This window comes from Triplophysa dalaica, chromosome 8 (assembly GCF_015846415.1).
Source record: "Triplophysa dalaica isolate WHDGS20190420 chromosome 8, ASM1584641v1, whole genome shotgun sequence".
Lineage (NCBI taxonomy): Eukaryota > Metazoa > Chordata > Actinopteri > Cypriniformes > Nemacheilidae > Triplophysa > Triplophysa dalaica.
Window position 1 is genome coordinate 14977231 of NC_079549.1, and position 263510 is coordinate 15240740.

The 263510-nt window shown below is 37.6% G+C and overlaps 16 protein-coding genes across 29 annotated transcripts; 9 read left to right on the forward strand and 7 right to left on the reverse strand.

Annotated features, from left to right (window-relative positions):
- The first annotated feature begins 2956 nt into the window (after window positions 1–2956).
- Window positions 2957–6595, forward strand: fdx1 (ferredoxin 1). Its single transcript, XM_056755069.1, has 4 exons — window positions 2957–3272; window positions 5176–5300; window positions 5540–5669; window positions 6169–6595. The coding sequence occupies exons 1-4, from the start codon at window positions 3112–3114 to the stop codon at window positions 6281–6283; spliced, it is 531 nt and encodes a 176-aa protein (XP_056611047.1). The 5' UTR covers window positions 2957–3111; the 3' UTR covers window positions 6284–6595.
- A 143-nt stretch (window positions 6596–6738) lies between these two features.
- On the reverse strand, window positions 6739–15571 carry arhgap20 (Rho GTPase activating protein 20). Its single transcript, XM_056755070.1, has 15 exons — window positions 15452–15571; window positions 14569–14645; window positions 13781–13948; window positions 13500–13649; window positions 13333–13374; window positions 13159–13243; window positions 12985–13062; window positions 12792–12858; window positions 12408–12554; window positions 11429–11616; window positions 11080–11244; window positions 10025–10155; window positions 9670–9850; window positions 9446–9557; window positions 6739–8940 (listed from the first exon to the last, which is right to left on the reverse strand). The coding sequence occupies exons 1-15, from the start codon at window positions 15524–15526 to the stop codon at window positions 7736–7738; spliced, it is 2871 nt and encodes a 956-aa protein (XP_056611048.1). The 5' UTR covers window positions 15527–15571; the 3' UTR covers window positions 6739–7735.
- A 2008-nt stretch (window positions 15572–17579) lies between these two features.
- rnf17 (ring finger protein 17) lies at window positions 17580–41003 on the forward strand. 2 transcript variants are annotated; one of them, XM_056755067.1, is made up of 32 exons: window positions 17580–17702; window positions 17894–18009; window positions 18638–18735; window positions 18834–18918; window positions 19079–19159; window positions 21544–21647; window positions 21766–21934; window positions 22698–22774; window positions 22908–22982; window positions 23108–23340; window positions 24854–24940; window positions 25997–26155; window positions 26266–26437; window positions 28743–28869; window positions 28987–29153; window positions 29265–29400; window positions 32377–32530; window positions 34051–34166; window positions 34342–34456; window positions 34670–34787; window positions 34871–35095; window positions 35210–35354; window positions 35552–35664; window positions 35841–35931; window positions 36020–36132; window positions 37735–37982; window positions 38195–38358; window positions 38669–38788; window positions 40334–40414; window positions 40515–40638; window positions 40718–40774; window positions 40894–41003. In XM_056755067.1, exons 1-31 carry the CDS (start codon window positions 17648–17650, stop codon window positions 40744–40746), a joined length of 3897 nt encoding a protein of 1298 aa, XP_056611045.1. In that variant the 5' UTR covers window positions 17580–17647; the 3' UTR covers window positions 40747–40774; window positions 40894–41003. The 2 variants fall into 2 exon arrangements, with proteins under 2 accessions (XP_056611045.1, XP_056611046.1); XM_056755068.1 differs by lacking the exons at window positions 17580–17702; window positions 17894–18009 and adding an exon at window positions 18228–18379.
- Window positions 41004–44003: 3000 nt separating this feature from the next.
- On the reverse strand, window positions 44004–50282 carry cenpj (centromere protein J). Its single transcript, XM_056754107.1, has 15 exons — window positions 50154–50282; window positions 49323–49697; window positions 49084–49195; window positions 48796–48937; window positions 48300–48387; window positions 46899–48159; window positions 46687–46810; window positions 46389–46554; window positions 45595–45855; window positions 45353–45428; window positions 45006–45199; window positions 44785–44925; window positions 44616–44700; window positions 44398–44518; window positions 44004–44313 (listed from the first exon to the last, which is right to left on the reverse strand). The coding sequence occupies exons 2-15, from the start codon at window positions 49668–49670 to the stop codon at window positions 44121–44123; spliced, it is 3312 nt and encodes a 1103-aa protein (XP_056610085.1). The 5' UTR covers window positions 49671–49697; window positions 50154–50282; the 3' UTR covers window positions 44004–44120.
- An 802-nt stretch (window positions 50283–51084) lies between these two features.
- mcf2lb (mcf.2 cell line derived transforming sequence-like b) lies at window positions 51085–66499 on the forward strand. Of its 5 annotated transcripts, none has more exons than XM_056755594.1 (31): window positions 51085–51169; window positions 51294–51632; window positions 52291–52699; window positions 55582–55665; window positions 56784–56898; window positions 56981–57071; window positions 57300–57413; window positions 57499–57615; window positions 58105–58254; window positions 58355–58479; window positions 59176–59290; window positions 59386–59505; window positions 59623–59814; window positions 60135–60326; window positions 60619–60763; window positions 60892–61003; window positions 61108–61174; window positions 61377–61492; window positions 61663–61732; window positions 61833–61925; window positions 62065–62157; window positions 62318–62443; window positions 63156–63377; window positions 63550–63642; window positions 63729–63807; window positions 63927–63984; window positions 64072–64193; window positions 64450–64515; window positions 64923–65018; window positions 65513–65619; window positions 65698–66499. In XM_056755594.1, the coding sequence occupies exons 3-31, from the start codon at window positions 52603–52605 to the stop codon at window positions 65773–65775; spliced, it is 3255 nt and encodes a 1084-aa protein (XP_056611572.1). In that variant the 5' UTR covers window positions 51085–51169; window positions 51294–51632; window positions 52291–52602; the 3' UTR covers window positions 65776–66499. The 5 variants fall into 5 exon arrangements, with proteins under 5 accessions (XP_056611572.1, XP_056611573.1, XP_056611577.1 ...); XM_056755595.1 differs by having other exon boundaries at window positions 56787–56898; XM_056755599.1 differs by lacking the exon at window positions 64923–65018.
- Window positions 66500–67154: 655 nt separating this feature from the next.
- phf11 (PHD finger protein 11) lies at window positions 67155–77755 on the forward strand. Its single transcript, XM_056755588.1, has 21 exons — window positions 67155–67862; window positions 68554–68658; window positions 68766–68899; window positions 68990–69030; window positions 70594–70673; window positions 71044–71066; window positions 71256–71314; window positions 71401–71486; window positions 71746–71771; window positions 72168–72199; window positions 72356–72429; window positions 73198–73220; window positions 73315–73367; window positions 73498–73583; window positions 75567–75595; window positions 75878–75909; window positions 76016–76047; window positions 76166–76256; window positions 76340–76843; window positions 76928–76999; window positions 77197–77755. The coding sequence occupies exons 1-21, from the start codon at window positions 67731–67733 to the stop codon at window positions 77280–77282; spliced, it is 1800 nt and encodes a 599-aa protein (XP_056611566.1). The 5' UTR covers window positions 67155–67730; the 3' UTR covers window positions 77283–77755.
- Window positions 77756–79039: 1284 nt separating this feature from the next.
- spryd7b (SPRY domain containing 7b) lies at window positions 79040–82692 on the reverse strand. The gene is made up of 5 exons (XM_056754873.1): window positions 82336–82692; window positions 81794–81910; window positions 80926–81092; window positions 80721–80823; window positions 79040–80448 (listed from the first exon to the last, which is right to left on the reverse strand). Exons 1-5 carry the CDS (start codon window positions 82622–82624, stop codon window positions 80351–80353), a joined length of 774 nt encoding a protein of 257 aa, XP_056610851.1. The 5' UTR covers window positions 82625–82692; the 3' UTR covers window positions 79040–80350.
- Window positions 81883–91527, forward strand: trim13 (tripartite motif containing 13). 6 transcript variants are annotated; one of them, XR_008907305.1, is made up of 3 exons: window positions 83832–85986; window positions 87872–87933; window positions 90255–91527. XR_008907305.1 is itself a non-coding variant. In XM_056754870.1 (2 exons), exon 2 carries the CDS (start codon window positions 84751–84753, stop codon window positions 85963–85965), a length of 1215 nt encoding a protein of 404 aa, XP_056610848.1. In that variant the 5' UTR covers window positions 81883–81970; window positions 84745–84750; the 3' UTR covers window positions 85966–86275. The 6 variants fall into 6 exon arrangements, 3 of the variants coding, with proteins under 3 accessions (XP_056610848.1, XP_056610850.1, XP_056610849.1); XR_008907307.1 differs by lacking the exon at window positions 87872–87933 and having other exon boundaries at window positions 90255–90387; window positions 90795–91523; XR_008907306.1 differs by lacking the exon at window positions 87872–87933 and having other exon boundaries at window positions 90255–90342; window positions 90795–91522.
- An 11779-nt stretch (window positions 91528–103306) lies between these two features.
- rnaseh2b (ribonuclease H2, subunit B) lies at window positions 103307–106527 on the forward strand. Of its 2 annotated transcripts, none has more exons than XM_056755285.1 (11): window positions 103307–103634; window positions 103870–103941; window positions 104054–104161; window positions 104291–104367; window positions 104452–104566; window positions 104654–104718; window positions 105184–105289; window positions 105540–105618; window positions 105740–105785; window positions 106032–106109; window positions 106366–106527. In XM_056755285.1, exons 1-11 carry the CDS (start codon window positions 103571–103573, stop codon window positions 106468–106470), a joined length of 915 nt encoding a protein of 304 aa, XP_056611263.1. In that variant the 5' UTR covers window positions 103307–103570; the 3' UTR covers window positions 106471–106527. The 2 variants fall into 2 exon arrangements, with proteins under 2 accessions (XP_056611263.1, XP_056611262.1); XM_056755284.1 differs by having other exon boundaries at window positions 103309–103634; window positions 105537–105618.
- Window positions 106528–107235: 708 nt separating this feature from the next.
- Window positions 107236–109210, reverse strand: LOC130427989 (uncharacterized protein C13orf42). The gene is made up of 3 exons (XM_056755780.1): window positions 108599–109210; window positions 107926–108070; window positions 107236–107474 (listed from the first exon to the last, which is right to left on the reverse strand). Exons 1-3 carry the CDS (start codon window positions 109007–109009, stop codon window positions 107236–107238), a joined length of 795 nt encoding a protein of 264 aa, XP_056611758.1. The 5' UTR covers window positions 109010–109210.
- A 1621-nt stretch (window positions 109211–110831) lies between these two features.
- Window positions 110832–112437, forward strand: LOC130427493 (TLR adapter interacting with SLC15A4 on the lysosome). The gene is made up of 2 exons (XM_056755008.1): window positions 110832–110915; window positions 111610–112437. Exon 2 carries the CDS (start codon window positions 111610–111612, stop codon window positions 112420–112422), a length of 813 nt encoding a protein of 270 aa, XP_056610986.1. The 5' UTR covers window positions 110832–110915; the 3' UTR covers window positions 112423–112437.
- A 39-nt stretch (window positions 112438–112476) lies between these two features.
- Window positions 112477–115795, reverse strand: LOC130427491 (E3 ubiquitin-protein ligase TRIM35-like). Its single transcript, XM_056755007.1, has 6 exons — window positions 115350–115795; window positions 115177–115272; window positions 114141–114371; window positions 114029–114051; window positions 113819–113937; window positions 112477–113310 (listed from the first exon to the last, which is right to left on the reverse strand). The coding sequence occupies exons 1-6, from the start codon at window positions 115767–115769 to the stop codon at window positions 112766–112768; spliced, it is 1434 nt and encodes a 477-aa protein (XP_056610985.1). The 5' UTR covers window positions 115770–115795; the 3' UTR covers window positions 112477–112765.
- A 1795-nt stretch (window positions 115796–117590) lies between these two features.
- On the reverse strand, window positions 117591–189924 carry il1rapl1a (interleukin 1 receptor accessory protein-like 1a). Of its 3 annotated transcripts, none has more exons than XM_056755564.1 (12): window positions 189408–189924; window positions 178926–179023; window positions 158997–159282; window positions 153767–153953; window positions 153494–153647; window positions 137838–137912; window positions 126822–126954; window positions 124453–124598; window positions 121310–121456; window positions 120953–121147; window positions 120336–120380; window positions 117591–120114 (listed from the first exon to the last, which is right to left on the reverse strand). In XM_056755564.1, exons 2-12 carry the CDS (start codon window positions 179008–179010, stop codon window positions 119390–119392), a joined length of 2178 nt encoding a protein of 725 aa, XP_056611542.1. In that variant the 5' UTR covers window positions 179011–179023; window positions 189408–189924; the 3' UTR covers window positions 117591–119389. The 3 variants fall into 3 exon arrangements, with proteins under 3 accessions (XP_056611542.1, XP_056611543.1, XP_056611544.1); XM_056755565.1 differs by having other exon boundaries at window positions 120977–121147; window positions 189408–189923; XM_056755566.1 differs by lacking the exon at window positions 120336–120380 and having other exon boundaries at window positions 120977–121147; window positions 189408–189922.
- Window positions 189925–223403: 33479 nt separating this feature from the next.
- cmss1 (cms1 ribosomal small subunit homolog) lies at window positions 223404–226896 on the forward strand. Its single transcript, XM_056755252.1, is given in 10 exon segments — window positions 223404–223452; window positions 223959–224092; window positions 224246–224323; window positions 224555–224690; window positions 224773–224832; window positions 225015–225117; window positions 225193–225269; window positions 225272–225340; window positions 225418–225506; window positions 226653–226896. Coding segments are annotated over 10 exon segments (879 nt in total). The 3' UTR covers window positions 226737–226896.
- Window positions 226897–227203: 307 nt separating this feature from the next.
- Window positions 227204–231135, forward strand: tmem30c (transmembrane protein 30C). The gene is made up of 7 exons (XM_056754853.1): window positions 227204–227541; window positions 228240–228356; window positions 228744–228851; window positions 229005–229098; window positions 229182–229331; window positions 229411–229623; window positions 229986–231135. The coding sequence occupies exons 1-7, from the start codon at window positions 227344–227346 to the stop codon at window positions 230171–230173; spliced, it is 1068 nt and encodes a 355-aa protein (XP_056610831.1). The 5' UTR covers window positions 227204–227343; the 3' UTR covers window positions 230174–231135.
- An 832-nt stretch (window positions 231136–231967) lies between these two features.
- dcbld2 (discoidin, CUB and LCCL domain containing 2) lies at window positions 231968–247342 on the reverse strand. Its single transcript, XM_056754852.1, has 15 exons — window positions 247037–247342; window positions 244701–244925; window positions 244014–244148; window positions 240197–240248; window positions 240045–240117; window positions 237388–237521; window positions 236818–236858; window positions 236393–236608; window positions 236199–236323; window positions 235727–235874; window positions 235508–235636; window positions 235265–235358; window positions 234316–234362; window positions 234113–234226; window positions 231968–234019 (listed from the first exon to the last, which is right to left on the reverse strand). Exons 1-15 carry the CDS (start codon window positions 247140–247142, stop codon window positions 233646–233648), a joined length of 2013 nt encoding a protein of 670 aa, XP_056610830.1. The 5' UTR covers window positions 247143–247342; the 3' UTR covers window positions 231968–233645.
- Between the last annotated feature and the right edge of the window lie 16168 nt (window positions 247343–263510).

Sequence of the window (263510 nt, forward strand, 5' to 3'; positions counted from 1 at the left end):
ACAAAGCGTAATCGATCACAAAGAGTACAACAAAAAACTTTTAATGGCAATGCAAATATGCCGTAGCAAGCTAACGCATTACAGTAAAATTAAGTATGAATGGACAAAGTATTGCAGTTGTTAAATTACCGTACCACAAGGGGGCGCCGTTCCATTATATTATCAATTTATCAGATTATTTTGGAGGGTATAAAAATATACTGTTCGTGTGTGTCTTTACAGATTTCTTTGCAGATTTCCAAATGTCCACTTTCAAATGTAACCAATCTATGGCCGACGGTATGTCATGTTTCTGTTGTATCTCAGATTTCTTTGTGTGACCTAAATGTTTATATATTAGCAGCAATTGACTGTGTTATTGCTTATGTATTGTTGAGAACTCAACATGAAACCAAGTTGTTCGTGAAGCTTTTTAGACTTTTTAAACAAGCTTTTACAATGTTATTGCACGTGGGTTTATAATTGCAGAAGAACCCATAGAGTAATGATGGGAAATGTGTAAGGATATTGTGAATAAACACTCTGTGGTTTGAAAAGGGAAGCATAATGGTTTCTTAAATGAATAAAACACTTTAAGTCATTGCATTTACATTTACATTTAGTCATTTGGCAGACGCTTTTATCCAAAGCGACTTACAGTGCACTTATTACAGGGACAATCCCCCTGGAGCAACATGGAGTAAAGTGTCTTGCTCAAGGACACACTGGTGGTGGCTGCTGGGATCGAACCAGCAACCTTTGATTTACCAGTTCAGTGGTTGAACCCACTAGACCACCATCACCATCATTGCACTGTGAACTTTATGTATAAAACCAAATTAAGCAAATCTCATGTCTACTAAATAATGCATGCTCCGATTTGCAACACCCTTGTAATAGAGGTATAAAATGACATTTCAGAGCTGCCCTTAAACTTTGCTGTTGTCTCCAAATAAAAAATGATTCTGTCGACTGTGTTTGTGGACTGTGCTTCTTCGGATGTGGGGGATAAGGTAGCACTAACAGTAATCACTGTATACTGTTTACAGATCTGTGGATCTTTTCTCTATGGCATGAAACAACCCTTTGCTATCCTATATTCACTTGTACAGATCCATATAATAAAAATCATCCATTTATTCTTTACAAATCTGACAAGTTTCTCTTTGTGATCATGCTGTGATCTTTTGTGATCAATTTTGATAAGCATACATTTTAAAAATCAATTCATATACTTGATTCTTAAATTGAATCTTGATTAAGTCCCAGCTGTGATGATAAAAAAATATTTTTGTCTTTGTTTGTTTACTCTCTATTGGATTTGTTCTTCAGTGCTGTTGTAGCTGTGAAAGACATTAGAATCTATATGACAACATCCAGTTAACAATGTCATAATGTGCAACAGATGAACAGGTTTTCTACGTGTTTTGATGAAATGTTTTCTGATGTTCTTGGGTGTGAACATTTTATTACGGGACACCTCATGGTCAAAAGTCCAAATGCACAATAGCAGTGGTTATCAACATGGCTTTCAAACTCTTTCTTAGAACAGGACATATATGTGAATAGGCCAGCAAGTGATTTTCTACATAGGATAATAACTCAACTCAAAAAACGTGTTTTGAATCGTTTTTGACTGTTCAAATCGATCAAAACATAAAACCGTATTTGATTGGTTTGTTGTAAATTAGGCCTGGAGGGGAGGGCCGTAGTCTACGACGTAAACTGATCTTAACTCAAAATAGAGGAAAATCACTTCTAACCTCCAGACGCACCTTGCGCGTCGATGAAACCACGTGACTGCAAAACTAACGTTACATTTTAATCCTCTAACCTAAAACTGACTTGTTGTTTTGTCACTGCAGTGATATTTGCCTATGTAGCCTATGATATATGAGCATAATCCATCATTTAGCTCGAAATGTGATATCAAATGTATAGGCCTGGAAATGTATTCACTGTTTATAGTAGCATAGTTTATGTTTATAACGATTATGTTTTAATCAATCTGTTTGTATGGTATATAACAATGTATAATACACTTAAATTACATTTAAATTAAACAATTAAAAAATATAACTGTGCGTTCTCTTTGATAAACCAACTTTAATGCATATGTTAAAACATGCACTGTTTCACAGTTTGTCGTTTGTGGTCCGATCGTTGGGCAAAAAACTACGTGCGTTATGTGATCCGAGACTTTGTTCTGACTGATAAAGAAGGGCAACCCCCAACACAGTAACCTTCCTTCAGTTAATGGTCCTCCTCGAACCCAATCTACTTCGTCATCAACGACCTCACATAGCTAGTTTGCTACTTATTCAATAGTTCAGCTTTATTTCACATGAATATCTTGATATAAATATAATGTCTGCACAAGCCTTGACTTTTTTACTGTGTTTCTATTTTTGTTATTTAATATCAGTCTGTTTTACTTGCGTGACAAAACACTCAAAATGTTTAGTAAAGGCTAAAATACACTTCAGATAGATTTTGCCCAGATTTTCAGTCTGGACTTGTTGCAGAAAGTCTGTGCCAGTCTGTAGATTTGATCAGTAAGTGTGTTTCTATCTGAAACTTTCACAAAGTCTGCAAGTGTATGATGTCTATTTAAAAAAATATTCCTATTTTAAAAGTCTTGTAGTTTATTCAAGCCATAACACACCCAAAGGTCCTGACGCTTTTTTTCAAGTGGGTTTTTCAACCACCAGATGGCAGTAGATAAAAAACTGTAAGTACAACAGTGCAGAAAGACTTTCATATAAAGCATCCACACGGGTGGAAACAATACACCAGTACGAATTTGTTAAATATGTTCGATGTACCTGTGCTATTGATATTACCAGGAGGAAGATTTACTGAGACCTCAATAACCGGTTTTCGCGTTAAAACTGTCGCAGGAAATGACGCGATTGTAGGGGACCAACGATTGGACCATACAGATCACGAGCGGAACCTCCTTCCACCAACAGAACCTTTGGGCACGCCCCCTGACTTTTGCCCACTAGTAAGGCGACGTACAGAGAGACGCATTTGAGTTAAAAACCATAAGTGAAAATTGTATATTTATATTAAGATAAAGCTTATAAAGCAGTGGACACCACTTCGACGTACTTTTACCGAAATATAATAATGTCGTCATCTTTGGTAAGGGTGTTACTTCATCGAGCAGCCGCGGCTAGTGTAACGTTAGCTCCGCATCAGACATTGCATAAAACTAGCGCCTTATCCCGATGCGGGGCTCTGCGCTACAGACAGATTAGAGGAATAAACACATTTACGCTTCCACTGAGGTAAGAAACTGTGTTTTAAAACGACGCAAGCCATAATATATTGCGATTTGTTCATTTTGTTGTTTGAACGACCACGTTAATGTTGCATAACTTTTCTTTTAACGCATTGACACCAAGCCACACGAGAACGGTGTGAATGTCATGTCCATAAATAAAAAAAATGAAGACAAGGTAGCATTTAAGACAGATAACATAAGCACTCATCTCCAAAAAAGCTTTTTAAGTCAAAGAAAAAAAGAAAGTACAGTATAATTAGAAGAAACCGAGCAATACTTTGGGGGACATTTTGTGCTGCTAAAATACATTTAAAAGAGTTGTTCACTTTCAGCATTCTGTCATCTACACGCCCTCTTATCAATACAAACCTGTTTGACTTTGTTTAATCTGCAGAACACAAAAGAAGATATTTAAAACAAAATTGGTAACAGAGCAGCACAGCCCCCATTCACTACTATTGTAACCAATGCAAGAGAATGGGGGGGGGCTGTTCACAACATTCTTCAAAAATCTTCTTTTGTGTTTTGCAGAGAAAAGAAAGTCTCACAGGTTTGAAATGACAAGAGACGCACAGAATGATGACAGAATTTTCATTTAGAAGGTGAACTACTCAAATGGTTTAACCATAACTTTACAGGATGTGTCTTTTAGACTAGATTTCATTTCAACTTTAAAACTTGTTGAAATCTTATGTGTAATAGATGTTCATCAGAAAAAATGTGAAGAGGGATTTCTTTTGCATTCTATTAATAATTGTCAGACGTAATGAATTAAATGGAACCACAACAATTTCAGAGGATCTCTACAGGTGCAAAAGACGTTCAGATTTCAGGACTTGCATATTTAAGCATTTAGAAAAAAACAAAATCCTGATTTATGCAATCGAGGTTTTAGATTTAAAAGAGATTTACCTTTTAGGGGAAAACCCTTGGCCTTCTCCACAATGGACTGTTTAAGAAGGGGAAAATATTCTGCACAAGGTGCTTAAGGACACACACAACTGTTTATTGTTTTATATTTGTGCACAGCTAATGATATTTAAGGACTTCTCTTTCTAAGGCCCTGTCGGTTCGTCCAAATGCATCGGTCACGGAAAAAAACAAACTTTTTTGAAAACTCCTGCCAGGTTGAAGATTTTTAGAAACTCCGGATTCAGTCTTGTCGTGTAGATTTGGGGTGTGACATTGGAATGCGTGCCGCTGGCTGCGTATGACAGCTTAGGCAACTGACTTAATGCCTTCGGAGGCAGCGTTTAGGCATTAAGGCAGCTCCGAGAAACACATTCGGACACCCTTCAGAGGCAGGGTAGCAGAATTTGGTTTGAAATATAAACAGAGGGCGCCTTTGTGATAACTTATCGAATATTTTAAAACTACAATACTAATTTCTCGATAGAAATGCACTCAAAAGTTGTCAAAAGGGATAATAGAACTTTAAACTGTGTTCTAGCCGCTTTCTTGGCCGCCATTTTATTTTTTTTAAATCGTTCCTGCTCAACCAATCACTTTCCCCTCAAGACCACATGCATAGAATTGTAGGACATTAAAAAAATCGACTTGATAAAGCTATCTCAGGAGACAGGAAGTAAAGTAAACATTGGATTCGTACGTGCCTTGGTGACTTCCTACCTTGAAATGCTACCTTGAAATGCAACCGCTATCTCCTTTGTTTGACGTCAGATTCCAGTCTTCTGATTGGCCAACAGGGGTTTGAAATGACCAGAGGGCAAGTAAATGATGACGGAATTTTCATTTTTGGCTGAAAAATTTAAGGGCAGTCACTTTAAGGGCAGACAGCTTCTTAATTTCGCTTTTGATGGAAAAAATTGAACAAAATATGTAAATGACAGCAGAATTGTGTTATATTGTGAGCTGTCCCTTAAATATATAAAAATGTCATCCTGCAGGACGGAGGAGAAGGTGACAGTAAACTTCGTAAATCGAGACGGAAAAAGGATTTCGGTGACAGCATTAACTGGAAACTCAATACTTGATGTTGTTGTCGACCAGAATCTAGATTTTGATGGATTTGGTAAGTTAAGAGATACAATACAAACTATTAAAAGTGTAAGTGTAATAATTGTTATTTGTTTAGACATACAAGAATCATCCCTAAACTTTGCCAAATGTCAACATGTGGTTGATGTGGGAACGTAAAATTTAACGCTAAAATCTGGGAAGCTAAGCAAGGCTTGCTTTGTAATCTTTGGATAAAGCTTCCCATTTATGTTTGAAAAGTCATGCGTGTCATGTTTTGGGTTGCTTGACTAGGTGCATGTGAGGGAACTTTGGCGTGCTCTACATGCCACGTTATTTTGGAGGAGGATGTATATAAGAAGCTTGGATCAATTTCTGATGAAGAAATGGACATGCTGGACTTGGCTTATGGGCTTACAGACACGTGAGTGAGAGGCCTTGAGAACTGGACATTGTTTAGTGCAAAAGTTAAAATGACTGAACTGAACTGAACATGGTAACAATGGAAATTGTTATCAAACACTTTCATGCAAAGTGACTTACAAATGTGGGAGCATTTAACGTTTTGCATTTAGAGACAAAGGATGTTTTTTAGAGCACTACTTTTTCTGTTGTGTTTCTGTATAAACATGCATTAAACACAAGTCTGGTTGTTTCACACCTCCCACGCACACGTTTTGAATGTGGCATGATAAGTTAAAAACTTCATAAAAAATTACAAACCTAAAATCCACTAAGATTTCCCACACTTGATCATCCCAGCATTGTAATATTGGCTCTGTATATATAGTGTGAGCTTTAAGTTTTTGCAAGTTTTTCAATAGTCTATATCTGTTTTCTTACGCTGCTAAATAATTAGGTTTAATTTCAGTGCTTAAAGCAAATCACAGGAACCATTTCTGATTTGCCTTTTTGGATTTCAGATCCCGTCTGGGTTGCCAAGTGTGTTTAAGGAAAGATCTGGAGGGGATGATTCTGCGTGTACCAGAGACTGTGGCTGATGCTCGAGTGGACAGTCAACAAGAATCCTCTACGTAATCTAATAAACACTGTAGGATGGAGGTTTATTTCAAAGGCAGTATTTTACTAGTAAACCTTCCCAATGTAGAGAATATTCCTTAATGTTATTTGTATCACTTCCATAATAAGTTTCATTTTTAATTGCACAGATTTTGCGAGTCTTTGTATGATAATAAGAAATGGATGTATCTTTGTTGAGACGTATGCTAATATAATTGTATACTTGATTTATTGTAATTAATTAGATTAACTATTTTAAAGTAGCCTTCATTTTTTCGTGTTTTGGTAAGCCGTAGTGATATGCCCAATTAAACATTGCAATAATTTTAATACATTCTTTCTTGCATCTAAATTAGTTTTGGTGCTAGCATTGAAGTTAATCTGTCATAGACTGTATAAAATATGGACGTAGTGTCCCTGACGTCACCCGTAGTTTTGTGAAGAGGAAAAATGAAGCCTAAAGTAGGCAGAACCGGTCGTCGCCGTCTCGGCATCGTGCCATCGCGCATCACTCCCCGGATAGTCGAAAAGGGGCAAAGAGGCTGGACGTGGGTAGAGCTGACGTGCCTGGTTGCTGAAACAAAACACGCCCGCCAAGTGCGACTTATTGGCGGTTGACATTTAAATATTGACAGCAGTGTACAGCTTACTCTTGAGGTAAATTACCTGAAACTACACAAAGATTGTGAATGTGACAGCTAAATGGACACCTGTCACTTAAGTGGCCACACCCTAATTATGAATTTTAAGGTTTAATATAATCTTAACAGATCAGTTATAACAAAAATTCCCCCCCCTCCCAGTTGTTATGAAGGGCAAAATTACCTATTTAGACAAAAATATTTTTTGTACCAGGCTGTAAACATGTTTTTTATGCTGTAAAGTTGGCCATTTTAACATGGGGCTCAATAAGACTCTGCTCTGTTGTGGAGCCAGCCTCTAGCTGCCAGTCGAAGAATTGCACTTGTGTTTTAGTCACTTCCGTGTTGGTTTCAGGAGATAGACTGGGAGATTGCCCCTTGTAAAATGTACAAGTGTTTTCAAAATAAGACTCGCACTTGGATGGGTTAGACTTAGTTTTATTAAGCTTTAAGGTTGGCAAAAAATCAGGACACATTGTATGTACAAAAATATTGCAAGGCTATGTTTAATTACATAGATTTAAACAATACAATTCTAAAAAAAAAAACGTAGTTATACAAAATATATAGTTCACGTTTACAACAGCTTATTGTTTACAAAATACCTTCTAAAACTTAATAAGGTTACATCTTAAACAAAACATTTTTGTAAATGTGCCTTTCAAAGTGTTTAAATGTTGGACTGCATGAGGAACACATTTTATTGATGTTTTTACGTACATTAAAACGGCCACAAATGTAACCTTATCTAAAATGCTGACATTCCCCCCGATTTTCTTGGTAGTGACATTTGTGAAACGGGTATCAATTATGTTTGTGTGTGCCAAATCTAAACGTAAGACTCTCCCGAATAAAATCCCAGGTCACCAACCCACTGGCTGCTAATGCATCGTCGGAGCCTGCGACTTCTCCCATCAGCCTCCTTCTCTGTCACCTCACTTCTCACTTTTAAAGCATCAGAGCATTTGAATGTCCGCTGCTGCCCAGCGAGGTTACTAGTATTAGAACCAGCGTTCAGATTCTGTCCCCTAACCCTGTGGACCGTCAACTTACGACTCTGTCCATAATACATACTCTCTGGTAGTATGACCTTTTCTTCTGTCCTGGATTTTATACATGTTGAGTCACGTCCAGCACCTGTTTTAATATTACTGGATGTATAACTGATGATTTGAGGAGCAGGGCATGCCTGGTGGTCCTCTAAAGGGCTTTTTGTGTTCATGCAGAAAAGGCTTTTTTCTTTGCGTGGTTCCCCTGCAGACTGCATCTGAGTGAGAGTATGAGAGACTGCTTTTCTGTTTAAGTTTAGTAAGCCATGTCTATAAGAAGGAGGACTTTTGGGCCTTGACTGAGAAATTTTATGTTGTAAACCATCTTGCGAAAGAACACTGTCTGTCTGATGATGTAACAGATGCAGATTGGCATTCACCAAGCTGATTGGTTGTTGATAATCTGCGCTGTGCCGGCGCACACTGTAAAATTTGGGTGGACCTTTCTGAGGTGACTGGAAGATCTTAAATGATCTTAAATAATCACTGGACTGAGAAAAGCCACTTTCTATTGAATTCACAGACAAGCTTGGGGACGGATAGCCGTTTTTTTCCTTTTTGCTATGATTGTCAACATCTTTTTCAGAGACCAGCTTTAATTGTTGAAAGGTCCGTTCCAATAAAACATTGTTATTAACTTTATCTTCAGACATCTCAACCGTATAGCATTTTCTACTTTCTAGACGTTCGTCCTGCTCATGAGACTTTAAAGCGCAACCAGTGACAGACACAGAGTGTCGCTCCTGATCAGATCTGGGCTGACAAACAGCGGGCGTTACCTTCCTAAACTGGACCATTGAGTGGGAGGAGTCTGTATCCAGCTCATCATCAGGGCAATCGAGGTCACAGTCACTCACTGAAATGAGTGAATCCATACTACGACTGTCCTCAAGGGGGACGCTCTTTAAAATGTCTTCTGTATCAGTGTTTACTTCATTCTTTAGACTGTCATATCCTGAGTCTGACAGCTGATGCAAGGACCCAGCTACAGATCGAAAGAGGACATAAGCTGGAGTTAGTTTTTTACTTTTATAATTACTTAAAGGAACAGTTCACCCAAAATTGAAAATTCTGTCTTTTACCCACCCTCAAGTATGCATACATTTCTTTGTTCTGATGAACAAAAAGATAGAATGCTTATATCTTGAAAGAATGTTTATAGGCCACCGTTGACTATAGTAGGAAAATTGGCTTTATACATTTCTTTGTTCTGCTGAACACAAAAAATACATTTTGAAGAATGTGGTAAAGAAAACAGACTTCCAGTGTAATCTTCCTACTATGGTAGTCAATGGTGGCCAAGAAATGTTACAAGCATTCTTTCAAATATCTTTCTCTGTGTTCATAAGAACCAAGACATTTATACAGATTTGGAACAACTTGAGTGTGAGTAAATGACGACAGATTTTTTTTTCCTTTTATCAGGACAGGGCAGGGATTTATGTGCAGCATGTAGTTAATAAAGTGTGACTGTGTTTATTTGTAGTAACCTGATCCATAGTTGCTCCTCTTATCTTCAGTCAAATCCTTTAATAGGGTTATAATGGCATCCCCAAACAAAGCACAGCAGTTGTCAATCAAGAAATGCACAAGGTCACACACCTGTAAACACATTACATTCAGATTACAAAGCAATTCTTATTCTGGTAATATTGATCATTGTTAGGAAAAGTGATCAACTGTAAACGTAACAAACATGCATGTGTGCACTCACCTTTTTGGCGTCTTCTTCCTGAGATTGCGTGCTGCTATTCCACAGACAGCTAGGTGCTATACACACAGCCAGATTAAAAGAGTTCATCTGGTTGTGCTCAGCATTGAGCTGTATGTGATGCAGCATAGCAATGATGTGAGTTAGCAATATTAGATTCTCTTTAGGCAGGAGCTGTAGAAGCCTAAAAACATGAACAACTCAATATGTCAAGCACAATACATAACAGGCTATCTCAGCTTTTAGATCAGATCAGATCCTTAACGAACAATGTTTGCAGGTGGAATAACATCATCAGCTGTCAATCATTATCATTTTTAATCCAAACCTGATTAAGGCAGCATGTTACAGTCTTTACCTTTGAACTTCCTGTAGTTGCTTCCTCTCTGTCATCTGTTTATCTCTCTCTCCATTTTTCTCCATTGCCCTGAGCCACAGCTCATAGAGTTCTTCACACAACAGGCTGCCTGGTATATTGCGTAAGAAATCCTGCCATTCGGGTAATAAAATATATGGATATGATGTGTTCGGTTATAGTTTGTTTGACTTACATTTACATTACATTTATGTATTTGGCATACGCTTTTATACAAAGCGACTTACATTGCAATATCCTATACATTTATACATAGGTATGTGCAATCCCTGGGATAGAACCCACAACCTTGCGTCATTAACGCAATGCTCTTACCACTGAGCTACAGGAAAGCGGGATTTATTGGAATATTTGGATTTTGAGACTCTGAAAAGTTAAGCACTACAGAGAATCATGTGAAACTGTTTGACATTTGGGTACAAAAGATCAGTTTTCTCTTTTGAAGGAAGATTATGCCTTTAGACTTTAAGCATAACCTTCATTAAATTGGATCCCACTTAAAACAAGATATACACATTTTTACACTTCAATAGGTTCTTCACAGCAATGCCATAGAATTTGGAATAGAACCATAGAACCTTTTTTACTACAATTATTATTTTTCATTTTTTACAATTTTGTTTGTTTTTCATTTTTTTATTGTTCTTTATAATTTTGTGAGACAGAAAGCTTATTTGGATGTTAAAGGTTCTTTATGGAGCCACACATCCAAAAATGCTTCTTATGTTACAGGGATTTTCAAATTTATTTGTCAGCTGAACCCCTATTGCCTAAATAATTTACTTGAATTGGAGATATTGAGAGGTAGTCCCCCTGAGGGAGTAAATATTTCAATTTAATAGAGCATTTGCATGTTTAACTTCAAAAACATTAGCTTTGGAATTTCAATTTGGTAAAAGTTGTTCACATACAAGTTGTAACTGGTTTGCGTTTTGGAATTCGACAAAAAATAAACTTAGCTTAAAAATGATTTCCAACAAATGCCTCTCTATAATGCCATTGATTGAACACAATCGTGCACAGACACAAATATTTACCTTAAAGACTGCAGCCGTGACAAATACAGATTCTCCATTCAGTGGTCTTTCATGATGACCAGCATCAAGTTTTTCTTTGAGCTCTCGACAGGCCTTCATTCCAGCACAGCGTCGGAATATTCCATGTGTCATTCCCCCTTCGCTGCACAAACACATCAGCATGTCCTTTAAAAGAGCAGATAGAGATTGTTACTACTCATACGGTTGCCGGTATAAAAACAAAACGGTACAGGAAGCTTTCGGTGTTATATTGATCACAAGGCAAAACAATGTTAATTTTTAATACAGCATCAAACAGTCAACAGTTAAACACAGATGTTTGAAAGTCTGAAAACGATTTAGTTCCTACCACAATGGGTGATGGAAGGGTGTTATCCTTTATCACATCGGTGAGTGGCCGACCAAACAGATGACCCGAAGATGATGTCATTATGTGGCCAGAAGAGGCGAGCGATTCTGAATCCTGTTCAATGCTGAAGCGTCGTTTAAATGCCCAGCTAATGAGAGACTTCTTTCTCTTTCTGCCCTTCTGTTCACCTAAGAGAAATGTAGGCAAGAAAGAAGGTGCTATTCAAAACATTGATTATTTATTGGGGTAGAGAGATTAGTAACACAGATTTTAATGGGGAAAGAGGTGACTGATTTTAGGCCAAAACATGCAACATATCTGTTGTACATTATGGCTAAGTTTCATTATCAAATTGACCCTCAAGATTGACAATGTAGTATAGTTTATGTATTATATTAATATTGAGTTTTTTGAGGACCGTGGAAGATTATTGCTATCAGGTTCACAAAGTTCAGTTTGTTCTCAGGGGGCCAAGCCCCTTATCTCTTCCAACTCAAGAAACCCCCTGAGGTATGTGTTATTGGCACCTATTGTATTATTACTCCTGTATGACATATTGCTTTATTGTTCCCTGAACTCTTTGTAAGTCGCTTTGAATTAAAGCGTAAATGTAAATTTAACAAAGCTGAATGTGTTTTTTTCTGCAATTAAAATGAATTAATAAATAAAATCTCATTTTTTTCAATCCGTTCAATATATTATGTTAAAATTGTGACATTGAATTCTTGAATACACGCTATAGGGTCAAGACGTCAAATGTGTTCTGACCCTAAACCCGGATACAGACATCTGATGTGTGTAAAACACAGTTAACATTTTAATGCTAGGTTAATTCTAAACTAGATGAAAGTTTAATAAGAATAATTTAATTAATTAAGCAAGATACAATTGATATTTTATCACTTCTATAAATAACTTTATATTGTTAATACACTACAGGTAGTATAGTAGCATGCTATTCTGTAATAACAAGTCTCACCTGGAATTGTGCAGTTTATTTGTCTGGGCCTCAGGAAGAACTGGCAGTATGAATCTAAAGGCACCTCCTGGCGGTGAGTTGCTGTTACTGCAATCTGCTGCAGTGAGCGTATGTGGCTCATCTGAATGCTGTAGGGGAACTCATGACCTGCAGGAACAAAAGCCCCTTAGAGAAATGTGCATTTTATCATAAAAGTATTAGATGTTTGTAATATAGTTCTTACAATCTAACCATAACTAACTGAAAAGGGGGATGCGGGAAATGCTGGGTTATCGGGCCCAACTTTATAATTTTGTCCCATGGCAGGGCCCCACAAATTTTATACTCAGTTTAGTCTTTGGTAATGTGGACAGTCAAGTGAGTGATCTGAATTTTCAATCTTACCGATTAAAGGGTATGGAGTTTCACCTTTTTTCGAACATACCAACAACTGATAGTCTTTTATTCCACCCTGTGTACAAAGACAACAAAAATGTACATACAAATTTTATGAAAATTATTATTTTTTAATAATATTGCTTTAAATGTGTATTATTGACAGTGGTGTTAGACTACTATTACAGTGTTGATAACTTACTGAAAGATAAAACTGTTTCATTACTGTGACAATGACATCAGATGCGCAGTCTGTGTTGCTGACAGAAATTTGTTTTACCTACATAAACGAAAGCAACATTCATTTACGAAATTTCTCCCCAAAAAATAATAATTAAAAAGATTATCTGTAGAGCACATAAGAATCACTTCTTACATAGTCACAATTTCCAACATCTTTTGCAAATATCTCGAGTGGAATAATATTGGGATCGTCACGTTTTTTCTGTTCTTTTATACAACTAAATACAAATAGAAAAGAGAATATTTTCATAAATATTTGATTTGGTTCTTTAATGAATTATTTTATGATGATGATAAACCAGCTGACCTTTCAATGAGGGAAAGCCATCTCTCTTTCCCTTCCGAAGTGCTGAAGAATAACATACATTACGTACAGTACAACGAAAGCATCTTCATTAAACCTACTATTTAAGATCAGTAGAATGTGACACAAGGTCTACATTTATATAGCTTGGAAATGTGTGTGTTTGTTACCTAAAAGTAGCCACGCAATTGTGCGTTGGCCAGCCCATGACAAAGCTCCTTTCTGTAATGGCGTTTGCTTCACACACTTCATCTACACAACTGGCCGTCCACATCTCACTCACACGCACGCATGCCTTCTGCTTCACCTGCATGACAGACCTAAAAAATACAGATTTAGAGAAGGATTCTGTTGGTTATTTACAGTCATCAAAGGGATAGTTCACCAAAAATAAAACTTCTGATTTTCTCACTGCATTCCCAATACTATTCCCTATCGGAGTTCTCCATACTTGGCCTTGGTGATGATGAGGAGATCTGTGAAGAGCAGGAGGTATCTCTCCTGGGTCTGAACACCTGTCTGCAACAGCACATGCCCTTGAGAAATGAGCTTCCTGGAAGGGCCGAGTAGAGACTGGATCAGGCCGTGAGGATCCTGGCTTACCTGAGATGAACAATCCCTGACACGTACATCAGAGAACAAGAGAGAATTTTGAGACATTATTTACTTTGAGTTTAAAATTTAAGTTGGAGTATTGGACAAAGTTGTCAATAATAAACAAAAGAGCAGGTTTGACTTCACATGAATGTTGTGAAAATGCACATCAATCAAGATTTTTGTCTTTGAAACACTCTTGCTGGAAGATTTTCAGACTAAATGTGCTCAATCGGTCTGTCATTAATCAAGTCTTCTGACTTTTGTGAGCTGTCACGTGCTTCAATGATAAATTAGCTTTTGTGTTGCAAGCTATGCATCGGACAAAAGGTAGATGTCAGAATGCATCCTCTTAAGAGCTTGAAAACAGGCATCTCTACTTCTCTCTCTCGCTCTTTCACACACTTGCATATAATAAGACACACTTGTTGTGAGACCACACACAGACTGGTTCTTATAAGGTCCTTGTCTCCTTTCAGAAAAATGCTAATATATTCAGAAGTCCCTTGCATAAGTGCTGACTGTATGTGACATATATGGGTTTACTTGGGTTGAATTTACATCATGGAAAGAAACATGAATCATTTAGTTTTTGCTTTATACAACACAGAGATGATTGTATAGGCTTTGTAAACGGGATCATACCTGTAAACAGGTTTGGACTTTGTTAGGGCTATGCTGAGAATAAGAGAGGGAGCGGACTGCCTGCGGCGAAACGTCGACTTGACGTTACAGAGTAAGAGAATAAGAACAATAGTGTAAAATAGAGAGAAACAGAGAGACAGGTGAGAATCAATATCACACAAGCATGAGTGTTGTTGTACTAAATATTAATCAGAGATTATCTGATGTAGGTAATCCGGTAATCTATAAACACCCCTAATAATAAACTTCAAGGTTATAATAATCTAGTGACAAAAATAGTGACCTATTTAATATTAAAGTGAAACTCAATGTCTCAGTGTCATTTTACGCATGTTTATATAGATATTAACCTAAGGATATCTTGACCTTATTTGACCACTATTTGTTTAAAGGGAGGTATAAATAAAAATCAAGAGATAAAAAGTTAAAACAAAACAACACTCTTTTGCTTTAATGAACATATTATAATTATCATTATGCACAAAACTTATTTTTTGAAATGTATTAAAATTACATAGACACTAGGAAACTACACAATACTATTTTTGCATATAAATGGCCATGCATTTGTCAATTGCAATAAAATAATCTGTTAAATGACAATACGATAAATGTACATAAACATTCATCTGAAAATTGCCAGACATATCAATCATGAGGCTTAATGTGTAATTAGTTGTTTCTATTAGTAAGCACGAAATATATCTTTTTTAAATAGGACAAATAATGTAATGCTTAACATGCTAAAAGCCATACAATACTTACAAAAGTAAGTAAATCATAGGCTACCTTTATTTATGTTTTCTTAAAACATATTTTATTATTAACAAATTCTGTATTGTATAACACATGCACCTTACTTATGATATATAGCCTCACTTACATTAGAATGGTTAAAATCCCCACAACTTCTGGTTCTGACTCTCTTCTCCCATCCAAGATCTTGTGATGATCCCATAGTCACAATCTTTGCAAATAGCGTTTGAGAGTAATGTAGAGAATTGATCAAATCAATGCTTCCATAACATCATCTGCTTCTTTGCCTTTGAGTTACTACTTTTCTCATTCTTGATCAATCTCTCATCTTCTTGTGTTGGTTTCTGAGAGTTCTGTCTATTACCGCTATGAATGGTGGAAGATTATATATATTTGTCTTGGAGTAGCTGGGGGAGGATTTAAAAGGCGGGATCTCTAGGGGATATAGATCTGTGTGTATACAGCATATGGCTGTAGTTTGGAGGGTGGAGTGCATGTTTACTGCATGTTTAGAGGAACATCTCTCTGTAATTTAAGTTTTCTTTAGGACACTTTTGATTAAAAATAAAAAAAAAATCATTTTAACTAGAATATTGTTTTATCCCAGTATTTCTTTATAGCACCCCCCAACCCCCTCCCGAAGATTAATTAATGGTAAGTCAAGCCTAAGCCTCTTTCTTACCAAACATACACAAAATATGGAAAAAAAGTGCCATAACTGTACATTATAGCCAATATGACTGATGATTGCTCAATTTTTCATAATACTTTTCCTCACTGTGGTCCACAAGACTGCCCATTTTAAGTATTCAAACTTTGTCCACAGTTCTTATCAAATTTTCACTTATCACGTTTCAATAATTCCTGAAATGTATTAAAGCAAACATACAATCAAAGAAAGAACATGGAAAGAGTGGGAGTCGTCACGAATGAATGTGTCCAAAGATAAGAAAGGGAATAGAGAGAATGGCATGTGTAGCTCTGATAATCAATTTTTTCTTAAGGTCACATTTTAGATTAATAAATTATCCAAATCCAGTAAAATCAAAAGTACGAAATAAAGCGTTCATTCAACAAAACGGTTGAAGTGTCATAAATAAGGAAAATAAATAAATAATAGGAACATAGAAATAATGTGACAAACACTAAAAGCTGGCCAACTTTTGCAAAAACTGAAGTTGATGTGGACCAGTAGCATTCACTGTTGCCAACACATTTTCAGGAAAAATTGCTAAAGGCAGTTCATTTTGTCGCTAAATGACGTTGTAATATCAATACTCAATGACTTTGTTACGTAACATTGCAAAACTAAGAAAATACACATTATTTTAAAATCATGGTAGTTGCATAACAATGTTTACAAGATCATCAAAGTATGTAATCAATTTATGAGTGAGTTTGTTTATGTTACATGACAATCTAAAAATCAAAACAGTATTTAAACATTATTCAGAATTCTTCCTGAATGTAAAGCGAAGTCAAACCGGCATATAGCCTACTGTATACCACACATGGCTTACTTGTACTAAGTCACACAAATTTGTTGAGGTGAATTGTGTTTAAACTGTTTAAGTATAGAAAATCGTTGATGAAATCGATGTTAAGAGCATGCAGAGTTATTTAACCTTATGAATTAGATGGTGGATTACATTAGCATACCTTAATGTAGCCTATCTCTAAATACTGTATACTTTAAAGCTCCTGTACTGCACATTATGTCTTCCTCATCTGACACACTTGATTTAATTCATCATTTCATTAGCAAAGACTAAAAGATTTGAATGGATGTGTCAAATGAGGGAAACCTTAATGTGCAGTAGCAGTTGTGGTCTTACAGGACTGGTTTGGGAACAACTTGTATATGACTTTTGCAGCCAAGCATACAGGTAACTAAGTGTGTGAAAGAGAAGATAATTATTTGTGTAATTTTGAAAGAAAATGCTCATTATTATATGAGTCACTTTTCAAAAGTTGCTAGAAGTTGCTCAAAATAAATAAAAAAGCTCAATTTGACGCTAAGTGCCTTTTGAAAATGAAGTTGCAAAGGCAGTCGGAAAAGTTGCTAAATCTAGCAATAAAATGCTAAGTTGCCATCACTGTCAACATTAAATCCGACAAGTAGGTTGTGTGTTGGGGCTTCACTTAATTAAAACGGGGCTTCTGGTTGGACTAAAGCACATTAAAGTCAACGTTGTATTTGTAAGAGAAACTCTGATTGGACAGTTCTGCTGCGACGGCAAACTCTGATTGGACTGTTAGCCAGGACTCTCCTCAGAGTTCATTTAATTGTACTGATTGTTGGAGAAGTTGAAGTCGATGGAAGATGTCGGAATCGGCAGTTGTTTGTAATATTTGCGGCTCGGTGTACACATTGCCCGGTATAAAAATAACAAATTTAAGCTTAAGGTTTTCTAATACATGACACTGTTCAATTTGTTGAATGTTAGGTATAAGCGTTTATGTAATATGACGCGCGTTAGACAACACGTGACTTAACAAAGTGTAATAATCAGTTGTTTTTTATGGATTTACGTATTATGGATCCTAATGCAAATGTTATTTCATGCAGAAGATGAAGTTTATGGGAATCTTCCGCGCGCGCTGTTGTGCAGTCATATCTTCTGCACCACATGTCTGCGCGCGCTTGAGTCTCCGCAGAACGTCATCACGTGTACGGAATGTGAGGTGAGTTTCATTATTTATTTAAGCTAACAATTCCTTGAACACCGATTCACTTGATGACTTACAACTATCGTACTCATAGTAAAATCGGTGTAAACAATATTATTTGACGGTCAGTTATGGTCCTTGATTCTGATTGGCTGAGCCGAGTCCAAAGCCGTTATAAAATACCCTGATTGATAACGGCTGACCGCATTACATCATCCATTTTATTTTATGAAACCTTGATATGAAAACCTTTTTGTTAAAAGCAATGAGTCCCAAGAAGCAGTGGGCTGCAGTACATTTTATAGACATCAGGCTTTTTGCGTTATTGTTTTGTTGTATAATATGTACATACAGTCAAAATGCCTGCTCACCATAGTGCCACAATGTAAGTATCTTCCTGACGTTGCCTGGTAACCTTCCTGAAGCATCTAGGCATGTCATCCGATTTATATTCTTGACTTTCCTCATAGTGAGCCCACTTAAAAGTTCCTATTGAGATGCTAGAAATGTATAGTGTTAAAATGTATTTGCATACTGTAGTAAATTGATTAGGTAAAGCCAATGGATTTCTGTTAAAAGCAAATGAGTCTTTAGGTTGGTGATGATGTTGATGATGGAGTTGACTTTCTGATTCGAACTGTAGATAGAAACCAGTCTTGGTGAGGATGGTGTTGATGGTTTAGAGGTGGACAGCAGAATCGTTGGCCTCATCTATACTGCACGGATGAACACAAAAAAAGGGTAAGCTCACTAAGAGTCATAAGAACATTTCTTTAGCTGGTAAACAAAAACTGGTTCAATAAATTGCAAACACGCAAAATAACGGATATTGTCATTAGGCCTTCAGGAGGGAGATCGAAATCTCGAATGGCAAAGAGCCCAGCCTCAACTGCAGCTGTCGACACAGAGGAGATTGCTGAACTGGTTTGCAGCTTCTATTTATCTGACTTTTTTGTGATATGCTGGATGTTGTTGGGATATAATATAATGTTGTTGTTGTGATCAAATGTACATAATATGCTCTGCTCTGCTAAGTAAAGGTATGATACCGCATGAGAATATGTTTGCTTTTTTGTTTTTGTAGAAACGAGACCGATTTAAGGTTTTGGATGAAGCGCTTATGAAGGCCACGGAAAACCTGAATAAACTTGATTCACTTTACCAGGTAAACAAGTCAAAGTTAGTCTAGTGATTTCAGCTGTTGAAATGGATCCATCCCCACTCAGGCCAGCAAGGAATCCGCAAACCTTTGTATGTTTTTATTTCAATTTTGTCATATAAAGGCACATTGTGTTTAGTGGTCGACATATGGGTTTTTTAAAGGCACAATATGTAGATTCCACCACTAGAGGGCGCACATTCAAAACGGTGATGTTCAAAACAACACCGGCATAGCTTGATTACGCTGTGAAGGAGCGTAGAATGGTAGGATCATGGAAACTCTCGTCTTCAACTACAGCATTAATGGTAATCAATCCGACATGAATGACAAATCATGTTTATGGATGAGGTAATAAAGTAAATAATAAAGTTTTATTAATGTTGCGTTTGGGACATGAGCTAATTTTATTATAATGAATAAGACGCATTATAGGGTTTTTCCTGGTTGTTGCCATCCCAATCTTGTACACACACACACACACACACACACACACACACACACACACACACAAAGGCCTACCGTACCTTTAAGTGGTTTAAACAAAGTGACTTTGACATATTAAAAGTTCTAATAAAATTTGTCGAAAGTGACAATTATTACATTATATAAAAAAATCTAATAAAGCTTTTTTTATCATCTCAACTAACTTTTCAGCCCACAATAACAAACTGAATTAACCTGTCTTACTAAATAGGCAAAAGTCATTCACATCTTGCATTCTCTGTGGTTCACTTTAAATGATTTAATGATTTCTTATATTCGCTAGTGACTGAAAAGTTCAAGAGTTTAAATGAATCTGTTCAAATGAGTCATTCTTCTGCGAGTCGTTCTGAATGCAATGTGTGTTCATACTGGCGAACTTGCTATGAACAGTATATGCTGATTCAACGATCACAACTGCAGAGCTAAAGACATTACAATGATGTACGTCATGTTAATTTAAGAAATTAAAATGTACTTTGATGCAAAACAAACGGCCTTGAAACACAGCTAGCTCTTGTTCTGCAACTCTTTTAAGCGCCTCAGTGTGCTGATAACGAAACAGCGCCTCAACTGCGTTGTAATGCTGCAAACGCAGTTAAAAATGACAGTCTGATAAATGCACATAGCATTTCTTGCAAAGACATCCGACATGATTTTGGCGAGAGTCCGAGGCGGCACGACATTTGAAGGTGGCGGCCACCTCCAATTTCTCTATGCAGGAAAAACCTTTCATTAGACGTAGAATTATTGTATTAGTATTTTGTCCGATAAATACATAAAAACAGATACGTGCCTGTATCCGTTTTTATGTGTGTTAGTAATATGCATGCACATGATTAATCATCAATGGCCAACATTTCATACAGCAAATGGTCAGCATATGTTGTTCTATCTATGTTTTTGTCTTTTTCCATTTAATTCTTATTTATAAACAAGGCATTAAGGTGATTTTTATTGGAGTTAGTGCATGGTTTTGGTTGGATATGGCATTACTGACGTAATTGCGTTATGTAAACAAACGCAATTTGAAAAATTTGAACTTTGACAAATATTCGCACAGCGTTAACAAATCAGGAGCTTGTTCTAGTAGTGAGGTGATTATGACGTAGCAAGCGGAGACACAAATACAATAGAGGAAAAAATCATAGTCGCTCTATGTTCAGAATGGTCAAGTGTTCAACTATGCGAGTATAGCACAATTTACCGCGTGTGTGTCAAAAGCAGGGCTTGCGAGCAAACACAATCTGTGAGTGGTCATAGGCAGGCATAAGTCAGTGTGACATCAGATTGTTAGGGGATCCCCAACAGCCTGTTTTGTGTCACTGTTGTGGTTTAAAGGAGATTACAAAAAGAAGAATAGATGGATTTGTATAATTACTGGGTGTTTCTGCACACACGCTGGCAACCTAATTTCTGGTAGATAAACATTTAAAAGTCTATTTTTCTGGGATTGCGGCCCTTTAAGAAAACACTGCGTCTAATTAGCCGATAAGAGGCCTTTATAACACAAATGCGTTAAATGATTAAATGAAAAACATACAAAAAGTTTTGAAATTAAATGGACAATTATTGTGTATTACGTGCCTATTTAGTAACAGACTTAAACACATGAAAAGGTCCAAACATGACATACATAAAAAAAATATATATATATATTGGCTGATATATTGGCCACGGCAATATATCGGTCCATCACTTACTGACCTGTCTCACATTTAGTGTCTGAGGGAAGTGTCTGCATGTAAATGTTTGTTTACACTGAGAGCAGAACTGTGGCTCTACATAGAAAATAAAATAATTCATGGTATTAATAATAAGTACAATATTTTGTGAAAAGTGACCCAAAAAGTCACTACTTTCAAGTGCCGTTACAATTATTCATGTTGTTATGTGTATTTGTCAAGACTCTGGTGAATGGTATTCCAGCTCAGCTGAGGAAAGAGAGATCCAGAATTATCAGAGAAATTGATGTTGCCGTAGATAAAGCAAAAAGCATTCTGCTTAAAAGGTATGTGGAGGCCAATTTTTTCCTGTGTGAAAGTCTTGTGTTTGAACTACCACAAATCGCTCAAAATAATATTTTCTTTGTGTTTATTTTGTTTTTGAAACTAATATATTTTGTTTAGACGGAGTGTATTGATGTCCAAATTGAGTGCTGTGGATCTTCTCTTCTCGGCTGGCCAGAAGGAATGTAAAAGAATAGAAGAGAGAGTGAAAGAGCTACGGACTGCCATTCAAAAAGCTCGACATGTCCGTCAGGTTCCTTCTCTTGGGACTTACTGCAATCTAGATGAGGTAATGCTGTATTGGACATAATTTACCAATGTAAGATGGTCAGTGGAAAGTTAAAGTAGTAGTTCACTTGCAAAATAATTTCTCATAATAATTTACTCACCCCCATGTCCTCCAAGATGTTTATGTATTTGTTTCTTTAGTCAAAAAGATTTTTGATGGAAACATTTCATGATTTTTCTCCATATAATGGACTTCAATAGACTTCAAACGGTTGAAGGTCAAAATTTCACTTTCAGTGCAGCTTCAAAGGGCTTTAAACGATACGGCTTTCAGACGATGAATAAGGGTTTTATCTAGCGAAACAATCAGTCAAAAAACATTATTAACTTTATAAACACAAAAGCTCGCCTTGCTCTGTTCTGCGATGCGCGTTCATGACTCAACGCAATACATAATTACGTTGAAAAGGTCACTCTGGACGTAGGCAGAAGTACTGAGTCAGTGTTTACAACTTGAACGTACAAGTTTTCAACGTAATTACGTATTACATGAAGTTTGGAGTCCATTAAAGTCCACTATATGGAGAAAAATCATGGAATGTTTTTATCATAAAACTTCTTTACGCCTAAAGAAATAAATATTTAAACATCTTGGAGGAAATGGGGGTGATTAAATTATCATGAAAATTTATTTTGAAAATGAACTACTCCTTTAAACATTATTAAAAATATGTTTATGATTTAAAAAAAGAAGATAAGTGTGTTGTGGTTTGTATTTATAGTTTTAAATTGGTATATAGTATGATTTATTTATTTATTTTTAGATTTTGGAGACTTTACACCTTCCAGTGGATGTTGAGTCATATGACATGAGTTCTCTGTCCTTGCATTCAGGACTCAGGTTGAATACACCTCTTTATGTTCTGCTTTATGAAATAAAAGAGAAAGTTTAATTAAACATTTACATTTTAATGATTTACTTATCATTGTGACAATACGCTGAACATAACACATTTTTTGTTTTTTGTATGTAGGTGCAGTCTTCAGGTGGACAGTCTGACTGAATGCTTTAAAAACTTTCTTAAAATCATCAATGACGATGATGATGTGTAAGTGTTCGTGTAATGTACTCCATTGCATGTGTCTAAACAAGTGTTGTTTTATTATTGACCATTATTAGACTACAGACTCTAAAACTGCATGCATTCTGACTAAATATATTTTGTCTGAACAGTATCTTGGAAGAAGTTACAGTTGAGCCTTTCCAATACCAAGTGAAGAGTGAGGAATCTGGGAAAAGAGTTGAGGTCTGGGACAACTTAAGTCTGGGTGCTACGGGAAGTGACAACGCCAAGCTTAAAAAGAAAAGCCCTCAAAAAGAATTTCCAGAAAGAAAAGCAGAAAGCCGTAAACTCCTTGCGGACGTTATTGATCATACGGATGCTTGCGCAGAGATGGTGGAAACAGGTGTGTGGTTATTTGATCACTTTAAGCGATAAATTATCCCGTTAACTAAAACATTTATAAATATTGCAAGTGAATCAGTTCATATTAAAACCGTCAACTAAAGAAATGATCAGCAATTGCATTCATAATGTAATGGTGATGACGCAGGTTTACTAAAACATAGTGTGAGTAGGGCTGTGACTGGCAGTTTTTTAACACTGCGGTGGTAATGGACAAATTAACTGCGGTAGTGCGGTGGTTGGGAAATATATATTGTTTATATAAATAATATTTATATTATTATATTTGCACGTAGCAACCACATGATGAGTGGAAGAGAGATCTAGGCCTTATTTAAATATTTTTTTTAAATGATATCCGAAATAAATGAGAATGAAACATGCTTCCATGTTTTAAGGTGCCAAAGAATTAATTGATACAATATGTTTAATTGTTCTCTGATATCCACATAGAAGAAGGTATGTGGCTTTATTAAAGGAGGCATGAATTTAAATCACAATTTTAACCCAAGCTTTTGTTAAATAAGAGGGAATCGTATTCACGCGAAGATCATGTAAGTGTCAGAACTGAAAACGCCCTTGTTACTGAGATTACATCTGTTACTGACACCAGGCCCAGCGAACGCCAGGTTCTGGAATGCACCTATCTGATAGGTTGAACACCACCTCCACAGAAAATATCAACCACTACTTCTCTGGTTTGCGCATGACAGAACCAGTGGCGCGGAACCAGATAGAGCGAGCAAGAAATAAACACATGCCGTTAAAGATAGCTTAATATTGTGCCATCCCTGGTTGTGGAAGAATACAGTCGCTTCATAACCTTCCTTCGGATTTCGATATTAGGAATGCAGGTTTAAAGTTTATTTTTAAAGATGTTCCAGCTCATGAGGAAAAAACATGGATTGTTTGTTCGTTCAATTTCTCTGAGGATTCCTTCGTGAACAATGCAAAGAAGTTTAAAGAAGACAACAATGTGATCGTCCTTGGCGAGGCTTCGATGCCAATTTGGTAGTCATCGCCCAACCCTACCCTTCAATCCCTGTAGAACTTCCGATGATTCTGCTGTGCATGTCCAGGTGGCCTAGAATGTAGGGTTGGTATATGCAACATTGGGGGCACACATCTCGACTGTAACGCCACAGTCTGTGTTATGTTAGGATTGGCCTCTTTTTCAGTGGTCTTTTGCATGAGACGATTGACACAATAGTAAACAATAGTGTTTGGGGCTCACGATATGTCATTTCCATGTAATGAACTCTTTTTATTCATCTATGCCTAGTTTTCATTCTATGGCACCTTTAATGCGCAAATCAATCAGTGAAACACCCGTCCATGTTTAATGCACAAATCCATCAGTGAAATGGCACATCACAAATAAAATATTAAAAAAAAGTGAAGTGAAAGATTTGTCAGATATGGTGACCCATACCCGAAATGTGACCTCTGCATTTAACCCATCCAGAATTGAATAGGTTAATAAAGTACTCAAATGTTTTTTCATGTGTGATTAGGACAACCCAGGCACAGAGAGAGACACTGGATGCACAGAAAACAGCGAAGGCTCCAGGTTGACAAGTCTTCAACGTCACATCCTAAATGTATGTACTTCCCTTTGTAGGTCATGTATCATGACTCAATGAACCAAACAACCGTTGTTATGGCTTTTTGGCAGTTTACTTTTTACACATAGCTTAAAGGATAAGTTCATCCCAAAAATCAAATTTGTTTATTTTTTACAAACCCAAATGACTTAAACATGTTTTGAGACCTCACGGTGTCTTCGCAGCACAAATATAGATATTTAGGTGACATCCGGGAGATGTTGTTGTCAAAGCCCAGAAAAGTACGGAAGACATTGTGAAATCGGTCCATCCGGTCATAGTGGCTCAATGTAATTTTTTTGAAGTGACGAGAATGCTTTATGTGTGAAAAACAAACCAAAATAACAACTTTACTCAATATATTCTCCTCTGTCAACCCTTGGTGTGCGTTCCAGAGTTCTCGTTACCTGAAAATTATTTGTCATTGACAGATTTTTTTTACCAGTGATGGAGAAATCTGAAGGGTGTCCGTCATTTTGACGGATTTCAATAAGAACACATTGTAACTCGCTGTTTTGTCATTTCCCTTTATTAGAGTGTGATTGTAGGCTACTACCCCTGCCCTGAACACGATAGCGAAGGGACGTGTTTTTTCCATTCATATGCTTACTTACAATGCCTGGTCCGTTTTGGAAAATGCGTACTCGATCAGCGGAGTCACGCGGTGCTGATTCATCTTGTCAACAGAAACACTAAATATATATATGAATATAAACAACAACGGCTTTATTGGGCATCCAATAAACGGCATTTATTGGGGATGCAAAGTTCTCTGGTGCACGTGCACCATAGACTGACATGATAGAGGAGAATATATATTGTTTAAAGCAGTTATTTTTTTATTTTTTTCACACCAAAGATGTCATTCAAAGATGTGCTCAAAGATCAAAAGGACATTGATTAGAAGTTCAGTCAGTCCAAAATGGTTCTGGTGGAATAATAAAATGACCTGTATGAAAGTTACATAAATTGGGCCAGACAAATTGAAACTGGCGGGTTTTAGCTTATTTTTGGGTAAAACGTATATGTTTTTTTTATTGATTTGAAACGTAGTGGTGCATTACGTTATGGTGAGCCACATCGAGAACCCTGGCAATTTCCACGTACGATATATGATGGAACACAAGTCAGCACATAGACTGACACAAAAGATCAACACATTCTGCACAGAAGAGAGTAGCCTCTTCACATTTAGTGATGAAATCAAGACAGGTATGTGCAAACACCTAACAGGCTTTTCAGTTGTCGATTTCGTGTGTATTATGGGAAGGTTTGGGAACGTGCGTCTGGTCTACCGTGTTTGTTTGTGTGTTCATGGGCAGACTCTCTGCTCTTTGTCTGGTGGAAGATGGATACGTGGTGTAGAGGAAAAGTGACCGAGCTCTTTCAGAAGGGGTGTATCCAGAATGTTCCTAAATGCCTCGCTTCCGAAGTCTCCCGGGTGTGTTTTTTCTTCTTGGACCATGGCTTCTCCAAGGGATTGACAATCCCAAGGTGAGAATAAACGCTATATGTGTAAGCTTGGCAGGAAAGAATTTGTCATGATTAAACGGACACAATGGGCCTCGTTTATCAAACGATCGTACACCAGAAAACTGCGTATGCTTACGTGAGCGATTACTAAGTTTAAATCTCACGACAGGTCTCTGCTCATTTGAGCAAGTAGTGAGATAAGGTCAGTATACGCTTTACCCTTTTAAAAATAGTGAAAATTATTAATGATAAATAAAATTATTAAAAAATAAAAATGTAATGTATCAAATGTAAAAATAGATTCCAAAGCGATTTATAAAAAGGCCTATTTTCTTTCTAGAAAGCTTAATTATATGAACATTTAATTGTTTGAAATGAAAATAAATTTCAGGGTTAACAGGTGTTTTGGTGTAAAAAACGGATGAGATTTTTGTCTAGCCTACTTCTAAGATAATTTAGAACAATTAAAATACACAATTAAAATTAAAACATAAAAACTACAATAATCAATATAATTAGGCCTATAAGCAATGGGTAAGTACCTAATGCATTTGCAAGGTGAAAACTTCTTTGTTCGACAAATAGGCATTCTAATGAAAACAGACAACCTGCATGTGTTAATGTTTTTTAATTTGTGAAATGTTTATTTGTGCTTGGGTGTTTATGAAAGACCCCACTGGGTCACAGCTCGACGTTGCCTAGCTTTGTGTGACAGACTCCAGGGAGGTTTTTGGGGGCTGAAGACTAGTGTTGCTTTCGTCAATGAAAATTATGACGAAATATGGTCGTCAACAAACCTTTATCTCGCAATGAAAACGAGACGAGACGCATCGTAAATGCTGGTCATGTTACGTTGACTATAATTAAATGTATAGTGCAATATTGTTGATGAATAAAAAAGAGACTAAATGTGGTTTACAAAATAAAAAAATTCTAAAATGTCTCTTCATTTTCATTGACCAAAACAAGACGAGATGAAATATGGCGTTATTTCGTCTGATGCTTTAGCCTAGATGCAGAGCGGAATCCTGTTATTTAAATGTGATCTGGCTGTTCTGCGTGTGTGAGTGAATTATGTGCACAGTTTAACATACCGACTGTTACATAGTATAACATATAGAACACGTATGATGGTCGAGGATTTATCAGCGTCTGCACTGTATGAGGATATGAACAAATTAACTTCATCTCCAGAGTTACTCTGAAAGTTTATTTTACGTGTGTTTAATGTTTGAGTGAAACTATCAGCTAACAGAAACCTGTCAAAGTAAAAGTCCCGTTAAATTGAACACTCAGACAATAAATACTTTGTATTTATATTGTATAAAATTGTAGTGCCTTTGTAGCAAATTGATAAACACTGTGTGCTATTATAAAGTTCAAAAACACGATAGTATCTAAGAATTTTACTGCAATTTACTATAGTTACTGCAGTTTAATTATATGGCCCTAATTTATCCATCTGTATGTAACATGAATGTCTTTTGTCAGTTACCTGCCTCTTCATGATGAACTGCACTTGCATAATTTTTTTTAATGATGACAACTGACAATTTATACTTATGCTCCTACTGTTTGGCCTGTGCTACCAAACTTTAAACCTTTCTAGCTCCAGTGCTATGTGCAATAAAAGTCTGCATTCATTTACTGCATTCTGTATGCTCAACAGCATTTGATTTGATTTTAGAATTTTGTTTAAATGCACAATACAACCAAAGTAATTTAAAACAACAATATTTTCAGTGTTAAAATAATTGTGAAAGAATAATAATTTGCGGTGATATTTATAAAACATCAATATCCAATAACAAATACAAACCTGAGCTGGAGTTCTTTTTCACTACACCAACTCTGTTGACCGCAGCAGTGATGTCTTTCCAAACATTTTTTTTTCTTCCTTTGATTCCGATTTTCAAGGTTAAAGTTTCAATTCTAAATCGGAAAAGTTCCTGTTTTGGCCAGATTACGTTTCTCCATGTCGCAAAATCTAGAGGCGAGGCACCTACAGTCGGAATTTATAGGGGCAGGTAAATTATGATCAATTTCAGCCGCCGCATTTATCAAGGTACGATTATTCGTACGACGGAATTGGCCGCATACGAAAGTTTTATGAATCACATGTGAGCGTTGTCGTAAGCTGATTTTTAAGCTCTGATGTACGCTGGTTTCCACTTTCGTTTGATAAATGAGGGCCAGTGTGTTTTGGAAACTTAAGGGATTTAGTTATTCAAACTAACACTTTAAAATGATCTGTATAGAAGATTTTCGCTCAGTCTTTTAATGTTTATTTCCTGGTCTCTCTGCATTCCTCTCTCATTTTTCTCAGTGATAAAGGTTTATGCAAGTTGAACGAATGTGTTCGGAAACCTGATGGAGTTGCTCTGGCTGAAATGAATGCCTGGATTCCTATGGCCATCAAATGTTCCCTTAAAGATATTATTCCTTCAGACCTGGTGAGCTGCTCTGTAAACATCCTGTTTATTTTTGGGTCATTTGCAGTGTTGTTCTCTGGAATTGATAACTGGAGAGCCATGGAGGCAGTTGTCATTGTGTTTTCATGTGTGCATTAGGTGAGAGGGTGGAGTACAGAAGCAAGTGATGAAATGAGGTCTCTGCTGGGCTCCAAGGCCGTTGAGATGCATGTGTTCGGAGATGAAGGCGGCACGCTCTTGGTGGATCTGAAAAAGGCACCAATGGTGTCTATTCGAGAACACTTGGTTTTCATGGAACTGGCCAGGTCTGTAATGGCCGGAACAATGAATCCTGATGATTTTTTATATTGAGTGGCACTTAAATGTCACTTTCATTATAAACATTAAGGATTAATATGAAGTATGTTTGTGTGCAGATTCTACTGTCCTATGGCAGCTCCTGGATCCAGCAAGCCCTTGCTGTTTTATCCTCCAGTTCACCCCAAAAAAGATGTTGAGGTCAATGCGGTGCTTTCTCATGTCAACACACCTTCAGACTTCTATGTGCAATTAGTGAGTACAAAAGCACATACACAAAAATCTGTTAAAATTCTTTCATCATTTACTTGCTCTCATGTTGTTCCAATTCGAAATGTGAAGATTTAAAGAATGTTGCAGCAAACAATATGGGGCTGCAACAACTAATCGATAAAATTATTAAATTAAATTAATTTCAATTAAATTAAAATTATCTATAATGAAAATAGTTGTCAACGAATTTCATTATTGATTAGTTTGTCTTTGACGTCACTTGCGAGCTGCACAGTTATAAATCAAGCATCTTCTTCCCTTTTAAATGTCCCTCTGTGTGGCGGGAGTTGCTCATATTTAAAGTCAGACTTGTCTCCTTGCATGCATCTCTCCGTGTAGCAGAAGTTGCATAGTTTTTTTTTGTCCGAAGTGTTTTGCATCTCTTAAAGTCCCGCAGTTTTAAAGTTTAAAAGGGGAGAGGTGTTTTAAATGACAAAATTAAAGATTATATTTGTAAAACCCAATTTGTGGCGTTTGCACTTTGAAAGGTCATAATACGCTAAATACCCTGATTTGGGATTTATTTATATCAGATGTGGGAAGTAACAAAGTACACTTTTTGTACTACACTTGCGCATTACTTTTTACTGCAATTCATTACATAATGACAAATATCTCACTTTTCATGCCACAAAAAAATATTTTCTTTGGCCAACTTTTCCCTCCCTCCCACGTTTGAGAGACTATTGTCGGCTTCTTCTAATATGACACACCTGATTCAACTTGGCCTTGGTGTGTTAATAAGGGAGACATCAATGAGGAATTGGTTTAAAAAAAACACTTTCTCTCAACAGGTAGTGGTCTAGCTTTAGTTGAAACCAGTAACTTTGTATTGAGATCTAATGTATTCTGGCTCCTGTATGACATATCGCTTGTTGCTCCCTCACTCTTTGTAAGTCACTTTGGATAAAAGCGTCTGCTAAATGACTAAATGTAAATGTACTGTAGGAGCTCTTCCAGTCTCAAGTACCACCTAAACGCAAAGCATCCCTTAGCTAATGCGGAAGTAAACACAAGTACATCTTATTGAACATAATTTTCATCACCAATTATCATAGTAGAACAGCTTTTTCAAGCAGTTTGTGATGCATTTGGAAACAGGAAATGAGCCCCTGGTCTAATGCGCCACCTGGCTTGAGACACCCGTTCTCAAAGACTTACTTTTAGTCATTATTTGGGTAGCACACATATTCTGAATGCCTTCGGCAGAATTCCAACGAGCCATTTTAATCTAGATTAATCTAGATTAAAAAAAAAATTATCTATGCCCACGACTACTTGTAATGCATTGTAATGTCCCATGATAAATTGTAACTACAGTTAATACATTGTAACACCGTTACATGTTACACTTTGCATTTTTAATTTATTTATAATTCTTTACAACATTTTAAATCCTAGTGAAATAAAAAAATACAATGCCTGTTTTTTTCATAAAATATGGCAGCGTTTATTGTTAACCGTTTATCAATTTGTGTCATTCTCTTTTTAATAATCGGTTGCCCTCATAATCCTGAGTTGAAATCTGAAAATGCACTTTGGTCCTGTAATGACTATCCATCTTAGATGACATGATGTATGTTAGACGGCGGAGCATCTGTTAACTCCTATCTTTCAACTGTCAATCTGCTGCAAATTCAATTTCAAAATGCAATGGCTGTTTTTATGCATCCAATCAAATCGCACAGAAAAACGAAAGCCACGCCCAATTCTATTTTCTCATTCAGAATTCCATACCACTTGGAAATGCGTCAAAATACGGAAGTATAAACAACTTCCGGTTCACGGTCACTTTAATGTATTACAACTAGGGGTGGGCGATCTAGAAAAAAAATTCAAATCACGATTTTTTCAAGAAAGATCACGATTCACGATTTTATCGCGGTTCTTCTTCAAGTTGGTTTTAAGACTATTTTGCAAATTAAAGGGGCTTCAATACAGCCAAACTAAGTCCCCATATAAAAATATACTCTTTACCATTTATATTTTGAAGAATATTTTAATCAAGTTAATATTTAATGCAAGTGCAAGACCATATATCAGCTGTTAGAAAAAACTTTACATTTTGAATTTTGTTTTTCATCTTGTTGCGGCACTCGGAGTAAAGCTGTGGAATGGGCGTGGAGGATAAATATTTTTGGCTGGGTATTTCGTAACGTGGATCTACGACTTTGAGCAGTTTTTTAAAGCCCTCATTTTCCACAGTCTTTATGGGAATCATGTCTTTGGCCAGGTAAAATGCGACCGCGTCAGTGACATCTTTCCAGCGCTTGTTCATTCTGTCATACGGATACGTGTTTTTTTTTCTCAAATGGTTCTTTCGCTAAAGTCGTTGTTTAAGCCCTTTAGTTTCCGTATGCTTGGTTGTACCTGATTTACTCGCGTGGGATCCCTTTATAATTTGACTGTCGGCATACTCTTTCAGTCCCTTTTATTTAGTTAAAAAGGTTCGTTGTGTTGCAAATAACTGTTGTTTGGGCCGTGTCAGTTGGGGAAAACCCAAACCATTTCAATATTACTGATGTAGAATTTTTTTTAGGGACCAAGTCCTCCGTTTTCCCTCCATCTTCACTGACCGCGTCACTTAATCTTACTGAATTCACAAGCAACGTATACGAGCTTGTTAACATGGCGCAATCTATCGCAAGTATGTTGACGAATTCTATAGAACAGCACTATATAGGACGATTTAACGATTTTCCCGAAAAAGTGGATCGTGCAGTCATTTTAATCGTTCGCGATCTAATATCGTCATATCGCACACCCCTAATTACAACACATTAACAAGTACAATGCATCATACCCTTTAATAAACCTTTATAATGCAATATACATAAAGGCTTTACGTAAAACGTTATCAATCTTTTTTGTGTGAATTTTCTCTGTAAGCCAGTGTGTCGTGTAACTGTTGTAGGTGGAGATTTGTGTTCGTGTGAATTTACAATATGTGGTTTGCAGGTTGAAAATATGGAGTACTTGCTGTTGCACTCGAAACTTCAGGACTGTTATGGCCCACTTGCAGCGGACGACGAGTTCCAGATCTACTGCCCCTCTCTGTCACAGGCTTGTGTTGCTCGCTATGACCAAGAGTGGTACAGGGCCCAGGTCACAGGTGTGTTGATGTGTGTATGTGCATGTTAGGCATAGAATAATATTCAGAAAACTAGGGCTGCAAGTAACGATTATTTTAATAATCGGATTAATATGTCGATAATTTTTTCTGATTAATCGATGAATCGGATAAAAACAAAAACCGAGAAAAGCATTCATTTCAAACCCTTTATTCAAAGCAAACTCTTTATCTTTATTCAAAAATAAAGAACAATACAAATCAGAAAATTTAACAGGATTTGTTTGAATGTCAGAACTTGTTCTCTACACTACACTGCAGACGCATACACTCGCAGACGCACACACTTTTGCAGATGCACAAACTCTCACACTGACACACACACACACTCTCTCTCTCTCAAGTTCACTTGAAGCTTATTCATTAAATTATTACCATCATTGTAGTAAGTGCAAGGTTCATTTATACACCACATTTAAACACAATTTAAGATGACCAAGTACAAAGCACAGAATATACACAGCATAAATTGCTTTTCTAACTTCGTAGTTTTGTCCTGTTGTCAGTCCAAATATCAAAAATATCTTTAATCAAGATACATTTACTAGACACATGAAATAGCATAAGAAATTATGTCTTGTTTTCTGAAAAAACACCTCAAAATTAAGTGATTGTTTGCTTAAAACAAGCAAAATTATCTGCCAATGGGGTACGAAAAATAATCTTAATGAGATATAATTTCAAACAGAAGTTTTAAGCATCACTAATTTTCTTGTGACATTTTTCTTGTCTAATAGTCTTGATTTAAGATATTTGGACTGGAAACGAGAAATAAATTACTAAGTAAGAAAAGTTTTTATTTGCAGTGTAGCTATACATGACAACAGATTAATAAATGAATGGTCCAAAAAAGGCGAGTGAATAAAAACATGTCTTTAGTCTTGCAATGCAAAGTGCAAAGTAACTATACCACCCCTGCTTTACTACTGTTATTAACCAGCTAACGCTAACTTGTCATGCTTGTCAAGCTGGATAACCAGTAAACATCCGCACCAGGGACATTACGTTCCTCATTTTAAAACGGAACAAAAGTAGGATTCTGTAGTGACTTAACCTGATGTTGAAATCCCTTCCTCGTCATCAAAGACTCCAACATGTTAGGGTTTCAGGTGTTGGATCATTGCTGTGGTGCCTCCGTGCCATGCCATGTCGCTTTTGCATATTCTGTAGTTAACACAGTTTTTCTGTTTATTTAGTGTGAAGCGCTCCAACACCTTTGATGACTTTGGTCGCGCGGATTTCTCTGCCTCCGCCATGTATCTTTCCTCTACCTCCGCTTGTTTTTTTAATTTTTGCTCCGCGTCTATGAGGCAGCGACCTCTGCTAGCATCAGTGCACTCCGCTCTGCGCTCAAGTAGTTTGTTTTTTAAATAATCAAACGTCTCCGCGTCACGCGACACAACAAATCGATTATGAAATTTGTTGCCAACTCTTTTAGTAATCGATTTGTTGTTGCAGCCCTAAAGACAACCTTAAAGGGTGCCTGTGTTTATTTAATTTAGGTTTCCCTGGTGGTCGAATGGTTGACGTGCGGTATGTGGACTTTGGCTATAAAAAAACTCTGTCTGTGAAAGATTTGAGACAGATAAAGGATGAGTTCTTTGCTCTGCCAGAAATGGTAAGATTGAAAAACACACACAAACCTTTCACAATAGCAAAATCTAGTAACTAAATTAATAGCAAGAAACGCTACTCTGTGTCACAATGTTGAAAAAAACTTTTAGACAGACGGTGGAGAGTAAAGTGGCTGAAAGTTTAATTCTAAAACTGTTATTTGTCCTTTTGTTTCCCAGGGGGTTCGGTGCACTTTGGCTGATGTGTCCAGTTTGGAGGATGTGTGGAGCGATGAAGCATGTAAAGAGCTAAAGGGACTTGTAGAGAATAAACTTGTCACTGTTGTGGCAAAAAGTAAGAATTGACATTCATTTGCATTATCACACAAGGTGAATAGACGGCTCTTTCAGATCTGTGGTAGCAAGATTTCAAATGGATATTTTTGTGTGTTTAGGCTGCACACCTTTTTTGCTTTATAGTTACTGTGAATTACATGCACTTGTGCACATTGTGACAAATTATGACTGACCAACGTTTTGAAACGTTTTTTGCTCACCTCCTATTTAGAGCTTGTGCCCGTCACTAGCCCTGTACCTGTGTGTCTGTTTGAGATCAGTGATGATGGTACCGGTGCTAGTATCGGAGAGCTGTTGGTCAGAAAGGGTCTTGCGGTTTCCAGTAAACAGTTAAGTAGAAAAGATGCAATCTTGGATGTCATTTCTATTCTTCCTTTATTTCTCATCTGTGTTAACATGTCATGCTCTTCAGGGCTCTGGATATTGACCTCCCATCACTGGAGACAACTGTGTGGGATCCTCCGTTTGAAGAGGAACTGCATGTTGAGCTGACTTCCCCGTCTCCTGATTCTGAAGAGCTCAAGCCCACCCTGACCCTGCCCACTTGTCTCAACGACATCAGGGTTCGAGTGACACATGTCACCTCTCCTGGAAACATCTGTGTGCAGCTGCTGCAGTTTGACTGTCACCTAAACAGGTCTTAGGCTTACTTCTATTTCTAGTTTGTGTCACAGTAGATGCAGGGGGTCATATATTAAAAATGAGCTCACGGATCTGAGTTGAAATTGCTGAATTATTGTAATGTTATCAGAATCCATGACATCCTGAAGAATCTGTACAGTAAGTCAGAGCCACAGGAGATGGAATGGGAAGGGGAGATGTTCTGCGCCGCTAATAACACAGGAGTGTGGGAAAGAGGACAGGTTTGCAGTGTGTCCTCCAGCAGTGTTGCAGAGGTAGACATGTGCACACTTTCATTTATTGATGATGGCATTTTCATTGTTGGTTGGAGTATCCCTTTACTCACCCTCAAGTTGTTGCGAATCTGTATATATTTTTTTGTTTGATGAACACAAAGAAAGATGATTGGAAAAATGTTAGCAATGATATTTAGAAATAAGTTGGAATAGTTGTGATTGATGTTTATTTTTAGGTTTTGCGTTGTGACTTTGGCAATATTGTGAATCTCTCTGTGAACAATCTCCGACCCCTTCGTCCTGATCTGATTGGCTCTTACTTACTGGAGTGTAATCTCAGTGGTATAAGGTAAATTAATATTCTACATTTTTGCCACTCTACAGCCCACCAACAAAAACCAAGCTGGATTTGAACTTCTGCCTTTCACAAGCACCATGACTAGACCAAGGCTATCCAATGTGTCCTTTTTTATAAATGCATGTATTTTTTATATTTGTTATTTAGCTAGTTTGTTTCTCTGTTAGGCCAGCTGGTGGTCGCTCCACATGGACAGCCACGGCATGTGAGACAATCTCTCAGTTCTTGACCGGGGCAACGGCTATAATGACCGTAAAGGTAAGAGTCAAGAAGTTACAACTCTCATAGAAAACATGAGCAACTTGCTTAATAAAATGCAAATAATCTGTTTACTACCTCCGTTTAGGATCCAACCGTCATGCCGGTGTTAATATTTCTGTTCTGTTCAAACCGGGCTGGTCAGAACATCAGTATCGCAGATTTCCTTATCAGTGAAGGTCTTGCACTCAAGGAGAGAAAGTAAGAAAATGTGATGGTCTTGGGATGCAGATGTTAATGTTTTTTATTTATATAGCTCTTTACTGTCCTCATGTTCTGTAATGTAGTGAGATATTGATGCTTTTTATAATTTTCTTTTCAAATGTTTTAATTTAGTTCGCATCGAACATTAGTTAAAATAAGGCTCTGGTCAAAAATAAGTAAGGCTGCAGCTATCGATTATTTTAGTAATCGAGTATTCTACTGATTTTCCATCGATTAATCGGGTATTCGCATAATGAGTACTTTTTTTGTAAAAGAGCAATACTAAATATACAAGAGAAAATTAGACGGATCTCTTAAAATGAACAACTAATCTTTTTTCCTTTTTAGAAAAAAAAATGTATTGCTGAAATTGCATACATTAATATCTGTGAAAAGTTAACCCATTTAATACATTACATTGCCATATTACATTCAACATGCAATATTATACAAATTTATAAATAAGAAACATTAATACTAGATACGGAGGTAAGCAACTAACTTCAGTTTATGCATGATGCATTTAGTCTATTTAGTTTTTTTTAATTAAATAGTAATATATTTAATAGTATTGTATTCTGTATTTATTAACACTGTATATCCTGCACTTGCTAATTGCACTTGTGGTTAGACCTAAACTACATTTCGTTACACTGTACTTGTATATGTGTAATGACAATAAAGTTGAATCTAATCTAATAATCTAATCTAATTAGTCCACACAAAAACAGAGTTAACTGTTAACAGAGTTAACTTTTATTTTGGCAGTTCGTCGAAAGACGCTTATTTTTTTATATCTTTTTGTTTCTTCACTCAAACAATAAAATGTCCATGAAGTAAACTCTCAGAGCAACACTGGAGATGACGTTCATGTCCTCATAAAGCACAGACGCAGACAAATTCATGAGCGTCACATGTGTAGCACTTAAACTGTGCAATTCATTCACTAATACACACAGAATAGCAAGGTGGCATGTGTAAATAACAGGATTCGTCATCCACTACTCCGCATCTAGTTTTATGGACTCAATGTTGCCGGAAAACAAGTTTCACCAAGTGAAATGGCAGTTCACCATTTCAATAAGCTATCACTTATTTTAAGTTATTTATCAGCATGAGAAATACGCGTGAGCGTGTGAATAAACTAAAATGCATCTCCGTGAGACTTGAGAGCCCTGTAACATGTATAGAATTTAGCGGGCTGTGCATTATTAATAACGGTCTGTGGGGAATCGCAGTGCTCCGTGTGTACTGTTGTTAAATGGATTAAACAAAGCTTCGAGACAACAAAATTGCCTCAATGATTTTTTGTATTCGAATTACTCGAGTTACTCTTGGAATCGTTTCAGCCCTAAAAATAAGGTCATCTTATGCGTATCTCCCCTTGATGCCAGGACTGTATTAGAATATTAGATTATTGTATTATCATACAAAAGTATTCTATGTTGTCATTACATAAGCTGTGAATTAAAACAGAATAACCACAGTATGTTGTCCTCTGCAAATAAATAACATCAAAACAACAGAAGTATTAACACATTATTTAACTGGTGTTGTACTACACAACCATTTAAAAAACGTGTTGAATTGTGATTCTAGGGATGCTTCCCTATCCCAGAATGCTTTTTCAGAGGAATGTGTGCTGAATGGGGAGAACACGGAGTCAAAGCGAACTGAGACTCCACCCCAGACTCCACCCACACCTTCCCCCCGCTTCAATCCTCCACCAGAGAGAGTAAAAACACATGCCTACTCCCCTCCAGATATGCCTCCCCGGGGACACGCACTCATGAGCATCTCAGCCATCTCTGACCAAGGTGTCATTTATGCTATGACGCATGAAGCAGGTGATCTTTTCACTATTTTTCACCTTGATAAAATGCTGCTTGCTATTTACTGTAGTGTACTTTGATATGTAATTGATCTCTTTAAAAATTGTCCTTGAGTAACAGTTTATCTGCAAACTGGCTGCATGCTGAACTTGTGGGTGGGTGGTCATGTGCAAAATGGTAATATATATTATTTGATTCGAGTTTATTTTTTACTGTTGTGTTTGCAGTTTGCGAGTTTGATCGCTTACGTGAACGTCTTCAGCAGCACATTAAAACTCTGCCCAGGCAGAAGAACTACAACTGGAAAGGTGTTTTAGGGTGTGCTGTCATGGGTACAGACATGTACTGGTACAGGGGTCATGTGATGGAGGTTATTGGAGGACACGTTAAGGTCAGCAAGCTTCCACTGGACTTTGACAGAAATGCATTACTTGTTGGTCGGGATGTAATGATTCACAATGAGCTGGTGAAAATCGGTTTTAATATGTGACCATCAAGTCGGTTGAGATGTTTTATTTTACCAAGAAATATGCAGCATTTGAGAAATGATTAAGGAGCACTAGATCATTTCAAAATTGTCTCATTTTGTGAAAAAATGTAGTGTAAGGGTGGTACCTTGACTCGTTACATCCCTACTTGTTGGAAAAAAATTTTTGGCAGAATTCTTGGGTTATTGTTTTGTTTGTGAATGTTTGTCACAGGTACGATATGTGGATCAGGGTCTTGTGGAAAGTATTCCTGTTTGCCACGTGTATCCAGTGGTTCTCTGTGAGGATGTGGCACAGCTCTGTATACCCTGTCAGATAAATGGAGTCATTTCGGTATGTGTGTGTACTTACTGTCATTTTGGATTTTAACAGAGATTAGCAAATCGTGGATTAAACTTTAACATGTATTTACATTTTCGTATGCGTTTCATTTGACGCTACACAGCCGACCACCCAGTATATCAAACCGCCATGCCTTGACTCGTGCTAAGGTGTTTTATTTAGTTCCATTTTTATTTACACAAAACACACTTTACTGAAACATGACATGACGCAAGTTTAAAGTTAATATCTAACTGAGAGATAAATCAGAGTTTAAAATAATGGAGCAAAAGATTTAAAGTTAATCTAGATTTACTGTAAATTAAAACCTGGATCAAATGATGTCTTAAATATAAACCTGATTATTTTTAAACACGGTTTACAGTTTGGTGCAACAGAATTATTAAATCGATTGAATCTAGATTTAAAACTAATCCTTGTTGGTGCAACCAGCCCTAAGGATTTTAGTCAAAGAAATCAATACTTGATTTCAATTAATATAATTAGAATAAATTAGAGGTGCACTGATTGATTGGTCAGAAACCGGAATCGGCTGGTTTTCGCATGATCGGCCGGTCAGTCTCACGTATTGCCGATCGTATGTTGCCAGTGACACGGGCAATAACGTCAAATGCGCAAGTAAACCTGCGTTCTTTGTTTCGACGGTCCAGTAGTTCACCTTCGATGCTCCGTCTACTTCGGGAATGTACTACAAGCTAACTGTGATGCTAAACTCATGTTGAAGTCCTTCATTATGTGTAAAACAAAAGTAAATTCCATTCAACCTGATTAAATGTATAATGTTAAAACTATGGTCATTTAACTGAATTAAAATGACATTCAACACGACTTGAAAAAAATCCAAACTATAGAAAATGAATAAATCAACCAATATTTTAGATATATATCTGATTGAGTTCTTTAATAACACAAAAAGGCAAATACATATACATATTTAGAGTAGAATTCACATTTTTAACTTTTTATTGAAGTGGCAGCTAAAATCAACCCACTTCTTTTGGTACTACAGACTCAAGATAAAGACAAATTATTTTAAATTTCAGAAAATAAAAAATAAAGCAATGATAGTTTCATAAACGGAAAAGAATAAAGTTGAATAATTTTATTGTTATCTTAGACTTGTGATAGTACAAAAATGAAAAAGATTGATTAAGTGATTGTTTAGTTATATTTTATTATTTATAATTATTTTCAGTCACAGAGTTCTTCAATTTAAGAGCTATTTGGGCAAGAGAATATTATGTTATTTTATGCAGGTTGTAGAACTGTATTTAGGGAAAATGTAATGTTCAATAATTTATATTTATATTATTACATTACAATTTATGTAATGATAATAAAATAATATTTAAAAATGTGTATTGAAGAAGGTAATGTTTTTTTATATACGGTCCGTGGATATAAAATCAGAATCTGCAAAAATCGGAATAGGCAGGTTTCACTTATAATAAATCGGAATCAGCAAAGAAAATTGCAATCGGTGCATCTCTAGATAAATATGCATATGTTTAAATCCTCAGTATTTGACTGTTGTAGATTGGAAAGGGATGGCAGTTGGACGCTGTGATGTTCATGAAGGAATTGCTGCTTGGACGTTCAGTCAACGTTCACATAATGGTAAAGTAGATTCTACTTGTTTCTTTTAACATCTTGACATCTAAACCCCTTCATACATCAAATGCAGTCAGCAGTTTCCCTGTGTACCTATTGACAACAGGAACACCCTGAGGATCCATGTGGCTGTGTTACCGTCGAGATAACCGTGGATGGCATGGTCCTCAGCAAAATATTGGTGCACCACCAGTATGCCACCTATGATCCCCGACTTCAAAAGCCAAGAGGTCGATGAGTAAATATTTAGTGTTTGATTTACTTACATAAGTGTTGTCCTCTAGATATTAACTGCGTGTTTATGTGCAGGAGTATGTGGTCAAGCCTCCCATCCCTGATTTGGATGATTGGGACATAAACACAGAGGTAGTAGTTGCTCTCGTTTATTCTATTTTGATTTGCTCAAAATTACTTGTCTTGGGTCGTCACGCCGTTTTCTCAATAAATGTCAAAGCTGGTGCAAAAGCAACTCTTGTGTTCTTCAGGGCTTGAAGAAACCCAAACCTGTTTTAGGGTTCTTTACAGAATTCGAACTTCCTGAAGGGAAGAAACATTTCTCTGCTAGGGTCAAGCACATCCGCACACCGAATGAGGTATGTTATGTAACCTGATGGGTTAGTATTCAAACCTACCATTAAAAGTCACAGTGACACATAGAGTTGTTTTGATGTAATGAAGAAACCGTGAATGTCTTTAAACTTGTCTCGTAAGCGTCACATTGTGTCACTTCCATATGGTTCTCCTGTGTCCCTGCAGGTGTTCCTCTGTGTGTTGGATAAGAATGGAAACCAACAGGAAGAAAGTTTAGAGGACGCTCTCGACTGTGTCAATGACAATATAGAAAATCTGAGCCTGCTGACAGACTTCCCCATTGGTATTTTTTGGCATTTGGTTACAGTGCATATTTGTGTAACGTTTTTGTTCTCGGAGGAAAATCTGACGCTTAATCTCAAGAACTAAATAACTTGAGACCTGTGTGTGCAGATTATCCATGTCTGGCTGAGTACAGTGATGGTAAATATTATCGTGCAAAGCTTCTGGGGTTCTCTGATCTCGCTCCTACTCTTAAACTCCTTGTGAGACATGTGGATTTTGGCTCCGATGACAGCCTACCAGTGCAGAAGTAAGATTTTAACTTGGTTTTTATGAAAATCATACTAATCACATGTGACATGTTCTTATTAGTCAAACTTAAATGAGTCGCAAAGAAATAAATGTGTTTAGAATTTCCATATTTTTTCTTTCCCGTTTATCTCTGAAAGATACTTGCGTGTATAAATGTCTGTCAAAGTCATGAAATTAATTTGACTCGACACAATGGACCACATTGGCCTATATATACACAGGGAGGCCAACTTGTCACCTTTCAGCCAAACTGCTGTTACGATCCAAAATGGGTCATTATGGTTATTCTGTAGATCCGTTTTTGAGTCTGTGAGTCTTTGGACGGTATCGCGGTCATGGTGAATGAAATTATAAAGAATCCTCATTGTAACTATGTCAAATCACTAGCCAGTTTGCAGGTTATGTTTTGAATGCTGCTCAGATTGAGGGCTCATACTCAACTCATGAATCAAGATAAGCTGTAGTCAAATTACACAGCAATTCGACTGCACATTTCTGGTTTACTTCAACAGAACCATCGCACATTTCTTGTACAACATACTGCATGCATGTGAGTGTTGCGTTTGGTTTTTAGTACAACATTGCAGATGGCATTACACCTACTGTTGTTGTTGCATTGCAACCTCAGATTTAAATCTGTCAGTATGGTTAGAGGGATGCTGTGTAATGTTATAGGTTGAACAGTTCATATATGTTTAGACTAGAGCTGTTACTCTGAGCTGTTGTTTGAACAGAGCACCTTTTATTTGCAAAAACATCATTTTCATTAACTATGTTTTTTATTATGCATACCAAGTCATAACATTTAAACAGTTGGATTGTTTTGATTAAGTAATAATAACTAAAAGAATAAAGATAAGTAACACAATAAAAACCTGATTTATCACAATTATTAAAAACATAAGATAAGTAACACAGTAAATACACGATAACACAATAAACACCTGATTTATGAAAATTAATATTAACAGATTTATTTGGTTTTGTTAATGAACTCCTCATGTGGTCTATCATAGACCCTTTTAGCAGACCATGGACTATTCTGATTATGTGAACTGAATAAAATGAAATACATTTACATTTATGCATTTGGCAGATGCTTTCATCCAAAGCGACTTGCATTGCATTGTACAATACAAATAAAATTGTTATAATTATTTTGTAGTTATATATATACATATATATATATAAGACTCATCATCGCCTTATTCACCCTGATGAGTTTGCATCCCTGTCTAGAGCTATAAGAAAATTTGAATTAAATTTGCCTCATTCCCTTTGGATTTGAAGCAATAAATCCAATTGAAAAGACAATACACATATTGTGTCATAACAATGTTAAAATAAGCAAAACATAAACGTTAAAAAATAAACCCCACGAGTAACCTCCTTATGTGCGTTTTTGTACTAAAGATTGCGGCAGCTTCCTGTGTCCCTCCTTCATATCCCATGTGCTGCTGTTCACGTGAGTTTAGAGGGCTTCAAACCACCAAGAATGAGCACCGAGCAGGATCTGATCCCTTATTGTCCTCAGTGGAGCATGAAAGCCATGCTGAATATGATCGACCTGTTAAATGGCGAGCTGACTGCTGTTGTGATTGTAAGTCTCATTCATACCTCACATTGTATCATTTAAGGCTACATCTACAATAGTAATCTTCATGTAGTTTGATGCTTGCTTAAATATGTGCCTTTACAGTCAACAGAACCACAGTTAACCGTGTTGCTGTACAATGCTGATGGATCGCTTGTTCACACACCTCTAGTGGAGAAAGGCCTCGCTGATTATGATCGTCAGCTATAATCTACTGTAGAAAGGTGAGTGTTGAAGTAAATAAGTAAAGATACAAAATGTGGCTCAATGTGGGTTTCACGATTGTTTTCTGTTTTTGTAGGGTGTGACAGTGATGTTGAAGACCGTGTTTTGATAAGTGTGTGGGATAGCAAATTCTTTTTATGTTGCTTTTATATTTAAATACTTGGGTGTTTATTCTACTTCATATTTATTTGTGCAGTTTTTTTTGTTAAATATTTGAAAAGATTTTAAGTTTGTTGTTGGTGCAGTTATAGCTCATTTTGTTAAATATGTTTCAAATAGAAAAACAAATGCACCATGTTCATGTTTAAGGCTGCTTTAAAGATTTTGTGTTTATGTGTAAGATCTTTGTTCAGCAGTGCTTAAATAAAATTTATTTTGAGTCAGACTGTCACTTTTATTGCCAGCGGTTTAGACATCAATGGCAGTATGTCGAGTTATTTTGAGGGGACAGCAAATTTACACTGTTATACAAGCTGTATACTCCATACTTTATATTGTAGCAAAGTTTGATTTCTTCAGTGTTTTCACATGAAGTTATAAAATATGCACTTATGTGAGATACTGCAAGTTAAAATGTTCCTATTGATTTCCCTTTATGCGAGTGTCCACACCATTGATGTTTCAATTTCTAAGATGGGCTTACAATAAGAATCAACTTTCATAGATTTATTTTCACAAAAATCACATTCACAATAAATAATTCAGACATTTACATAACACACATTTTCGTTCATACAATAAGTTCATTCAAGTCTACATGTTGGACATTTATGCCTTCGTGTCCATGATAATATGACCCAGAGCATCCTTTAAGCGCACACGACCTGTTGGGTATTGTGTCTCTTGCCGCCCATCTGAGTAAATGGTTTTTATTGTGCCATCCGGATACTCTCGCCTCTTAAAATCTGCAGTGTGAATTTCCTGCTGACCTGTGTTAAACTGGATCACTTTACTGCCATCTCTGAAAGAAAGAATAATGGAAAATGTTACAAGTTTATTAGGCTTAGTCTCTAAACTGGAAGAGTTTGGCGCTATTTGTACTCACAGGTTCAGTTGTATTATTGTCCCATCTGTTAGCACACTTTCCTCCCTACCATCAGGATAAAGATTCTTAACCGTCTGATCCGGAAAAGTGATTTCCTTACGACCATCTGGAAAGTGTTTCTCTGTAAAGGGAAGGTGGGGTGTGATATGAACTTCCAAGTGTCAAACAAAACTTATCCGGAAAACCATAGACTTTTCTTGAAAGGATTCTGGGCGTACCTGTTTGACTGTTAGGAAACTGAAGTACTTCCATACCATTAGGATATGTGATGTGTGTGGTCTGAGCTTCTGCATAGTAATAAATCTAAAAAAAAAAACACTCATGATTTCTGATCAAATATATTTTGCTCTATGACAATTTGGTGGTACGTGCATCATATTGTCTCACCACTCTTTGATCAGGCATTGAATGTTTAACATCCCCATTAAAAAACATGACTTTGACAGTCTGTCCGTCTGCGGAGAGCTCTTTCCTCGTGCCATTTGGGAAAACAATGAGTCTGCTTCCGTCAGGAAGCACTTTCTCTATCTGACAGAAGAGTATTTGAGTAAGCAGCGCATTACTGGCTTATGTTCTGTTCACCCAAATCATCTGTTGAGACTGATTACCTTGCTGTCTGAATGTGTGATCTCTTCCTGTTTTTGCTCTGTGTGTCCAGTAGTACCAGCAGCAGGGTTGGGGATGGAGTCAATCAGCAAAGCATCATTGTTCCTCTCAGTTGTAACCATTCCGTCAGATCCTCCAGCTGGATTGTGGTCATTTTTGAAGCTAATATTCTCTTTCGTTGGCTTAAAGCAAGAAGCTAATGCAAAACGGGTTCAATTACATGATATTCAATTACATGGTAGCCGTATTTGTAAATAAAAATGTTCTTAGATTGAAACGTTAACAACAATAATAAATACGCACTATTGATTTTATCGAACAATACAGAAGTGCTGTCCTAAAATAATACCTGAGCTTGTGGGAGGGCTCTGTGTTTCTGGACTTCCCTTCCTGCTGGTGTTGCTTTTTGAACCCTGAGATGGACTCTAGACATATAAAACCAAAAACATTACGACAGAAATCTTGCACATATGTTCATACAGTAGTAAATGTTCTTAAAATAATCCAATAATTTGAACACAGAGGAAGAAGAATTCTAAATATGTAGTGGTTTATAAAGTAAGACTAACTTAAATTATGCATCACACTTACTTTCAAATCTGTGCATTTGGATCCAGCACCGCTTTTACCGTGTGACACACCAGACCGTCCTTTTTCCTTTTCTCTTTCATTCTCACCATTCTTCCACGCACTGAGTCGCAGTTTCTCCAGCATTCGCACCTGGTCTCTGAGAGATGTGTTCTCTGAACTCAAGGCGTCCACCTGCTGCCGGAGACGATTCTGCGTGTTGCTCCATCGAGCCTCTCGTTTGCGTAAATCCTCCTGCAGCACGTTCACCTGCTGCTTCAGAGCCTGATATAACCATCGAAATTAAAACACAAGATAACTTAAATGAAACTGTCCACCTGTTTTTTTCTATACAAGAATTTCTTGCCCTCATATCGTCGCTGTACTTTGCCATAAACCATTACATTTATTTAATAAAAACAAATCTGTTTCAGTCACGTCCATGACTGGGTTTGACAAAATTTTAACTTTTAAAGCAACACTTTGAACATTTGCTCACGTGTTTCCCCCATGTGGTTGATAGCTATGTCTTCAGGTGTATAAAGACATTTTTATTACCTTAGAATGAGCTATTTCTATCTACATTCATTGCGATTCCCCTTACATTGAATTTGCAGTGTTGTTTCTACAGTAGCCCTAAACGGACAAACTGCTCTACAGCACGCGTTTCATAAATACATGATCTCCTTTGGCCAAGAAGCGAAAACATGACATTCTCTTAGTCCTGTGACAACCACCATAGTGCTTTGAAAAAGAGGGGTGGAGGGAGACGTTGCTTGCAATTCGTAGCTTATGTTTAGGGAATATCAGAAACGGACCTGTATCTCATCTCGTTCTTGTTTGTCAGGTCTTGCTCGAACAGTCGCTGCGTGTTTTTCGAAAAGCTTCCTTTCACGCAGCAGTTTCTTGTTCTCCTCCCTTTTAAACTCCTCCCACTTTGCAATCTCCTCTGTCCTCTTCTTTTCAAACTGGGCCCTCTCTTTCCTGTATCGGAAAACATTGAGTTTTAAATGCAATTTTCATGACAAATAGATGTAGCTTTGTATCGACATTAAATGCTTAGCTGTGAACAAAGAAAATAATGCAAAACAGAAATCACTTCACATCTCGTGTTACCTGAGATTTTCTCTTTCTTCCTGGTTCTCCTGCTTTAGTTTGGTCAGTGCTGCATTCTCACGTTTGAACCTCTCGATTTCCGTTTCCAGCTCCACCAAGCGCTCACGAAGCAAGCTGGACTGAGCTGAAAACCCAAACAGGATTTAGTGAGATCATCTATTTGCACCACATTGACCAAAAAAAAAAAAACACGAATAAACAAAAACTATTACCAGCCCCTTCTGTGTTGATGTTCTGTGGTGCTTGTACCATCACTGGAGGAGAGGCATTTGGCTTCAGCGCTGGAAACATCTTTGAAACCAACGGGCATGTGGGAGGAGCTTTGTTCTCATTTTCAACATCTGGACTAACACTCACTGCCTTTGTCCCTTTAGAGAAGGCAACTTTTCTTTTCAGTGTCCTCTCTGACGGAGATTCCTGCACAGGAGAGCTTGACTCATCCTCAGGTTCGTTCCAGGTATCATCGTCATCAAACTCTAACTGGCCTCTTGAGTCTATGAGAGTGGAATCCTTATTGTTACAGGAACTTCTATCGTCGACCTCTGGACTGCTGGCTCCATCTCTATCCTGATAGGTGCGTTTATCATAAGGCAGTGTGGGCACTTGAAAGCAGTGGCTTATGGGTGGATTGGATGTAACGGGAAAGGCTTGCAACTCTTTGTCTTTAGCATCAGCTTCCACTTCAGAGAACTCTCTCATCAGTTCTTTTTCACCGTCTCTTGTTATTACATTGTTTGAGGGAGGGACTGGTGCAGTATGACCCACCCCTGGAACACGAGCGTCTCTGACGCCTGACGTAGATTGATTTGAAGATTTAATGGGTGTTGAGGAAAGACGCCTGCGATCTCTTTGAAGGAGGGTGCTGATGAAGGAAGAGTTGCTGGAGAAGGAGATTTCATCTGCAGCTCGCTCAAGCAACTCAAACTCCCCGAGTTCGACGCGTTCACGTTGGTGATCCTGCTCCCAATTTTCCCGACGTTCTGCAAACCACACGTCAAAGGAGTTTTCCGCAATGCAAACGTTACCTTCCCCGACCGTGCCTATGTTAGCATCTGTTTCAGTGACAACGTTGGTTTTTTGTTTAGAGAAAGGATCGGATTTTCTGTCTCTTTGGACATGAGTTGAGATGGAGCTCACATTTTGACCCTGATGTGCACCAAGGACGTGCGGGCGAACGGTTGTTTTGGTGGCCCCTGCTGTGGTCTTGTTATGAAGAAGGTTTTCTTTGTTGAGCACGGCAGTCTTGCGTTGGATCACAGGATGTGTGGATTTTAAGCCTTCGGGTTTTTTAATAACAATGTTTTTGTTGGACCTCGGGACTGGATCGTGGGACACTTTGGGATTTGGGCATAAGGGCTTGGGTTGATTTGTTCTATGTGAGAGGGGAGGAGCTTTTCCTTTGGTAAACCGGGCCAAACCCTCTCCTCGTTTTAGAAAAGGTCTCCTTAATTCTACAGTTTCAGCTGGAGCATTCTACAGTGAAATAGGAATAACATAAATATAAAGATAAATTTGGACTTACATTCACAATAAACGCTAAAAAAAAGACTTTCTTATACTACACAGATTAAAGTGAGATTTAAAGTAGTACCATTTTAAGTATAACATCTGACCTTTTTTACATGTCTCTGGTCCTCCATTTTAAGCTGCTCCTCCAGCATCTCCTCAAATGTCCTCCCAACAAAACCTGATCTGATAGGTCTAAACATCACAACACATTATATTTACACATTCATCAAACTTACATATACAATGTCCAATAAAATGATAGCTCACCCAACAATACAAATTCTGTCATCATTTACTCACTCTCTTGTCCTTTCAAACCTGAATGACTTTCTTCTTCCTCAGAACACGAAAGAAGATATTTTGAAGAATGTTGTTTAGAGGGCCCCCATTCACATGGATTGGTTTTGTGTCAAAAAATAGAAGTGAATAGGAGCCAATGCTGTTCAGTTACCAACTTTTTTCAAAATATCTTCTTTGCGTTCTGCGGAAGAAAGTCATAAAGGTTTGAAATGACAAGGTGAGTAAATTATGACAGAATTTTCATTTTTGCCTGAACTCTCACTTTAGTTTAAAGCATTTTAAGTAAGCTTTGAATTATACCTGTCCTGTGGCTCTGGATCACACTCATTTCTGAACACCGTTTGATCCTCAGACATGGACTGAAGTGAGTCTTCATGATCATTGTCATCACCTTCAGTGTCCAGTTCTACCAGACTTTGTTCCTGGTTCCACATAAAGCTCTCTAGGCATATGAAGCAAGCAGTGTTTGTTAAAAAATTACAAAGAATAAAAACTATATATATATATATCGCAACACTGATAATGTAAACACAGAGAGTTCTTATCATTAAGGGATTCTAGCTATGTATAAATAAATGGGAAATGCACCTGCAGTAGTCTGTTCTGTTCCCACAAGTCTTTGCTCTTGTTGTTTTCTAACCTGCTGTTCCTGTTGGTGGGCTTTGAGCTGCTCCTGCATGTGATGTTGCATTTGCTTCAACTAGATAAATAAATCACCTATTAAATCATTCACACATGCAATATTTGCAAAAATAAAAAAGGTTTAACGCAAAAATATATATATATTTGTATCTATTTGAAATGAATAACTGGGGATCTTAACCCACCTGTTCAAGCTTTGCTATTAAAGGTAGATCTCGTGTGTTTCTTATCATGTCTTGAATATTTTGCAAGTCACAGCTCAAAGATGCATCAAACTTCTGGGATGCACGTTCAGCAGGACTGCACGTGTCCACACTGGTGCAGCTGCTGCTCTGGGAGACGGGCAGCGGGGCGAAATGGGAGATGAATGAGTCGTCTGGATCCGGCTTTACCGAACTCCCGCTGCTCCGGACGGACCCAGATGACATTTCTCCCGGCGACCCATGTAATATAACCCCAGCCCGGGAGCTATCCGGCATCCACCGAGAGAGGAAGTGAAACTGGCCTTGCTGGAGACCAGCTGGAGATGACATGATGGCGATGGAGCCCCGGCGAAAGCCCTAAAGTGGTGGGTTTAAAGGATTGGTACATTTATTAATTTAGCAGACGACTAATATCCAAGGCGACTTGGAAAAGAGTGAGCATTCAACATCTTGTCTTAAAAGACAACAATAAGGAGAGGACAAGAAGGTTTGTTAACACGAGACAAACTTGATAAATAAAGCAAAGGATGATGTCACTCTGAAATAAATTCTAGAACACAAAAGCTTAATCTCAGTGCCTCAAGCAGACGTCTTTCACTACTCAAGACTTTATCTTATAGTTTACATGCAAATCTAAACGTTGACGTAACATAAAAAAGTCAAGAACGTAACAACGACCGGCTTTTAAAGCCTAACAACCTGTAAACACATGAGGACTTTAACGTTTTCTATGATAGCAGCTCGTTACGTTTAAGTCGCGCTATGTTTTTGTACTGAATCGTTGCGGAATAAGTGTATATGAAAACGACGTACCTTGACTTGTGTTGCCGATGTGGGTATTTAAAGATTTCAGCAGTTGACTGCTGAATTTCGATACGTTTCGAAAGATACCGCCATAACAAAGCAAAGCCCGCGAGACGGACAAACAACATTCGAGCCGCGGTGCATGCTGGGAGTTGTGGTCCGGAAGTCTTCGCTGCAACGCCCATCTGTAGTTTTCTGCAAGAGTAAATCCTACCAGTGTGGCGAAGGCCTGAATCGTACTGTTAAATAAAATATACATTTTCATATTCAACCTTAATATCTATTAACTAAACTTTTTCGGAATTTGATAGGAGAGGAACGTCTATAAATAAATATATTTTATTAGCTCGATATAGGAAATTGGTCACACTTTATGAAGTGCCTTTTCTGTAAGGAAAACTAGTTAACCTTCAGAATGAAAATTCTGGGATTGTTTACTCGCTCCGTTGGCATCTTTAACATTTGTGATTTTTTTTTTAAGCAAAACACAAAAGAAGATTTGTAACACAAAACCATTGGTCCCCATTGACTTGTAATTTATTGACACCAAACAAATCCAAGTCAACGGGGACCAATGGTTTTGTGTTAGCAACATTTTCAAAATATCTTATTTTGTGTTATGCGGAAGGAAGAAAGTCATTCAGATTTGAAATGACAAGAGGGCTGGCACTGTAAATAATGACATCATTTTCATTTTGAAGGCGAGCTGTTTATCTGTTTATACACACTCCTTGACTGGATCTGAAAAATGTTTTTTAGGCCCTAAGATCAATTACAAAACACATGGGAATCTAATGGCGAATTTTGTAATCCATGTTTTTTGTGCAGTTTGAATGACAAAGCAATCTGTTCGTTATTTTAAAACATACAATGCTGAACGGTCTTTGCCAAAGTTCAATTTAACATTCAGATGTATTGACATGTTAATCTCATGGTTCAAGTTATAGGTCAGGAGCGCAGCACACATGCACTTCCACCTCAGCCCAGATGACCTTGATGTGCCCTACACAGCATGTCTCATAAAGGTAGGCCACAGCAAATATGTCTTCATCCTGTATTCTATACCATTGTTTAGTAATTTGACAGCAAGTATAAGCACATTTATTAACCGTACTTGTATTATTTCCTTCTTGCACTCTGGATGCACAGGGATATGCTGTAATTGTAGAAACAACCCTTGTGGTGGCGCCAGAGTCCTAGTTTGACATCACACTGTGCCAGCCATGTGCACATGCGTGTGAGGGCAGCTTGGTATATTCTTAGACTGTCTGACTGTAGGTGTCCTCTGAGAGCCCATCCCCCGTTTGTGTGGTGCTGATGCTGAATTGTCCATCACTAAAGGACAGAGGAAGATATTCTTCTCTCTCTCATGAGGTCCAGTCCTCCTGTCCTCTATCCTTGTGAGAATGGCGATGATATGGATGCAGACAGAGAAGGTGGTTGTGCATGAGCTACAACGCAGACTGAGCAATGTCGCTCACAGCATTGGTAAGGAATATGATTGTATGTGTCTGTGTATAATTTTCAAAGATAGGCCGCCACTGTTTAAATGTAATGACTGCTGTTAATCATAAGAATTATTTTTCTATTGAACACATGCATCATCATTGTCATTTTTGTTATGTGTGGCAAACAATTTTCTTCATTTTAAAGTACACCGATCAGAAGAAGCCATTTAGAGTTTTGTGGCACGCAAATGTTTTGTGAAACACAGCTATAAATGCATTGTATGCATTGTCATTTTTATTTGTTATTAGGAGAAGTGTTGATATATAGAAATAACAGATTTTTCGTTATAGTTTTGTTTATATTGTTTTGTTTTATGTTTATTGTTTGTGGATAGCTTCTGTAAGCCATTGTAAACCCTGAATTTAGTTTCTTGTCATCATAACACACACAAAAATATGGCAATTAAACTGACACACTGTACCGAGGAAAAGAGAAAAAGTAAGAATACAAAATTTGTTTATATATGATCACCTCATGCAGGGTCTGTTTCCCTTTGCTTCATACTCCTAAAATGGGCTACTATGAAACATCACGTGAAATACATATTTCAGTTCATGCTGTGTATTTCACAGACATGCAAAAGCGTTTCTGTATCTTAATAAATGTAATAAAAGATTTCTGTATTTCTTGTATTCAGAAACCTAAAGGCTGTGAGAGACTTCCTGTGAGATTCCTGCTTGAGGTGACTTGACCAACGTGTGTGTGTTTGGCAGATCTCACTACTAAGTGCTAAAACAGATACTGTAAAAGTTTTCTGTAATAGCAGAACTCCTTACTTCAGTAGTTGGTACAAGGGCAGTGGTAGACTACTTCCTATTCAATTTAATATTTTTAAATTATAAGTGTGGTTTACAAACTTTGCGTTTACCATTTAGTATCATTAAGCATAAAGGAACAATATGATCGTTTTACGAAGTGTATTGCAGCAGTCAGGTATAAGTCAGTATTGATGAGGGACAAAAGTATGCTGAGGAGACTCAGAAAAGGACGATTCAAACAAGGCAGTGACTGTGGACTTCCTTTGGTCCCATTGACACAAGGACAGAGTGAGTGACCATTATGCTATTAAAATAAAAATTTTCAAAAGACCTTATTTTTTATTATTACAACCACATTGTTGGCATTATTTATTCAAGTAGAAAACCAGATGTGAATATCAGAATGTTTTTATTGCCTACTTTTTGCAAGATGTGTTGTAGATGGCGTGTGCTCCATGAGTGTGTCCAAAACTAGAATTTATATTTTTCCAGCCTGAGAATGTTGCCAATAATCTTGTGTGTTAAAAGCAACTAAATTTAGCTTTTCATAGCTTTCTGGAGCTCACCAGTCATATTTTTTCCAACCAAATAATTTAGATTTTGTCAGTATTGCTACGTTTTTGGTATTAAGATGTGGCTCCTTCTCTCTAAATGTGGTACAGTCTTTTACATCAGTATATCTTATGTTGGATGGTGATTCATTCTAAACTTTAAACTTTTCCTCACTAAGACAACAGTTTAGTTTACAACAGAGTGCTTTCTTCAGTGTTGCCTACAGAAAAACCTAAGCAAACATGTAGAAGTGCTTTTATTTGTGTATGTGAAAAGGTAGCTAGAGAGTTCTGCTTTAAAAGTTATCTGTTAGTTTAAATACCTTCTGAGATGTTTGGTGTCTGAATTCAATCTTATCTGTCTCGGCAAGATCAGATTGCATTCAAACACACAGGGTTTCATTCATTCATGTGAGGGGGGAAGGGGCTCACTGTGAGGGGCTGCTAAACTCATTTTGGGGTGATTGTGCTTATCCAGATGCAGACACAACGAGAGCAACAAAACAAAGGACTGTAAAGAAGGAAGCTGGTTCTTTACAGTCAGTGATCCATCATGGTTAACATTTATGAAAATTATAGGTGATGCAGAGAACCTGTGCATGTGGGAGTGTATGTGTGTGATGGGTCCAGGAAGTCTGGGTGAGGGGTGGAAATAAGGGAAGAGAGAGAGAGAGAGAGAGAGAGAGGAAGTCATTCATTGTTGCACCTGTGTCAGGTAGCTCATTCTGAAGTTGCTGCTTAAGGTTACAACACAACCAGAGAGTTCATGCGGACGAGCAACAGAATCAGTGAACTCCAGAGGCATGGATGTACAGAACAGAAGGAGAACTGTGTGTATTCCTTTAGCAGAAGTTGAAAAATATTACAACTTAACCCGCTGTTGCCACTGGTTACACAGTAAGTGATGATGGGGATTTCGTCTCTCTGTCAAAACATCCTCTGTCTTTACTTGTATTGTCTGTCATTTTATTTTCATTTTATTTGTAAATTCTGTTGTTTAGTCCAGTAGCCCTTTGGTAATATGTGACATTGTGAAGTGATGGGCTGTTGCAGGTGGTGGAGTGATCCATCTTTTAGATGGCGTTAAAGTCATTTGAAATGTGTCTTTCTGCTCAGTGTGTGAACATCCTAAGGGGGAGAACCTGACTCCAGTGGGACAAAACACTCCTATTTTTAAAGAACAAAAGTGAGCAGTGAATGTATTTTAGCCCTTTTCATGTCTCTTCTGTGGTTTTGTTTGAAATGTCGCTTTTAAGACAAGTGGCACAAGTTTTTAGCCAAAATTTGTGTTTCTGCAGTTAAAAACATTCAACATGGTACATTTTATGTCAAACGTTATACTTAAAGGATATCCAAAAGATACTTTTAAGTAGGGGTGCATTATGATAAGTTACGACTAATCATTTGCAAAAGAAACAGTTTTGTTTGCATAATATATTTGCATGTAAGCTACTATTTAAATAGAAATACATACGGATGCATGTTTCATTTTAAGATTTTTTTAAAAATATATTAAATATTTATATAATATAAATTGTATGTAAATGTAGAAATAAATATACACATGTAAATATTTCTAAAACATATATACATGCATGTGTGTGTTTTATATATAAATAATTATAAAAAGTAAATGCACGTACTGAATATTGTGTAAACAAAAACTTTAATTTTGCAAATGATAAGTCACGAGTCACGACTAATCGTTATGCACCCCTACTTTTGAGCCATTTGTGTTATGGATTACAATACGAATTGTCCTGCATCATAAAGTAATTGTTTATCCAAAAATATAAAAATATGTCTTCAAACCTGGAACACAAAAGAAGATTTTGAGAAATACAATATAGAGATACAACAAGGAATACATTGTCGATGTTATCACAGTCAAGGGGGTTCCGGACACTCTTCAAAATATCTTCTATCGTGATTTGCAGATAAAGTAAAGAAATACAGGTTTGAAATGCAAAGAGATAAGTAATTTTTAAGGAAAAATGTCCTTTTCCTCGCTCAGTCTTTTTAAGTTACCAGCATATCATGTATGGATTGCTGGTTGTCTGGTGTTTAAGAAGGCCTCTATGCTATCATTCCCCATCACAAACCAGCCCATATACGCTTGTCATTTTAGGCACTTGTTTTTGAGCAAATATGTATCAAAGATCTTATTTGTCTGTGTTCCATATCCTGGGGTGAAGGTGTTGTGGTTTTCGTTGAGACTTCAGTACTAGGAAATCACCTAGTAATAGTTCTGATCCTCTATTGACCAGAGCTTGTGAATTGCTTTAGGCAAGGTTCACCTGCACTTTTGGTAATGTACACCAGCCAAAGACACAATACACTGAGGACATGTAGTAATATATTAGTAAGAGCAGACTCTGGACCACTAAATCACATGTGGTTTATTTCACCTTATGATACTATAAAGGCAAGAAAGACAAGGTGCTTTCCATATTTGTTAATGTTTTGCAGAGAAATGTTTAAATGTATGACGTGACATATAAAGAGTGATATTGTATGACGGTTCTGATGGAAGAGTGATATTGTGCTCTTAGTACTTACAACAGAACTTGGACGCGTGTGTGGACAAAATCTTAGTGTGTCTGTGTGTGTTTGTTACAGATGAGATCATGCAGATTGAGTCCAGCCCTCTCTTCGCTGCTGACATCATCACCGAGCTCAAGAAACAGTTTGCTTACCTTTCAGGTAACTTTTTATTTTTCATAAGGGCCAAATTACAAAAAGAAAAAAATTCTCCTAGACAGCAATGGAGAGAAATTCTTTCTCCTTCTTGGATTCCTCTTGATTCTCTGGTCAGAGATTTTGTAATAAACTAAAAGAAAAAATATAATTAACTTACCCTTGTGTTGTAGCAAATCTGTATAAGTATATTTGTTCTGATGAACACTGAGAAAGATACAAAAGTTTGTCAGTAAAAAACATGCTTATCATTTCACTCATCAAAGGGTCTATTTGAATATATAACAGATTGTAACACCAGTATATGTGAAGGAGAGTGTGTAGATTTGTTAGTCAAAATTTACTTCCCATCAATTTCTGCTCCTGTCTGCCGATTTGTTCATGCATGTACAAGCAAACATTATAAAATGTGCGTTGTTTTGGCAAACAGGTGTGCAACCGTTAAACTAAACAGACCAGAGTAAACGATGATCTGGCAATCTCTGTCCTGTTGTCATGGAGACAGGGAGAAGAAGGCATGACTTGCCAAATTTATATTTTTGTCACATGAGCTTTAGCCAGTGGCTTTCTCTCTGTCGTTCTCATTCCATCATTTCTCTCTAACCACCCAAATGTCACCACGTATCTCCCTCCTGATTTGTAGGAGTAGGTGCACACAGAGTCTCAGTGACGTTTCTGAGTCTAGATATATAACATTGTTATGAGCAGAGTTTATTTCCTGGAGGGAATGCTGAAAATAACATTTATATAACTAACTTATTTATGTATTTGTGGTGTTTGCCTTGTCAAGTATCTCTATACATTTAGGACTGGTAACCATTGGGATGCTTGTTAAACCACACAAGAAGTAAATCGTAATCAATTCACCAATATACTGAATGTTATTGAGACTGGAAGTAAAATATAAATCATATTGTTTTGAGGCTTTCATAGTGCCCTACAACATTTGTTGTTCAGTAGCAATAGCACATCATATAGAGATAAAGCGGTGTGAGCAGATTTTTATTGGCTGCCTGTTTAAGATTTCTGATGCATCCCAACACAAGACAAAGCACACCATTGGTGAGGTTTACTGCACATGAAACAGAACTTTAATTCTCCATATTTCTTTTTCTGCACTTGAGGAGGAAGAGGACAGGATGGTAGCCCTATTATAATCTTCCCAGAATTCCCATCATTTTGTGAAATTGAAGAACAAGACTTTCGTAATGTTCTCACCTACCTGACAAGTGTTCCAAGGTAAAAACACACATGCATGCTTATGACTGTTATACAAATCATACATGTTGACAGCAGTAACATGTGCATGCGTCCTCATCAGTTTGAGTGCAGCAGGAGTTGGCTTTATTGTAGTGATCGACAGACGCAGGGATCGATGGACTTGTTTAAAGGGAACATTATTGCGGATCTCAGTAAGTCCTTCTGACTTTGTTGCATGTCCTTTTCTTGTCAGACTTTAACAGTCGTTCCATATAGCAGATTTTATGTTTCACACAAAAAAGTTTGAATGTTAAAATGTTTTTTTAATGTTCTTGTCTGGCTTGAATTTTGTATGTAATTTTTAATACACCACAAAATACACCTTTATATAACAATGTCCATAGTTTTAGAAATAAAAGCTACATTTTGTTTGTGTGTAGGGCTGGTTTCCTGGTAATCTTCAGCTTGTTCTGGTGCTGAAACCCTGTGCTATACTGCAGCGCACACTGTCTGATGTGTTCTTCAATCTACAAAGAGATGACTTTAAGGTGCCGGTAAGTAGTCTAAGCAGTTGTTGTTGTGTGTATACAGTGCACACCTGTGTGTCACATTATACATGTGTGTGTATGTGTGTTGAAGGTTATCATGCTGAGCTCAGTGGCTGATCTGCACTCTTATATTGAGCGGAGTCAGCTGACACAAGAATTGGATGGCTCTCAATACTACTGTCACAAGACATGGATCTCAAATCGCACCGTAAGAACAAAACACACATCTTAAAGTAAAAGTTCAGCCAAAAATGTCTCACCCTGTTACTCACACTTCAAACAACAAATGTTAATGGGGATCAGAGGTTTCCAGGCTTCAATATAGGTACAATAGCAACATAACAGTAGTGCATATGATTTCTGTGATTTATTCTACTATTCTTTGGTAGTCATAGATTTGCGAGAAGTCTTTGCTTGAAATTTAGCCTTGACCATTTATTTTAACTGTATGGACAATTGACATTCACAGACAATGAGAACAATGGACATTCCCCTTTAAATCATTATTATTGTATCATACCGGCTTCCAAGAATCTGGAGGTTAGTCATATTAGTTTGAGGAGAACGATTCCCTTAACACAGACACCCGAGACACACTGCTATAAAATACCTCTACAGTAAAAAATCACACAATATACATAAAATGACACAGTAAAAATATGCATCATGTATATTTGTGGTTTCTTTGTGCCTGTAGGATCTCGAAAGCTTTGCTGCAATAGTGAAGAGGATGGCTCACAGACTGCAAGTGTTTGGAAGGGAACTAGCAGAAACAGAACTTCCTGAAAACCTCCAAACAGCCAACAATCTGCTGAACACACACACCAGCAGGAAAGAGAGTCTGAAAGTATTCATCAAACATTTCTCAAAACTTTCTGTATGCATCATCTTAATTTAGTTTACAGAATAATAATCTTGGTGATTAAAAAATCTTCATTGTTCTTTAGGAAGAGATGGCAAGAGTTCTCAGCCAGGGACGGAGACTTCTGGAGAACATTAGAGAACCTGTACGTAGAGATCCCGATAGTAGTCTAAACCCCGATCAGCTGGAGAACCTCGCTATAGTTCACAGGTCTGTAGAGTTTCCGGAACTTTCTCAAGAAGAATTCACATCTGAGTATAGACGGTTTCATCGGACACAAGCGCCTGGCCAAAAGTTAACTTCCGGTCTTTGTCTGTTTATTGGTTTTGCTAGTGGCTAATAATAACACTATTTATATTTTATTTACATTCATATGAATTATTATTAATATTTTATTGTTAAATAGTTGTAAAAAATAAACAAATTGTTGAATTTTATTGTGGATAATTTTTATAAATAAACAATTTGTTGAATTGGTGTAAATTTGTCACATTTAAGTTAAGCCTTACGGTTCCACTGGTAACCCAAAATAATACTGGCTAGACGTACTTTTAACTTGCTAGCTGATGTAATTAACTTGTTATTTCTTTTGCTTGTTATCAGAAATAATTTGCAGGGACATTACTTGCGGATGTGTACCGGAAGTTACAATTGAGCTACAGAAGCATGCATGCGCAGTAATATTGTTACTTTAAAACTGTCTATAAAAATACATATAGATTATCTAGTCATCCTCAATATCCAAACAAAACAGAATGAAATTAAAAATCTATTTTTACAGTCTGGAAAATGAATTCAGATGTGCTTAAAAGCTTTTGAAAAAAAGGCATCAACACCCTGCTACATTGTTATAGATTTTGTAAATTGAGATTTTATATAACGGCTCTTATTCTCTTTATCGCTCAGGCTTTTATCCCAGTTAAATGAGAGCTCCACAGCATTCGATGACTTCTGGTTTCAGCATCAAAACAAGATGGAACTGCACTTGAAACTCTGCCAGTTTGAGCACAACTTTCAGCAGGTTTTGCATTTTCATCTAATTTTCTTTTTATTGGAATACAATCGAATTTACTTACAGTATTTATACACCGTTTTATTTGATCTGTCTTATTGTAGGTGCGGTTAGAATTTGAACAGGCTACAGACACACTGAATGCTTTTTCAGATGTTGGAACAAGCCACACCCAAACAGAACACCTCCTCGAAGATCTGGCCAATCAGGAAGAAATGACTTGTGTGAGTCTCCGCCCACTTTATAATACAGACATATATGTGTGTGCATGCATATATCGTTCCTGTTGGCTTGCAAATGTTTAATAAACCTTGTTAACGACACGCTTCTCTTCGCTACAGGAAGTGCTGGACAGAGTTAGGTCCCTGGTTGCTGAGGGCAAAGGTTTGATTGACAGCAGTCAGAACGTTGACGGCAGTGTTGCAGGGAAATGCTGTGAACTTCAAAGAATCGCAGATAAACTCACCCAAGAGCTCAATAACAAGAGGACCATGTTAACACAAACTATAGAGCTTCACAATAGACTGGACATGGTGATTCTAAATGCATGCACATTTATTAGCAAAGTTATTTTATCATACACACAATTAATTTAACAGTTGGATTCCGGCAATTATATATTCCCTTAATTTTAGACATCCTATAAACCTCACAAATATAACTTTATTTAAATTTCTTATCTGGAAGTTAACATCATGCAGATATTTTTATACATGCAAATCCTTCACACAGTCAGACGTACATTCAAAACGGGCAATTTTAAATATATAGCCTACATGCAAACCATGCTATCGGTTCTGTTTTATCTGGGCTTCTCTTTTATTTCATCTTTTTTGTTTTCTTGCTCTTTCAGATGGGTAAATGGTGTGATGATGGGATTTACATGCTAGCGTCACAGCCTCTTGACAAGTGCCAGTCACAGGAGGGGGCGGAGTCGGCACTGTCAGAACTGGAGAGTTACCTGGAGACAGCCAATGAGAAGCAGGAATGGGACATCAACACAGTTTGGGTGGAATATGAGAGCATTCTGAACCCTGAGCTCAGGGTGAGGAAATATGACTTCATAGCATAAAATATCCAATTCACTTGTAATTTTAACTCACTTCAGTTTAAATTCTTAAACACCAGGAGGATACAAAATGAAAGCAAGAAATACACTTTCCTCAATGTCTTGATTATTTAATTTGTAAAGAAAAAACGTACAAAATCCTTAAACATACTGTAGATATTTATTTGTTTTAAATATAGGTTTTTGGTCAATTGCATCATTTCTTCATGTCCATGCATTCATAAATGTGGTTAGAAAACTCTATATAGATCTCATGTGTGTGTTACAGGAGCAGGTAAACCGCCTTTTCGAGAAAAAAGCCTCACTACAGGAGATGTTTGAGAGGAGGAGGGTTAGTCTAAAGAAACTAGCAGCCAAGCAAACACGCCCAGTTCAGCCTGTCGCCCCTCGACCGGAGTCACTCTCATCTCCAGGTCTATTCATCCATCCATCTCATTTTGCTGCTTTTTCTATCCCACTGAAATTCTTCTAAGCTAGTCTTTAGTAGATCTTCAAACCATGTGCTTTGTTTCTTTTGGCATTATTTCCTTCCTTTTTTCAGCTCACAGAGAACCTGACAACATCTGTGTTCAATTAAGCTGTGATCAGGTTGACAGGAGCAGTCACAACGCCTCTGTATCTGAGGAGGAGGAGACCCTCGCTGTGCTCCGCAGGTCTGTTCATGGTCAAAGGTCATAGGGGAAAGACCTTATAAGCCTGTCAACCACCGATTGTATAGTCAATAAAATAAAGTGTGTTTGTGTATGTTTGTTCACAGACATGTTATGAATGAGTTACTGGAAACAGAGCGGGTGTATGTAGAAGAACTTATGTGTGTTTTGCAGGTGAGTGAATGTAGCGGCTTGTTCATAGCTAAATTACATCATTTTATTTATGAAGGTCTCCTGAAAGTCATTTAAAGGGCCATATATTGAACTTTTGTATCAGTCATATAGACTGAGCAGGAAGCTTTTTTAAAGAGCAAGTAACATTTTGTTTTTGATTATACACCTTGTTAGATGTATTATGTGCTTGTGTGTGCTGTAGGGATATGCTGCTGAAATGGACAACCCCTCCATGGCTCCTCTCATCCCTTCACCCCTACAGAACAAAAAAGATGTGTTATTTGGGAACATGCAGGAGATTTATAATTTCCACAAAAGGTGAGCGCCATCCGGTGGAGTGGAGTGGAAGCATGAATAAGCATGTTTTGTGAGAAAGCTTGACTGGCCTTAAAAGTGAATATTAAAGAAAAAGACCCTTTTAAAAGACTAATGCGGTTAAGGCTGAATGTAGTTAGTGTTTTCATCCTTTCTCTTGCCCTCTCTCTTAGAATATTCCTCATTGAACTGGAGACGTACACTGACTGCCCTGAGCTTGTGGGACGATGCTTTCTGGACTGGGTGAGTTTAAACAATTAGTATATAGTCAAACTAGTACACACTATTTTAAAGACCTGATGTGATTTATTTTGTGTAATGTTTGCTCAATGTGATTTTTCAGATGGCTGAGCTGCAGATATATGAGAAATACTGTCACAATAAGCCTCGCTCTGAAAGTCTCTGGAGGCAGTGCTCTGACTGTGCCTTCTTCCAGGTACTATGCACACAGCACGTATTTAAATTGCTCCCACACTACTGATACTATTTGTGCAATTTAATGGGTTGTCAGTTTTCTGTATGCATGACAAGTATGTAGTGGAGAATTCTAAGTGACATGTGTAATACACCCTTAGGAGTGTCAGAAGAAACTCGAGCACAAATTGGGGCTGGATTCCTACTTACTTAAACCTGTGCAGAGGATTACTAAATACCAGCTGCTGCTGAAGGTACAATGTGTGTGTGTGTGGTTATGTGATCGTGTTCTTTTCTGTTGAATGTTGTGTGGGATATGGCCTCTTTAATTCTATGTGTACATTATGGTACAGTTTGTGATTATAATTCTTTGTCAAAGAGGAAATTGATAACAGCATGTTATTTGTGTTTTAGGAGATGATTAAATACAGCAAAGGCTGCGAGGGGTCGGTGGAGCTGCAGTCGGCTCTTTCCTCCCTACTGGGGATCCTGAAGGCTGTAAATGACTCAATGCATCTCATCGCTATCACTGGATATGAGGTGAAACTCATTTATCTCAATGGACATATACCTTAAATATATAGCCACAAAAAAATAATTATTTTCAGTTTTTCCGAATTCACTATTTGTTTTGTGTGTCTAGGTTAAATTATAATTTTTGTTTCATTCTGTGAACTACTAACAATATTCATCCCAAGTTTCACACAAAAATATTATGTATTTTTGAATCTATTTGCAGAAAACAAAAACTGGAGAAACAGATTAAATTACAGAAAAGATGCTCTGTATTTTTTCAGACCTGAAATACTGCAAAGAAAATAAGTTTAAATTAACTTTTGGGCAATAAACAGTAATGTTTTTGAAAAAAGTAAAAAAATAATATGTGATAACGTCAATTCTTTACACATTTTTATGCGTCTTTCACATTACTGTTGGATGACTTTTGTCACTCCTGAGGTTTGATTTTGTAGAAATTCAACAGACACAGGACTGGAATGACCACAATACATCTAGAAATGCTGATTCAATAAAAATTTGGAATGGTCTCTTATTTTCCCCAACTGTATAATATTTTGAACCAATTAATTATTAAAGGAATGGTTCATCCAAAAATACCTTAAAGACCCATAGTTAGTCAGAGAGGTAATCAGACCCATCCCCATTACTTTGATAAAAATCACAGTCTTTTTTATACTGTGTAATATAAACTAGAGTTCAACTAGGGTTAAACTTTATATGTGTTTCCATGCAGGCTAACCATTCAGACCTGGGTCGCTTGCTGATGCAGGGGTCATTCAGCGTGTGGGCGGAGCATAAGAGAGGTCACGTGAAAGTGATGGAGCTCGCAAGGTTTAAGCCCATGCAAAGACACCTGTTTCTGCACGAGAAAGCTCTGATCTTCTGTAAGAGACGAGAAGAGAATGGAGAGGGTTATGAGAAAGCCCCCTCCTACAGCTTCAAACAGGAGCTCAGCGTGAGTGTTCGTAACATTAGTTCTGAACATAGAGGTCAGTGTCAGGGATGTATTGTTAATATTCTGTGCAATCATACTAAAATAATATTTTTGTTATAAAATGTGCACAAAGCATTGCCTAATTTAAAAGTGCATAGAAAAAGTACAAAAATCTGGTTTTATCCTGGGTTAGATGAGCGCTATTGGAATAACAGAACAAGCTAAAGGGGACAGCAAGAAGTTTGAGATCTGGTCCAGTTCAAGGGATGAAGTGTACACGGTACAGGTGAGCAAAGCATGTGTGTATGTGTGCACAGAGATTTCGTGTTCCCAATTATTTTAAGGTTCTTATGTGCCTTTGTGGTGCCATAGGCCGCATCTGAGGACATCAAGACCATCTGGGTGACAGAAATCCGGAAGCTTCTGACAGGACAGCTGGAGGCCTACAAAGGTATGATTTAGGAATAATGACATGTGCAATATGTTATTTATCCAGTAGACATTGATCAACCAAAACACCAATCCAGCATTAGCACATAGAAACATCTAATTTATGTTTGTGTTATGCAGAAGCACGTCAGCAAAAGGTTCCTGATCAGAACAGCTCGGATAGCAGCTCAACCAGCAGGTATGTTTATACATATGATAACACATACAGATGTATGATAACTTGAGCTTATTTCACTGCATGAAATACAAAATATCACATCTTCAGACTGGTGAAAGGTGAACATATGAGTGTCAGAAGTGGAGGAATGGAGAAACAGAAGATAGAAGAGGAAAAAGGCACAGAACCTGAGAACATTCCACAACCTAGAACGACAGAGAGAGTAAAAGGTATGTAGATAAAAGATCTCTTCTGGCTCTCAAAGTTCAAGCAAAAATTAAACGAACATCTTCATCTGCCCTCCAGCACGCCACACAAACCATGTCTGAGCTGTCTGGGAGATATTTAGCAGAATATCCCTGTCCAGTTTTTCTTTAACTGTGTGCAAACGTGGGGTGCAAGATTTCAAGTTTATAGATACATGAGGAGAGAATTGACTGTTTTTTCTGAACTGTCCACTTTTTTCGTTTCTTTGGTGGTTTACAGGGTCTTCATGCAGGTCAGAGACAAAACCAAAGCGACAGGATATCCGCAGTGATCCTACGCCTCTAGGTAAGCCTCGAAGATGCTCTTTTGTACTTCATATCTGCTATCCACATGTATAAAAACAAAAATAGACAATGAGTGATGTTGAAAATCACTGATTCATTATCTCTAAGACACCAAACTGAACCGTATGCAAGGCTGTCTGAAGAAACACAGTAGAAAAGAAAGGAATCATTTACAAAAGATTATTTGTTTTAAAGTAATATGATTGTGTGTTTATGATGATGGAATTGATTTTTCTGAGTTTTCTGGCTAAAACCCTTTAAAGTTTTGTAATGAGTCCAACAAAGATCTGAATGTGAGGCATTAAATATTGATGTGTGACATTTTTATCTAAAGAATTTTTGAAATGAGACCGCACCTCAGAGCATGCGGCTACCGAGAAGCATTCTGATTGGCTATCTTCCTCTCAGAAACAGGGTCACACCCTAACTTGGGCGGAGTCAGGTGGTTCAGTACATCAAGCCTGTTTCAGAATCGTAGGAGAAGTACACATACTGAGTACACACGTATGTGAACATGCACGCATAATTCTATGAGGCGCTACTAGTGTGGCATGTTCTTGTAGATTGTATGTGTGTCTCATCTGATGCTTACTAGAAGATGCTAACTTGTTTAGCCTACACTATCAACCAAGTCCTTAAAAGAATGTACTGGGTTTAATACAAGTTAGGCTGTATTGACATTATATGTGCATCACTGTAAGCATGATCTTTGATAATATTTTTCTGTGGCAATAGAGATTAACTTGTTTTAAATCCAGAAATGTTCAAACATTCCTATTTACACATAAACGCATGCTCACTTTCTGTGTCTGGGAATTGGTCACTGGTCTTGTCTCCTGTCTGTCACGGTGAGGTTTCAGTAGCAGGTTTTTCTGTTCTTTATGCTTCTTTTATATGTTTTTACTTGTTCAGAAATACAAAGTCTCACAAACTCTAACTCTCATGTTTTTGTTAGTGTCTTTTCCTCAAATTTCTTCTTCTTTTTGCCTTTTTCCCAGGATGGACTAAAGGATCTCTCTCGCTGGATGCTATTGAGTGTGACGGATACTATAGTGCTGAGGAGCATGTGACCTCTGACCCCGACGAGGAGAAAGAAGAGAAAAAGGTGCGAGACCACAGTAGTTTTGTCTTTCTGAAAACGAGAGTCATGTTTAATACGTTTTGTTGGTCCTCTTTATTTCAGTGTGAAGATGAACCACTGCCGGTGTGGACTGAAGAAGAAATCCAGTGTTCTGAAGACACAGAGAATCTTGATAAATAAGAGTTTGTGCGTGCGTGTGTACATCATATACTGTACTCTAGGGATATCACCAATATACTGATATTCACTTTAACCGTGATATTAAAAACCATGACTATCAATATGGTACTAATACATATGTAAACTATTCAGCACATATTTAAAACTTTCCTTTAAAGTGATAGATCACCCCAAAATAAAAATTCTTTCATCATTTACTCTCCTGTATGACTTTTTTCTGCTGAAATAAAAAGAGGCTGAGTGAATGATGACAGAATTTTCAATTTTGGATGAACCATAATGGTTACAAACTCTGCCTCCCTACACTTTTTTTTAGTTTACTGGCCGAAAAGGGTGAATTTGCATAAATTATTTTAATTAAAACATTCAGTGGGACCTTTATTTTTAGAGTGTGGTCTTAAAGTGAACAGTTAAATTCACAGAAAAACCTGAGCCAATGCTTTCTTTCATTAAGGCTGTGATACATATTTCATATCCCTTAAACGTTATTTAGTAGTATGTACCACATTGATGTGTCCATACTGGGAAATGGAATGTTCATTGTCATGTCCTGTAGTGTAAATGCATGTAACAGTTGTTATATCAGGACCTACATGTAAGCATATCATATATGCATATGTTGTTTCTCAAAGTGACTGATCACCCTGTGTTATTTCTATGTACATTTGTCTAATATTAAAAGCGTGTTTTATAGATGCATATATAAATTAAAAACATCTATTTATTCTGGAGGGTTTTTTATCGTTAGTTAAATCGAAATATAGCGTTAAATGTATTGTTTTGGTTAGAGGTGCTGCTCTCTGTTGGTCTAGACTAGTATTGTGACATAATAACAATGCAGTCATAGTGCGCATGCGTAGAACCTAGGCAGTATGGTTTCCAACATAGGTATAAAAACTAGATGCCGCATTAGCATCTGTTTCTATGGGCCGCGTAGGTCGTCCGCCATATTGGAACGGGGAGAGTGCGTCGGTGTTGCCAAATCTGCTGCTTTCGCGTGAATTGGGTTAAAAAGTGAATTTCGCGGTTTGTTTTATCCATGGGTTAGGAGTGGAAGAATTCTATTATAACGCCGTCAATATTAAGATTATTTTATAAATGAATGTTAAATTATGTTGTTTGGACCAGGGTCGTTAGCCTCGTGAGGTAGTATGTTTCAAAGATCTGGCAACCCTGCCAAGCCGGTAGTAAGGTGACCTTAATATATATTTTTTGTTCAAAATCAAACATTATATTTGCTACATTAACACATGGCAACAACGAAATGTTATTCAATTTTCAGGAATTAAAATGCCTAGCCATGGATGCGCAGGTGGGAGACTAGCAAACGGTGAGTGACGTCAGTGGACCGTTACAAGATGGCGGACACGTCTACGTGCCTGCAGCGCTTGAATGGTGCATCTAGTTTTTATTTCTAAGTTTTCAAAAGGCCAGCGCGGTGGTTGCTTGAAGGGATACAGCTACGGCAAGAAGTGGTGCAAAATCTCGCCATATAATGACGTTAAATTATATTAACTAACGCCTACAACTTCTCCCAGCCTCAACCAAACCTTACAATAATAAAAAATATGAATCAACTATTTGAAGCGTGTCTAAAATCATTCGGTTTTTAAAGCCGCATAACGAATCGCAAGAAAAAATCATGGCATGCGACGTTGCGCATAAATATTGGCAACTACCGCGAGAGCGATTTGAAAGTGTACGAAGCAGTTTTGCTCTCGCATCACTCTGATGTCATATTTTGATCGGTCTGCGCAGCGCCACGTGAAATCGAAAGTTATTTGTTACGGCGGTAACCGTAGTTTGTGAATTCCTGACAAACGATATGTGACATTCAGCGATTCATTGCAGTAGGTACATGGTAATAGAACGAATCGTGACTACTAAACGAAAGTAGTTTCACTTCCGCTGATTTGTGACACCCCTGGCATTTGAATGTGAACGCGCAGCTCAACATGGAGTCGGATGAACATCGAACACCCCGTCAGATTAAGATTATTTGTGTACTGTGCAAGAAATCCGACGAAACTGAGATCACCGGAGCTCTCTCGTCCAAAGACAACATTTCAGCACACCAGAACTGTCTTGTGAGTGATTTTTATAATGGATAACCTTAGTTTGCTAAGGAACTACTGTGGTCATATTTGTTAGAGGTAGACTATGTTAGATAGATTTATATTAAATCAAGGATCAGAACAATAAGTAGCGTGGCTATAAATCATTCTTTTATGATACAGACTACACCAACCGAACATTACAACCACAGGTATAATAAGACAAAAGTTTAAGGTAAATGTCTCCAACTATCATTAGTTTCTGTAGTTACTTCTGTTCGCAAAAGCTGAATTTGCACTGAACTGAACAGAAGACACTTTATATTAACATTTATTAGCAGACTTAAAGAGATAGTCCACCCAAAATCAAAATTCTATCATCATTTACTCACCCTTTAGTCATTTCAAACCTGCATGACTTTCTATCTTCCGCAGAACACAAAGAAGATATTTTGAGAAATGTTGTTAACTGGACCCCATTCACTTGCATAGGTTTTGTGCCCATACAATAAAAGGGTTCAAAGTGCTGGTTGGTTACCAACTTTCTTCAAAATATCTTCTTTTGTGTTTTGTGGAAGAAAGAAAGTCATTAAGGGTTGAAATGTTAAGAGGGTGAGTAAATGATGAAGAGACATTTTACTTTTGGTTGAACTATTAGTTTTAAAACAAGAGTGCAAAGCCTGTCAGTACTATGTGTTTATTTTATTCTCTTTCTTGCCCACAGTTGTACGCATCAGGAATCTACTCCAAGAACTCGCCTACATATGATGACTTGTTTGGATTCGCTGTAAAGGATGTGAAGCAAGAGGTTCGGAGAGGCGGTAAATTAGTAAGTATCAAACCTTTGTTTGTTTGTTATTACAATGTAATGTAATGTGTGCCACAGGTGGTGTTGATGTTCTTTTGACAGTTCCCTTTGTGTTTGTCTATTTGTAGGTTTGTCACCACTGCCAGAGACGTGGGGCTACGGCAGGATGTGAAGTAAAGAGCTGTAAGCGCTCGTATCATTATCCCTGTGCCAACGAGGCTAATGCTAGTGTCATTGAAGACCTTAACGAAGGCCGTTATATGTAAGACGATATGTAATCACGTCTGCTTTTGGATTCCATTAAATTCTTTACAGCTACATAGTAGTAAAATGAATGATTGTTTCCATTTAGACTGTACTGTGAGAAGCATGATCCACAATCAAAAGGAGCAAGTAAGTGTTTTCAGACACAATGGTGAGGTTTCCCAGACAGGGATAAGCCTAGTCCAAAACTCGGTTTCAGCTAAATTAGGAAATTTAAAGGGGCCATTCCCTGTGATGCCAATTTTCAAGCTTTAGTTAGTGTATAATGTTGCTGTTGGACCTTAAAAGATATGTCTGCAAAAATGATCAAGTTCAATGCCATGCGAGATATTGTCTTTAACAGAATTTGCTTTTCAAGGACTACATAGAAAGGTTGAAATCAGACTACAGACCATATGTCACTGTTCCAAGATTTTTAAAAACCTCCGCCCAAAGGCGAGGCGTTCCTCAGATAAGAGGAAGACCAGCTGGAGTAGTGTTTGGTTACTAGAGATTGTAAATATTTGACTTAGCTGCGCGCTAAATTACTTTCATTTTCATCACAGTTCTACTGCTGGTAAAAAGAATTCAGCTACGCACATCCTAAGATAACCAATGGTCAAATAACAGCTTCCATGACTTTAACATCAGCTGTGAAAGCTGTTCTGTGCAATACACATATATTGAGTGTGTGTGTGCACGCATACCTTTAAAACACTTTTATGAAACGTCCTGTGAAGTCCTGATGGCAAATGTCTCCTAGTCAATCTTCTTGATGTATTATCCAACTGGGGTCCAATATAAAAAGGCAAAACTAACGCTTCTGCTATTAGTGTTAATTTAACTTATCTGACTCAAAGTGGTCCGGCGTCATTTCACTCGCCATAGTAGGAAAAAGTCTCAATCTCTAACAGAGATTGACGTTTGCACATGCACTAGTAGACCTCCGTTACACTTCGAGCGATCCGCAAGTGTTGAACTGATGAAGTGAAGTTTATGCCATTGTTACTGTTTATTGGTAAAAGCCAAAGTTTATGAATTCACGTGCAACCGAGAGGGGGACCGACCGATCACAACAGCCTGAGAAGCGTAAGGTCGCTGATATGGTATGGGTTGAACATCTTCAGACGCACGGTCAAAGCGGGGAACCTACGACAGACCTAGTCAGCTTTACCAATCAGAGCGTTTCAGAAGGAGGGACTTTTTATATTAAGCGGAAAAAATCCAAACGTTTTGTGAGAAGAGGGACAGTGGTGAACAACAGACTTAAAATATGTGATATATAAAGCGTTTTTTTAAACTAGAGACATGAACATCCATTGTTAAACACCCAAAAAACATTTGGCAAAAACAGCAAAAGAATGGCCCCTTTAAAAAACATACATTACAAACAAACATTTCTGTGTGCATCACATATATTTTAAGAAATGCAAATGCAAGTTGTTTTCTTAATTAGTCTGGAACTAGTCCTAAGCCCTGTTCAGGAAACCGCCCCAATAAGTTTAATAAGGCAGTGCCCCAGTTTTTAGACATAAATGAGATACATTTAAACATAAATAAAATGTCCAATGTCAAAAAGAATTGCATTTTCTAGCATTATGTTATATAATGCTTATTGCTAGTGTTCAAATGATTGTAATCAATCTTGAGATTGAACGTTTTTTTACCTAATACTCATTTAAATGTTTAGGATTGAATGAGCCTGTGTTTCAGGTTCACCGTCACCATCAACGTCTGGTAGGAATCTGTCTAGGAGTGGATCACCAGACAGTCGTGGACAAAGGCCTGTGAGGGTCAGCAGCACATAACACTTTACACTTCATAGATACACACTACATTCATCAATACACTAATAATTACTTCAGCACATCAATTTCATACGTTATTTTCCTTCAAATGCATGCATGGCACCAACACATCCAGAAATGTAGTTAAGAATGATTTTTAGTTCCTGCAGTATATCGTGTTGTTTGTTTGGTATGAGAATGACCAGAGCGTTGGGATCTGGCACATTTAAGCAAGTTTATACTTAACTGATCCAGTATACAAAAACGCAGTTAGTGGATTGTGGGTGGTTAGTAAAGACACACGTGCACTATACTAAAATATGAGGCAATGATTGTTATTGAATGTTCTGTCTTCTCTTTGTCTGCTTGGTAATAGAGGGCATCTAATTCATCTACAGGGTGAGTTTGCAGCGTGTGTGTTAACATCATCTATTTTCATGAGCAAAAACCTGTAGAATTTTATTAGTGTTTATACTTAGCCATCTGAGTCTTTCTTGGATGACTGTAGTATGATCTTGAGAGATCTAGTATGGACTGTAATAACTGCAGTGTCAATATTAAAGTTGCTCTTTGTTTGGGCTCTTTCAGTTCATCAGAACAGGAAAATACTTACAAGCCCAATAACTCGGCAACACCTAACGGCCCAGGTCAAGTTTACGTTTCAATGAGAGGCAGTACATTTTTGTTTCTTCATAAACATGAAAATAATTGGATTTTCATATGATAATTTCAGACAATGAAGCTCAGAACTGCTTCGACCCGATGTTTGCTCCAGTCGAGTCAGATCTGGACGATTCGACACCACCAAAACACCACAACGTAAGTGTTTTATTGTATAACAGTTTGTGTCAGCATAACATAATGTTAATAGTCAAGACAAAATAATGTGATGGCAAAAGGTAGGGCATGAACAAAAAAGCTATTTGTTATTTGTTGATTTCTTTGTGTTTTTGGCTACACTTTTAACATCCTGTCAGCAGTAAAGCAAATTTGGACCCATAAAACTCATTAGACTGATTCAATCCGTGTCTTTTTGAATGTTATTTAATGATGCATCTTTGTTCTGTTTTAATTACAGTCAATTCCTATGGCTCAAGGTGCAAGGTATGTTTTACCTATGGCATGATTTACTTAAAGGAGTAGTTCACCCCCTAAAATTCTGTCATCATTTAGACGCCCTCTTGTCATTTCAAACCTGTTTGACTTTCTTCTGCAAAACAAGATATTTTGAAAAATGTTGGTAACAAAACAGCCCAGCACCCTATTCACGTTGATTCTAACCAAGTCAAGTGAATGAGGGGGTGTTAACAAGATTCTTCAAAATATCTTCTTTTGTGAGTAAATGATGACAGAATTTTCATTTTGAATGTGAACTACTCATTATTCGTTCTCAAGAAACAGCAATAAACACACTGTAGGATAGGATTAAGACTACTGCCAAGAGTTATCTTGTAATCTCGTCTGTGAATTCCCTAAGAGATTTTACCTGTTTCCCTTCAGGCCCAGTGAAAGACTCTGTCTAACATCTACAGGTACAGATTAATACAATATTTTTGTAAATAATGTAAAACAGAGGTTAAATCCTTGATTTCCTGTGCTGTTGATGGTGACGACACTCTTATTTATTTCACCTGTACAGAAATGTTTCTGTTAATGATATACATTAATGCTGTTTGTGTGTTTATTAGGTTTGATTAATGGGGCCAGAGGATCTCATTTGAATGGCTGCAATGGGGACAATCCAATACAACTTAACAAGAGGGTCAGCACACATAACACACATACCCTGCCTTCTATCACATAAAAACACATGAGGTTTTCCTTATTACAGGATCTTCCGCATCAGAAGTATAAACTTTGAACTATTTAAAGATTTAATGTATACTACTGTAAAGAAGCAAAACATGTTATTGAATGCTGTTAGATAAATTTAAATGATGTTTTATAAACAAAGTTCGGGAGGAGCCGGAGCATATAATCAAACCCGGCTGGTTCGCAATCAGCAATCATGGCTTCCACCCTACCTGCTAAGCGAGCCAGCCCATAAATAAGCAAGACCTCTTACCTGCGACATCTCTTCTGTTTCTAACACCCACCCCACCTCCCCAGCTCCTTCCCCCGAACTCCCCTGTTAGCAGAATCCGGGGGGTTTGCTCTGGGTTCGGGCCGTTTCCGAGCTTGGGACACTCCCCCCTAGCAGGGGGAGTGTTCCGGGTTCAGAAGGAACCGGCGAGCTCGGAGCCCGCTCCCCGGACAGCACGCCAAACACGCATACCTTTTACACTTCTGCTAACCGTTTATTATCTGCATAGGTGAACTCGTGAAATATCATGGTGGATGCTGGATTGCACATTATCTAGGAATGAATGGAAGTTTAAGAAATGTACAGTAGTAACACAATGATGAATGTTTTACTTAAATAGAATCAAACAGATCAAATGCACTCAAACAGATAGGACCTCTCCAGAAATACTTTTAGAGAAAAGTTCAACAACAGTTTAATTTCCCTTTCCTTTGTATTTTTTAACAGATTGACTTTGATTCATCAAATTCGTAAGTATAGCGCGTGTTTGTGTGTGTGTGTCCAAACTCACTCTTAACCTTTTAATCACAAAATATTGTCAAAATGTTTATTGAATGCTTTTAGTCCACCAGAAACTCCCAGAAAGAAGAAAAAGAAGTTGTCAGTGCTTGACTCGGGTATTTGTTATTGTTTACATTAATATTTTCTAATGATAATTCAAGATCACAATCAAAGTTTTTCTTGACTTGTGTAAAATGTAAGTTAGTCATTTTAAACATAAATATTATCATATTTGATCTCATTTAGATGATGAACTTGAGACCAGCACTAATCCTGTAGTTTCACCAGCAATGCCACATGGATATGGATGCACCTCTCCAACACACCACAATGTAAGTGGCACATGTTACACTGTGATCATTTTAAATGTCTACATACATACAGATTCTATGGGTTTGTGCTAATCTAGGGCTGTGAAACAATTAATCCGGAAAAAAATTTGTTGTTATTTATGATTTATAAGGCTACCAAGCCTCAGTTCATTCTGGTTGCTGATTTGTTTATGTTGCTTAATGTTAACTTAGCTTTATTTGAGTGAAGTGATTTTGACTGTGGTTAGTCTAAAATTTAACATATTATGGATGCATATTTGATGTTATTCTGCATAGCAGTGACATTTTATCAGATAAATGGTAAATTTGCTACGGTCAGTTCCATACGTTCACTGCAGTGGCGTAGTCTACGTGATACTCAGGTATACACTAGAAAAGATCAAGAATTTACGCATAACCACTTAAAAAAGTGTGAGGATATGTATCAACATAATTTTGTGTCAGAAAAGTGCGACGCACTGACTTTTGGACCATTGGTGCTACCGGGAGAAATGAAGCAAAAGGAGATCATGAAAGGCAAGCATTTAAACAAAACTATTTCAGTGTATTTGTAAGCCTGCCCCTGACGCTACTGGCACATCGGGTGACGCTGCTGCCGGTGTTACAGAATATGAGCCAGACGAGGTGCTATATGCTGGACGCGGGGTCGCAAACGCGTTTATCTTTTCACAAATTGATCTAGATTTACCAGTAATTGAAATCATAAATAAACGTTTATACATTTTCCATCCATCCATCTTCTTTCGCTTCATCCTGGCTGGGTCGCGGGGGCAGCAGTCTAAGCAGGGATGCCCAGACTTCCCTCTCCCTAGACACTTCCTCCAGCTCTTCCGGGGGGACAGCGAGGCGTTCCCAGGCCAGCCGGGAGACATAGTCCCTCCAGCGTGTCCTAGGTCTTCCCTGGGGTCTCCTCCCGGTGGGACATGCCCGGAACACCTTCCCTGGAAGGCGTCCAGGGGCATCCGGAAAAGATGCCCGAGCCACCTCAGCTGGCCCCCTCTGGAGGAGCAGCAGCTCTACTCAGAGCTCCTACCGAGTGACCGAGCTTCTCACCCTATCTCTAAGGGAACGCCCAGCCACCCTGCGGAGAAAGCTAATTTCGGCCGCCTGTATCCGGGATCTTGTCCTTTCGGACATGACAGCTAATGACCATAGGTGAGAGTGGGAACGTAGATTGACCAGTAAATCGAGAGCTTCGCCTTGACAGACTGGTACAGCGACCGCATTACTGCTTCAGAAGCTTCACCAATCCGTCTGTCAATCTCCCGTTCCATCATTCCCTCACTCGTGAACTAGACCCCCAGATACTTGAACTCCTCCACTTGAGGCAGGAACTCTCCACCAACCTGAAGTGGGCAAGCCACCCTATTCCGAATGAGAACCATGGCCTCGGATTTGGAGGTGCTGATTCTCATCCCAGCCGCTTCACACTAGGCTGCAAACCATCCCAGTGCATGCTGAAGGTCCTGGTCTGATGGGGCCAGCACGACAACATCATCTGCAAAGAGCAGAGGTAGGGCCCCGGCTGCAACATTCCGGGCGACATCACGGGCCTTGAATTTATGGGCATCATAAGGGTTTTTAGAACCGCTCTTAGTCTGACCCGTCACCTAGGACCTGTTTGCCTTGGGGGACCCTACCAGGGGCATATAGCCCCAGACAACATAGCTCCTAGGGTCTTTCGGGTACTCAAACCCCTCCACCACGGTAAGGTGGCAGTTCAAGGAGGGGGTAGACATTTCTTTTCAAAAATATACATTTTTATCTTGAATATTTTTCTTAAATATATGGATGTATAAATACAAAATGAATATGCACAGGGCACAGGCATATATTATGTAAACACAAACTTTTAATCTGGATGCAATTCATCGCGATTTATTGTTTGACAGTTCTACATCAATTTACATTCTGATTTGCATCAAACCCAACTTGGTGCTTGTGAATCTTGTTCAATTGTAGCTCGCTGTTCCCTTTTAATAGCATTCAACTCCTGTGACTGATAACACAAGGTATGTTTATTTCCGTTTAACTATCAATCTAAGTAACAAAAGTTTTATTCTTCATTTTACTCTTGAATCATGTGCTCAGACACCACTGTAGTTTGTTATTAGTTTTACAAAAATGTGTCATTGACAACCACAATTCTTGGCAATATACTACAGATACTATCATTATTGTTAATGCTGTTAAAAACATTTTTGAAGAAAGTGCTGTTATCTTGGCAAAAATAATGGTTACCATAATAAATGTCTGTAAGAACATTGTCATTGAGTTTTACTGTCTCTTTGCAGACCCTGTGAGGCACTTCATTCGTTACCCACAGGTATAAATAAACACTATCTGTGTGTATATCTTAAAAACGACAAATATAATAAAATCATTTTAACAGTGAGTTTTTTTCATATTGTAAAAACTATTGTTGTTTTCAGGAGATGATGGTGATGAGACTGACATTGATTCAGTGAGTGTATCTCTACACTTATATCTTGTACAGTAAAACTGACTCATTAGAATTTAATATATAATTTTGACTCAAACCAGCTGTACGTTGCTTATGGTGCTTTTTCTCTATCTGTCAGGATGGTTCTCAAAGTTTGTTACCATCAGGACCTTACAATGTCACTGTTCCATGCACTGTTATCATGGACTCAGGGCCCTCGATGGAATCAGGTACGTTCTCTTGGCGTGTCTCAGTACTGACATTTCAGTAAACAAATGGGCTGATTTATCAATATGCTCGCTTTGCCTTTCAGAGAACAGTTTAGACCCTTGTTCACCTTCCAGGCCTGTGACTGCTGATGTGCGTACCCCGCCCGGTTCTGTCGCTACTGAGCCTGAACCTGAAGATACAACATCGAAAAACATAACTGCCCCAGAGCCCAAAGCTCCAAACACTGACCAGGCCTTTCCCGGTTCTGCTGACCACATGCCCCAACAAGAACGCTCAGACAGCGGTCCCACCGATCAGCCACAAAGCCCCACATCAGAGATCCCAGAAGCATTACCATCCGCAATACAACCACTTTCAGCATCTCACATCACTACGGATCACCCAGATGACCGTTCTCCTCTGGAATCGGCATCCGCGTCACCTTATCACTCTGGCCGTGATGCCGTGATGAACTTGGAGTCCAGCGCCGCAACATTTTGGGCTAGATGTAATGAGGCCGGATGCACTGAAGAAATCTTCTCAGAACTCATATCTCAGCTATACAGCCTAAGAGAACGGATACAGTCACGGGAAGCCACTCAGCAGGGTGAGAGAGCAGCCTCTGTAAAAATCTGCTAAAGGTTGGGTTAATACAACTGCTAAACCGTGATCGCTTCTAAAATTTCCACAGATTTTGATGTTGCTCTGAAGGTATTAGAGGCATCTGGACAACTACCTACAATTATAACTCAGCTTGAACAAGGTACAATATTTAGGTTGCTTTTCACTATGACCACCAGCATATGACCTGCATCCCTCCACTATTCATATTAGTTTTGACTTTCTTAAATTCTCAGACTATCTCCTGATCTTTAACATGTGCATTAAAGTAGTTTGAATTATAAAATCTTTGCACTGTGATATTTTTGCTTGCTGTTCCTTTGCTCTCTGTGTTTCTAGACCTGGAGATGCAGGAAAGGGAATTGCTGAGGAAGATGGCAGCGCTGAGAGATGCCAAAGCTATCCTCAGATTTAGTCTAAATTAGCCTAATCTTCTGATGTGTAGAACTGCAAGGTTGTGTAACACATTGTGATTCATAGGTTTTTTTAGTGTTACATTTTGTAAAAATTTTATACTTTTAGCTGTCAGTTAGTAATTCTTTGGAACTTAAAATGTTTAAATGTTAGTGTGACCTCGTGCAATAATTGTTAACTTTGTTATGTTTGTTAAGTTTTATAAAAATCTAATTGTTATCTTTTAAAAATGTATCTCAACAGAAATGTCTATATGTCTAAAAAAATATATATACCTACAATTTTGTTTTATTGTCAACATTTTAAATAAATCTTTTTCAGGACATTAAGAACGAGTTAAGGAGTACACTTTATGTCTTCTGTACATAGGCACATGTTGTGTATTTACGTTTAGTCATTTAGCAGACGCTTTTATCTAAAGAAACAATAAAGCGATATGTCACATGGGCAATAATACAGTAAGAGCGTATGAGTGAGTAATTCATGACAGAATTTTCATTTTTGGGCGAACTAAGTTCACTAAAACTAGATTGTTCTGATTTTTTATAGTTAATAAAGGCCAAACTCTAGAAGATCATGTCTGTGTAGTCTGTAAAGTTTTTTAGATGCAAAACACAGCGTGAACTTTGTTGAGTTTTCACTAGCTATTCAATGTTGTTGGTCAGCTTTTTTACATCTATATCTTAACATTTTTCCTTCAGTCTTTTTAAGGCGCAAAGACTAAATAATATAATACATGAAAAGCAGATTTTTATTTATAAATATACTGTAATAATGTAAAGATCAATACATTTATTTACATACTTCCTATATGTACACCCAGTTTATTAGTTAATTATTTTTATAATTAAATTAATTTGTTTATAATTTCACAACGGATTTTTACAAGCATTCTTTTGTTTTCTTATTTAAAAAACTTTTGAACAAACACTTTGTTATGTTTCACCCTATACATTTTAGAAAACACACAGATTGTAGGCTACATTTTGTCACACAATTATAAACAGTACACTATCATCATCTGTTAAGGATATACAGCCTAAAGGTGTGAATGTGTGATGGCCAAATAAATGCTGTGCACCTAATTTAATCTTTTCTCAAAATATCTGATGAATCCCTGTCTGTCATGACTTATGTTTAGGCGTGCTGAGAAGTCAAGACAATAAAAACAGAAGGAAGACTGAGGGAGTCAGTTCTAACGCCACGAGTTTAACCAATTGGATGCAGGGGAGAAATGCTTATCTACCAATCCCTAACTACCAGTGTCATAGCTGAACAGAATATCAGTTATGACATAAAAAGCTCTCACAAAATAAGACCAGTATTATAGGCCACAATTATGACTGATAGAGAATTGGTAGTGTATGTTTTAGGCATTTGTCTTATATTAGTTTCCAACGTTTTGTGCTATTGTAATGTAAAACTAGTTTGGTCTATAATTCATGCAGATAAGTATTGTAATGCCTTACATTTTTCCAAAGCACAAAAAGCAGAGCATTTCTCCTATTACTGTATTTTCCTGGCTGATGAACAATGGTGATGGAGCATTAGTTTATTTATAAGGTTATTTGTTCTGTAAATTGTATGTTATCAAAATAAGTAAAAAAATAAAGTCGTGAGGATGAACAATTGGTCTTTTGCTCATCCATAACTTTTGGAACTAATAGTTAAAAACTAACACCACGTCCCTGATAGATAAATAAAAGTTATAACTGACAAACTTCAACACATTCAATCCTTCACCAAGAACTAACATAATAAACAGAAACACTTTATAAACACTTTATTTGTTAATAGGCCATTGATGTCAACATATAATAAAGGTTTGAAAAGAACAGAACATCCTCGGGTAAATAGAGCAAAATTCTGTGGATATATTTTAGTTCCCCTTTTCTTAAAACACATTACCTTTGGGTTACTGCATTTAAGATTTGCATTGAATTGTATAGAATAAAAATAATATATTCTCTTTGTAGTTTGATAACTTGCACTGATAGAACAACACAACATCTCTGCTTTAGACCGATCCATTTGGTTAAGAGTTTGTCAGTTACTGTAAAGATAAATAGTATATTTGGATAAAAAGTTAACAGAACCAGACACCTTAAACGTGGCTTAAAGGTTCTGCTAAGATATGAGGCCATGTGGTTAGTTTTTGTTAGATAATAGCTAATACATTAATTGTTAACAAAATAAAAAAACAAACTTTATAGGAAATTTAAAAGATAAATTCTACCAATAATGTGTGGTGACAACATAAAACCATTCATAGTGTTAGTGGGTTTTTACAACTGTAGCCTGTCCAGCTTAAGTCACTTCAATATGTGCAAAAAGAGAAGATCACAGAGGTAAAGTGATAAAATACATTGTGGAAAATAATGTAAATAACTGCTATTGTAGTTAGCACTTTATCAACAGGACAAAGATACACTTGCCTAGTTCAGAGCAAAGGCAATGACAGTAACGTAACGTATTCGTCAAAAATCATCACCCATCAAAACTCATTTTAACAGAGAGGTTTGGTTTGATTCTCAATGACCAATAACTAGTGCAAATACAAGCCTTTCATTCAAGAGAGTTGATATTTGTGTACATATAAGAGGAAAATAAAAACATCAACGTGTAATTCAAATCAAATAAAGTCAGCACAAACCTGATCACTGTACACTAACATTCAATAAAAAGATAATTCCAGTTTCTTAATACACATCCCTCTCACCCAATCGAGAAAGTTGACATCAGTAAGTGTCTTCAGTGCTAAAGTGAATTGATACCCAACCCTGTTCCTCAGGGATAATCAACCTTACACATTTTGGATTTCTTCCTTAAAGAGCTGAGGAGTTGATTCAAGACATTCAAAATGTGTCCGCAGGGATCCTCCAGGAACAGGGTTAAGTGCCATTGATCTAGATTAGAGATTCTCTCTCACTTGTGTGTGTACACACACCCGGTTCATCTTCCAGACAGACAGGAGCAGCAGTAGTAACAGCAAAGGCAGAAGCAACATTGAAAGAGGACACAACTATGTGCTGCGAGGCACACAGATCCACTTCACGCTGTGTATCACAAAGCTTCAGATTCAAAAGATCTGCTGCTCGAACAGAATCTTTTCGAAACCTTCAGGGGGAGTATGGTAGAAATCACTGAACTGGCAGTCTATGATGGCACTGTCATCCACTGAGAGAGAGACGAAAGAAGATGGAAATATGAGTTCCTCGTGCTGGATTCTGCATAACATTTTTGATTTTTTATATTATATGAATGGCAGCATTAATCTCTTTATGTTTTACATATCATTAATTAATGACTTCGAAATGTGCTTCCACATTACATTAACAACTTAAGTTATATTATGATAATTATTGGTATTGAATTATATATACATGGCAGTGTTGAAATATGCAAGGGTGAAACAGCGTGCCAAATTGTAAAACATAAACCACACTCACCATAAACTACAGGGAATACTGTCCCTCGAATTCCTGAGGCTGGACAATGCATGTTTTTTCCGTTCAAATACATGTTCAGTTCCACATGGTCATAGGTCAGTCCCTGAAAACAGACACACAACCGATACAGTATATATAGTAGCTATATTTCACAATGCAGCCATTGGTGGCTCATGTAAGCAAACATACAGAGGACAAAACTGACCACTATATCTCCCTCCTGTGGCAGACTGTTGGCAGGCAGGCGATTTTTCTCCTCATTGTTGTGGTATATGGAGCCATCATGTCTTAGCACCAAACTGTGACTGTCTCGACCCAGCGGCACCTGGTTCAAATTTACTTTCTGTGTCGCCACACCGATCCCCCATATACCTGCATGACAAACATCCATACACTGAGACAGATACACTCACCAGACCAAAAGTGATGTCCAACTTTTTATTTTAATATAGCATTAATGATGAACTACAAACATTTTATTTATGTTGTGTAGTTGTGTTACAATGTAAACTGAAGCTCAGCATTGAGAAGAATTTAAGGAGTTTGAGCAAACCTTATCCAGCGTCTAAAAAATATTACCATAAGAGAGGATCAACAAATATAAATAAAATATAAAATAGGATCATACGCCAAATTATTTTGCACAAAATATACCTTGAAAGTTCATTATAATTCATTGATGGGTACAGAAAACATGTAGTCTTCTGAAATAATTCAACATGTTAAATCATCTAATTTGATATTTCTTTTAGATTCTGCTATATGGAAAAGGAGGAATAACAAAGGAGACAAGAGTTCCACCTCAAAATGCAAAGGAATTTTATATTTTACCCATGCAATGGGATCCAAACTCTATGCACACTTTATTCATCAATAACGGGTCATTTTCTGCATCTTTTGTTTAAAATGACAAAATATGTCCCAAATTATAGTCCCCCTGTGTATCTTGGCGACTTCCAACACTGTTATCAATACACCAAAATAATGCAAGACAGAAGTCCCTACAAAACCCACAACATATTCATACAGACAGAATGAAGACATTAATGTATGAGATGTTCATAGGTGCTCACCCGTGGACTGGATCTTGAACTCGAAATAGCTCTTGTTCTGGTGTAAAGGGGCGTTGGCGAGGCAGGCTCCGGTTCCACAGATCCGCCTCCCGCTTTTCACTATGACCACATCCGTCCCTGGGAAACAAGGCCAGGCCAACTCTTCATGACCACACTGACACAGCAGTCATAAACAAGGTATGCATTTATACACGCTAACGTTACTAGACTTATATGCAGAATAACATGCTTCTTAAAGAATCATTCCTTAAATCCATTGAAAATGTGAATGAAACGAGATATTGGATCTGTCCGGCCTGACGTTATATAAAAGAGGGAAGCAACTGATGACTTTTCGAAAATGATCAAACTACTTGATTTATTAGATTCTACCACGAAAGTAACATTGTGCGTCTTGTTTACCCAAGAACTGAACTGCTAGTCGTTGTTTTGGGATATGCCGTCATCGGCTAATTTGACACGCATCTTCGTGTTACTTAATCGGTCGATATTTTATGACCCCCCGCTTCTGTAGTTCACCGTGAAATGTAAATAACTCTTACCCATATGATGCGTGTCTAAATGTACGGTTGGCATTTCTTTGAGGGGCGCATGACCCGGTCCGCCATCCCCGCAGCAGCCCAAACAACACGTAAAAACCGCAGCCATTCTAGCGCTGAGATAACCGGAAGTGCAGTTGCACACGTCAAACTGAAGAGCGCACAATTCTCCATCCCATAGAAAAATCTTTGAGGGGCAAATATTTGAGTGCTGGAAAAGGTTTCGTATGACACACAAAGTGATCTGCCTCAAGGAGGCGCTAATGAGCTGTGATCTAAGATTGGGCTGCATTTCAGTACGGTTGGTGTCTTATAAATATCCTCAGTAAAAATAAACATTTTGTTTACATATATTGATTCCAGCTATTATTTTCCAGAATTAGAAATATTCACCCATGACAGCGGCAAGTGAAAATACTTTTAAATATCCTGATGCAGTAATCTTGTAGAACTATGGTTGGTCCATCTTTACGTGCGGTGAGAAAAGTATCAGGTACCACGTGACAATGCCGCTTTAATTGGACAGCTAAGTGTCAAAATATAAAACTATTTCATTTAAGACCCATCGTTTATGATCACCTGTTTTCGGGTCCCCCAGTGAAATCCAATTCTACCGAATAAATATCTAGATAACAGCTTCAAAACTATTTGTGTTTTAATATTTTGGGTTAATGTATCTTAATTTTAATATTTTGTCTTTATCACTGTAGTCTAAATCTCCTACATGATAGCATCCCATATTATTACATTTATTTGGGATGAATCCAGTTTATTTCTCAATGTACTTTATGTATTCGCTTATTTGTTTTTATTATATAAAAAAATAAAACAAATCCATTTGATCTTATCCCACTTCTATGACAAACCTGCTGTTCGCCGAGGCTCTCGCCCTCTCGTGGTCAATTACGTCACTGCCTGAGCTTTCATCCCTGATTTGACCAATAAGCGCAGAGCCTCGGATGCAGTTCTCTTCCTGATGGCATGGAAACAGGGGAAGAAAAATCGAGGTCAAAATATTTTGACACGTGACTCAGTAGCGATTGGTTATCGATGCGTCAAGACCCTGACACATGGCATGAGCATATGCGACCAGTCCACATTGACGTGATGAAGTATGTTTGTGGCGGAAACTATAGGAATCACCAGTGTAGATTACTGACATGTTTTAGGATGTTTGTCTGTTAGCAGCACAGTGGTCCAGGACGAATGATAGATGACAAATATGAAGTGATTTATATAACCGATGAATTGCACCTTAGTGGGCAAATTATAGGTAACGCCAGTATTGACGTAATCTGTAGAGAAACGCAGTGTGTGTGTGAGAGAGAGAAAGAGAGAGTATTCTCCCCTAGCAACCCCATCCACGGATGAAGGGATCCTCTGCATTTTCGTTGACACTGCACAAAACGTGTATCTAACTACCCGAGCTTGCAAATGCACCATGCCATCCGGACTTAATGAGGAATTCGCCATTGCAATGTATGGCTTTCGTTTCATTGTCGAACAACAGGTTGCGCGAATTCATCTGAAATGTTTGTGCATACCTACTTGAGCTGAACTAGTTAAAATCGCTCAATTGGACAGGGCAAAGTCTGCACAGCAACAAGACCCACGATTGCGTCGCACACTTCCTAAGCATCTTGTGCGTTTCTAGTCCAATTGCTGATGCTTTCTGCCTGCAAAATCTGCCACAACCGTAGCAATGCCTTGACAACCGGACCTAGGCATAGGGCGAAACTCAAACATTTTGACAACTCGACGGTGGCGTTTCTTTTTTTCACTCACATCAATGCATCGAAGTTGGAAAGGTCTTTGGATATCAGTGCACGAGAATTCCCACGTGGGCAATTAAAAATGAAGTACTGGTGCACTCAGAAGTCTTCATCATCAGGCAATCTGAACTACTATATTTAGTTGGAGCAGCTTCTTCGTCGGGCTTCGCTCGAAATGCACGCTTATAAAAAACAAAACTAGGCTGGACACTCAAAATCGATCGATTCAGATGATATTAATTCTTGAGATTATAGATAATGTGACATACGACATCATTAAGATCTAATTTAAATAGCCAGTACGAGGATGTTGTTTTTTATTGTTTTTATTATGAGGCAAAATTATCTTTTGATCTTAACTATAGGTGCTGGAACGGCGTTAAGAAATAAAGAAAGGTTTACTGTTATCTCATAGGACAAACTCGACCTGTCAAAAGTGCTTTGTTTTTGTTAAAACACTTTCAAAGCTTATACAAGTATGTACAGTATTGTGCGTTACGGATATGATGCTCTGCGCCAGCAGTGCGCGCCCTAGATACTGAGATGCACTCGATAGAAGCTTGGCAAATTGATGGCAGTTGTATTGGTGTGTCATATCGTCGACAAGCTCTCATTATTTATTTATTTTTTTTGACATTAGGATACCATGGAGCTGTTGGAGGAGGACCTCACATGCCCGATATGCTGCTGTCTCTTTGAGGACCCGCGCGTTCTGCCTTGCTCCCACAGCTTTTGCAAGAAGTGTCTCGAGGGCATTCTGGACGGTAACCGAAGCCCCGCATGGAGACCTCCGTTCAAATGCCCGACCTGCCGAAAGGAGACCGTGCACAACGGCATCGCAAGCTTGCAAGTCAATTACTCCTTACGCGGCATCGTTGAGAAGTACAACAGGATTCGGGTGCTCCCTAGAATGTCCCTCTGTCGAGCTCACAGTGGGCAACCGCTCAACATTTTCTGTGCCACGGATCTAAAACTTATCTGTGGTTTTTGCGCCACAACAGGTGATCATAAAGGACACAAATTTTGTGCATTAGAAGAGGCTTACGAAAAAGAGAAGGTAGCGTTTGAAGAGTTGTTTCGTGTCGTCGAGGGATGGAGAAGTGCGGAGGTGCATTCGTCCTTGGAATCGTTGGAGGGAGCGAAGAAAAAAGCGCTGGAGAGGGTCTCGCGGGACGCAGATGGGGTCTCTCAATACTTTGACAAACTCTTGCGCACGCTAGGGCACAAACGGAGCGAAATACTCTCTGACTTCGAGACTCTGAAGCTCGCGGTCATGCAGACATTTGATCCCGAGATCAACCGACTGCGCTCGGCGCTCGAGGAACAACGGCGAGCTCTCGCCATCGCCGAATCCTTCCGGTCACTGTCTGATCCTCTTACTTTTCTGCAGCAGATGCAAGACTTCAGAGAAAAACTGCGCGTGATTCAAGCAACACCACTGCCGTCTCGAACTGACTTGGAAGTGGGTTTGCATAACCTGCAGAGCTTCGATGTGAAGGAATGGGATCGAGTGCGCCTTGGAGAGGTGGACAAGCTGTGCGCCCCCTATGAAAGCGGCTCATACTTGGCTGCGCTGCCCCCTGCCCCCGTTCCTCGCTATTCCCGTGTACTGTGGAGAGTTGTTCTGGTTGTATGCGCGTGTCTGCCTGCGCTGAACTTTCTCCCTTCGGACTGTCTTGCTCTAAGCTTAAACGATAAGGTGGTCGCTCTCTCTGGCTTTACTCTGCCGGGTCCAGGGGAGATTGTGCGCTGGTTCGGGTTCTGTTGGAAAGAAGGAGCCACAATCTGCGAACTTCTCATTGAGCAGTGTCGGAACTGTATCTTGGACCTGATAAACACGACATCAGATTTCATCAGCTGATTTTATAACTTCCTTCATTAGGTACAGTTTTTTCAACCCAGTCTATGCCTCAGATTTGTAGCATTGGGAAAGTTAAGTTTGTGTTTTCAGTTGTTATTAAATTTGCAACAAGAATGGTTGTTTCATAGCCTATATAGTCGCCAATTGTGTGCTTTAAAAATAACACTGATTTTTTTTTTGCTCATTTTATGTGAATGGAAAACGTGTTAATCATTGTTTACTTTTTGAATAACACTAACGAGTAATGCATTTTTCACTTTCCACGTCAAGTGGACAATCTCCTCTCAAATAAAAATGGACAATTCTCACATATGATTGTGATCACCAATTGTCATCATTTGTAGGATATCTTTAGATCTGGAAACAGTAGTGAAGTGAACTTAAAGAGAAACAAAACTTTGAGAGGAGAAACACGATTATACCTCGACAGAAGGTTATGGGTTACATAACTGAATTTCGGAAACACACAGGATCACTCACTCGGTGTAATTCATTCAGAAATATTGGGCTACTTTAAACTCCATTATAATGGAACATCCTATTTTAAGGTTTATATTGTTTACATAAGAATATAACCGTAGAATGCAACTCTTTAAGCCCTAAAACCATGAGATCTGGTTTTAAGTTGAATTGAGCTGCGTTTGTTGATCGAATAGATTCGTGTCTTTTGAGTTTGGTAGTTATGTAATATCTATTTTATACAGTTTAATACGTTTCTTTCAAATTATTAAAAACTACACAACCCCTTTGTAATGAAAGCCCTTCGATGAGAGACAAGAGCTTTGCAAAATGGTAGGAAGTTGAAACTGATTGAAAAACTTTTTCCCTTTTTCCTACCATTTAAATTGGAATGCCGAGAGATTCACATATGACTGTTTTAGTATGACGTCATCGCTGGAGCCCTGCGTACGTCACTGCACATATATTTAGCCGACTGTTGCCAGGCGAACTGGAGTTGATAAATTAAATTATTATTTTTTATTTACTTTACAAAATACAGATCTAAAATCTTTAAAATAACATGAATACCATATTTGTTTATAAATATGTAACATTCTATAATCCTGACGAATGTATTGCTAAAAAATAGTTTATTGTGAAATGGCGCCTGGTGTTATGTAATCCACATTCCTAGATGTTTTTCACGTCTTTTTAAACAAATCCACCACTTTATAAAACAAGTTTTTACGTTTCCATTTCATTTTTATACTAAATTCCAAAGATTTGTTCAGAGTCTTTGTTTTTCATGTCTTTCTTTATCTAATGACTCACAATTCAGTTGTGTTGGCTGTGTGGTTATGTATCGTCAAGATTCGTTTCGGAAAGAACTGCACAGACCTATTGTGCACTTAAAAATGTACTCCGAAAACTTAAATGATTTGTTTTCAGTTTTAAAATTGGATAAATTGGAAATGAATAAAAGCATTTAAACAACCATTTTTGAGGACACATTTTAGTGTTAAATGTTTAACTAGCCTACATCATCACACAACGACTGAAAGGCACATAAAGTGTCATATTCACTGTGCCCTAAAAATGGTTAAAATGTAATATCATCGTTTTTCTTGGACAAAAAACACATATTTAATAGCTCTCAAAAACGCTGCAATTCACAGCTATCATATTTAAGAAAAAATCATAATTAAAATTGTACCATAACGGTGTCATACGGAATTCGCAATGGCAAAGCAACCTTGGTGATAAATTGTGCAGCAATATAGAGCATATAATGCTATAGCACTAAGAGTTATACTCCAGTCTAAATCTTAAATGGTGCAGAAAGAAATAATATTTTCCCATTAAAGTTTTTGAATTTACTAAATATACAATTTTCTAACATTTGAGGGATATGCAAGCGCCGTCCGGATTGAAGCTTTAAGATGATTTTGTGTGTGTGTTTTTATAGAATTAGGAGCATGAGGGTCTCCGTCTGTACACTGCAAATTTTGAGTTCTGGAAGATATGAAGGTAAAATGATTTAAGTTTACACAAACACGTAAAAATATAGAGACCTTTTTGTATTTACAAAAACATTAAGATATAGACCGCTTTTTTTTTTATTCAAACACTCACTGACATGCGGCTCTATACAAATAGCGCGAAAATCAAAACGCAGTTTGTCTTCATATAGTAAAAAATCCGTGAACAATTTTGTCATCACCTGTGACCATGGCGGAGTTAAGTTTTTTTTAAATAAAGTACTTTTAAAGTAGACCTGCCACAAATGTGCGTCATAAAATGCAAAAAAGTAAAGTGTCATAAATTCGATTCTGCTTCATACCAATAAATGTAGAGATATATTAAAACACAACAAGATGCTGGTGTACAGTCGTCTATTTTTTCCGTAATTATTTTAATTAAGCTATATTTATAAAGCATTCATGTACAAACCATCATTTTATCTCTAAATCTTCAATAACATCAGTTCCATCAGTAATATTCGTTTCGCCTTATCCAAATAATACAGCTCAAGGAAACCCTTTACTGCTCCTACAATACAATATCTGTGTCGACCATCTTTAATTAATGTCTAAAAGCATCGTACAACTCAAATGAAGCATCAGATAATTAAATTAATGTCTTAAAACGTGGTCATATTACAGGATGAGTGGTGGTCGGCTTAAACGCCGTTTCTTCATTGCTAAGGACATAAGATGTGATAAACGTGAACCGTTCAGACATAAAAAACATGATGTATTTCTGCGTAAAAAAATATTGTTTCTGCGTTCAAACTGCTATAAAAATGTAGTGTTTAAAAGTCTGATACAAAACAAAGTTAGACTAAAAACTTTACAGCGTCGGTAATAAAATAATGAATTGAAAGCAAGCATTTTGTCCAAACAGTGTGTAAAAAATGGGAAGATAGCATCGTAGTAAAGTTCTATGTTGTGCAAGACTCGAAAACTGAAATCGCAATTTCATGGGAAAAAAACCCATTAAATTGCGATTTCAGTATTTGAGTCCTGCACAACATATACCTCTACTGTTCTTATCACTATCAAGTGGTCCAAGTTCATTTTGAACCCTAAAATATCTTTTAACAAATATTACATATATAAAGCATAGCCCCAAAATCTTAATTACAGTGCGGAATGTCATTTATTTGTCAAGTAAAATTTAAGCAAAAACTGACAAGACGATCCTAACAGAAATGCGATGCGCCCATTTTTTTTTGGCGTTTTAACAATTTCAATAGTATTATTAAACATGCTGTTAGTGACTGTTGGTAGAAATAAAATTGGGGCTCACTTGCTGCAATATTTATATGCACTCCATTACAAGAACCGGAATAATCGACAGATAAAAAAATTCTAAAATTATTTTTAATGCAGGTTTTTTTTGTATTTTTGGTGGCCTTATTTTATTCACCACAAATTTTTATTAATGCGCATTTTGACTTTACGCTATGGGCTTGTCTATTATGTAAAATCTGGAGTAATCAACTGTGAATAAAGCAGAAAAATTACACCAAATATAAGCTCTCAGTCAATGCAACATCTAAGCTAAACAAATAAATAAAGTGCAGCCAAGTCAAAAGTATACAGGTCACACGTTTTTCCTTTCTTTTTTTCATTTGTATTGACACAAAATAAAGTAAAACATCATGTCATAAAACCCAATTTTGGAACATTTAATAAAGGTCATGGTCAAACCAATAGGTAGAATTAAACATTTACATATTCAGGAATACAAATTGTACACAAAATCACAAACTGGCCAAAGACAAAAAATGGTAAACAAAATAAAACTGAGTGAAATTTCCTAGAACTAACACTGTGTCTGCCTTTACCTTTAACCCTTCAGTTTGCTCCAGTGAAGCTGAGCGCTGTCCTTACTTCTGGGTTTCAGCCCATGGAGGTATTTTAGTATCAGTGATTCAGCCATTACCAGCAAGGCCCTGGTAGCTGTGATAAAAAGATGATGTACATGTGCAGCTTAGTGACTTCTTGGTTCAGCAGCACGGGCCATATTGGAGGCATTGGCCAAGGAGTAACTCCAATATTTACATGCTGCTAAAGCAAGACAACACACAGATTTTCACACACAAGCTCGATCTCTTTTCTGCTGCGTAGGTCCCAGGAATTGATGCTGCAGCACATCACGGTCTGCATCTCTGTATCACCACAAACCATTCTGTGCTGCTACACCATCACCTAGAGAGGGTCCCTGTTTCTCTCTCTCTCCTAACACACACTCACACGTCCTCGGCAACACAACCAAGCACAGCCAGAACCACATTGCGAGTGACTCCCCTTCCTTCCTTTCTCTCTCTCTCTCTCTGTCAATAGGACACGAGGTACTCCAGGACTCCATCTGAAACAGAAGAGAACAGGACGCTTGAGCAAGAACTTACACACTGTAGCTGGATTTGATGCTGTCAGTTTGCAGTAAAATTCCATGTTTACTACGACATGTTTGCCTGTATGTCATAGAGCTAAAAATGTGCTTCGATTCAATTCAGTAAATATTTTTCAAAACATGTTTATCAACTGGGTATTCAAACATTTTTACAGTCAAAACGGTATGGCATGTAAAGTCAGCATGTTGCACCAGTTAAATAAAGCATTTACTATTTATATATAACACTATGGTCAATGAATAATAGCATTTTTATGCAGAGAAAAACAGAACTTACAAATTAAAATAAACATTACAGGATTAACCTGGATTTTTAAAACACTACAAGTTTTACTGTTTGGCGTTTTCACATTTTACTATTTTTGGACATTTAATAAGAGAGGACCCAACACTAAGTAGTATTTTTTTTTAAATAATCAGAATACTAGGTTTTTAAATGGCTATGGTATTAATGGTTATTTTCCCTCCAGATCCATCAGCAACTTTTCTTTGCTATATGGACACCGTGCCTCTAGTTGCTCATCCGAAACAGTGATTTCAAAGGAAACAAGCAACTAACTGTTCTAGAAAAACTGGATTTAACCGTCAAGATTCTGTCTGATTCAACACTGGCAACATCCAAATCATCTTCAACAGCAGGCACCTGCCAACAACTTTCCCTTTAACAGAGATTTCCCACGCTTACATTATGCTTAAAAAGATATGGTGTTCCATTTAATATATGTTTATATGAATCAATTCTTTACTGTTGAAAGTGAATAAAATTGTACTGTATAATGTAATGTAATTTACCCTTTGGGATAATTAAGTTTACCTGTGGGAGAATCTTGGTTCTGAACATTCCAGTAACTTTAACATCGTAAATAAGTGCTGTGAAACCAACAACACAAAACAATGGGTATCTGATTGGTTAAATGTAATAGTTATCTGTTGTCATACATTAATAAAGATAGTGTTTACTCTTTTATCCCAAATTACAAAAAAATATTATTAGGAACCATTTTTGTTTTTGTGATTTTAGGGTGCACTCTGATCACAAGATTAATACCTGACTAACATAATTTTTGAATTTGGGTCAATGATGCATCATGGTTTCACAGCCAAGAAACAGGACAATGTACGTTATGGATATGTAGTTTAGCTCCTTATTAAATCATAGCTGCGGGATACATTGTTTCTCATAAAAAGTAAAATAAAAAACTTTGACAGGAAATGAGAGAAACAGAATCTTTCTAAAATTTTCCAGCACTGACTTTGGACCCCCAATAAAACATAATGCATATAGTTGTGATTACAGAGATGGACATTACGACTATGAAGACTTTTTCACAAGATACAGTAAGGAGCCTATGGCCTGCATTTGACAAACAACAAACTTTGTAATTCTCTATTTAGATCAAGGTTCTGAGAATTTTTCCTTATATATACAATATATACAAAATCTACTGTTATAACCTGGTTATAACAATCTATTACACTTTCACCTAACTATAGCAATCTTTCAATATCTGAAGATGTGTGATTCGCTGGTCTAGACAAAAACACAGAATTTAGTACTTTTAAAAGACAAAAACAGGATTACAAATGTACTCAATAAATGATCCATGATTTTTTCTTTTCTTTTGTGTTGTCAACCTAAGATAGACAACCTAATGCTTAAAGTTTTTAATTATAATGTTTAAGTTTTAATACCACCACAAAAGCTTTTTTTAAATTTTGAAAGTGTAATTTTCTGAAACCTAACTTCCTTGTGTCAAACACAGCTCTCCTAAAAACATTCAAATAAAAACAGTATAACAGTTTTTGTAAAATGCTGAGAGATGCCATTACCATTAATTGTTTTCAGCATTCTGAGGTCACCACCAGGCAAATTCTGGAGAAAAAAAATTCCCATCAACACGCAGGATTATCAACATTTAAATGTGATAACATTTACATGTATATAAATAACTGCAGCATTGGTAAGAGACAGAAAACAACACACAGTAAGTGTAATAAAGTGTGTACAAAAATTAAGAGGATGTTTCTTGGTCTCTGCAGCTTCTCCGATAAACCTGAACTCAGCTTTATCTATTTCAACAAACACATTCATTCACATTTCCCTTCAAAAAAATATCAGATTAAAAGCATTAGTAACCTGTAGTAATCCACCAACAGTGCAGCCTATTATAAAAATAAATTAATATATTTTTGAGAATAAAACACACAACATTAAATTTATATCACTTTAATTTCCTTAAAGAAAATTGTCTTAATCTTTAGGGTTGGATTTAGGCAATGTTATGCATTTATTTTAGTGCAAAGTAGAAATCCATGTGTGTGTTTACAAAAATAGAGTTATTACGTTTTTTTTACTGTGTGTCTATTATACTCTCTCTCTCTCTCACACACACACACACACACACACACACTATACAAAGATATTACGAGTATCTTCACAGGAAACATCTGACCACATGAATTTTTAGCACTGAGGAAAAAAGGCTCAGTCACAAAAAACTGAAAAGCCTTCGAAATGAGACTAAAATGCATACAAATTTTTTTTACATTAAGTAAGAGTGGTTGAAAAATAAACAGCCTTGTTAAATTATCAAAAGAATCCACAAATCAAACCCATTTCCACAAAGTTTGTGTGTTTGTCCATATTTACACAAATGGGAAATTAAATATATTTTTTGATACTTTTGTAATTTAATCTCATGCACTGGTAACACCATAATCCCACAGAATAAAATGCACATGATAATATGCATAATATTATGACATCATTATATTTTGCCAAATTATTTGATTTTCATTATTATATGACTTGATTACATAGATAACAGTATATGAGAACAACTACCATAATCTGGACGGTAGTGTGTGTGTAAAGAACATCAGAGCACCAGAACAAGTCTGTGTGAGTGAGAGGAGGGTGTGAATGAATGTATAACATTTAACCTTTCTCTGCTTATGTTCAACAGAGATCACATGACCTTGGGGTCAAAGGGTATCACCTCCACTCCTCCATCAACATCGGCATGTGACACACTCACACACTCCGAGAGACCCACGCTCAGAATGGGAAAACCTCCCAACTAATTACTGTCACAGTTAAATGGTTGAAACAAAATTCAGCCAAAATAATATTCCATTTTGTATGCCTGAGCATGACTTTAGATTACTATAATTAGAAAACAGTGTAGACTTTGTAAAAGGTCTCAACTACTTACAAATAATTTCTATATTAGGCAAACTGAATTAACTACACTCCTACAACTACTGCAAGAAAAGAGGTATATAATTGTTTGTCTCCATCACACCTCAGTCAGTGTAAATATTTAGTCAAAGTAGGAATGACATCATGCAAGCCTGCACACCTGTAAGACACAGCTGCACCTGAATGAGGCTTATACGATACACAGAACCATACACCTGTGTCCCACTGCCACCTCTCAACAGCACTGAATAAAGAAAGCCCTGCAACTCTGCAAACAAACTTCATCTATCTGCTTGCATACTACAGAAGATAACGTTTTCACTAAATATCTGTGATTTAAGTCTCAGAATTTGGGCCGACTTCTTAAAAAAAAACCTTTCAAATACACAAACAAGATTTTCCAATAATCATTAAAAGCATGGGTGAATGCATGTCTATGACCACATATTTGCTGCTGCACAGTACAGTGGGCCAAAATAAAAACACTATGGTTTCAATTATAAAAAAATTACATAAAACTTTATCACAACTCTTAACATATAACTTCAATCAGTTAAGCAAATTCAAAGTCTGTTGGCATGTTGTATTTTTTGTATACCACAATCTAATAAAATTATCAGCACAGTTAAATAAAGTTTAAATATAGCCTATGGCCAGGACACCTTGAGACTTTATTTTCTGAAGTTACACTGTCTCATAAGAAAAATGAATTTTCTTACCAAATTGAATTTTGTACAGTACACCCCATAAGTAACTTCACTAGACTAGTATTTTTTCCATTAAATTTTGAGCTGACAGCACAAAAACTGCTCAAGTTCACCATAGGCCAGTGCAGAAATGCATCTCTAATTAGAACATTTATACATAACACATCATATTAATAAACTATACAAATTAAGTCACAGTCAGCACAATAACTGGCTGTATTATTGACCTGTAACTCCATTAAAGAAATGGCTCCTTTTCTCTATACCAGTAAACAAACAACACTCAATTACCAAAACTGTACCTGTAGATGGAGAACTGCTATAGTTTTTCTCATTGAAATAAAAGCTAAATAAGTGTATAAATCACACATCACAAACATTTTCACAGAGGTGAAATGCATAATACCCTGTTTGAAGTGTAACCTACCTAACATAAGTTATAAGATAATTACACACATTGATGTCAGAAGATCATGGCTGTCACAGTGGTCTTATGGAGTATATTAATATCCACTGTGTTGAATATTAAGCATTAAAGCAATAACAACTAAAGCGTTACTAGCTAGCAAACAGAGAGGACTTAGCAGCATCAGTACAAAACAGATTTGACAAAACTATTAAATAAATAAAAATTATAGAAGAGGAAGGTTGTATCTTCTATATGAGGTACAAAAAATAAAATAATCAAACTTGGGGAATGTTATAAGTTATTAAATTCTAGCATTGTGCTGCTAAAACATCAAGTGCTATTTGAGTGGGTTATCGCTTGATTAAACTGCAATGTTGTGAACATGATAAAGAAATCGTTGTGGTTGACTTCTGGGGATTTCCCTACAGTTGCAGGCAGGGTCAACTCATGGGAAGAAAAAACTGCCAGGAAATGTAAAAAATAAATATATAAAACGAAGCACTAGCAAGACAAAAAAGTCTGCATGTGAAAATTTTCCTCACAGATAAATACCAATGTTTGGTATAGGGTGGTTCTCAACATACAAAAACGACACTTATGTTCACAAAGAAAAAAGGTTTTTATACAAAATGAATAAATATGAATACTTTTTACTCTCACAATGATGAATCATTGCAAGTGTTAGCCAAGTAAATTTGGAAATTATGATTGCCGGAAGTACAACATGTTTTTTATTACAATGCAAGGTCTCTGTAAATTGGACTTGTGCTGATTTGGCATAACTTGTCCCATTTCTTTTTGAATGTCAGTTAAACAAAATAAGGGTTGTATTTAGGCTAAGCCAGAGAGCATTAAAACCTAAAGAAAAACTTATAAAATCGCACTACAAATGACAGGTCACATGCCAGTATTACATCTGAATTGTAAATACAAAAAAACTAAAAGAGCTGTAAATACCGTGCATAAAACTATTATTGACGTTTATTAAAAGCTTAAAAACTTTTTTCTTGACCCACTGGCCTGGTTGGGCACAAACTGACCTTAGGTCTCTGCTAGGTTAACCCCCATGACATGGACGGGTCTTTAAATCAATCAACACAATTAGGAGGTCAAAGCATCATGGTAATGACTTAATGACCTTCCTGCATGTGACCACTACGTTACGCATGACAAAAGTACCCGAAGAGCCACTTTCCTTAAGGCAGTGGGAATGTATCATGGGTCGAGTGCTATACAAAAAACCAACAACATTATTACTTGAAAAGACGAAAGACATTAAAAACTGGGCGCAATACAAAAAACTTAGGTCTACAGGCTGACACGACCCTTCGCAAGTCAAGGACTGACAATCAACCATCCACCGTTTATGTATTTTCACCAAATGTTAGTCTTAAATAATAAACAACACTCGTTGTCGCTGTGAAAGGCATTAGAGTAAATCTAATCCTGAAACAATCCTTATGATGAAAAATTGCACTTCACGATCATACAACTAGGCCTAAATTATCCGACAGTGCAACTCGGTTATGTAATTTCAATTTATAGGCCTGACTGTATAAAAGCATGAATACGTGTCCATAACACTTTGTGCGTTGCAAATCGCACGGGGGAAATGTTTCGGAGTAAAGTTGCGTCCCTGATGTTGCAATCGCGTGGTAAAGTAGATCACCACATTATGACGTGTTGGTTCGATCGAGAGATGATCCCGTTCTTAAAACTGTTTATAAACTGGTTGCCTTCATTTCAGCTTCCAACTCCAGTGCGGTCAGTTAACGTTAGTTGCCATTACAATACTTTTCCACCTTTATTATATTTCTATTCACTCTTAGTCTCTTTTAGAATGCAACATAAATTATCATATACATTAAAGAAAATAAGCTACATATTCATGCAAAACGTTACACTTACCTAAACGGTCTTCTTCGTAAATCCACTAAAATGGTTTCGTATAAAAAATGACGGAACACAAATTATAGAGTCAATGCCAAAAAAGCAAAGCGTTGGTCATAGTTGCTGACACGCTTAATCTTATTTTGCATAAAGAGGAATGAAAATGTAGTGAAGAATAGGACAATGCTGGTCGGTGTGGGATCCCGTGTATCGCTCGCTGATAGGCTGTGGGGCTCACCGGCCGTCTCGCTCACATCACCAATCCCGCTCAAACTCAACGTTTCAAAAAATGCACAAAACGACCTCACTCATTTAAGCAGCCCACACGAATCTATTCCTCGTCGCCTGCTGCAATTTTGTCGATTTTTTACAGATTTTTCAGGTCATCCGTGTATTTGTTGGGTTTTTCGAAAATAATTATATTTCGTTTCCACGGCGCGGCTCCTATCGGACGCCCCTTCTTGGCTGGAGATGCTAGCCAGATTAGCCTGTTAGCTCACTTCGGTCTTCAATTGACAATTTGTTGTCACTTTACGTTGTCTTTCGTATGTCCCGTCATTGTCCTCTTGAAAACACCCGAGTCAAATTTGAGGCGCATTTGAGGAAAAGTATATTCTTCTTCAGAACAGACAAAAGTGCGTCCCCCTCCTTCTCTCGTATTACTGAACTGCGGTACGGAGCCTCTGCAGCTGTTGTTGCTATAGCTGCTCTCACTCGAAAATGGCGCCGAAAGCTCTAGTCTTCATTCAAATTGGCCGGAGCCTCCCCCTGCCCGCATTGGGCATGCCGGGACCTAGAGCGGCGCGCCGGATTGGTCGAAACAAAATGCACCCTCAAACCGGCTAGCAACCCAGAACCCACGCACAATATCCTTACACGGCCAGCAGAGCACGGTTTAACTGTAACTTTGCCAGTTTGTGTTTGAAATAACGAATGCTAGGAAAAGCGCTTTTACGCCTTTTATATATTAAGGTGAATGTTCTTTGTTATAGAGATTGGATATACGCTGGAGCTCTAGTTGCGTAACGTGGTAACGTTGCGTTTCAGAACAACACAATTAATCTAGAAACAGTTGATATGATTCGTGTATGGTCAACAACCTATATGCATTAGCATTTCATGCTAGTGTGTGATTTAGTGCGCGACAACGCGTGTGTGACAAAGCTGTGATGCGAAGTAGGACGACCCTTATCATTTGCCTCATTGAAAATTAGAGGCAACTAATGCATTGCTAGCCGCGGTCAAACGTCTTTCCCTATAACCCAATTTAAAGGTGGGTGTAAATTTAGACTAATACATAACAGAGAATGATGGTTGATATTGTCAGGCGGAAGCAAACCGCCAGTTGGATGTAGCTTAACAACAACAACAACACACTCAGTGCTGTACTAAAGCAGGCAGAGAGCAACTGCGAGCTGCGTCACTCACACCACCAGCAGCGTGAAGGTTGATTGGGAGAAGAAAGAAACTGTGCTCCATCTGTCAAATCCGCCCCTTTCGGATTACTGACGACTGCATCATTCGGATAGAGACTTTCAAAATTTGGCACTTCTTTGTAACTATTTGACCATCAACCCCAGATGATTCATTTGGGGACATTTAAAATATCCGCTGACTGTGTGAACAAATTGCATTAAAACCCCAGCTTTATATTGTTTAACGATAAACGTCAACTGAACAAACCCAGACAAAGACTACTTCCAAGAATACAATAATGCTTTTTGCTAGAATGGTTTGTTATCTAGATGCATATGATAGTATGATAGCTCCACTCAGCCTTTTTAAACAAACTGTAAACACAACAAAACGAGTATGCATGCAAAGGTCTAATGTGTGAACTGTGAAAGAATAAATAGACGCCCTTGTTTGTACTCAGATAAGCTGGTGTGTTCGGGCAGTGTTTGCCAAATCATATGTACACCTCATGAAAGTGTCAACATAATTTTCCAGATATATGTCAAGTATTTGACATATATCTCACGTCTCTAATAAGTTATCTGAACAGTTCTGCAAAACAATATTTTTCAAACTTGACTGTCATTATTAGATTTACTTGCTTACATAGCAATCCACTTATGAAGATGAAGCATGTGCTAGACTGTTTAAAATATGTATAGCATCTTTCTACTTGCATTAGTACCCTTATTTTATCTTTCCTTCCCACCATCAGAAAATAAAGCATTAAGCATTTTTACAGCATCACGACCCAGAACAAAGTCATCACCAAGTTTAAATCAAGACTTAAATTCTCTTTTCTTCGCATTCCTTTACCTAATATGATACTTAATGTTAATGAAATTACTTATTGCTTGCATTTTTGTTGGCTACCTTTTTCTTCTTCACAAGAACTGTCCTAGTACACACTTACTAAATGTAAAGTATGCTGTTACGCATCCCAATGCTTTAGAACTGCTAAATGAGCATGCCTCGTATTTTAATCCGTGACAGGTTTTTTTTATATTTTATCAGAAGGTAAATTAATAATAACACAACGCAGTGCAGGCAAGTCCAGACAAGCGCGTCAATCCTCGCGGATATCCCGCCTCAAAGGCAGACCTGCGATGATGAAAGCCTTTCCAAATATAGCGTGTTGCCGAAGCAACGGGACTGCGCCATTGGTGTAGCGCCCTGTCAGTCGTGTGACGTCACGGGGCTAGTGTTATTATTGTAAACAGGGCGCTTACTTTCCACGGGCTCTCGGGTCCCGAGCCTCTGCTACGCGTTTCTTTGTTCACTGGCTGAAAAGATCAACACGACAAAAGACTACTTACAAAAACACAGTTGTCGTGTTATGGACCTCATGTCATTGTCTACGAAAAAACTAATAAGAAACCGGCTTACAGTTTAAACAAGTACTTTTATTCGACTCTTAATTAAACATTTTTACTTGACACTTAGACAGAAACGTATCTCGAAGACACCCGGCAACTTAAAACAAGAGTTGCTCATGTTTTGACAAGAAGCGCGTTTTTTTAGATTTAACCCTCCGTTGTTAATATCAAAGTTACGGTTTTGATTCACGGATCAATAGAATTCAACAACTTGCTAGATTTTCAACACAAAGTTAAGGCTGACATTCAGTTAAGAGACAAGAACTTTTTGACAATTAGTTCGACGTTTGTTGCCACTCCGGCACAAGAGCTGTGGCATCATTGTTTCAACAACAACAACGATATGAACTTAATACACACGTTTTTTGCTCTGCCACGCAAACTTCAACACCGTACAGTATGCTCAAAGATTTTGTGAAATAGTTATGTTTAATTCTTACTGGTCTATTTACGGCGCAGATAGACTGATCGGTACCTCAAAGTTCATATGAATGGCACTTACCCAAAGCGATGCGGAAAAAAATAAGTATATATGTATATATGAAGACATCACTTGACTCTAGTGGGATGTTCTACTAAGTATTGACAATTCCCTCCTGAAGCACGTTCATTTCAATTCGCATCACCGTTTCACCTTTTTATATTGCCGTTTCACAAGCCATCGAGGAAGTTCTTCTTTTGTTCCAGTATTTATACACAGAGCGTCAAAGTTGCGCGCTGAGGAGGCGGAGCGGTAGAGCTGCGCTAAAGAGAGGAAAAAAATAGACCAAGCGCCAGTGCTCGACCTTAGATACTCAAGACTCAAACTCTACGACCTAGCCTTACAAAAAACACAGGATCAGATTTGGTCACGTGCTGCGGAGCGGAGACCGAGTCCTGTGTCATAACTCCAAACAATCCCGATCTCAACAACACGAGACCTATAGACCGGTCGCAGCGCTCGTCGCAGCATGGTTTGAGAGGGAGGCTTTACCTCTGGCTGCTTGAGAGATGCCAAGTAGGCTACCTTATTATAGCCAAAGTCTCATTTTATTGATGTGAAAAATTTTGAAGAGGGGAGAAACTTCTCAACCTATTCTTAAAAAAAAATATTCTCTTAATGCACGGTGTGTTTAGATTATCTAGAGAAACGCATCGTTTTATGGACGAATTTAGAATTTGACTTTGTTTTTCTCACCCATGTTGCAGCATTGAACTGCATTCAAGCAATAAAGCCTGTCCAGATGCATCGGTTGCTGAACAAATTATAGAGCTTTAGAAAGTTTAACCATGCATTGCACTTTTTATAATGACTCCCAAACACATTTTCTGCATAATCTTATATGAATTGAAGGTTTTAAAGTTTTAATATGATGGACAGCGTGCATTGAAAGTCCCACATTGAGTGAATGGAAATAATGGTATTTTTGTATATAAATAATTATTTTATTTGTTACTATTTTGCAAAAACTGCTTATAATTAGACATACATGTAAATATAAACTCAATGGGCAAACATTGACTTCCAAAGTTATGGTAATGCAGCTATACACTGACAACAAAAGGGCCACATACAATTGAAACCTTTGTGCTCAATGTTACATTAAAAATAAATATTTAATTTGACTGCCTTTATTTTGGATGGCACGTGCTGTTTAGGAAGTTAATTTGAAAGTGGATCTATTTATAAAAGGGAAAACATACGGCCTGTTGACACAGCTGAGGTGAGGTTTTCAGCATTTTCCGACCTTCCTCGACTCACTCTCAAACAAGCAAACACATGCTGACGATTATCACTTCGTGGCTGTAGGTGATTTTTAGGATAAAGCTAAATATTATATAGGAATTCAGAAATATATCATAATCTTATAAAATTATTGTAATATACACGCAACGTAATACATTTAGGATTTATGCGTTTCATCATACAATAAGTTATTTGTGTTTTAAGAAGTTTTTTATTGATAAATCAAATCGTCTTGACCAATTGCAGACCTAAATCCGCCATCATCATCGCCCTCACGGATGTTCTGCACCGACTTGAAACGTTGGTAAATGGAAGTAATTTCGTAAATAAGTTTGAAGCATAAAAATCGTCGCTTTGATCAAGAAAACAACATTTTTCTTAGTTTCCAGGCTGCGTCAGATCAAATGAAAATATAATCTAACGAATTCACACCTATAACGTATGGATTCATCCACCGAAAACGTTGCCTGTAAGAATATGTAACGAATTTCTTCGTAATCTTTGACTTAGCTTATCAGTCTATTAGTTTTCTTGTTTAAAATGTGAAAACATATATCTATTTCTTTATTTTTACGAATATAAATAGCCTAAATAACCAATTACCCCATGCGTACTGACTTGAAACTTGTAGATAGTCAGAGCATTTTTATTTAAATAAAATAGCCTTTTCAATATATCTTGACAGTCAGTTTGCTGACATAAACCAATTCTTATTTTGACCGTGCTTCACAAACTTCGTATTTTCGTTTCGTGGTCGCCCAAAGATTGTTTCCCCAAGTTATAGGCTACGTAAAAATGTGGAAATATAAGGCTACCTTCACATATAAGCTTCACGACAAAATTTAGGTTTCAATGAAACCCCGTTATAATAACGAAAACATAAATATATAGCCTAAAATTAGTTTGAATGTTTAGTTGACCAAAAAGTTATTAATAAAGTGTCAATAAAAGCACTTAAGGATGAATTAGATTTCTACCGAACTGCCCTTTTAATAAAACACAATAAAAACACTTTATAGTGCATCAACACTCAAAAAACAATTATTGATGGTCATTTTTCATAATGTGCTTCTTAATCTTGGTAGTCTACTCACCCACTCACCCAACTCTCATGGACCTCAGACAGTTTGAATAATTCCCACATTGAGAAAGAGATGTGTGCCTGCTGTTGGGTGATGCTGTAAGATGCTCAGTGCATAGATTGACCCTACAGTACCCCACTGATGCTCAAGGATCAGCCTACTTGTTTAGTATGTGTGTGAGAGAGTGGAAAAGTTAAACCAAACACCAGTTAAATATCCCTGTTTTCTTTTTGCTTTCCAACAATATTGTGGGAGCATGTTTGTGCAAGGCAGCATTAGTGTGTTTGCCTAATTTTGCATGTGTGTGGGTGGAGGTAGGCTCAGATGCAAAATAAGAATGGTTATTCTCATCTCTGTAAAGGTTATGCACTACTCCATCTAACAGTATATAAAACAGACCAACAGATCAGATATATATTTAAGCCTGTTCAGATGGTGTCAGTGGTTGTAGTTTATCGGAACTCTCATCCAACTGCCTCACTCTTACATCACAAGTGCCGTTACTCAATAATGGTGTCACATGTGGAAGGGGAAAGATGACCAGTGTATGAGAGATTACAGTTTTACAAAATAAATGATTATCTTATAGGTAAGTGTTTTTAAAACAGTCCCAACAGATGGATCAGTTGAACTTTTTGGTAGAATTTAGTTTATTTATGTTACTGTATCTCATTCCTATCAGTTTATTTATTTTGTTTTATTGGCATTATAAACGAAGATAAGATTACCATCATTTTTCACTAAGGTGAAATTTAAGAATAGATAATACATTTTAAAATCAGTCCGCAGGTATTGAATATTTAACATGTTGCCTTAGGGCATTAAACGTCACATAGATAAGATAATGTCGCCATCTTGTGGGAAGATTTAGAAACCTCAATGATTTTGATGAAAGATTTTATGTGTTCAGCTAACGGTAGGACAAACGGGTGAAATTATTATTATATTATACTATATTCATTAAAAAGTATAATTCTTTTATTAAAAAGAAATGTTATCTTGTACAAAATTGTAGCGAAGTAATGTGTAGAATTGTGAGAAAGATGCTCCAGTTTTACCTTAAAGGGATTCTGGGGAATGTACCATTTTAGGGGGGGGGGGTGCAGGAAGTATTTCAAACGAGGTGTTATTCACAAAGACTTTCTAAAGAAATGTTGTACCGGATTAAAATTTTACCGTCGTTTTAAGTAATGTATAACATTGTAAAGCCACATTTAAGAGAAAAATAACGGAATGCAACTATATTTCGATTTTGTTCACGCCCCTGTCAGTAACGTAAACAACATTTTGCCGCCATTTTTTTCAGAAGTTGGACCTTGCCAGTTTTTCTCTTTTACGTTCAACGGTTTATGCTAAAGCTACTGCTTGACAACATAACAAATTTAACACAGTTGTTGAAATGAGTACTAAAAAGAAACGCTCTCCTCACATTAAAAACGACAGCTGGGTTGTTATTGCGCCAGGTAACGTTATCATTTATTTACTAAGTTAACAGTGCTGCATGCTAACGTTACTTGCAGGAAAGTCACACGCACAGACGTTCTAGACGTGAATAACGTTAATTTAAGATCATATTTTTTTATTTTGTCATTGTATTAAATGCACATTAAACTATTAACATGACAAAGTATACGAGTCGTAGAACAATGGATAAATACAGTTATATTTATGTGTCATGCTGTATTGCTTTCCCTTCAGATTCAATGCTGCACACGGGCAGTTCTGAAGACAGTGATCCAGCCTTCACTAAACTAAAAAATCCTGCTACAGGTTTCTTCATTTATTATCGCTACAATAGCAATTTCATTCATTGCATCTGACTACTAAACTAATTCACTAAACTGCATCTGTCTGACAGTTCTTTAATTATGTTTTTCAACAGAAGGTTCATCTCTATATCTGTTCGGTCGTGGAGATGAGAGTGTTTATGAAGTTAAGGCGTTTACAGAGGAGTTTCGGTCTTGGTTTATTAAACAGACAGTGCAAAGGGGTAAGCTCACATTACCAATTCACCAAGTGACACTCGATTGTGGCTTTTTGATGCTTAGATGTAATGCAGTAGTAAGTTATAGGACAAGTTAAGTGGAATAACAGCTCTCTTATTTCTACATGTGCACAGATGGTAAACTGCTTATTGTGACTCCCATTGATCCTTTATTTCTGCTGTTGCCATACATTAAGAGCGCTGCCACCGAGGTAAACAAAAATTGAAGTGCAAATAAAAAAGCGAAGCTAGATTCTGTCATGTGACCTTCATGAGTAATGTGATCTCTGTCTCAGGGAAAGTTCCAGCCAGTGAAGCAGATGGTGATAGATGAAGTTTACCCAGGATGTACACGGCTTCTGCAATGCAAACAGGGATTGGACTTCATTCATCATGTGGCAGATGAGAAAGGTCCGCTTTTATATTTGAAGGCATGTGAGGAGTAGAATACGTATTATAGTTTGCAACCAATATATAAAAAGTAGATATTTTTTTCAGAGGTTGGCAGTCTGAAGTTTCACAGATATAACCAGGAGAAGACCATGGATTGGCTTAAGAAAAAGGTTCATGCACTTAATAATATTTTATTCTATTAAGTGATGTCAAGAAAACATATTGATGTATGTCACCCTGTGAAATCCAGGTTTAAGTCTCATAATCTAATTATGACATAACAAGTATAAAAACTTGATTTAAATGATTAATTTCACTATAATCTCAATCTTTGACATGACTTTAATCAGTCCTTAATGATATCAAGGTAATATGTTTACAAAATGTTCTTGACATTTTGTAGGATGATCTTATCTACAAAAACACAAAAAAGTACTTGTTGGATTTTCACAGGCACGGTCACATATATACAGCATATTGATTTCATTTATGCACTGTATTTTGATACAAACAAAAGATATAAAAATCTTTACAAATTTGATAAAGCTACTTATATGCATAAAACACATAGTACTTCATTTGAAATGGTTTGAAATGGTATTTTAAGTACTAAATAAATTATATATTTCTCTCAGGTTCAGAGGACAGTAACCATACTTAAAAAGAGCAATGTATCTGTAGGTGGGGGAGTGAAGTCCAGCACATTTGTGAGAGTTAAACTGGAAGCAGATGCTAAAGAAGGTAAAGGAGGTCAATAGCCAGGGATGGGTCCAAACACCAGAATGCTGAAGCAATGACAAATTAGGAAAAAACATTACATGACATAAACAAAATCGGTAATTATGCACAAATTTGTCATGGTGTATAATTTTGGGATTGATTTTGGCACTAAACGGGTACTTATAATAAGCATTCTTGAAGTTCTTTTATTAAGTACGGTTTGCTTGTATGCAGTTTTGGCTAATGAGTTTCTTTGTTGTACTTTCAGAAGACTATTTGCGTTACGCACATGGCCTCATATCAGAGTACATCAGTGAAGACCTGAGCAAAGATCTCCTTAAGCATCTACAGTATGTACATACACTAGACAAATGAACGGGGCAATATTAAACAGCAAATAATGTCACTCACTACTTTCAAGTTATTTACCTTTATTAAGACATAATGCTTTATTTTTGTCTCATTTAAAAGGTTGCCAGAGATATCCAGCCCCAAAGAAACAGAGCCTCCCTCTAAGGTAACTCTAACATTAGCTGCCTGGATGTTACAGTCATGCTTGAATGTTAAATCAATGATGCTTGGTTCCTGCTTTACTTGTTTTATGCCTGTTATTCCTAACTGCTTTTTGTTCTTATTTTCTCTAATCAAACTCCCCAGTCACTATTTTCATCTAAACACAATATAAGTAACAGAAATTGTGTAGTTGTTTACATGTAGTATATGGTCTTCATGGTTGTTGTGACTGCTGTCTTGGATTTGATAGAAACGAAAGTTGTCAGATAAACCAGTAGAGGCTGGAGAAGACTACACCAAGTTCAACAGTTCGGACTTTGCACGAAAAGTAAGTTAGAAATCCAGAAACTGTGCTGATGGGGTTGAGGAAAGAAATGCTCCATTAAACACAATAGAACTTCTATTGCAAAACTTTGTGGATATTCATTGCTTATGTCTCGCTTATCTGTTTCTTGTAATATGTGCCTTAAAAAGATCATGTTGCAGTTCATGCTTCAGATATAGACAATTATGCTAAATTTAATGGTTTCATAAAGCACCTTAAGATTAAGTATAATATTAAAATGTGGTCCATGGTTTCTCAGCCTCCAAAGAAGATGACTGCAGCTCAGAAGACTCTAGCCAAAGCAGACAAAACTGGCATGAAGAGCATGGCATCGTTCTTTAAAGTCAAGCAAGAGAAGATTTGAATATGTGTTCATATGAGTGCATGTGTTTGTTTTTGCTAATAAAGTTCTTAAAAAAGACATTGTGCTTTGTCGTTTTATTAACTGCTCTGCCTGTATTGTGTATTTATACATAGTACAATTTTTCTACTTATCTAGGAGTGTAAATGCACCTGGTTTGGCGTTTTGAGGTTTGGTTCTCCGTTTTTATGATTTGAAAAGAAAGTACCTAATTTCTAGCTCCTTTTCTCAATGCAGAAACCAGCCCATTTGGCTTTAGATTAAACAAACGTGTCTAGTTCCTCTTAAAACATTTTAATGTAAAAAAAGCCTTTTACTAATACGTAACTTAAACATATTGCTTGTTAACACAAGATTGAGCATTCACTTCACCGTATTTACCGTTCAACAAAGGTACTGAATAAGTTGAATCGGTCCTGTGTCATACAAAAAGCAGTCCTTTTATTTGTGATGAGGAAATTCAAGTTGTCCAGCCTGGATGGCATCAGTGCACAGGATGAAGCAGAGTGGTTACGCTCTGGTGATGTCTTTAAGAGTTTGTTATTGAGAGCAATTGAATAAGGATCGGATGTATTGGATAATTTATGAAGCTGTGGCAGTGAGTAAGCTTTAAAACACGGACATTACATCACTGCCTACGTCTGTTTCACAACAGCTTTGAGTAATTGTGCTTCATTGATGTACTCTAACCAGGTGTCTTCTAGTGGGTCCAACCTGTTTGGCCACTAAAAGTGGAATGCAATGGTGTTCTTCCAGTATGCTCTTCAGCTAATCTTTCTTCTTTACCTTTGGTTTAAAGCGCAAAGTCTGAAAGGCGCTCTCCACCACTTTTGGCAGGTGGATAGGGTTTCGTTGCAAGCGTCTCCTACTACCTGTGTTTCCCTTGTCTCCTTTCTGCCCAGGGCTGATATCTGAAGACTTTGACTGCGATTCTGTCATGGAGATTCTACGAGGGTCCCGAAGCACCCAGTTAGAGTGAAGGTCATGTTCACTGGTACTGGTTGCCACTAAAGAGAAATTAAAAAGGGGGGTGCAAAGGAATAAGTAAAGAAACATTCTGACTTGAGGCTGAAAACATGAAGATACATTCAAGTACATTCGCATAATGCATTTTCTAACATTTTTACACTGCTTGCGATTAAAATGTTAGACAAAATTAAAGAGACCTTTCACCCCCAAAAAATGCAAATTCTGTCATCATTTAATCACCCTCTTTCCTTTTTAAACCTGTGCGACTTTCTTTACCGGAACACAAAATAAGATATTTTAAAGAATGTCGGTTCACTTTTTGTTGGAAACAAAACCATGCAAGCCAATGGGTACTGCCGTTGTTCCGTTGGCAACAGTTTTTAAAATATCTTTTTCATACAGGTTTAAAATGACATGGGGGTGAATAATGATGACAGAATTTGCATTTTTGGGTGAACTATCCCTTAAAGTGCTAAGCTCCAAACTTGCCGATGAAGTCAACATCTGCGTGGCCGTTATCCACATGGGGTTTTCGATTGGGTTCTAGGTCACAGCTTGCAATCACCTCATCAAAGAACTGAAGTGTGTCTACCTCATTCGGGATTGGGGGGGCAGAAGGTTCAGGTCGTGAAGTCTTAATAATCAAAAAAACAACATATTTGGGATACTGTTAGTAGCATTGCTGGTTTATGCAATAATTTCCTTCAATATTTTATAATTCAATACATTTGAACCTTGTCGCTTTACATGTGGTTGTAATAAAAGTTTAAAAACCATTTTGATTACCATACTACCATAGTTTTACTACACATATTGTTAAACTTTACATTCATGCAAACAGTTCTTGGACCCCATTGACTACCGTAGCAGGAAATACGACAATGCTTGTCATAAGTGCCCCAGAACTGTTTGCTGTCCAGCATTCTTCAAAATATCTTCTTTTGTGTTCAACAGAACAATGTAATTTTTGGTAGTCAATGGGGTCCAAGAACTGTTTGGTTATAAGCATACTAACAAAAAAATTTGTACTATCAGAAGAAGTGCATACAGATTTAGATCAACTCGAAGGTGAATTTTTATTTGTGGGTGAACTATATAACTAGATAGTTTTAAGTACACATTCAACAAACAAAACAAAACAATACTAATATTACTTAGATACCTGTACAACTCTTTTCTGCGGTGGCGCAGGTGCGGGTTTCTTCTTGCGGGACGCGCTCTCTTTCCGTTCGTTATTCTTCAGGTCAATGACACTTTTGGTGTATTGCCGCCTGAGCGCTACCAGTTCCTGTAAATACTCCAAACAGTTCTGGTTCTGGGAATAGAGCCATACTCGATCCTCTCGGCTCTGGTAATAATACAGGGCCATACTGGACTCGACGCTCACGGAGCTCACGCTGCGCTTCAGCGTGGAGTCCTGCTGCGCGCGAGTGCTCTCCCCGACCACGAGCATCGACGTGCTGCGGACCAGTTTCACTGTGCACGCGCTATGGTAGTCATCCTTGGGTCGGAACCCGTCCCGTAAGCGATGCCCATGGTTCGGACGGAAAGCTGCGTTGATTTTCTTAAACATTACACTTGGTGATGGGATGATATGGCCTAGCGGTTAAATATCTGGACTGAAAACTGATAATATGTAGGTTCAAACCCCATGAGGGATCAATCACCATTTTGCTTTTGATCCGGATTTATAAAAACATAATTTAAAATCTAACGAGTAACTTTTTATGTCAATCAACTGGTCTCGTAGGCAACGGACTTAACATCCCTTGACTTTAAAGTTTAAAAACTTTTCCACACACGAAAACTTACTTCATATCTGCCGCTCGTACCAGATAAGAGTATTGTTGGCTGATCTTGTCCATGGTCCTGAACTCCCTATTTTGAGACTTAAGACAATATTAAAAGAGATGACCATCCGCAAAAAGAAGTCTTGGTAGGTTTCTGACTCAGCCATAGCAACGGTGAGCTTGCAATCCAACACTTCATATGAATAATTCATCAACCTTAGACATATTCGGCTACACAACTAAATGAAGTTTGCATGACAAACTTTCAATGGAATTATGGAATACAATTTGCATTAGTTATAAAAACTGTCAGAAACAAATTGTGCATAACATGCACCTGCTCTGTTAGGGTATTGACTCAATATAGAATCAATATAGAAAAAAAAGCATTTGTTAAATGACAGCTTGCTATTTATTTCATTGCTTGATTTAAAACAACCTTGATATTTTACAACCACTTGTAATTTGTATTATTACTTGTAATTATATACAATAAATAAGTAAGAGATGTAAATATAACAGTACCTTAATATGCATATCCATATTTTATCAGTTGCCATCATTTTGGCCGAATGCTATTATCACTATAGACAAATAGCCTAAACAAATAAATGAAAAGTTTATTACTGAAAACAAAGAATGTAGATAATCATCTGTTCATATTAACCAAATGAGTCAGACACCTGAGATGATGCCATCGGGGCAGTTAAAGTTTCCGGTGGGGTATTGAGTGAACTGTGGCATGTGGTCTCCAGTCTCAACACAAAGGATGCTGTTGTCATATCAAACATTTATTTCTTAGTTTACATTCGAAATAAATATATTATGTTAAACATTGTTTAAAATTAGAATTGTGTACCCTCTCCATACCTTTAATTTAAAGTCGTAACACTCCTTACACATTTGTAGTCTCATCCATATTGCCAAGAAGCACCCACTACACCAACATAACCAACATGCTAAACCACAATTCATTTAGCTTTTTTTAGTGGTTTTAAAATCTGACAATGTAGAAGGTGCAGGTGCAAATCATGATGGATTACACATTAGAGGAAGTGTGCTGCAGAGAAATGTTCTCGTGACCTGCAAAATATAATCTTTCGATCACAAGGCAAACAGCTGGATGATGTAGGCAAGTATGAGAAATCTTGTAAATACATCGTTCTGCAAAAAGACCAGTTTCACACAGACTTTATCGTTATATGTTTTGGCCAGTCACACTAATAAACAGCATATCTGTTCAAATATATTATATTATGATAGTTTATTTAGGCTGTTCCTATTAGGGAGTTTACCAATTTATAGAGAAAATCTAGGGGAAAAACAGCAGACAATGTAGTGTGATCCCCTGAGACAGAAATAGTGTGGGTATTTTCCAGTGTTCTAGACAGGTGTTATGCTGAATATTGCTGGTAATGTATGATCATATTAAAATTGCATAAGCTGCTCCATGTCTGTTATAATGAATATAACAAGCTTAAATCACTACAATATGCACTTGTGATTAAGTGTTACATGCAAGTACACAAGAAGTTCCAAATTTACCTGGAAAACAATTTCATCACACCACTTTCACTTCCTCCTTCACTAAAGCATAAAAGTAAAGAAACAGCACAAACTACAGCAGTGCTTGTGAGCATCAGGTGCAGCCTTGAGATCAGCATCCGGATAATCTTCAGTGGAAAAAAGGTAAGCTTTGGTCAAATAAAACAACAACATTTTATTTACTCACCATGTCTTTCTAAACCAGGTTTGATTTTTTTAAAACATAAATGTTCGACACATTTTTTATCTTTACAGCCTTGGAAAAAATAAACAAACCATTTCAAAATTATTTTCAGTTTTTCTGAATGTACTATTTATAAGTATGTCTTTAGGGAAAAAATATTTTTTTGTTTTATTCTGTGAACTACGAACAACATTTCTACCACTTCAGTAAAATTTCTGCTGTATTTGCATTTATTTGCATAAAATATAACTGGAGTAACAGGTCAAAATAACAAAAGATGCTCTGTGTTTTTTTAGACCTCAAATACTGCAAAGAAAACAAGTTCAGATTCATTTATATGCATTAATTTTTTTTTAATGATTTTTATCACACTTTTCTTGTGTCTTTTCATGCTGTCAGTCTTTTACATTGGTGTAGGATGAGTTAATGTCACTCCTGAGGTTTGATTTTGTTGAAATTCAACAGACACTGGAATGTCCACAATAAATCTAGAAATACTAATTTATTGATATTTTATTTTGTACACTGTTAATTTCCCGGAGGTAATAGAGGGACCAGGCAAAATTGTACAATTTTGCTAAAATAATATATCATGCTCCAAACAGTTTGGTCTGAACTTATCCAAATTTAACTTCTGTGTGTGTGTATTCAAAGATGCTGTGTGAAAGTAAGCTGTGGTCTTTGACATTTGACTCTGAACCTGAGTGTGCAAATCCACGCACATGTTCCACAGTCACAGCTCCACCAACACCTCCTCCAAGCCATCACCTCTCAGCCCAAATCCCAGCACACACATCTCCAGAGCGGAACACTGAAACCATGACCAAGGGTTGTCCTTCCTCCAAAGCTGCTGCACCAAGAAGACAGCTCTCCGTAGGCATGAACATCCCCAGACAAGCAGACTCACCAGAAGCGGAGGCCTTTTTGGTGCCTTCTAGCTGCCACAGCATCTGTCAGCACTACAGCGATTTACACATCGCCGGTGGCCAGGTGCTGCCTCTCAGCCCTAGTGCAGACGATGCACTGGGTTATCACAGTCAGGACTCCCAGCCCGGTCCCTTCCTTCTATCTGCAGATGTCCCTTCCCCCTCCATGCTCCCGCCTTTAGTCCATAAATACAGGAGCTCAAGGCGCTGGAGGGAAGAAAGCGCACGTGAGCGCTCCTCTCTTCTGCAGTTAGGTCTCCCGCTCTCGAACTCCCAGCTTAACAGCTATCTGGAACAGAAGCTGCTGGAGTTGTACAGCCAGTATCTGACCGACGGACCCGCGGGGACGAGGCCCGTCATGGCCTCTGAGCTGCTACAGACCAGCCTGGACCAGATGACCCTGCAGCTGAGCAAAGAGCAGAACATGGAGACGGCACGGGCCAAAGACATGGTGCTCAGCTGCCTGCTCAAGGTCACCAGCAGTTACCAGTCCAGCGAGATCAGCACTCCTATACTGCAGATCTCCACTGAGGATTTGTGAGTTTGATGACAGATGTAGAAAGAAATAAGGCAAAATGCCTATGACAGCAAAATGTACTTTTATAAATGTCATAAAATGACAATTTTTAATCAGCAACTGTTATAACAGGAGCATGGACAAAGATCAGATATATTTAAAACAGATCGTAAGTAACAAAATGTGTAAAATATGAATAGTATACTAATAAAAATAATACTTTATTCACCTGCATAAATAAAGAATCTTTACCTTTTACATCCTTCTCTAATTTCTTGTTAAACTCGTCGTAAGTCATCCTATCTGCATTGAGCCAAAAAGTCAAACAAAAGTCATTTACAAAAAAGTGATGTTGTACAAAATACGTTTACAATATTTTAAAATTCGATTGTGATGAATTTACTGGCAAGATACGCAGAGGTGAAATGTCACAGCCAACACCAAAAAACGGATATAATCTCTCAGCAAACCTGTGTGTAAAAGAGTGTATGTGTGCGTTTGTTATAGAGTCACAGAATGACAGCTCTCCACTGTCCCAGTCCAGCTGAACTTTGATCCTCTGTAGTTTTTCTTTAATTGGGAGAAGCGTTGGCGACTGTGGTGTAATATGTGCTTTATATTCACCACAAAAATGGCCCACAAGCCAGATTCCACTGCGAGAAAATATTGTATTCCTCCTCTGAGAAGATTCGGTCATTACACCGAAGAACCAGCCTGTGCTGTCTCCAACATCAACATCCCAGCAATGAGTCCCTGAGTTAAAACCTTCTGAGCCCAGGACACATGCAAACATATCAAACCTGTCTGGATTATCAGGAAGTGTAAATTCTTCATCATTGTATCTCACACTGGTCAGATCGTCAGACACAATGACATTACAATGAGCAGTGTTGGGGTTCAAAGTCACAGGAGCTGAGGAAAGACAACAGACCAAAAATGACAAACAATATCTTTCTGCACATTCTATACTAGGCATGGTCAATTATCAGAAATTGCTTTAAAGGAAATCAAAAATATTTTTCTAATTTTTACTAATGAGAGGTAATTGTACTACAAAAACATCCTGCAAGTTCCAGAACTTTATTGCGAGGCCAAAAACCAAGCAGTCAAACACTTTGTATCAGATTTTTTCCTAGTATGATGTCACACGGCAGCAAAAGACTGTCTCTTCAATCAGAATATCTACTTTGGCATCACTGCCTCTGTAACCTCACATTTCTTAAGATGGGACCCCCTCTAAAGTTCTGACATCACCACCTGCGTTGTATTGCTTTCATTGCATCACTCACACGAAAATAACAAAGTTTCCAGCGAGTAATATAGAGCCTGGAAGGCGATTTGGAGCGAACACAGCATTAGACACTATTTACCTCAAATAGTTTAACAGAACGGCTTATTCATTCTTGAACTTTGCACTTACTGTATGCAACATTGTCCTGCATTTTACGCAGCACGGCAAACTTCAGGTTGCTCAGGTGCTTTGGCACATCGATCAACATTCCTGAAAGGTTCTCTGAATCAGGAAATCTACATTGGGTCCTAAAGAAAAAAAACATTAAAAATCAATGATAATGTTAGATGTGTATGATTTCAGAACTAAAAGTAAACAATAAAGAGGCACAATACAAACCTTTTCATAGTAGTCTCATAGTTCTAAAACAAAAATTGAAATACATGTTCATTAGTAAAACACAATTTTTTGTCTCCAATAACAAATACTTATTCTGCATGTGGTTTTACACCTGTAGGAATAAAGTGTCTTCAGCTTTCATGTCCTCCTCAATGGTTCGGATTGTGAGAGAAAGAGATGCAATTTCTCTTCCCGTTTGTCCTGTCTTCTCCTTAATCATCAGACTCTTTTGCTTATCTTCCTCTCTCAGTGCTTTTATCCTGGTTGCTTCTTCATTATACAACATTTTGTGAAGTTTCACAAACTCCTCCTTAATCTTCAATTCGGTGTGTTGAGTCTGAAACTGAAACAAAAGACATTAAAGGTACAGTTCACCCAAAAATGAAGATTCTGTCAACAACTCACCCTCAAGTTGTTCCAAACCTGTATGAATTTTTCTTTGTTCTGTTGAACACAGAGAAAGATATTTGAAAGAATTTGAGCAATTTTCAGTTCTGGAACATCACCGACCACTATAGGAAAAATGATGGTAGTCAAAGGTGCTCCAGAACGGTTTGTTTTCCTTAATTCTTCAAAATATCTTATTTTGTGTTCAACAGAACAAAAAAATAAACAATATTTGTTTCTACTCAGTAGGGGATGATGTCCCAGAAATGAAAATTGCTAACATTCTTCTAAATATCCTTCTTTGTGTTCAACAGAACCAATAAATGTATACAGGCTTGAAACAACCTGAAGGCGAGTAAATGATGACCGAGTTTTCATTCATTAAAAACAATAGTGAAGCAGGACTCCATAAATATATTTACAAAGTAGTTTGGTTTGACAACATTAAAACTTTTAATCTGGCAATCATTCTCATTCACAACTCCTTCCTGGTGGAACATTCTTCCTAACTCGGTCCGGTCAACCACATCTCTCACACATTCAAAAAATCCGCTTAAAACCCATCATCCCTTCTGTGAATACTTGACAGACAAATAAAAAACTAAAAACTAACATTTCCCTCAACAGGTGGTGATCTAGCTTTTGTTGAAACCAGTAACTTGGCACCTATTGGATTATTGCTCATGTATGACATATCTCTTATTGCTTTTTAAACTCTTTGGATAAAAGCGTCTGCTAAATGAATAAATGTAAACTCTTACCACAATATGTTCTGTAGTTTCACGCAAAGTCTTATTAAACTCTTCGAGTATTCTCAGCCTTTCATGCAATGGTTCTAGTGCAGTTTTGAGTCTCTCCTGAAAGAAATGAATAAGTTACTATCCGATCACGTTAATCGATTTGTTTATTACCATGTAGTAATGAAGTAACTCACTTTTGCTGTAGAAATATCGGTGGACTGTAGCGAGACGGTCGCAGTGCTCTCATATTGTGACGTGGTGTCGCGCCGTCTCTTCACCTCTATCACACCTGCAGGGGTTAAAGCCGCACATCGTCTCTCTCTGGTCTTCCTCCACGTATCCTTTATAAGCAATCGTACTCTCTCCGTGTCTTTTGATACCCGATCGTACCTCAATACGAGTGTTCTACAAGAGCCGCAAATGGCCAGTCGTGTCGTGTCCTGAAATTTGCCAACAAATTCCTCCAACACGACTGTATGATCCGCTTTGAGTTTATTTTTGTTTCCGTGAAACAGTCGATGCTTATTACTTTTGGAAGGATAGAATTCGTCACCGCAGAGCAAACACACATTTTCGTTACATTTCTTGCGTTTTTGCTGATCCTCCTGTTCCATAGTTGATTTCAGATTTACCCGCCCACCAGAAACGAGTATTATGAGGACGAGCTGTGATTGGTCACTTTAGGCGTCGGTCAGACCATGTTTTCGGTGTAAGTGGGCGGTTCTTGATCAACTGCTTCGAAAACGAGCAAGAGCAGAGACAAGTGGCTGGACAGTCTGACTGACATGTGAAGCGATCAATCACATTTCGCTTTGTTAAAACGTGGGCGGGTTTCAGGCTGGAATGAACAAATTATTATTTTACAGAAAATGGATGTAAAACAGCAGAAAATATGTAATGGCTGTAGGTAGTGTTTTTAAAATATAGCCTTTCTTCTTTACCGTCTGTCTTTTCTCGTTGAAGCAGTGCATTAATACACATTGTAAAGAACTTAAAATCTTAAACACTGTATGATGCAATGACTACATGTGGTGCAGTGTGTAAAGTGTCGTTGTTTGGCGTTGTCACAATGATTTTCAGCCGGTCATAACGCCGGTTTATCTAATTCACAGTTTCACACTGTACTTGATTCAAATAGATAGTGCATATTTTTTAACATGTTAAATCCTTACAAAGCTTTGAAACATATTAGATTATAGTCAAACTGAAATTGTTCACTTATAGCTCCACTTGAAGTGTAATAAATGCTGTAAATGGACATGAATCGTACCTGCATAAATAAAGCATCTTCAGGTTTCTTCCACAAGGGGGCGTTTTGAGCCGGCTTAAAGGGAAACGTCACCCAAATATGAAAATTCTATCATCATTTATTCACCCTCAGATTGTTCCGAACCTGCATACATTTCTTTGTTCGGCTGAACACACACACAGATATTTAGAAGAATGTCGGCTCTCATTCTCCATTTACTGCCATAGGGAAAATAAATACTTGGGAAGTCAATGGGGCATGAGATCTTCCAAATAGAAATTTTTACAGGTTTAGAAAAATCTGAGGATGAGTAAAGGATGACAGAATTTTCATTTTTGTGTGAATTATCCCTTTAATCAAACCTCAAGAGACATAAGTCGGAATCATAAACATGTATCAGATTGGTTATCTAAACCTACCTAAGAATTTACTAGAAAATCTGCTACATTAATGTGCTGGAGTTGCACATCATATGCTGTATTTGTGGTTGAATATACATATATTTTGTCTTATGTGTACATATCTTTATTAACAGTTGTGTTTTATAAAGGCTTACATTTTCATTTACATCATTTTTATTAACTATCTTGGTGTCTGTCTTTGCCATTCTGTACACAAAAACCCTTGTGTGAATTCATTCATTATTTCAATCAACCATTGATGACTGATGAATTTTTTCTAACCTATGACAAAGAAGCTCTAGTAGATGTGTGTTTTCCCTAAATTATATTCATATATTTCATACTTATCATACTCGATTTATAAATTCATAATGTTATTTTTATGACATACTGTACTTACGTTTATAAATTAAGATTGCATTGTAGGCTTAATATTTAATTCATTTTGTAATTGTGAAGGTTCTATATAGCCTTGTCTTTATTTAGTTTTTGGTAACTCTATAAGGATCAAAGTAAAGACTGAATTTCTAGAAATTAAATCTTTAAGTTTAGTGCTTGCAACCGGTCTTAAATTAAGACGTTTTAAAATCTTTGTGAAGGAAGTCAATTAATATCAATTTGTCCAAATGATCTAATAATGCAACTGATCATGGCCATGCCACACATATTTACATTAGTAATACAGAAATAAGTACATATATTTTCTCATTTGTTTTTTATTTAAAAAAGTGAATTGATATAACTAAAATTCAATTTTGTTAAACAAATTTAATCTATTCATCTGTAGCATTCAGTACTAAGTAACTTGCTTAAAAGTGCAAGGGGGATTATTCCTTTCAGCAACTCATGTGAACCTAAAACAAAGACCAAAAGATCAGGGCTGATGTTAAATGGTGACACCTCTCTAACCATGCATACATACAAACACGCAAACACACACAAAAATCTTTTAGTGGTTTGTGACTTTACTGTACACAGTGAGAAACAATATAAAAGAAAAATGATTGTGCCTCTAGAGAGATTACACATCTCTCTGTGATAGCTGTTGTTCATAATACAGTAAATATTCAAATCAGGATACACAACTAGTCTCTATGCATACTCAAGAGGTAAACATTCATACATAATTCTAATTCATTTTATAAACAACCTTTTTTTTTGCAACATAATTTGCAAATTTTTCAAATAAAAAAAGACAGAAAGAAACTTACAGGAATAGTTCAGATTTTTTTACAGTTAGACCTCTTACTGTAAAACGATTTTATTTTGACTTTGTTTCTAACTTTGTTCCCCCCCTTAAAGTCAGTACATGCTGCCATAAGACAAGATACAACAAATACATAATGTTGACTTTGGGCATTTATTAAACCATATGGTGTGTTTTATGTATTCAAGCCGTGATATTTAGATTTACACTCTGTGACAGAATGTACATTTACAGGCCTGTGTTTCCCTGTGAAACATGCCAGCATGTATCTGAGTTACACAGTAGCTGGAGAGAAAAAGACAAGCATATATCCAGTGAGTTATGACATTAGACTGAGAGTTAAACGGATTAGAAATGTGAAAAGGTCTGCCTGTGAACCACCCAAAGTATCAATAAATGAAACCCAATAACCAACAGAAAGAAACGAAACATAAAAATGCAATCGGTTATTGTTTCGTAAGTTAACATAAAACATTTCAGGGGTTTTCCCCATAGATGAGGACAATATAGTAAACAGTATAAAATATCCAGATTCACAAATAAGAGTCTTCAGTCCCATAGTCCCATGACCCTGTGATACAGTATTAGAGAGAAACAGCACTCTTCAGATATAAAAATAGATTTCTCATCATTTAAAATCCCCTTTAGTATTTGAGAAAGGGTGCTGTTCCTCCTGCACGTTTGCTGAGAGAAGACAGCACCGCCTCCATCAACCCATCCTTTAGGCCTTCGTATATTTTGCATAATTTGTGATATATTTTCTTTTTGATAAATCTGCAATTAAAACCATTAATACGTACCTTACGTTGGACAACGGAAACGGAGACGGAACGAAACGCAGTAGCTTTCGAGCAAAATGACAGTAGTTAAATCATAGGCTATTTCAGTCCATCTTCAATAACAGGTAGAAAAAAATGCATCTCCATCAAATGTCCACGTCCAACTTAAAAAAGGAAAAGGAACAAAGGACAGGAAAGCATTGAATGCTAAAAATAAGGATGGCGAGATCAAACCAAACGAGAAGACGGGAAGACGGTGGTGCTACAAATATAACACTAACATCTACACGAGACCCTGTATACCTCTGTGTGGTGTGACTTTGAATGCTCAGTTCACGCCTACAGTCCCAGCAAGATAAAACTGGTATGGCACTATGTAATCCCTCGCTGCTGGAGCAATGCCCAGAAGAAGATTTAGCGGGTAAGACGTCCTCAGACCCACTTACCGTAGACAGAATGATCGTTTTGCTCACAGGAACCCACTAACCTCGGTGTGTCCCGTGCTGTATACCTGCCACATGAGCGTATTAAGTCTCCCGTGAGCCCGGTCTGGATACAGCAGCTTAAACTGGACATGCTTTTCGTCTTGGTCCTGGTATTACCAGATAACACTGGAGATGCTCGTCTCTCTTGGCAGCAGGGGGAGCATCGCGTTGTTGCCATGGTGCTCGTCCAGGCTGTGCTGGGGGCGCAGGGTCTTGTTGTTGACGGGCCGCTGACCATTGAGGAGGGTGAGCGGCAGGTTGCAGTAGGTGTGCTGGGGCGGCAGGGTGCCTCCGGCCGTGAAGGGCAGCTCGTAGTCGTAGGTGCGGTAATGCGAGTGTTTCTGCCGTGCCAGCGAATGCGAGCGGTACGAGCTCCTAAGGGACGGACGCAGCTCGGGGTGAGCCGGCGCCATGGCGGCGGACGTCGCCGTGGCCATGGAGATGGCCGAGACGGTCTGTAGGTCGGCGAAGAGGGTGGGTTCGCCGGTGTCCAGCGCGTGATTGGTCAGGGTTTGCTGGGGTCGGCGGTAGGGCATGGTGTAGCGAAGCTGCTTCCAGAAGCGCGAACCGGGCTTGTTGCTCTGCTGGCCGTTCCAGTGCACCACGCTCAGGCATTTAATGGAGTGTTTTAACTCCTCCACCTCTTGGTAGTTAATGACTCCTCGCAGATCGGCACACTCGATTAAGATCACTTTGACGTCCCCTGAGACCAGAGCGTTGCGCAGACGGGACTCCAGCTCAAATATACTCCATCCGCGACGCAGCACGTAGCTCGGGGTCAGTACGATGATCAGTCGTTTACTCATGTCTATGCAGCGAGAGACGTCCTCTATGTACGCTACAGGACAGAGAAACAAGCAAGAGAGCGATCGTGAGATGCCACGATTCAGATTACAGCCGCTGAAAAGACAGTAACAGACAAAAGTAGACGGACACACGAGACGCAACAACCGCAGTCACTCATGAACAACACATTGACCAATGCACATGCAGAACTGTATGCGTGATGCGTGCGATGTGCACGCGTGTCAATGACTTTGCATTAAAAGAAAGCTGTACCTCTAAGAAGATGTGTGTCATCCTGGTAATGATCACTGCTCATACCTGGACATAGACATTCAGCTTTCAGACACAGCACACATACAGGGCAAAAACACTGGACATGGCATCAAATCATGATGCGAACATACAATGTCACATAAACAGATGGCTCGCAATGAACAAATGACAATATTTGGGAGTTTGAATTCATCCACCAAATCGAACAGAAAGTTTGAACTGAGACTAAATTAAGTTTTGTATTCTTTTGACTCTGCTGTTTTCTAGTTAACATAAGGCTTTCTGGTCATATTACTGCAGATGAGGAGGTTTAATTAGATTTTAATTACAAATGATTTAATTACTTAGCAGCAGACATTAGAAGGCAAGGTAAACCCAGCGCACCCATGTTGTGTTCATGAGCTGAAAATGATCAAAGAGTTTTCATTAGTTCTGTATAATTAGTGCCGTTTCCGAAATCTCTGTCTAAGGTGTTTTCTTTCGTGACCTGTAGTTTTCCTACAACCTCACCAGCAACGAGGCCTGAGAACTTCAGGCATTTTGCAGTGAACATGTGAACATTTTTTAAACATTTAACGAGAAAACATTTACAAACACACTAACGCGGACATACGCACACATAACACACGTTCTGCACATACTGCTGGTAGGGATTAGATCTCGGTCGGGGATGAAGAGTTTGTAGCCGTAATGTTTCTCCAGGACGTCCGGGAGGATCTCCAGAGCAAAGCGCTCCTCTTCCTGTATTTCCTGACCCCACTGATCAAGCTCCACCTTACTGTAGGACAGGTAGGCGTCGTATTCTTTGTTTTCTGAAGGAAGAAGCAGTTATTGAGGAAAATGAATTGAAATAAAAACCAAATGTTTTAGGAAAATTGGAATGCTTCTGTTAAGGGAAGTCTGCAGCATTTAATAGTGGTTGCTGCAGTGCTATACTCAATAAGTACAGTAGGGGGAGTGTGTGCGGCGTTTACCTCCATCTGTGTCTTCTCCACCAAAGTGATGCCTATAGCAGAGCAGCAGCTCGATCCTGTAGCACTTATATATAGACAACAGCAAAGCCAAGAGAAGAAGAATCGCACCCAATCCACCAGCCAACTCCACTGTGTACATTAGCTCTACTGAGAGAGGTGAAACCAAAAACAACAGAGAGAGAGAGAGAGAGAGAGAGAGAGACAGAGAGAGAGGAATATTAGAATTTTAAAATACAACTATATTTTAACAATTATTTCTCAAAATATACAAAACATTCAAACTAACATATCTCTTTTTTTGCATGTACAGTTACAAAGACAACACCAAATCATTCTCAGTACACAATACCTCATTTACACCCCAAACGTCTAAAAACATAAACAGTCCACTAACTTGTAATAAGCAAACTACACCCAGTTTTTCTTTACTGACATTGTTTTCATAAAAAATGTATACATATAGAATACATAAAAAATTTGCCAATCATGAAATTTTACTTAACCAACTTGCAAAAACACTGCAGCAGCTGTTCTGTAAAGTGATAGATTTGGTACCACAGTACTGTATGATTACCATATCGATGTACCATAGTATTTTTTATACTGCACCATAACCTGGCAATCGCAATTGCTATCATAATTATTTCCAAAAAACATTTTACTATGTCTAAGTTATGTAGTACAGCTTTGGGGAAAAATCTCATATGATCAAATTTCTTTTTTCTGAAATACATGTAAAACATTAGTAACATTAATGTTTTCTTTGCAGTTTTCGAGAACTGAAAACTTTGCATGAAAAATACTGGACTAGTCAAATATGAAGGATGCAAACAAACTCAATAAAATCTTTTTATTTAGCATATGGGAGAAATGTTCACAGAGCGAAGCAAAAATGATCGTTTTACACATACCTAGGCCTTTCTATAGAATTTGTGCAAACTGCTGTCCCACATAAAATAACACATTTAAAAAGCTTTCAAGTATTCGAATCTTCTATAATCTATTGAACAATAATATGTATAATATCAGTAGAAGAATAGATTTAAAATCATCATTTATTGGGTTCCCAAAAACCTAAATTTCAATTTATGAGCTTAGATATTTTGTGCATTTTTTTCTATTGTTGTTTTAAAGAAAGTGAAGTAAAAAATATACAGTATTTTATTTTTAAATGATTAAACTTTAAATAAAAAAAATGTGCCTTCATTTTCATGTCACTGCAGAAAACGTGTATGTATTAGTCCATTGGCTGAGACTGATTTTAGCCACACCCCTACATTTTTGATCAAGAATCATAACTGTGTCCCTCTCTCTAATAGCTACATGGTGAGTACATCAGTTTTATCATTTTGAAGTAAATGTGTTCAAAAGTCAGAAAATCTGTGTGTTACTTTAAGGAACGTCAACACCAAACAACTTTTTTCTGCAACTAAGCAACTTTTTTTTAACCGCACAATAACTAGATACACATTTTTTCAGAAGTTTCCAAATCTGATTTTGAACTAATTCTATAGAATGGTTGACCAATAAAAAGTAAATTCAGGAAAAACTAAAAAAATTATAATTAGGAGACCTTAATGTTTCAGTGGTCTCCTAATTTTCTCCATAATTGCAAATATAATAAAGACCAGCAACATATGAGTTGTTTTGGATGCTTGTCTCCAGCATGGACAAAATATTGCCAGTTCACAAGAAAGGCCACCATGACTATGCCGGTCTATCAACAGATTACCGCCAAACCAGCAAAGAAATTCATGCTGCGCTAAGCTGGTCTTTTCAGGAGGCTTGATATAGGGGAAGCTCAATTCACACACCGAATTCCTTCAAACAAATGAACAAAAGGAAAAGGCAGAACCACATACACGAGGGGAGAGAAATAAGAATTGACTTCAGAATGATTAAGTGCTAATGATGTTCATATCAGCCTCTGTGTACCAGCAGTGCTATAGCTAATGGAGGAAAACACACAAAGTACACTCAGATGCTTCAGGGATGCTGAAAGATTCTCAAACCATACGTGTGTGCGTGTGCTTAGCAGTGAGCTGAAAGAGAGTGTGTGCACACCAGAGATTGTCTGTGTTTGTGTGTGCTTTGAGATTATCGGCAGGAATGTGTGTATACGGCTGAGACGAGTTGAAAGAATATGAATGTGTGTGTATTCATTTATTTGTGTGCGTGTATGCGTGTGTGTGAAAGAGAGAGAACAGTCGAATAGTTTTGATTTGGGCTGAGAGGGAGAGAATATGTGTGAACTGCTGAAGCTGTCTCTTCCTCTGAACAGCCTTTAAAAGAGAAGATAGGATGCCTTCAAAGCGGCTCTCGCAAAAAGAGAGCGAATTTTAGATGCTGATGTATTTCCCTAAAGGAGAGAAAGAAAGACTGAAAAGGGGAAGGAGACACAGGAACACGCTGTGCTGTTTATGTAAAGAACTCCCATAGCACATTGAAGGAATGGTTCGCCCAAAAACCAAACTTCTGTCATCATTTACTCACCCTGATGTTGTTGTAAACCCATATGACTTACTTTCGGAAGTGGAACACAAAAGGAATCATTTTTGGAAATGCCCGATATGCTCTTTTCAATACACTGAATCAGACAGTGACCAAGCTGTCAGGCTCCGAAATGTTCTGTAAAGTAGTCACATGGGATATTTTCAAAGTCTTCTACAGTGACTCTGTGCAAGACTGAAATTCCTAACATTGTTTACTGAAAATCTTTTCCTCCGCCGTAGCACTCAAATATCATTGCGCATGCACATATTTAAACATTGTGCACCAAACAATACGTGGATGTGTGAATGATATTCGAGAGCTTAGCCGGAAATGATTTACAACAAATAATAAAAAACGTCAGTGATATTTTTTTATTCCTCACACAAAGCTGGCTTTACAAGACATAAAGAATAAATCACTCTATGGATTTGATGGTGCTTTTTAATCATTTTTAGAGCTTCGTAGCCCTTGGTCACTGTCTTTCATTGTATATGAAAGATCATATACATCATTTTTCAAAACAACTGTTCCTGTGTTCCATAGAAAAAAAGACTAAATTACAAGTTCTTTTTTGGTGATGTATTCCTTTGCTGTTTGGATCATAATTGTGAGAATATGTGCCGGTGTGCCATGCTTTATTAATACGCTACCTCGTTTTCCAATCTGTATGCTGGCTTGCCGTCTCCCGTTGCCGTTTTCTGCATAACAGGAAAAATTACCCAAATCGCCATCCTCCAGCGAATCAATGGTCAGAGTAATGGACACTTCTTGTTCACCCAGGTGCTCCCTGATGGTCCTGGCAAAAAGAGCAACACCATGAGCTACTTATTACAGATGGTCCAGGTAAAAAACGATCGATACAGCCAGGGTGTTGTGGAATAAAAAGCAGTTTAATGAATTCATCTTTTGGGGATATATTTTAGACCGAACAGCTTGTAGAGATTACACATTTTGGAAGGACGAGCTTTGGGTCTGGTTGGCACCGAACAAATGGAGCTCTGATTTAATTATAACAACATGCATCCACTCTCTTGTTTGTCCCGGCCGAAGCATTTGAAACTGAAATTTCATTTAAAAGATGCTGACATTGCTGCTTCATAACTACATGTAAATGCAAATGCATTGGAGGCATGCTGTACGATACATTTCCTCATGTTATAAGGACGTATTCAGCACTGCTATGATCCAGCTCCTTCAGACAAGGGAATTAATAACAGCGTGTCATCGCAGCGACCGCCCCTGCTAGATATAAATAGGCTCATATACAAGCTTGTGATATCAGTAATTGAAAATGTACTGTCTACATCTCAGTGAGCATTTAAAGCGCAGTAGCGTTTGGATTTAATATGCCATTTCACAGTGGGAGCGTTTTTAAAGCAACTGTTTTTTGAATGCCCTCTAAATTATACTTTGGTTTTATAGTAATGATACGATTATCAACAATAGTTGATGCTGTTGATTTCTAAAAAATGATTAGCAGTGAAATAAGTCAGGTGTTTTCAAACTGAACTGGGACCTGCTTGTGGGTCACATGGTGTGTTAAGGTGGGTCGCGCAAAGGCTGTTGTGGTACATAAAACATAAAAACAGTTTCATTAATGACTAGCGATTTGGATATTTTATCATTACGAATGTCGGTATTGCAATTAAAGGGACAGATCACCCAAAAATGAAAATTCTTCATCATTTGATCACCCTCTCGTCATTTCAAACCTTTATGACCGTCTTTCTTCGGCAGAAGGCAAAAGAAGATATTTTGAAAATGGTGGTAACCAAACAACATCGGCTCCATGGACACAAAACCACAGAGAAATTTCTCCAAATATCTTCTTTTTAGTTCCACATAAGAAAAAAGTGTCATATACAGGTTTTGATAGACATAAGAGTGAATAAACAGAATTTGTATTTTTGAGTGAACTATCCATTTATATATTACATAACTTGTATTTAATTTGTATAACAGCAACAACAAAAACAGCCATTTATTCAATGTCTATAGTTAATGAATGAATTTTCAATTTAATTAAAAATTCTTGAAAATGAAAATTTGGAACCCCTGGCTTGATACAAGGACGACAGCAGTATTACTATGGTGCATTTCCAACAAACACAGTATCACCATGGTGCTTTTTAATAGAAGTAAAGTATGTGATTTTTTTGTATCCCAGTTAAATGCACAGGGACGACTTTTAGTCATTTGAAGGCCTACGTTCTGGAAAACCTGTTTGTAAACAGTCATTATTTATGTAATTATATAGTTGTTGGATTGTGGTACAAAAATGACTAAATTACTACGTTGTTTTACAAGATGATTATTGTTTCCTATCCTAGAAGTTTATTTTCTGTCATAACTAGGCCCAGGTGGAATCTACACACATTTGTTTAACCTGCAGAATTCCACACCACGAATTCAAACATCATAACACAAGTCCAATTGAGCTATAATCACTTTCAGCTATTTTTCAGCAGTCCCTCTGTGTGAAGCTGCCCATGACTGAAAGCACTGAGAGAACTATTCCAGTTATTACAGTTGACTCACAATGCCATTCATTAAGATTGAAGCTATCAAATAGCTCGCAGTAATTATACCCATGTGGTCCTCTTTCAGTGCCATTTCTATTTCAAAATCCATCTATCAACTAAGACGGCAATGAAGAGAAACCTCTCTTACACCCGCCAGAAAGTGAAAGAAATGACTAATACTCTTTTAAATGCTGTAATGAGTCTGTTTCTCCATACTGTGATATGTACAGTATATTCATACAGAACTGTGTACTGTTCCGATAAGCTCATTTCTACCCTGCAAGACATCTTTGGTAAATAAGACAAGAAAAATCATGCCTTTACCAAATTTTGCTGATGGTTTAAGGATTGTTTTTATAAGGGTCGATTCCTTGATGTTTAACTTGCATGCAACGCTGTTTGTGCTCATGCACTATTGCTTTTCGGTATGATGTCTGTGTGGTATATTCATAAATCATCATTCTTTATCATTTGCGGTTACCATTGTGTCATCTTACTTTATTTCGCTCTCTCGAATGCGACTCTGGTCCATGTCTTCTATGAACTTCTCTCCTTTCATCCAGTAGACGAGCGGACTGATGTCACCGCTGTACCCGAAGAATGCTCGACACGTCAGGTTCAGCATGCTTCCTGAGAAGGGCAGACAGGTTTGCGATTACACATTGATACAAACATCTTTCATGTTTTTTTGTGCTGCTTTATGCAACCGTTCTTTGCCTGGGGCTGTTGCCTTCTGTAAGAAAATTCTGGGCTCATACTGTGCTTATGAAGCCATAGATAATTACTTGTTTCCTGCAATGGACACTAGGGGGCCTCCCTGTGGTCAATGGCAACTGACAAGCTTTCTCACAACGGTGTGCGCTGGAGGAAAGAAATCGGAAGGACAGAGAAAATGTGTTTTTTTCCATGTAACATTATGTACTTGAATACTATTTCTTTCAGATATCATTTTATAAAATGTAGTTTTCAAATTTCATTTATATTTCTAATGAACTCATTGCGATCTATTCAATCTAATCCTCTATGGTGGAGCATGGATTATTCCTGAAATTTAATTCAAAAGTACCATGGAGAATCACAGTTAGGGTTTTCCAGATGAGATTAATCAAATCTGCAAGCCATAAACTCTACGTGTGTGTTTCAGATGCATATTGGTTTAAAGGAACAGTTCACCCAAAAATGAAAATTTCAAGAACCAAACAGTTCTTGGCCCCCATTGACTTACATAGTAGCAAGAATTGCTTAATACATTTTAAAAATGTTTATAAATGTTTTGAATAATGTAGAAGAATTATGGGTCACTATTGACAGCCATTGTAATTTTTCCTACTATGGAAGTCTATGGTGGCCAAGAACTGTTTGGTAACAAGCATTCTTCCAAATATCTTTCTCTGTGTTCATCCGACCAAAGATATCGAGGTTTCAGACACGTCTTCATTTCTTTCTTTAGTTGCGGATGAGGTAGCTTTTCTGCATAATGTTGTGATGTTTGTCAAGTGTTTGACATTAATTAGGCATGTCTTTAGACTGCTAACGAATAGGGCCCAGCACCAGGGAAGATCTTCCTCCGGGCCTCCGAACGAACCAGAAATAGCGTCTGTCTCTCACCAGGATGCGAGTACATGTGGAGCATTTGATCAAAGAGACACTGAGATCATGAGTCTATAAAACAGCACCATGCCCACATACTGTACTCAAGTCACAGAATTAAACAGACGCTGGGTCTGACGTGTGCTTGTGCGACGTATGCTAATAAACACAAATTACATTTGTGCCATGTTATGTAGTATGTTTGTAGATATAAATCAGATTTGTATACAAGGTGCAATGTTGGTTGTACATACACCTATTCTAAATAAATGAACTCAAGCAGCTGATCTTTGAAAATGGACTAATATAAATAAATCATATTTATTCAGCCAATCACAGCCTGACCTGTCATCAGACCCGTAGTGGATTAACCCTCCTCCAACTCGCTCTCTCTCGACTGAATCTTGTCTCTTTACCATGCGGTTTTTCATATTCTTTTAGTGGCGCTTGCTAAGGCGAGCTTCAGTGTCACTATTGCTCACACTCAAGGTTAGAATTCAAGTATATCTAAAGTAATATCTAAAATCCGAGATATGTGGGCGGTCTCTTTTGACCTGGGACAGGAAGAAATCATCCTGAACACCCTAGCAACCGTACTACAGCATACTCAGAACGCATCAGCAATAGCACAGCAACGCCCTGGCATTCAGTCAGAATAACTTAAAATTTAGGTGGCGACATTTGCACACTCTTACACCAGCTACAATTTCTTCAGAAATATTGTTCTGATTCTTTTTTCTCTCGTTTCTCTCGTTTCCAGGTAGCTTGACCCCCTTATTGTGACAACTGCATCCAAGCTTTTTAGATTATTTCTAAAGCCATGTTTCCATCCACCAATTTTAATGCATATTTTGGAATATGGCATAAAATGTATGGAAACACAAAGATGCGCATACATTTTGAAAATGCACATAAAGGACTAATGCGCTCAACTGAGTAGATACATTTTCTATTCGATAGGAAGAAAGGCGAATAAACCAGGATGGAAACACATTTAATGTTAGGTAGACTATCTCTTTCGCCAGTCTTAAAAGTCTCCCATTGACCGTTCAGCATTCAGATTCTTATAACTAACAATAAATAATTCAATATATGCATTTGAATATTGTGATTGGTATTTTCTTTCTTGTATGCATTTAACTGCTAGGAATACTGTAGTCATGTGTCTCACACAGTGTCATTACAAGAGCAAATTTCCTATATTCAGATCCATAATCCGAAATCTTACCTTTCCTAACACATTAACACTATTTCGTTTTTGCCTTGTAAGCACTGGTATTGCAAATCTCTTTCTTCGTCTCCTCCACATTTTTTTGCAATCAATACGCCACAAACTGTTTAATGTACATTTTCCTTTCCAGCTTTGCACACAGTGATTGAATAACCCTAAAATGTAAGATTACAGCGATTTAACACAGAAAAGAATATTCTGCATTAAAAAACAGCGATTATGTCATGGTAGCCTAATATTTGCATATACATTGTAATATATATGCATGCTGAATTGTGATCGGTCTGTTCCTTTCAATAGGCTCTCTATTTACCCAACTACTTTTAAACTTCAAACATGATGTCTTTGCATTACAGATACATCAAACACGATACAAATCCCGTGCTGTCTGTCATGACATGAACAAAGTCTAAGTGATCTGATGAAGCATACCATTTAAATAGAATAAAAGCACAAAACTTGAGCTTTTTCACAGTATTCTATTGTTGCCTTGCAAGCACTATTGTTTTCCTCCTCAAAACGTCCTCTGTTCCCCCTTTGTCTTCAAAAGCTTGTTCTGCCTCCTAATCAGGGGATAACCCGCCACAAATATAGGCTCATTTTGCAATTTCACCGCATCATTTAGAAAATAGCTTAGAGCCGCAGATGTTTAATAACGTCGTCCACCAGAGGGAGCTCTGAGCCCTAACCAGCCATTTTGCTGAATCCCCCTCAGTGTGTGTGCACGTGTGAATGAAAGGCGTGCAAGTTTAGCGAGTGTCGCGCTCCATTTAGCGACACTGCGGAAACATTGACCGGGCATTCTCGTCAAACACCCGTTGCGTGTCTAAAAACACCACACGCATCCTTGAACGACTGGAGACTTAACACGCCAACATTCTGACCTTCACTCAAAATTCACTTTAGTCACGAAAAAAAGATTCTGCATTAAAACACAGCTAAGGCCACCGAATCCCCATTCTCCCCCCCCTCCTCTAAGGCTTCTGCTGATTTGTTCCTCAACCGTGCAACCCAATGGGGACATATAAGACTTTAATTATCTGTAGGCCTATAGAACAGGGCTTTGTGAACAGGTACTCCTCCGCAAATCCTTTCATACTCCTTGTCCTCCCCTCATCCTTTCTTTGTGATGTCATAATAGAGGCCCAGCCTCGACTCTCTCACACCGAGCCCGGGATGTTAAACGCGTGCGCGCGCGCATTATTTGACACTTATAGAGTGCGCAAATGATAAAGAAAAGACAATTAGAACAGTTTAATCCAGTTTTTGGAGCTCCCGGCACATTTGAATTGTAAAGGGAGATTCGCGAACAAAGAGAAAGTTTTCTATTATAAAACAGACTTGCACACAACAGTTCTAGATAAGTAGGATGTTAAAACGGTCTTTCAATACAAAAGCACACGCGCACACACACGACATACTGACAGATATGTCCCCCCCACCCTCACACAGGCTGAATTTCTCCAGAGAGTGTTTCAATCTCCCCAATAAATCCGAATCCAGATATATCAGCATGTCAGCAGGCCCGCCGTTCTTCCCTTTCAGCATCCTCTCTCCCTCCTGTCTGTTTCCTCAGCTGACAGTGGGTTCAAACTCGCTCGGACCCCTGAGAGATCATGTGTGGTGTTGGTTAATCTCAGCCGCAATTTCACAACGATACGTGGCCACAGTACAAGGTAGATTAATTGAGGTGGGCAGGAGTTTAAATCACATTTTAATGGAATTTTCATCAGGCGAAACAGACCACCATTACACCAGGGCGTTATGCATTTCAAATTACAGAATGGTTGATTGACAGGTGTGTCTGATATCAAGGATGAATCAGGACGGATAGATGCTCCCTTCCAGACACCTCGGATTTAGGATACCTCTAACGTCTGGTTTAAAACCATTAAAAGTATTTAGTAACATTACAACATTGATGTTATCAAAATACATTTCAAGTATTTATTAACTATAAAAGAGCATCCTTCCAGAAAGGATTGGGAATGGGAAATATCCTAAATCCGAGGTGTCTGGAACGTTATTTGACGAAGTGGGTATTTTGTAGGAATTTATATAAGCACGTTGGTACATTTTAGTAAAATCAGCTTTTGCACCAGTGATGATACATTTTAGGGATAAGGCTTTTTTATTGTTTTTTTCTAATAATCGTATTACTTTCTATGACTCACATTGCATTAATTGATACGACTTGGCCACCTCACAGTCTCAAATCCAAATGTTTTCATCAGTTTACAGCAGTATTTAACACTGTCCATTTGTAAGCCAATGATTCAAACTGAATGTTAAAAGTAGGTCCAATGAAGAAATAAAAGTGTGGGATTGAACAACATAACAGTGAATAAATAAATCCTCACCTCGCTATTTCTTTATACTTGAATTTGATAGATCTGTTCCCTTATTTCCTCATCGTCTTCAGTTTCGGCTTCATAAGAGCCATCCATGAGGGATTGTTTAGTCAAATCCCCCAATGTACTGATAAAAAGTCTGGATATGTGACAAATTGCTCAAAGACGGACACACATAAAGTGTTTTTGGAGTGCAAATCAGATTTGATCAGATTATTTCTGGGGCTCCAGTTTAGGAAGTAAGTTAAAATGACAGTTGTATATGTAACTTTCAACAGTTTCAAGATGATTGACCGTGAAACACTCTGTGTTTGACACGTGTGTGTACGCATGCGTTAAATACTCCTTTTTCATTGTATGAGAGTATTAGTCTGTTCACAGATTGACAGGTGGTAAGCAAATGGTTTAACGGTACGGCTCACGCTAAACCTCACTAAAAGAAGAAAGACAGAGTGATGTGGAATGTCAGATGAAAGGATTTCCTCCTACTAAAGCAAGGACGGAAAGGACGGAGATCAAACATTTTACAGGGATGCAGAAGATATACAGTCAAAGGTTAAGCATCAAAGAAGAGTAGATAGATGCAAGTAGGTGATGTTGCACAGAGAAAGAGAGTAAAATGTCACTTTTTTGTTGTGCCTTTGCCAGAAAAGGTTGGCTCTCTTGGAAATGACTCAAACATCCCTTACATTTCTGGGTCATTTTGCATTAGTAAACGTCTCTAAATTGCCATTTCTGTCATTATACTGTTCTCGAAGCAAACTCAGTTATTCTTCAATTAGATAAGATGAGGATGTTGCCCAAATTATTATAGTTTACTAAAATTATAACTATAAGAACATTTATGTTAAGAAAAATCTAAAAAAGTATGTGCTTAGTATTGATTTAAAAATATTGAGTCACTATGAATTTAACTGGAAATAAAACTAAACTGCAACAAAGTTAAACAATTAAACTTATATAACAAAACATAAGAATAAACATATAGCCGGGGAAAAATTAAGAGACCATTCCAAATTTTCACTTCTAGATGTATTATGGCCATTTCAGTAATTTCAGTCTGTTAAAATACAACAAAACCAGACCTCAGAAGTAAAGTCATCCAATGTGAAACACACTGAGAACATGACAAGACACATGAAATCTAATAAAAATCGAACTTTCTCTAACTTTTCCTAAATACTTGCTTAAAAGTGACTATGAACTTGTTTTCTTTGCAGTATGTAAGGTCAGCACAAATACAGAGCATCTTTTCTGTTATTTTGACCCCTACCCATAAATAGCAAATGTAGAAAAACTGTATTTTTATTTTGAAATGGTCTCTTCATTTTTCCCCAGTTAAAAAACAAACAAACAAGAATTTGCATGAAAACTAAAAACATAAAAATAAAAGACAATTCAAAACAATTAACTAAAAACTATAATAACTCTGCTATGGCCAAAATATTAGCGGGCATGTCTCAAGTTATCACAAGCAGCTATTCATCGTTAGGCCGATTCACAATCAAGAAAGTATACGAGCATCAACTATTTTCTGTGGTAATGAACATTGAACCATTAATGCTGTCGATTGAGCTTAATTTGTACTGAACCTGAAACATTCCTTTAAAGGGCATGTTAAAAACCGCCAGTGCATGAAAGGTCATGATGACTCTAACAGGCACATGTGCTTGATTAGATCGTGCCCTTGTGGACTCGGAATATAGGACAAAGAACTCTAGAGTGAATACTTTAGAATAAAGAAAAAGACAGTTTGTTCTTATTAAGTCTAGTCATTCCTCTTCTGCTCTTTTCCTCAAATTGAACTGCACATTTGAATGTGACTTGGATGGACTGATCAAAAATGTGAATCGGCTAATTAAGAACTTGCTTCTCATTGGCTGCTACAATCTCTCATTTGCCTGCTGCGCATTAAATAGCAAAGTTTAATAAACAAGATTAGATTTGAACGAACAGGAAATGGCATAAAAAATTAATCATTTAATCCACAGCCGTGGCCTGATAGCTGAAAATGGGCTTGTAAACCGCAAATATATGGTTCCAGGCTATTTAGCACAAAATCCTAACAATGGAAACACAGCTTTTTTACATGCCAACTGTTTTCGTTCTGTTCCTTTAAGGATATCAGTGTCCAATCTTACCCATACCCAATAATAAATTGCAATGTTTATTTAGAGAAATGCCCTCATCTCTCCGATGGTTGCTTAGCAACAACGGTATTATTTTGGGCAAGGGTGATTAATATTAAGAAGTGTTCTCTGAATACCTCCGCAGAAATCCTCCCCACTTCTCTGTTAATGTGTGTGCATTTGTTTGTGTGTGCTTCTCCGTTAATGTGTGTGTGCGTTTGATTGTGTGTGTGCCATCTGTGTGTTCTTCCTGTGGAGGAAGAAAATCAAAGATATACAGTGAATACATTTCAATTGTTATTTTCGGTTCAGTAAAAAAACAGTTGTCCCAAAAATGAAGATTCTGAAAATTATTTATTCTCCCTCATGTTGTTCCAAATTCACTCTCATCAAATCCATTCAGATCCATGTACTCAATACAGTTTTGATTGGATTTAGAAATGTTGTCTCAGTCCAGCATGTGTTCCATTCTATTAGTTCATCTCAAATGGCACAGACACAAAGAGACAGGACTAGAAAGGTCACAATATTTTCTTTTCATGTTGAATGCGAGTCAGCTCCTCCCTTTTAAATCTCTTATTTCATCTCTCTACATTCCCCCTCTTTTCTTTGTTTGTCTACGATATTTCAGTAGTGTATGTGTGTGTGTACACACAGGTGTGTGCGCTATGTCCATGTTGTCATTAATAATGTCTGGAAGTGAAAGGTTCACACATGGCACAGTCTATCTATCTCTCTCTCTCTCTCTCTCCACCCTTCACTCATCGTGCCATCATCCAATCCTTTCACATCATCTGTTCCACATCTACAGCAGAGAGCATGAAAAATGATTTCGATAGCTCATCTCTCATAATAAACATGTTTATAGCAAAGTAATGACCAAATACATCATACATATCACATAGTATTACACATTAGCATCAAAATGCTGGAAATAACTAGTATTAGACCAGCAATATCCTCTTACCTGCTATACTTATGAAACTGTGTGTGTAAGTTTGTGTGTGTGTGTCTGAATCGGCGCGTGTCCAATAAGATTTCTGCAGAAAGTCTTCAGCCAGAAGTGATTCCCCTCTGAAAAGTCCTAAAAGCATAAAGAATTCCTCCACCAGCTCAGTATTCAACCTCCCTTTCCCACACACTCCTTCATTTTTTAATGCTATTTTTTTCCTTCGGAATCGCTGTTGCTAATTTCCATCTGTCGCTCAATTTCTTTCATTAAATGTCACCTACAACCCACACCTTTACGCCGCACATCTCACATTTAGATGAACAATGAAATGACTCTCTTAGTAGCACACAAGAACACCATTTTTGTACATATAGTTCATTTAAATGTGGATACGTTTTCCTTCTCATCTTCAGTTTATCTTTCTTAATTCCCTGCTCATTTAACTTTGCCTTACCCTCCGGTTATATTTAGGGTCAAATTAACAGTTTTCAAGAAAACGTATTTATATGATAATAATATGAAAATAATATTTTTTCCCTAGATAGTTATATTCTTTACCCATACATTCTGGAACAAGAGCTTGAATGGTTTCAGTTTTTTTATTTATTTTGTTATAAAGATTTTGAAGCATCTACGAGAATCAACAGCGTCTTGTGGTTTTTGCATGAATAAAATATTCACATAAATAAAACGCATAAAATAAATATAAACACATATCAAAAAGTTTTTTTGATTTTGTCCTAATATTTCATTTAAAATATTATACATATAACATAAATATTATAATTGATTTAAAATGTTAACTAGGTAAAGTACAAGTAAAAAAGCTAATAATGACAAATATAAAAATGTGTTACCATAAACATTTGTGGGGTCAATTTAAACCATTAAATCATTGCGTAAGTAACACATAAACAAAATACCATATAATAGTAGGGTTAAAACAAGTTGATTTGTTCTTTTTGTTTAATTCATTGATTCCTACTTTATGTCATGTGTTTGTTTTGAGAAATACTTGACAGTAAATTTAAAGTACTTTTGAGAAACGCGTTTAAATTTATGTACACTTACATTACCATGCTGTTTCACATTCTCTTGGTTGCACGCTCGCTCACCGAATAAATCACGTCAGTGCAAATGATACTTTTTGGCAAATGAAAATAAATGCAACTTCAATTTATCTTGGTAACCCCTATTGGACATTTATACTAAATAAATGAATTAGAGCTGACTGTGAACAGTGCCTTTTTATTCATAAAATAAAATCTTTGCATCCTACCTGACCACCATATTGCTCCGTTCATTTTATTTACTCATCATGCTGCAAAAACCTGTGCTACACTTTTTTGTTACACTGACTAGATTGAAATGAAATTGAAAAAAAACCCCAAACATTTCAATAACAGCATACCTAAATTTCCAATGCAGGAAAGCACAACTTCACTGGTTTGTATTAGCTCACACGCAAAAAACATGCAGACACACACGCAGCATCTCAGCATCAAAATGACTAATTATGTGGTCAGTGTGTGTCTCCAGTCGATGAACGGTGTCCTGCTCTTTTTCTGCTCATTCTGAAGGCAGAACATGGTCAGAGTCGTCACAATATGCTCCAATCTGCTCTTGTTTCCAACATGCCTGCATCCAAACTCTCGGCCAAACAAACAGACGCGCCTCCATCCACCGCATACACACGCGCGGTTCACTTCAATGCACACGCTAATAGACTGACGCACATGCGCAGACGAGCGTCTCTGACCGCTGTGTATATAAAGGCATGTTGCATGTGCTTGGTTTAACTCACACAGTGACTTCCAACAGAGGGCCTAGCGAATTTTCCTGCACCATATGGAGCTACTATTGTTGGAGAGAACAGCAGATAATTAGCATAGAGGATTTGCATTTATTTGAATGACTTCTATTCAGAGCGTAGCATCATAATGCTGACTAGAGCAGCTATCCATGGGAACTCCTCTCAGTTGGTGTGTGTATGGTGATATACACACACACACACACACACACACACACAGAAATAATGTTGCCGAGCTATAACAGTGTGTGGCATGAGCTTAAGCATTCTTGATGACTTTCTTTTAGTAACTGTTTGACGTCTTTTCAATAACAGATTAGAATAATTTGTTGAAACTTGTGTGTTTCTTTTTGTGTGTGTGTGTTTGTGTAAGCATTCACAAAATGTCTCCTGCATGTAAACAGAATTACTTAAAACACATTTAAGCAAATACATGAAAACACATATGTTTGGAATGCTCACTGTCTACTGCACAGTACATGCCACATACGGCATACCATTTTCTTTTCAAAGTAAGAGTATGCGGTATGAAATGATAAATGTTTCAAGCTGCGACGATATTGTCACTGTGTTGAGAGGGGAATTGGTGAATTGAGAATGAAAAATGATGTGTCATTTATTTATATGCACTGCCTGAGTTTCGGTTCAAAATTTGAGCTGACTCCAATTTGCAATACAGGCCCAGTTCTAACAATGATCTCCATCATTTGATCAGATTTAGGGCTGTCAAACGATTCATCGCCATGAATCGCATCCAGAATAAAAGTTTGTGTTTACATTTATAAACACATACACATACATGTATATATTAAATATACGTATGCATGTGTATGTGTGTATAAATACAAAATGAATATGCACAGTACAAAGACATATATTATGTAAACACAAACTTTTATTCTGGATTCAATTTATCGAGATGAATCGCTTGACAGCACTGTATATGATGTACAGAAAAAATTACTGCAGGTCATATTTAGTTATGCAGCAGCTTTTTTGTGTAATCAAAAATGTTTAATAATGTTCCCAAGGCCCACAGGGTTCATTTTTGTAATGGTGGATTCTATAATAAACCTCGTTTGTGCGGAAAAGAGGAAGCAGCTGTGTTCTTGTGCTTCCATCAGCCAATCAGTGATGATTTTTTGTGACTTAAAAGTGATTCTTATGTAGGATTTGCGACTTACGTAACTAAAAATAAAAAAATACAATATACCAGAGCAGAAACAGACACGTTTCAAATACATTTCCCACACCAGCTGAGAAATCACCATTTGGATGAACGGGAATGTTATTCTTTCTCCAGTTGTTCATACTTTCATGTATCATCTGGGGTATTCCATACACATGAAAAATATACGCACAGTATAGACACCGCACACAGCTCTCTTAAACAGCAGGTAATATGGAATTCAGAAAAAGACACACACAAACAAACAGAAGCCGGTCTTACCGAGCTGAACGTCCATGGTGAGAAGCTTGTTTTCAGAAGGGAACAGAATCCTGGGGGGCTCTTCAGTCAGAGGAGCTGAAACACACACACACACACAGCGTTATTTTTACTAAGTGCCATCAAGCACTTCTGATGAGGCACACACGCGGTCCCCTCGCTGCCCACGCACTCATGATTGGATGAGTAAACTCTAGCATCTCGCCATCAACATCTCAGCGAGAATTGTCCTGGTCTCCCTAGTGTTCTCGTTTCAGTTCTTTCTCTCCTCTTGACTCTTTTTCTCTATCCATCAACCCCCCCCATCCCCCTCACACAGTTTCCTCTCTCCATGTGGGCATGATGCTCTAAATTCCAGCTCATTTCCTTTGAGTCAGAGGTGTGTGTTTCTCTCTCTCTGGTGAGTAATGCTGACTGTGTTTGTTCAGTTGGCTTTTCTCGAGCATGTCGCTCAAGGTTATACAACATGCATGGCGTCACCGTGTGTGCATGCGTGCGTTTGTATTTGGCTTTAAATAAGTCTTAATACTCCAGTATGTATATTTGTATATTTGCGTGTGTGGCACAAGATTGGTCACGAGTCGCGAGCGTGTGATGCGGTGGGGGTGCGCTTAATAGACAGCGAGCTGGTGGAAGTTTAAGCCGCGCGATCGCTCATCCAAAATCCAATTTTCACTCGGCGGAGAAAAGCGCGCTGGCCCCTCCTGACGGATTATTCCGGGTGAGTGACGGGTAGCAAACAGCAAATTAATGAATTACGCTTCCGGAATATACACATCACGCTGCTGACCCATGCCACACTTTCATCCGTTAAGGTTGTAAGAGAAAACAACACTCTTGTACTGACGGATGCTCGCAGTGCCACTTGTTTGCTTTGTTTTTTGCTTGTTTCAAGTTTTTGGGGAGAATGTGAGGGTTTTTAACAAGCTTGTCAAGACTGTATCCATCGTAACATGTTTTAAACACAGCTTGCATCTCAGACGTGCTGAGAACGGGAGAAAACCAGAGGAAAAGAGAGAGAGGATGAGTCACCAAACAAGTTGCTTGCTGTCTGGGAGAACAATTACAAAGCTAATCTAAGGAGTGAGAAATGGAGTGGGTCATTTCTGTTGTGCAGCACATTTTTTTGTTAATTTATGGTTTAATTTATTGGGTATTTTTGCTTCGAGCAGATGCTCCCATGTCACAGGGTGCTTGTAACATGAATAACTGACAAGTTATCAAGAAATGTTCTAGGTGTTTCAGGTTTCCATGAGGGTTAAGACATATTTTTTTTATTTCACTAATCACAGGGTTTCAAACAAAACATTTCTTAGGAATTATTTTATTTTAATGGAAATTATTTTCCATGTAACTTCTTTAAATAATAAAAACCCTTTTACCTTTTAAAAAAGTCAGTTTCTAATAACATCATCCTCCAGGAAGTGTCACTACACTCTTAAAAATAAAGGTGCATTAAAGGTTCTTCACAGCGATGCCATAGAACAGTGGTTCTCAAACCTTTTTTGCTTAAGTACCCTTTTTATGATTTCTTCAAGCCAAGTAGCCCTTGACCAGGCCGCAACATTTTGCATTAAAATACAATGAAATGAGAGTCAGACAGTTATTATATCTGATGCCCCCAAGCAGGTTTATTGCTTCTAAACATTTCTGTATGTAGCTTTACGCAACTATGTAAATCTCTTAAGAATTAGGCATAACAGTTAAAGGTAAATCAGTGATTTTCAGTTCAGGAAAATCAACATTTTTTTAACATTTAACCGCAACCTCTCCTAACTTGCATTATTTCGCACCCAGACACTGCTCCTGATTCCGGGTCCGGGTCTCAAAAAATAACTCTTATAAATTGAAATGCATTTTAAATGTATGAATTATTTTTTATGCATATTTGTGTAGTCCTCATTTCATATAACAATACTGTTATCATAATTTATTGACTGATTGATTTTCATTATTTATTTCTAAATTTCAGTTTCTCAAACTTACCCCCTGCAGTACCCCTGCAGTACCCCCATTTGGGAACCACTGCCATAGAAGAACCATTTTTGGTTCCACAAAGAACCATTCAGCCAAAGGTTGTTTAAAGAACCATCTGTTTCTCACTTTTCATAATCTAAAGAACCTTTTTTGCCACAAAAAACATTTGTGAATCTGAAGGGTATTTCAGATGTTAAAGGTTATTTTTGGCACCAAAAGGTTCTTCTATGGCATCGAAGAACCTTTTAAAGCAACATTTTGTTTTAAGAGTGTATTTTCTTTTTTGCTTTATTTCTAATAGCAAAACAGCAACACGAATATAAAGAACGCATGAAAACTCAGCTAAGGTCTTCTTTTATGATTTACTGTGAAATGTTAAGTACATTCTTTGAAAATCTAATCTGAAAGACTTAATATTGTCTGAACAAGGCAATGTCAAATATTAAAGTCATAGTGAAATGAATGATCTATAGTAAGATGGTAAGAGTTTAGGAAAATTTGAATAGTAGTCAATGGTGCCCAAGAACTGCTTGCTAAAGTAAAAACGTGCTTTCCTAAATTCCTCAATATATCTTTTGTGTTCAACAGATTTTTTTTTCTCCTTTTTTGCTAACAGTTGCTTACATTCCTCCAAATATCTTTCTTTGTGTTAAACCGTACAATTTTTAGAGGGTGAATAATTTATGACAGAATTTTCATTTTTGGGTGAATTATCCCTTTAACCTGGTTTTCACAGGCAGGGTATAACAAAAAAGTAGCTTTTGAGTTTTATGCATTTTCTGTAATTTTTGTATGTTTTGGTATTAGTTCCATGTCAAAATTGACATAAAATGAAAGTTTGATTTAAATTTGTAAAAAAAAAATTACACACGCTCAGCCCACACTCTCAAATAAAACAAAACTATTACTCAATAAAGTAAAAGTGGCAATATACTTTCTACAATTACAACACAGACAAACTCATTTTTCCTTTAGACGTTACAGAGCTCAAAAGGTACTACATAACCGTAACTGAGCATCATGTCACTGGTCTTCGAACCATTAGCAGTGACAAACACCCTCAATATAAAGATGCTGCCGCCTCTATATCTAAAAAGGAGAGAGACTGTGACGGAGAGAGATGAAGAGCGAGAGATGGAGTTGGCTCAGTAGCAAGGGATGAGTGTGACAGAGGAATGGCGTGATGCCGCAGTGGGGAGAAATAAAAAGAGCTCGGGCCGGAACGGTGGGGAAACTAGTTAGACACAGCAGGGAATGGGGGAGAAAAACCCTAGAATCTCTCCTCTTTTAAATCCCTCCATGCTCTTTTTCTGTGTTATCGTGCACACACACACAAGCGTAGAGTAGTTTTCTGTGTGAGATGAGTTCACAGAGTTTGAGTCCGATATATTGACAGACTGCGAGTAGGAGAGGTGTGATAGCACTCGCTCCCTCTGAGGTTCACAACTCACACATACGCACCCACACAGACACATACACATGGCAACAAACACACCTAAGGACGCACATTCGACGTCTCCCACAAACACACACGTACAGTACCCCCAAAAAGCATTTGGACATTTGAGTCACACCTAAAAACGTATGAATGGCTGTGCGTTAGATAACCAGTTTCCGAGCTGGCGGTCCAACCTGAAGTGGAGTCTTATTTAACTTTTCTCAACTACTTGAAGTAGATTTTTGATTTTCTGAGTTGAATGCAGCATCACTCTTCAAAGGCACCTGTGTGAATGGCAAAGGCAAACTGACTTTATACTGTATTCTAAGGGAAGTTCTGATTTTTGATCTTGATATTCAATGGATACGTTTCAATAACTGTGACTTTTTGTGAACCCTACTCATCCATATGCTGCTCTAAACACATTTTTTCACATTGTACAAAAAAGGACAGTTTCAGTCACCATTCATTTTCATTGTGCAGAAAAAGAGCAGCATCAACATTCTTTAAAATTATTTTCTTCTGTTTCACAGGCGTGGAACAACGTGAGGGGGGAATAACAACAACGGAACAAGGTATTAAAAGTCATCACATACTCACCCTAATGGCACGCAATAGGAGATATTTTGAAGAATGTTAGTAATCGAACAACGGCGGTACCCATTGAGGTGCATTGGTTTTGTGTCCATAGAATAGTGAAGGGGTACTGCTGTTGGTTGCTTACCAAGATTCGAAAAACTTTCTACTGCAGAACACAAAAGAAGATATTTTGAAGAATGTTTGTAACCAAACTTCTATTTTGTGGACACAAAACCAATGCGAGTTAATGGGTAATGATGTTGGTTGGTTACCAACATTTTTCAAAATATCTTCTTTTGTGTTCTGCAGAAGAAAGTCATACAGGTTTGAAATGACAAGAGGGTGATAAAATGATGACAGTATTTTCACTTTTGGGTGAATAATCCCTTTAAGTGTCCAAATACTTTTTGGGATCTTATTTAGGTTGCATAATTATTCAGATATGAGACCCACTTTCTCTAGGATGTACGCATTCTTCATTTCTCTCTGTCATAGTCCGTATTGCATAACTCTTTGCAGCCGGCACGCAGTGCGGGGTAAATAATTCATGTGCCCCCCTGACTACTGTAACACTACTTTTCCATTACAGATAAACCCAAACCCAGGGCAAAGCTAATCAAAAGCACGCACCTTAAATGCCCATCGGCTCCACCAACCTCCGAGATGTGCACACACTGCTGTAACACACACACCTAACACCGTGCCTTACTAAGCTGCAGCATAAACTACAAGATAAGCCCTTCCCGATCTCTAACCTGTGAAAGCTACCAGCAATGACCTAGCATTAGCCCGAGAGCACGGTTCGCTGGTGAAACTAGGGCAGATTTGATGCTCGGGAGGACACGACAATGTATTCATTGCGAACGCTGCAGCACACTGCGCTGGATACGATCCACTTTAGTAGAGCATTCAGAAGATCTGACTCTATTTTCAGCGATAACAGAGATTTTCATGCTGTGCATTATTCCTGTTCAGATGTCCTTGAGAAATAAACAGCGAAATAAAACGGGCCTCTGAGAGAAAGAACTACTGGGGTGGAATGTAAAAAAGATAGTGTGTTACTGGCATTTATAAAATGCATAGCTGCGGTTCTTGGCGCTGATTGGTCAACAGCTGTGCTATATTTGCGGTATGTCCTGGCTTAGACTTCGGGCCGTACCGTTTGCTACTCTTCAGCTGTGACTATATTCACAATATTGCACAGACACTCATACTGTAATGCTTAAAATGATAGTTTACCCCAAAAGTCATCATTTTTAACCCTCTTGTCATCTCAAACCTGTATGAATTTTTTTCTTCCTCAAAACGCAAAAGTAGATATTTTGAAGAAAGTTTTTTCGGTATCTATTCACTTCTATTGTATGCACACAATGTCAGTAAATGGGTGCCGTCAATATTTGGTTCTTTTGTGTTCTGCAGAAGAAAGAAACTCATACAGGTTTGAAATGACAAGAGGGTGAATAAATAAATCAATTGGGTAAACTATCACTCTTAATGTGTCCGTAGGTCTGTTCATCTAGCAAGAAGAAAATGGCTGGACAAATAAATCTAGAAAAATTTGTATATATAAAAAAAATGCAAAAAGATTTCTGTAAGTTAAGGGGTCAAAAATACATTATCTCACTGGAAAGTCTTCAAACATTTATATTGACCCAAAAATAAGAATATCTGTAATTGTGTACGTTTACATTGACCAATGAAATCCGATTAAAAATCCAATCTGCATGAAAATGCTCCATTTAAACCTGTCAATCAGATTACAAATGCCCAAACCAATTGATATTTCAGTCTGATTGTAAGGGGTGGTGTATGACGTTTGTAATTCGCTTGATAGGACATGTAAACACTTGATCAGATTGAAAACCGAAGTAGGAAGTTTTGGGTCCAGCAGACGTAATGGCGTATGACACACGGAACGAGCAGCTGTTGCTACCCTGTTGAGAAAAACAGCATATGGCGGGTTAGGTATGTCTTGATGCTGGTTTGCTGGTTTGTAATGGTTTAAGATGGTCATGTGCTGGTCCTGAGCTGGTGAGGAACCGGCGCATGACCAGCTTCAACCAGCATCAAAACATACGGTAACACTTTATAATAACTGCACGCTATGAATCATTAGTTAAGCATCAGTACATAGTTAATTAATCATTTATGAAGCATTGGCCCCACATTTATAGACATTAGTAAGCAGTTTATAAATACAGCTATAAATGCTTTGTTCTTGATTTATGAGCATGTATATAATATGCTTAATAATCAAATTTTCATACTTTATTAAGGATGAATTCATCATTTCTAAATTAAGGATTACATTACTTACAAATCAGTTAGTTAGGAGTTGTCAGTGGTTCATGAGATCATTTAGAAAGTGTAAGTAAATGATTAATAAACTCTTTTAATGCACATTTATACATCTTATTATTCTGACATAACAGTTACTTAATTTGTTAATAAATGCTCTTCTAACACACATTCCTGCTGTAATTCATGATTAATTAAGGTAGTTATAAAACATTTACTAGTTGTCAGTTAACTATTTTTGTGAGCTCATCTAAAGTGAGGACTATGTATGCCTTGTAAAGCGTTTACAAATGAGAGTTAAAGGCTCAGTTATCTTCTAAACAGAAATAGGAAAACATAACACAGAGGGATACAGAACATAGAAATATTTATTTCAAGATGCAAAAGAAATTAAACGGTACAACTGTACATATTAATGAAAAAAAAAAAAAAACTCTGCAAAATTAAAATTGTACAACCGAATATATAAATTAACATTAAATGAATTGATATAAAATGAAAAATAAACTTCTGAAAAAAGTTTAATTCCTGCACACCTCCAGAAAAAATATAACTGTGAAGTGATATGCAACTCTCATTTTTAAATGCTTTAAAAGGCGTACATAGTCCTCACTTTAGATGAGCTCACACAAAAAGTTAACTAACAACTAGTAAATGTTTTATAACTACCTTAAGTAATCATGAATTACAGCAGGAATGTGTGTTAGAAGAGCATTTATTAACAAATTAAGTAACTGTTATGTCAGAATAATAAGATGTATAAATGTGCATTAAAAGAGTTTATTAATCATTTACTTACACTTTCTAAATGATCTCATGGACCACTGACAACTCCTAACTAACTGGTTTGTAAGTAATGTAATCCTTAATTTAGAAATGATGAATTCATCCTTAATAAAGTATGAAAATTTGATTATTAAGCATATTATATACATGCTTATAAATCAAGAACAAAGCATTTATAGCTGTATTTATAAACTGCTTACTAATGTCTATTAATGTGGGGCCAATGCTTCATAAATGATTAATTAACTATGTACTGATGCTTAACTAATGATTCATAGCGTGCAGTTATTATAAAGTGTTACCAAACATACTTTACCCAGCATATGCTGTTTTTTTAAAAGTGAAAGAAACGAAAAGCCATAACAAACTGGTAAAAATCCCCATATGCTTGTCATCTCTAAAGGAAAATATTAATATTTTTATGCATTTAAAATTTCCCTGGAGTTCCCCTTTAACCAAAATTTCGCGGTTTATTTGTAAAACATAATACATTTGCAGATGTATAAACATACTAAAATATCTAATCATAAAATAAAATTTGTATTCGTAGTACCGAACATTTATTTTATTTCTAGTTTACTTACATGTGCTTTGGAAGGATTTACTGGTTTTACCATAATAAATCACTGTGTAAAACGACCTTGCTTCATTGATATGAAGACATTATTTATTGTGCTTACATGCACGAGACATTACTCTGCCTTTATAAACTGTAACTGTTTTTTTGTGCCGTTTGTTAATAAATGATACACAACATGTGCTTTAAAACACGTTTTAGTGGGTATTTAGGTGCAGTGTGCATATGTAATTTTGTCAAATTGGATTTGAAGCTTGTCATATAAACACACACATCAATCAGATCACCTTTCATGTAAACAATTCATTCAGAATGCACAATCTGATCAAATTCTGTCTGATGTGTTCATGTAAACGTAGCTTTGTAGATTGTTTCCTATTCACCCTCATGTCGTCCACAATCTATCAATCGCTTTTTCTTCAGTGAAACACAAAAGAAGATATTCTGAGAAATGTCTTAGTGTCTTGGTGTCAACAATGGAAGTCAATGGGGGGCAATTTTGTATGGTTTTTCTAACGTTGTTCAAAATATATTTTTTTCTGTTCTGCAGAAATAAGAAAGTCTTACAGGTTTGAAATGACATGAGGGTGGGTGTAGGAATAATTGATAAACTGTCCCTTTAAGTTGTCGCCCTCTCACTTAGCAGCATTTGTAATTAATCCTTAATGAAATATGATTACATAACTCTCCTCTGATTCGACATACACGTGCACACACACTCGCGCATAAAACACACATACACACTTATCTTGTCCTGATTAGACTCGACAGAGGCATAGTGTTAGGAGCCAGTGTAAAGTATGTGAGATCACAGCCCCATTGTATCATGGGGGATATAAAGACCACGGGGGCTCCAATCAACATGGAGATCAATGGATAAACACAAAGAAAACACACTCTTACCCCCGCATCATCTTGTAACCACTAAATAATACCTATCCTGCCACTTAATACTGCTTCCCTACCGGTCTACACTACCCATAATCCTTTCTGCACATGGGTGACTGGATTGAGTCTGAGCGATTGCCCTACTCTAATCGTTGCCATGGCGATTTAGAGGGAAGGGCACAGGTGGGTACATTTGGTAGAGGTAAAGAATGGTTGGCATTGTCCCCAGAAAACACTCCACTGAAAGTCCCTTCCGGGCACACACGCTTACACCGTTACACCGCTCCAAACCTGCCGTTGGCATGGACACCACGCAAGTGTCCATGGAAACCACATTGTCTGTACTAAAATAGCAATAGGAAACGCAAGCTACTTTTGAGAACTGTTTGCCAGCAAGAACTACTTCAACGCACTGACACACAGCTCCATAGCCGGCAGCTAGACACCTAACAAATTGATTTTTAGGGTCCCGTCAGTATTCATTTAAAAATAACCCAAAGGAAAATATTATTGCTTAGAGGTTGCTCCTTGGTAGCTCAAGAGACATGAGTTAGAGTTCTCAGTTCCATAGACACACACAAACACACAAAAAATGGTTGACTTACTAATAGTTGCACATAGCTCAGATAATTTGGTCTTGGTAGCACTGGATGAAATTTTTTTTTAAGTTTAATTGAAGTTTATATTAAAATCCCAGAGCAATGATGGACATTCTGAGTCCAAATTGAAGCAACTTTTTCATTGGAAACTCTCAAGGAGATACATGTGCGATCACTGGAGTCTTCTCAGCGAGAAAAATGCGAGAAGCAGATGTAAGTACAAGTCTCCATTTCCTCCTCTTCATTTAAACTCGCTGCTGCTTAAAAAACAATCGAGATATTAAAGCCATCTTGATTTCGCTCAGGGCAAATTACTGTAATTTAAAAGACAGTGCTGCTCATAGCGTTCAATCTACTGAAGCACAATATCAACTTAGACATGTAAAAACAGCATTTTTCATGACCTGTGTTTAAAAAGACATGCTCAAAGGCCCAGAGAAAATTCAGAAAGTAATGAATATCCAAATTATGAATAATTCTATTTGGTAGAAGTTTCGGATAAACTAAAGGCCACAATAGATTAACATGTGGATATAAAATGCTTCAGATGCATTTCTTTAAATTAAAAAGAATAATATTGTCAGAGATGTCTCTTTCCTAATAGCAAGGAAAGTTAAGTATAAATATGCTATGTTTTTCTATAATCATAAATCCCCCAAACACAGAGGATACCAACCCGACAAACCCAGTGAAACCTCTGACCTTTTTTCCTCTATGCAATTTCTTGACTGCTCCCCCTATCATGCATAAGGTTTGGGAAATGTCCTATTGGGCAATTCAACTGTGCTGAAATTCTAGTCCTATTAAGTGAATCTGAACAACCAGGACAGAAACTACAGAGACACATTTGCGGTTGGAGAAAGGTACGGTGACATCAGAGAAAGGTCTTAAAATCCATCAGGGCAGGAAGAAATGCCTGAGAGAGCTTATTGAGGGGCCTCGCATTGACCAGCACTTCACAAGAGGTAGGGGAAATTAGTCGGGTGAAGCTCAGTGGCGGGACAAGGACCACAGCGCACAGGGTATCAGAACCCCAGACGAAGCCCAACCAGGCACAAACTTAAAAGCACTCAGTAACCCGGAGACTACCCAGCTGCAGCGAGCAGTAGGAATGAAAATGTATGGAAGAAGACCTCAGATACATTGGCCTAAATGATGCAACAAAGAGTGGGAGACCATTGACTCAGATCTCGTTGAGCTTTTAGCAGGTGAAAAGGTAGACGACGAAAGAAAACTGGAGAAGATGGGGGAGATCATCTACACCTGTGGGGTGGAGAGATTTGGAGCAAGAACCCAAACCCAAGCAAGAACCCAAGGTCACAGAAGGAGACGACAGGCCGTCCTAAGTCCAGGTGACAAAAGAGATTGACAGACTTGTGAGAGAAAGAAGAAGCCAGAGGAAACAGTGGACGAAGGCCACAGAAGAGGAAAGGAAGAGACTAAGAGGCAGTACAAGGCGATATTAAAAGTCGCCTGGCCTCGCTGCGAAGAGCAGAGAGCTTGAGAAAGCAACATAAGAAAAAGGAGCGAACCAGCACCGCTTTCTACAAAGATCCATACAAGTTTGTAAGTAGCATCTTTGGCAAGGAGAAAACTGGGACCCTAAAAGTACCTTTAACAGATCTTGAGGAACACCAACCGAAAAAATATTCCAACAGAGGCATGAGCCAATCTCCATTCTAGAGGAAATGCCACCAATTCAGCTACCAGAACTCCAGATGGACACAAGGCCCCCCAAATGAAGCCAAATTGAGAGTGCAGTAAAACGGACAAGATCAGCTTCAGCTTCAGCATTTCTGAAGAGTACTAAGGTCATCAACAGTTCAGTGCAGAAGGCAGGCATAGTGGGTTTCTCCTGATGTTGGAACATGCTAACAACAACAGGCACCAGTTGCAAATGGCAAAAAGGAGATGCCTGCATGTGGTTTTTCTGGATCTTGCCAAAGCCTTTGGAACAGTGCCACATACGCTGCTGTGGACAGCCTTTGACTTCTTCCACATTCCAGAGCAGGTAACAAAGCTGATGAAGGCATATTTTCAGGATCTCCAATTCTGTATTACCACACAGGATAGTACCACCACGTGGCAACAGCTGGAGGTTGGCATAATGGCAATGAAAATAATAAACCGGGCATCATGTTGGGTGGTTGAAGGAGAACGTTTGAAAAATGGGTTGCACCTACCTTCAATCAGGGCATACATGTATGACATAACAACCATCACAACAACCAAATCTGTATAAAGGGCGAGCCCATACCAACGGTCAAGGACAAGCCCATCAAAAGCCTTGGACGGTGGTACACCGCAGACCTTAAAGACGCCGAACAGGTGGAACAACTCAGGCAAGAGACAGTAAGTGCACCCAATAATACAGCTCTTCCTGGGCAGTTGAAACTCTGGTGCTTCCAGTTTGGCCTGTTGCCATGCCTGATGTGGCCAATTTCAATGTATGAGCTCACAGTGTCTCAGACCAAGAACCTGGTTATTGGTGAGTACACAAGTGAGGAAATGGCTTGGGGTACCAAGATGCCTTAGTAGCAAAGGCTTTATGGGAATGGGGCTCTCTCTCTTCCTATTTCAAACCTTGTGGAGAAATATACATGAACCAAACTAGGCTGGAGATGACGTTTGAATAATCAAGTGACCCCTGTGTAAGAGACGCGAAAGTAACCATTTAGACATTGGGACATCTTGGGACAAGTTCAATATGGTAGAAGGGGATTGGTTTGGGAACAAACACACCCACATGGCAAAAAGCGACCCTAAAGCAACAGCATCACCTGCTGGTGGAGGAGGTTCGCGTCAAGAGGAACCAAGTAGATGCGACAGAGCGATCTCTCAAGCCCAGCCGTTGAATGAGTTGGGATAGGTATTGAACGGCGCAAAATCACTTGGAGTGAGCTGTGGAGTATTGAAACAAACTTAGTTTTATCATAAGAGCTACATATAATGTGCTGCCCTCACCAACAAATCTGCATGTTTGGTGTGTACAGGATCCAGCCTGCCACCTAAGTACAGCTCCAGCAATCCTTAAACATATTCTTGTGGGTTGTAAGAAGAGTTTGACACAGGGGAGAAACACATTGCGCCACAACCAAGTACTAAAGTGCTTGACTGCATAAGTAGAAACCAAGAGAGTGGTAGCAAATGCCATCCCTCAAAACACCCAGGCTAACTCTCTAAAAAGGCACTGAGCATGCATTAACAGTGCCAGTGGGTCTAGAACAGCCTTAGCCAACGGGGTGGCGTGTATGGTTTCTTTGAGGTTTTGGTATTGGGTTGTAATGTTATGCCATACGGGACCAGGGGCATTGAGCATGCATTAACTGTGCTAGTGGGACTAGAACAGCCTAAGCCAACGGGTTGGTGCATATGGTTGCATTGATGTTGGTAATGTGTTGTAATGTTATGCCATACGAAACCAGGGGCACTGAGCATGCACTAATGGTGCCAGTGGAGCTAAAACCGCCTTACCCAACGGGTTGGCACGTGTGGTTGCATTGAGGTGTGATGCCACCGAGCTACCAGTAAAGCAAATGTTGTTTAGGCTGCAGCCACTTATCTGGATGAGCTAATTGACACAGGAAGTGGGGTTAAGAGGACAAGACCAGAGGAGGATAATCAAGAACTGGCCAGTGGTGCGGAAAGAAGAAGCCATTGGCTGTGGTTGAGGCGGATGGAAACAGCATGGGCTGCCAGATGATCATGTAACAATGTGACACACACCCAGGTCTGATCAACCTGCGGTGGGCCGCCCTTGGCTGAGTATGTCTTGTGATAAAGGCCATGGCCGAAACACCCAATGAGGCTGAGGTGCACAACTGACAATGTCTCACATTGTTGGGAACCATACAAAGGGCAGTATCAGCAGCACCTCAATAAAAGGCATCTTTCACCCAGCATAATATATGGAATGAAAGTGGGATCTGACACACAACTCATGAGATGTCCCATGAGGAAAGGTAAGTATAAATATGCTATGTATTTCTATAATCATAGATCCCCCAAACAAAGAGGATGCCTACTTGAAGAACCCAGTGAAACCTAGGACCTGTTTTCCTCTATTCATATTCTTGACTGCTCCCCCTGTCATGCATAAGGCGTGGGAAATGTCTTATTGGGCAATTAAACTGTTATAAAATAGTGGGATTATAACACCAAGTCGTATTAAGCAAATATGAACAAACATATATATTTTTTTATTTATTTCATTGTTTAGAAACCATACATCTCCTCACAAGCCACTGATTTCAGACACGTTTCCCCCACAGTGTGTGATGGCCTCAAACATAATGAAGTGACATAATTTTTTTTTTTCCCATTAAGTGTTCCATTAAGTGTTCCTTCTAACAAAAAAGCACCTCAACCATTTCTAACGATCCCATCCTCTCTGTTGCAATTTTACCCATTAAAACCTACAACTGTTTATCCTTTGTTGCTGTCTTTGTAGCACAAACTGTATTTTTATGAATTTAAGCTAAGCGTGATGAATCACTGAATGATCACGAGGGCATCAGGCAGGTCAGCTGAATGTGCGGGACATCTGCATCATGGTGCGCCTGTGGCCTGTAGATATACAACAGCACGCAACCCTGTGCTCAAAAGCAACTATTCACTGACAAAAGCTGCCCGAACCATTTCTTTGTCCCATTAATACCACAATCAGTTCTATCACCGATATCTAGACTTCACACCCGACTACACACACTCATACACTCGCAGTCCGTTTTCATTTCTGGCCCTCGCTCATCTTTTCTCTCTTCGTGTGTAAGTGTGCACAAAATGCGCATGATTAACTGTTTAACCACACATTTTTGGCCCTCTGCCTCGAGAGAGGATGTACAATAGTTCAGATTCACATCATCGGCCGTCTATTTTTGTAGGTCAGCTTCACGCTTCAGATTTTCAGACATGCACGCACACTTGCAAGCACAAAAAACCCACCGCTCCAATCTTTGTTGTCGAAAACCATGTCCGCAGTAATAGACTGTCTGTAAGCACTCAAAAACAAGAAAATGATTCTGTGTTTTTCCGCTAACTTCCTCCCTCAGGCGTACAGGCGGTTCCACCAGATAACCCGCCGCAGAGATGTACCGTCGAGGCAGGTTTTTTGTAGCAATTATAGAGACGTACGACTGTAACCAGCTCAAAACAAATTGAGGTATGCTGTTATGATTCTCCTGTAACTGCTAGAAGTCTCGTAACATGAAAACTCTGTTTGCTGGGCGTGGGTTAAATTGAGCTATGGACTAAATTGTGCTGTTAATGGTGGTTTTCCATTGAGAATCATTTGCAGTCCTGGACTACAACTTCAATCTGGGATATCGTCCCTGAGAGCGTAATGCAGTCCTAAAATAAGCTTTAAATGAGTGCTGGAGGAGCAGTGCCGGGTGTTTTAATAGGTTTCAACAAAATGAGGGTTCAAGAATGAAAAAAAAGAATAATGTTTGACCTCTTTTTAACTGTTCGTGTTGCTTTATAGACCTAGCGCGGACGCCGAAGGTGTCAAACCCACAAGGGGCAAATAACCTTTTGTTTAAATGTAGACAGAGATGTCGGAACCTAAAATAATTGTGTGTGTGTGTTTTGTGTAGAAAGCAGTAATGGAGGTCAAATGTGCGCACATGCACACATCACATGAGCTGTTGTGCTCACTGGAAGGCGGGTTTGGAATCCGGCCCTGTGATATAATCGTATAACTTTCTCACACTTTCTCTCACGACTAAAAAGGCAATTAATTATAAAAAGGAAAATATTTAAAAACGTGTGAGAGTACATACATGGCTGTGCTATAATGAGGCACTTCATCACTGCATTTAACATGGGGATGACCTTCGTGGGACATTTTATTATTACTTTTGTTCTTTTTATAAACGTTATATTTAAGTTGTGGAATGTGGAATGTCGGTGCCACCAGAAACAATTGCACAAGTAACTAAATGTTCATAGGAAATGTGGGTGGCGCTTGCCTCCGCAAAATTCGTCGTCAAGATGCCGAGGTGAATGGATGCGGTTGTTAAGGCATGGCAGGAAACAGCACTCCTCTTCATGACAGTTTCATGTTAACCCTGAATCTTGTGTAGTTCAATAGAAGCAAGAAATGTGACCTTTTGTGTAAATGAACTACAAGGTCAATGGTACAGATATTTTTATGAATCAGTGTCATGTATGCAAGGTTCTACATAGCAAACACTAAAATAAAAGAACCAAATTTCTACACATAATAACACATTTTTGACATTTCAGGTTGTTTAAAATTGTGTTGAAACATACATAAATTAACAATGAACAATAGTATATATAAACATGAATCTAAATGCTGTAAATCGTTGTTCATAATAAAATGCTTAACATGCTTAATGTTAACAAATTGTGTCTGATTATAAAACATTACCAATATTCCAATATCTTTGTTTAAAATGTCCAAACTTCCTGCAGCACAGACCATTAAAGGAAGTGTTCTCACACATACTGATGTATAGGAGCACATGCTGTATAGTTCTCACAATGTATTTACCTGTCACGTCTAGGTACGTCGTCCGTCGCACCTGGAACCCTCCAAAAACAAGCTCACAGGTGTAGTTGCCGATATCATCCTCTCTCACTTCCTGTATGGACAGCATGTCCACAGACTGTAACACACTGCTCCTCCACTGCTGCACATTGCATTCCTGCACCACGAAGAGAGAGATAGATAGAGAGAGGGGGACAGAGATGCATTATACTGAACATAAACGCCATCTCAAGCTTATGTATGGCAATAATGAAAACACACTGTATCTCACTGTACCTTGTACCACGTTATCTGCGGTTTCTCTCCAGGCTGAATATAATCCTGGATATCAGGACAGGAGATGTCTTTACTCTTGCCCAGTTCTGCTTTCTCACTGTAGCGCAGTTTTGAGTTATAACAGCCTGCTGTGTCATTATCAGCAACCAACAGAGTCATAGACACCTTCATACAAAATGTGGAATTCCTGTAACATAAAGATGGAGAATTAACTATAAAACAGGGCTGTAGAAGACAAGCTATAGTCAAGTCCACCTTTGTCGAGTCAAAGACCAGGACTAGACAAGATCGAGTCTAAAAAGGTTCAAGTCCAAGTTTAGTCCAAGTCCGAATGAGACGGTCAAGACAGAGACAGAAAAAGGATCCTCTTCAAGACCACATCCTTTATTTGTAATGATCAAAAAGCGGATAAAATTAGGATTTTTTTTATTTTAGGTATAGCATTATTCAGTCACAAACTGTTAAGTGCAACTTCCGATTTTCTGTCTTTTTATTGTAGTATAACATTCACATTCTGGGCTGCCAATGGAAAATGTTCCCATTCTCAGCTTGTTCACTTGTAAGTGTTAACTGTTGCACTTTTGCAACCGCAATTAATTTTGAAAAAATGTAGAAGTTTCAACAAACCATCATTTTGGTGAAAAGTAATTGCTTTTAAGTTGGGGTCTCGATTCTTGTGTTTAAGAATTATGTTTTCATTGTCTGTTATAACAGTGTGCTAAAATAAAATTGTTGAGGCAATGAAAACCAAGATCCATTGGGATCAGGTGATAATGATTGTAGTCTTTGTGCAGTTACTTAAATAATTGCTCGTGAGTGCATCGTGTTATTGATTTATGAGTATTGTCTGATACTACAGTGTGAGATAAATGCAGTGGTATTGCTTATACTTATTTCCATAACAGAAAATAGACACACAAAAAACTTTGAATTATTGAATTAATCTGACGTCATGAATCAGTGTAAGAAACTCAATAATGGTGACAATCAAAGAAAAGCTTCATGCTGCAAGGTATACTGGGTAACATCATAGAACAAAACCCATTCATGACTACCGATGTGGATTGCAGTTCATGTTTATCTGCATTAGTTTAAAGGAAAAATACTGGGTTTTAAGAAGGATCTATTGACTGAAATGCATGTATTATACAAAACTCTTCAAAGGTGTATAAAGACCTTATGTAATGAACCATTATGTTTGTAATACCTTAGAATAAACTGTTTATATCTACATACAGAGTGGCCCTACACACATTGAACTCGCCGACATGTTTTGTACAGCAACGGACAAAAAACTCAACAACATGCGTTTCTTCTCCCCTGATGTATAGGGGTGAAACGGATCCCGGATGATCTGTTTGGATTGTACTCTACGGTTTGGAACGCATGTGACCCGTGTGGATTAAATGTAAGTTTTATTCATCATTGAGTAAGAGAGTAAAACGCGCTTTCTCTACAGTTTTAGCGCCAACGCGCGCTCTCTCTCTCTCCAGTATCTGGACGAGTACAATATTAAAGTGGTTCCATATAAACAATGACGCTCAAAACTGCACCGTCACACAGCTAATATTACAACAAAAACAACACATATCTTGGTACTTACCAAGATATCTGCTAAAAGTGATAGTACCGTGGGTCCTAACGCAGGTCCTAGCTGCTGCCTGACTTTTAACCTTCTTTTTAAACTTAAAATCCACAGAACTTTTATTTTATGTAATAGAATAAGACATCGCTCTTTCTACAATCTTTCCAATGCCTGTAAGATCTCTTCACTCCTTCAACATGAGAACGATATCTTTTTGTACTGTGGTGGCCACCGTCGTGTTTGGACTGAGTGATTCGTCCTAGTGATTCAGCCCTAGTGGCCGTTGTAAATCACGAACAGCGCTTTTAATGATTCTCACCATTGTTGAGGTTTGTATGCTGAGAGTTAAAGTCAGGGAAACATAACATTTGAACCAGAACCCTATAATCATCCATCAACTTCATTTAGTATTATTTATCACTTTTTAACAGTTTGACACCCATCACAAAATGTAAGCTACTCCAAGAGTAAAGAGAATTAACCTAATGAAAGTCAAGAGTTCAACTTAATCAAACATATATGCATCATCAATGGTTTAGTTTGGAAGGAGAGAAAAATAATTGGACTCGGTCGAGACCAACTAGAACATTTGGCGAGTCCAATGACCAGGTCCAAGACAAATCCTGGACTACAGAAAAACGTTGCAAGTCTGGACTTAATACCGAGTCCAGACTCAAGTACTACAGCACTGCTATAAACAACATGAGAAACCAGTATAGAACTTTACTAAGGTCCACTTATGTATTTTGTGCCAGTAAAAGCCCAAATTTATATAATGTTTTAAAAATCTGAGAAAATGTGATCATTTCTTCTCTATGCTATTTTTGCCAGCATGTAAAAAACTCTACACAGTGACTACTGTGGAAAGTCTCCTTGTTTTTAGACAGAATTCTTTCGAGACAAGGAGGTCCAGGTGCCAAAATGAGACTTTATTGGCCAAGACAACAAAGCCAAGATGCCTGCAGAACACCCCATCACAGTTCTTATTTTTAAACACTTTTTAACCAAGTATCTTCTTTAAACTTGTGCCACAATTATGTCATTTTCTTGCTTTCTCTTTTTGGTGGCACATGGACACCTGGTTTATTTAAAATAAAAAAATCTCTATCATCAGCTCAGGATTTCAAGCTCTCACGGCATTTAATTCCTCCCATAACAATCTTTGCATATAGCCTACAGGGGACTCAGGTTGATCAATGCGAGTGGGTGTGGCTTCAGCACCAACAGCAGACACACCCCCAGTGTTTGAGAGCAGAGAGTCCTGCTTATTTTTCCAAGATTTTGATAACTTATTTTATTTACTTGGAGGTTTCTTTCTCCATTCAAATTTGGCTTGGTGGGTAATAACACACTTTACTGTTGTGTGACAAACTCAGAACACATATTTTAATGTCACTTTACACAGACTTTAATACTATATGCACTTAATACAGTACAATTGCACTACGGAAGTCTGAAATGCATCTTTATTGATAAACCAAAGGTCATGGTCTTTAAGTATATTATTGTCAAACAATTCTACAAAATATACTGTAAATGTTAATAAAATACACTATATAAGAAACATACAGGCTAACATACCCCTTATGTAATACTAATGCAATGCAATACACACATTCACAATAATGTATCGCAATTTTAAGGAGTATAGAGTTTGCATTGTCCATAGGCTTTGAGTTTAAAAGCTGCTGATAAGATTGGTCGAAATTTGACCTTTTCAATGTAATGACCTCACACCTCCTACCGGGTAACCATGGTTACAGAGTGCTTGGGGGGCAACCTGCAATTGCACTTGCCTTTTGTAAAATGCATAAACAATACCGAAAAAAATACCTCAACACTTTCTCTCTTTGTGCCCTATTAACTATATGGGAAATGTTTTAAACCTTTGTTAGGATTATTTATGTTTTTACACTTTCATTATTTCCAGTTGTGCCTATGTAAGCATGAGCTTGTGTCATCTCTTCACAAAACCCTTGAAGATACTAAAAATATCTGTTATACCAAAGCAGCATGATGCTAAAAACGAATGTTTATAGTTTAATCATTTCAAAGCAAGAATAAAAACAACAGCTCTATATCCTGTTGCTGACCTAAAAAACTGATTTTAATAACTCTGTTCCAGAAATGACTGTGCTTTCTCTGCCTTTTACTGGCTTCATAGGCAGGCTTCTCATAACTCAAATGAAATCTCATAAGTGACAGATTTGAAACGCTCTACAGGCAGTAACTCTGGGCACTTCACATGAAGGGTTACAAAAGCCCCACAATTGATTCTAGAGGGTTTTTGTTGGTTATCTTCCTCAGTAAGCCTCTGCTGGCAGAAGCCGTAACAATGGTGTGTAGAGTATTATGTGACCTAAAACATTGTCTTTAAACATTTTAATTTAAAAAAGGCTCTGTATTCTAAATATATTTTTTGCATAATATAAACGTGTTGTAACAGTAGATTTCACACCAGCACCTAATTCTTGGAGTAGTCTCATGTTAGCATGTTTCTAAGAAAATAATGTTCTGTACGCGATGTTGCGTATTATCAGGCATCATTTTCGTTCACTGTGTCTACACCAGACACAACCGACATGAAGTGACACGACAAAAGACATAAACCATAAAATTTTACATTTTGTCCACACTGGACACGGTGTTAATTGCTGACCTACAGACAATTATGAATTTATACTGTATTAAGTGTGTGTCAATACATATAAAATTGACATTCTCTCAATATTGGATATTGAAAAAATCCTTGCACTAAAATTATTGTAATACATTCTGTAAAGAATTTGATGTGATGCTAATTTTAAATTTGGCCAACAGAATGTATCTGCATTATAATCTGTGCTTAAAGCGGTTTCTGTGACCACCTTCTTGCCGGAACCTACGAGGTCTCAAAATGCTAGGTAAGCATCTCAGTAGATTTTAAGAATACAGTATGTGTCTCATTTTCTTTCTGTACTCGCTTTTTTAACAGTGCAAGGTGTCAAAAAAATCAGCACATGGTGAAACTTTGTATTTGTCCTGAGGGAATGCTGTGAATTAAGGCAGCAGAGTATTTAAAATTCACTCCCTTTCTCTCCACCTGTCTTTCGTTCCGTCTGTCTTTCAAGCACAAACACACAAAAACACACACACGCACACACAGTGAAATTATGTGATGCAAAAGTGAATATGATGAGTAGATTATGTGCTTTGACCTCAAGTCAGTTGAAACCTGAGCAAATGAGGACCCTGGAGACTTTCTTGACTGTTTAATATGTGTGACAGTGGCCTGCGGCATTATGGGAGAGTGCCCGAGTGTCAGTACTTGATTGATGGATGACAGAACGTTTCACTGTCCTCTGCCGTCTCTTACAGATTTCACTTCCCCTTTTACTGTCCATGAGAAGATTTGGATGCAAACACACACTCACAATACATGAAGTCTCTAATACACACACACATTTTTCCCAGCATGCAACTTATCTTGAAGGCTTTTGAGAGACAATCAAAAAGATCAAAGGAAGAAGTTAACCATGTTCAGTAATCCAGCTAATGTCCGAGAGGCAGAGTGTGTGCTTGTGTCTCTCTGTGGATTTGCATATCTATGCATGCGAGTGTTCCCGCATGCACGTGTGTGTGAGTGTGTCTGCGGCTCTCTCTCACCTCAGAACGCAGGAGTACAGACCGGCGTCCTGCAGCTCGGCTGGTCGAAACCAGATGGCGTCTTCCTCTTTGCTCATCCGTACCCCGTCAAAAGAGATGGGTTCTTCGAAATCACCATGACCCAAACCAGAACTACGGTACCACATAAGGCTTAGTCCAATGCTCTGTGCTTGGGTGTAGTTGGCTCTGATGTAACCATAAAACAGAGCACACTTTATCCGCACCGGCTCCCCGTGTAACACCCGGTATTTAAGATAGTCCACGGACCAATCGGTGCAGCCGTCCACTGCAGACAAACAGAAAGAAGTATTAGTCTCCTTACCTATAGAATTGATTAAAATGTCATTTTTTAAACAAGGGACACTACAAGCAACTGTGCAAAATGTATGACATTTTATATATATTATGTTTAGTTTCATTTTGAGGGGTATCACTCTTTGATGGCACTTTTTTTTTGTATTTGATCTGCCTTATTTAATCCATAAACACATTTTACTTTTACAGAGCTCATCAGATCCTGTAGGTGCAAATAACAATCGTTAATTTATCCCAGTGGCGCACAAAGCTTTAGATGCAAACACACACATACTGTAAGCCGCTGTGATAAAGGCAAATTCTGATCTATTGAAATGCAGATTTTTCGACAGAAAATCTTATAATTATTGAGATGTTAAGTCAACATGAGTCACAGCTCATTTTAAAGCTCGGTTGCTATAGAGAGGTTAACCCCTGCAAGTAATTATACGCTAACTAATTATGTTTCATTGTTGTAATTAACTGCTGTGTTTTAAAATGTTTGCATATGCAAGTATATGTGTGTTGGAGATGGTTGTGCGCATGTGTGTGTGTGTACTCAAGAGATGACACGAGCTTGTAATAAAAGCAGTTAATTGCTTTTTGAAACTCTGGAGATGAAGAATATAAAGCGATTTAAATCTGATGGGATAGTCAAATGAGTGACTGCAGTGCAAGATACAAAAAAAGAAAAATGTGAATGGGCCCCACAGTTTTAAATAATGTGAGTAATGTGGGTGTCCCTTACAAAACCAGTATTTTATTTAGCCTGTGTTCATAAGATAATGTGACATGACGCTTGTGGCCTTTAAGTGACAACGAAGAACGTCTTGATCTAAAAAAGAATTCAAAGGTCAGACAGCAAGTGTGTTTACAGTGTGTGCAATTCACAGGTTAAAATTGACTGACTACAACACTAAAAGGGATAATTCATCCCAAAATGAAAATTCTGTCATTATTTAATTGTCTTCTTGATATTTCAGACCTGTATGACTTTCTTCTGTAGAACACAAAAGAAGATATTTTGAAGAATGCTGAAAGCAAATACGCAGTACCCATTCACTTCTTTTGTATGAACACAAAACCAATGCAAGTCATCATTTTTTTTTAAACTATCCCCTTAATCCACCCTCAGTTTCCCTTTTTTTTAGGGTTTATTGTGATCCGAACATTCATGGACAATTTGTTTGACTTTTGCCGAACAAACATATTTGTAATGCCAGTGGTAAGACTATGTTAGAGCATAAAGGTGTATTATACAGCGTGACATCCCCTAAATTAAGCTATTTTTTATTAAACATAGTCTTCTCTGTGCCGCTTGACTGCACTGGCCTTGACCAACTTCACAAGCAGCTAAATCCGTCTTTGTAATAACTTCCCAATTGTGTTCAAATTAAGTGAAACCCATTACAGAACACTTCCTTCCTGCTGTGGAGGACAGAACGTCCACTCATTATTCCGCCTATGCTAAAAGGTATGATAATAAATAGCGTATACTGTGCAGAAATGCTTACTGACACGCTGCTCATTTTTGTTGCGACCCTCAAGAGTTTTTGTTAACATCACACCAGACTGGAACGATTGTCACTTATGAAAACGCTGAGGCAATAGATGGTAATTTGCTGAATCTTTTACATAAATAAGATAAAGTGAATAACATTTATTTGATGACACATGCAAAATGGGACAATTTTCAGCAGAATGTGGCAAATAAATTACATTTAATATGACAATTACATCACCCCTCTTTCCTTTCTCCATGTTACTGTTTTCCTGCTGTTTTGTCTTACATCTGTCTTGCATCAGGGTGGTGAAACACTACTGCCTGAAATGATGCCTCTGAACCCTGTTAACCTCTTCAACCGTTCTCACATCATGTTCTCTATCAGTGCACTGTTCTCCTGCTCTGCCGCTGTCCATGGTGCTGATGTCTGAATTCTAGACGTTGTTACCATTCTTCACTCACACACAAAGGGATTTTTTGTTAATCAAGTAATAAAGCGTGCATTGACATGGAAGCTAAAAAAAAAAGAAAACGCTAAAGAGCTAAAAAAATTTAAAAGCATGTAGTATGACCAGAGATTATTTTTATTTTTACAAACTCGGTTAATTACTACAAAAATCGTAAATGAAAAACCATGGGATGTGATGCAATCTGGAAAATACATGTCAGATGTTGTGCTGGGACATTTTCAAGAATATAAAAAATAGCTTAAAAGTTTGTTATTGGTCAAAATTGGGTTTTTATTCAATTATTATTATATAACATCTTGTCTACCATCTCTATAAAATAGTTCTCCAACACCATTTTCATATTTATGATAAGCTTTACTTTTACTTTATTCAAAAGGTTTTCATACAGTATTTTTTATATATTTCAACACAAGGGAATGTTTTTATATTAAATTGTTAATAAAGTATGTAAAGTGACTTTTGTTTGTGATAATTTACAGTTGTGCTTTTATTTTCATCGCTCAACTTTAACCTGTATTTTTATTCTGTTTCTGAAAATTGCAGCGATCATCTGACATCAGATAACCATACCTTTAGTTACATACAAGGTACGATCAAAAAAGAGCAGTTTTTGAAAATGCTTGAACATAGCTTTCATATGGTATCAAAATCTGTAATATGTAAAATTTCACCATGTTCTGAGTTTTCCCAGATCGCATCACTTAAGATTATAAAAATAAAATAAGTATGAACTGAAACAGCAATGCGGTCTTGAAGTTAGCATGCCCAGTGGAAGTAGCTGTATCCCTTCTAGCCAAAACCCAGCGTTTTTGGAGGAGAAAAAGCTAACTATTGGAAAAATGTGACAACACCAAAGAGACCCTGCCAAATACTGGCCTGGCATGCAAAATGCAGCATTTTTTATGTTGTTTTTGCAAATCCGTCTATACAGAGATAGCTGTCTGTATGCGAAACGTTTAAAAAAAGTTTAAATTTTATAGTACATTTGTTGTCATATACAAAAGTGCACGTTTAAATTAAATGCTAATAAAAACCAAAATGAACGGATAGGACAAACTGAAAAGAAAATCGAAATAAGACCTAAATTAAAATTCAAAACTATAACAACCTTTCTAGGGGGCCGTTATGCATCGCACTAATAACGCAGTCAAAGACAGATGAGGCAATTACACAGTCACTCATATTAAACCTGAACTCACTGACCCAATAAACTCCAACACATGCACATACACCACAGCCTGTGGCTCTCAAACACACACATGAAAACAAGCGTTGGTTGGCTGCACATTATGCAATGATTTCCAGATGTATGAGGGCAGGGATACACAAGGAACATACCGACAAGTCTCTACTCTAATATCAGGTGCGATTTACATGGCACCCCACTGCTCCAGGAAACTCTGACCTTTTTATGCAAGCAAAAAAAAAAGAGACGGAAAAAAGCAAAAGGAAATAGAGATGTTTCATCTTTATCTCCAGCAAAGAATCCTACATTTCTTTGCCCAAGCGATGCTAACAAGCTAAGCTTCCCTGAGGCATTCTGGGTAACAGATAAAAGAAACCAAATGGAATCATGCTGGAATCAACTGCATTATTTTTTCCCTTCCACCCTCTACGTCTCTCTCTCCGAACGCTCGCATCACTCACGCACCTGAAACCCTGAACCCCCAACGCCTCTTTCTCCTCCATTCCCTTCTCAAATGTATCCCATCATGCTCTGCTCCTCTGCATGTACATGCTTCTCTCCCCTCTGCATTCCCCGGTCTCTTTTCATCCTCTCATCTACCCCCACCCCATCTATCTATCTTGTTTTTCACTGCTAAATGAACGATAACGAGGTCGGTTGTCTCTGGGGTGAGGTCCCTTATGTAAGCCTATAAAACATTCACATGTTCTCAATCCTGCGCAACCTACTGCACTAAAATAGTCGTGAAAAACAGGAGCTTGAGAAAATGAACGAGAAGTTGATTGAGCGCGCTCTCTCTTTCCAATTGTGTAAGATAAAACAACCAGCTTGCAAATCATTAAGATTTTGGATGCTTTTCATGCAAATTGTATCTAAACCAAACCGCACGCACACACACACTTCTATCTCAGGTCTCTGTAGCGGTGCACTTTCATCTTTCTAAGCCGTGTGTCACAGGAGTGCGTTCACACTGCAGCTGAATGTGGCCCAAATCTGTTTCCTCCCTTCACAAGTGACAGATCTTTCAGGATGACAATGTGAATAGCTAAACACACCGAATCCGACACGTACTATTCCCATTTGAATATAGGGGGAAATAGATTGTGTAACATGACGTTACTTCAGAATGAACAGTCCGGTTGGAATTTGTGCTTTGTATCTAACTCAACATTCATCATCACTAAGCACAATGACATGAAAAATAAGGAGGCACGATATGATAACGTCTAGCTATCAAATTCATAACCAGACGAAAGCTGAAAGACTGATTACGAAGTAAACAACTCACCCATTTAGACACTTTCAGGCACATAAATCATAATAGAATGGAGCTTAAAAGGATGAAACTTGAAAGGTATTCAGCAAAGATTGGTGAAATAAAGCTCTGCTACACCATCATTAGCTGCCTAAAGCAATCGGCTACCGAAAGCGAATAGAAAATTGTCGTTTTGCCTAGCTGTGATATATACCGAAACCTACTGGCTATTAAAAGTACTCAAAGATATTTTCTTTTAATAGGCCATGTGTCAACATAGAAGAGAAAATTGTGTTTGTTGAAGCAATTCTTGAGGTATTAAAGGCAGGAAAGGAAAAGGCTGCTCTGAAACCATTAAAACGTTTGAGGGAGGTTGAATTACGGCCTTGGCTTTAAGAAGGATATTAGAATTCTGGTCCGGTTGAGTTTTTGCTTGTCTATAGGGTCATTAGTAAAATGAGCCATTCGCGATGAGGAATTTACACATTAAAACGCTTTGTTTTTTTAATATGAAATTGAATACAAAGAGATTAGCACATGCCTTGCTGTGCGCTTACTAAGAGGGTTTTATTGGTTTGTGTCTGTCCCTTAAGTAAGACACTAATGATCACTTGACAGTTTGAGACACTGACTGTCTTGAGCAATCAAATGTGTGTGTCTGTGTATGCGTGTATGCATATGCGAGCTAATCACACAAAACTCAGGTTTACATAGCTTGAAGCGGTTGTTAAAAGGTTGTTTAGGAGAAAGACTGAGAGGCTGTGCTCAGTGATCCGACCGTTTGGGAGTGTCACTGGCCAAGATTACCACTAATCCACCATGATCCAATGCCTCGAGACACACAGCAACAACAATAACCTCTCTCTCTATAACATCTCATCAAATGCACAGCGACAACAATAACCCTCTCTCTACATAGCATTTCAACAGATACACAACAAGAAGATCGCACTACTATACACCTGAACAGATACTCAACGACAATAACCTTACATTACACCTCAACAGATACACAACAACAGTAACATCTCTACAATACACCTCAACAACCCTCTTGCTACAAAACACAACAACGATTACATCTCTCTACATAACATCTCAACAGATACACAACATCCCTCTCTCTACAATACAACGGGGGCCTGTTTCAATAAGGAGGTTCAACTAACACCAAGTTCAAATGTGATCTAGGAGTTGATTTACACAGAGATGCAAAACTTAGAGTTTTTGGTTTCAGAACAGCTGACTTGAGTTCGATCTATCAACTCTGGGTGGGCTTACCTTACTATGACAAGCCATGATCAGTGGAGCTCTGATATTACGATTCACCATGGCAACGGTACCAAAAGAAAAGGCATCATGGCGGCAGAAAATGCTTGAGAGCGAGGCACACTTTCCACTCCGCATACAGTGGATTTACTAATGTGCTGAAAATTACTTAAGTTAAATAGATACTAATAAACAAACAAATGCATGAATATATGAATGAAACAACTGAAATAATTAAAAATAATAATGTTCTCACTCGCCATCAGTGCTCTAGTGATGAGTGTGAGACGTCATGGTGTATAGGACACTTGTTAGGGTGTCAGATTTTCGTGTCAAAGTCAGACTGATCACCAGTTCGTAACCTGCTCTGAGCAGATTTGGGTAGGAAATTACCCACGTCTATTAATTGTTTACTAACTTTATTGCTTAATTTCGGCATTGGAAACACTTTATAATTACTTTCATAAATAAATCAATAACACACATTATATTATACTTATCATATCATTAGTTAGGCTACTTTAAAATTCAAATAGCTAGAAACGTAAGACAATTTGTTTGTTAATATTTAATACATAACTTATTAAACATTACCTAATGATTAACAGATCATTATTTCATGTAAATTGAAATGCTTACAAATAATTCATACGATAATGAATATCTTGAAAACCTACAAAAGATTTGAACAGATGTTATACAATAATTGAAAGCTTTTGTTATTGTACAACACTTTTGCTGCATTGACAGGTTTAGTGGTATGTGGGTTTAAGGGTGTTGGTTAAGGGGTCAATAGTGTACAGGGGTCAATTTGATTTGATTACTGTCTGATAACTGATGGTAACTGTTTTTTACTGTTCTCTTTAAATGTTAATTCATTTTCTCTGGTGTAAATGTTGAGGCAAAACACACCCAAGTTACAATGAGTAATAGGCCTTTAGCAGTCATTAAATGTAACTAACCTCCCTTTACACAAATGTTTTAAAAGTCCAATGCCCATAAAGGTCCTAAATAATTAGTTAAAGTTTATAAACATTCCAAAAAATAAAGAATAGTCAACTTTAGATCAGGTACTGCAAAAACATTAACAAATTATTATTATTATTATGTGTAAATAGGGTAAATTCAGGTCATTTAGAACAGATACTTACAATTAAGATGACTACTCATGAAGTTACTAATAAATAGTTAATGTTTATAAAAAATTACAATTGATGAATAGTTTCCACGAGCTGCAAAATCATGAACAAATAATTACTAAATTATTTGCTAAAATGTCAAAATAGTAGAAGTTTACCCAACAAAACAAAGAACAAAAATATGACCTTTACGGACTGGGATTAAGAATTAATGAATAATAATTTACTAGTTTATTTACTAATAATATAAGTACTTATAATTTCCAAGCACGTTTTAACAACTTTTCTAAATGTAAATGTTTTTCAGTGCATTTAAGTATATAAAATAAACTTCTTATCATTGTATAATCATTTTACATGATATAATATCTGTTCATCATTAGATAATGCTTAGTCAAATTACATTAGTAAACATTAACAATCACATTATCTCTAGCTATGTGAACATAATTAACTAATGGTTTGTTAAGCATTATATACTGTTTGTAAATTATTTATAAATGAAAGTTATTATAAAGTGTTACTTCTGCATTTATGTCTGTATTTATTAATTTCTGTATTCCTGCACTTTATTTTCATACTTGATTACAGTTTTTCTTGATGCTAACACAAAATTCATGATACAATTCATCATTTTCTGACAACTATAAACACATTCTCAGAACAATACACAAACTTGTATAAACTCCACACAAAACAGCCTCATTTTGCAAAGGTTTAACCATGTTCTCATTCAGAAAACACAAACACACAATATGATGAACTGAAGTGTCAAGATATAAACTGAAATAGCACACATTTATCCATCAGTAAACATTCAGTGGCAAAACTGATGACACACCAATAAGAATCTCAGGATAATATCAATAAGAGCACAGGTACCTGTGCATCCTAGAATCATCTGCTGGGCTTTTTACTACTTCAACATACACTATAATAAAAGTACACACTTCATATGAGAGAAGTTTCACTTTTCTGTATCCATTCAACTGTATGTTTGAACCCTTAAATTTGTGATTGTCAAGTTTACAAATTTGTATTTGTAGCCTTTTTTAACCTTTTCTGTATTTTTGCAGAAAATAGTATACTTTTACGAAATTGTGCCAGATGTGGAGAGGATGCCATATTTTTTTATATTGCCTCCTATTGACAAATCACTTCACTGTATTGTTTCCTTTATCGTCTCTGTAAGTGGCTTTGGATAAAAGCATCTGCTAAATTCCTGAATGTGCATTTGTGTATTGTGTTGCATGACCAGTTCATATTGTTCTTTGGTTTAAGATCATCTTCATCTAATTTACAGCAGTGTAATGTTTTATTTTTATTTTTTCCTAAAGCTCATTCTTTCATTTTGCTCTGTCTGAACTGTTTTATGTTGTATATTCTAGTAAACACTAAGCTGTCAAATTATTCTTGAATCCCAATAAGAGGTATTAGTAACAATGTTTTGAGTTGATCTCACCAGTGTCTAAGACTAAGTTGCAGTGTGGGTGTTTCTGAAGGCTTGTGTGTCATGTCTGGTGGAAAACCTTTTCAGCAACTTTGAATGGTTTTGAGAAGAGAGCATCATTTTGACCTCAGAATAGGATGTTTGGAGAACTAGGTAAGATTTTATGGATTTGTGTTTACTGTTTGGAGAATACAAGCCATAATTTCAAAAATGTGTTTAAGCAAATGAGAAAAACTTTGGTTTACCAAAGAAAACCTGCTCCCGACAAGGTTAGGTTCACAGATTAGTTACTATGGCTACTGACTCTGGGTATAAGTTACCTCTCTTTTAGAAATGGGCTTGAGTTACCCTGCATTCTCGAGTTTGACATACCTCACATTCTTAAACGAAAAACCCAGAGTTTCCCTCATTTCTGGGTTATTACACTCAAGAGTTTCCACTAAACCTCCTTTCTGAAACGGGCCCATGAATAGAACAGATACACAACAACAATTACCCTCTCTCTACAATACACCTCAACAGATACACAACAACAATAACACTCTCTCTACAATACATCTCAACAGATACACAAAAAAACCTTGTCTCTACACTACACCTCAACAGATACACAACAACAATAACCCTCTCTCTACAATATACCTCAACAGATACACAAAAACAATAACCCTCTCTCTACAATACACCTCAACAGATACACAACAACAATAACCCTCTCTCTACAATACACCTCAACAGATACACAAAAAAACCTTGTCTCTACACTACACCTCAACAGATACACAACAACAATAACCCTCTCTCTACAATATACCTCAACAGATACACAAAAACAATAACCCTCTCTCTACAATACACCTCAACATATACACAACAACAATAACACTCTCTCTACAATACACCTCAACAGATACACAAAAAAAACTTGTCTCTACACTACCCCTCAACAGATACACAAAAACAATAACCCTCTCCCCTACAATATACCTCAACAGATACACAAAAACAATAACCCTCTCTCTACAATACACCTCAACATATACACAACAACAATAACACTCTCTCTACAATACACCTCAACAGATACACAAAAAAACTTGTCTCTACACTACCCCTCAACAGATACACAAAAACAATAACCTTCTCTCTACAATATACCTCAACAGATACACAACAACAACAATAACCCTCTCTCTACAAAACACCTTAACAGATACACAAAAAAAAATTGTCTCTACACTACCCCTCAACAGATACACAAAAACAATAACCCTATCTCTACAATATACCTCTACAGATACACAACAACAATATCCCTCTCTCTACAAAACACCTCAACAGATACACAACAACAATAACCCTCTCTCTACAATATACCTCTACAGATACACAAAAAAACCTTGTCTCTACACTAACCCTCAACAGATATACAAAAAATAACCTTGTCTCTACACTACCCCTCAACAGAAACATAAAAAATAACCTTGTTTCTACACTACCCCTCAACAGATACACAACAACAATACCCCTCTCTCTACAAAACACCTCAACAGATACACAACAACAATAACCCTCTCTCTACAATACACCTCAACAGATACACAAAAAAAACTTGTCTCTACACTAACCCTCAACAGATATACAAAAAATAACCTTGTTTCTACACTACCCCTCAACAGATACACAAAAAATAACCCTTTCTCTTCAATACACCTCAACAGATAAACAAAAAATATCACTGTCTCTACAATACACCTAAGCAGATACACAACAACAATTACCCTCTCTTTACAATACACCTCAGCAGATACACAACAACAATAACCCTCTCTCTACAATACACCTCAACAGATACACAAAAAATAACCCTCTCTCTACAAAACATCTTAACAAAATAATACACAACAGCGATAACATCTTTATACAAAACACCTGAACAGATACACAGCAACAACAACCCTCTCTCTACAAAACATCTCAACAAAAAATCTCAACAAAATCACAACAACGATAACATCTTTCTACAATTCACCTAAAAAGATATACAATAACAATAACATTTCTTGACATAGCGTCTTAACAGATACACAACACAGCAACATCTCTCTACAATACACACAAACAGATACACAATAACAAAATCATCTCTGTACATAACTTTTTAACAGATACACAGTAATGATAACCACTCTACATCTCAACAGATACACAACAACAATATAATCTCAACAGATAAACTACAACAACAACAACAACAACCCCTACAATACAGCTGAACGGATAATAATAAACTCTTACTACTTTACATCTCAACAGAAACAACACAATAACATCTCTCAACATACTGTAACATCTTAATATGGACAACAACTTGAATATCTCTTTGCATAACCTCTCAACAGATACAGCATACAAATTGGTGAATAAAAGAAACAGCCAATTCAAGATATTGCCAATTAAGTTTTTTTCTATCTGTTTACCATTTTCTTGCCTGTTTACTTGCATTTTATTCGTTGTCCGTTTTTACAAACTAAAGGACACGTCAACTTTTTTGCCGCCGTCAATAGACCTTAACATGCACTGAACCTGGAAAATTCTGTTAATGTTTTTTCACCAACAAATCAAACTGCTGACATTTGAATTAATTCCATCACGCCGGTGTACAGTATATGTTATAGTGTGCAAATATCTAGTCCTCAGCCAATTTAAATAGCCGTTAAAGACCTGACCTGTGCATGTATTGTACGTGTATGCGTGTGGGTCTAGGGAGCGAGTGAGCTGACAGTGCGGAGGTTACTTGAAACATGTAGTTTAAGGACTTGTGTGTAATTCAACGCAGTATTGATCAAGCAACAGGACTGTCGGGTCATGGAATTACGCCTCCATGCACACACACACACACACACACACACACACACACAAACATGCATGCACACAGCTCTTGAGGTGGGTGTGCTTTAATAGTGTAAATGCTGGCCAGATGCTCTGCTCATAAAGTAAAAATATAAATAAATAAAAGGAAAAGACGATGAATAATCCTGTTAAAGATCAAACAACTCTCTCTCCGCTCTACAGTCCTCATGGGAAATATAATGCGTGCGCACACACAAATGAAAATGAATTTAGAAGCAAATGACGTTGGTGTTCCCTGGTCACAACAATGTTTTGCATGACTGCATTTACCTGAGAGGAAGAGGGAATTAAATCTACTGTGTTATTGATACTGTTACTAATATGCTGACTGGTTTTTAATGGTGTATGCTAAGGCAAGCATCGCTATTATTATTGCTTGTACTTTAAGTTAGGGATTTGTTCTATACTATTAAACTTAATTACTATTAAACAAAGAACTATACTTCAGTGCATAAATTGTCCCACTACAGCATTGACAATACCTATAAATTGTGCGGCTTATTGCGGAACAGTACATTTTTTCTAAGCAACACGACTTCACCTTATGGATAAAACGGTTAAAAAGTCCAAAACTACATACTGTATAAAATGACCTGCAACTAGTTATCATTTGCATAGTAATGTTCCGTGAAACACCACCACGTAGCAATCACCCAGAACCCTTTTAACAACTAACCGAACATTGTTGCAATTGCAACACAATGCACTTTAAAACATTAACAACACCTTAGCAACTGCATAGCAATGACCTGGCAACCACCCACAAAACCCTATAGCATCAGGTTTTGCATAGGCAAGCAACTAGCTTTATTCCCATTATTGCATCTGAACCGATGCTGAGATGTTATATGAGGGTAATTTTAAGCGCATTACAAATAAAATATAGGAGATAAAAAGAGAAATAATCTTTTACTTGTAATCTCCCCCGTGTGCACTTGCTTCTTACGTTTCTGGGAATCACTCATCTTCAGGAAAAGGGCTTGCGTGTGTGGTTGGTAAGGTGGGTGGAGGTGGGGAATTAGTTTAAGTAGGTTTCTTTTGCTTAGATAAGAACCTTGTTAAAATGCCTCACTACAGAGTTTCCATAACTACAGAGGCATTTCCAAGCAGTGTGGTCATGATAAGAACATCACACTGGTGTGCCTACAACTCAAAATAAAACCATGCTTACATGTGTGTGGTAGCACAGGGAGAAAAAGAACAAACTCCATTCTTGGGATTCATAAAGAGATGTTCATTTAAAAACGTCTGTCATCAATTACTCACACCACATGTCGTTCCAAACCCGTATGATTTTCTTTTTCTCAAGGAATACAAAAGGGGATGGAGTTGTACTGAATTGTGTTTGGTTTTACTGAGCAGAAGAAAATCATACAGGTTTGGAATAACATCAAGATGAACTGATGTTGTACATCAGTGGAATCTTTTTTACTTTAGGTTCCTCAACTTTTCCAAAACCATATTTGACGCCCCACGTCACACAACAGATATTAAATAATAATTAGAAAGATTCACAAAAACAAAGGTGCCTCAAGATGCCATTTTTGTATAACTGGTTTCACAAAGGTTCTTTGAGGTGAAAAAATATTCTTCAAGTTATAATAAGGTAAGAAAGATATGGTCCTTTAAAGAACTTTTGAATGAATGTTTTTTTTTGTGGAACCAAAAATGGTTCTTCTATGGCATCGTTGTGAAGAATCTTTTAAGCACTTTTATTTATAAGAGTCTTTATATTTGTTATTAATAATCATACAATACGAAATATCTTGATATTGAGTTGTTTTAGCTCATTTTAATGTTTTTTTGACAAGTTCTGTCAATTGTTAAGGCTAAGAACTTTCATCTCATTCCAAACCTTTTTTTTATTGGTAAAGAATCATTTGTAAATTATAACAGAAATGTAATTTTCATAAAAAAAATCTTCATATAAAGAATTTATATAAAGTATATAATAATAACAAACATTAAAATATTATTAACATTAAAATAACATTAAAATATTATTAAATATAAAAAAATTGAATCTATTTAAAACATATAATGGACATTTTGCTGAACAGAACTGTGATCATAACAGTTTTGTATCGAAAGATCACCTGTCCTGAACGTATGTGATGGAATTCGTTTTCTTCTGCCGCTATAAACCTCGAATTTACATAACTGCATAATTCAACCATGTAAAGGAACGGGAGGTTGAAGAAAGGGAAAGTGCAGGTCTCTTTTAAAGCCTTGTTTCCTCATTAATTCACCCTCAAATTGGCCCTAACTAGCTCTGAATAAATACTCGTCCTCCGAAGATCTCCCGTAATCAATTATGAAATATGCTAATGTACCGCTGTTGGCCTCGAGTTATCATGTTACTGTCACTAATTGTAGGTCACCTCGTCCCTGGAGGTCTCCTAATACTCGTTCACCATCTTTGTCACTCTTCGCCTTTCTCTCGCTCTTTCGACCAGAAGGCAGTCTTCCTCTGTGATATTAGCATGGTACACCAGACCACTGGAGTCAATTACAGTGGAATTAAATTAACAATTGTGTCTCATTTAACTCAAATGCTCTGCTTTAACAAAGAACCATTTAGGAATATGGGTATATCTCTCTCTTACTTAAATCGTGACGTCTTAATAACGCTTGGCAGAGACCTGTGATCAGAGGCAATGAAGCAGCAGTACGCCGCACGCTGTCATCCTGCCACAGGTGGGCTAGCGTCAAATTCGACAGACTCGAGCAGGATTGTAGAGGCTCTCACGTATGATCAAAGGAAACCGAATGCGTCTAAAGCCAATTTGGAGTGCCGCAGTAATAATTGAGTGGATTTGTACATGAGAGACGTCGGTAAAAATGGTTTTCAGTCGCAATTACAATCAATTCAATGCTTTCGGAAATAAATACAAGCGTCCGGACAGAAATTCAAGAGGTCTGGGCATTTCGAGAGTCCAATTTTCGATTTAATGGGAAAATGAGAGTTTAAAAGATGAAACGGTTATTTGTAATTGAGAGATATGGTATGTAATCGCGCTTTGCCAAATCTAACATTCAGTTTGTTCAATCTTGATTGGCTGCTTCACTCCAATTGCACATTAACAGCTATTCTTTAGGAAGAAGCTCTAATGTTGCATTCTAATTTCCAATTCCCTGCTTGAATTCGAGCCGGTAATTTCTCTCTCCAATATTGAGGGCAAACCCTAGTCGCTATTTAGTGCAACAGTAAATGGCTGTTTGCTTTAGAAACTGAGAGCAACTGCACCCCAGTAAAACTGTCATGTCGACTTTGAGTTACCACTTCTCTCTTAGACACTTTCTGCACTTTCGTTTGTGTGTTTGCATGTGTGTGTGTTTGTGCTGGCTTGACGCCATGCAAATCCAATCACCCAGACCCATAAAGTGTGCATTTCCATTTCCTACTGCTCTCTGTAGAGACTGAGAGAGAGAGAGAGAGAGAGAGAGAGAGAGAGGAAGAGGTAGAACCGGGCTCCTTTGCTTTGCAGTGCTTTATGGTTATAGCTGTTTTGAGTAGGTATATTCATATAAACTCATTATGTAGCCCATATTTCTGAGCTGATGTGTTTTGGGCCAAACAAGTGATTTTAATCTCCCACAATGCACTTCTCCTCTTATTTACTGTTCCCATGGATTCTTACCCCTCTCTCGATTGCAAAAATCGCTTTGTCTGCCACAGATTTATCGTAGCCCGATTACATCAAGCAAATTAAGGACATTTCCATGACTACCCACCGTGCCGACCGGGCGTCTCTCACACTGTCCTCCGTTTTGACCTTTCCGTGACCTCTCAAATGTCCGCTAACCTCAAACAAGTCTCTGTTGGATAATAGCGCGACTGTTTGTTTCCACTTTTTTCCCATAACTCGCATCCGCTCACCTCCGCCTGCACTTCGCCATAGTGACGGGGGTCGAGCAGGTCTGTTGTGCGAGCAGGTGGCTCTTTTGACCAATGAGAGAGAGCCATTTTCTCACAGCTTTAGAGGACATAATGAAAAAATTCCTTCGGTTGACAAAGATGGAGAAAAGAGGGATTGAAGTCTATTCTGATGTTTGAAGCCTTTCATTGCCTCTCATAAAGAGAGAGGGTCTGTGGGTCAGAGTAACATGACAGGAAAAGAAAAGAGGGAGACCAGAGAGAGAAAACTGAAACAAACACAGGAATAAAGAGAGAAAATCCCGAGGCCACAGCACGGGCTAATCCATCATTAGCATTTTAAAACACAGAAACAGATTGAGAGAGAGAGAAAAAGGGAACTGCAGAGCACTTAATGAGAGAGAATGGACAGACACTTTAAATGTACGCTTCTATATATATATCTGTGTGTGTGTGTGTGTGTCAGAGTTGATTTAAGTTTAAAGTTAATTGGAATTTATGTGATATATAAAGAAAATCAGTGTGAAATGTTTGTTCTTCATTAATCAAAGTAAAGACATGATGGTGAGAATAATTAACATGCCTAAAATATGTTACAGTACATTTATTCCTTTAGCAGATGCTCTTATCTACAATGACTTGGGTTATATATTTTATCAATTTGAGTGTTTCTTGGAAATCTTCAAAGGGATAGTTCACCCAAAAATGAAACTTCCGTTTTCATTTACACACCCTCTTGTCATTTTAAACCCGAATGACTTTCTTTCTGCTGCAGAACACAAAAGAAGATATTTTGAAGAACGTCGGTAACCGACGGCAGTACCCATTCACTTCTATTATATGGACAAAACAAAATGCAAGAGTACTGTCTTGGTTTGGTTACCAATATTCTTCAAAATGTCTTCTTTTGTCTTCTGCAGAAGTAAGAAAGTCAAACAGGTTTGAAATGACAAGAGAGTGAGTAAATGATGACAGAACTTTCATTTTTGGTTGAACTATTCCTTTAAATTAAATATAAAATCTACCATAAATAAAACACATCTGATGGGTTTACCTGTTTTATTTAACAGAATCAAAATGCAAAAAATCCTAAACAATTACCAGACACTCTTAGAAATACAAAAACAAGAAAGAAATATGGTTGAATGCTTCCGTGAATCAGTTTTCATTCAAATTTAAGTGTGCATTTCTTCAGTACCTTTTTCTCCAGGGTAACGGAGGATGACTTTTCCTGCATCTCATCTCTCAAATCTCTCTTTATTAATCTGCGCTCAAACTCAGGTTCTTCATAACACATAATGCTGGAGAAAATTAGATGATGATATTTCATAATCAATCAGAACATGGCCCTGTTCAATTACAGCCGTGAAATCTTTTAAAACACATCAAGAGGAATTGATGTTTTAGATGAGATGTGTGTTTGTTCTGCTCACAAACAAAAAGTCACACACACACACACACACACACACACACGTGTACTGCTGTTTGGGCCATACCCTGGGCCTCTGCTGAGATGATCAGATGGAGGGGGAGAGAGTTATTATTTCATCTGGAGCTGCAGAGTGATGTTGATGTGTCTGGCATTTAATAGTGTCTTTGAAGCTTTGAGACCGCTGCAATACGGTCGGAAGAGCCACTGATCTGAGCACAGCGTCAAGCATACGAATGGTCCAATAAAAACTCATCTGCTGGTTTCAGCTGACTTTACCATTTCATTAAATGAAAATTCCAGGTTGATTTAAACTTAACTTTCACAAAGGGCATTTGTGGATGCCGTCGAATATCAAATGTGCAAAGCACACAAATTCTTTTTTAAACATAAAATTTCAATCTTAGTGTAAACCCAGAGTATTTCTTCTGAGATTTGAGTGTGTCTTTGGACATGCAGTCAGCTTGCTTTCATTACATAGAAATGGTGGGTTTCTTGCTGTGTAATTCTTCAGTGCATTAAAAAAAGCTCAAAGCTTCTTTAACAAAAACAAGCTCCAAAGACTCTGAAGTGATCTTACACGTTTCACACATTCGGCAGATTTTTCTTTCTAAAACAATTTACAGTGCCTGTTGGGTATACATTTTTTATTAGTATAAGCGATCGCTGGGAATTGAACTACTGATCCTGGCGTTGCAAGCAGCATGTTTCTTCAGTTACAGGGACACGGCTGCATTGAAAAGTGTTCTCATAACACGACCTGAAAGAGGCTTTTTAAAGTCTCCACGAAATTCCCGTCACGTCCCTGGTCTTATTGTGCACGATTCATCAGCAGACGTTATTTCAAAAAAATGTTTTTCTTCGTAATCTTTCATCATCATTCAAATGTAATAACTTGCTGTAATGAGCTCTGAAACGACTTTCCTTTTCGCCTGATGTCACCTAGCAACAAGGGCCATTCTATTTTCAACAATAGCTAAATAGCTGTTTAGGCATTGTTTTAGCAAACCCACATTCTGCTCTACCACGACTCTGCTATGGAATGCCCACTTTTCATGATTCATTCAATTCCCCATGGCCAAAATTAAATATAGCTTGTTTCATTCCAAAATACTTAACATTAAAGAAATCTGCATCATTTGAGCACCCTCATGTTATTCCAAACCAATATGACTTTCCTGCTTCAGTCAAACACAAAAGAAGATGTTATGCAGAAATGTTACAGATTGACAGGCTCAGTCCCCATTTACTTTGACTGTGTATAAAAAGCAGCAACAGCATTATTTACATTTTATTCTTCTTTTTAAGGAAGAAAGTCATATTGGTTTGACAACTTGCAAAAATTGTATTTAAGCATTTTTTAATCTCAAAATTCTTAAATCAAAATACATTTACTTGACCAGGAAAGTGACCTAGAAAATGTAAGAATTTTCCAAATTTATCTTTAAAAATGAACTATGAAATGATAATTTAATCCAGGGGTGAACAGATGAACAAACGACAGGTGATAATCCAACAGGTAATTTCCACAGGTAAACATACATTCTCAATTAAACAAACATGCACGGGTAATCCAAAGGCAGGTATAGAAACATGCATAATACAACTAGACTTCACAATGAACAAAGTCAATAGGTAGCCAGAGAGATGACGTGTTTTTGTATACCAACCCAAAAGTTAGCGGCACACGGGTTCCCTCGATCGAAAGCCTATGCATCTCCCCAATAGACTTTGGGAAAGTTTGGCAAAAATAAGCTCTGTGTTTAACAAAGGGTTACGACACTTGCACGTGTTGTCTATCAAGATAATCTTTACAAGTTGACACAACATTTGTTACTTTTGAAGCCGGAAATACAATCGGAAGAAGTAAAAAGCTAACACAATGCTATCAACAGACTACAATTAAGGTCGCTCTAAATCCACATTACCACCACAAAGCGCATTATTTGTGAGCTTTATATGCGCGATGACGTCTAACGTCCCCGCCAAAGGAAGTAGTCACTTTTAGCAACTTGTTAGCAACCGCCGTTTTTAAAACACAATAAGGCTTCAAAAAATCACAAGTGGGTTATAATTGGTGTGTTTTATGTCATAGAATAAACGTGAAAAAATATTGGAGTTTTTATTCACCACAGACCATATTTCGAGCGATTTGCCAAAAACCATTGAAAAAAAACATAGACATGGGAGCGATGGAACCGGAAGTCCAAAAATACTAACTCGCTTCGGGGTTTTGCATAAAATCAAGTAAATGTATCTTGATTTACATTTGTTTATATTTGTACTAGAAAACAAGTGTATGAATTATTCTTTGTCATAACACGAGGGGTGTGTAAATGACAACAAAATGTTCATATTTGAGAAAAAAGCCCTTTTAGGAACACACTTGGTTGCAAATGCCGTTTCATGCTCAATTTAAGGGAATGAAGTGAACATGTACTTAAAAGTTCCCGCAATATGTCTATAACCCGTTCTTTTAGCCAACAATGAAGTAGGGTTCATATTTTTAGATCCTTTTCAGTGAACAGCTTGAGTTTCGGTAATTGAGTAACTCTTGTTCTGTGCGCTCATTATGCTATTGGAAAAAAAACCAAGTACCAGGAAATAATATTTTGTCCTGAGGAACATCAAACTGCGGCTGAACTCATAACACCTCCCTGCACCTAATTATCTGGAGTACACGGTGGTCTTGGCTCTCATTTTGTGCTCTTTTGCCTAGTCAGTCATACACGCGCACACACACACACACATTTCTCACCATTTAAAACACCCACACCCACAGACCCCCCCCCACACACACATTAGAGTATCACCTCTGACAGATGGGTTGGCACTACTCTCTTCCCAACCTGTTCTCTGTTAAAAAATTACATGTGTGTGTTTACACGTGTTTCCATTTGTGTGTATGTGTAGTTCGGTGATGCATGAGGGAAAGCACACACACACTCTCTGAGCACACACAAATGACCTTCACCGTCAATATTGCATTAAATCAAGCTTTAATACATACAGTCACATGGCCAGTGAGCACAGTTTAGCATAGCGGCTTTCATTATGGCGTAAAATACTATTTGATGTTCCGCTTTAAAAATTGAAGCGGCCCTCTGTGATTAATAAGAAAGAGAGAGAGACACTGGACATACCTGAGCCTCTCTTCGATACAACCTTCAGGGTCATAGACACAGAGACACCGCAGAGCAGAAACAGCACTGGGTTGAGAGCTGTCATCTTCTTCACCGCCCTGATGGAAGTACAGAGACAAACCTCACATGTTATATAGATAACAAACAATCACCAGCAAACCTGCATGAAATGATGCATCTGCTTTCTATGTAAACTCAGGATTAAAAGGTAAAATGTGAATTTATTGATGTTAAACATTTTCTCTGATCCTTGTGCGGAGACAACTATGAAAAAGCCAATAGCTGGCTTTACCGCATACAACTTGCAGCTGATTACCAACATATGCTGTGTTTTGGATCCTGCCGGGTTGCTTTACCCACCGGGTGTTTTAACTTGTTTGCCCAGGGAGATTCATCCAGGCTTATTTGCTGACATTTTTTGGGGGTCTAAAAGCCAGCACCAGAACGCACTTACAAAACAATTAAACAACCTGGACCAGCATGGATATTGATGATGGTCTTACAGCAGGCTCAAACATTGCTTTTGTTTGACTGGTCTATCATGTTAACTTCTGAGAAACATGTTTAAAGGGAAAGTTCAGCCAAAAATGTTATTCCCAACCTGTGTGACTTTCTTTCTTCTGCAGAACATAGATATTTTGAAGAATGCTGGTAACCACACAACAATAGCCCCCGATAACTTTCATTGTATGTGCACCAAACCATTGAGACATTGATATTGTTTCTATTTGCATTTATTTGCAAAAATGAAAACTGGAGAAGCAGGTCAAAATAACAGAAAATATTCTCTGTGTTTTTTCAGATCTCAAACACTGCAAAGAAAACAAGTTCATAATCACTCTAAGAAATACAAAATTAATAGACAGTATGTATTTAGGAAAAGTAAAAAAAGTCAAATGTGTGCTTTTATGTGATAACCTGACCTCGCTGTCAGTCTTTCACATTGCTGTTGAATGACTTTGTCAGTCCTGAGGTTTGATTTTGTTGAAATTCAACAGACACTGGACTTGAATGGCCACAGTACGTCTAAAATGCTGATTAAATGAAAATGTGGAATGTTTTCTTATTATTTCCGCAGCTCTATATTATTACATATATATTATAGAAGTTAGTTTACCTGTTGCAAGGTTTAATTTATTTATAATGGATTTTCACCCCTTCTGTACTCAAATTTACCAATTCCAGTAGTAACATACACAGTCTGCAAAATTGAATTTCTCAGAAATTCAGACATTTCTGCTTTTTACTTTATATATGCTTGAGACAAAGCAAAGAGAGAGATACAATCTTCTTGGTCAAATCATATTAACATTAGACTTCTTCATATTTTATCTGATTTTTGTGCCTTGCCACACAGCCACTCAATCACCTGAGTTCTGTGTTAATATTTGAAATCTATTTTAATCTCTGTTAGCTGGCTGTGCACAGCGGCCATACGATTTCCATATCTGAGAGAAAACAGAAGCCTATTTTCAGTGGAAACCAAATGATTCCAATAACAGAATAAGCACACAATTATTACATTTTTGTTTTCTCTTTCCTTTGAGTAATAAAGGACATACGTATTCTATACGCTCACAGGAAAGAAATATAACCACTAGACATATAACAATTTATGAGGATATTCTTTTGCACTCTTTACTCACAGCTCCAGGTAAAGTCTAGCAGTCCATTGTGTGCTTCCAAGACAAGCTGCTATGAATCATTTCACCATATAACCAAGACTCAGAGATGAGAAAGAAAATATAATATAAAAATCCCAATGTTCATTTTAATCAAACTAGTCAACAAACGAGATAAAATACCGCAATTCATCTCCATTTCAAAGTGACAGAATAAATGAGGAGATTAGAAAGACCTACATGACATCTGAACGTCCATCAAACATGCAATTGGCTGAAATATTCATTAATAAAGACACACAGACTTTGGTTTCATAATTCAAATGTACTGGGTAGTTGAAATTTTGATCATTTATTTGTTTAAATAGCCCTGCAGAATGACACATTCTTACTTCTATTTTATACATAAAAATGTCGACAATTATATAAGAACATTTTTAAGATTTAGATAGAGTGAACCACACTGCTGGACACTCCGTGCTTGACAGGTTTTGTCAATTACTCCCAATCTGCCTCAGTTTATTTTCAGGTCTCTGGTAGATAAGTCACCTTAACAACATTTCAGATTCATAATCCCTTTTTCACAACCCCGTCACCATGATATACCCTATGATGCACAGCTTCTGTCACTTTGTGGGCCCTAAATTACTCCCTGCAGCTAAACTGCATTCTTAAAATTCCCTCCAAGTTCTTATACGTCATATGCTACACCCGATCCAAAAACGCTATTATAACCCATTTCCCATCTATTTAACGTAATTAATGTAAACTTAATAAGTGTGCGCAAACCCCTCCTGTTCAACCGCAATTATCTTACAATAACATTCGACTGATGATGAATTGCATGCCAAATTCAGACACTGGAAGGTCTGAATCCAATCAGGAACAGTAGCATTTGAGAGGTTAATAGACTTTATTTTGTATGTGTGTGTGGGTGTGTTGATGTGTCCGTGTGTGTGTGTGTTAAAAAGACAGAGGGACGAAAGAGAGAAAGTGCTCTTGTGATCTCTTTAAAGGGCTTATCATCCCTCTCCCACACATAATCTCAAGGTTCTAAAAGAGGAGAGAGACACACAAAGAGACTGAAAAATCGGGAAAAGGTAAAATGTTAGGATTTCACATTTTCAAAGCCAGCAGTTTATGTGTACGGGACCATTGATTAAAGCTTTAATGAATCCCTGACATCATTTGGTATGCAACGTAACATCAAGGTAAAACATCAGTCTGATCTACATTTTTGCATTTTCGTTAAACATGAGATGTGTAAAACTTCCTCCCCTTCTAGCCGGTTCATAGAGTGTTGCTATGCGGCTTTTATTCTGTTCTGAGTGAAATTTAGTGTGTTGTAAAGTGATTGCTTAACAGCCTGATTCAAAAGACCTCATATCCTAAAACCTTTAATATTCTGGGCCTTAGATATGACTCTGGCTTTCCATAAATTCATCATCCGCGGGGCAAAAAATGTCAGATTCCTTCCATAAAAAAGGCAATCCTCACCTCAAAAACCCACACAATTTGAGTTATCGGTAATGAGAGAGATTAACATTTGGGTTCAGGGCTTGTTCAAAAGTAATAGAGATGCTTGCCTTAGCGAAACCCACTAATAATACAGCCACACATTTCCACAATCTCTTCCGCTGAACATTTCAAAGATCAAATCAGTCTATGAACGATGCTTTCTTCACAGTCACCACCGGCAATTCAATTACGGTCCAGTGAAGGATGTGTACAGAAGGTATTCCTTATTTCTCATTCGAGCTAATATCCGTGCACGTGCGTGCAGCTGCTCGCGCACATGCACGCGTGCGGACAGGCGTGTTGCGGAAGGACCAGCTGTGAATGATTGATGTGGTGATTTTATGATTTAATCCAATTTAAACTCTCCACACCTCCAGGCCTGACAGTCAACACATTTACCATGCGGTAAATATAACAGTGCCCCTGGAGGAAGAGTGCTGAGTTATGAACAGAGAAACACACACCATTAAAACCAACACACACACGTACGCTCGCGACACAGCAGAACGAATGACTCAAGGACAACCAGTCCTGCATCTATATTCAGACGTTACATATATGACAGTGAGGCAAATAGACGCGGTATTGCACATATGTGCGTTTCCCTAGGTGTGGGCTTGTGCAAGTATGAAAAAATGATAAAGACCAAGCTGGTCTTTGTGGACTCCATTATTTATTGTGGCAGTTCCAGCTTCTCCGTGCCAGCCAAATATCAAAGTAGAAGTCGAACACGCTCGGGGGTATGAAGTGTGTGTGCGTTTGAGTGTGTGTCACTGAGTGCATAAGCAGGAAATGAGAAACAATAAATATAGTCCCATACAGACTCCTTAAAGTTGTTTATGTCGTGGACTTGTTAGTGCACACGTAACCTTGACTACAGCCGCTCCACTGTGACCATCAGAGACACACGTGTATCTGTCTTTCCGTGGTCCCTATATGAATTGAAGTTCAGTATATTGATCAAGTGTATATGTGGTTTAAGTGGCTTGCAGACTGTTCACACTCCACTGATCGGCCCCGGCTAACAAGGGACCCCTGAGTACTCTTCCATGCTCTGCGCTGCTGATGGTGATTAATTATTGAGTATTACTGCTCTCCTACACCACCTCCAGACACACAGCACCACAAATCCCCCCGCCAGACAGACGCATTCTCAGTCAAAAGTCCAAAAAGAACAGATAAATGGTTAAAAGGCCAGCAAAGATAATGGATGGCAAACCAGAAAGAGTTCGACTGTCAGAGAAACGTAAGGTCTTCTATTTAAATGACATCTAACATGACATGATAAAAGGTGCATATGTTTGACCCCCAGATCATTTGTACTTTTTGTCCGATGAATTTCCATTCCTTTTTATAATTGTGATGTCATTTGTAGAGATTGGAGGTGCTTTTATCTTTTTTAAGCTTTATGACAGCTATTGTTTAGAAAGAATAGATTTTAATGATTCCATTTATTAGTGTACAAATGTTTCCAGTAAGACTCAAAAGGGCCTGAGATTTACAGTAAAGGCCATTACCATCGAATTGACAGACTGATTTTATCACACAAGTCTAGAAACTAAAAACATTACTACTTACAAATGACAAATTCTTAGGGAATATAATGACCGCCCCAGTTCTGGAATTACAGGACTTTTATAGTGTTTCTTGATATTAGGAATCCCGCTGGCGGATGGTTCTGAAATGTCAATGTATGAGTATGAAAACTATAACTTAAGGCAATGTCAAGCAACAAAAAAAGCATACACCAAAAGGCAGAAGACCTTTAGCAAAAATATGATTTACAATTCTCTCTTCTTTCTTTCTAGATGAAAAACATCAATAAAAATTGAATTATAACAGCCTAAGACTAAGCTTGATCATAAAAACATGGTGGGAGTTTTTGTAACTTCAATTTTCCGTCTAGCACAAAAGCTTAACAAGTGAGCCATTGCAATTTGTATGCTAATAATGAGGTTTCAATCAATACATCTTGACTCACTGTTTGTTTTTAAGTGCTAATATACAATTTGATCATCACTGTTGTAAGCTAAGTAAACTGAGAGTCATGGAAAGAAAAATAACAAATGAAACCTCTCGGTTGATTCCAAGATAGCAATTAAGTAAATGATGAAAAAAGGAAGAAAGTATGTATGTACTGTCAATTTTTTCTTGCATTCCTCGTGTTAGTTTCAGTGAAGGTCTGAATGTCTCAAACAGTGCTCAGATTGTGTAGGATTAAAACATCAACAATATGAACTTGACCTTTAATCATTAGCACCTTCCAGGACTAATTTTCTTGCTACATGCTATGAATTTTACAAGAAAAAATCTGAAGCGGAACTTTAAACGAAACACAACCGAGAGCTTCATTAAATCAGTATAGACTTGAAAGAGCCACCACAGAGCAAATGCATTTTCCTCTGGGCTTCCATAATACAGTCATGCTCATAAAGGCTATTTTAATTTAACATATATAAAGACAATAAAACAGAATAGGGAAAGAAAATCACATCTGAAAACAGGAGTATCACCTTGACATTACCGGAAAAACACCTCATCAGAAATCCAAGTCTAATAACCATCTGACAGTACACAGTTTTTAAAATGATACTTGAACGTACTATACAAAGCATCACCAATGTCATTACTCACCAAAGACACTCCAGTGTCCAAAACAATCATATTTGACAAAGATCTATAACAGTCACTACAGTACTCTTAACATAACCATGATCCAAACAAATCTGAGCATAACACAAACAACCTCTCCAATCAAATATCAGCATAACGCTAATGAAGTCTTTTGTACTACTCCAATAATTGTAGTTTTAAAATTAGAACCACGCCAACAAAGCCTCATACATGGAATCACAATAATGAAAAAGAAAATCGAATGTGGAAGTGAATTTATGCATAGACTTGAACATTTTTCAAATATTACTTTGTATGAAACACCATCGGTTAATTTATTATGAATGATCATGAATTAACAATGAACAACAGCATAATTTATAAAGGAATATAAACCTTGGTTAATAACTGCTGTAACGGATTCATTGTTTGTTTGTGATTCCCTAATGCATTAGCTAAATTGCAGATTTTTCTTTTTTTTAACAGCTGACTATGCTCTCAAATAAAACATTTCTTCCTTTGGGAAATTAGTATTCTAGTTCAATCCAAATCTTCAACCCATCCAATGTTTTCAGAATTACTGTCATTATTGGGCTCCTTTTCTGACTGATGACTAGGTTCCTGACTCAGTTTCGTGGAAGTAAATGCCTGCACCATCCCATCTATGGAGAGAGGACAGAAAATGGATTCAGATACCCAATTCCATCAAACGTTGTCAGGCTTCGAATCCAGCGCGTTTGTCGCAGGCTTATATTTCAAGGTTAAATGACAAGAGAGAGCAAAATGAGGCTCTCATCAAATCGCGGCCACCGCGAGCCGTGCGAATAAAATCGAGAAATTTTGCGCCCATAAAGTGAGATCAGGTGTTGAGTTTTACTGTCTGTCTGAAATCAATAATGTATAAATGAATGAGCGAGGGTGTAACAGAAATATACAGAAGTATTTTTTGACTAGAATCAGGGTAAGAAGTGCCTCATAGACTTGAGAACTCTTGTTATACTGCAAGTGCCAGATACCTTCCTTGCATATGAGATTAAATCGGGTCTCCACATACACACACTCGTACCGACGTGCGCTCGCCACCATACACACGGCAGGTTTCAATACCGTTCGGTGGGAATCAGTGAGGGTTCTGACAGCTTGACAGTCTTAAGGGAGATAGAAAGTGACGGTAATAGAGAGAAAGAGGGCTTGAAAAAAACTCAAGGAAAGATTGCATGTCAGACTTCATCAGCCACAGGAAATCCAGCAGTAAATGAGTTTATGCGTGCGTGCATCAATTTGAGTTGCATATTTTGCACCGCACACTCGTGTACAAATATATATGAGGCACCATCATTGTGTATTTATTTATGTGCATGTGTCATCCTTCAGATTTTAACCCCCCATGAGGTCCAATGGGTGATGATGATTCTCAACTTTGTATCCACGCTTCAAAGAAGGCCACTACATGTTTTCACATGAAACCCACTTGGACTTTCCAAAAAGACCCCGCAACTTCTCGCCAACCCAAAATCAATGCTATCTCTTCTCTTATTATCAATCGATTACTGTTCTTTTGAGAGGCCGATCAATGAACCGCAGGTCACAAGCATCACCTGAACAAGAGCTGACAACAGCCCTCATCCCAAAGGATTCCAATAGCGGTCATTACTGACAAGACAATAGAGACCGAGCTTATTGTTTCAATCATCAGCAATCCACCCGAGTATCCTCCACACTCTCCGTCGCTCTCTCTCTACTTGACTTTAATGGCCTGAGAGCTCAAACTGTTTTATAATGAGGGCTTTCCCACAGCATACTATTCTCATTATGCACACATGCCGACAAACACACACACACACAGATAGCAGAAGCTTCTTATTGATATTGTGCCCGGCAAAGTGGTCCCATAGAAACTGGGGTTCTCGAGAGTGTGTTTTGTTTGCCGGGAAAACAATAGAACCATCTCCTGTTCATGCGCACACTCGTGCACACAAACATACAAACCAATATACCGCTTTACAAGATGAACGCATCCAAGATTTTGTGCCATTTTATAACAATGACTGTTTCTGCCACACGAGCCATTTCACATCAAAATCAAAAGAGCAACAGACTCCCAACCTGTTTACTCCAATTTACCCAGCAAAGCTCTTTAATCTGGAGTTCAACCGGAGTGTGCATTGTGCTAAAGCAGGTTTTTGAAAAATTGATGGCGGCGCAGGCTTTAAATTACACATGCATGCTTTTATCAGGGGGGCCGCAGACATGACTTTTAACTTTCCTCGGATCGAGGCAACAGTCAAAGTGGTTTTGTCTCAGAAGTGATACGTGATCTTGATTTGACCTGCTGATGTATCGGAGCTAAGAACGTTCTGACAGACGCGCTTTAGCTCATCCAGACAGACATAGCTGTTCTTTCAGAACACCTCAAAGTCAAATGACCAATCATTGCACCGATCGCATCAAAGACGGCCGCATCTTAACGCTTATTGGTTTCCTGCTGGCTTCTGCGATATCTCCCTCACAGATTTTATCGACAAGTGGCTAACCAATGCTCCGGGCGAAAAATAAGCTCATGACAGAACATGCCTTCCTTATTAATAGGGCATCCAAATGCTGCCGGTGATGATGACACACACCAAAGCCAGATCTTCTTGGATCCCCTCTGCTCCACATAGCTTAAAGTGTGTGCGTGTCCTCCTTCCAACTGACCGTAGGCAATAAGAGCCACACCATGGGAATAGATGCATTCTTTATAAATGTGCACACACACACACATAAACAATAAACACGAGCCGTGCCTGATGCCACATCCAAACCTGAGTGACAGTTTCTTTAAGAGGAGTCAATGGGACTGTCAAAGTCATTTTTGTCCAATTTTCATATATGGATTCTTGGCACACGTCTGAGGGATAGTAATTATTAGTATTAAGAAATTGACTTGTTGACACTGATCCGATAACAAATGCAGTATGGCTACACATTGGATTGAAACATTTGGTGGGTGGCACAAGGGAAGGGAGGGCTGTGCGTGTTTATGAAAATTCATTGGAACAGAATCGTAGCTCTTCCTCCATGACATGTCTTAATTTCCATGCCTCGGGTTTGTTGATTCTTATGCATTGTTCAGTGCACCCCCACACCCTGTAATGTGCATTAACAATGCTTTTAGTCTATACAACCACCAAGAATCTCCAAAACAAATAAAACAGCAGCAACTTATTTATCTGCTATACATTTCCTCAAAGAAATTTTGAGAGATTTGAAACACCCTCTATGCTTAACCCTTGGTTAATATATGATATATCCTTACAAAATGACAGCAATTGCAATATCAAATGATAAAGCAACAGACAAATAGCCATTAACTAAACCGAAATTTGAGTAAATCATAAATATAAGCGTACAATAGTGATAGTTTCAGTATCTACTACCAAACAGTACCGGCAAACATACATTGAGGGGAGACAATTTAACATTTGGTCCAAAAAGTATCCAAAGTATTAAGATTGTAAATATGCAAACAAGAACGTTAATCCAAGGTTTACAAACACAACTGTCCAGCAGGATTATACACTGTGAACAGTGAACAATGTAACTCAAGATTACTGTAAATTTACCCAGGGTAAAAAAACGACTCAGGGTTAACAGCTTCAAGTGAGAAAAGCTCACAAGAGATTTAAACTGTAGCAGGAGCAGATTGTTGTTCTCTTCCTTTTGCCCTCTCTCTCTCTCTCTCTCTCTCTTTCTCAGACTGTGATCAGACGCCACTGCAGTGCGTGTGAGTGTGTGTGTGTTCTGTCCATACCATCGCAGGAGGGTGCAATACTCCCGCAAACACCGCCTTTAAACAAGCCACCTCAAACGGTGCCGCACAATTGCGTTTTTATTTCACATTTATTCAACCATGCTAAAATGTGAGAAAATAACCATATACTGATAGTGTGCTTTCATAAGTAGCGCAACTGGAATAAACACTGTACCGTCATTTTGCCAATAATGTAAAGACGACGATTTATAAAAGAATCGTATATTTTTTGCGCGGATAATTGTGTCTTATATCGAGGTGTTAACGAATCTCAGTTTATGAAAGAATCAGAGGGAAAAATCTGATAACTTAACACGAAATTAAAAATGATAAGGACACGGTATGCTCATTCTCATTAGCGTGACGGACGCGTTACTTTTAAGTTTGTATTTCTCGTCATTATTAAAGAAGATTCTCATTGTAGGCTATACTGTAATACAGTAATACGAATATGTCTGCACAAAGAATTGAAAAATCAGCAAAAAAATTGAAAGTACAGCAAACACGACTGTATGATGTTTGACGTTAAATACTTTGCATGATGTAGAAAATAAAAACTACTATTTTCGCATTACTGTAATGGGAAGTGGAGGGTTGTTCTTGACTGACATCAAAATGTCAAAGTGACGCTATCGGCCAAATTTTCGTGATGGAAATCATTTCTTTTTCCTCTCGATTTTCTGAAAGACAACCGGGGCATTTTTGACGCTCTCTCGAGTATCTGCCTAGAATTATACCTTCATTAAAACGAGTTGTCATAAACCGTGCATTGAACTCCACATTTAGATGTTATTTCGTTAAGGTTAAAGTACACTGGCATCTTCACGAGCTAGCGCAGATCAACTCGCCACCCCCGCATCGCCATGAACCTCTCCAAAACACACACACACACACTTCAAACTTCGCTAGGTAAACTAACACTGAGCACGAGCTTACCGTCAGCCCACGTCCAAAAATTGATCCACGGTCAGTCAATAAGACACTTGAAAAAGGAGCGAGCGCGCATCACGATGAATGGGGAATCTGACCAAATGATCCATCCGAAGACAAATTCACCAGCTGAGTTTATTCCGATACAGAGGATGCTTGAAGGAGAATTCAAAAGGTTTCCAAGGGTCTCTATGACTTTACGGTATCACAACGCAATAGAAACGCTCATGAAGGGGGGCCCATGGCGTGACCGCGCGCCCTCGTCCAGCGGACAGTCCTGCGCATTCCTTGGCGCGCCGTGCGCTCGTCGATCGGATGCGGCGCGAGGAAAGGGACGGTGTGAGATGTCTCAGGTATCCGGCAGCAAGAGCTCCTGTGGGGGTTTCCTCTTCAAGACGCGCTGTGTGCGCTCGCTACTGTGGGAGAACTCTCCATGGTCCTAAAGTCCGCCCCGAAAAACTGCGTGCGCTATTGACGGCGGTGGACTATGTGGCTTTAGGAACACCTTCAGTTAAAGGAATAGCTCAACTAGAAATAAAAACTCAGTTATCATTTACTCGTCTTTTCTTTTTCGTTACATGTCCATGTGGTTTTCTTTCTTTTGTGGAATTCAAAAGAAAATGTTTTGCAGTATGTTTGTGATGTCTCAGATTAGTGTCTTACAAATACCGTACAAGTTTTGCCCAATAGTTTCTGCATACTGCATGCAGCCATATTACAGCTTTGTTGTCAGGAATAGCCGGAAATGTAAGCCATTATTCACTCTGAACAGTTTTCATATTTGAAAGCATTCACATCTGGTTTATATTTGAGATGGCACTGGGCATTATAGCAAAACGACTATTAATGAGACCTATGACCTACATTTTATATACGTTTATGGTGCTTTTTGCAAGTTTTGGAGCTTAATTACTTCTGTCTCAATGTGTTTTTACTGTTTTGAAAAGAGGGATCAAGACAATTCACAGGTTAAAGTTAGTCAGTCATACAGGTCTGGAACAGCATGAGTAAATACTAACAGAATTTTCATTATCCTTTTTGGTGAAATATTCCTTTAAACTCAGAGACGGAATGTGTGTGTATGTGTGCAAATTTTATAAGTGAGCTCTGAAAAGAGACAGCCTTGAGACCCAGGTGTGTGCACTAGTGTGTGTGTCTAAGCGAGAGGGAGAGAGAGTCTTTTCCAAAACACTTTGCTGTCCTGTCCAGGGTGAGTCTCTCGCTATGTGAGTTGCATAACAATGAGGAGGTTCACAGCAGAAGAAAAGCCCACTCAGAACACAAACACACACAAACACACTCGCTTTCTCTGGTTTTGCCTGTTTCTTTACCTCTCTCTCTCATCTATAAAACCACACACATTCTCTGTGTGTATTTCACCACCTCTCCCCCTGCCCAAGGGAGTGAGCTCTCTCCTGCAGTTACTGTCCACGTGTTTTTATAACTTCCAGTATTTTCTGCCCACTCCGCTGATGTCATACAGCTCAATCTCTTGTAAGGCTGATTCTGAACTATATATCTACAGCAATATTTCTACACACCACACTGTAAACCTGATTCCAGTCACTGCGTTAGACAGAGTTGTATATTGGCTGGTCAACCAACAGAACCAAAATCTTTTATTTTGTAGACAATCATTGTGTGTATGTACAGTTATAATGGAATGATTTCACAAATATTTTCTCTTTCCTTCTCGAACCTTGGATGTTCAAATATCATGGATTTTTTTAAGGGAATTAAAAAACACGGTACTTTTTAAATGATTAAATACAGTGTTCTTAAAGTTGACAAGAACTTGGTAATACTTTTTTGTTAGCTATTTGCAAAGCCCAGTGACACACAAAAAGGGCTGACTAATAATGATGGTTTATGGCAAAAAATTCAAATCATGAAATATGGAGATACAAGGTTTTAAAGGACATGTGTTTATATATAACAGCTATTGATTTTCTTTACGAAAGTGGTATTTTCTAGAAGTTTAATGATAAATTACTAAGCAAACCAGCTAAAAATACCATACATCCTAATAATATATGTATGATGCTATATTTAAACACACAAACTCTAAAACAGATCCAGTAATAATGTAATTATGCAATCCTATACAGTGGCTCCAAAAACATTTAAACACTTACAGTAAGCCTGTTTTGAAAATCAATTAATGCAAATATCATATCAGTTGGCAAACAAATGATGTCAGACTTTTTTTCCTTTTTTCAAAGGAAGAATGATTAACAATGTTGCATTAAAAATCATCATCTCAGTGTCATTTGTATCATAAACTCGCACAGCTCCTCAGTAAACACAGCTGTGCATCACATTATGAACATGTGTCCCTTAGTTTGACAACTACATTATTTAAAACTTATTTTTTATTACAAAATGCCTCTTTGTTTCATATCTTGTTAACTAATGCAATGGCATGCCAACATTTTAAGTGAGACTTTGTCCAAACATTTTTCCAAGACATACACTTATATACATAATTCCATTTCTGGTACGGTACATCTAGGGGCAGTTTCCCCAGACAAGGATTATCTTAAACCAGAACTAGGCCTTTGTTAAAGTAGAATATTTAAGTTCATTAACAAAATCATTACTGTATGCATCTGAGACCAAATAATTGTGCTGATTCTGTACATTTTAAGATATTGCAAGTTGTTTTTGATCAAGAAACTCTAACTAACACGAGTCCTAGAGGAAAATAAATGTTAGAACTGTCTGAAAATAGTAAGCAGTGACATATCTTAAAATACATAAGTGCATTTTTTTCTCATGTTTTTTGGAATGTTAGGTATGTTTGTAAAAACTACTTACATGTCCTAATTTAACAAATCCCTAAACTATTCTGGGGTAAACTAATCCGTCTGGAAGACTGCCCCATGGCTGTGTAAAACGTTTACTAATGAACTCTTATTTTTTTGTTTGTTCAAATATAATTAATGTGCCATTACTGTCGTTCTTCTAAACTTGCACAATTGTTGAGTATTTTGTTCTTTAAATATTGTAATATATTCTAGTAAATAACCAGAAATCAATAAATGTTTTCATGTAGTAAAAATCTGAGATTTTTAACAATACAAATCTTCCAAAATGTACAGTATACAGTAGACGTCCTAGTGCACCGGAAGCACTATTAATTTCGGACAAAATCTGGTTTCCACGCCATTCAAGTTTGCCAGCCCGTCTGTGGATCAGTCTGTCAGAATGTCTGGGTGTACCACTACATTCAACATAATTGTAACGAAAATTAGAGCGGAATGTCACGAGAGGTTTTATCTGCTATTTTAAGCTTCTCCTCAAATAGACAAAACTCAGTTTTTGAAGGGTCTTTTGTCATTATAGCAAGTTTGTTGTAAAATACACACAGCCGTTGAGGGATTATTACAGCGCACTGAACTCTTTCTAATAGACAAGACTTATGTTTGGAAAACATCCTACCATACAGTACCACTTGCGCTATTCAAGTACAGTGCACAGTATGCTAATTTTCTGCATGCATGAGACGCCCAGATGACCTACTACAATTGCCAAAATGTGTAGTATAGAACAGATCAAGATATTATGAGCCATTCCCACAATGCAATTCACTCGACTTGACCTACTATTTCCAGCATGATAAATGAACCAGAAGTAATTTTGAATGTTATTTTTAACATTGCCCAGTGTCTGCCAGAAGTTAAGATGTTTTTTTTAGGTTTAGGATTAGAAGTGCAAAATAACCCTGTTTGTTTATGCAAAACAGAGAGGTCAGGCAAGCAACCCAGCATACTGCCATTTGAAATGATCCCCACGTTGCATACTGTTTTACATACCATTTATAGAACGCAGTAACCAGTAACCGGCGTTAGTATTCCATTCTCTCACTCTCTCCTGTTTACCTGCACAGTGTGTTTGTGTGCAGTGATCAAAGTCACTTTGATGTGTGTGTAACATGGTAGAACGTAGGCTCCTGAAGTGGAATGTGTCATCATTTGAGACCATCCCTTCACTGCTGTGATCTGCATTGCTAGTCTCAGTGTTTTCTAGAGTACCTTCCCATTTTTTTACACGCACTGGTGGAGCCTTTTTCTTCCTCATGTGTCCACTATGAAGTATGTGATGACATTTTGTGACCATCCTGTTTTTGCTGACTTGACACCTCTTTGAAAAAAAAACCCCCCTTTGTTACCGGCAATATTAAAACGTCAGCAAATGATAAGTCTTAATTAGGAGATAATAGAATATTCATAATTCAAAGATTATATTATCCCTCCTATAGACACACACACACAAACACACACACACACACACACTCAACCCGCCGAGAATTAAACACAGAAGAGCAGTAACAAAGGTAATTATCTTATTCTGGTTATGTGGGTTAATAAGAGTTTTTTTTTCTGAGGGCCACAAGATTAATGTGAGTCTATATAAAACCCCTCAGCTACTGCCAAATTTGAGTTGAGTGTCCAGAAGTTTCTGTGGGCCAGGGGTTGAACTACACAGTGTTAATTTCAACATTTGTGTCTGTGTATGTGTGTTACACTTTTTTTGGACAAATAAGACCCATTTCAGAATCTCAAACATTACACAAAGCTATTGGTTACAAAAACCTATAGACATTTAGAAAATGATAATGTATGTTGAGTCGTGTTTGGAAATTGAAAGCCCCTGTAATCACTCTCTGTAGTGTATGTGTATGAAAATAATCAATAACAAATGACTTTTTCCATAACAACGGCAATATCACACAAACATATTTAACCAGCTCTCTATACTTCTATATTAAATGGCTTCTCAAAACTCACCAGACTGGAAATGATGGGTTGGTAAATGTTTAAACATTGCTTGTCTGTATTGTTCGATAGTGAATCAATCAATACAAGAAAAATGGAATCTGAGGTATTTATAGATTTGTTGTAGGTTATTTCTGCAGTCCTCCGTAATTACCACTGAATATCGCGAATGGGTTTTAGACAGTCGTGTGGACGTATGTACAGAAATGTACAGAAAAACTCTGTAGTATTGGCTGCTTTAAGCGCTGCGTTTAGAAATGAAGCTGCAAGCTGTGAGGTGAGTTTCAGAATGGGCTCTCAGCGTATCGACACCAAACACGGCGTATTGATTCAAGTCACGTTAGTGGACAAAGAATTCAAAGATTCGACGTGTTGTCTCGTTGAGTAAATGGACAACGTTTCTTGCCTTCCAAGAACGCACACACAAACACACCGATCAGCTGGTGCAGACTCGGTCGGCTGGATACACAGACGGTTTTTCTTCCAGATGAGTCTTTACCAGCTATGCCCAGTGTGTGAGCGTGTACGCCTGCTTGCACGCGTGCGAGTGTGTGCGTGTGCTTGTTTTGGCATGTCCTTTAGTTTAACAGCACTCCTGTGCACGAGCCGCAGAGTTGGCTCTGTTTGATCATCATAGTCCTGATAGATGAAAAGGTTTAACCTCGGTAATGGTATCTGGTTAACAGCGGGGTGACACAGAATGAACAAGCCCTCCCTTCACAGCGACACACACGCACTGACCCAGAACGGAGAGTAGGGACAGCACGAGGTATGAGTTTGGGACGAAGCCAAGAAGGCAACACAAGCACAAACCAAATGTGAGGAATATCACATTAATCCATGCTAGAACACACTGCGAGCCGACACGCCTGACAGCGATAGTTTGCGTGAAGCATGGCTTACCTAACACAGAACGTTAGCAGTGTAAGGCCTCCAGCTTTGAGATGAAATATGGACCGGTACATCACAGAGACCTAATTTCGATTGTCACATCCTCAAGGTACTAATGAATGCCAGCTCTGTCATTGCTCTCTTGCAACAGCTGTCATGGCAATCCATAAAAACAATACATTATCTTGTTCAGTCTAGGGGAAGACGCTGTAGTGTCGCATGCTTGAAACTGGCATAAAAATCCCATATGGAAAGGTGAGCTATTTTAAAATCAGCATTTGCAGAAATCTCTCAGGAAAGGTGCGGAATCAATCATTCAACAATCTATAATATTACCTGCCCTGTTGACACACGGCATTTAAACCCAGACTTACACAAATAACTGCTGCTGACAAAAGAGAGAGTGAAAACAAACAAACTGGGCTTCATCAAGCTGATAATGAATAAACAATACGTTTACAGAATTTGAAAACTGGTTACCAATGTATATGCATGGTGTTCCATTTTTGACATGGATCCATTTCTACTTGATCAAACCCTTTAAAAAACGTAATGCTGTCAGTAGTTCTCACTCATAAATAATATTTTTGACTTGAATAAAGCCACATAATTTAGTTCTCACCACGGGAAGCACATTATTGGGTTACCTGACAAAAAAATAATTGGTGTGGAATTTTTGTAACTATACAACCTGCTATATGTTTACAATCAATATTACATACTACACTTGTGTACACAGATCCTGCTATATATATTTATTATATTAAAGATCTAATGTGTAATGTTTTGGAGGATGTATGGACGGAAATGCAACATAACTGTCTTCAGTGGTGTATAAAGACCTTACATAATGAAGTGTTATGTTTTTTTTAACTTAGATTGAGCTATTTCTATCTACATACACAGCGGGTCCTCTTACATGAAATTGGCCATGTTGTTTCTACAGCAGCCCTGAACAGACAAACTGCCGCCATAGTGCTTCAACAGAGAAGGGGAAGTGAGCCGTTGGTTGCAATTCGCAACCTCACCACTAAATTTCAGTTTGACCTTTAATATAAATAAATAAAACCACTAAATAACATAACGGAATAAATTGTGATAGCTTTATATTAATAATTGAAGAGTCTTATCAAAATGAAAAACAAGATACTCATAATGAAAGAGAGTTTAATGTGAGCAGTATGACTGAATTTATTTGACCTCACCGTGTAGTGTAAACATTACTATTATGTACTTTATAGTATATTTTATCGTTACTATAATTATTTAAATCCTGTCTCAATTCGTGAACATTTTAAAACCAAGTGGGACAGAGAGAGAGAGAGAGGGGGTACAGGATCAAGTGTTTAATGTGTAATCGGGGCCAGTTTATTATATTAGCATATATCTACACAGCAGCCCTTTAACGCAGAACATATGGAACTTTTACCATAAGCACTTCACAAGCACTCCACACCAGGGAGGAGACAGGACGGGTAGAAAGAGAGAGAACAAGAGACCTTGGAGACACTGCCTAATGGGATCCTTCTTTCAAAACTAAACAACAAGTAGGCCAACACTGCTTAAATTTTATAATTTCATTTTTGAAAGTCTTTCCCCAACACAACTATACAGTATAAGTTTCACATACTTTAAGGTACCTGGTCTACTCCCGTAGAGTTTTCCTGACACAATCTCATAGGAATTCGTAACAATTTTACAAGGTGGCTACTTTGAATGAGGTCATGTAATATTATTCGTGCAATATGCTTTCGTGCCAGTGATGGTTAGGTTTAGGGGTGGGATTAGGGGAGGCGCTATATTATGGCGTTTTTCAAAAATATCATATATTTTTTACAATTTACATCGTACAAATTCATACAAATGAGACCTCTCGTAAAATAGTTAGGAATTGCTGTGAGAATACGCTGGTTCTTTCCATAATAAACAGTAAAGATTAATTTGGAGATACCTTGTCAACAATTGCAAATATTGTCTACACACTGTGTTGCCTTGGTTACTTTCATTAATTAGCTCCAACTGTATGAAGGAGCTTCATCTTTAACTCATCATGAAAAATATTTCAGTTGACATATTCTAATGCTATGAGGTTGATTAATTCACATAAAATAAAGTTTGTGCAGTGAATTAAACCAATATGCGAGATCTATTTTTACATTTCATTATTTATAGTGTTATGATAATTTTCTCTCAAGTCATTATAAATAAATACAAATTTCAGCTGTTTTTTTAAGAATTCTCTCTTTCCTTCTGTGAGATGAGGAGCAGAATTAACCATTATAACATGGGCTGCAAGTTCGCCTTTGGGTCCAATATAGTTTTTAATGATGCATCCTTCAACAGCAGCTTCTGTTGCAAAGGTTGAGATCATTCGGTAGGATTTGCAGAGCTTTAGCAATACAGCCTGGAACAAATTTTACATATACTGCGTTATATTAAAGAGATGTATATGGACAATTCTTTTTGACATCCAAGGCATTATTGATACATGAGCCGCATAAACATTTTGTGTGTTGATCTGTTCGTGACTGACTTCAGAAAGATAAGAGCCAAGTTTCAATAAATTGTCGTTTTGCCCTGAGGAAGTAAATAGATCCAAAAGTTAGTATGTGTTTATAATACAACAAGCTCTTTTATCTAAAGATCAATGAGAATTTTAGTCCTGTGGTATTATCCCTTTTTGATGTAATATTTTACATGTAGCACATTTTCTAGATTCCAAAATATTTTAAGGGACAGTTCATCCCAAAATAACTATTCTGTCATCATTTACTCAGCCTCTTGTCATTTCAAACCTGTTTTACTTTCTTCTGCAGAACACAATATAAGATATTTTGTAGAATGTTGTTGTTAACCAAACAACAACAGTACCCATTCACTTCTAATGTATGGACACAAGTGTTCTGCAGAAAGAAATTCATTAAGATTTGAAATGACAATCAAGTAAATAATCACAGAATTCTCATTTTTGGATGAACTGTGCTTTTAAAACAAATGGTTGATTTATCTTGTGTTTTGGCTTAGATTTTCAGGTTTAGACGACAGCATGACACACATTTCTGCACGTTTTCTATTGTATAAAAGGAGCTAATAAAGTTTTTCAGTGACTGCAGGTAGAATCCGCTGTGTCTGATAATATACGGGCTATAATAAACACAGAAACCCGCCTTGGAAAACAGGTGCTGGAGATAGATGACCCCCTGATACATGCCCTTGGTTACTGCTTCATAACTCCTTCCCAAGCCCAGATTTGGGCCATAATTCGTATCTAGCTTCATTCAGAAAGTTCATTCGCCACATTTCACCCAGAAAACATTAAAACTGGCACTCTGTCAATGAAGCAAGAGAGTTAGGTTGCTATAGCTACTCTTCTGTCAAAGTCCACCACTCTTCACACTATCAAAAATAGAACTGTGCATTTATCATCCATAAATCAGCAACCACACACACATACGTGCACGCACACAAACACGCACGCTGATTTATTTTACAACCTCTCTTTTCTATCATATCTCAAGGCTTCCTATATCATTTCTCAAAACAGTCTTTTTGCGGTACAAATAAGGCCATTGTTAACCTTCCTGGATTCCAAAGGGCACAAATAGCTTTCCCACGAAGGTACTTCTCTCCTCAGTATATGCAGTGAGATGGATGCTGAAATTGCCCGTGGCTGGTTTTATGTCTGTGCAGTTGCAAGTATCAGAGACCTTGAACGGCAGCTCGACTGAGAGGAGGTGAACAGGTGAAAAATGTGCCTGTCTGCACACACTCAAATCTGCCCACAACCTCAGCACCATCAAGCATAAATACACTCGGAGAACGATAAACCTTCACCTTAAACAAGCATAACAACAGCGTGACTAATAATAGTGCTAATGATAAGAAGGAAACGACACAGAATGGGAGGAAATTACGTTTTTTTTTCTGTTCTCTCTATCTTTATCTATTTCTCTAGTCCTGGCTCAGTGAATTGCCACCATATGGCCTGGCTCATGTACTTAAATATGTGAATGCTAAAACAATAAAATCAACAGCTGCTCTGAAGAAAAACAGATCCCGAGGAGAAAAATAACAGAATGACAACCGAACGAGGACTGCCGACACCGATCACAGACTTAAATCTAGCAAATCTAGCAAACACCGCTTAATAATATAGCATATTTATTAATGCATGTCCTGCCTACTATGCAGCAGTATGCAACAGTGAAGCTTTGATGTCACATGACCTCACTGTTCTTATGTTTTATTTAGTGGCACGTAGTTCTCTATACCTGATAATAATTTGTTGATCCAATCCCAAGTAATCTGGTGAGACGCATCAACTTTTACACCTTAAAATAAGCCTATGCCTAGTTAAATAAAAAGTCAAGAAAGCGATGTTAAACGAAAGGGGGAACTAAATGCATTTTGGGATACAATCATTTAGCAAACACAGCATTCCATGCAATTACAATTTGAGTGGCATATGCTAGATATTACATAAATATTGTAATATACTGTATTTGACCATTAGTTGATACATTAGCTATTATGAAGAAACAATACTTCTACAGTTGATGCACACATTGTACAGCCCTAATGAAAAATAAATATATACAGATACATGAATATGCAAATTAGCCCAACTTTATATGAATGAAACTGACAGCGGATTGATTCAGAGACTAATCTATGCACCATCCTTGCATATCTATGGCCGAACCTACTGATCCATGGAGTCAAATTAGCTGATGTGATTGGTTACAGGCTTATGACATCACAAACCGGGGGAGTTTCAAAGAGCATTTTTTAAACTGTCTTTTGGTATCTTTATAACAGTTTTATAAAGAGAAAATACTCAGCAATGGTATTAAATTTTAAATTAGTATGTGGTTTTACTTAAAGCATTTTTAAAACACATCATAAACATAGAAAAAACATAAAAAACTTGAATTCCTCCACAAGTTTTTGTTTGTTACTGCATGACAAGTAGTGTACCATAGAGGAATACAGATTTACATTTATGCATTTGGCAGATGCAAGGTGACAGTGCACTCAAGGTATATAAATATACGAATATGTGTATACATACTATGAGTTAAAAATATTTCTTTATATGTAAAATAGTAGGTAATGAGTCTAAGCGTCCTCTATAGCCCAGCTGCTTACTGTTGTCATGGTAATCTTAATCACCACAAACACCTACAGAAACTATAACATCACCCCACTAAAGCTAAGAGTGCGGGGAATGTGTAGATTTATACAATACACTCACTCCTTTATTATTGCTGTCATTTTACTTGAATAAACCTTTATTAGTTAATTAATACTTGTATTAGTGTTTTTTGTAGTTAAACACAATTGTGCTCAATAAATATACAAAAACATCCGACACTTTTACTATAACAAAAAACATAATTCATTTTCCTAAGGGAAGCAGGGTATGCTGTTTGCATGAGTAACCCCCTCAAGATGACATATGGAAAATAATGCACATCACATCGATATTTAACACAATACACCGAAAATCCATATTATATGTGTGTGTCGTAATTAACCACAGAATGATCTCCGGTGCTTAGCGTTTCCAACTCTCTCTCTCAGAGTCTGCTAATTAAAAAATAATTAAGAGGTGGGGGAAAAAAATCAAACGTTGTTTGCGATCAAGTGCCGCATAACGGGGGTGGGCATAATTATGGTTACGCAGTCGAGAGGGTCGTGTCATCTCCACGGCTACCTCTCAACATCGATTAAACGCGTGCCTTATCAGTGACACAACCCGAGCTATCCAAAACACAATCAAAGAAAGACAAGGGACGGACACACAGTGGATGGAGCGTCTCAGGGGACCGCCAATTACGCGCAATTACTCTGAGAGAGTGTGAAAGAAAGAGTGGAGCGCAGGAGGTGGTTACATTAACTCCTGTACGCTCGCTCGAACGTACAGTCGCCGTAGTTACCGGTCTATTCTGGGATGTGAGCCCAGCTGACTGCACATTTATCTCGACTCTCATCTGCGAGCCATATAGGCCTGTGTAGGTGGGCGGAGAGAAGTTCTAAAGCTTGGACGAGAAACAGCGCTGATGAAAAGTTTCCACAGGAGCTAAACAGGAAGTAACGGTATACCGTGCTGCGTTTTAGCCGTGATCCCGGCGGTCCCCGCAGTCTGAAGAGCATCATAAACGCATAATGTATTGTGTAATAGTTTTCTTTATCCCAAATTATATCAAGCTAGCTTGATTTCAGGTTCGGAGAGGAAGACTCAGGGAGCGAAAGGGAGTGAGTGAATTAAACAGTGTAAGAGTGAGGGAGGACACCTAAGATTAATGACACACATCTACAGTTAAATTATGTCGGATTCCTCATTAACTCCCCAAGTTCACATCGCCTCCCTCCACCCCTTCGAACCTACCCTTTGGATGAGTGGTGTGGTTACGCCGAGAATATATCAGCCCCAATGATAATATGACCCCTGATATGTGCATATAACCAATGACAGCTAATTAGGAGGAAAATCACCCGGAGCACACACATGCACAACCAGCAGGTGTCTGACTGCTAGAAACCATCTGATGGAGGTTTTCTTGGGATGTGAGACTACTGCAAGTTATACAATGCTGTTGTGGTGTTATGCTTATATGGAAAAGTCTGTTATTTACCATTTGGGCTAAACAAATTATAAAGTATTGCAGGTTTAAACCCCAGGATGGTTGATTCATGAATTCCCATAAAATCTTATTGCTTTTTCATAGGTCAGGAGAATTCATGGAGTTCCCTTTAAGTTATATTTAACCTTTATGTCAAATGCTCAAAGTCTGTTAAAGATATAAAAATCAAGCGAGACAATTGCTCAAGTAAAATAAAGAACTGCAATCATTTGAGTATCTCTTGATAGAAATGCAATATAATATACATAACTATGTCTTCGGAGACCTTACATAATGAAGCGTTGTGTTGATCACCCAGAAATGTCCTCTCGTTTCCAGCTCCAAAAATTACCTTATTTTATCCATGCACTGTAGAACACGAAAGAAAAAAGCAAGATGTTTTTGTTATTTTCTGCTCGACCATTATCGGTTGGTTTCATGGAAATTAAAAACACAGCACAATGAAGTGAAGATTTCAAAATACTGATGAAAAAGTAACAAAAAATCAATACCATACATTGTGCCCGATTTTACAGAATTCTTTACAGAGAGAAACAAATACAAAAAATTCTAATAATGATGATTCTGCTAATTGTTCCCTTGCAATTAAAGTGAATGTTAAGCAAGGCTGTCCTTTTGTGTTCTAAGACAAGAAACAGACAAGTTGCAGACAAGTAACAACATGAGAGCATGCACTATCCTTTTAAGTATGAATGGATTTCCATTTAATTGAATTGCCATCTAGGAGAAATCATTTCAGATATTGTGAAGATTAAGAGCTTCTGCTTTCTGATTAAGTATTACTGTTGCACCCTTGAAGATAAGAGCTTAACCTTACTCCAGGGGAACGGAAGTGTATTCTAAATTGCATAACAATTTAGGATTAAGCAAATTATGTCACCCAGACAGGCAAATTCCAGATTCTGTCCATACTTCAATAACACAGTGTAAGGTGAGAGCATGCAACAAAAAAATTGAGAAATACTGTGCAGGCGCGGGACCCTTTAGCTCTGGAATGGTGCAAGGCATATACTCAGTCTAAACCTCACAATTAATCACCCTCCATTAATTATGAAATAAATAATTAGTCCCCAAAGTAGACTCAGAATGATGTGATTAAAGCAGACTAATTAATGTATTAATTGATTTTATGTTAATTTAATTTTCTGCTAGAATGGTCGAATCTGTGGAGAATCATCTTGAGTTTAATACAGAACCTGATGACAAAGGTCAGCTTAATGAGAAGAAAGTGTTTGTATGACCAGCCAAGTTTATTTAAACATGACATTTACATCTATAATCAGAAACATTTTTAAAATAGGAAAACCGGTTAAAAGTAGTCCACAAAAACAGCTTATCAGAAAAGTTGAGGAAAAACAATGTTCAATGTTAGCATGAAACAATGAGACTAAGAAATAGATTTTGGAAATCTGGTAAATTTTTAAACAGCTTGTGCTTCTGCAAAAATCTGAACTGTTACGCTTTCCATTGCTTGAATATTAACAATACAGAATCTGTTTAGACTAGATTTTCTACCTCTCGCGTTGGATTCAACTGAGCACTTTATTTTAAAACTTAATTGATCCAGGTATGAAAATTCAAGAGTTTGCATTTTGCAGTGAAGTATAGAGGCACTCCTTGGCTATTTTATTTAAATTGATTTAAATTGGAGAAATTTCTTTTCTGTTGCAATGAGATCATTATGGAGAGAGAAGATATAGTAAACCATTAAAATAAGGATTTGATTTTGTTGTTTTGGTTAGTGTGCCTATGTGGAATCAGCTGAGCTTACTTGCACGCACACACACACTCATACCCACAATTCATCAGTAACCAACTCCAGATAAACACAATAATTGACACATGAGGGTTTAATTGGCATGATTTACAGAGGGGGGACATGGGAAGAGGCGTGACAAATCAGCTGTTGCTCTCAAACTCATTTCCACAGACGGTTCCAGAAGCTTTGATAGCCTCAATAAGAGAACGCACTACAGCCTGTTTAACATTCAAATAATGTTAATGTTATAGAAAACTAAATAATAGATCAAAAGGCATTTTTCACATCTGCGACGTTCGCTGAATAACCCAGTCACATGAAGTTGAATTTCTGATTGCTGATTATTTTCTGAAGCACTAAAATGACAGATTCTTTACAGACCCACTATAATTTTGCAGAAGGAATTATAAACTGCATGTCATGGTTGCCAAATAGAAAAACAGAATGATTTATGCAATATTTATCATCTGAGATGGGAGGCGATTGCGCATTACATTTAAAACAAATACATTTATATAATAGGAAAAAAGGGAAAATACATCATCATGTCCAATTATGTCATGATTTCATGGCGTTCCTCTTATACAATCGTTACAAGATGAAGATGTTGTGTCTGTTGAGCAATAGTGAGGTCATAACAGGGGGTTGTTACTGCTGTTGTGGAAGTGGGCAGTTAATGATGTGGCTGTGACAGCGTATCCATGGAAACCCTGAGATGTCACAGCATCTGCGAAGAGTAAGCGATTTCATTTTGTCAATGGAGGGCATTGTTGGGGAACATTGCATTACAAGTAATGTGTTACATTTATTGCATTAAGCCTCGTAAAAACTAGCTCATCGTGTTACGTGATGACGATTTATGGAAATATTGGTTGGACTTCGTTGCATTTCTTTTGCATTAAAAGCGTGTGGGTAGACTATTTCTCTAGAGCCTTTACACAGCAAAGTTGGCAGAGAAACCGTTTCTGAAGTGGCATATTGCATATATACCGAAAGAGTTTAAAACGCAGTGCAGAGGAGGCATAGATGTATTCAAACAGGTAATAAAAAAGCTTAAAAAATGCATTGAGTTGAAGGTCAGGTTTTAAACAATATTATCTTTACTTTAATGATTCGTATTTCTGTAGATTTATGTTGGGTAGCTCCACTCCATTCTCTCACTGGCCCAAATTTGCAAGTTTCAGGATGATGGTGTAGAGGCCCTTAAACCAGTGGTTCTTAACAGGGGGGCTGTGGTCCACAAGGGGGCCCCAGCTGACTTCAAGGGGGGGACGCATGATGACCAATAGTTTAGAATCAGACAAAATTAGCACTGAATTTTTTTAACTAAAAACCAAGATATTTCTTATCATTTGTCAATTTTTATAATATATAAATCACTCACTCTGTTTTTTTATTGGGTGGAAATTGTGAGCTTTTGTAACTGGAAGGGGGGCTTTGAATATTGTGCAATACACAAATACGAAAACACAATTGCACCTTGCTAATTCAACCAAACTGAGTTTTCCCAATGTATGCTGTTTCTAAGCAGCTTTACAGCTAAACATTGAAGTACAATGTTTGTGCAATGTATTGAACAAATATAATGTTAATCATTAAAAAAAAATTACAAATATTAACTTCCGTAATATGAGTAAATAATGCCACAGTATATGTTATGTGGCCGTTCCCTCTGAGGGAGAGTCTGTGGACGGTAACTGATATCATCAAGACTGGGCGGGTTTGATTATATCACATCGTCTGTAACCGGCAGTGATGTCACAGCATCTGCAGAATTCTGATAGTGTCACAATGTCCTTAAAAAGTCAGCAATGACTGCGCTATCTGCGCGCGCCGCTGGATCACAGAGGGTGGCATGCTGAAAAGGGCATCTACCTTCATCTCAATAATCTCTGTCCTTACAAAGACCACACTCACAAATCCCCTCCAAAAGATTCGGCCCCAGGTGACATCAGCATGGCTGACTGCTCTTCCATTCTGCTGATTTTCCTTTACCTCTATACCTGTACGTTTCCTCACTCGTGTCATTCTTTTATCCGTCGACCGTGGTCAGGGGAACTGTCCCAGAAACAGCAATGGGAAGCCTGATCTCGCTCCCGTCTGTCCTCTCCGGTCCCTCAAAAAAAAGTCCAGGTGGACATCTTTAAAATAACTCATCTGAAGGGCACGCTCTGCCTTACTCTTGTTGAAATGAGTGGACGTCCTTTAGGACCCTTGCCTTGACTGCAAACATCTTTATGCTGGTTATCCGAGAGCAGGTGACTTTCTTTGAATGAGATTAATATTGAAATGAAATTAACTTTGGCTTGCATATAATTCACCAAAGCCCCAGTGAGTTTAAACCCAGCTTCATCCTAGAATATACATGTCTGTCCTTTCACCTTCCTCTCTTCTCCATCACTGCAGGGCCGGGACAGCGCTTGCATATACATTAGGAACCATATTATTTAAATCCCTGAGAACATCCTACACAAGCTTATTATACAATGACTATCAACATATATTTAAAGTACATAGACAGTGACCCTGAAAAGGGGGTGGGGACATTATTACAGCAATGCATACTGGGATATATTTTATAAGCATTTTAAATCCGGCTGACATTAGTTGCATGGCTACAGCTCTTTTAAGCTTAAAGTGGATTAAAAATGGCGGAGACAAGAACGGAGCAGAACTCAACAAACCCGTCAACTGCATTAGCCAAATGATGTGATGCTTATTTGCTGCTTTTTATTACTTAGGAGTCAATTATTTTCATTACTATAATTATTTTCCTTCGCTCTTTGTTTACACAATAAGAATCAACAAAGTCAGCTCTGTTCATTTTTAAGCAGCCCTAATTAAAAATCGTAAATCTCCAAACAGATTCTCCCATCAACATTTTAATCATACAGTATATAAAGTATTAAATGATAATTACTTGAGTTAAGGGCTGCAGAGCTAAAGCTGAAGTGTGTAATTTATGCACGCTAGCCTCACCAAACCGAATGGCAAAACTAACTTTCGTTATCCACTGGAGAAGGAAGAAATCCTCAACTTAATACAAGGGAGTTGTGAGATAATACTAATAAATCTATACCTGACAGGGCATGTAAACAGCAGATCAAGTATGTAAACTCTGATCATTTAGAGATAATTATTACAACGGCTGTTGCAGGATTAGCCAGCACTCGCATCCAAAACGGCCTCCATGGAGACCACAGGCCCATTTATCAGCGCTGACTCTGAAGTGTCAGCCGGTGTAGAGTTCAGAATGATGCTGGAGTGTGACAGATTGCATTAAATTACCCATGAATCACTGGGGCGGAAATAGCAAGAGAATGCCTGTCAGAATAAACCTCACGGGTTACAACTCATGACTTCACCGATCCTGAGTTTGACCCCTGATTTTAACCTTTGCCCTGATCAAAGCTGCTCAGGTGCATCAGGACTAAAGAGATTGAGACTATAACATGTGGAATGGAATGAGAAATTATGTGACTGTCCACTGTCAGACATCTAACTGTTTAATCAGGGGGACAACATTTGCCCCCTGGAATTGATTTTTCGGGGACCTTTTGTTTTATTATCCTAACCATATAAAAACACATATTTGCTGCTTGCTGATGTCAAATCGATTCAATTTATTTAGTTTGTTTAGATTGGAAAATGATGTCTGGCAATTTTTAAATCAACCACAAAAGGAGCATGCTAATGATATCACAGCCCAATAAAAGACAGAATACATCTTAAATAAGTGTCTGGTCCATGACAAAGTTAGATTATACAGCTCTCTACCATCAAAGTAGATTTTGATGTCTTCGCTGATTCAAGTTGTTGGAAGTGTTTTCTTTATGTTCGCTTTAATCAAAAACTACTTTACATCAGATAGATTAGATATCCAACACATAATATTATGAAAGATAGCAAGGAGGGACATTCTCCCCCATAATTTAAATGTCTGGGGCAGTCTTGTAATTTTTTTTTACATTCTATAAATGCATTCTCACACCCTAAAAAAATGTTGGGATATTTTCCACCCAAATGTTGGTTTATAGGTCCACTGTGTAATTTTTTGGAGGATCTATTGAGAAATGCAATATAATACACATAACTATGTTTTCAGAGGTGGCATACATATGGGCCTATATCTATCTACATACACCGCAGGTCCCCTTGCATGGAATTCGCCATGTTGTTTCTACAGTAGCCCTAAACGGACAAACCGAGAGCGTGTTTCGTAAATACGTTATCTCCTACGGCAAAGAAGTGAAAACGTAACAACATCTTAGTCCTCGTTCAGCCAATTCGCCAGGTCACCACTAGATGCCACTAAATTTCATACAGTGGACCTTTAAAATTACTCTGCATATGCTTATATTTCACACAACAATGGACAATTGGGTTTGTCACTTTTTGACCCAACGTTGGCTTGAAAATAGTCCAGCACTTTTTAGAGTGCACAAATATTTCATACATATATTTGCATTTTCCTTTTTCGCTGTTTAGTTATAGTAACAATAATAGTTTCATTATTTATTTATCAATAACAAACATTCTTAATTGCTTTGTTTGTAGCCAACAAACGTGATCTCGTACATCGATTTTAAATGAACACACCAAATCTCCACCTAGGCCTACAACATGTATTTCTTAGCAAAAGAATAACTTATTTTATTTAAGTTATTTTAAACAGTCATTAAAACAAACGAAACGATAATATCAACTACTCTGTTGGATGCTTCCTTTCCTGCTTTACAAAAAGATTGTAATTTATGCAAGCCACACTTGACTTCTGCTGCGGTTAATTGGAACGAAACCAGGTGCTTGTAAACAATGACTTCACACATTTGACAAGTTTTGCTTTTAGCCTGAGAGCAAATACTTTGGGTTCAGGTGGCTTTGTGATAGTGGATTTGGTAGGAAATCAAGTCATCGTGCGGTTGCATTTTCAGCTTCGAGCCTTCTCCAGGCGCCTCTTATGAAACAACGTGCAACAGCAAACAGTGACAGACTTCTCCAACAAACCCTTAATCATAATCACCAACTCCTAATTACATTTATTCTAATTCATTTATTGATGTCCAGGCCCTTTGAACACCAACACTGTTCTAATAAAGGTTAATTTAGGGAAGAAGATTAATGCGTGTGTGTTCGGCGTGTAAACGGGTGAGTGTTCTCGCAGAAAGGTCATCAGTGGAATTAGCATTGTAATGAATTATTGCACTTTGTTTCACAATACAGAACAATGTCCCATTCCTCATACTGACAATAACGTACTAAATCAGTGTGATATCTGAAAGGTTCGGAGCAGAGAAATGAATGGACGGCCTTGTAGAAGCTCTCCCAACAATAACACATGCTGACACTCTTTGTTGAGCTGTGGGGTGCTAGGGTCTTGTGGATACCCATTGATCAGTTGAAGAATTTTCCATTTTTTGGAAAGAATGTTCAAACCCTTATAATTTCCTGCTGAAAAAATCTGCTTAATACACAGTCTAATTGTAGCTTGTTTATTATAGTAGTCAAATGCCAATCATGTGCCAGTCAGAGCTTGTGGTGATCAGCAGGAAATTACTTTGTTTATCCTGCAGAGCAATGAGCTACAACGTCAAGCAGAGATGGATTATGGTCATGCAGGGCCTCCGGGCACAAACCTCTTTGGAGATGCCCTCTTGTCGCCCCACTAGGGGACTGAGAGCTGCAGCGTCTAACACTGTCATTAATTGTTCTCCTGCCTTTGTTGTCTGCAAAAAACACACACTGTATTTATTGTCTGATTTATGATCATCTGTTCAAATCTACTGTAAACCGTAATCATGCAAGCCTGATTCAGAGGTGCAATTATGAGAGTCAAAAGAAAGATAAAATAAAACGAATAAAGAGAAATTACATCTCAGATACAGAAAGAAGAATTCCTAACACACCATTTGTATAATACCCAAGCTTCAAAGCTGCAATAAGACTTTCAGAAAGTAATATTACCGCCGTGGAGATACCTGGGACAAACAGCGTATCTCATTTTCATGTGTATAATGGACTTTGACAGTCAAGCGTTGTTTGTCTTTCTATATTAATTTTACATTCTGTATGCCCCGTTTCCAGCTGTCGGGCCACCGCGTGCTTCACAAGTCTCTTGCAGTCAAAGGCCCAATTGAGCTGGCCCGTAATCTGTCCTTGCCACCATCTTCTGAACACAAATGATTCATTGAGCTCAGTGTTCTCTCTTAACTCACCATCCACACCTACTTCAACGTCTGCCGCTCACTTAGATGAAAAACATGAGTTATTTACGCCCGGGAAAAATTCGAGGAAGAGACCTGTATGTATTAATATGGCAAACAATCGTGGGCAGGCGTGCAAGGCGATTAGAGGCCGGCGACTAAATATGACAGTGGAAGCAATAAATCTCAATCATTTATATAACAAGCTGAGTGAACAAAGAGAATGTAGTTCATTCTCTTCTGACCCATTTCTCTTTGCCCCACTCATCAATAATGGATGAAGAAGATGAGGCTGCCTACTATCCATCTGGTGAGGACCAGGCCTCCTTGGGTTTATTGGCTCCACTCATTTATGGAGAAAGAAAATAATACAATTTCCTCCAGCATTTGCTTCGAGATGCTCTACATAAGATGCGTTTCATAAGGCAACACGCGAGCCGCCTGCGGCGTGAATCAAACGCATGTAGAGTTAAACAAGGACGAGATGTGTTGCGGCGCAGGATGGTTTGTTTGCTCGCTTGTTTTTTTGTTTGTTTGTTTGTTTAAATATGGCTCGGAAAACTCGCTTTAGCGTGGTTCTCTTTCGTGAGAGCTATCGTGCTCGAGTTTGATCTTTCACATGGTAATGAATGAGTCACAGAGTAGAAGACAAAGAGGAGAAGATTTTGTTTGGTGCTCATCTCGTAATGATGTGAGCCGGTACAGTGCCAGCACATGCAGTCAGGTTTCAGGGACAAAAATGGATATGTTTTAATCAAAGCCCACTTTTTGACAGAGAAGTACAGGGAGGGGCGAAGAAAGAGAGGGAAGTAAAAATAAAGATGAGAAGCAGGGGCCTCAAAACAAGAAGAAAAAGAGTGCGAGAGACATGCAAAGATAATGAGAGAGAGAGATAATGATGAAGCAGATTGTCGTAACCAGCATTTCCTCAGCTGAGCGGCTCTGTGATGTGCGCGCAGAGACAGTTTTCTCCTGTGTACAGTCACTGTTACTTCGGGACAAGAAATCATGGCTTTTGTTCTAAAAATGGATGCCCTGAATGTGCCACGGTGGCAGAGGACAAAAATACACAATCAACGTCAACATTTTGTGACCTCGAGACGTACCCGGTCTGGATCCACACCGACATGTCAAGATGTTTCCAAGCAGACTTCCATTCATTCTGCCGGACAGATTCGGCACAGCATTTAAGCAAGAATCTTATCATGCACGACTTACTGTAGATCCCACAGGAAAGAAAAATCAAAGATGAGAGCACTTTAATATTTTAATACACAGCATTCCTCCTACTGTAGATAGCACAATTAAATAAGAGAGCAAAGTGAGGCTGTATTGACGTAGAAAGGCTGTCATTTTATTTATATATATATATTATTAACTTTGTAGTTATGCTTACAGTAAGCATGACGGGAATTCAAAAATGTACATGTTGATTTCATTAAGCTAGTTGCAGGCTTTTGATGTCAAAAATATGGGAACAGTGTTTTCCTTTCTTGCTTTTCAAACTGTAAACGCCAACACTACTAATCCTACATCTTCTCAAGAGAGAAAGAGATCTCATCAACATCACAATCTGATCAGACCTGACAAGACACCAAAGCCTACAATCAAAAGCCAGAGATTTCGCTCTGACCTCAAACAGTCCTTGTCAAACTCTTCCAACAATCCGAGCCATTTACATTCACTTGACGGCTTCATGCTCTCTCTCCAAATCTCATTTTCGTCTCCATGTTTCTCCCTAAATGACTTTGGAGAGAAACATCCGAGGCAATAACCCTAATTAAGTCTCCTGAGCTGCGAAAGAGAAACCTCAGAGCAAAAGAGTCACTTCATTTCTGAATACATGTTTTATTAAATGCGTATTGAATTCACACAGAACATGAATATCTGATCTCTTATTACTCAACCACAGCGACTTCACCACCGGAGCACAAAAAAAACGATGCAATATAAAACCCTGAGAGCTAAATTGCACTTCCAGCGAGTGATGCAGTCTGTATTACTGTACACAGAATCACAATAAATGTTTCACCATAAAGCTTCTTGATAAACAAGAACTTGTTTTTAACTCCATTACATATTTTCTCATGTCTAATATTTCTCTGCATTCGGGTGTGTGATGGAAATAAGCGCTAGTAGATCATTTGGGACATCTAGCATGCACGTCCTGTAATCTCCTTCATTAAGCATATTGATACTGAGAGAGAGGAAGAGAGAAAGGGAGGAGGGTACAAAAAGCTTGTTTATGACTAAGACTGCAATAAAGCTGAGAATACAGTTATTGATAGTCTTTGCATAGCCGAATAAACAGTACAGTGTGTGTGTGTGTGTGTGTGTGTGTGCGCATGCACAGTCTTTTGTTTTGTTTGACATGCATTACAGACATTATGCTTTTGTTACAATGCTTTGTGTATAGTGACACATCATTATGATAAATCTGTTCCTCGGTGACAAGACAAACTACACTTGGAAAGACGCATGATTTCTTTTTCTCCTCTCTTCCCACACACGCACGCGCGCGCACACACACACGCTGACCTTGCTCTCTGATCAAGACTGATTGCTGTCAAAAGGACAGATACAATAAATAAACAAACAAAGCAATAACAGGCCATTTTCATGCAGATCTGAACACATCCATCAGCAGACACCTGAACATTCGCAGGCGGGACACATCCGTGTGATGTCTCAGCACGGAGGTATACAGCTGGGTTATGAATGTAGTCGTCTGTGTAATCTATCAGGGCTGAGTTTTAACTGCAGTCTGTCTCTGTGGGGGCCAGAAGTGTGTCACAATGACAAATGCAGCGTTTTACCACTCATCAAGTATCGCTAATGCGCTCCTAAAAGAGCTTAGAGACGGCTTCCTGTTCTCTCTCTCTTTAGTCGATGAGTTTACAGCACGCGGCGAGTTGCTCATTTTCTTCACGAGTGCACATCTGCCTGTTTGCTAATTACCCGTGTTTACATTGAGGTGTCGCTCACAAAGACCTGCACCTGAAAACTAATCGCATGCTGAGAACATTAAAAAACACATCTCCTGTCAGACTGCCTTTTTTTCTATAGTACTTTCTATACAGTAACTTTTACAAACTAAATGAATTGCTTTCGGTAACGATTAAACCAAGTGGCATCTGCAACTTTCTCAGACCTTTCCTTTTCCATTTCAGCCATTTAAGTTGACTTTAAGTTCACACAGGTTTCCTACCACCATAGATCTACTTTAAACACAGGACACTTGTTCACAACAAGAAAATGTCGGAACAGTTTTTTTCTTGATGACTGTTGTTACAGTATACCTGTTGTTTTAGCATTTAAAAGCTTTCACGTGTAATTTTTTCAAATGTTTTTTCTTTGAAATAAATGTCACTTGGTTTGGTATTTCCTTGCAATGACATTTATATATTTTGTATGTGTGGCTAAAGTGATTATTTAAAGTCACGTTGCCACACAACCTTTGCAATTTACCCAAAAAGTTTCACATCTTAAGGACTAAGTAAAGAAGTAAAGCTTTGAAATAAATGAACACAAATACTTAAGACATTTAAGTTTACACCAAACACGAATTGTACTAGCTAATCCTGAGAGTGATAAAGAAAGAGGAACGTCCCCTTTTATATCTTGGTTTAAAAAAAGTTGAAATCTTAAAATGAAACAACAATGAATCCTGATTGAGTGTCATAAATATATAAAAGGGGTAAATGATGGGTGTGGAAAAAAACGTTCTTCTAAAGCAAGGCAGGCTAATAAAGTCTTCAAAGTCTTCAAAATAAAATTTCTTTATAAAATAGCCATTATGATTATGGGTCAAAAAAATATTTATCCAGCCCAAGATTTTAAAATGTGGGCCCTGCTGGTAGATCCCGGGAATTTCGTGACATTATTCTAGATGTTGTGTTGTGGACAGACTTTTAAACCATGAAATTGACATATGTTTCTCCCTGTCTGTAGTCTTTAACGTCACAGTTTACAGATTGACAGGATAGTGCCCAGAGTCGTGCCTAAATCAGATTTACAGTAAATGGACTTGTTTTTAACATTTCTTGAATTTGATGTATTTTTTATAAATTCATGTTTGAATGTAAGCCAAACTAAAATGAATTAAGATTAAAAGTTTTCCATCTGCTTTAGGTTTGATAGTAAAATAAAAATGATCAAAGTTAAAAGTTTGATCAATGAAAAGTCAACTAAACAATGAAACAAAGCCTTGTTTGTAAATTTAATAAGTTTGGATAATTGAAGAATTAATAGAATCTGTTTGAAATGAATATTATTCTATTTCATAAATTAACTTACTTTTTAGGCCACACAGTGAACGAACACTACATTTCCCAGAATGCCATTTCCTGCAGAACTTATTCAAATTCAACTTCCTGTGAGGTGTGACCAATTAAATTCAAATTCACACTCAGAAATTAGGGAGCCATTTTCCTAAATTCTGAATTTGCATGACTGCAAAGTACAGTCTCTATGTATTACCCCAGAGTATAATTAATAATATAAGAGACAGGTCAAAAACAATGATATGACAATGACAAAACTCAATACCCATCAGTTCAAATGGCAATATTCAAATCCCATGCTTCCGGGAGGCTATGCCAGCCGAGCAACTGCCATCTAGATGAATGGGAATGCAAATGAAATGCTTTTTCCAGGTATTATAGACTTTCTTGCTCAAACTCAACAGATTGGAGAGACATATGGAGCTATGAAAAAACTCCTGTCAGTCAGTTTGTCAGTCACTCTGCTTTATCCAGGTTTAGTTCTGAGCTGAGATAATTTTAAATCCTGCAAATACATGGAAAACATTCACCTGATTGTTATGACAGTGCCATCCTCACATAATCTTAAAAATCCAGAGCATCTTGCAGTTTACAAAATGATCCCATGACACTACTCAATAAATTGGGCCCATTCACAAATGAAAGTTTTATGATAAATTACTCTCATGTCATTCTAAACATGTACTATGGATTTTCTTCTTTTTTTAACACAAAAAGAGATGTCAGACAGATTGTCTATGCTGCACTTTTCAATATGCTGACATGCAAATGAGACTTGAGTTTTTTACAGAGCTAATGTATGGCTTTAGAAAACCTGCAATTTAGTGCTAGAGTTTGAGCATGTATATATAATATAGGAGATTTGATTACCATGCTTTTTTGCAAGTTTACCCAAAAATGAAAATTCTGATATTTTGTCAAGGATTTTTTTGCAGAACACAAAAGAAGATATTTTGAAGAATGCTGGTAACCGAACAATGGCGTTCCCCATTTGCTTTTATTGTATAGACGCAAAACCGATGCAAGTGAATTCTTCAAAATATATTCTTGTTTTTTGCAGAAGAAAGAAATGAAAAGAGGGTGAGTAAATGATGACAAATGTTTAATTTTGGCGTGAACTATCACTTCAGGTATTGATATTGAGTGTAGTTCTGTGTACAGTAGATTACATGGTATTTGTTACCAATTGCTTATTTGAAACTACATGACAAAACTGTGGTCACTAATAATCTATTAGAGTAGACATTTCTTGTAATGTAATCGGACTACTTTTAAATTTAGACTACTTTCGATCGATGTTTATTTGATGTCCAGACATTTAAGTTATATGAAATATATGTAATATTTTATTAAATGAACAAGAGACTCACAAAAGCTTCAGCTCCAGACATGCATTCACTTCAGACACGTGCATTTAATATTACATTTCATGTTAACAATAAAACATCAAAGACATTGTAAGGAAGTAACGTATTAAAGGGATCTTTCACAGGCAAAACAAAATTTCCCTGAATATGACTTTGTTCTTGAAAAATACCACGTATAATTTTTCTTACAAGCAGTAGAATGGGGGGAAGTGAATGGGGAAGTGAATGGGGGGCAATTTTTTGAAGCTCCTAAAAAGTGCATCCATCGATCAAAAAACGTATGGACACGGCTCTGTTGTGTTAACACAGGTCTTCTGAAGCGAATCAATGAGTTTGTTCAAGAGAATTATCCATATTGAGAGTGATATTAACGTAATATCTAGCTTCCACTATCCCTAGGCTGCGCGTGAATCTGAAGCTTTAAGTTCCAGTGACGAACGCGGCTTTGACAATATAATAGGATACCGTATCCTCTGTGCAGAAGCTTTTGTCACCATCCTTTGCCAAAAAACAAAGCAATCAAACAACCCTTCCCTCTCCTCCAAAACTCGCATATTATATTAATAATATAATGTTAAGATTATTTCAAAGATACAAAATAGGAAATGATACGAACTCTATACTAAGGTATAGACCATTTTGGGAGGCTGATTCAGAAGAACGTTCTATTTAAGTTTTTTACACTACATATAGATTGAACAAAACACAACCAACAAAACATTTATAACCAATTGAAAATGAATATCTAAGATTGTATTATATATATACACACAAGACCAGTTTTAACATCTTGTAAAGTTGTCCATGTAATAAATGAAATGGTATAATTGTTTTGATAAAGACTAATTAAAGTCCCGTGTATGACATTTAGCGCCATCTAGTTTTGAGGTTGAGAAATGCAACCAACGGCTCCCTTTCGAAGCAACATGGTGGCTGACACAGGATTAAGATGTCATCATGTTTTCGCTTCTTTGCCAAAGGAGATCATGTGTTTAGGAACTGTTTATCCATAGAAGATACAAATTGCACATAACCAAGGTAATAAAAACATACGCTTCGTTATGTAAGGTCTTTATACTCCTCTGAAGACAGAGTTATGTATATTGTATTGAATTTCTGTCCATATATTCTAAAAAAACAGCACTTTAAAAACTATTTAATCGCAAGTACTTGATTTTTAGACTCTGATTGTGTGATCCAGATCAAATATAGGCGTATTAGCCAGCACTGATCGTGTGTAATGGTATGAGCCTTGACCTGATACTAAATACAGCACATTTACTGGCTTGTTGTACTTGGCGGTTAAGGTTTGAAGGGTAATCCTCCCTGTGGTACAATTACTCTTGGGACTCATTAAAATTAGATGAACTACTAATGCACAAGATGTTGTACATGGAGATGTCGCATGCTGGGCTCGAGCCAAGGTTTACGACTCCCCTCGCACGCATACGCACACACGCACGTCAGCGTACGCAAACAGGCGCTTAAACACACACGCAGAGACAGGGCTGCAGCTGTGCTTACTTGTCAGCCGAAAATCCTCCAGCAAAATGGGCACTGTGTTTTTTTACATGACAGAGTGCTAGAGGGAAGGGGTTTGGAACGGGGATTGATTTTGGAATTGAAGAGTACAGCAGTGGCTATGCATCATCATCCCCCCACCTCTTTCCCCTTCTCTATCTCCCTCCTCTCCGTCTCCCCTGATGTTGGCGTTTAGCGTGTGTGTGCGTGCACGCGCACTTGAGTGCATCTCTAGCGGAGAAGCTCAGAGGGAAAGTGGGTCACACTCGGCTCGCCTCAAGACTAAGACCAGATCTGCCATACACGTGCTTAAACGCAGCGCCACGCACCTACACACACACAAATCCACCTTCACAGAAAAATGCACGTCATATTGCCCATAATCCTCTGGAGAGAGGATCTCGGTACATCACTGTGAGCCTTGAGTTATTTGAGTGGACAGTTCACTATTCAGAAGAGTAAATTACCCTGCAGCCTTTAAAGGGAGAATAGGACCCAGTTTGTGAAGACTTACCTCTCTCTCTCTCTCAACCCCTCCTTATATCTACTGGGTGGATTAAACCAGTGTCTCTTTCATCCTCATTTGGCAGTATGAGCTCTTCTCTGACTCATGCTCTGCCTGGGTTCTGCTGAGCTGTTGGCTATGTAAAACGTGTGCAGGCGAGAAAGCGGCATCACCTGGGAATACAGAAATGTACCGTACTGTCACTCTATTTTACAGCATTTCAGCCGCTTGGCACTCCGGCACATTTTTATACAGTCAGTATACAGTACTTGTTCAGAAATGTATGTACATCTATTAAGATATTAATATACGCTGGGAAGGAAAACAACATTCCCATAGGAAAGAAATATCACAGATTAGATCTTTAACATCACAGATGTTCCACCTAGACAGCACTGAGAAAAAAATAGAGCAGCAAATAGAGAGCAAATGGAGACTTTTGCTTAAGTCCTGCTTTCCTGAAAAAAAGACCCCGGTAATCTCACATATGCCTCCTTAAGAGTTCCAAATAAGATCTCAACAGTGTTATAATTTGTAGACAGATTTGCCAAGATACTTTAATCATAGGATTTCATTTAAACCCAAATATTTCCTCACCAAAAATTCTCGGAGATTAAATTATTAGAGCTATACACATTAAAGTATATCAGAGTGGTATATTAATACATCTATGACAACGCTTAAAGGAGCAATGTGGAGATTTTAGCAGCATCTAGCGGTGAGGTTGCGAATTGCAACCAACGGCTCACTTCAGCCCCCCCTTTCAAAGCACTATGGCGGCTCTCACGGGGCAAAGATGTCATCGCGTTTTGCTTATTTGCCGAATGAGATGACGTAGTTATATAGAGCAGTTTGTCCGTTTAGGGCTACTGTAGAAACAACATGGCGAATTCTATGCAATGTTGTATGTAAATAAAAAAATAACTTGTTCTAAGGTAATAAAAACATAACGCTTCATTATGTAAGGTCTTTATACACCTCTGTATATTACATTTCATGTCTGTCAGTAGGCCTAGATCCTCCAAAAAATAAACAGATAACCTTAAATAGTTTGCACTTAATCATACAATTCTGAGACCTAAAAAAGTTATCTTTTTGATCAATGTCTCCTGTAAAGGAGACTACAGACAAGCCATTTGTAGATTAAATTTTCAAAAAGAATTATAAACATTGCGTCCCTGAGGTGCTACCAAAACATCTACACATTTATCAGAGTAACAGCAACGTTAGTTTAACCAATGAATTCGAATTTTGGAAGTGGAATAACTGTCTGTCCGACCAGTGGTAAATGGGAACTTGTATGGAGAAGTTGTTTAAAAACAATTATTTTGCGATTCGTTACATTTCCCTCCGGGCTTTCAAATCCAGGATTTCTCATTTAGTCTATAGAAACACATAGAACCAAAATGTCTTCTGCCCTTTTTATGTTCAAAGTGGTTAAACATGCATAAGCAAAATCAAATCTACATGACACGGCCAAATGCTACGCTGATATTTAAATCAGACCTTCATTTATCATCCCTCTCACATGCCTGCAGCGGAATCGTACCTTTCGAGTGATACAATGTAATTGAATTACGCACGCCATTCTTTCACAATTATTGCATACAGCACTAATGTCAAATCTCGCAGTGCACATTTGCCCTTATGTTTAGTCAATATAAAACAAACACTGTGTGTGTATGTGTGTAATGTGTATACTTCCACACCACAGAGTGCATTGGCATGGGCTAATGAACTATTCAGCATAAGACAGCAGGGGAGAGATGCCACACTCAGTGAATAATTTGTTTATTGATTGCGGCGTTTAAATGCAGTATTGATAAAGAGGAATTCACTCTAATGGAAAGGAATGGTTGCAGTAAGACTGGAAGAATGCAGTACTGACAAATTTTAGTGAATGACGCTCGGAGTGCTTAGGAGAGATATAAAAAAGATAAAGGGGGAGATAAAAGAAAGATCTCAGAATAGCTTAAAGGGACAGTTCACCCAAATATAAAAAATCTGTCATGGTTTTTTCACCCTTGTGTCGATTAAAACCTGTATATGAGTCTTTCTTCTGTGGAATGCAAAAGATAATATTTGAGAAATGTTTTAGTGCTTTTGTGTTCTCATATAGAACTAAATGGGGTCCAATGTTCTTTGGTTGCCAACGTTCTTCAAAATAACTTCTTTTGTCTTCTACAAAAATAACAAAATCATTCAGGTTTGCAATCGCTGCATTTTAGCTTCGCCCTCACAGCACATATGGCAAAGACCTGTGTCCTCGAGTTAATGAGACACGGTGACCATAAACAGCAGCATGTGTCACTGTGGGCGGAACGCTCCCGCGTGAGTAACACGCAAGACAATGTGGGCGTATTCATTGGCATTTCCCAACTAAATACTATATGTTGAATATAGTTTAAGATGGGCTTAAACGCACGTCGCCGTGCAGCATGCGCAAATCATTGCTAAATGATGTATGCACTTGAAGCCAGTTTCCTCCACACGGCCTGTTTGAATGCAGGCTTCATAAATAATTGAATGCAAAGCGCTACATTCTGGTTGATTTACTTCTTACATACAAAACATTACATATTACACACACAGAAATGTGTAATTCATAGTATGTGCATTCACTGTTATATTTTACTCCGAAAAGGCGAAGAAACAAGCTGTCATGTTGTCTCGCATACCCAGAGATTTGGCTATCATACTTTACACTTACACACTAGTCATAAGGGTGGAAGGATAGAGAAATCCTCACACGTCTGTCAAAGAATATGAGGCTGCAGATATTCAATTTAATAGTGACTTTATGAGTTTCCGCATTTCCGTTGCAATGCCTGCCATGGTAGCTGCATCAGAAGAACTGGTGACATCCTTCCTCTCCAAAGCGCTCTGATATCAGATGATACTCACAAGGAGAGAGAGGGAGGGAGAGAGAATGGAAGCGTGGGTAGAGTCCCATGCTGCCACAGTAGGGGTAAATTATCCATAATCAGGGCATCAGTGTGGATGGGTCCATCGGAACCCAACACTTACACCCCATAATCAGCACCTCCGTGTCAACCAATCGCTTATAGCCACACAAATTGCCACCATTCGAGCTCCCACACAGTCTATATTACAGATGCATTTGAGTGCGTGTCCGTCTAAAGATAACAGAGAGGTCGAATTCTCCGAAAAAAGGAAGTGGAAAATAACAGAAGATGATTAGGATGAGAGATTAGATTGTTGCCTTTCAAAGCCCAGCTGAATCACCTTCTCTCTTACCGATGGGGACCCGGCAAATTGCCCTCTAATCTTCGAGTCATGATCGTGCCGCAGAGGACCCGCGGTGACAACGACGACTCAAAAAAAAATGTAGTCGAGGGTCTGGGAGTGTGTCTCGAAATGAATTATGGCTGTTGTTTCATACTTTTCTGCAGTGCTCAAATCTCCAGCCACAATAAACTCTTATCATTTCCAAGTGAGAAGCACTGACCTGGATTTGTCAGCACTGCATTTGAGTAAGGACTCTCAGCTCTCAACATAAACCGCATCCTTTTGTGATGTGCTTAAACTAGGGCTCTCATAGCCCTGTTAGAAACTCGACGACCTATTCTGGTTACGACCTCCAGACGACGTATTAGCTGCGTCTTTTATAAAGTTACATATATCTCCATATGAAGAGCTTGGTTCCAAAATAAGATAACATTATTTTCAAAAATAATGTTTTTTATAATGTTATCATGTTTATATTGTGTAAGTTAGGCTATTAGTTATTATGGCTTAAATAAAAATAAACCAACTGCAGTTTGATTGAGAATATTTGGAATGAACAATATAATAACATGATTTATGAGTTATCTCATTTTGGAACCAAACTCTTCAAATATAAAATATACATTAAACATAATGCCATGTGATATTAAATAGGCTGGTATGTAACCACCAAACCCATATTCAACAACAGACTGGTACCATACCAGAGTATTTACACCAGACGTAAAGGGATAGTTTAACCAAAATTGAAAATTTCAGTAATTATTTTACCCACCCTAGACATTTCTAACCTGTATGAGTTTTTTTTCTTCCGCAGAACACATAAGAAGATATTTTAAAGAAAGTTGGTATCCAAACAGCGCCGGCCCCCATTCACTTCTATTGAATGGGCACAAGACTTATGTAAGTAAATGGGTCCCGGTTAACAACATTCTTCAAAATATCTGCGGAAAAAGTAAATCAAACAGGTTTGAAATGACATGAGGGTGAGTTAATAATTTTCACATTTAGTTATTACTTAAACATTTTTTACATGCCAGATATTGCTTTAATGTTTTAAATCCCCGTTAGTTATACAGGTTGCGTGAAGCCCCACAAAAGGCGATTCACATATTTTCACTATTGCACCCTTGATAAAAGCACTGACCCTTAAAGCTCTTCAGAGGGACTGAACCTATTTTACGTTGACTTCCTGTCCACGATGGATCAAACTTTAGCTAAAAGACTTATTGTAATCTAGTTACAACTTGCGCTCAGTTTAAAGAATTTATTTGATTACTACGTTGTGTTCCCCTGGGTCTAATGGAGTGCTTCAATAACACGGAAAATCACTGCAGCGATGGAGCCCATAATGCAGTGAATGCATTCCACACTCCATCGGTCTTTTGACCACCCCGGCTTGAATCCAACACAGCTTCACAGTCTATTTCAGAGCATGTTGCCATGACGAGAACCTGCTTGTTACTAAGGATCACTCAGGGAGAAAAGAGAAAGAAATAAGAAAAAGATAAAAACGAGTGAATGAATACAATAAGAGAAAAGATGTAATTAAGGGGAAATGAAAGCACTGTGTCTTTCTTTCCCCTGGCGTGTATGAGTGTGCATGTAAATGTATGTTTGATGGTTGGACTTGAAAGTGCAAGAATCTAAAATATTCCTTCTCGTTTCATGGCACAAGCTGGAATTGCGTAATGTCAACCAGGACACATAAAACAGATCTGCAAATTTTAAACTGTGAAACAACTTCGCCCAGTTTGTCGACTTCTGTGAATTATTACTGGAATATAGAACAACAACATTGAAACAAACTAGACGGCATCTGAATAATGACATAGCTTTATATAATCTTTCTCTCGGTCAACCACAAGTCATCTGTGTGTTAGGAGAACTAGGGAAAAACAGACTGTGAAGATGCTTTCAGTGCTGTATGCTGAAGGGAAACAGAGATTTTTAATTCATGTTAGTAATGAATAAATAATTGCATGCGAGTTTCTGTGTGTGTGTGTGTGTGTGCGCGCCGGGTTTGAAAGAGATGGACAAATATAGTTAACGATTTCTGTTAAACAAGTAGGCCTTAAAAAAAGTAGAACGAACAACTAAATAAATGAAAATAGACGAACACGCAAACACGTTTAAAACATACAGCTATGTCAGTTAACGATTCCCATACTAGGGTATTGATGTTTAACCTTACAACACCTGCCTCTAACTATACTGACTTCTTAACAATAAAAGATTCAAAGCACAACGTGACTTGCCTTGTATACGAGAATTGAACCAGTGAGGACTCACTGTTACTCAAGTCGTTTTTCACACACACACAACACACACACACACACACACACACACACAAACACACGCACTCACTCACAGACACACACACTCCCTGAAGTTATAATAAGGCTAATTATTATTTAACGGGACTTAGTGCCACCTAGTGGTTTGATGTTAGTTCATACGAACGTTAAACGGAACATCAAACACAAATAACTTAATACATTAATAATTAATTCACAATTCACAAGCAAACATCTTATTTTTTTAAAAGTATCGTGTTTCCTAAATGTAAGCAGACAATTAAATAGTACATGTTTGTTAAGTTTTACATATTTTTTATGAAAAAGTGGTTGTTTCTTTCTGTTTAAAACTAAATGAAAGAGTTCTGAAATTTTTGCTTTCTGACAGCTCATGCACTCTTTCATATTTGTGGAGGTTTTTTTCACCCGCAGATTCAAGCTGAGTTTCACCAACGCGAATCTGCCTTGCAGAAACTACAGATATGTTATTACTGTTGGAGAAATGGCTGATGATTTAGGAGACGAGTGGTGGACTCAGGGCGACAATTCTGGTAACATTAATAAGTATCTACAACTATACTTTGCTGGTAGCATGGTTTTTATTAAAATTAGATGTGTTATTTATGAATTTTTTAAACCTTCCGGTTTTTTTGCGCCACTATAACCTGTAACTGGAAGACATCCTACAGAGCTCTAAATAATAACATTTTGTCGGCTTCTTTAAGTTCAGCTTAATTTACATAAAGTGCCTCACCATAAACGAACATACTTTGGTTTTCACTTGTAACAAGTTCCTTGCTGACTGCTCTGATCCTAAAACTACCCATTACTGAATTTATCCTGCACAAACACGTGTTTGCGCTAGTCGCGGAGCATCGTGGGAAATGCAGTCTTTCGGTGTAAATAATTTAAGCTATTGAAATTAGTACTTGTTTTATTTAGCGCTGGTGATGTAAAGGACATCATGACATTTTTGTGACCTTTTCCATTCAGTCTTTTATACTTGATGAATGTAAAGAGAAAGAAATGAGCTTGTTGTTTTTTCTCACTGTTTTAGGTCCGTCAGAGGTGGAAGAGGACCCACAGCCCTCTACAGAAGAGCAACAGAATAAATCTACATCAAAGAAACGAAAAAGTGAAAAACCGACACAAGAAAACACCAAGAAAAAGAAAAGAAAGAAAACTGATCAGGTAACGTTTTTCAACTTAAAATTAATTGATTCATTATTAGGGGTACACTAACATACATTTCAATGCTAGTTTCTTCAACAAAACGGTGTGTTTGAATGTCTTATGAGCAAATACGGTGCATCTTTAAGTAAAGACCATCATAATTCCCTGCAGAAGGAATGTTTCATCACACAGGAGAGAACAGAGGAAAAGGGTGATAAAGAATCCAACACAAAAAAGAAGAGACGAAAGGTAAGGAGAATTATGTTTTATGTCATATATATACACATGTCAAAAATGTGTATCCCATGCTCAACTTAATATGCTTCTTCATTTTTAACTTGACAAAATGTTTGGAAGGTTTTCCTGTATTAAATATTAAAAGAGGATGGAGTATCTCTAAAATCCATCCTTGCCTTCTTTTTACTGTCTCCACTCTTGATGTACATCCTTCAAAAACATGCCAACCGCCCATCTGTTTAGAAGAAGAAAACTATCACAGATGTCCTGGCGAGCGCCGAGCCTGTGCCTGGCTCTCCATCTGACCTGAGGAGCATTCTGAAGACTCACTATAGCCAGACACGCTCTGTTATCGAGCAGGAGGAACTGACGCTACCGGGTGAGTCAATTAATGTGTGTTTGTATCTAGATTTGTCTTGAGTCTTGATAATGAGCCTGATTTTGTGTCTTTTCTATTTTAGACTCTTGTTTCCTGAACATTAATGATCTCACACATACTTTGTCCTCCTACCTCAAAGAAGGTAAAAAACCTTATATGGACAGTGTCTCTTTTCACCTGAGAAACCTTATACCCTTTTGTTCTCATATCACAACAGTCTGCCAGCAGTCACTATTTAGATATATTTATATAGTACTTTTATGTAGCATTTTTACTTTCATATATACTTTTTAATCTACTTATATTTTAAAAAATGTTTTATAGTCTGTCCAAAGTGGGCTAAAATACAGAAGCAGCACACCCAGACACGGTCAATCGTATTGCTCATTGTTTGTGGATCTGCTCTCAGGACCATTGACCTCATTAAGTGAGTTTCCTTTCTTGACTTATGTTTTGAAGTTTGTTTTCCCAGGTGTTCAATTCTTGTCTTTTTCTGTTAAAGGCAGCTAGGCGCATTCAAAGGACAAGCGAAAGTGCAGAAGTTGTTCGCGAGACACATCAAGTTGGATGACCATATAAAGTCTTAGGCAAAGGTGTGACGCATATTGGCGTTGGAACCCCGGGGAGAATCGCCGCGCTTTTAGAAAAAGGTAAGCTTTGCACATTTTAGTTTTCAATATGTTGAGTGTTAACAAATACAAACTGAGACTTGTTCCTTGTGCTCTAGAGGGTTTGACCATGCAGGGATTGCGATATCTGATATTCGACTGGAACCACAGAGACCAGAAGCAGAGAAGAATGGTGGATGTACCAGAGGTAACAGTATATGACTTTTACTGATGCTGAAAGTTTGAATAAAGCCTATATTTTATATCAAATGCTTAACTCTTTCTCATCATTGACAAGTTTTTCCATAATTTATGACAAGACTTTGAGCTGTCAATGTTTTCACTGTTATACAATGGGGGGTGCTGTTATACATCTGAAAGAGTACAACATTTACAGATCCAAATACAATCAACTGCTTGATCATCATTTTATGTTTTGATTATCATTCTAAATCTGATCTGTTTGAAGATTCTGTTTTGTTCAGAATGTCGTTTTTTAATAATTTTTCAAGAAAACCTCCAACATTCAGGAGGAGTTAAAGTGACAATTCACCCAAAAATTAAAATTCAGGTTTGTTGTTCATTCATACAGGTTCGAAATGATGACAGAATTTTCATTTTAGGGGTGAATTATCTCTTTTAAAAAAAACACATGAAGACAGAATAATATAGATGTTTTATTTTTGCTCTGTTCTTTTTTTTAATATTCTGTATTTTCATATATTTACAGGTTCATATAAATATTCAAAGGGTCATGAATTTTGTGAAAAGGATAAAAAATGCTTGCGTTAACTTTCAACTTTATTATAAAAAACCACTGGTGGGGATTAGATGTTTATAATGTTTATATCTTATGTAGCCATAGCCAAATAATTTGGTGATAATAATACACAGAAAACTAATTTGATAATTTAATGTTCACATTTATTAATCTCCAGAATGACGTTGTTAAAGGGCCTCATAAAATGGTTTGACGAATGCAGTTTTTCCTGCCTTGAAATATCCCCTGTCGAACCGGGAAGTGGGGCAGGACATATTGAAGGGCCTGTCGTTTTTTAAAAATGGCCAATAAACTTTAATTTACGCCACGTCCATGCAAAGCCATGATTTAGTACCTGCTGTTGCTGGTCGGTGACAGGTGCTATTTGGTAGAGGACAATTTCTCATTCAAGAGACTGTATTTAAATTTGTATATACCCTGTGAAAAAGATCATAATATTTTTGTCCATTTATTTGGAACTGGTTTTTAGTAGCAAACAAGTATATTGTTGGCCTCAAACAAACATCACAAGGCCAAAAATAAATCATGATTAAATTTCTGATGTCTTAATAATTTCTGTTTGTGTTATTTCAGGTGAAAACAGACTTGTTGAAGATAATGGACCTTGGTCTAGTGCAAAGCTGCAGAGAAGGATCAGTTAAAATAGGACTCTTTTGAGCATACTGCCTGCTTTCATATTCATGTCACTGTGCTTGTTTGATATGTATTTGATGTAACTATTGCAACATTTTTAGTGTTATACAGTTGTCAGCTGCAAGAGCGAATATGATCCCCTCAGAGTTTTGTTCAGGTTTATAAATAAACCCATTTGATTGGACAGCTGATTGGTCTATTTCTTTGTCTCGTCCACCAGGAACCCCTCCCACAGAAGGTATGATGCACGAATTAGACTTAATTCGGGGAAACTCTGCTTATTGCACCATCCATTTACACCACACACACAAACTCGAGCGCAGCGCACACGCACGTTTACTTAGACGTTGCTCCCACACATTACAGCAGGGTCCAGGAATGAGGACATACTGAGTTCTGACAAAAATGTGTGTAGCACTGGGGAGGTTTAACAGTCAGAGCTACAAGGTGAGAGAAAAGTGTGTGTGTGTTTGAGCTGGAGTGCGTTTAGTTAATAAGTAACAAGTCACTTCAGGTTCAAAGGTTCAATCGCATGGGATGCTGGGAAACTTCCTACGGTGGAAGTAATAAAATAAGACCCACTGGTTGTCATTTCTGTTGTTTCTTTAGTTAGTGTCTTAAAGTATCTGAAATGGTTAAGAAGCAGGTAGGTACTGGGCCGTTGTCGAGGCGTCCTGATAATTCGGCGTTTAAACAGCAGAGGTTACCAGCCTGGTCTCCGTCTCTCACAGCACAGACTGTCCTGCCAACATTCTACATTCTGTCTCTGGTTTGTTTGATACTGGGAATATGGCTTGTCATCACAGTTGAGAACACTTACCAACTGAAGGTTAGACATGCTCTTTGTCATAGATGTCTATGTGCAAGACAGGTTAAGAAACAGATCAGGAGGTTGTTTGTCTGAGTTACGTTTTTCTTATGTAAACACATTTGAAAGATGCAACCCAACCATGCATTAAAATATGAATTCAGTCAGAGTGTGTGAATAATGTAACTTAATGTAGGAAAGAAGTTTCTTGTCTGCTTTCAATGTTTTTTGTCAATATATATGTTATTAAGAGAGTGTCACACTCCAGACACACCTTTTACTTTCATCGTAGGTCTTCCCTCCATTTTATACAGATTTCAAAAAAATGTAACAATATTTTGGACATCTATTAAGTTAGTCTTTATCGTTTTATCAGGTGTTGTTGAAATTTATGTCAATTTTTTGGTTTTCCAGATGCATTTTTTAATAAATTACACTCAGCTTTTAGTCTATGGACACGCTGATAAGAATGTTTGCTTAAGCAATAGCATTAAAAGTGGCATAAATATACCCTGCTCATGTTTTGTGGTTAATTATTTGAAGTCAATCTAAAAAAAAAAAAAAAAATGTTTTTTTTATCAGTGTATAAAAAGACATTACACAAAAGGAAAGTGTGTGGCTTTGAACTCATGTCACTGATACAAGCACCACAGTATACTATAGAATGTGCACCCATGGCTCCACCCAGTCACATTTATGTTTGTCTTTCTGCTGTGCAGGTGGACTACACAAATTCTGGGTCGTGTGAGCGATGCTTTGAGTTACGGAAGAATGCCACCAATGCCAAAACCCCCTGCGAGTGCTGGGTCAACTTCAATGTTCCTAAACTCTTTCTGGTGTGTGTGAGACTGGGTCTAAATAATATTGTTGATCTGCTTGGTAATGTAATGCCTTCCATTGTAAGTGTATTACATGATTTGTAATGTCAGCATTATTTTATCTGCAGTTAAGAGAGCTTGTTTTAAACTTAAACGATGAATATTTAAAATAATATTGAATTTATATTCAAGACTATATCTTTTACCTTAAGAGTCTTTCTAAAATCCCCTTTCCCAGCATGCTACAGTACATTCCCTGTTGCTTGTTATTGAAGACCCTGATTCCATTTCTAGACAAAATTCAGATGCCTAAAAGAGCAAGCATGTGGTCCTCATAATTTGTCCTCAGCTTGTACCCTTTCAGCATGATGTAGTATATGTCAGACAGCGCGTTGTCTCCCTCAGGGTGATGTATTCTTTTACTACGGTCTGAGGAACTTTCATCAGAACCTGCGGAGGTACATGGACTCCCGCGACGATGCACAGATGGTGGGGAGGAAAAAAAACCTGAAGGTGCTCGACGTCTCTTTCACTCCCCTTCTGTTTTCACGCTCGCTCTCCCTCCTACTCGCTGATTAAAATAACGTCTGTCTATATGATCTCTCACTATGCCTCACATTAGTAGCGCCTTTATCGCATTCAGGATGTCGCAACTTTTTCCCACAGACACCGAGTTCATACTGCGCCCCCCCGTTCGATTACGATGCAAGAGGAGTGCCCATTGCCCCCTGTGGCGCTGTGGCCAACAGCATGTTTAATGGTGAGATGCATCCGCTGGCGTTACGCTAATAAGCTGTTTCACTTGCTGTTTGTGTTTGTTTGTTCATTTTTTCACTCTCTTAGACTCATTTAGTGTGACTTATCATCCAACTACCGCACGATCAGCGCTGGTTCCACTCTACAGGAAGGGCATCGCGTGGTACACAGACAAAAACGTGAAATTCCGTAACCCCCCAACCAACGACACATTTACACTTCAACAGGCCTTCGAAGGTGCACGCGATGCTCAAATCATGCGCATGATCTCGTATGAGACTCTGTTTGTCACTGCTCTCTCTCTCATTGTTCTCAGGCACGACTCAGCCTTTATATTGGCAGCGTCCTGTCTATGACCTGGCCCAGAGTGACCCCCTGAATAATGGCTTCATAAATGATGACCTCATTATTTGGATGAGAGAGGCAGCCTTCCCTAATTTCAAAAAGCTTTACGGGGTTCTCAGTCGTGCTCAGGGGCCGTTCACCGAAGGCCTGCCTGCTGGCAACTACAACATCTCCATCAATTACAGTATCCTTTACCTGCGGATGGAAGCTTTGGGAGGCTTTGGTGATGGAATTTTATTGAGATCTAAACTCGCAAGGTCATTTTATAAAAGTTCCTGCATCACTGGTGTAACCACAATATTTTGAGGTCCATTAAAAAAGACAATATTTGAAATAGGATTGTATACAGGTACTTGTAGAAATCTGCATATTAGTAACTTGCAATTGTGTATTTTTACCAACACACACATTCGCACACGCACTTCACAAAAGTGTAATTTACAGCGCTGTGTACATTTTCTTGTGTCCCCAGATGATCTAAGAAACTATTCATTTTATTTCGAAGTTATTTCAAGAAACCCATTTAGCCTTAAGCAGTAACTCCAGATTATCCTGTTGAGTACTTCAGAGGTCGGAAGGAGGTGGTGATCTCTACTGTGTCCTGGTTTGGGGGACAGAATCACTTCTTGCCCATAGCATACCTGGTGACCAGTGGACTGATCCTAGTGACATCGTTTGTTCTCACAGCAGTGTACGTTAAAGTGGGAAAAAAAGGCAAGAACATGGAAGAATAAATGACAAAAAATGTGAAGTAAAGAAAAGACTATCTGAAACGTTAATTTTAGATGTTGGCAACATTCTCCTGCATTAGAATTAAATTTAATAGGGAACTGGTTATTTTATTTCAATATTTGCATATGAGCCTTAACCCAGTAAGTTCGGATAACCTCTAATTGTGTGCAAAACATGACCCAATCATATGATGAAATACTTCTGCCTTTGCAAAAGAGGACACAAACTAGATTCTACTTTCTGCCAGGAGGGGGCATCTGTGACAATAAAGCAATGTGTTTACTTTTACAGTATACAGGGCAATGTCATGTTGAATTTAAATGTTGTTTGAAAATGTATTAGTTTACATACCTGGATCATGTACATTGCATTTTAACACTCCAAATAGTTTACAAAGAAAATATTTTGGTAGGTATTACAGGCTGTCTATTACGCTTTTCTCATTTAGTCACGTGCACATACTCTCTGGAAATCTGTTGTGCCTTTACAACAAAACTTGAGTAAATGCATCAGTCTCCTTTTTCTAACTTGTGTGATGATGAATGCAGTTATTGTGACCCTTTATCAAATGAGAGGATACATGAAATATTTATGTTTTGTACCATATTTTGTAGTGTCACTGTATCATCTCTATGAACTGAAAAAAAAACTCATTAAAATGAGAAAATAATTAACTAACTTACATAGTACTCAAGGTTTATATGTACATTTTACATTGAAATATTGATTAAAAAAAAGGTTGCGTGAACTATCAAGATGTTGTGATGTTCAACTGCAGTGACATGCTTTGCATTGAATCGTTGTCAGCAAATGTATGTATATTATATGGATGTGATCAAGTACAATTACTCTGCCGCATAAGTCACATGGCCAGGATGTTCATTCAAAATTTGTTTGTTGATTTCTGTAATTACATTTTATTTTCTAATAAAACTTCAATTTATTGTTTCATTTTTCTATACAATCTACAGTACCAGTCATCCTTTAGAGACAGATGTACAGTGACAGGAAGATACACACAGGCTTGTGGATACAGTGCACAGAAACACATTACACACATAACAACTCTGATTAGCAAACATGCACATACATCGAATCTGGTACACTTTATAACTCACAATGACACTCAAACATACACAGCACTTACACATCTATGGTGCCTGTGTGCACACTAATAAGACACCAATGTGGATGTTATGAGTTTCAGAGTTGTAAGACAGTAAACGCAAGTACCGAAAGATCACTTGTGTGACACATCATGTGGAATTATGGCAAACAGTGTACATTCACAAATCTGACTTGGAACATGCAACATCTTGTGCAACATCCTCATCCTTACCGTGAGGCAACATTTGGTCTGGTATTTTAATTAAAAGGAGAATATATTTGGATTGAACTATCCATAAGGTTGTTTGGTCTTCAAGTCAACAATCTTTTTAAAAACACAAGAGATTAAAAGACCACTTGGCACTGAGTGAATCTTAACAGAGGCAAGAATGTTGACATACTGTATTTTGCTCTTTGGCCATTGACCACCAAAGGGTTACACTTGGCAAGGCTTCCATTAAGACAGTGTAACTATGGAAAGCAGTGCAGGTTGATAGCTTTACCTCAACCTGTTAGTGGTTTGGAAGTATTCAATACAAGAGACATCAGCAGGAAAAAATGGATTACGTGGCAGAGGCTCTTTGACGTGCATGAATTGGAAAAACTTGGCATGAATGTGTATGTGTAGAGAAATAGACAATGCAGCACCGTTATTAAGAAGGTTTCAATGCTGAATAAATATTTATCAGTCCATCACTTAGGTTTTATTATACAATACCCTAACCTATTTTGACTAAAGCACAAGAAAGTCTGTTCCGAAACCTAGTGAGCTGCCTCCCAAGGAAATTATTTAAGACATTATAGGTGGGCTTAAGATGCAAGACTGTTTAAAAAATGATTTATTTTGGCCAAAATTTAATGTAAATAATAACTCCGGCAAGAAAGTTAAATTAAACTACAGTATAGACAAATTTTTCTTTTCTATTAAGTATTGCCAAAATGTATCATTTGTTTGCTCTAATGGGGTATATGGACAAAGAGTGACGTACGTCTGCTAAAATTTCAGCCAGCTCTGTTACATCCGGCGCACGTTAGCGTCCATTGGAAACAATGAGATTTTTCACTCGGTCACGTCAAGATGCAAATAGGATTACGGTCAACGAAACGAGTCAAGTTATCCAAACACTACGTCATACATCAACAACCAAAAAGGAGAAGCGCTTCAGGCTATCCATTTCAAGTAACAACCACAAATAAGAAAAAAGCCAATTAAACCTTTGCTCTTGAAGCATGATGAAAAAGATATAAAGAAATGTTTAGCCGTAGTGTTGTCGGTTTGCTGAAATTTTTCTCACAAAACACATTGTTATCACTTGATGAAAAATTACTTCAGGGCAATGAGAGCGGAAGTGGCAAAGCTGGCTGAGATTTTAGCAGAAGTACGTCATCGCCCCATATGCTTATACCCCGTTTTTTTTGTTAAAGAATGGCAAGCTTAGCGACATGCTAACTTCAAACTATCAATTGTGAGTCATATTTGAGTGGCAAATCTTATTAATCTTACTGGTTCAAATCTTATTAACCTTTAAAGGGATAGTACAAACCAAAAACATATATTTTTCATTATATTTTTTCATCTTCATATCAATCCAAACCTATGACTTTCTTCTGTACAACACAAAAGTCAATATTTTGAAGAACGCTCAACAACATTGGGCCCCATTGTATGGGCACAAAGTCCAGTCATTTCTCAATATATATTATCTTATGTTCCACTGAGAGACTCATATACAGGTCTTGAATGACATAAGGGTTAATAAATAATACCAGAATTTGAATTTTTAGATGAACTACCCCTTTAAATCAGGATGTGCCCTGAGAAGGCAGTTACCCAAGTAGGCAGTTGACAGCAAGGTTTTGGAACAGAGCTAAAAACACCATCACTGTGCTACTTTGCGGCTTAGGTGGCATGATTACGTCAAAACAGAACACAATAAAAAGTGCAAAATGACCACAGTGTGGTCTGTGTGTGGGAGTCGGTGTTGAAAATATCCGTCTAAGGGGAAGAACGTGCCTTGTGATGAGCTGCTGAAACGTATTCATAACAGCTCTCAGAAAAATATACAGATTTGTAAGGACTCACAGTTTGATAGCAGAGTCACATATATGTACTCACACATCGCACACACATTAGACACGGGAACACATAAAAACATCTACAAAACACAGTAGTGTAACAAGACCTCTGCTGTTCTCTCCTGACATTCCTGCGTGTTATTTCAGTGATAGGACTTGCACGGCGTACGATTTGAGAAGGATTCGAGCGGCATGCGTGCACAAACGCACATGTGCTGATCTGCATTTGTAAAGGTAGTGTTCAGATGAGAGTTTCTAAAGGGGTTACCGGTCACCCTGTTCTGCGATAGGTCAGTCTGTTTTCTGACATGGTGCATTGTGGGTATTCTGAGGCACCTGGTACAACTGTCCTTCGGTGGTTGTGGCTTGATCAGATGTGCTTTTGGGTGTGTCGTAGGCTGAATTTGCTGATTGGCTGCTGTCTGTCCGAGCCAGCAGTCCCCGCCCTCTGAAGGGCAGTGTGCCTCCTGATAGGTGGTTCGCTCTGTCAATCATGATTGGAGTTGCATATTCAACCCCAGACGCAGGGAGGGGCTCAGCGTAAGCATGGTAATGTTCTGGGGGAATAGGCGCATCATACTCCGGGTCATCACCATCCTCGGGTTTAAAGGTTGACCTTTGTCCCAGAGATGCCATGGTACCACTGACAAGTGGATGAGCATATTCTATGCAGATATGAAAGAGAAAAGCAGAACTTAAAATGTTTGAATTTGTTGAAAAACAGAAATATAATTCTAACTGTGCAGGTGTGTGTGTACCTGCAGGCTCCAGTCGTGGTCTCTGGTGGTCCACTTGTGCTGTTGAACTGTAACGTACACATTCATCTCCATCCAGCTTAGAGGGCAACAACTGTTTCATGCTCTTCCACCATACTGAAACATGTGCACACAAATGGTTTTGATTTATGTAGGTATAAATGCATTGAAGTAAACAATCACGGATTATGTCTGTACAGACGTACCTGTGCGCTCCCAGTGCGGAAGGTCATAAGTTGCCTCTGGGCTTTTTCTGTAGGTTTGAATACAAATTATGAACATATAAGCAGACATAATATATAGAAGTGGTTTTGAGGATTAAAACTGCAATCTTTTTTGGTAAAAAAGTGTTCAACATCATCTTCAAACTCATGATTTATAATAATTCATAAGCAGTCGATTTGGCATCATTTGACCTTCGTAAAAATAACCTGCTATTTATAATTTTTTCATACAAAGATGACGATTTAGAGGCAAAAGTTACAGAAAAGTTGCAGCTTTCATGTGCACATATAGTCATATCAGTTTTTATTTTATTTCATTTAAATTCATTTAGTCAATGCTTTTATCCAAAGCTGCTTATACAAGAGAAAGCATTTAAAGAGAGTTCACCCAAAAATGAAAATTCTGTCATCATTTAAACACCCTCCAGTTGTTATAAAACTCTATTAACATCTTTTTTCCTGTTGAACAAAAAAGAAGATATTTTGAAGAATGTGGAAAACTACACAGTTCTGGGTCACATAACTTCCAGCATAGTTTTTTCTCTAGTAAATCTATAGTGCCCCATATATGTTGAGTTAAATACATTCTTTCAAATACCGTTCTTTGTGTTCAACAACACAACAAAATTTATTCAGGTATGTAACAACATTATGTTGTTAAATTATGACAAAGTATAATTGTTGGGTGAATTATCCCGTTAACGAGGAGTTAATAATAAAGGTTCAAACTATATCAACTAATGTGCAGCTCTATTATTAATATCTTGGTAATAAAAAAACGACAGCGAGTTTTTTTATTTGGACATTGTGTTTTCAGAACTGAAACTGGATTCAAAAGAACTTTTCTTAAAATGGCCTACTATCAAAACTGTAAATAGATGGTTAACTAACCATTAACTCAAAAAAGGGATGAGCACCACATCATACTGACCTGTTCTTCCAAAGCCACGAGCACACTATTACCAAGACGGGGGTCATCAGGACAACCACCAGTACCGGAACCAACACTGCCACCAGAGCCACCTCTGAAACATTAACACAGTGCATTGCATCAACATTAATCTAGAGTTGCCTACATAGGTTGTTGGGAATCATTGTAAAGCTGGAACGAAAGGCTGTTTCCAAAATAATTAATTTTATTGGAATAAACTTTGATGTTGGAGAAAGTCCTCACCATCGTGAGAGTGAGGAGTCATGGTGGTATTTCGGACGTTGGGCGTGCGTGTCGTCCTCTCCTGAAGAGGGGGAGCTGTGCTTCTCCCACGGGGCGGAGGAGGGGCTGAGTGGAATATTCTTGGCCTTGCTGAACATCAGAGTAACAACCAAACGTGTATAGATTGATTGATCAAATCAACATTTTGGAATTATGTCATTGTTTTCACATTAGTCTCACCCGTATGCGGTTGGCAGCCCAGCAGCTCCATTTTAAGGGCGATCCTCTGGTGCCACTGGTAGGGGCATATCCTGATAAACCGCGCTTCGATTGGAGGAATAAAGTTGTTCCGCACTTCCTGCAAATAGTTGGTGTTGCCTTGGAAAATCTGTTTCAGAGACACAAGGACGCATCACCTTGGTAACAAAGAGTCTCTGGCCTCAGACCAAGGTCTGTCTCATTTACGACCAATCAATGCGCTTCTCATTAAGTTCCCTGACAATCGATGGACATTCATTATTAATGACCAGAGAGTGCACTTTAATTTCAGGGTCCTTAAACCTCAGGATTGCGAAACCTTTTTTTGGTTGGAAACAGACAACATATGATGTCATTCTGCAGCAGTTTCAATACCAACGTCTGACCTCAACCCCCACACACGCGCACAAGAGCAGAACGGACCACAAAACAAGGTAACATGATGCAAACATACCTTGTTTTTGTCCGATCCTACTTCCTGACAGCCATTCCACTGCTGTCCATCATGACTATATAACACCTCGTAGGCCGAAACGTAAAACTGATATTCTGAGAGGGTGGAGCCAGTGGTAGTAATACCTGAGAAAACAGAGTAATTAAGATACAAACACACACACAAACACATACTCCGATTAACACAATCAGTACCTGTTATTCTTTTTTCCTTCTTTAGGTCCACTTGAATCCATTCTTTTATGTCACTGTTTGCTGCTGCCCAAGGACGTCCCCGAGTTTTAAGACGGGCCCCTGTTGGGCCCCAGATGGTGGGTTCCTTTCCATGACCGCCCCATTCCCACACTGAGGAGGCTGTGATCTGAGAGCCACTGACCACCCCCGACTCTAATCCCAAAGTACCATAGCAACCTTATAAAATTAAGTTTCTATTAATAAAGCGTGAAGATCTACAACATTTATGTGACAGAAATAGACAACATCTTGCATTTATAGTACTGTCACTCTTAATAATTATGGAAATAGTGCTCATGAGGAATTATTTTGAGCTTTCTAAAAGGTACTACCATCAAATACTGTAAATTGATTTTATTGACTGAATTCACAGCAGATTTACTCACCGCTCGTCTTGAAGGTAAAAAGACTGGGCGAGAGATTTCCACTGTAGGAGGGAGAAAGACGCAAAGATATCAATCTATCGACCAATCCATCAAATAATAATATACATAACAAAAGGATCAAGCAAATAAAAAGTACTGCACTTTCGGGACCTGTGCTTGTACGCTAAAGATAAAGAGTTTTTACTAAGCTAAAACTTGAGACTTTTTATCTGTGTAAATGCGATTTGGTGAGACAGGTCCTTCTGCACAGCCAATGAAAAACCAAACATGCGTTTCAAGCTTCTGTGGCTGTATGTAAGAAATTATGTATAACAACTTTGTTGCTGTTATTATTATTTTTAGATGAAAGCAAGAACACTATGCTAATAAATGCATGAACAATTTTATATGCAATTATTAACATCGCTTACAATTTGAATGATGAAAACTTCTAACTTAAATATAAGGCTGAATTTTTAGACGAAAAAGTCTCTTCATAAGTCGTTTGGAGTTGACTTGAATGTGCACTATAATCAAATGAAATAACTTTTCCCATGAAGAAAGGAATCAAGAATCAAATGGGTTACTCACGCCACAGATGTCACATTGTTAGCCAGTGAGCTTTCGTAGTGTGGGATGCCTTTACTGCTGACTACACTGATCTGCCCCCCCAGAGTGTTGGTGACCACACCCGCATGAATTCCGGCCAGGCAGAGTGGAGAAGACTGCGAGAAAGAGAGAAATGATGAGACAGCTGATGCTGACTCACTTACATAAAACCAACAAGCTTTGACATGGCATGATGAGGTCACATCCTGGAAGGAATATCGTAGGGGTATATTTTTACCAATTTTATAAAGAATGCTTCATGATTCATGAGTGGAACTTCCGACCTTGGTTACACAAATGCAATTAAACATTTTTTAAAATTGTTCGGTTCTGTGATAAATACTTAGTGAATATAATACAAATTTGGTTGTTTACAGTTTTAGGAAGTCAGTTTAGTTGTAGAATGCATCTTTTAGATATACAAAAACATTTGTGTGAAAACAATAAACAAACATTTCTATTACTATTAACATTTACATTTAGGCATTTGGCAGACGCTTTTATCCAAAGCGACTCACATTGCTTTATCCTATACATTTTACATAGGTATCTGCAATTCCCTGGGATCGAACCCACAACCTTGCGTTGTTAACGCAATGCTCTATTAAAGAGGAAGCACATTATTTGTTTATAATAAACTTAAAATTATACAAGTCAAATGTATGCATTTTGTGCATAGTCTAATGAATTTTTTACTGTTAGAAGTATATTGATAACCAAACAACATTGGCCCCATAAACTTCCATTGACACATTTTACAAAATATCCTCTTTGTGTTCCACATAAAAAAGGCTAACATACAAGTTTTCAACATCATGAGAATGAATAAATAGTGACAGAATGTTTTTTTTTGGATGAACTTTCCATTGACTCCAAGTGTTTTGAGCTTAGTGTGAACATGAGCACAGCCACTTGCTGCTTGGTATTAAAGTAAAAGTTAAACTGCTAGCTTAAAAATGGCAATTCTGATATACACACAGTGGGGACTCCAGACCTAAGCGAGACCACAAACACTAGGCAAACTTTCAACACCCACACAAAAACACCGCAAACACACACCACTTCCTCTGGGCAAAATAAAGCACCACTCTGACCACGAACAATCCTGAACACACAGAGATACACACGTCCACACAGTTGTAAGGAGTCATAAAGTCCCCACACTAATTCTAAGGGTGTATCTGAGCTGAGAAAAAGACTTAAAGCTGTTGTCAGCTGGACTTCATTAGAAAAACATTCAGCCAAACGTGATCTAACATCTCCCAGAGAAACACGCCGTCATGCACACATAAATATGCGTACACGTACATCCATACAGTCAAGACACTCATATCAACACGCCCCTAAGAGACCACAAGCTCTAAAACGGACAAACAGAATAATTTACAATGACTCAACTTCAGAAGAACGTCTGCGTATTCGTACACCCTAAACATCATGTTGGAGACTGAAGCGTGCTCTAAAAACAACTGCCTATTGTGTTCACAATGACAAAATCATTGTGAATCATGCAAACAGTTTAAAGCAAGCAGGAAGTACTGAACCGTGATGAGGTCATCACCAATGACCTAAAGTGTACAGTCAAGACAGTGTGCGGTCATGACTCTTAAAGGAGCACTTAAGTGTTAAAGGAAAAATTCACCCAAAAATGTAAAATTTGTTCCAAATCTTTATAAATGTCGTTTGTTATGATTTACACAGAGAAATATATTTGGAAGAATGTTCATAACCACACAGATTTTGCGCCCCATTGACTACCACAGTAGGAAAAATTACTTTATACATATTTTTGTTCCTTTGAACAGAAAAGAAGACATTTTTAAGAATGTAGTAGCACAGTAAACAGTTCTGGGACACTTTTGACGACCATTGTATTTTTCCTAGTGTGGTGGTCAATGTAGGGCAAAATCTGTCCGGTTATAAGCATTCTTCCAAATATCTTTTTTAGTGTTCACCAGAACAAAGAAATACAGATTTGGAACAATTCGAAGGTGAGTAAATGATGACAGAATTTTCATTTTTCGGTAAAGTACCCCTGTCTGTCATATGGTTTTGGAAAACACCTACAAGAATTTGTGAACAAAAAACTTGCCTCAATTTGCTCAACCGAATTAAAACGCTATAGAAACGTTTATAAAATGTTATTAAACATTTATCAGAAAGGGACAAAATTAGATTTACCTTCAAACTGTTTGTGCTACCTGAGGTGTTATTATTCAGATAACAGTGTTGTGTTGCGAGTAGCATTTTGGCACATTTTGGAACGTCTGCGTGTGAGTCTAGTGTTTCAGGCCTGACTATCAGTAGCACTGTTTAGAAGGACGTAACTCACTTAAACATAAGTGCCTTCAATACGAGCTTGACATTTCTGCTTTTAAACCCTTGCGTGTTTGCAAGCCCGGCTTCCGTCGTAAGTGCATTAGTGTAAATTAGTTTGCCTTCAAAAGAGCTTAAAACATTTAAAGGTAGTTTCTGCATCACCAAACGGAAGTGCGAATAAAGTGACTCAGTGTTTAAGCGGTGTAAGTAGAGGGAAGTGAATCAAAGAGCTTTTCTAATAGTCCAACAATACTATCAGACACAAAGAAAGACAGAGAAAACCTGTTAATTTAACACCCACACAATAGTGCCATACTTACGTCTCTGTATCCGTGTGGAATGGTTCCCGAAACCTCTCCGAAATCAGTCAGGCATCCCGCAGGACAGAATTTACTGCGACGGCAGGAGAGGACAATGAGACGCACTGAAAAACATGCACACGCATCCCAAAAAAAACTCTGTGAGAGGATACCTGAACTCTGCTTCAGTGAAGTGCTCTCCTTTCTCCAGGCAGGTAATGAGATCTGGAGGGAATGAGAAAACAGAGACGCTGTCTTTATATGTCTTTGAACCCTCTCAAAATGGGTTTACCTCTGACAGATAAAGCAGCGCACCAGGTGGTTGCCATGGTGACACTATTGATTAATGTCATCAGTCTGAGACCACTACTGGAAACGCTTCCTTTTTGCATTTTTTCCATTTCACAGTTTTCATTAAAAACTAAATTAACCGCATACAAGTAACTGCAAAACTGAATTGAATTTCAGAATTTGCTAGTATGTACTTTGTCACTCTTTTTGACAAGCGTGCACTTGGGTTAGCAAGGTCAATGTCACAAATTTGCATACATATAGGAAGTTTTCTTCTCATTTTTTTAAATCCAACAACGTTGTTTATACAGATTTAAATCAGGTTTTAATCCCAGATTTGCAACAGGGTGAAAAACGTGAGTATGTATGTGCGAGTTCTGTGCACATTAGGAATTCAGTGAGTGACTCGTGGTGTATTGTATTTCATATTTGTGGGTAAAAGCCTCCATATGAATGAACAGATCAATAGCAACTAGATGTACATTTGGTACATATTCTGAAGAAAATGTAAGTGGTCCTCGCTCTCAGTGGAATTAAACTCATTGGGAAAATGCTAAACTGTACTGGGTGGTTACCAGGGTACTGTTGAGATGATCAGTAGGGATGCATAATATACACAGCCTTAAATGAAAATTTGGAATGGTCGCTCAATTTTGAGAAAACTGAGATTTGAAAAATCATGTTTTTTATTGTGCAATCCAATAACTAACACAATACAACACAATTAAAGCATGATAACATAATGAAAAACATGAATTTAGATTTTTTTTATGGAGTTATCTCATTTTGGAAGCAAACTCTTCATTTTCTAGATGTATTGAGTGCATTCCAGTCCAGTCGGTGTTTGTTGAATTTCAACAAATCAAACTTTTGCGTGACACAAGTCATCCAACAGCAATTTTGACAAGACTGACTGCACGACGAGACCCATTCAAATTGTGAGTTTATTACATAAAAAATATGTTTTTTGAACTTTTCAAATACATATTTTCTGTTATTTTGCCCTGTTTCTCTGCCGTTTTTATTTTCTGCAAATAAGCGTCAATACAAAAAATATTTTTATATGAAATTTGGTAGAAATATAGTTAATTGCAAACGTATAACTATAAATAGTACATTCAGAAAAACTGAAAATCATTCTGAAGTGGTCTCCTAATTTCTTTCCGTTGCTGTATGCAGTATATATTATGCCCACAAAACAAACGGTGCAGTACGAGGTGATGTTTAGTGCTCAAATAGCTTTCTAGGAGCAATAATAATATGATGCTAGCCACAACAAACATCACTAATCCTTCCAGTTTACGTCACTGTACTGTATGTGTGTGTGTGCATCTCAGTTCAAAGGTATTTTGTGGTGTTATTCTACCCATTACTCATACCCACAGCATGGATTCATCGGTCTCTGTCCTGAATCATGAGAAATATGAGCTCTACTGACATACATACATTCTCTCTCTCTCTCTCTCTCTCTCTCTATGACTCAGTGCTGGGATAAACAGGTGTAGGTCCCACATGGCACTGTGAACTCCTGACCTCAGACAGCCACAGAGGTCATAGGGCAAAAGTCATTGCTTACAGTCATCAAACACAGAAGTCCACAGCTGTGATTCCAAAGATTTGTAGTACCATGCAGTGCAAAGGTGCTTTTTAAGTGCCGAGTCAACTCATATGAGCATGCATGGTGACTATGCCCCTGATTTGACAATTCAAGTGAAAAAAGATACGGTAATAGCAAAAATATAGACTAAAGGGCCATTCACACTATTGAAGATAACTATAACCATAAAGATGAACATTTTATTTTTTCTAAATTGTAATAAGAACAATAAAAATACATAGATTATCGTTGGGATCGTGTTCAGAGCATTGTTTTCACCTCATGAATGATAAAACATACTGCCAAACAGTCTCTGGCAGATTCCTTAAAAAGGTTAGGTTAGCGCAGGTTTTATGTCCGAACTAAAGGCGGTCGAGGTAGTAAGTGGTGTTTTTATGGTGGGACATAACACTCATTTATATAAAACTTTTTTATTACAATCCTGAGCAAGCTGGCAAGATAACACTTTGCATCCCAGCCACGAGCGCATCTTCAGATACAGCATCCATCCAGCCTTTGGAGTCAGATTTTGGCATTGCAAAAGACATTTGGGATTGACAATTTAAAGCAACAACATCAGGTAGTCCACGTTAATTTTTGTGTCGGTAACACCTGTGAGCATGCAAGCTTAGATATAATATAACGTTAACGTCTGTTAATGTGGTCAGAAATATAGTAATGGTTTACCTTTATTTATATAGTGCAGGGGTTCTCAAAGTTTATATTCAAAGGTCCGAATCTATTTTTGTCAACGTCAAAGGTCCGGTACAATTATTATTACAAAACTTGCTTTTAATAAACAGTCAAAACAACTTTAAATAAGTTAAAAAAACAAATCAACTCTATATGAAGAGTTTATTTGGAAAAACAGATTTCGTAAAATTTCGTATTTTATATTATCACCTAATCAAAAGAACCCAACTGCAGTTTCATTGATATTAATTTGAATTCACAATAAAAACATTGTTTTTGAACATCTTGTGTACAAGATATATTTTGCAAATCAACTCTTTATATGCTATTCATCATATTTATTATTTAAATCATATTTACTGTCTTAACTGTTACATACAGTGCTGCATTTTTATACAAAAAAATGCAAAAAGCCGTTCTCATTTAATTTTTTTCTGCTTATGAAATAGTACTTCAATGTAACTTTTAGTGAATTTTGCAGCATAAATGTCCGTCTGGGCAACAAACTTTGCAAATATTTGCAGACAAACTACATCCATTTACATATGCCCAGGCAGTCTGAAACAGAAACGCTGTTTTGTTCGGTCAGTTGAATGTGCTTCTGTTTTCTGCCGGTCCCTGTACCGATAGACCAAGAGAAAGATGAGTTGAGTCGGCAAAGCAAAACCACGCGCTTGCGGGGCTGTACCGGCAACATTTTATCTACGCGCTTTACCTGAAAAAGTCGGTAAACACTACTAAAGACATCCGGCGCGCATAAGCAGCGAGCAAAACTCTCTCTGCCAACTAAAAAAACAGTTACAAAGAGGAGCATCTAACAGCAATAACCACTTCTTACGTGATCGGTCCCCTACACTAGTTTGTGCACGTTGCGCGCCTGTGTGTAGCACAGGGTCTTCATAGGTTCCTGAACTTACAATGACACATGACCTGAGCCATATCTAGGGACCAGAATACGATACAGATTTGGAGGCTGGGCTCTATTGATTTGAACAAGTAAGCCAAGCAATGACACAAAATATCCTAGCAATGCCCACCCCTTAAAGGGACAATACACCCAAAAATGAAAGTTATTCCAAACCTGTATTAATGTCTTTGTTTGATTGAACGCAAAGAAAGATATTTGGAAGAATGTTAGCAAACGAGATTTCTGGGGCACCATTGACTGTGTCCCCCAAATGGGCACCATGACCCAACGTGCATCTGCAGAGTAATTGCACTAAATACCGCCTATAAGTCTGCATTGTAAAAACTTGATAGTGTAACAGCACCCCTGAAACAGACATAGTGACCTCAACAAGTTTCATACCAGCATACTGGGTTAGAATGACATAAATATTATGTCAACAACGACAGGACATTCATGTGACATCATGCTGGCACATTTTCACACTGAATGATGTAGTTACCTGTGTGCTGGCTAGTGCTGTAGGAGAGGAAGAGGCCACGCTCTCTGCTGTGGGGTCCACTCATGAACTGAACTGTGATCTGATGTCCCTCCGACACTAGAGCGTCTCTCCATTCTCTCTCTCCACAGAACTTCACTGCAAAGACATCAAGCATATTCATTTCCTGCTTTCTATCAGCCGTGTCCTCAGAAGTAGCAAAGAGTATACAATACCAAGAGGCGAAACTCAATAAAAGGTTCTATTGTAACACTGGCACCCTGGGATTTGCGGCATTTTGGGGTGAAAGTGACTCAAATTCAACCTGAATGATGATAATAGATAATGAAAAAAAGCCTTGACTCGCTTGAAACCATGTCAGTTACATGGCATCTTCATCCCATAATGGTGGCCACGCTGTTTCCCCAAAAGCACCAGAGTTTCGCCTCTTGGTACACTTTGGAAGTAGTCGAATTATTGTGTTGCAATTGCATGAATTCTAAAAGCCTTGCAAAGGGTTTCTGGTTCCTTACCCCTTTTTTCCCAACCAAAAGGACTCGGAATCATTTATGTTTTGCATAAGATGTTTCATTTTCCATATTGATGGCTGGTGGAGACTGAACTTTGAGCTTGCTGAAAGAATCTCTCCACGTCTCTAAATTCACTGTGACAACCTAGTTAGTCATAAAATTACTGTCAAGATTTTCTCACCGATTTCTGATCGTCCAAGTCCGATGCCTTTATACAGTCGAAGGTAAGACACCTGACAGTTGTTTTTATTGATATCAAGGTCTGCGATGTGCACACGGATCGTTTGTCCGGGGGACACGCTGATCTCCCACTCACACACGGAGTTCGATGGATAGGACAGAGGGTAACCCAGAGACGCCAGGCTTCCACTACCCACACCCAGCACTGTGTGTCCACAGCCGTCCCCTGAAACAAATCCAAAAAACATCAGTCACTCGGCATGGAATATAACAAAGGTGCCATTACTATGATACAGTAACAGAGTGGTACAATGAGAAATCTCATGGTTCATGTACAGATACTGATGGTTATTTTAAAAAACTTTCAATGAAATCGCATTTCCACAGTACATGGCCCCAATAAACTAGGTAATACTAAAATATTTTGAACACATTTTTGTTGGTGTTATGGAAATGAATGTGATAAACAATGAGATGCAGAATTAAGGAGAATAACTTTCTCCATCATGAGGCCTTTTTGCAAATGACAAGGATATAAGTGAAGTCAAAACCTAACATACTTCTTTTTGGAAATGTTTCGCTTAAAGTAGTGCTTTCTTATGTTTATCTAATGCAAAGAAATTTATTCACGGCTCATATGTCGTGTATGTTTTTAAACCTGAACGTTGAATCTTAAAGGGATAGTTCAGCCAAAAATGTAATTTTGATTTTCTCACCCTCTTGTCATTTCAAACCTGCATGACCTTCTTTCTTCTGCAGAAAGAAAGATATTTTGTAGAATGCTGATAACCAAACAGCGGTGGCAGCCATTGACATCTATTGCATGTACACAATACCAATGAAAGTGACTGGCTGCCATCGCAATTCGGTCAACAACATTTTTCTAAATATCTTCTTATATGTTCAACGGACGAAAGATACTCATTCAGGTTTGACCTGACAAGAGGTTGAGTAAATGATGACAGCATTTTCATTTTCGGTTGAACTATCACTTTAACAGGGGGACCAAGAGAGTGACAGAGAGAGGGAGCAAGAGCGAGAGAGATGAGATCGCGTTGCTGAGCAGCTGCTTGCGCCGCCTGTCACGCGTTTACACACCGAATGAATCTCTGCTTGCGCTGTTGTTACGTAATCTTGCTGGACAAAATTCAGACCCCCGGAGTAAAAACAACAGCCCTATCCACACACACCTCTAGCCTCCAATGTTTCCTCAAGCTTTGCTGCACTCCTACAAACTGTACACTTGCAAAGTTTCTTTATGCACAAGTACAGAGCTCAGCTGTTTCTAATACAGTAACTACAGCGAGTATTGCTCAGGGTAGGTGTATATTATTTTAAAGGTCATTTTTAATGTTTGACAGTTTTTAACTATGTGTTTGAAACCACAGAATTTTATCTCATAACCTTACACATAACCAGGTATGATAACACGATAAGATGCTTTCACATCTGGCCCCTATTACCTTAGCAATGTATGACCTTATGTCTTTTTGAAAGACCATTTCTGCACAAGCCATGTCAAATTACTGCAATCCCAGCAAATATTCACTCAACCAGCAAAAATATCATTCATCATGCATAGTATTTTATCAGGATGGTGTAACCCATTGAATAAAAATGTAAACTGGTTTAAACTAAGTCAGTTCCTGAACTCTACACTGAACCCTCAGGATTGCACATACTGTGACTTGCTTTGATTAAATGCAAGAGCTTTAGTCACTGGTAACACTGGACAGACGCTGTCCTGACAGCACATCTCTCTACATATTTGGGAAAAGAGGGGGGCTGCAGTAAGGCCATTTAAGGTGTTGCATCATCACGTTCCTCTTTTGCTCCATCTGTAGATAACAATGTAACAGTGTATTGATGTTTTTACCAAAAGTCATGTATAGTGTACAAAGCCAAAGTGTCATTACCTCAAAAATCAACCCTGGTTTATAATAGCAAAAGTGTATCCATCATTTGGCAGATTATTATAATTTGTAGTATCATACTTTTACTCCAAATGTCGTTGTTAAACTGAGACTAGATTTGTGATTACTAAAGCTTTATTATTTACTATTCGTAAGGGTAAACATAGTAAATAGTTTTGACTAAAGGTCGGGATGGTTAAAATGTGCAAATAACATCATAATGGCAATACAGGAGGGTACGAAAGTGACCTTGGCGGGGTTCGAACGTTCAACCCCTCCAGCTCATATCCGTATTACAACACCACCCCAGAGTTTGTTTGTTGTGAAACCGCGATTGCAGTCCCGACCCCAGAGTCGGGGTGATAGTTTTAAGGCAAGTTTTATCAAATAACCAAAACTTTAACCTCGGTGTAAGATCACGCACCTTTCTGCGCCCGCGAGCTTCTGGCACTGAGGAGGAGGATGAAGACGATCTGGATGAAGACCGCAGCCCCTCTGGTCCCTCTGCCCACCATTACCGACCCGTCCATCCCAGCAGCCTGCAGTCCGAATGCATAATGCAAAAGCGTTCCGATCCGGCCGCCCGTTAGCGTGTCACGATGCTGATACGCGCGCGTGAGTTTGTACTATCGGGATGGTTTTATTGACTCTTCCTGAACTCTTCAGCGGCTCAGCGTTAGAACAAACAGCGACTCTTCATCCCCCCGATCTGTTACACGACTTCCTCAACTTCCGCTCCTCCCACCGCACAGCGGCCCCTAGATGGGAATTCTGTGGTATTCCATGAATTGTTGTGGATGAGGAATAGATTTGTTATGGTTTTACCAAAGCATATTCTCACATTAAACACAATCTTGTGAAATTATAAAATATTTTTTAATTAAGATATCTATTAAAAACAAAATATAATTTCAATAACTCATTAATATATAAAAATCGTATGTTTTATACGTATTTAAAAAAGGCTTTTTAAAATCGTTACAGGGATTAAAGTTATATTAAAACCATATTAATCTAAAAACATACGTAAAAATAGGCTATAGAAAGATTCACTCAACTAAGTGGAAATAACATTTTAGATTTTAACATCTAAAAGCGATATTTTAATAAAAAAAACATATACTTTGCTGTGAAAATAGTCAATGATTTAACAATATTTCAGGGATTATTATGTCAAACGCATTTTCTCATAAATGCATGTTCTCTAAAAATTGCATTAAAATAACATGATAATGGCAATTTAACAATTTCTTGTTATGGAAATGATTTGTTGATTTCCATTTATGGAAATATTTTATTTATTCCATTATTTCATGGAAATACAAAAGCTATTTTTGGTGTAAATTATAAATTTGTTCTCGTATAAATACCTCAGAGTCACACTAACAAAGGGTGTCCAAAGGAAAAAATGTCTGTTTTTGTTCTCTGAAGCAAAGGAAGAGAAGCATTTTCTCGCATGCTCAGGCTACTCATTCTTTCTCACTATAACTAATTACCCCCTTTTCTGTCCTTGAGATAGTTATGTGGTAAATCAGAGTCCGTCAGCCAAGTCACTTATCTTCTATCTTATCAGCACAATGCTCGTCTACATTCTCTCTCTCTCTCTCTCTCTCTCTCTCTCTCTCTCTCTCTCTCTCTCTCTCTCTCTCTTTCTGTCTGTGTAGGTGTGTGTCCGATATTATCAATTGTATCCCAAACACACCATCTAGTGGTGTAAAACTCTTCTTCATCTTGTGATATTACAGGATTAACACGATTGCCACAGTGGAAAGGTGATGATTTTTTTAACATGACATTTCAATTTACACACAAACACACTCACTAAAAAAATACACCGTTGCTCTTTTATACAAAATATTGTTTATAAGTTTGCGCTTTTTATATATGAAAATGTGGGTTATAAACAGTGGTTCTTATGTAGCGCAGACTCATATATAGATAAGAGTCATACATAGATAAACAAACATCTCATATAGCTCATCAGTAGCCCCAAGACACCAATAAGGTAATTCTGTCAAAGAAGGAAGAAACAAAACATCCCACTGAACTGTGTTTTAGGCATTTTTATGGCATATTCGAAATCGCACTTCACTCATGCATACAGCTTCAATTGAGAAAATTGTGATAAACGGCACCCACTAGTGGACAAGATGATGTATTAATTTAACTTGTTAAATCTTAGAAAGTAAATTTATATGCATTTTTGCAATCATATCTTAGAAAGTATGTTTATTTTTTTAGCTATCATGGAGTAATTCATTAAAATTGTAATTATGTAACGTAACTAAAGATTGCAAGAGTTTGACGGTGACGTGAGGTGTCGGGTTTAGAGGTTATACAGGATTACAAAGTACTTGTCTGTGCCATATATTCACAAGAATAGAAATAACCGCAAAATTGAATATTCTTATTTGGGCTTGTTTGTTAGTAGAGCCTTTGATAAACTGCTCTCTGATCTTTTTAGGGCATTCCAGCTCATTAGCTGAGAGAAGACAGAATGAGTCTCTACTGCCTCTCTGACCTCACTGAGACAAAATTGATCATCTGCACCGCGGTGGCCAACTTATGCAGTCTATCAAAACAAAGAGCTCAGCGGAGCAGCACAGAACACGTAGATCACAAGGCCTGTATTTCAGCGCTGCTCTACAGCTGGGAGATATGGAGAACATCACTTGAAATAGTCCGCTTTGAGCATTCCATCAAACAGCAAACTGAAAAACGTGGCTTGTGTAATGGACTCCCACTGCGTCAAATGGCTGATAGAACTTTCCCACCTTTTAATATTTAGGTATTATTCGCAATACTTTCATTGCATTAGTGTGAACATGATTTCTGATCGTTTTTATAAACAGATGGACAAATCAAAATGATTTTTTATGGTATGTCACAGTGAGCCAGAATGGAAGCTCTTGACATGACAGCAGGTGCTATGATTGAGACAACAGATGACCATTACAGACAGTAGATTGCTGCCCGTATCCTATTCCACTCAGAATAAAATGGATAAAGGTGCAAGTCTGTATATTAATAATATGGGTTTACACAAGATTATATGGCATGTTGTTGCAGTAGATTAAGCCAGCAATATCAAACACGTCTGGTTTCTTTATGTTAAAGAGCAATTTGACCTGAAAGACATTTATTCAGGTAGTCACCCAAACTGGTAGGATTTACATTATTCAGAAAACGTTCATGCTTTTCTTGTTCCCAAGTTATTAAACTTCCGATATAAGAGATTAACATGCATGGTGAAGGCTATTCAGCTAGTGTCTACTGGTCACTTGTGAACATAAGGGCGGACACTTGTGTTTCGTATACATCTCTACACTTGGGTGGCCCCTCATGTGCTGAAAGTGCAATGCTACATTTTTATTCCCCAAAAATAAACACTTTTTGACTAAGGCAGGGACCAAATTCATCCGGACAAGGTGGGTGTCCAAAAGCCCATCAATACCTGTTGCACGCATGCTTGCAAATATACATACACACAGCCACATACACACTACTTTACATTTGTTTACCAGCTGGGTCTTAAAGGTATAGTTCACTAAAAAAGAAAATTCTGTCATCATTTAGTCCCCATCAAGTTGTTTCCAAACCTGTATACATTTCTTTGTTCTGAACACCAAAAAAGTTCTGGGGCACCATTATCATTGTGTATTTTTTTCCCTTATACAGTCATCAATAGTGCCTAAGAACTGTTTGATTACAAACATTCTTCTATTTGTGTGTTCATCTGAAAACTTGTATAAAAAGTTTAACTGAAGGTGAGAAAATTATGAATTTATTGGATGAACTATATCTTTTATAGGAGCAACAGAAAGTTTATGATTATTCGGGCTATTGCAAAAAGGTAGGGTAGGCCTACACAACCTAGGACCGTAGTGGGCACCTCTTGTCATATGGAGTCAAGATCTAACAAAAGCCCAACGTTGTGGAGATGAGGTTGTCCCTCAATGAACGTCATATAGCATAAGAAATTGGTGAATCTAAGGGGCGGGTTTCCGGATATGGATTATTTTAAATCAGGACTAGGGCTTAGTTAAATTAGGATATTTAATTAAATTAAAACATTTTTTTTTACTAACAACTTTACAGGTCTGCACCTTAAGACAAACAATCGCACTCATATATTTTAAGTTATTTCAGTGCAAGTTATTTTCGATTGAGTAACCTCTAACATTAAAGTTAGTCTAGGACTAGGCTTAAGCCCTGTCCGGGAAACTGCCCCTGAATGTTTAGGATAAAAAATTGAAGAATGTTCAGAAATTAACTATAGGACTAAAATAAATACCCCCTGTTTCCACCACCCCATTATACACCTGTTAGAGAGGTTAAGAAACAAAACAGATGTTTACTAATTATGGAAAACACACACAAGCACAGGATATTATCACAAAACATAAACAGCAAAAGAAATATACACACATCTCTGAAGATTACAATAGATGTGAGTTTATAAAAATGACATTAAAACATTCTTTCATTAACCTTTACAGTTTTTATGTGTGGGGTATGAAACAGAATTTTCTCAATAACTTGTGTGTGCACTTCTAAAAATGACACTCCTACTGTCACTCGCACACAGAGTGTGGTCCATTTCATAAGATCACATGTCACGTTTTTTTTCTCTGCTCTCGTGGATAAGATGTAGTGGTTCTTTCTGTTCTAGAGGATAGAAACTTTTAATACGCATAATTAATCTCATCAATATGACGCAAGTAAGACATTGCATATAATCTTACTAATCATCACTTTCAGTAATGGGTTTGAGGAAGGACTCATAACTGTGGTAAAGCACTTAAATGATCAAATATCGACCTTATTTAACTGCCATATTTAACTAAACGTGATTGAAATTTGAATTATATATTCATATAAATGAAAAATAGTAAATTATGGCATGTCTCTGTATTCTATTGGCCCATCTGGTTTGTCTCGCTTTCTCTATTTGAGCTCCAGGTCTGTCACTCTTTCTACTTAATGTGTATTTTCCTTTTCAGCCACCATGGATTCTCTTTGCAAACGCAGCGATCCGAAGACACACATCATCCTTCTATGCTATCCCACACAAACACATCTATTCACACACATCCCTTCATTTCCATAAACAGTTTGTCCATTTAACGCTCAACCTGACAATGTCTTTCTACATTTGTTTCAAGATTCGGCTGGATTCAGACCTGGTGGGCTGCAGTGGAGGGTCTGACCACATTGCAGGAATTCTTCTAGGCAGACCCCAAGTGGAACTTCAGACATTATATCTATGTTTTAACATTTTATATAAATATGTTTTTTCATGTAATATTAGTACTCTCCAAAAATTCTATGTTGTTTCAAATGTGGGTAAGTATGTTGTTTTTATGTTATACTTTATTTTCTCTCAGTTATCATTTATTATTTTAGGTTTGGTTTACAGTGGTATGTACATTTGAACTGTAGTGTCCACCTTAGTTACACTTACAAATGTATGAATTGTGTCAAAAACATCACGAAGAATGACAAACAAATGATGCTAGATGATATAGTTCATCACATTAACAGGTTAAACTGATGTCTGATGTCCATAAAGTGTCCAAATACTTTATATCCGAATGAACATCAGCTATTGTTTTATCATTTTAACTGAACAGACACATACTATTTGTAAAATGTTTATTGAAGTTTATTTGCTCAAGCATCTTTGTGAAGGCATGTTTGACACATGAATCCGGTTGAGTGTGAGTGTTCACATCTGGTAGTCTTTGGTTTATGGTGTCCCGGAGGTTATGTCTGACCGGTTATGGGGATGTGTATGCATGAAAGTGTGTGTATTTAACAGACATTTTCAGGGCAATTAAACCAAAGGCTGAAAAAATAAGTAAAAGGTATTAAAAGGTCAAAGGTCCCACGAGAGACTTCTTTGATGCATGGTAATACTCAACTACACTTAAAATAAATGTCTCTTAACAGACCAAAGAAATGTTCCTCATCAGATTCTGATCCAATTATCAGAGCCACTGGATGTACATTAATCACTATACTCTTACTCTAAATTGTCTTTACACAGAATTGATATCTAAATGAAACATAACCAAGATATTAATTAAGTCTCCGTTCTCTCAGCAACATCTGAGCAAATGGCAGTGGGTGGGCAACATTATCAAAGAACAGAAACAAAGATAATGCTTAACCTGGTCATGTAAACACACCAACAAAGAAAAGGGTGATAAGACCTAACAAATGCCACTGTTGTCTTCATTTACATTCTTTAGACATGCATCTGTCAACCACTTGACTAATGTGTGCAACTATGCAGAATTTTGGATTTATCACGATTGTCCAGTATATTGATAAAATGTTCATTCATCACTATCCCTAATTCTTAAATGAGTTCTACTGATGGAAAATTCTGTTGAGATCTGCATCCAAATACAACCATACGCGTGCGCACATGCACATACACACAAAGGATAGCGAGATTGTCGGCGTGTTTGTTCCAAGCAAACGTGACAGACATTCTCCACATTTCTGCACCTTAGTGTTACTCAAAATCTTCCTTCTCTACAAAGTGACCACGTTTATTATCCACAGTGTGTGTGCTGCACATGAGTGTATGGTTTTGTACATGTGCGCATTAATGAATGTCGTAATGTGTTGTTGAAAGTATAATTTACCCAAATGTACAGTTAGCATTCACTCATTATATTATTATTATATACTAAGTATTGCAACCAGTTTAAACTGTGTGATGTTAGGGCTATTTTTGTCCAAACTAATGCTAATGCTAGGGCTAACAACTTTTCAGTTCATATTGGAGTGAGATTTTTTGGCCCTTGGGGGGCTGGGTTACTAAAATAATGTATTGTGAAGTTGTAAAAATATTATTACATATATTAGTATATAGTAGAATATACATAATAACAGATTGTATGTACACTTGTGCAAATGGATAATATTGTAAGTAGTGGTAGTGTTAGGTCTACATACATTTATAAATAAAATGTACATATAATAAGGCACTATAGTGCACACTATAGGAATAGTGAAAGTGGAATATTGCTCTTAAGGAGCAGTTATCAGTTATCTGTTTAGGAGGGAGATTGCCTGGGGGGAGAAGTTGCTTCTGTGTCTTGGAGTCCTGGTGTTTGGTGCTCTGAAGCGCTGTTATATTGACGCACTGCCATTCTACCGCTTGGAAGTAAAACGATACATGATATTATAACTTTGACTGCATTATTCTTCAAGATATATTCAGTTAGGATGCCTTAAGGGTGAATAAAACATGGGTACATTTTATTTTGCCTCTGAAATATCCCTTTAACTGTCTTCTTTGATTTGATGGGTCACTGCTCGGCTCTCTTTGCAGTAACTTCTGCCTTTTTACATTTGATTAGCCACCTTATTTTGACATTGGGTCCACCGCTGGTCCACTGCTAGACCACTGAGATGTAAAAAAGAATGGGCATTTATTTTAAAAAAGTATTATAAACCACAAAAAAAATTTTTTTATTGCGCCCCTGCATGAGAAGAGTGTCAATTACATGAGTCTCACGTCGAATGCATGAGAGTTGGCCGCCCTGGATAATGCTAACATGTCATCTGAAAAATGTTTAGAATGTAGTTTTAAGCTTGTGAAACAGAATTCTAGTTTTGTCACATATACTGTAGCTTGCAGTAACATGTAGGAGACAACATTTTGAGCACTTTATAATAAAGAGGTCAAAGGTATTGGTTGAGATTTCATGCATCTCACATCACATCAAAACGCCATATCTGTCACGTGGTTAGCAAAGCACTGAATCAGTGGGGATGAGCAAACATCACACTTCAAATCTAATGTCAACCGAGTATTCAGAGTAGGCTACATGACATGCACCAACACAGACATAGTTTCATATACACATAGAAGCAATCAGACATGAGGAGTTCCTGATGTACTGGCGTCTGGTTCTGTGTGGGAGAGGTCATTTATGTCATCACAAATGACTGTAGGGTGTGAAACTACGTTTGCAGTATGCAGAGTCATATTTCAAGATGACTGAATTTCAGTCTGAGGTGAAAAGTTTAAAAGGTATCAGCATTCAGGTTTTATCCCTTACTTGTTTTTAGTCCAAGATTTTAGTGTTTCGTCTTTAAAATGAGAGTTAGTCATCATTGGTTGTCTTTCTTCTGATTTCCAAGATACTTTTCTATATACACTTCAATTATTCACTTCTATATTGAGAATGTGTGCTTTTCAACATAAGGCAGTTTTACAAGTTCAATATCTTGAAACTTTCGGCCTTTCCATGTCCCAGTTTTTCTGAATGTGTGAAAGTATTTGGAGAGGCGTTTGGGGTTGGGGCCCTTAGGGAGGGTCTGCCTGTCCACCCTAAATGAAGCTTGGCAGCCATTTCCATGCATGGTTCAATGAGAACCTTAAGGCCACACACAAATAGCCACACATGCATGCAAACACAAAGTCACAAGCTTAGAAAGTGTGTGTTGCTCTAAGCACAGACATGTTATTTGCCTTTCAAAGTTTCTTTGTCAAAATATCAGTTTTTTTATTTATTTATTTAGTGTCAAGCAAAATGGCTCCAGCTCTGCTGGTATTAGGTTTTCACACATGTATGAGCGTAGACACATAGACATATATCATGCAGGGCAATGAGGCCCTTATAGACAGCAAGAGGCCCTGACAGACAGCAATGGGAAACTGTAGGAAAGTGACCACTGGGTGGTTTATTTTTTTCGGTCTGTCATATGGCCATACCTATTTTTGTCAATGGCACTTGTTTAGTTAGATGATTCAGACTGTTGATTTCCACAGTGATGATGTCATCTTCCCCACGACGGGCCCAGTGCTGGAATGTTACAGGCTGTTGACCGAGGCAAAGGATTCTGGGTAGTGTGTACGGAGGAACAGCGTACACACTTCCCAGGTGAGCCATCTGCCTCGCATACTCACGGCAAACTTTTACAGCTAAACACACAAAACACCACCCACCCACCGCACACAGACTGTGTGTGCAGTAGACACAGCAAGTAAAGCATGAGGGCACCCACAATGCCACTGTATGTCTGTAGATTAGCAGACAGTGAGCTTATGTAACACGATAGTGAGAGAGGAACGTAACAATGACAGAAACGTAATAATGAAATACATCATTATTGTGTTAGTGACAGCTCTAAATATAGCTCTAACAGACACAACAAGTGAACAAAGATTATAAACAAAGTGGATATTGTCGCTGTTCTTGTATCTGCAGTCCTTGTATCTTAAAATTTCATGAATTTTATTTCTTCAATAAATCTTTTTTATCAGTGACTCTTTATGTTTGTCGCTGGGTGTTCCAAATTTACAGTTCACTTTCAAAATTGAAATTCTGTCTTCATTTAAACGCCTACTTTCAAACCTGTGTGATTTTCTTTCTTCTGCATAACAAAAAAGAAGATATGTTTTTTTACTTTTTGACCCATTGGCATTGGTTTTGTGTCCATACCATAGAATGGGGACTAATGGTTTTTGGTTATATTTTTCAAAATATCTTCTTTTGTGTTTTGCAGAAGAATGAAAATCACACAGGTTTCGAATGAGAATAGAATTTTCATTTTGAATGTGAATGATTCCTTAAAAATCTAACCAATTAAAAAAGTATTGTATATGGCAACACAGCATTTAACCATTTATAACCTTTTTTTCAATTTCCTGTAAAACATAGAATTTGGATATCTGGATTTTTGAAGGACAGCAAGAATATACTGTTTATCACTGTGCATTCCAGCTTCATAGTGTTTATTATTGTTTAAATGCAATTCTTTGCATTATTAGGTTCATATAGAGTAACAAATAATAAACATCTTATTTAAATCATAGGCCTAAACAATACATTTAAATCATATTGGTTTAATTATCGTGTATTTTTAATCATTTTCGCCGTATTTTTTTATTTCTTTGGAGGAAAGGGTGAGATATGTTATGTTTGACAGGTTGAACAATGATGGTAATGGCATTTTAATGATATAGATTAATTAAATGTACATAGAGATCTATTATAGGGCTGTCACACCACAATCTGGCGTCTGAAAGTTGCTGCGATCGCAGATTTCTGACAGGATGTGTTTAATTTAAATGACTTAATAAACAAGTCAAGTCAAACATTTCGTACTGTTGGGTAAGGTTTATATACTTAATTTTTTTTACAAAAGAACGAAAGTCCATAAAACAATACCGTTTTCGCATACACATCTGATAAAGATTAAGTGGGTACATATACACAAATATGTGTCTGTACCTGTGTGATATGAACATATTTTTAATAAAGCACAGAATCAAAACTTGTGCGTGCCGTCACAGAGAAACTTTTAAAACAACCACCGGGACCCCTAAATCTCACTGGTGACAGGTTAAGTTCTCCATGGCGATGGTTTTACAGGTCCCAAAAGGATCAGCCAATCTCCACTGCTAGAACAGACTCAGGTCACGTCAGCATCAGTGAACTAAGGGTGGGCTCAGACCTCACACACACTCATTCACAAAACGCAACTGCACACACAAACACACACACACTGAATGCATGCCGATGCATGATTAGTAGTTCATTACACATTTTTTACCCAAACCACCTGCACTGGAGAGACTTTAATGATGTGTGCTGTGTTGCGTACATTTGAAACGATGACAATTTAAGGTACGAGACTGTTTTGTCCTCTGTGTGTTGAAGTCCTGTGACGTGTTACCGTGGTAATGATTGCACCCTGCATTCCATGGCCACAATACACAACAACAACAGCTGTGGGAATGTAGAAATCTTACAGCTAATGTTGACTACAATCAAGACCCTGTCACCTGGACAACCTGGCTCACCAACACATTTACCTAATCGTAAACTGAACAAATATTTACACAATCGCACCGCCATATAGTGAACAACAGTTTTTGTGACATTTTTGCAAATTTCGAGCAGAATGACAAACTTTTGGGCATTTGGGCAACATGCTTACAGATTATGCATAAAAGGACCCTCTGCATGTATTCATTCAGTCCATCTGTTTAAACATCTAAAACTAGACTAACCTGCTTTGCTGGACCCTACTGGACTTTAAGCCCTAGTTCTTTTTTAAACATGGAAAAGTGCAATTGGTTAAAAGCAGGGTTTATAAAGAAGATAGCCCAGTATTAAACACAGCATGTGAAGAGCCTTACAATGCAGTGCTGCAGGCATCTGATTTGACACGGGCCATTAACCTCCAGGTTAGATCTGACAAATAGGCAAGAACAACACATGCCATCAAGCTATGCACTCCATTATACTAGCTGCTGTGGCCTAAATCAGTTATTCCGCAAACAAACACTCTAGGCTCCTCCTATTTTTAACGTTTTTTCTGGGACCAAACCGTGAAACAGATGCCGGGATGGTGTGTGATTAGCAAACATGCTTACAGCTAATTGAGTTTTGTGTCTTTGTGAGAAAGTGTGTGAATGCGCACAGCACTGAGGAGGGTGCTAACCTTAAAAAAGAGTCATGCTGGCTTTTTTATCTAAGTGATCGTGATAAAACTTAAAGACCATGGGTAAACACAAGGGTTAATGAATTTTGAAGTCATCTCCTTTAAGAGAACCAAGTCAGCCTCTTTACAGAAATGTTTTGAAATCTGGAATAATTCAAAATCTATGACTGTTCTGAGTGTTTGAGTGTTTCTGGTTTGCTGCACATTTAGAAAAGGCATTTTTCCCACATATTTAGCACTTCATTATGTATTTCCTGCATGCTTTCTGCATACAGCTGTTGTTGCAATGGTAAGTGCTGGTTAAACCCTTTTCTAGGCACTGAAGGCATGGAAAAGAGAGGCATGCTTATATTAGTGAATGAGTCATTTTAATCGATTTTGGTAACAGACTGAAGTGCCTGGTTTAAAAAAACTGTTTCACATGGTGGCGTCATGGTGGACACAATCAACCCCAACCTTATTCCGTACAGCACCCTAATTCACTGTTCATTAACACAGGGTTGAGGGCTATCTCACCCTCTTTCCTGCACTGATTTACATCACATTTTCAATTGGAGCCAGACCCTTTTATTGACTCCCAGTGCATTCAAGATATAGATTTAATCTGTCTGTGATCACTCTCTTATTATGTTTGATGATGTGGTGGTATGTCTAAAACTATGAGTATTGATACAGTATATGCACTAATAGGATCATTTCCTACTCCATAGGCCCAAGTACTGTTTAACTTCAACTTCAAAAAACCTTAGTTCAAAAACTTCCTTAAATTGCCTGTCTTTACAAGTTAATTGAACTTAAATTCCATTAAACTGAAAAAAAATACAATTTATAAAATAAAATTTAGTAAATAATCTGATGTGTTAAAGTAATTAAAAAAAATGTTTTAACATGACTTGTTAAACACACTATTTGTTTTACAGTGTATACAGATTTAGGAATCACAACAATATGAAAAATAGGAGGTATTAGTGGGTATATAGACTAAAGGTATATAAATATATTTTGGTTTAATATGTAATGTTTGTGAATTTTGTATACAGGCTTATGCAATAGCCTTGATTTGTAAATAATCAAATCCTAATCTGAGATTAAAAGTATGGTGTGCATTTGGATTTAATGGTTAAAACCCCCATTTCTGTATTGTCAATTTTTTTCACAATTTAACAAATGTAAATTACGTTAAATTACGTTCCATTTCTTTCGATGCTTTTTCGCTGGGATGGAATTCACACATTTCTGCACCTCCACACAATCACATAATGATTTGAGATCGTGATGTTTCATAAAGCATCTTGTTCGCTTCAATAGAAGCAAGTAAACCCGAATTTTGTTAAAACAAGCCAATACGGTCTATAAAAATGTACCTACGAGTAAAATAGTGCTGAATCTTTTCTTATTCATTTCTTGTCACAATTTCTAAAATTTTATTTTGGAACCCCCATGTATTGAAATGAAAACCTTAGTATCATTTCATTAAATTACAACAGCCATTACAACAAACTCAATATTTAACTAATTCTTCTATTTTTCCAAATTTCCTTTCTGGAATCTTATAAATGCCCATTTATAGCCGTAACAGTGTAGCCCTGCCTCAATTAAAAATGTGGTGACTAAAGTGTGAAGAGGAAAACCTATAGACATTCTGTACCAAGGGTGTAGACAGTGATTTTGGAAAATCAAACAAATCGTTGAGAACACCTTTATACTGTCATATGTTCCTATACTGTATCAATCTCTATCTGTCTCTAGCTTTCCCTCCCTTCTCTTTGGCTCCACCCTGCTGTGGATAAAAGGTGGTCATCTGGAGGCAGCTTCTTGTTTTAGTTCAGTGTGTTTTAGGGTCTTTCTGTGTGTGAGCTTGAGGATCCTTGAGATTACCCCTGCAACGGCCACTTACCAAGTAAAGGTAAGAAATTATGCTGAAGTACATTTTATTAGTCTAATAATGGCCTTTTTGATGATTGATGATGCACTTTGTTGTTGGGAAACTATTGAGAAAGGGGAAATTCAGTGGACATTAAAAATGACAAAATTATTGTTACGGGCCTCACCTAATACGAGTATAGATATCCTTTGGTATTATTAACATGTTGTGTGCAGGTGTCATTCTACAAAAGAAGCTCTCTAATGCTATAGATTTTAACAAGTGAGTGTGAAGTGAATATCTGTACATCATGTTAACAGGAGCATCAGGAAACTTTTAAAGTTTAGTTGTGCAGTGTCTGGAACAATTTGCTAACTCAACCTTCTGGTGGCAGACACTTACTGGGTCTTAGCATGCATGTGTGATTGACATAGTGTACCTGGTATTGTTAGTTTAAATGTATCTATTAGAGACACAATGGCATATGGCTTGTAAAAGACACATAGTTATTGGGGAATATATCTATGCAGAACAAATGTTATCTTTAACTGTTAATCTAAGTAATAGTTGTAGCCTGTACCATTATTTCATTCATTGATTGATTTTCATTATTGTTTGACTGATTTTTGTTGCTGTATGGCACCTCGGAAACTACATTATGGAGGTTTATTAGTGAGACTGCTGTGTACTTGAAATGACCAACAGACCAGCAATACATGAGCCAGGCCAATTAGTTAATTGGTTGATATTTAGTTTGTGATAATTTGATATTGTTCAGAATTAGGCAGATTTTTTTTTTGAATAAGACAGTACACATGTATGTACTGTATGCATCGATGGATGGATGGATGGATGTATGCATGCATGAGTGTATGCATACATATTTTACTGCACAATATTCAATAATGGGCCACTTATACTCACTGTCGAAATCTGTCTTTGAATGGGCATTTGAGGACCATAGGATTTCTTGTGGCTTAGTGATAGAGCATTAAGCTAGCAGCGCAAATGGTCATGGGTTTGATTTCTCAGAGAACACGCATATATGAAAACGTTGAATGCACTGTAAGATGCTTTGTATTAAAACATCTGCTTAATGCATAAAAAATGCAAGAACAACAATAGGATGATTCCAAGAGACATTCTTCATCTCGTATGGGGAGAGTAGCATGCCTACGTTGTGTTTCTCACTCTTATTAACACTAAGCTGTTAAAATGCTTCTAAGTGACCCAACACTTGGACAGGGAGAATAAGGGCCCTGTTGCATCTTAAATGGAGTGCTTGTTTGCAGCTCTGAATCCCAGCTTCCATTGGAACCAATGTGGCTCTTAAGTCAAATTTTTTAATGGTTGAAAATGAATACCTACGTTGGAAAGTCAACCAGATTTTGCACAGAATCATTTACAATATTTTTTGCATAGTGTTAACTCAAAATATCTACGATTACAATTATCTACATCATGGATATTAACAATATTGTGACATCCCTAGTCTATGTACAAGCATGCAGATACAGTCACCCTGAATATCTTCCTAATAAGATATCAAAATGTTTTTTGTCAGTCATATATTTGACCATTGGCTATTATTTAGGAACTGCTGAGCTTTGGGCCACCTGTAAGAACAATAAGAAAGCCCATTTCTAACAGACAGCAAACTTTAAATGTAGCAGACTGGTAATGTTAGATTTTTCAAATCTTTTAAATATCATGATGTTTTATTCTAAGGATTTCTCAACACTCTCCTTCTTACACAATAAAGAGGCATAAAGAAAGTGTTGTCATTAATGATATGTGAGAACACAAATACCAAGAAAAGGGCTGTGTGGAAAAGAATTGAAAGAACAGAAGAAAGGGACTGTGCACACTATGAGATGGACAAGGGAACATGCACACAAAGAGCAAGGAATGGGTTTCTGTAAACACTGTTCCTAGGCCAGCTTTGCAAGAGTCTGTGTTAAGTCGACTTATTTGCTGACGTGTTAATTGTATAAGCAATGCTTGAGATTCCAGTTGCACATTTCACAAATAGCACAGAAGACTGTTAACTAGGGTCGGAGGCCAGAGAAGCAAGCTAAATTAAGGCTAATATTAAACTGGATGTTTGAAAAAGACATAAAAAAAGTGATGAAAGTGATTTTGAAATTGAAGGATGCACTGATGTTTTAAAATTCTATTAAGATGATAGTTTACTTATTAGGGCAGAAAACGATGATTTGCATTGCACTGGTTGCATTTGGGATCACAGTATGCATAGGATAAAAGTTTTTTAACAACTTCATTTAAATAATGAAATATTTTATATTAATAAGCATCAAAGTGTACTGTTTCATTATTTAAGCTATGTTGGCCTAGTGGGCAGTGTTCCAACATGTGGAGCCAATGCACGTATGGCAGCTCGAGATCCTTTAGTGACCCAGTTCCCCTCTTTTCACCTTGTAATTTCCTGTCATCCTACACACTGTTCTGTCATATAAGATAAAAAGATATATAAGTGTATATTTCAATCATTTTTGTGACGGCTTTGTCTATTCATGTCTATTTGGTATAACATAGGTAAGCACCACTAAATTTGATAGTGTCAGTCTGTGTGAACTGAATTGATCGTTTGAGTAGTACTGACTTGAAAAAGAGGTGACACAATTGTCTGCGTAAGTTTGTGAATGGGTAAACAGTTTGTGATGAATCTCACAACCTTCTTAAAAGAGTCAGTCTAAAGAACATGGGAAGGCAGGTGTGAGAGATGCTATATTTAGACTTAAGACCGATTCTATATTTGGCTATGTTCTTCTTTATCACTTACATTTGCTGTATATTCTTTCTTTTCTGCTTTATCTTTCTTTTTCTCAGTTCTAGATGTAAGGAAGTGAGTTACATTATTGACATTTAAGTGCAGTTACATTTGCATTGTGGGTAGTTTGAGAATGTTCCAATGTTATTGGGATGATCTCAGAAACATTACTCGGCTCAGTATTACATCCTTGCAGACACGACCTACAAACATTTCAATATATTTCAATATTTAATTCAATTCACATGTATTGTATAGCGCTTTTCACAATGCATATGTTTAACAGCTATTGTGCAAAAAATCACTCTTGATGATGCGTTATTATGTTTTAATCTCCTAAACTTTGTATGGTAGGTTAAAACTAGACTGTATACATCATATAACTTAACTAACAGGGCCGGAAAACCATACAGTGCCTGTACACACATCAAAAGAGCGGAAAACCTAGAGGGTCTAGCATATCTGTGTGAAAATCTCCAGCAGCCTGAGAAAAGGCCAAAGGTCAACACCATCACTTCCGTCAATATGATGCAATTTTTGTCTGATCCACATCAAACATAGTGTGTTCCAAGAAACATTATGGAGAATTAGCAAAAAACATTTGGATCGGCACATTTAAAAGCTTATAAACTGAAGCACACAAATGTACACATAAACACACATTGTCTGGTATTAAACATAGCCCTGCAGTGTGAAAGGGGCATCGGTGAAAAATTCTTCCGGTTGGGAATAACAAACATTCTCTTCATATCTCCCGTCGACTCCACT

Excerpts from the sequence above, each read along its gene's own strand:
- fdx1 (XM_056755069.1), top strand. The coding sequence starts at position 3,112 with ATGTCGTCATCTTTGGTAAGGGTGTTACTTCATCGAGCAGCCGCGGCT. Across the intron at positions 5,301-5,539 it reads TCTAGATTTTGATGGATTTG|GTGCATGTGAGGGAACTTTG; the intron begins GTAAGTTAAGAG and ends TTGCTTGACTAG. Across the intron at positions 5,670-6,168 it reads GCTTATGGGCTTACAGACAC|ATCCCGTCTGGGTTGCCAAG; the intron begins GTGAGTGAGAGG and ends TTTGGATTTCAG.
- arhgap20 (XM_056755070.1), bottom strand. The coding sequence starts at position 15,526 with ATGGGATCATCACAAGATCTTGGATGGGAGAAGAGAGTCAGAACCAGA. Across the intron at positions 9,851-10,024 it reads CAACTACAGGAAGTTCAAAG|GCTTCTACAGCTCCTGCCTA; the intron begins GTAAAGACTGTA and ends TCATGTTTTTAG. Across the intron at positions 8,941-9,445 it reads GAGGAGCAACTATGGATCAG|CTGGGTCCTTGCATCAGCTG; the intron begins GTTACTACAAAT and ends TTCGATCTGTAG.
- rnf17 (XM_056755067.1), top strand. The coding sequence starts at position 17,648 with ATGTCGGAATCGGCAGTTGTTTGTAATATTTGCGGCTCGGTGTACACA. Across the intron at positions 18,010-18,637 it reads TCACGTGTACGGAATGTGAG|ATAGAAACCAGTCTTGGTGA; the intron begins GTGAGTTTCATT and ends TTCGAACTGTAG. Across the intron at positions 26,438-28,742 it reads AAGGGATTGACAATCCCAAG|TGATAAAGGTTTATGCAAGT; the intron begins GTGAGAATAAAC and ends CATTTTTCTCAG.
- cenpj (XM_056754107.1), bottom strand. The coding sequence starts at position 49,670 with ATGTCATCTCCAGCTGGTCTCCAGCAAGGCCAGTTTCACTTCCTCTCT. Across the intron at positions 49,196-49,322 it reads TAATAGCAAAGCTTGAACAG|TTGAAGCAAATGCAACATCA; the intron begins GTGGGTTAAGAT and ends TTATTTATCTAG. Across the intron at positions 44,701-44,784 it reads CAATGCCTGATCAAAGAGTG|ATTTATTACTATGCAGAAGC; the intron begins GTGAGACAATAT and ends TTTTTTTTTTAG.
- mcf2lb (XM_056755594.1), top strand. The coding sequence starts at position 52,603 with ATGAGGGACAAAAGTATGCTGAGGAGACTCAGAAAAGGACGATTCAAA. Across the intron at positions 57,414-57,498 it reads GAGATGACTTTAAGGTGCCG|GTTATCATGCTGAGCTCAGT; the intron begins GTAAGTAGTCTA and ends TGTGTGTTGAAG. Across the intron at positions 61,175-61,376 it reads AACTTATGTGTGTTTTGCAG|GGATATGCTGCTGAAATGGA; the intron begins GTGAGTGAATGT and ends TGTGTGCTGTAG.
- phf11 (XM_056755588.1), top strand. The coding sequence starts at position 67,731 with ATGGAGTCGGATGAACATCGAACACCCCGTCAGATTAAGATTATTTGT. Across the intron at positions 70,674-71,043 it reads GTGGACAAAGGCCTGTGAGG|AGGGCATCTAATTCATCTAC; the intron begins GTCAGCAGCACA and ends GCTTGGTAATAG. Across the intron at positions 72,200-72,355 it reads ACTCTGTCTAACATCTACAG|GTTTGATTAATGGGGCCAGA; the intron begins GTACAGATTAAT and ends TGTGTTTATTAG.
- spryd7b (XM_056754873.1), bottom strand. The coding sequence starts at position 82,624 with ATGCAGCCCAATCTTAGATCACAGCTCATTAGCGCCTCCTTGAGGCAG. Across the intron at positions 81,093-81,793 it reads GTTCAAGATCCAGTCCACGG|GTATATGGGGGATCGGTGTG; the intron begins GTGAGCACCTAT and ends TTTGTCATGCAG. Across the intron at positions 80,824-80,925 it reads CACAGGAGGGAGATATAGTG|GGACTGACCTATGACCATGT; the intron begins GTCAGTTTTGTC and ends GTCTGTTTTCAG.
- trim13 (XM_056754870.1), top strand. The coding sequence starts at position 84,751 with ATGGAGCTGTTGGAGGAGGACCTCACATGCCCGATATGCTGCTGTCTC.
- rnaseh2b (XM_056755284.1), top strand. The coding sequence starts at position 103,571 with ATGAGTACTAAAAAGAAACGCTCTCCTCACATTAAAAACGACAGCTGG. Across the intron at positions 104,567-104,653 it reads TCATGTGGCAGATGAGAAAG|AGGTTGGCAGTCTGAAGTTT; the intron begins GTCCGCTTTTAT and ends TATTTTTTTCAG. Across the intron at positions 104,719-105,183 it reads TGGATTGGCTTAAGAAAAAG|GTTCAGAGGACAGTAACCAT; the intron begins GTTCATGCACTT and ends TATTTCTCTCAG.
- LOC130427989 (XM_056755780.1), bottom strand. The coding sequence starts at position 109,009 with ATGTTTAAGAAAATCAACGCAGCTTTCCGTCCGAACCATGGGCATCGC. Across the intron at positions 108,071-108,598 it reads CGCAGAAAAGAGTTGTACAG|ACTTCACGACCTGAACCTTC; the intron begins GTATCTAAGTAA and ends TTGATTATTAAG. Across the intron at positions 107,475-107,925 it reads CGCAGATGTTGACTTCATCG|TGGCAACCAGTACCAGTGAA; the intron begins GCAAGTTTGGAG and ends ATTTCTCTTTAG.
- LOC130427493 (XM_056755008.1), top strand. The coding sequence starts at position 111,610 with ATGCTGTGTGAAAGTAAGCTGTGGTCTTTGACATTTGACTCTGAACCT.
- LOC130427491 (XM_056755007.1), bottom strand. The coding sequence starts at position 115,769 with ATGGAACAGGAGGATCAGCAAAAACGCAAGAAATGTAACGAAAATGTG. Across the intron at positions 114,052-114,140 it reads AAGACACTTTATTCCTACAG|AACTATGAGACTACTATGAA; the intron begins GTGTAAAACCAC and ends TTTTTGTTTTAG. Across the intron at positions 113,311-113,818 it reads GCAGGACAATGTTGCATACA|CTCCTGTGACTTTGAACCCC; the intron begins GTAAGTGCAAAG and ends GTCTTTCCTCAG.
- il1rapl1a (XM_056755564.1), bottom strand. The coding sequence starts at position 179,010 with ATGACAGCTCTCAACCCAGTGCTGTTTCTGCTCTGCGGTGTCTCTGTG. Across the intron at positions 124,599-126,821 it reads ATTCGAGAGAGCGAAATAAA|GACCATCAGGGAGCACCTGG; the intron begins GTAAGATGACAC and ends TCTTTTTGCCAG. Across the intron at positions 120,115-120,335 it reads TGACACACATCTTCTTAGAG|CGTACATAGAGGACGTCTCT; the intron begins GTACAGCTTTCT and ends TCTGTCCTGTAG.
- tmem30c (XM_056754853.1), top strand. The coding sequence starts at position 227,344 with ATGGTTAAGAAGCAGGTAGGTACTGGGCCGTTGTCGAGGCGTCCTGAT. Across the intron at positions 227,542-228,239 it reads AGAACACTTACCAACTGAAG|GTGGACTACACAAATTCTGG; the intron begins GTTAGACATGCT and ends TCTGCTGTGCAG. Across the intron at positions 228,852-229,004 it reads GGAGGAAAAAAAACCTGAAG|ACACCGAGTTCATACTGCGC; the intron begins GTGCTCGACGTC and ends TTTTTCCCACAG.
- dcbld2 (XM_056754852.1), bottom strand. The coding sequence starts at position 247,142 with ATGGACGGGTCGGTAATGGTGGGCAGAGGGACCAGAGGGGCTGCGGTC. Across the intron at positions 235,875-236,198 it reads TAGGATCGGACAAAAACAAG|ATTTTCCAAGGCAACACCAA; the intron begins GTATGTTTGCAT and ends TCTCTGAAACAG. Across the intron at positions 235,359-235,507 it reads GACTCCTCACTCTCACGATG|AGGTGGCTCTGGTGGCAGTG; the intron begins GTGAGGACTTTC and ends TTAATGTTTCAG.